General features: G+C 45.6%; 3 protein-coding genes and 1 pseudogene across 20 annotated transcripts; 1 reads left to right on the forward strand and 3 right to left on the reverse strand.

The window, feature by feature from the left end:
• Nucleotides 1-17,725: 17,725 nt before the first annotated feature.
• On the reverse strand, nucleotides 17,726-116,887 carry strip2 (striatin interacting protein 2). 4 transcript variants are annotated; one of them, XM_070897223.1, is made up of 21 exons: nucleotides 76,221-76,316; nucleotides 53,629-53,698; nucleotides 49,996-50,070; nucleotides 48,216-48,350; nucleotides 45,958-46,078; nucleotides 43,679-43,747; nucleotides 42,498-42,604; nucleotides 40,522-40,649; nucleotides 37,916-38,098; nucleotides 37,137-37,345; nucleotides 36,287-36,352; nucleotides 34,984-35,047; nucleotides 31,822-31,893; nucleotides 30,535-30,609; nucleotides 29,093-29,190; nucleotides 28,266-28,392; nucleotides 25,463-25,563; nucleotides 23,398-23,464; nucleotides 20,471-20,575; nucleotides 19,610-19,814; nucleotides 17,726-18,527 (listed from the first exon to the last, which is right to left on the reverse strand). In XM_070897223.1, the coding sequence occupies exons 1-21, from the start codon at nucleotides 76,299-76,301 to the stop codon at nucleotides 18,271-18,273; spliced, it is 2,415 nt and encodes an 804-aa protein (XP_070753324.1). In that variant the 5' UTR covers nucleotides 76,302-76,316; the 3' UTR covers nucleotides 17,726-18,270. The 4 variants fall into 4 exon arrangements, with proteins under 4 accessions (XP_070753324.1, XP_070753321.1, XP_070753322.1 ...); XM_070897220.1 differs by lacking the exon at nucleotides 76,221-76,316 and adding an exon at nucleotides 56,055-56,157; XM_070897221.1 differs by lacking the exon at nucleotides 76,221-76,316 and adding an exon at nucleotides 55,790-56,031.
• On the reverse strand, nucleotides 115,031-206,116 carry LOC139278448 (putative adenosylhomocysteinase 3). Of its 15 annotated transcripts, none has more exons than XM_070897226.1 (18): nucleotides 205,695-206,116; nucleotides 156,148-156,256; nucleotides 153,925-154,008; nucleotides 145,364-145,507; nucleotides 143,223-143,323; nucleotides 141,501-141,603; nucleotides 137,278-137,372; nucleotides 136,059-136,165; nucleotides 133,410-133,526; nucleotides 132,214-132,277; nucleotides 129,272-129,360; nucleotides 127,301-127,371; nucleotides 126,665-126,759; nucleotides 125,307-125,405; nucleotides 124,756-124,824; nucleotides 119,191-119,269; nucleotides 117,701-117,821; nucleotides 115,031-116,907 (listed from the first exon to the last, which is right to left on the reverse strand). In XM_070897226.1, the coding sequence occupies exons 1-18, from the start codon at nucleotides 205,986-205,988 to the stop codon at nucleotides 116,901-116,903; spliced, it is 1,848 nt and encodes a 615-aa protein (XP_070753327.1). In that variant the 5' UTR covers nucleotides 205,989-206,116; the 3' UTR covers nucleotides 115,031-116,900. The 15 variants fall into 15 exon arrangements, with proteins under 15 accessions (XP_070753327.1, XP_070753329.1, XP_070753325.1 ...); XM_070897228.1 differs by having other exon boundaries at nucleotides 145,364-145,492; nucleotides 156,148-156,259; XM_070897224.1 differs by having other exon boundaries at nucleotides 156,148-156,259.
• Nucleotides 157,883-158,299, forward strand: LOC139277952 (bis(5'-nucleosyl)-tetraphosphatase [asymmetrical] pseudogene; annotated as a pseudogene).
• Nucleotides 206,117-251,767: 45,651 nt separating the features above from the next.
• smo (smoothened, frizzled class receptor) lies at nucleotides 251,768-279,147 on the reverse strand. The gene is made up of 12 exons (XM_070897240.1): nucleotides 278,550-279,147; nucleotides 271,256-271,461; nucleotides 270,582-270,791; nucleotides 268,479-268,651; nucleotides 266,142-266,361; nucleotides 265,505-265,628; nucleotides 263,799-263,891; nucleotides 261,265-261,373; nucleotides 259,820-260,005; nucleotides 257,000-257,148; nucleotides 253,863-253,997; nucleotides 251,768-253,301 (listed from the first exon to the last, which is right to left on the reverse strand). The coding sequence occupies exons 1-12, from the start codon at nucleotides 278,797-278,799 to the stop codon at nucleotides 252,676-252,678; spliced, it is 2,481 nt and encodes an 826-aa protein (XP_070753341.1). The 5' UTR covers nucleotides 278,800-279,147; the 3' UTR covers nucleotides 251,768-252,675.
• Nucleotides 279,148-288,358: the final 9,211 nt, after the last annotated feature.

A 288,358-nucleotide genomic window follows, 5' to 3' on the forward strand; every position in this document is an offset into this window, starting at 1 on the left:
ATAGTAGATGCATTGGTTGTCATCGTCCAAAATTCTATAGATTATGGAACAGTTCGTGCAGATTGGAGGGTGGCAAATGTAACCCCACTATTTAAAAAAGGGAGAGAGAAAATGGGGAACTACAGACCGGTTAGCCTGACATCAGTAGTAAGGAAAATGCTGGAGTTTATTATACAGGATGTGATAATGGCACACTTAAGATAATATCAACAGGATTAAACAAAGCATGGATTTATGAAAGGGAAATCATGTTTGACAAACCTACTGGAGTTTTTTGAGGATGTAACTGAGAATAGATAAGGGAGAACCAGTGGATGTAGTGTATTTGGATTTTCAGAAGACCTTTGATAAAGTTCCACATAAGAGGTTAGTGTGCAAAGTTAAAGGATTGGGGATAATGTATTGGCATGGATTGAAAATTGGTTAATTGACAGGAAACAGAGAGTAGGAATAAATGGGTCTTTTTCGGGGTGGTGGGCAGTGACTAGTGGGGTACCACAGGGATCAGTGCTTGGGCCCCAGCTATTCACAATATATATATATATATAAATGATTTGGATGAGGGAACCAAATGTAATATTTCCAAGTTTTCTGACGACACAAAACTAGGTGGGATTGTGAGTTGTGAGGAGGATGCAAAGGCCCTGCAAGGCAATTTAGATAGATTGAGTGAGTGGGCAAACACATGCAGTATAATGTGGATAAATGTGAAGTTATCCACTTTGGTTGGAAAAACATAAGGACAAAGTATTATGTAAATGGTGCTGGCTTGGGAAGTGTCGATGTACAGAGGGACCTGGGTGTCCTTGTACAATAGTCATTGAAAGCAAACATGCAGGTGCAGCAAGCAGTTAGGAAGGCAAATGGTATGTTGGCCTTCATTGCAAGAGGATTTGAGTACAGGAGCAAGGATATCGTACTGCAGTTATACAGAGCCTTGGTGAGACCACACCTGGAGTATTGTGTGCAGTTTTGGTCTCCTTACCTAAGAAAGGATATACTTGCCATAGAGGGAGTGCAGCGAAGGTTCACCAGACTGATTCCTGGGATGGCAGGACTGTCGTATGAGGAGCAATTGGGTTGACGAGGCCTGTATTCACTAGAGTTTAGAAGAATGAGATGGAATCTCATTGAAACGTATAAACTTCTGATTGGGTTGGACAGACTGGATGCAGGGAGGATGTTGCCCCTGGCTGGGAAGTCTAGAACAAGGAGTCACAGTCTCAGGATACCGATAGGAAATTTAGGACGGAGATGAGGAGATAAAGACTAACATACCATTTGCTTTCCTAATTACTTGCTCTACCTGCATGCTAACTTTCAGTGATTCGTGTACAAGAACTGTCAGGTGCCTCTGAACACAAAGATTTCCCAGTCTCTCACCATTTAAAAAAATATTCTGCTTTTCTATTTTTCCGACCAAAGAAGATAACTTTACACTTCTCCACATTATATTCCATCTGCCATGTTATTCTCCACTCACTTAACCTGTCTATACCCCTTTGCAGCCTCCTCACAACTTACATTCCCACCTAGCTTTGTATCGTCAGCAAACTTGGATACATTACATTTGGTCCCTTCATCTAAGTCATTGATATAGACTGTAAATAGCTGGTGCCCAAGCCATCATCATAGGCAGTCCTTCGGAATCGAGGAAGACTTGCTTTCATTCCTGAAGTGAGTTCTTTGGTGGCTGAACAGTCCAATATGAGAGCCACAGTCTCTGTCACAGGTGGGCCAGATAGTTGTTGAGGGAAAGGGTGGGTGGGACTTGTTTGCCGCACGCTCTTTTCGCTGCCTGCGCTTGATTTCTGCATGCTCTCAGCGTTGAGACTGGAGGTGCTCAACAGCACCCCCTGCCCCACCTGCCCCACCCCCCCCCTCCCCGGATGCACTTCCTCCACTTAGGGCGGTCTTTAGCCAGGGACTCCCAGGTGTCAGTGGTGATGTCACACTTTATCAGGGAGGCTTTGAGGGTGTCCTTGTAACGTTTCCGCTGCCCACCTTTGATTTGTTTGCCGTGAAGGAGTTCTGAGTAGAGCGCTTGCTTTGGGAGTCTCGTGTCTAGAAGACACCAAGTCGCTGGAGATATATCACCAACGATGTCGCCGCAAGATCCTACAAATCCCCTGGGCGGACAGGCACACCAACATCAGTGCCCTCATTCAGGCCAACATTCCCAGCATTGAATCACTGACCACACTCGATCAACTCCACTGGGTAGGCTTTTCTACTTTTCCGACCAAAGAAGATAACTTTACACTTCTCCACATTATATTCCATCTGCCATGTTATTCTCCACTCACTTAACCTGTCTATACCCCTTTGCAGCCTCCTCACAACTTACATTCCCACCTAGCTTTGTATCGTCAGCAAACTTGGATACATTACATTTGGTCCCTTCATCTAAGTCATTGAGGGTGTCCTTGTAACGTTTCCGCTGCCCACCTTTGATTTGTTTGCCGTGAAGGAGTTCTGAGTAGAGCGCTTGCTTTGGGAGTCTCGTGTCTAGCATGCGAACTATGTGGCCTACCCAGTGGAGTTGATCGAGTGTGGTCAGTGATTCAATGCTGGGGATGTTGGCCTGAATGAGGACACTGATGTTGGTGTGCCTGTCCGCCCAGGGGATTTGTAGGATCTTGCGGCGACATCGTTGGTGATATATCTCCAGCGACTTGGTGTCTTCTGTACATGGTCCATGCCTGAGTCACACAGGAAGGCGGGTATTACCACAGCCCTGTAGACCATGAGCTTGGTGGTAGATTTGAGGGCTTGGTCTTCGAACACTCGTTTCCTCAGGCAGCCGAAGGCTGCACTGGCGCACTGGAGGCGGTGTTAAATCTCCGCATCAATGTCTGCCTTTGTTGATAAGAGGCTCCCGAGGTATGGGAAATGGTCCACGTTGTCGAGGGCCGCGCCATGTGTTATGTATGCAACACTTTGTAATCAGCATTCTACCGCCACCAGAGGGCACATCTGTTAGAGTCCCAAGGGATCCCAGCATCCCTTGGAAGCACTGCATATAAGCAGGCCTCCCATACTGTGCCAGCACTCTGGAGTCAGAATAAAGAGACTAAGGTCACACTTACTCAAGGCTACAGTACTCAGTCACATTGCTTTATTTGAGACATAACGCCATGGATCTTGATGATCGGGGGGCAGTACTGTGCAGTGAGGACAGGCTGGCGGAGGACCTTTGTCTTACGGATGTTTAGCGTAAAGCCTATGCTTTCATATGCCTCAGTAACTACGTCGACTATATCCTGGAGTTCAGCCTCAGAATGTGCGTAGACGCAGGCGTCGTCCGCGTACTGTAGCTCAACGACAGAGGTTGGGGTGATCTTGGACCTGGCCCGGAGATGGCGCAGGTTAAACAGCTTCCCACTGGTTCTGTAGTTTAGTTCCACTCCAGCGAAGAGCTTGTTGATGTTAGATGGAGCATAGAAGTGAGGAAGATTGAGAAAAGATTTGGAGCGATGACACAGCCCTGTTTGACCCCGGTCCGGACATGGATTGGGTCTGTAATGGATCCGTTGATAAGGATCATGGCCTGCATGTCGTCGTGGAGCAGGCGAAGGATGTTGACAAACCTTTGGGGGCATCTGAAACGGAGAAGGACGCTCCATAGACCCTCGCGGTTGACAGTGTCAACGGCCTTTGTAAGGTCGAAAAAGGCCATGTATACGGGCTGGCGCTGCTCCCTGCATTTTTCCTGCAGCTGTCTCGCTGCAAAGTTCATGTCCGTTGTGCCCCTTAGGGGACGAAATCCGCACTGTGACTCCGGGAGGAGCTCCTCGGCCACAGGGAGAAGACGGTTGAGGAGAACTCGAGCGACAACTTTCCCAGTGGCTGATAGCAGGGAGATTCCCCTGTAATTGCCGCAGTCGGACGTGTCCCTTTTTTAAAGATGGTCACAATCACTACATCTCTCTGCATGCTCTCCTCCCTCCAGATGAGAGAGAGGAGGTCATGTATCCGCGCCAACAGCGCCTCTCCGCCATACTTTAGCGCCTCAGCAGGGATTCCATCCACACCCGTAGCCTTGATGTTCTTGAGCTGTTTTATGGGTTGCCTACCTCGTGCAGTGTTGGAGCTTCACTGAGGTGGTGGCAGGTTGCATGCTGCGGGGTGGAGTCGAGAACATTCGAGTCAAAGGCAGAGTCTCGATTGAGGAGATCTTTGAAGTGCTCCTTCCTGACTGCCTTGGTGTCCTTGATGAGTGTTTCCCCATCCTTGGCCAGCAGTGGGGTGGGGCCTTGGGAATTTGGACCATAGGTGGCCTTGACAGCGATGAAGAATCCTCGCATATCGTAGCTGTCGGTGAGTTGTTGTATCTCCTGTGCTTTCTCCATCCACCACCTGTTCTTTATGTTGTGTATCTGTAAAGCATGCACTCCCATGTTCCGCCACCAGGGAGTGCATCCCCTGAAGTCCCAAGGGATCCCAGCTTCCCTTGGGAGCACTGTATATAAGCCGGCCCCCCTAAGGCCTGTTTCTCACTCTGCAGTGTCTTAATAAAGATTGAGGTCACTGTTACTTTAACCTCCCTGTGTGCAGTCTCATCTGTGTTAGGAACACAATAACTGGCGATGAGTACACAAATCCAACGCAAAGATGCAGCAAACTGCGGACATCCTGGAGAAGTTCTCGGAGAGTGAGGACTGGGAAGCCTATGCTGAACGGCTAGACCAGTACTTGGTAGCCAACAAGCTGGATGGAGAAGGAAGCGCTGCAAAAAGGAGAGCGGTCCTCCTCACGGTCTGCGGGGCACCAACCTACAGCCTCATGAAGAATCTTCTGGCTCCGGTGAAACCCACAGATAAGTCATATGAGGAGCTGTGCACTCTGGTTCGGGAGCATCTTAACTCGAGGGAGAGCGTGCTGATGGCGAGGTATCGGTTCTAGACGTACCAGCGATCTGAAGGTCAGGAAGTGGCGAGCTACGTCGCCGAGCTAAGGTGACTTGCAGGACAATGTGAGTTTGATGGCTACCTGGAGTAAATGGTCAGAGACTTTTTTGTACTGGGCATTGGCCACGAGACCATCCTATGAAAACTTTTGATTGCAGAGACACCGACCCTCTAAGGCCATTGCGATAGCACAGGCGTTTATGTCCACCAGTGATAACACAAAACAAATCTCTCAGCACACAAGTGCTAGCAATGTTCATAAATTAACTAATTGTGTTTGCGAGCAGAAATGTACAGGGCAGAAACCACGAGTCTGCAACTGCCAGCAGGCCTCAGGTGACCCAGATGACTCAGAGTCCGCAACAAAGGATGAATACAAGGCAATTCACACCTTGTTGGCATGTGTGGAGGCTTACATTCAGCCTATTCATGCCGCTTCAAAGGGTATGTTTGCAAGAGCTGTGGAACAATGGGGCACCTCCAACGAGCTTGCAGACGAGCTGCAAGTTCTGCAAAACCTGCTAACCACCACGTGGCAGAGGAAGATTGGTTCATGGTGGATCCAAGCAATTTTGAGCCTGAGAGAGAGGAGGCAGATGCTGAAGTACACGGGATGCACACATTTTCGACGAAATGTCCACCTATAATGCTAAACGTAAAATTGAATGGCTTACCCGTAGCCATGGAACTGGACACTGGCGCTAGCCAATCCATCATGAGTAAAAAGATGTTTGAGAGACTGTGGTGCAACAAGGCACTCAGACCAGCCCTGAGCCCCATCCACACGAAACTGAGAATGTACACCAAAGAGCTCATCACTGTCCTAGGCAGCGCCATAGTCAAGGTCACCTACGAGGGCACGGTGCAAAAACTGCCACTCTGGATTGTCCCGGGCGATGGCCCCACACTGCTTGGAAGGAGCTGGCTGGGCAAAATCCGCTGGAACTGGGATGACATCCGAGCGCTATCACATGTCGATGAGGCCTCATGTACCCAGGTTCTAAACAAATTTCCTTCCCTTTTTGAGCCAGGCATTGGAAACTTTTCCGGGGCAAAGGTGCGGATCCACTTGATCCCAGAGGCATGACCCATTCACCACAAGGCACGAGCGGTACCTCACATGATGAGGGAGAGAGTGGAAATCGAGCTGGACAGGCTGCAATGCGAGGGCATCATCTCCCCAGTGGAATTCAGCGAGTGGACCAGCCCGATTGTTCCAGTACTCAAAAGTGATGGCACGGTCAAGATTTGCGGCGATTATAAAGTAACAATTAATCATTTCTCGCTACAGGACCAATACCCGCTACCTAAGGCAGATGACCTATTTGTGACGCTGCAGGAGGCAAGATGTTCACCAAGCTCGACCTGACTTTGGTCTACATGACGCAGGAGATGGAGGAGTCTTCGAAGGGCCTCACCTGCATCAACACGCACAAGGGACTGTTCATCTACAACAGATGCTCGTTTGGAATTCGGTCGGCTGCAGTGATCTTCCAGAGAAACATGGAGAGCCTACTCAAGTCGGTATCACAAATGGTGGTCTTTCAGGACGATATATTGGTCATGGGTCGGGACACCGTCGAGCACCTACAAAAGCTGGAGGAGGTCCTCCAGTGACTGGATTGCGTAGGGCTGCGGCTGAAGAGGTCAAAATGCGTCTTCATGGCAACAGAAGTGGAGTTTTTGGGGAGAAAGATCGCGGCGGATGGCATTCGGCCCATAGACACCAAGACAGAGGCTATCAGGAATGTGCCCAGGCCACAGAATGTCACGGAGCTGCGGTCATTCCTGGGACTCCTCAACTATTTTGGTAACTTCCTACCGGGGTTAAGCACCCTTTTAGAGCCCCTACATGTGTTATTACATAAAGATGAGAACTGGGTATGGGGAAAAAAACAAGTAATTGCTTTTGAGAAAGCCAGAAACATTTTATGCTCCAACAAGCTGCTTGTATTGTATAACCCGTGTAAAAGACTCGTGCTAGCCTGTGATGTGTCGTCGTACAGAGTCGGGTGTGCATTACAACAAGCTAACGTTGTGGGGAAGTTGCAACCTGTCGCCTATGCTTCCAGGAGCTTGTCTAACGTCGAGAGGGCCTACAGCATGATTGAGAAAGAGGCATTTGCGTGTGTGTTCGGGGTAAAGAAAATGCATCAGTACCTGTTTGGCCTCAAATTTGAGCTGGAAACTGATCACAAGCCCCTCATATCCCTGTTCGCTGAAAACAAGGGGATAAATACTAATGCCTCAGCCAGCATACAAAGGTGGGCACTTGCGCTATCAGTGTATAACATCCACCACAGGCCCAGCACCGAGAACTGTGCGGATGCTCTCAGTCGGCTACCATTGCCCACCACGGGGGCGGAAATGGCGCAGCCTGCAAACTTGTTGATGGTGGCGCAGCCTGCAGACTTGTTGATGGTCATGGAAGCGTTTGAAAATGATAAATAATCTGTCACGGCCCGCCAGATTAGGACTTGGACCAGCCAAGATCCTCTGCTGTTCCTAGTAAAAAACTGTGTACTGCATGGGAGTTGGGCCAGCATCCCCATTGAAATGCAAGAGCGGCGAAAGGATGAGCTGTCCATTCAGGCAGACTGTCTATTGTGGGGTAACTGCGTAGTGCTACCCAAAAAGGGCAGGGAGACGTTCAATCTCGGATCTCCACAGCACACACCCGGGTATAGTAATGATGAAAGCGATAGCCAGATCCCACGTGTGGTGGCCCGGTATCGACTTTGACTTAAGAGTTTTGTGTACGGCATTGCAGCGTGTGTGCTCAGTTGAGCAACGTGCCCAGAGAGGCACCACTAAGTTTGTGGTCCTGGCCCTCCAGACCATGGTCAAGGATCCATGTCGACTATGTGGGCCCATTTCTCGGTAAAATGTTCCTGGTGGTGGTGGATGCTTTTTCAAAATGGATTGAATGTGAAATAATGTCGGGAAGCATCGCCACCGCCACCATTGAAAGCCTGAGGGCCATGTTTGCCACCCACGGCCTGCCTGACATACTGGTCAGTGACAATGGGCCATGTTTCACCAGTGCCGAATTTAAAGAATTCATGACCCGCAATGGGATCAAACATGTCACCTCAGCCCTGTTTAAACCAGCCTCCAATGGGCAGGCAGAGCGGGCAGTACAAACAATCAAACAGAGTCTTAAACGAGTCACAGAAGGCTCACTCCAAACCTGCCTGTCCCGAGTACTGCTCAGCTACCACATGAGACCCCACTCACTCACCGGGGTGCCCCCGGCTGAGCTACTCATGAAAAGAACACTTTAAACCAAACTCTCGCTGGTTCACCCAACCTGCATGATCAGGTAGAGAGCAGGCGGCAGCAACAAAATGTAAATGATGGTTGCGTCACTGTGTCACGGGAAATTGATCTGAATGACCCTGTGTATGTGCTAAACTATGGACATGGTCCCAAATGGATCGTGGGCACGGTGATAGCTAAAGAAGGGAGTAGGATGTTTGTAGTCAAACTAGATAATGGAAAAATTTGCAGAAATCACCTGGATCAAACGAGGCTGCGGTTCACAGACTGCCCTGAACAACCCACAGCAGACACCACCTTTTTCGAGCCCACAACGCACACCCAAAGGATCAACGACACCACGCCGGACCAGGAAATCAAACCCATCACGCCCAACAGCCCAGCAAGGCCAGGCTCACCCAGCAGCCCTGCAGGGCCAACAACACGCCAGCCCTGCGAGGATACAGCCAACACACCAGAACAGACATTTGCACTGAGGCGGTCCACCAGGGAAAGAAAGGCTCCCGACCACCTCACCTTGTAAATAGTTTTCACTTTGACTTTGGGGGGCGGGGAGCTGGGGAGTGGCAGTGATGTTGTTTATCTGTAAAGCATGCACTCCCATGTTCCACCACCAGGGAGCGCATCCCCTGAAGTCCCAAGGGATTCCAGCATCCCTTGGGAGCACTGTATATAAGCCGGCCCCTAAGGCCTGTTACTCTGAAGTGTCTTAATAAAAACTGAGATCACTGTTACTTTAACCTCCCTGTGTGCAGTCTCATATGTGTTCGGAATGCAACATTTTAGGTCCCGGGTTTTTTGTTGGACCTCAGCCTTGAGCCACCTGTAATGTTGCTTTGCTGCTCCAGAGTTGGGTTGTTGCTGCTCAGAAATGCTCTGCGATTGTGATCTATTAGTATTTGGATCTCCTGATCATTCTCATCAAATCAGCCCTGGTGTTTTCTGGTTGAGTGACCAAGTGTCACTTCATAGGCACTGGTTATGGAAGCCTGGAGGGCAGACCAAGTGTTGTGGGTATTCAGCATCTCAGGGTCATCAAGGCATGCCAGGTTAGCTGTGAGGCACTGGCTGTATAGGGCTCTCTTAGCTGGGTCTTGACTTTTTTGTGGCACTGCTTCTGCTGTCCCCTCCGCTTTGGGGCTATGTTAATGCCGATGATGGATCGGATTAGGCGTTGATCCGTCCAGCAGTCGTCAGCTTCTGTCATGGTGTGAGTGATGCGCACATCTTTGCGATCCCTGGCTCGGGTGTTGCCACGATGCCTTGTATTTGTCCCTCTGGTTGAACAGGGTGTTGGTGATGAGGAGTTCATGTTCTAGACATTTTGTCAGGAGTAGGGTACCACTGGAGTTGGTTTTCCCTACCCCCTCTCTGCCAATCACGCCTCCCCAGAGGGCTGTGTCTTTGCCGACCCTGGTGTTGAAGTCACCGAGGAGGATCAATTTGTCGCCCACGTGGACGTGGGACAGGGATGTTTCGAGGTTGGAATAAAAACCCTCTTTGGTCTCATCCGTTGCATCGAGTGTTGGGGCGTATGCACTGATGACTGTGGCGCATTGGTTCCGGGATAGGGTGAGTCGAAGAGTCATGAGACGTTCGTTAACCCCTCACGGGGAGTCTTTGAGGCGGTCGACCAGCTCATTTTTAATGGCGAAGCCGACTCCGGGAAGGCGGCGTTCTTCTTCTGGCTTTCCTTTTCAGAAAAAGGTGTAACCTCCACCTTGTTCCTCGAGCTGGCCTTCCCCTGCCCACCGGGTCTCGCTTAGGGCGGCGATGTCGATGTCAAAGTGTCTAAGTTCCCAGGCAACTATAGTGGTGCGGCGTTCTGGCCTGTCGCTGTTGGGGTTGTCCATGAGGGTCCTGACGTTCCAGGTCCCGAACTTCATGTTAACGAAGTGGAAGATGCCTGTGCACGAGTTCTGTTAATGTGGTTTGGCCGTTGCACACCGGCAACCACACGGGTTTGGCTGAGTAAGGTCTTGGCCCAGTGACAAGGGGGTCCAAGACGACTGGAGATAAGGCACTGCTGTATGAACCTAATTGCCTACGACGAGATGTTGGCTGCAAGCTCGTTGCCGAGTAGTGCCCTTGATGGTAGGTGGCCCGAGGATTGGTTGGGGGCAGGCATTAGGAAGGTCAGTTGTCCACTGGAGTTCCGAGGGATGTTTTAAAAGTTTCTTCCAAAGTTTTAATTAAAAAAAATGTTTTCCAAAATTATTTAAAAGTTCTCCAGAGGTTCCAAAAAAAAATTCTCCAAATGGTTTAAAAATTTAAAAGTTTTCCCAAATTGTTTAAAAAGTTTCTCAAGTTGATTTAAATTTAAAAGTTGATTAAAAGTTTAAAATGCAAGTCAGTAGTAGATTACTCCCTTGGCACTGCTCCATGGGCGCTGCCAGCCCTCCGCAACCGCATAAGGCCCTGGCCAGACCACACCTGGAGCACCGTGGGGAAGTAGAGGCCCAGTCGTCTCCGAAGGGGGCCTGAATGTCTGGACGCCGTCGGGGGCCCGAGCGCAAGCTGGGTGTGTTGAGCAGTAGTTTCGGGTATTTCCGGCCCCAGGGTCCCTTCGGCCAGTTAAACACCAGCCCTGGAGTGCCTTCGGCCGGTTAAATGCCAGCCCCGGAGTCCCTTCGGCCAACTTGAAGCCGGCATCTGTACCACAGCCCAATCCTTGCAGTACCCCACTACTAACAGCTTGTCAACCAGAGAATGAATCGTTTATTCCTATCGTTAACTGATCCTCAATCCAAGCTAATATATTACCCCCAATCCCATGAGCCCTAATTTGTGTAATAACCTTTTGTGTGGCACCTTATTAAATGCTTTTTGAAAATCCAAATACACTACATCCACTGGTTGCCCTTACTAGTTACACCCTCAAAAAACTCTTGAGGGAGGAAGGAATAGAAGGATATGCTGATAAAGAAGCATAAACACCAGCGTCGACCAGATGGGCCGAATAACCTGTTACTGTGCTAAAAATTCTACGTAATATAACTGCACAGATTATTCCTTTCATATTAAGGATTATGGGGTAATTTAAAAGCTATCTTCCCCTACCACCCCCGCCTCCCATCAATACACTTCTAATGTCCAACTCCAGTACTTTCTCCTAGTAGTTTAGTCCAAAAATTAATCCAAGGTAAACCTTTATAAGATCACTGATTAGGCCCCAGCTGCAGTATTGTGGCCAATTCTGGGCACTATACTCTAGGACAACCTCAAAGCCTCTCTGATAAAGTGCAACATCCCCAATGACACCTGGGAGTCCCTGGCTCATGACTGCCCTAAGTGGAGGAAGTGCATCCGAGAGGGCAGTGAGCACCTCGAGTTTCAAAGCCAAGAACATACAGAAATCAAGTGCAGACAGCGGAAAGAGCATGCGGCAAACCAGTCCCACCCACCCCTTCCCTCAACTATCTGTCCCACCTGTGACAGGGACTGTAGCTCTTGTATTGGACTGTTCAGCCACCAAACAACTCACTTCAAGAGTGGAAGCAAGTCTTCCTCGGTTCCGAGGGACTGCCTATGATGATTGTCATGTATGTAACCTCTTTGTAACAACACTGCATATACTTAAGCAATGCACACCTTGACAACAGGGGGTGAACTTGTGGGAGACACTCCTTACCTGATCATCCAGCTATATAAAGGGAGGTCCCACGCAGGGTCATCGCTTCTTGGTCCTGTGAATAAAGGTTCAGGTCATAGAGTGACCTTGCCAATGAATGTGCCTCGTGTGGGTTTTGTGCCATTGAGTAAGGACTTTACATTGGTGACAAGAAACAGGAATCAACAACCCACGAGAATGGCCACCGGTAGCACAGAGGAACGGTACTGTGTTGGTGAGGACTGGGATGATTTCATTGAGAGGCTCCAGCAAAGCTTTGTCATGAAAGAATGGCTGGGAGATGCAGCAGCCAACAAGCGAAGGGCCCATCTGCTGACCAGCTGCGGACCTAAGACTTACGCGCTCATGAAGGACCTACTAGCACCTGAAAAGCTGGCGGACAAAACCTTTGAAGAGCTCAGCAAACTAATCAGTGAGCACCTCAAACTGGCGAGCAGCATATACAGATTCTATACCCACCGATGTCATGAAGGACAGAGCATACCGGACTTCATTGCGGACCTCCGGCGTTTGGCCAGCCTCTGAGTTCACAGACGCCTGCAGGAGGGAGATGTTAAGGGACTTCTTTATTGAGGGCATCGGTCATGCGGGGATTTTCCGAAAGTTAATTGAGGCCAAGGACTTGACTTTGGAAGCGGCGGTGTTGATGGCTCAGACTTTCATGGCGGGGGAGGAGGAAACCAAAATAATATACGTGCGCAAATCTGCCTCCAACACGGCGGGGGATCACAGAGTCAATATCATAAACGCGACCCAGAGCCCCGCAGGCAGGCAAGGGCAGTTCGACACACCCCAGGCAGCAATAGACCCCAGAGTAGGTATTCAACAGACAATGGCAGGCTGAACGGACATTTATGCCATCACAGTGGACAATGCGGTTCGGGATGGGGCCATTGACACCCACTAACAGGGTACTCAAGGATAGTCAAAGGGACAATCAGCGAGGAATGTCGGGTCATAGCTCCTTTGTTCACAACAATGGGAATCTCAGCTCATACTGGAGGTGTGGGGGCAAATACTCTTCCAGGACTTGCAGGTTTCAACAATTTGTCTGCAGAAATTGTAACCTCAGTGGCCATTTAGCTCGAATGTGCAGGAAGCCTGTAACCAGGCTAATTTACGAGGCGTATGGACCAGAAGAGGGGTCTGTGATGCAAGATGATTCTTGGGGCAAATCAATGGACGTTAAAGTTCAGCGGGTTCATATGGCAAACATTCACAGCTCATACCAAAACGCCACCAATGATGATGAAGGTTTTATTAAACGGCATCCCTGTACGCATGGAGCTGGACAAGGGGGCCAGCCAGTCACTCATGAGCGTTCAACAATTTGAAAAGCTATGGCCACGCAAAGCCAGTAGACCCAAACTAGAACACATTGAGACACAACTACGGACATATACCAAAGAAATCATTCCAGTACTAGGCAGTGCAATGTTGGCGGTCTCACACAATAGATCAGTGAACTGGCTGCCGCTCTGGATTGTCCCAGGCAATGGTCCCGCACTGTTTGGAAGGAGCTGGTTAGCTGAGATGAACTGAAAATGGGGGGGATGTGCACGCAATGTCATCTGTGGAGTGAAGTTCGTGCTCACAAGTCCTACAACAATTTGAGTCACTATTCCAACCTGGCGCGGGACGTTCAAAGATACCAAAGTAGTGATACTCATCACCCCGGACGCTAGACCAGTGCACCACAAAGCCAGAGCGGTGCCGTATGTGATGCGGGAGAAAATTGAGAGCAAATTGGACCATTTGCTGAGAGAGGGCATCATCTTGCCCGTTGAATTCAGCGACTGGGCGAGCCCCATTATTCCTGTCCTAAAAGTGGATGGTTCTGTCAGGATCTGTGGCGACTACAAGGCCACTATCAATCGGGTGTCCCTACAAGACCAATACCCGCTCCTGAGAGCGGAGGATCTTTTCGCCATGCTGGCAGGCGGCAAGCTGTTTACCAAGTTGGATCTCAGTTCAGCCTACATGACCCAAGAACTGGCCGACGAATCTAAACTACTGACCACCATCACTACGCACAAGAGACTGTTCGTTTACAACAGGTGCCCGTTTGAAAAATCACGGCCTCTGATCGAATGCCAAAGAAACATGGAAAGCCTGCTTAAATCCATTCCTGGAACAATCGTAGTTCAGGACAACATCCTCATCATGGGTCGTGACACCGAGGAACACCTCCACAACCTGGAGGAGGTGCTACGCCGACTGGACCGGGTAGGCCTGTGACTCAAGAAGTCTAAATGTGTGTTTTTGGCTCCTGAGGTTGAGTTCCTGGGCAGGAGGGTTGCTGCAGATGGGATTCGGCCCACCGAATCAAAAAGAGAGGTGATTTGACGAGCGCACAGGCCCGGCAACACATCGGAATTGCGTTTATTTCTGGGACTCTTGAACTATTTCGGAAACATTCGTTGTTGGAGCTGCTTCACGTGCTCCTGCGTAAGGGTTGTGATTGGTTTTGGGGAGACTGTCAAGAACGGGCTTTCAATTGGGCGCGGAACCTACTTTGTTTAAATAAGTTATTGACCCGATACGACCCCTGTAAGAAATTGGTTCTGACATGTGATGCATCGTCCTATGGGGTTGGGTGCGTGTTGCAGCAGAGTAATGCTGAGGGCCAACTACAACCTGTGGCTTATGCTTCCTGGTTGCGCTCTCAAGCAGAACGGGGATATGGGATGGTTGAGAAGGAGGCACTCGCGTGTGTCTATGGTGTAAAAAAAAATGCATCAGTACCTTTTTGGCAGGAGGTTCAAATTAGAAACGGACCACAAGCCGTTAACATCCCTGTTGTCAGACAACAAGGCTGTCAATGCCAACGTGTCAGCCCGCATACAGCGATGGACTCTCACGCTGGCTGCTTATGACTACTCCATCTGGCACTGGCCTGGCATAAAAAATTGCGCTGACGCGCTCAGCAGGCTTTCACTGGCCACCACTGAGGGGGCAGCGGAGCAAAGCGCTGAGATGGTCATGGCCGTTGATGCCTTTGACAGCGCAGGCTCCCCTATCACAGCCCGCCAGATCAAAATCTGGACAAGCAGAGATCCCTTCCTATCGCTGATTAAGAAATGTGTCCTGACTGGGGATTGGGCGCCCGCACACGGAGCATGCCCTGAGGAGGTCAGACCGTTTCACAGGCGGATAGATGAGCTCTCCATCCAAGCTGACTGCCTACTATGGGGCAGCCGGGTAGTCATGCCCCAGAGGGGCAGGGAGGCATCCAGTGAGCATCCAGGCATCGTTGTGATGAAGGCCATTGCCCGGTCACATGTTTGGTGGCCGGGAATTGATTCAGACCTGGAACACTGTGTTCGCAGGTGCACGACGTGTGCCCAGCTCGGTAATGCTCCCAGGGAGGCCCCGCTCAGCCCGTGGCCCTGGCCCACAGTCACGTATTCATGTAGACTACGCGGGCCCATTCATGGGAAAAATGTTTCTCATTGTGGTAGATGCGTACTCAAATTGGATCGAGTGCGTCATTTTGAATTTGTGCACGACATCCAACACGGTGGAGAGTCAATGTGCGGTCTTTGCAACCCACGGCTTGCCGGACATCCTTGTTAGCGATAATGGCCCATGTTTCATGAGCTACAAATTCTGGGAGTTCATGTCGGGCAATGGCATCAACCATGTCAGGACAGCACCGTTCAAGCCAGCCTCCAATGGCCAGGTGGAACGTGCTGTCCAAATCATTAAGCAAGGTATGCTCAGGATTCAAGGGCCCTCCCTTCAATGCCGCCTATCGCGCCTCCTGCTGACCTATAGATCCCGACCGCACTCGCTCACGGGGGTCCCGCCCGCTGAGCTACTTATGAAACGAACACTCAAAACTCGGTTGTCCCTCATTCATCCAGTCCTGACTGACATAGTTGAGGGCAAGCGCCAGTCCCAAAACAAGTACCATGACCGAAATTCAAGGGGGAGATGTATAGAAATAAATGACCCCGTATTTGTCCTCAATTACGCCATGGAGCCCAAATGGCTTGAAGGTACTGTAATAGACAAAGAGGGGAACAGGGTCATCGTGGTTAAGCTTAACAATGGGCAGATATGCCGTAAGCATCTGGACCAAGTAAAAAAAAAAAGGTTCAGCATAGACACTGAGGAACCCGAGGAAGATCATGAGATGGTGCTCACACCGCCGCCAGTGAACGAGCAACAAGAACATTCAGCAGCATGCACAGTCCCGGCGGTCAGCCCGGAATCACCACAGGTGACAGACACTCACGCCAAGGCTCAACAACCAGAGCCCCAACTGCGGCGCTCCACGAGAGAGCGTAGACCACCTGAAAGACTTAACCTATGATCCCAATAAGACTTTTGGGGGGGGAGGTGATGTCATGTATGTAACCTCTATGTAATACCACTGTAATACTGTATATACTTCAGCAATGCACACCTTGACCACAGGAGGTGAACTTGTGGGAGACACTCGTTTCCTGGTCATCCAGGTATATAAAAGGAGGTCCCACACAGGGTCATCACTTCTTAGTCCTGTGAATAAAGGTTCAGGTCATAGAGTGACCTTGTCCATAGAATGTGCCTCGTGTGGGTTTTGTGCCATTGCGTAAGGACTTTACAATGATGACTCTAGAAAGGATTTCAAGGCCTTAATGAGGGTCCAGAGGAGATTTACTCAAATGGTACCAGCAAAGAAGAACTTCACATATGTGGAGAAACAAGATAAACTGGGATTGTTCTCCTTGCAGCAGAGATTAAGGGGAGATTTAATAGAGACATTCAAAATCATGATCGGTTTTGATAGAGTAAATGAGGAGAACCTGTTTCCACTGGCAGGAGGGTCGGTAACCAAAGGACACAGATTTTAGATAAACAGCAAAAAACAGTAAACTTAAGTTTTTATTTTAAACGGGGCCAGTTGTGGTCTAGAATGCATGGCCTGATAGGGTGATGGAAGCAAATTCAATAGCAACTTAAAAGGGAATTGGATAAATACTTGAAAAGGAAACGTGTACAGGGCTATTGGGAAAGAGCAGGGGAGTGGGACTAATTGGATAGTTCTTTCAAAGAGCCGGCACAGGCACAATGGGTCGAATGGTCTCCTTCTGTGCCAAATGATGCTCTGCTGTTTATCAATCTTTGGGTTGCAGATATAAATACCACTATTCCCGGCCAGAATGGAGATGATTGGGTCATTCCCCTGTCAATCAGGCTTGGAGACCGCACTGTTATAAGTGACGGAGATGGATTTTACGCGCATAACTATCCTCCACCCACTGCATTTTGCTGGAGAAATCATCCTGCTTCTATCGGGAGGAGTTTCTGCAGTTTTAGTCATGAGTTTTGTTTCCGCGAGTTTGTTGACACTCTTTAAATAGACTCTGTAGACTGTCGTAGTGCGCTGTTTAAACAGACTCTGTTTGCTGAGTAAATACATTTTGTTTGCTGTGAAGTAGACTGCTTGCCGCGAGTGCCTGCTGCACTGCCAACTCATTGGCTGACACAGTGGGCTCAGTGGGCAATACTCTCGCATCTGAGTCAAAAGATCTTGGGTTCAAGTCCCACTCCAGAGACTTGAGCAAACTGACACCCTCAGTGCAATACTGAGGGAATGCTGCAATGTTAGCGGTGCCGTCTTTCAGATGAGAGGTTAAACTGAGGCACCGACTGCCCTCTGTGTATCAACTGGCACACAGAACCACCTTAGCCGCCAGACTGGACAATTGTGTTGCAGACCCTACACGTGAGCAATGCCACTGGAGATCAGCCTGGCCCACAACTTGCTGCACACTTTAAATGCATTTGCAGCACTCAAAAAGTCACTTTTCACAGGAGGCCATCAACACCGATTAAAAAAAACTTTGGCACCGTGCACAAAACTCTCCCAAATTGCTACTGTATCCTCCGAGTCATCATGACCAACACTGGCGAGTGGGGTATCCACAGTTTTAATATAAGCAGCAGCATGTCCCTCGATGAGACAAGAATGCATCACTTTGAATGCGGATTGGCAGGAACAATTCCGAGGGGAGGATTTTACTGCAGTGTTTTAGGTACAGTCGGACACAGTGAGCCCAGCCTCCTCCCTGCTGCCAAGCCAGGTGTATAAACTGCATTGCTCAAGTCTCCAACAGTGGACACATAGGGCACCAAGCTCACTGATGCTTAGGGTCACAGATCCGTTGTGTCGAGTGGACGGGATTGGAAGCTGCGGAGGAGGGTCCCCTCTGGATGGCCCCCTGCCTCCTGGTTCAGTTGGCTGTAAGTGACGGACTGGAGAACAAGATGTGGGCGCACACTCAGTCGGGCCAGGCCGCTGGAGGAAGGGGGTTTTAAAAAAAAGTGTCACACAACCGCCAGGAAATAAAGTTAAAAATGAAACACCGAATCAAGTGTGGAGACGTGTTTTTCATTGAGAGAAGTCTTTGGAAGACAGGCCATTATAGAAGCACCAGCTCGAGAGGCGAGCTGTCCTCATTAGGCCAGGGGCTGTAGAAGATCCTCCCAGCGGATAGGCTGAGCAAAAACCTCCCTCTCCAACCAAAGCTCATAGCTGTAGCGGAAATCCTCGGGCAGCGGGAGGTGATGGCCCAGGACGCTCTGGAGGCAGTTGTCTACCGGGGCAAACTCCAGGTCACTGCGGTACAGGCCGTAGCGCCGGCTGTTGAACGTCTCGATGTTGACTCTCAGCGCGCACTCTTCTGCCTGGAAGTCCCAGGGCCGAGCATCGATATCTGCAGGAAGATGGACACAGACGTCAGAACCCACTGGGTTTCGAAACTACTCAAGATCCCAGCTTTACAAGGACCGTGCCAAAACTCGAAACGAGAAGACTAACGCGTGACCTGACAGAGGTCTTTACAAAGGTTTGATCGGGCAGACGTGGAGAAGATGTTTGCCATAAATAAATCCAATAAGGAATTCAGGAGAAACTTCTTTCCCCAGAGAATGTGGAACGTGCTACCACAAGGGAGTGGTTGAGGCGAAAAGCATAGATGTATTTAAGGGGAAGGTAGATAGATACACGAGGGAGAAATAAATAGACGGATACGCTGATAGGGTTAGATAAAGCTTGTGTGGAGCATAAACACCGGCATAGACCAGATCAGCCGAATGGCCTGTTTCTGTGCTGTAAATTCTAACTGACAAGAGTGGAGACAGACCATGGTCCTGAAAGGGGGGGGGGGGGGGTGGAGAAAGAGAGGGGTGTGGGCAGGGTGGGTGGGGAAGGAGGGGCAGGAAGGAGGGAGGGTCACCAGGGGAATAATTCTTTTTCTCTCCCATATTCTGATTTCAGGCAGGCTGACTGCACAAGTGACAAGTACAGGCGAGGGAGGAAATACAAGATGATTTCTGCACCCTTGGCTTGGCTGTCAGCTCTGGCTCAGTTAGCAGCACTCTCAGCTCGGAGTCAGAAGGTCGTGGGCTCAAGTCCCACTCCAGAGTCTAGAGCACATAATCTAAACAGACACTCCGAGTGAAGAAGTCCTGCACTGCCGAAAGGTATCGTCTTATGGATGAGACGTTTAACCGAGGCCCCGTCTGCACACTCAGAGGGACATTAAATATCCCACAACTACTATTGGAAGAAGAGCAGGGGAGTTATCCCCGGTGCCCTGGCCAATATTTATCCCTCAACCAACTAAAACAGATGATCTGGTCATTGCGGTTTGTGGGAGCTCGCTGTGCGTAAATTGACTGCCGCGTTTCCAAGATTACAACAGTGAGTGCCCCTGCCTGGAACCCTAATGTCCAGTGCAGGGTGAGCACTGCCAAACCAGGCTAATGTCCACATGCGGGGCTGGTTTTCCCATACCGTTGCCGTACGCCCAGTCATCATTGAGGCGGTGTCGCACTTTGTGGTAGATGGCAGACATGGTCTTCATGTTGCTCTTCCTCCACTGGCGCCCCAGATACTTGGTCTGAATTTTCAGCAGTTTGAGCGCATACAGCTGCATCATCGCCTGCTTTGCCCTCAAGACCCGTTTTAAAATTGGCGCCGACTTGAAAACCACAAGCATCTAGAGACAAACCGGAAGACATAATCAAAGGGCAAGTCGATGAATATTTCCTGCTCAAAAAAAAATCAACAGGTTCATTGTCATCCATAATCACAGAGTTTGATAAAGGATATTTTTGGGTCTTGTGCGAAGGTGTTTTCTCATTTATAGTCCCCTGGGCTTCGCTGCACCAGCCCAGCAGCTGAGCTACTTCTGGGGTTAAGGGGAACACAAAGCCAACGCCTGCGTGACGGTGAGCGTGAGATTAGGTGGTGAGCCTGCGACAGGCTGGCAGTGGCACGAGTGGTTTATTATCCCGCAAGTCACTGGGCTACAAAATGGACCATCTGCATCCATTTCAGCCATCTTCTGAAGAGGGGCCGTCACAGGAATAAAGGCCGGGCTCTTTGACCCAGTATTCCTCTATGGCATGGGGTGAGGTGAGGATGCAGGGCCGGGAGGATGTCATCGGGGGAGGGGGGCTGTCATCGGGGGAGGGTTGTCAGGGGAGGGGGGCATCGTCGGGGAGGGGGCAAGGCGAGGGGGCGGGGCACTTGGCTGTGATATACCGATTAAGCTCGTGTTTTATTGTCGATGTGCCGCCAGTTACTGGAATCCTAAATGATGCTCATGATGTAACCAATAAATCCACAAAAGGAATCAAGCTTTAGTCTCACCATGGTGCGGGAGTGTTTCCATTTGGTGAGCTTATTTAAGATACGCAGCAAGTTGATGCACGAGAAGAGGTTCCTCCAGCAGAACTGGTTGTTGTCTCCGGCTTCCTAGCGGCAGAACAAACAACAACTTGTACTTATATAGCGCCTTTAACGTAGTGAAATGTCCCAAGGCGCTTCACAGGAGTAATATGAGATAAACATTTGACACTGAACCGTACAAGTAGAAATTAACACAGGTGACCAAAAGCTTGGTTAAAGAGGTATGTTTTAAGGAGCGTCTTGAAGGAGGCAAGAGAGGTAGAGAGGTTTAGGCAGGGAGTTCCAGATCTTGGGGCCGAGGCAACAGAAGGCACGGCCACCAATGGTGGAGCGATTATAATCAGGGATGCTCAAGAGGGCAGAATTAGAGGAGCGCAGACATCTCGAGGGGTTGTGGGACTGGAGGAGATTACAGAGATAGAACAGCAACAACTTGCATTTATAGAATATAGTAAACCCTCCCCAGGACCTTTATCAGACAAGAATTGACACAGAGACAAGGGAGGTGACTCAAAGCTTGGTAGGTTTTAAAGGAGTGTCAAAGTAGGAGAGCGGCGGAGAGGTTTACTGGGGGCGGGGGTAATTTCAGATCTTAGGGCCTCGGCAGTTGACGGCAGGGGAACTGGGGGATGCACAAGAGGCTAGAATTGGAGGAGCGCAGAGATTTCGCAGGGTTGTCGGAGGTTAGAAAGATAGGGAGGAGGCAAGGCCTTGGAGGGATTTGAACTTGCAGATGAGAATTTTAAATTCAAGGCATTGCCAGACAAGGAGCCCATATAGGTGAGTGAGCACAGGGGTGATGGATGAACGGGACTTGGTGCGAGTTAGAATACAGGCACGCTACAATGTCACATCACCTCACACAGAGCATGCCCGAGAATCCCTGACCACTGTTTCCATGGTTTGTTTTTTGGGGAAAGGAGGAATAATAATGGTGTAGAAGGGAACATTTCCTACATTTTCCCATCCCCCCGCCCCTCCACTGTCTAGTGACAGGTTTGAGCACTGCTGCACAGATTAAATACAGAGTAAAGCTCCTCTTTTCTGACCCAACCATGGATCTCAATTCGTACGTTTTCTGAACATCACTCTTTGAGCCTCTCTGGGAAATCCGCCATTTACTGTTGAATTTCAGTCATCCTTAAGTTGGACTTGTGCCCACTAGGAAATGACTAATTCATTTGCACTCCGCACCATCCCACATTTCAAGGGAGGACACGGGCATCCTGAGAGAATGGGTTGAATTGGAACGCAGAGCCCAGAGGAACGACTGAACCAATGGGCCATCCAGCTCCCTCTACTGAGTGACTTTACTGGTTACCCCAGACTGCTCTCTTCTACGTCTCCAAGATGTATGTGCCACAGAGCAAACAAGATAAAAGACATGTTTCTGCTGGGGCTTATTCGGCGAAGAGTGTCGTCACTGGGAGAACTCCCTGCTTTTCTTCAAAATGCATCACTGGATCTTTTGCACCCGCCCGCCGAGGCAAACTGTTCAACGTCTCAACCGAAAGCCAACCCCTGTAACAATGCAGCACTCCTTCAGCACTGCACTGAGAGGAAGTGGGGCTTGAACTCGTGACCTTCCGACTCAGAGGTAAGAGTGCTCCCAACTGAGCCAAGCTGACTGTGGTACAATGATTAATGCTGGAACTTTGCGTGCTGATCAATTCTGCCATGCCTTTCTCCTCCCACCCTGAAGGTGCTGGGCTCCAGATCTATAGGCACTGACAGTTCTAGTCACACAAGGGAGCCCATCCCATCCTCACTCAGTGTCAGCTGTGCCTCAGTGGGTAACACTCTAGCCTGAGTCAGAAAGTTATGGGTTCAAGTCCCATTCCAGAGACTTGAGCACAAAAATCCAGGCTGACACTCCAGTGCAGCGCTGAGCGAGTGCTGCACTGTTGCAGGTACCGTCTTTTAGATGAGATATTAAACTGAGGCCCCGTCTGCTCTCTCTGATGGACGTAAAATATCCCGTGGCACTATTCCGAGGAAGAGCAGGGGAGTTATCCCCAGTGTCCTGGCCAATCCCTCAATCAGCAAACTAAAACAGATTATCTGGTCATTTTCATGTTGCTGTTTGTGGGAGCTTGCTGTGCACAAATTGGCTGCTGTGTTTCCTACATTACAACAGTGACTACACTTCAAAATTGCCTAATTGGCTGTAAAACAATTTGGGATGTCTGGTGGTCATGAAAAGCGCCATTTAACTGTTTCCTGGGATTGGGGGTGAGGGGTATTGTCCTGAGGACAGGTTGAGGAGACTAGACCTATATTCGGAAGAGGTTAAAAGAATGGGAGGTGATCTCATTGGAACTTACAATATTCTTAAAGGGCTTGACAGGGTAGATGCAGGGAGGATGCTTCTCCAGAGGTCAAAGTCTCAGAATATGGGGTCGGCCATTTAGGACTGAGATGAGGAGACATTTCTTTACTCAGAGGGTTGTGAATCTTTGGAATTCTCTACCCCAGAGGGCTGTGGATGCTCAGTTGTTGAGTATATTCAAGACAGAGATCAATAGATTTTTGGATATTAAGGGAATCAAGGGATATGGGGATAGTGCAGGAAAGTGGAGTTGAGGTAGAAAATCAGCCACGATATTAAATGGCGGAGCAGGTTCGAGGGGCCGAATGGCCGACTCCTGCTCCTAATTCTTATGTTCTTAAATAAATGCAAGTCTTTATTTCTTTTCTTTTCAATACACCTACCCTTCACAGCAGGAATCAGGAGTGGCTAAGTTATCCCTTCCCAGCCCAGGAGTGGGAAGCCAGTCAGTAGTCCTCCATCATCCTTGCTCAGTCAGAGGCTGGACCTGGGACCTTGTTGCTCCGTATGGTGCAGTACAACAGGACAGATGCTGGTTTTTAACCTTCTCTGTACTTACCAGAGCCTCTGTGGTGAGTTCCGGCAGCTCGTGGATCACGCAGTGAGGGTAATCCAGGACACTAATACTGCACACACAAGGAAACAGAACACACACAATTATCGCGAAGTTCTCGGAGCAAGCTGCTGGACTGCTCATTAAATGACCCCAGTGATCTCACCCATCGGTCGGTCACACCCAGTACAGTGCAGGGGAGAAACCGAGAGCACTAAAAGGTCAAACAGAAACTGCAGTAATTCGCACTTCATAGGAGTCTTGGGTGAAACCACTGCTGAGAAACACACACACAGCAGAATGTGCAGCCAGCCTTGGCAATACGCATGGCCTCATGCAGGATTGCTGTCTGCAGAACTGGTCCGAGGGTTGGTCTTCCCTCCACTCACCCATCCTCTGATATCCCAGTTATATACAGGGCCAGTATTTAGTGTCCAGGGCTTCCTCCAACACTATTCTGTGCTTCCTCCAAATAACACATAGAATCATTCGGCCCACTGTGTCTGCGCCAGCTCTCAAAGAGCAATCCAATTAGTCCCACTCCCCTGCTCTTTCCTCATAGGCCTGCATATTTTTCCTTTTTAAGTATCTGTCCAATTCCCTTTTGAAAGCTGTTATTGAATTTGCTTCCTCCGCCCTTTCAATCAGTGCATTCCAGACCATAACGTCTCATTGCGTTAAAAATCTCTCCTGACCTCATCTCTGGTTCTTTTGCCAATCACCTTAAATCTGTGTCCTCTGGTTACTGACCCTTCTGCCACTGGAAACAATTTCTTCATATTTACTTTATATCAAAACCCTTCATGATTTTGTACACATCTCTTAAATTTCCCCGTAACCTTCTCTGCTCCAAGGAGAACAATCCTAGCTTCTCTAGGTCTTGCCACATAACTGAAATCTCTCATCCTTGGTACCATTCTAGTAAATCTCCTCTCCAAGGCCTCTAGATCCTTTCTAAAGTGTGGTGCCTGGAATTGGACACAATACTCCAGCAGAGGTTTAACCAGTATTCCATACGGCTAAAGGGATCAAGGGGTATGGAGAGAAAGCAGGAATGGGGTACTAAAGTTGCAAAAATGACCAGCCATGATCATATTGAATGGTGGTGCAGGCTCGAAGGGCCGAATGGCCTACACCTGCACCTATTTTCTATGTTTCTATGTTTCCATAAAGGTTTAGCATAACCTCCTTGCTTTAGTACCCTATGCATTTATTTATAAAGCCCAGGATCCTATATGGTTTTAAAAAAACAGCATTAGCTTTAAAAGTGTTCGCTTAAAAACTCTGTCACAATTAGTGAGTATTTGATCCCCTCAGTTCAGCGAGGTCCCAGATTTAATCTTCAATCTGCGCGAAATAACCTCAGTCAGGGAGCGACAATGGACCTCGCCAGCCTAAGCCAGGGAGGGAGGAAACCCAACCACCATTCCAGCCTCTGATCCATATCCAGCAAGTGGTATTCATGCTAGACAGTGAAAGTTGGTCAAGGATAGATGTCGGCTTGATTGTGATGACCTCCTCTCCTCTCCTCTCCTCTCCCATGATGACATAGCCTGCCAATAACTCTGTCCAGGCTCACAATGGTGACTTAGGTGAGGTTACGGAGAATGATTGGCGCCATTAGAACTGAATGCCAGCCTGGGTTGGCTCAGGAGAAGGAGTTGGAGAAGAATATTGTTTATAACCCCCCTCCCCAACCCCCCCCCCCCCCAGAAACAAGTGAGTGGGAAGGAGCACAGGTCAGACAGAGGTTAGAGTTCCAAGCACATATTTTCCTCCCCTTCTGAACGTCTGTTCCACAGGCACTTACACTCTCTGGCACCCCAGCAATGGCACCACCATCCCTCGGGTGAAAAGACTGAGCAATGAGTGCCAGCAAATTATTCGACCATGGGAAGCATCACAGCTGAGCCCAGCCGAGACAACACCCACCCCCGTCCAATGCCCACACACATGGACTTTCCAGCAGCGGTTGCTGGATAGTGACCCAGAGGGACATGGTTAGTTGATGCCCTGTCCACAGACTGGGTTGGTATTTACACAATATGATTTCAGAGTTCACCCTTCTTACCTGTTCTTGGCAGTGATGTAAGACATGATATTCTGATTGAAGAACTTCAGGATGAGTGGGATACAGTTGGCAAATACCAAGTGCTGGGAAACATATTCAAACTAGAAGAAAGGCAAAGAGGAGAAAGAAAAAGACTTGGATTTATATAGCGCCTTTCACGACCACCGAACGTCTCAAAGCACTTTACAGCCAATTAAGTACTTTTGGAGTGTAGTCACTGTTGTAATGTGGGGAACACGGCAGCCAATTTGCATACAAGCAGGCGCCCACAAACAGCAATGTGATAAGCGCCAGATAATCTGTTCTTGTATTATGTTGATTGAGGGATAAATATTGGCCAGGACACCGGGATAACTCCCCTGCTCTTCTTTGACAGTGCCATGGGATTTTTTACGTCCACCTTGAGAGAGCAGATGAGGCCTCGGTTGAACGTCTCATCCGAAAGACAGCACCTCTGACAGTGCAGCACTTCCTCAGCACTACACTGGAGTGTCAGCTTAGATTTTTTGTGCTCAAGTCCCTGGAGCGGGACTTGAACCTTCTGACTCCGAGGCGAGGGTGCTGCCCACTGAGCCACAGCTGACACAGAAAGGCTCATCTCCTTCACCGGTCTTTACCCACTTCAAACTTTAAAACCTCCATCCCATCCCCGAGCCACTGGAGCCTTCTCCAGCTTGCCAGGATTCCCATGCTTGGCTCCCCCTCTGCTGTAATATTTACACCTCCTCTGGACCAGTCTTTTGTTTCATTACTTGGCCCCTTTCGTCATTTAATTATTCCTGCTCTCCATCCTATCACAGACCTTCATCTTTGTTACTTCCTCCCCTCCCCCCACCATGCCTTTTCCTTGGCTCTGCACTTGCTTAAAACCTGAACATCTCCCAGCTCTGATGAAAGGTCATCGAGCCAAAATGTTTCTCGCTCTCCACCGGTGCTGCCGAGCGCTTTCCAATATGGTTTGTTTTTGTTTGAAATTTTAAAGACGAGTGGAGAGGATGGATACATTTTTCACGAGGTAGATACCAGGAGACACAAGTGGAGAGGTTGTTATTTTTCAGAAGGGGAGTGGGGGGGTATAAATCACCAGCAGTGTGTTATGTGCAAGTGTCTGGAAAGGATGTCACTCCGAAAACGTGTGGTGCTCTTCGAGGAATACATGATGTTCTGAGGAGCGACACGAGTTGAGACCTTGTTGGTACACCTGTGACCATCATCATAGGCAGTCCCTCGTATCGAGGATGACTTGCTTCCACACCAAAAAGGGATGAGTTCACAGGTGTTTCAATGAAGGACCTAATATTCCAGGTCCCGAACTGCATATTGAAGGGTGGAAGATGCCTGTGCGTGGATTTTTTTAACGTGTGGTGGCCGTTGCACACCAGCCACCACACGGGCTTGACAGAGCTAAGTCTTGGTCCAGTGGCAAGGATTAACCAAGATGACGGGAGACCAGCTCTGCTGCACGGACCTAGTGCACACACATATCGCAGTGTGGGTTGGCCCGTGCTGCCCCTGGGCCCTCGGCTCTTCTGGGCCCCGAACTCACGCCTCTCCTGGGCCCCGATCACATCGCTCTGTGATCCCTCGCCGCTCCTTCGCCCCGACCTCGCCCCTCCTGGTGGGGTCAAGAACCAGGACCTGATCATGGAGCCTGCGGATCAACCCCCGGACCCGGACCCCGCCATGTAAAACACGGGTCACTGCGATCTGCATCGGAGCTTCATTTAGGTGCTACATAAATGGAAGGTGGGGGACTATGTTCTCGTTAAGGTGCTCAGTAATCTAAAAGGTTCTGCGTAGGCCGCTCACTGGATTTTACATTGTAAATATCGCACGTGTGCAGAAATTTAATGGGACTGCGCAGTAAAAGAAGCGCAGCTTACAGGGAACATTGGAGAATGATGGCCCACTGTGTGACTCTGGAGGGTTATCCATACCACACAACATCTCCAGCACCAATACTCACCAAGGTTCTTCCCTGGATGAATAGCTTCCACTGACTCCGCATCACCTGATGGCGTAGCGAGGATGGCCAGCTCGACATTTAATGTTGTTGTTCAGGCTGCCGTATGAAGGCAGAGACCTGGGAGTGAGTTACAGGCTGGAATCTAATCCCGGGGCTTGAGTAGTTTATGTATAGAATAACAGATACCTGTGAGTTACAGGCTGGAATCTAATCCAGGGGTTTGGAGGGTTTATATACAGAATAACAGATACCCAGGAGTGAGTTACAGGCTAGAATCTAATCCAGGGGTTTGGAGGATGTCATACAGACATTTGGAGTGAGTCACAATTAATGTGAGATGTCTTTTATCCCAGTGACAATCATGTTCTATTTATTTTGTTTTATGTGTTTGGAACAGGATTAGTTTTCCAGGCCGAGTACTTTGGTTCTTTTGAGTCATAGCAGTACACACTCGTGAATACTTCCCCATACAACTGACCAGCAACAGGACAGATGCTTGTGGGAACAGGTGATAACTGTTGATCCTTCCCCAACTCATCCCGTCTTGTATATCTTTATTTTATGGCTATTTCCCCCAAGTTAACCCCATTTTTCAGTCCATCCAGACTCGGTGCCTTAGCTGCCGAGATTGCAAACAGGCATCAACTCGCAGATTCCCGGCGGTGCGCCTTGGTTGGCCACTAGGCGGCGCAAGGCACCCAGTTTGATTTCCCCATTAGGCGGCCAGAGGACATCTTGATCGTTACTGGACATGGCTCAAGATCAGGAGCCGCATAGAGTTCGGGAAGTGAAGCCCACGTCCGCCTTCTCGCTCCGTGTCTCTGTGGTGCGGTTTACCTGGTAGATGTGGTTGAGTTTGAGATGCTTGAGTAGCAGAAGCATCAATGCTGAGATGGCTTTCACAATGATCTCCTTGTGCCTGTTGACGTCAATCCCTAGCTTCATGCTTTGTAGCACTGTGATGCTGCATAAAATGTAACAAAGTAGAGAATTGATCACTTTAAAATATTAAATGATCAATTATGATTAATTCCTCTATGAGCTAACTTAAAAAGATGCAGATAGTTCAATGCACAACAGCATCACCCGGTGTGGTAATGGTATATGGTCAGGGAAGGGCACCAGTGTGGTACTGGTACATGGTCAGTAAGATCCCAGGTTTGATCCCAGTTTGCATTTAGCCAGCTAATCTCAGCCCAGGTGACAACCGGTTTGCGACAGTAGGCTGTTGTGTCCAGGGCTCGGAAGGGCAGGGGGGAAATAATATCAGCCAAAGTCTCTCCTTTTCTCCCCCTCCAGGTAAAAGAGTTCAGCAGCTTTGTCTAGGCTCATACATGGCGATTAATCATGGGGGTGATGGTCACATCTCATGAGTTTGACAAGTAATGTATGAGACTGAAGTGCACCGAGCGTTGTGGTGTAGGGAAATGGAACCATGGCCTGATGTGGGCAAGAGCCTCCGGAAGTGGAGGGGGAACAGCACCCGAAATCCAGACCTTTGTTCAAGGAATGGTGTGAGGATAATAAATGTATCGAAAATAAAACAGACCTGTTACTTTATGGGTAACGTTCCAAACCAGGACACATACACACACACACACACACACACACACACACAAATTGTGGAAAAGGAGTCATGGAAAGTATCTGAACAAGCAACTCACGGCATCTCCTCAGGCAGGACATCGGCCAGAATATTGATGGAGTCGGTCTTTGTCTTGGATGTGGGGGCAGCAGCCAGCTGGATCTTCAGCAGTGCTATCTGTAGAAACACAATAGCCCACCACGCTGTCAAAAACTGTTACCTGAGAAAGAAGGAATTTGCATTTATATAGTGCCTTTCACATCCTCAGGGCGTTCCAAATCACTTTACAGCCAATCAAACACTTTTGAAGTGTAGTCACTGTTAGGAAACACAACAGTCAATTTGCGCACAGCAAGCTCCCACATCGGGCCATGGTTGCATTTTCCTATATCACAACACTCAATGCACTTCAGTCTCATTCATCACTTGTGAAGCTGGTGAGATGTGACCATTGCCCCCGTGATAATGACCAGATAATAGAAACATAGAAAATAGGTGCAGGAGTAGGCCATTCGGCCCTTCGAGCCTGCATCACCATTCAATATGATTATGACTGATCATGCAACTTCAGTACCCCATACCCCTTGACCCCTTAGCCGTAAGGGCCACATCTAATTCCCTTTTGAATATATCTGTTTTAATTATGTTAATTGAGAGATAAATATTGGCAGACATCTCATCCGAAAGAAGGCACCTCTGACAGTGCAGCGCTCCTTCAGTACTGCACTGGAGTGTCAGCCTAGAGTTTGTGCTCAAGTCTCTGGAGTAAGGCTTGAAACCAAAACCTTCCGACTTGAAGGCGAGAGGCTACCACTGAGCCAAGGCCGACATCCAAGAAGGAATAACCCTCATTGCGGAAATGACTTTGTCCCTGTGCTATACTGGTTTTCAGAATAATATTAAAATTGCAGCTTTTCAGGCAGGGTCAACACTAAGGGAAGCAAGTTAAAGAATTTGGAGGTGGGCAGAAGGAGGGAAACAAATGGTAAGATTTAATCATTTACCAGCTGAGCCCTTGGGGATGCTACAAAGACAGCATGAAGCTAACTAAGATCCACAGGTAGGCCCAGCAGGTCCCAGGTTCAATCCCCAGTCTAGTCTCGGGGTTGTGCCTGGGGAGAGGGGAGAACACTCAGCAGATTCCCGCTCCTGATCCAGTGACCTCTTTCCAGGAAAAGTGGGGGGGGGTGAGAAAATGGACAAAACAAGAATTGGAGCAGAAATACGTGAGGTTGCACGGAGCAGGACACTGAAGGCAGATCCAGATATGATCCCCAGTCTGTGTTGATCACAGCCACAATGGCACCTTTGGCTGAGGCACCAGAGCATGACCAGCACCTTCAGGGAGGGGAGGGGCTGCTGGCCTCTGTACAACTGGACTCCTGCATCAATGAGCAGGGGGCGGGGGTAGGAAAGGAGGAAAACAAAAGAATGGGAGTAGCGGGGACGGACGCGGGGGCTGTGTATAGCCGCACTAATGGGACGGGGGGGGGGGGGGGGGCGTGTGCAGCCCATACTCACCATATACTGAGGTAGGTTGTATAACATTCCCTGATACAGGACCTCAACCGGGGTCTGCTCCACCTCCTCAGCTCCCTGTGTTGAAGGGAAAGGCAGAATTCCAATCAGTTTATTTAATGTCACTCAGTACAGTTATTAAATTGCACAACATTCGTTACATTGTACATCCCACGTTAACACGAGTTGGGCGAAAATATTTCCCTCCATTTGCCAAGATTACAATGTGTTACCATGAGTATTAAGCAGGTTTCCCCATTTTAAACTCGCATCGATGGGGGAAAAACATACTCTTCTGAAGCCTGTGGCCCAGCTGGTTAAACCCTTTCCTCCCACGGGCTCTGCATCGCCTCTTCGGCATTGACTGCACTCAACCCAGTCCGGAGGAAAAGTTTGGCAAAAAATTCTACTCTTTCCTTCAAAAGGTGAATCAGCTAAACTCTAGAATATCTATTCATCTCTCAATACTGGTTACCGCACTCAGCACGATCTTTCCATGCAACATTAAATGTAAATTAGGAACAAATAAAATGTAAAACAGGATCTTAGAAAAAGGAATTTCCTCCAAGAATGGGACATTTGGAATCACCGACTGTGTAAGGTAGTTGAATCAGATAATTGTGGGGGGGGGGGGGGGCGGGGGTGTTGGGGGGAGAGATCATTGGGCACTGGGTTGGCAGAGTCAGAGCACTAGAGGGACATCTTCACATTGGACACTGGGTTGGGAGAGTCGGAGCACTAGAGGGACATTTTCACATTGGACACTGGGCTGGGCAAGTTGGGGCACTAGAGGAACATTTTCACATTGGACACTGGGCTGGGCAAGTTGGAGCACTAGAGAAACATCTTCACATTGGACACTGGGCTGGGCGAGTCGGGGCACTAGAGGGACATCTCCGTGGCCTGCTCTCATGCCCTACTGCCCACACTGCGATATGTGTGCACTAGGTTCATGCAGCAGAGCAGATCTCCAGTAGTCCTGGTTCAAGCCTTGCCACTGGATAAAGGCCTAGCTCTGTCAAGCCCGTGTGGTGGCTGATGTGCAACGATCACCACACGTTAAAAAAAATCCACGCACAGGCATCTTCCACCCCCTCAATTGAAGTTCAGGACTGGAACATCGGGTCCTTCATTGAAACATCTGTGGACTCGTGTGGAAGCAAGTCATCCTCGTTCGAGGGACAGCCTGTGATGATGATGATGACATAGAAGGAGCGTGCTTCACTAAGAGCTCGCGCTCGTCCCATACTTCATGTATCACTGGGTGGGTTCACGCTACACAATCCTTACCAACGACACTGGGGATTTCTGCAGCTCCTCTTCCCTCTTGGCCTGTACCTCTCCGATGGATATGTACTTGTGCTAAAATCGAGGAAAAATACAACAATTAAAAAAAAAAAAATCCTTTTCTCCACCCAACAGATGGCCGACATAATTTGCATAGTCACCTCTAGCCCCTCGACGACCCATTGGAGTGCCTGCTGTTCATGGGTGAGCCAAGGCAACCAATGGCAGCAGGCTATTGCACCATGGAAAGCATCACACCATAGCCCACTCCTGGCCTCACATCTCAATAAGGCAACTGCCAGAATGGCACTTGGGACACAGCACAGTCAGGCTCTATAAAACCCTACGGCTACTCAAGATCGACCAAACCCTGCGGCACAAGATTATAAATCTGGCACCAGATCTGTCCAAGCTGCCCATATCCTAACTCGCATCAAGTTCCATTCACCCATTTCCCATGCTCGCTGACTTACTTTGACTCCCGGTCCGAGGTCAAAATGATCCGCAACATGTGCTCAGCTCACTGACACATTAAACTAACTGGAAGATGCCATTTACAAATGTAGCCACTTTAAAACATTTATAACACCAGGGCTGGGCTCTCAGCTCTGCAGAGTCAGTTTATCACGAATCAGTGTCGTCAGACAGTCAAAATAGTCTTTCTTGCAGGTAAAGTGTTCAAAGTGTGAAACACGAAACGATGAGCTACAACAGTATCTCGCCAAGGCTTCTTCGACAGCACCTCCCAAACTTGCGACCTCTACCGCCTAGAAGGACAAGGGCAGCAGGCGCATGGGAACACCACCACCTCCAAGTTCCCCTCCAGGTTCCACACCATCCCGATTTGGAAATATATCGTCGTTCCTTCATCGTCGCTGGATCAAAATCCTGGAACTCGCTCCCCAACAGCACTGTGGGAATACCTTCACCACACGGACTGCAGCGGTTCAAGAGGTGGCTCACCACCACCTTCTGAAGGGCAATTCGGGATGGGCAATAAATGCCGCATGCGATGATCGCGTCCCATGAATTAATATATTTTTTTTAAATAGGCAATCGGGAGTGGAAGACTGGTGCCGATGTTTGGCAGGATACCGGGAATTCATTCCAAAATCAAATTCAAAAAGGAGCAAACGGCTGCGGGAGAAATTCAGGGTGGATGGTCATGGAATTCCGGAACATCTGCTGCCCTGCTAACGGTGTTCTGAGAAATAAAGTCACTCCATAGGACCAGTACAGCTGCTGTGAATGTTCATCTGATAGAAGAAAAACTCGCATTTATATATAGCACCATTCACGCATTCAGGATGTCTCAAAGTGTTTCACAGCCAATTAATTACTTTCTGAAGTGTAGTTGCTCGTTATAGAGGGAAATATGGCAGCCAAGAAAATCTCTCACACTGGAAATGAAATGTAAAAATTCTTCTAAGAGGCGCCAGGAGACCAGTCTGCACATTTGATCTTCCTAAGAGACTCGATTTATTTCCAGAAGCCTTGATTATCCTGTAGAATTTCCTTATTATTTTTACAACTGAGGCCTCATTACTGAGCTATCTATATTCATCATCGCAATAAAACACATGGAGAAGAGAGGATATTAATTCCGAATCTTGGCGTGGGGCTGAAAGAGTTATATGAGGGGGGGAGAGAGAGAGAGAGAGAGAGAGAAAGAGCGAGCGAGAGTTGCAGATCTCTTTGTGAACAATACAGGACCTAAAAATACCACGGCCGGAATGTGGAAACCTGTGACAGACAAAACACAGACCAAGAGAAGCATATAACCAGCACTGCACCTCGTGTGGGAGAGCTTGGTGTGGACACGAGTGCAAAAATACATTTTTAAAAAAAGTTTAATTTCCCTTGAGCACAAAAAAAAAATCACCAGAACATCGGAGATAAGTAGAGACGAGGGAGGCCATTAATCCCATCTAGCTCATCCTTCCACTGAAAACTAAGCTCACCAACACAGCGTCTAATTGCCTCAAATAAATCCTCCATTATCCTGCCTGAAGGCCATCTTACTGATGGATTCCTGTCTGTTTGCCAAATCGAGGACTAATGGGATTGTGTCTTTCTAGATTTCTCTAGTCACTTTGTTTTAAAAAACCAAGTAGCACGTTGGTTTGCTTCCAACTCAAGGTCTTTCCTTGCACTCAGCGACTTGCTCACGAGGAGCATCAGCACTTTAAAGATTTCACCTCAGTCTCACTCAAAGAAAGACTTGCATTTCTGTAGTGCCTTTCAAGACCACCAGAAGTCTCAAATTACAGCCAATGAAGTATTTTTGAGGTATAGTCACTGTTGTAATGTAGGAAACATGGCAGCCAATATGTGCACAGCAAACTCCCACAAACAGCAATGTGATAATGACCAGACAATCTGTTTTTGTTATGTTGATTGAGGGATAAATATTGGCCAGGACATGGGGGATAACTCCCCTGCTCTTCTTCGAAATAGTGCAATGGGATCTTTAACGTCCGCCCGAGTTGCAGACAGGGCCTCGGTTTAACGTATCATCCGAAAGATGGCACCTCCGACAGTGCAGCACTTGCTCAGCACTCCACGGGAGTGTCAGCCTAGATTTTTGTGCTCAAGTCTCTGGAGTGGGACTTGAATCCACAACCTTCTGACTCCGAGGTGAGTGTGCTGCCCACTCAGCCCCCGCAGGTACATGCACACTCCTCCCGCTGGCATTGGCTGGTATTTAGCCTTTATAGGAACTCCAAGCAAGTGATGTCGATCGATCTCAGTAAGTTTAGCCGTAGAGTCTCTGATTATGGGTGGGTTGGTTATTGGTGTATTTTCCACGGAGTCCTTCCAGCAAGTAATTGTTTAGTCTGTTTTTAATTCCTCCTATTGGGATCCCAACATCAGCACCTGAGAGAGAGAAAAGGCAGGTTAAGGTTTCGGATACAGAGCTCTTCATCAGGATAGGAAACAGAGAAGACGTTTGCAGTGCTGATGAAGGGTCTCCTCCTAAATCACCATCCTGACCTTTGTCAGATGCTGACTGACCCGTGGTGCGTTTATATTTAAAAAAAAGGCATTTTCTATTTTTGTTTCACTAAAATATTTGCTTGTGTGTGTGTGTGTGTGTGTGTGTGTGTGTGTGTTTTTGAAGAAATAAAAACTCTGAAGGATTGTGTTCAGCATTTGCTCTCCTACCTGTTTCAGGGTTTTTACACTTTCGTGGATGGGTCTGGGCAAACCCACCAGAGTATCGGTGTCGCTGGAAACAGATAAAGCACACGAACATTTCAAATCAACGAGCAAACGACACTTAAAGATTGGTGACATTGACCGTGTTCACTGTAAATATACACATGATATTTGGGAGACAGTTTCATGCAGGACAACGGAGCTGGGAGCAGGTTATACACAATAGGGTAGAATCACAATCATAGCAATATCATTACAGCAACAGGCCATTTGACCCATCACACATAGAATCATAGAAAAATTACGACACAAAAGGAGGCCATTCGTTCCATCGTGTCCATGCCGGTCAAAAAAGAGCTACCCAGCCTAATCCCACCTTCCAGCTCTTGGCCCGTAGCCTTGTAGATTACGGCTCTTTAAGTGCACATCCAAGTACTTTTTAAATGTAGTGAGGGTTTCTGCCTCTACCACCCTTTCAGGCAGTGAGTTCCAGACCCCCACCACCCTCTGGGTGAAGAAATGATTCCTCATCTCCCCTCTAATCCTTCTACCAACTACTTTAAATCTATGCTCCCTGGTTATTGATCCCTCTGCTAAGGGAAATAAGTCCTTCCTGTCCACTCTATATAGGCCCCTCATAATTTTATACACCTCAATTAAATCTCCCCTCAGCCTCCCCTGTTCCAAGGGAAACAACCCCAGCCTATCCAATGTGTCCTCATAGCTAAAGTTTTCCAGTCCTGGCAGCATCCTCGTAAATCTCCTCTAGCTGTGTTACATGCGCTACTCTAATCTCACGTTCCGGTCTTTTCTCTCCATCCATTAATCTTCATTTTATTCCAATATAATTCAATTTTAGATAATGTTTTACGACCTGTAGAAAAACTTTGTGCTAACTTCCCCCTTCATTCTTTTACTGGTGATCCTCACTCTGTGCCTCCCAGCTATCGATTTTCAAACCAGTCTTTCACGGTTTACCATCTCAAAACTTTTTGAAAACCTCTAGAGGTATTCAATCCCCTTTAACCTTCTCTGTTCCAGTAAAACATTGTCCAATTTTTAAAGCCTTTCTCCATAACTAAACCCTAATTCCTGGTATTATTCTAATGAATCTTCACCGTATCCTTTGCATGGTTCTAATATCCTCCCGATCATGGCTCCCCCTGGACTCAATACACCAGACGTGAGCACGCGCACACACACACACACAGACGCGCACACACACACACACACACACACACAGACACACACACACACACACACACACAGACACACACACACACACACACACAGAAGCCTTCCCACTCACTTCCCCAGTGTGAATCCGATGAACTTGCATCTGCTGACTTCCAGAAATTCTTCAATGTCTTTCTCCCTGTCAGAGCGAGAAGACCAGAACTGAGAATCACATTCACATAGGAGGCGATACGTCGTTAAGCTGAGAACATGCAACGTATTATAAAACAGTAGCAGCACATTCCAGTGGAAGCAAATCAAACATTTAATAGGGGCGTCTTCGAGATACTTTATCGTGTGTAAGTGGAGGGGGGAGGCGGGGTGGAGAAACTGACGGTCACTGAACGGAGAGCGAGTAGGGTCTCGGGGGATATCTGTATGGTCTGGGTGGGGTATCTCCGGGATATCTGTAGGTTGGGGGGAGGGGGGTCACTGAACAGAGAGTGAGTGGGGTCTTGGGATATCTGGGGGGGCGGGGGGGGGGGGGGGGAGAAGAGATCATGGAGCAGAAAGCGAGTGGGGTCTCAGGGGATATCTCTCGGTGGGGGGGGGGTGGGGGAGATCACTGAGCGGAGAGCGAGTGGGGTCTCGGGGATATCTATAGGTGGGGGGGGGGGCACTGAGCAGAGAGCGGGTGGGGTTTCTCAGGGATGGGAGGGAAGGGGGATGGGAGGGAAGGGAAGGATGGATATGGGATATTCTCCTGGAATGCTGCGGTGCTCAGTCAGCTGAATATTCTGTGACTGGGAGCAAGATGACCAGCCCTTTTTGCTGTGGGATATGCACCTTTGAGGAACAAGGGAGCAGTGAAGGGAGAAGGAGAGTGTTCTACACAGTAAGTTATACAATCAGACAAAAACATATTCAAAATAAAACGCGTTTGACAGATGGAGGCAGTGAATAATGCTGATTCTTTTACAGACCTGACTTTCGGGGCCCAGGGCAGGCACCGGGGGAAGAACACTCTCTCTGGGGGCACTCGGGGGGATGGCAGGGGCTGGATCAGTGCCTCCCTCTCCAGCGGGTCCACTTCTCCATCAATCCCAGCGTCACCATCATCGGCCTCGTCGTCCTCCTCCCGAGCCTCGTCCCTCTCACTGTAGATATCCAGGCTGTCCTGCTTCATGAGAACCTGTTAGTGACACCCGACGGTTAACACAAGCCACGAATGTTCATCAACACCTCCACCCCATCCATCCGTCCGTCCCGTCAGCGCAACCCCCACCACCCCACCACCCCAACCCCACCCCCACACCCCCCACACACACACACACACCCCCACCCCCCCCCACCCCACCCCCCCCCCCCCGCCCACACCCCCCCCCCACCCTGAGTCTGACCGTTCGTCCGGTCAGCGTCCCACCCGCCTGCCCGTCAGTCAGTCAGCACCCTCCCCCCCCCCCCCCCCATCGGATCGTCCATCCATCCATCCGCCAGCACCCCACCCCTGGCCATCAGTCAGCTCCCCCACCCCCCACCACAATCATCCCGACCTTTCTTTCAAGACTGAGATCGATAGATTTTTGTCGGGTAATGTATTACGGAATACGGAGCCAAGGGGGTGGGGGGGGTGGGTGGAGTTAAGGTACAGATCAGCCATAAATCGAACTGAATGGGTGAATAGGGTCCAAGGGGCTGAATGAGCTCCTTCTGGTTGCCCTGAATCACAGAGAGGATCGGCAGCACTGGAGGCGGACCTTACCCTGCGGCCCCTGCGGCCTCGCTTCTGCTGCTGCTCCAGGACGTCCATGGCCGAGGCTGGTGGTGAGGCTGCCCGCAGGGTGCGCATCACCTGGATACTGTTCTCCGGCAGCGGAGGGAGGCCCAGCCTCACTCGCTTCTCTACCTTTAGCTCCTGGAGTTCCTCAAACCCTCCGAGACAGAACTGGGAACAAAGAGAAGTTGTTAACCAAATGACCGCAGCCATCCAATAACAGCCAAGTCACAACCCCAGAACTGAGAGGGGGGGAAATTAACAGTGCATACTTTTAATTAATGTCACAGAACAGGGAAGGGATGTCAAGCAATATTCCCCCAAAGCTTTGCGGCCGTGCAGTAATCTCACAGATCCCGCGCAGGCCGCTCACCGACTGTTACCTTGTAAATACTGCGCATGGGCAGAAATTTAAAGGGACTGCGTATTGAAAGAAACAGGTTCCGTCTTTGGGCCCTACCTGGTCAGTTTCAGTGCCAGGGGCGGATTTACGCACAGGCCTGTCTGGCCCTCTGGTAAAACTCACAGTGCAGGAAAAAAACCACGCTGGATCCATTTAATTTAAGTGTAATACTACGAAATGATTTGCCTATTTCTTCAAGTATTTTGCTTCAGGTTTTGTCTTTCAATGAATCGGGAGAAGGCGGTGGGGTGGCGGGCGGGGGGGGCATTGTTGCACGGATAGGGGAGTTGCGGAGGGGCCTGAATGTTCCTGGTACCCAGGGGCCACTTCCAATTATTTCTAATCTGGCTCTGGTCAGCACCACCTCAGCCAGGTACGGACCCATCAGGGATTTAAGAAACACTTACGATGAATGTAGGGGTTTGTGGATACCCTCCAGATTCAATTCATAAGCAAATGCATTTGTGGGGCCCACTGGATTGTATGGTGGCTGGTGTGCAACGGCCACCACACGTTAAAAAGATCCATGCACAGGCATCTTCCACCCTTCAAGATTTAGTTCGGGACCTGGAATTTTAGGTCCTTCATTGAAACACTGGTGAACTTTTTGACGTGGAAGCAAGTCATCCTCGATTCGAGGGACTGCCTATGATGATAATAGTGATTGCATTGGAAAAGTTCAATAGCACAGCTGGCATGGAGCGGAACAGTAAAGGTGACGGCAGATACTCCCCGACTCCGACAGGGAGCAGAACCAGGTGCTTCCTCACAGGAAAGGAGACACGAAGAGTAGCTCACAGCTCAAGAGCAGGACCTGCAGTGGGCTGGGGAGGGGGGGTGGGGTGGAGACGGTGTGAGGTATACCAGCGTACAACAACCTGCACTCCAATACGCAAGAAGGTGTCTTCAAGTGCTTTACGCCAGTGGGAACAATAAAGCATACGGGAGAGAAAGCAGAGAGGGTTAGATTTGGGGGGGTGGGGGGAAAGCACAGAAGGAGTGGGATTTCTGAAAGCAGAAGGGGGATGGCAAAGAGAAATGAGGAGGCAGTGCCAGAGGACAGCACCACGCAGCCACTAACTGGTGGAGGGAGAGGTTAATGAGTGGCCTAGTGCTGGAGGTGCAGAGGTTGCATGTGGACTCACTGATCCCTCAGGTAAGGCGGGGAGAGGCCGTGCAGGGATTTAAAGGGGCAGTACACGTGAGATTCCCGATTAGAGACGCCAGTCTGTACTGTTTGGGCAGCATTGGTGGCGGTGACATACATTTGGCCTCAGTGCCCCTGTCCGGTGATAGGGGAGGGTGGGGAAATCGGCCAAGGCTCCCGCGCCCAACGGCTACCCTGCTGAAAAGTGCTTGCGAATGGACATCGGGCGAGAACAAGAATCAGGACTGGACTCAGCTGTGATGCACCCCACGGCCAAATCGCTGTGTGAGCTGATGAGTCGAGGACAGCTACTCAGCCGAGATACCGGAATGCTGCTGCACCCGTGGAGCCGTATCCAGCAACAACCAGCAGAAGAGATGGGGAGGAGGCAAATCGGTGGCTGCAATGTGTACTATCCATAGGATGAATGGCAGCAACTCGCCGAGGCTTCTTCCGCAGCACCTCCCAAACCCACGCCCTCCACCGCCTAGACGGACAAGGGCAGCAGGCGCGTGGGAACACCATCACCTCCACGTTCCCCTCCAAGTCATACACCATTCCTGATAAGCTCATAATAAAGGATTAAACTGAGTACTGTGAGCAATGAGTAAGTGTGACCTTAGCTCCTTTAATAAGACTCCAGAGTGCAGGTACCGCATGGGTGGCCTGCTTACATACAGTGCTCCCAAGGGATGCTGGGATCCCTTGGGTCTCCAACAGGTAGGCCCCCTGGTGGTCAGGTGTGATACAGGCTGCCAAGAGTTAAATACATAACAATTCCAACTTGAAATATATTGCCGTTCCTTCATCGTCACTGGGTCAAAATCCTGGAACTCCCTCCCGAACAGCACTGTGGGAGCACCTTCACCACAAGCACTGCAGCGGTTCAAGGCGGCGGCTCACCATCTTCTCTCGGGCAATCAGGGATGGGCAATAAATGCTGGCATTGCCAGCAACACCCACAAACTGAGAATGATTTTTTTTTTAAAACTTGAATGGAGCTTAAAAAAAGCTATGTCTAAAGAAAACTGCAATGAGACCTACCAGAACGGTCTTCCAAAGGAGCAACAACACCTTCTTAATCGGGCAGTGTGGAGCATGCCCACTGCAGAATTTATTCACGAGAGAGAAGAGGAGAACTGTAAAGGGCTCACCATTATACACTGGGGAACCTAAGGAACAGGATGCAATTCATCAACACAGGACACACTTTATTTACCACATGAAGTGTCAGCCTGCACTACACCTGCACAGTCATAGGTACAGGAGGAGGTCATTCAGCCCCTTGAGCCTACAATTTGGACAGTTTACTGTATTAATGCAGGAGAACTGCTAACTTGCTTAGTTTTTTCTCTATATGTATGTAATTTTTTATATTAAGTTGATCAGCACCTCAACTCCATTTACTATTTCAATTACAAGCTCCTTTCCACAACACAGAACACACATTATTTACCACGTGAACAATCTGAGAAACAGTCCGGGTCGTCCCAGACTAAACCCGTTCCAATTACAAACTCCATTCACACAACCACTGCAACAATGGCTCGGTGTTATCTGGAGGCTCAGAAGATCGTTGTGGGGTGGGGGGGTGGGGGAGAGATTTCAGAGGGACAGAAAGAGGTGACTCCTTTCGAAGTCCACACCTGAACCATCCTGATATTTGGTTCCATCCTGTGCATTGCCCAAAGACAACAGCAGCAATGGAAAGGGATGCTCACATGCTTTCTGAGATGGGGTAGAGGGAGATATCGGCACATCATCCAGTGACATCTGCTAAAGTCTGGATCACGGCGAGGGGAGGACAGGACTCCGCTAACAAAGCCTCTACAGTCGAATAGACAGTGTTTATGCTCCACACAAGCCTCCTCCCACCCCATCAGCATATCCTTCTATTCCTTTCTCCCTCATGTGTTAATCTAGCTTCCCCCTAAATGTATCGGTGCTATTCGCATCAACTACTTCCCGTGGTAATGAATTCCACATTCTCACCACACTCCGAATAAAGAAGTTTCCCTTATATTCCTTATTGGATTGATTAGTGACTATTTATATTTATGGCCCTAGTTTTGGTCTCAACACCATGCCCTGGTTATGTCTTCTCAAACTCTCTGAATTTCTGGGTCAATACCTCAGAGAATACAACTTTTATCAGACATACAATTCAGTGCTTCATTCATTTTACAACTGATGGAACTGAACTAGATCCCTGCAGTGAGCACCTTGTATTTATTTTTAAACCAGTTGACACAGTTTCTCATCTATCTCTCTCTCTCTCTCTCTCTCTCTCTCTCTCTCCCCACCCCATCGGCCTACGCAGCGTTTATGGAAACATTATTAAAAAAAACACAAGCAACAAATCCTGGAAATCTGACATTTAAAAACACCAGAAAACGCTGGGAACACTGCAGTTCAGTCAGCGCCCGCCCGTTGGCAGTGAAAGGGCAGGTTATTTATATTTCGGACGTGAACTCACACAGGTTCAGATGAAGGGTCTACACCCGGATCATCAATAACCCATCCTTTCTCTCGACAGATGCTGACTGACCCACTGCGAATTTCCAGCAGTCTCGGGGGATTTCGGGGGAAATGTGCATAAAATTAATTGTTATCGTGCACACTTGCCCCCCTTCTGCATAACTGATGCTTTCGGATAACCTTGCACGGAGCTTCCCCCAATGGTTCAGGGCGGCAGATGCTCTAAATGGGGATTCGGTGCATTGCTGTCAATGGGATGCAGCCGCTGTGTTGGTTTATCGAATAGGTTGTAGAATTGTATAGCCCAGAAGGAGGCCATTCAGCTCATCGTCCCTGTGCCAGCTCTTTACAACAGTGACTACACTTCAAAAGTACTTCAATGGCCGTAAAGCAATTTGGGAGTTCCTGAGGTCATGAAAGGCGCTGTATAAATACAAGTCTTTCGGTCTATATATAAAAAAAAAGAGGTGAAAGCTATAACATGGATGGAAAGTCAGGTTAGTCGATTAATTCCCACCAGGAGGGGAAGCGACCATACTCACTCAGCTCAGTCCGGAATCCATCTCTCGCCGCACTCCACTCCGGTTTGTCATCTTCCACCTCCCTGCGCATGATCTCCACCATCAGGTACATTATATTGAGCAGCACCCTGGAATACCGGCCAGGCACAAGTTAGGATTGTTATAGAACTGGAGCCATATAAACATCAAACAAGAACACCAAGTGGGACTCTCTGGGATGGCTGGGGAGGACAGTTCATCTCAATGCCCAGCAGGAAAGTATAGCATTTTTGATTTTTTTCAATTTGAAAGGACACATCAACCAGTGTGTAAGTACACCACCCAGGTGAACGGCCTCTCGCTGGTATTTCAGAAGGTTGGATGAACAAGTAAATCCCTCCCCACACTTTGAGCAGTGGCAGCACAGGCCAGCCCACACTGCGATCTATGGATAGTAGGAGCATGCGTGCGCACTAGGTCCGTGCAGTAGAGCTGGTCTCCAGTCGTCTTGGTTAACCCTTGCCACTGGATCAATACCTAGCTCTGTCAAGCCTGTGTGGTGGCTGGTGTGCAACGGCCACCCCACGTTAAAAGAATCCATGCACAGGCATCTTCCACCCTTTAGTATGTAGTTTGGGACCTAGATTGTCAGGTCCCTCATTGAAACACCTGTGAACTCATCCCTTTTTGGTCTGGAAGCAAGTCATCCTCGATACAAGGGACTGCCTAATACTGTACTAAAAGACCATCAATCAGAACAGGCAGTCTGACCTCGGCTCCGGTAGTTGGAGTGGCACTGAAATTGGCCTCAATGATCTTTCATTAGCGAGGAAGAAAAAAAAGTTAACAATCCCCGCATGCCCGATTGCTTTCCGGCCATTCCTGCTGGAAACTGGGCATGTGTGGACATTAGGGTTCGGCCGTGTTGGGTCAAATAGTCTGGCAACACTGGCTGTCCATAGGCTCACATGAAGAAAGTGGGTTTGGGTGAAGCACCAGAGTGTGGCCAACAGCACAGTGTGAGCCAGTGCTTCCAGGAGAGGAGACAGACGGGAGACCCCTTCAGAGGTGACTCGGAACACAGGTAGACAGCAGCTGGAATATGCTTCAATGGAGCTCAGTGCTCAGGAACACAAACACACAGCAGACATATTTTGCGATACAAGCTACCTCTTCGCTTGCAGGAGCCACTGTAATTAGGAACAGGTGGGTAATCGCCTTACCTTAGCTCAGTGCTGTCCGCCAGAGAGATGGCTGGTTTCCTCAGGGAACTGCTACATGCCTGGCTGTTACTGCAAGTAAACAGAATCATACTTGCATCCAACTGCATGTACGTACAATACAAGGTGAATCTCAGGGGTTACAATGATGGCTCAGTTTGGCATGGAACACAGCAGTACAGATCAAAGGTCCCAGGTGCAAACTGTTATCTGAACTCAGCTGGCAATAGTTCACAAAGATGGATACAAATGAGGGAGGCCATTCGGCCCATCTAACTCCTCCTTTTATCCATCATAGTGTGAATGAAGCCAAAGCTTATGCCCTCATTACCCTATCCAGAGACCACTCCAGCTACAGAATCACTCCTTGTCTGAAGAAGTGCTTAACATCAGTCCTGAATTGGCTCTTCACCAATTTGTACCCAAGTTCCCTTTGGCTCAGGCTGAACCTTTTCTGGTCCACTAGATATCTTATACAAAAACAGAAAATGCTGGAAACACTCAGCAGGCCAGGCAGCATCCGTGGAGAGAGAAATACACTTCATGTAAGACCCCTCGTCAATCACCTCTTTTCAAAGCTGCCAGTTTCTCCAACCTTTCGTCATGATTCAATCACCAGACACTAGGGATGAGCTTCACGACCTTTCTCTGAACTGCAGGCCTTGGGTATTTCTCTTGCGTCTCAGCGACGAGAATAAAATGTCTTGTTCAAGGTCTGGCCTGAGCAGATTTTGCCTTGTTTCTCTCCCCCCCCCACTATTCATGTTGATAGTCACTACCTTGCAGTTTCTGTCTCTAATCTCCCTTTAGGGATATACAATTATCTCCTGGTGGTTTACTGCTTGAGAGCCTTCAGAACAAGGGATAAAGAGAGTACACAGTGGAAGGTTCATTACCCACACTACTAATTATCGGCTATCCTAATGTGAGCATCAAACAAACTCTACTGATCCGGCCATATAGCTTAACGTTTGGTTTCCTTTGTTAATGGCAGCTTTACAATAACTGGACACAGTCACTGTTGAGTCTACTGTCACTCCTTGATCTTTTATTCCTAGCCAGGTCAGTAACATTCATTATTTCCCTAAATATCGCTTCCATTTAAAAGACCTTGCACTGACTGATTTTGAATTTCCTCCAGCTTGGATCTACGCACTTGCAAATGTTGTCCAGGTCTGTCTGTAACTCCTTAGTTGCTTCACCAGACTCTTGGTTTATTATCTGTGAACTTGTGTTCTGAATCAAGACCATTTATGTAGATCAGAAGCAGTAGGGGCCACAGCACCAAGGATGTACAGCCATTACATCTCCTCAGCACAACATCACTCTCCTAACTCGTACTTGTTGCTTGCTCTCCTTCAGCCAATTCTTTATCCACCTCCAAATTTTACCTCAAGACTTTCATATGGAATTTTATCAAAGGCTTTCTGGAATCCAGGCATATTACATCACTGGGTTTTTCAACATGCACTTAGGAGGACACTTTCTTAAACAAAAAGTCAAGCAGATTGGGTCAGCGCTGGTTGTCATTAACTAGACTATTTCCATGCAAGTGCTCAACTTGGCTCCAAATGCTCAGTTCCATCACCTTGCCAGTTACTGATGCAAGACTAATGGGACTGCAAGTACCCACGTTTACTTTATCATTTTACTTACGAATAGGTATCATGTTGCAGTGTTTCTAATCCTGTGGCACCCCCGCCCCTCCCCGCATTCAGTGACTCTATTATGTTGATGGTCACTACCTTGCAGTTTCTGTTCCTCGTCTCACTTCTCCCTTTAGGGATATACAATCATCACTTGGGGGTCTACTGCTCGAGAGCCTTCAGAACAAGGGATAAAGACAGCACACAGTGGAAGGTTCATTATCCACACTCCTAATTATCTGCCATCCTAATAATTGGTCAGAATATTTGTTGGATTTCAATGAACAGTATCTTATCTTTTCTTTATGGTTTTCTTGTAAATCAACTACCTCGTGTTTCTTTCAGTTGTTTATTCTGCACTTGTTTGCATTTCTGTGTCTGGCATACTGATGCACATGATGTACGTATGCAGAAGATTCAAATTTGACGAGACTCCAGTTTCCAATTATCCATCCTAGAGTTGGGGGAGTCTTCGACGGAGCCTGTGGTTTTATTGGACATAGCCCTCCCTCCCTCTTCCCTCCCCCCCCCCCCCCCCAATAGTATCTTCCACTGGGTCCACAAGCCTAAACCTACCCCATGCTGAAAAATAATCTACCGACATATCACTGCCGATCAGTACTCTCCCTCACTCACTCAATCTCCATATTGAGGAGCTCCACCAATGCCCCAAACATGCCCATCTCGTAGAGAAGGAAGACGTTGTACCGGGCCCAGTGCACCGCTTCGGGGTCCGTGTAGCAGTCATCAAACACACCTGCAGGGGGCATCAAAACCGACAGGTCAGGTACAGCAGGAAGGAGGAAATGGCGTTCTACTTTATTTTTATTTTTATTTTTTGGGGGGACGGGGGACGGGGTGGGGGAGAAAGAGAGTGTTGTTTTCTGTTCATTAACGGAAATGATGTCACTGCTGCGGGAATGGAATGGTATCCCATCCCGGCACCCTGGGTCAGTGCCAACTGCTTTCAAGTCGTTGGCAAACCAGGTGTAAGGTTTCCCCTGTCACAAATACAGGAAAACATTCTACGTTTTGGGCCATTTTGCTACGTTAAAGTGCTATATAAATGTAAGTCATTGACGTTGTATGTGGCACCACTGAGTTTCTCTCCTCCTGCACCAAGTGGTCTGCATTAGATTGGCAATTCGTGGCATCCTGTGAGCCGTTTTATGTTGTGGCCCCAAATTTTCCATGAGCAACTGGGTCAAGATTGTTCTAAAATGATTAATTCTATCAGCGCTCCTCCGACACAGCGCACGTTGAGGCAGAGATTATGGGTTTGAAAGAGTGGTGGCTGGGGTGTGGAAATGCATATCGCCACTGGAAGCACTTTGGAAAGAAGTTTGCCAGAGAGCTCCCCAGAGACAACGAAGTTAAGTGGTTGTTGATTGTTTCCGAGAAAACAGTGTTCTGCTTATCCACTGCAGGCAGATAACTAGCATTGAAGCACTGACCACACCCGATCAGCTCCGCTGGGCAGGCCACATAGTTCGCATGCCAGACACGAGACTCCCAAAGCAAGTGCTCTACTCGGAGCTCCTTAACGGCAAACGAGTCAAAGGTGGGCAATGGAAACGTTACAAGGACACCCTCAAAGCCTCCCTGATAAAGTGCGACATTCCCACTGACACCTGGGAGTCCCTGGCCTATTACACTCATAATAAATGGTCAGACTGAGTACTGTGTGTAATGAGCAAGTGTGACCTTAGCTCCTTTATTAAGGTTCCAGACTGAAGGTACCTCGTGGGTGGCATGATAATATACTGTGCTCCCGAGGAATTCTGGGATCCCTTGGGACTCCAACAGGTAGGCTCTCTGGTGGACAGATGTGATGCAGGTTACAAGGGGTGAAATACATAACATGGCCCAAGATCGCCCTAAGTGGAGGAAGTGCATCCAAGAGGGCAGTGAGCACCTCAAGTCTCAACGCCGAGAGCATGCCGAAATCAAGTGCAGGCAGCGGAAAGAGCGTGCGGCAAACCAGTCCCACCCACCCCTTCGCTCAACGACTATCTGTCCGACCTGTGACAGAGTCTGTGGCTCTTGTATTGGACTGTTCAGCCACCAAAGAACTCACTTCAGGAGTGGAAGCAAGTCTTCCTCGATTCCGAGGGACTGCTTATGATAGGGAAAAACTCCTCAGCTTTATTGTCCATCTAAGTAGCTGCTTGGCTCAGCTCGTAGCATTCTTGTCTCCAAGTCAGAAGGTTGCGGGTTCATAACCCGTGCAGGACTTCAGTGCATAATCTAGGCAGTACTGAGGGAGGGCTTCAGTGTCAGAAGTGCAGCTATCTAGCACATAGCAATGAACAGCAATGAGGTTAATGACCAGAATGCTGGCCAGGACATTTGGGGAGAACTCCCTACTCTCCGAATTGTGCCATGAGATCTTCAACATGTACTGACTGGAACCACCCAAACAGGAAGACACCTTATCCAAAAGGCCATACCTCTGACAGTGCAGCACTCCCTCAGTGCTGCACTGGAGTGTCAACCGGGAGTTTGCGATCACCCACAACCTTTTGACGCAGAGAACAACTGAGTCACAGCCATGTGAGTGAGTGAGTGAGTGTGTAAAGGAAAAGAGAGAGAACAGGGAAAAACTTTGCAGAACCTGCCTTGAGGTAGATTCCATAGTAGAGCATACTGTACATGATTGGTGGACTAAATTGTCTATTTGTTAATGGTATGAAAATGGGATGATGTGTTGACTGGTTAGGCCTCGACATCCTTGTGCTGAGTTAAGGCTCTGTTCCTGTGTTTTACGTGGGTTAGCGTTGGTTGAATCCATGCGGCAGGTTTAATTTTTCCACTAGATTTACACAACAGAACAATATTAGTGGGGGAAGGTAATTCAGAAATGAAAGGAGTGATACTGTCACATCGCTAGTTACCTTGGGCCAGGTAAAGAATGGCTCTGGCAAACTTAAGTCTCTTCTCCCTGTTTATTACCTCCAATCCGTCCAGCAGCCTCATTAAGTAGGCCTTATGTTCAGCCTCTTCCAGCTCTACCCATTTCTTGCCCTTCCCTGCAAGAGATAAAAGAGCATTAAGTTATACTGATCCCAACATTCACATCTCTCGCCCCTCCAAACATCCAAAGGCTTGAACAAACCTCTCTGCATCCCCACTGTTTCTCAGACTCATCTTCAACCCAATTCAATCCATTCCCCAGGGGAATAACCATAGAATGGTTACAGCACAGAAAGAGACCATTCGGCCCATCGAGCCTGTGTCGGCTCTCTGCAAGAGCACTTCAGCTAGTCCCACTTCCCCACCCTTTCCCTGTTGCCCTGCAACAAAATTCTCTTCGGGTACTTATCCAAATCCCTTTTGAAAGCAACGATTGAATCTGCATCCACCACCCTTTCAGGCAGTGCATTCCAGATCCTAACTACTCGCTGCATAAAAAAGTTTTCCTTATGTCACCTTTGTTTTTTTTCCTTAAATCTGTGCCCTCTGGTTCTCGTCCCTAATCTGTAGAAACTTGAGACGGACTATAAGAAAACAAAGTGAAAAGACTAATGGGGGAGAAGCACATCTTGTTCAACGTATTCCTTCCCCTCCCCCAAAAATGATTATACGCTCAAAAAACCCACACCCATTACTTGACCTCAACCTGCCATTTGTGGTCACTTTTGCCTCAGCCACTGGGATGATGTTAATTGACCTGCAGTTAACTGGGCTCTTGGTCGGCCTGTGTGTCTTTATTAAACACATTAAGACGAACAGAAATGAGCTGGAAGAACCAATATTAGATATGGAGCACTGCACTGGCCCTGCGGTTGGAGCTGATCTTACTGAACGAGGTGTTCAGTAACAAGTCACGTGCTCAATGCCACAAGCTCCATCTCTGGTATGCACTTCTCTCAGTGCGCACACTGCAGGGAAATTGGCTAAAAAAGACACAGTGATACAGATCGGCTGCACACTAAAAGGAAACGTAATCAAGTGGTTAAAAAGGGAAATGCCAGAAACCAGGAGAGTAAACAGAACTATTGAAGGGCTCAGCCCGTCTGTCCTCAAATCCCTGGTTCGGTTCAGATCACAGAATTATAGAACGATACAGCACAGAATGAGGCCATTTGGCCCAATGTTGCCTGCGCTGCTCTTTGAAAGAGCTAATCAATTACTCCCATTCCCTTGCTCTTTCCCCAAAGCCATGTAAATTTTTACCCTTCAGGTATTTACTACTGAAAGTTATTACTGAATCTGCTTCCACGGCCCTTTCAGGCAGTGCATTCCAGATCATTATTACTCGCTGCATAAAAAAATTCTCATCTCACCTCTGTTTCTTTTGCCAATTATCTTAAATCTGATTCCTCTGGTTATCGATCCTTCTTGCCACTGGAAACAGTTTCTTTCTATTTACTCTATCAAAACCCTTCATGATTATGTACATATCTATTTAATCTCCCCATAATCTTCTCTGCTCCAAGGAGAACAAACCCAGCTTCTCTAGCCTCTCCACATTAATGAAGCCTCTCATATCCCTGGTACCATTCGAGTAATTTTCGTTCATCATTGGCAGATAACGGAGTATCTCTAGGGCCAGGCTTTCCCCTCTAACTCTGGGATATCTGCTCTCATCAAAATCCTGGAGATTTAATCCAGCAGACGCGCTGCAGGATTCACAAGGACCCCTTGCCGCCGCCCTTCACGAACGCCCACTACCGTGAATCGCGAAATCCTCTTCAAAGCAATCCCTGTTAGCAGCAAACTCGGGCTCTTCCGTGTAACTGTACAGCTCTGTGGAAAGAGAATAGGAAAGATTGTTTAGCATTGTGCAGCGTGACTGGGAGCCTCCGCTACAGATACACCTCGCAGTGGTGGCAGGGGGTCCATCTATAACTGAAGTCTCAAGATATTTGCTCATTTATAAGTTGGGTTAAGCAGAAGCCTATTTTAGGGAGGTTCCTGCTCTAGCTTCTCTTCCAAGTTTTTAAATATGGATTTCATTTCTTTCAATCAATTTTTAATGTTTATTTTTCCAAGGTGACCTCGTGTTCATTTGTTTGGCTGCTGTTTCAGACCCAGCTGTCCCTACCTCTCTTTACCAGCTCTTGCTGAAATATTCCCCCTCTCCTCTCACCCCTACTTGCCCGTGCAGTGCTTCTACTCCACTGATCTTTTACCACGACCCCAAGCTCAAGACCCATCAGAGAGGGCCTGTGGCTTCTCGCTGCTCCGATCATCCGCTGTGCCCACCCATCACTGGTTGCCTTGAAGGCAATGGGACCAAGCAAACAGCCCCAGCAAACACCAGGAGTAACTTCACGAACCTCTGCCCTGTTCCTCGCTCAACTCTGTTCTCCTCTCACTCTTGGTGAGCCCTACACCACCGGACCGTTACAAATAGTCTACCCACTTGCAAATGAGGCTCCTCCCATCCACGGTCTCATTGACATACTGGGGCTGGCTGAAATCTCGATCACACATGGAGGCCACCGGTCTGGCTAAAAGCTCCATGTATCCCACCCCATGGGCGCATGGCTTTTATCTGCAGGTGCAACCTCAACCTCCATTCAAGCACCTCACTTCAGCACACCTCTTCCCCTCCCATCTCGAAGCCCGCTAGCGACTTCCTCACTTAAATCTCTTCCCTACGTCCCTCGGTCAACTTTTGCACAGAGCAATTCCTCGTCCTCAGTGGTTGTAATTGTTAAGTCTTGAATGAAGAGTCAGACTAGATACTGCAAGCGCAAAGTAAGGTGTGACCGTAGTCCTTTATTACAGATCTAAGTGTGTCTCTCCAGCCTGTGAGGCCTCCTTATATAGTGAGATCCCTTGGGACTCTAGGGGATAAGTCCTCTGGTGGTTAGACATGGTATTTAAAGGTTTACATACATAACAGTAACCTACACCTAAATACCTCCTGCCCGCTTTCATACAACCTCTCCACCTTACTGTCTTTATTCAACCTCATCCTGCATATCAGCTCTGCCACCCATAACCATTCCCTCAACCCCAGCCTTGCCATTTTGCAGCTCCGCATTCCATCTGCCCCCTTCATTCTTACTTCCGATTACAGTAGTATAGTGGTTATGTTACTGAACTAGTAATCCAGAGGCTTGGACTCGTAATCCAGAGAACATCAATTCAAATACCACCAAGGAAGTGAGGATTTGAAATAAATTTTTAAAAACCTGGAAATTTAAAAAAAAAGTTTCTGTAAAAGTGACCATGAAGATGTCGGATTGTCGTAAAATTCATTACTGTCCTTTAGGAAGCAAACCTGCCATCCTTACCTGGTGTGGTCTATACGTGTGGGCAGGCCACATAGTTTGCATGCCAGATACAAGACTCCCTAAGCAAATGCTCTATGCGGAGCTCCTTCACGGCAAACGAGCCAAAGATGGGCAGCGTAAACGATAAAAGGACACCTGCAAAGCTTCCCTTGTAAACATCACCACTGACACCTGGGAATCACTGGCCGAAGACCGCCCTAGGTAGAGAAAGTGCATCCTGGAGGGCGTTGTGCTCTTCGGGTCTCAATGCCGAGAGCGTGAAGAGGTCAGGTGCAGGCAGCGGAAGGAGCGTGCGGCAAATCAGTCCCACTCACCCCTTCCCTCGACGAATATCTGTCCCACCTGTGACAGGGTCTATGGCTCCCGTATTGGATTGTTCAGCCACCAAAGAACTCACTTTAGGAGTGGAAGCAAGTCTTCCTCGATTCCGAGGGGACTGCCTATGATGGATGATGAAGATCTATACGTGACTCCAGTCACACACCGACGTGGTTGACTCTTAACTGCCCTCTGAAGTGACCAAGCAAGCCATTCAGTTGTATCAAACCGCTACAAAAGGAAACAGCAGTTGAAGGAGAAGGAATCTCTCAGGCAACTAGGGATGGGCAATAAATTCCGGCCTTGCCAGCAACACTCACATCCTGAGAATCATAGATCTGATGCCAGTCTGTGGAACCCATGAAAACTGAGACTAATTGCTTCGCTGCCTCTGCCTCCACGTTTTCTCAGACCAGCCCCAGCTCCAAACTCTTGGCATCCTATAGATCCTGCCCCATTGCCTGGGATCTTGTGTTTCCTTGACCCCTTCAGCTCCTGAACACTTATCTGGCCCTCAACGGCCTAATGCTCGCTACTTCATCAACTCCTCAGGTATTGCAGCACTTTTGGAACTACCATAATCACCCTGCTCCTTAAAAATGTCCTCTGCAACTACTGCCCCATCTTAAACCTAGCCTTCTGTAAAGTCCACCTTTCCTTGTTCAAATCCCTTCAGCCCAGTTTCTGTCCAGTCCACAACGCAAAGTGACCGACAACATTGCGTGTGACTGCAACTGTCGGGTGTTGTTCCTCCTTGACTTCAGGTATGGCTTTCAACACGCTCAACCACATCATGCTCAGGCATGTTCCACATGTATGCCACTGGCCTCATATGCTTCCATTCTACCCTTCCCAACGCAGCTCGCACATCTCTTGCAATGGCTTCTCCTCCCATACCTGTACAGTTACCTGTGGTTTGTTGCAAGGTTCCATCCTGGGCCCCTCCTATTCCCCAGTTATAGATGGCCCTTCAGCAATATTACCCACAAGCATGGAGGTAGCTTCCATATGTATGCCAACAATAACCCTCCACCACCAGGGGAGCGCTGCACTGTCAGAGGTGCCGTCTTTCGAAGGAGACGTTAATTCGAGGCCCGCCCACCTCATGCAAACATAAGATTTCTACTATCCTGATGTCCTGGTCAAGGCCCTAAGCTCTGGAATTCCCTCCCTAAACCTCTCTCTCCCTCCTCCTTTAAGTCGCTCCTTAAAACCTATCTCTTTGACCACCTGTTCTAATATTTCCGTATGTGGATCGGTGTCATATTTTGTTTGATAATCGCTCCTGTGAAGAGCCTAGGGATGTTTTACTACATAAAAAGGTGCGATATAAATGCAAGATTATCTGGTCATTTATCCTATTGCTGTTTGTGGGATTTTGCCGTGTGCAGATTGACTGGCTCATTACCTGCTTTATAACAGTGACTACACCTTAAAAGTACCATTGACTGAAGCTCTTTACGATGCCCGAGGCCGTGAAAGACGCTATATAAATGCAAGTTCTTCCTTTCTGAAGAGGTGGTACATGGACGCGAGTTATTTATTCGTCTCATTAAGCACATTCATTGTCGCCAATTGCAACAGCCCGTGAGCAGCATCTCCAATTTGGGCTATGAAAGAGAGAAAGGACTCACCGCACCCGCAGAGACAAAAGGCCCCATCAAAACAGTTTTTACAGGCCCGCAGATTTAAACAGAGGACTAAAATATACACAGAGTAACTCAGGCACAACACACCTTACCTGACAGCTCTGCAACAATGCTGTCTGAATCTCCATACTCAAACTCTAGGTTTGGGGAATCCACTGAACCCTAAAAATTGGCAAGAGGAGGATTCGGTTGATTTCAGTTCTATTGTCATCACCGCCATATTTCTTGAAAATATCATAACCACAAGCAATGGATTTAATGGAACCATACTTCAGGGAGTAAGATCCTGTGTGGGGCTGGCAAAATTAAACTTGGTCAAGCAGAGATTAGTTGCTGCCTTCCTCTGGGGTAAGGACATAAAGTGGGAACCGTCAGCCCATCAAACCCATTCGTGCCAGTGGTTTGAGACTTGCATAGGAGGATCCCGTGCAATATACCAGTGGCCCTGACCACATGTGATCCACTCTCCCCAGTCCCTGTCATCTCCAGGAAGGAGGTTCGGAAAGTTGCTCCCCGGACCCAAAGGCGGAAAGTCAAGGATCACTCCAGACTATCTATCTGACCCTGTGTCCTACATTACATGGCCTACGTTGCTCCCCCTGCTTCGCAATATCAGGACAATTGAATTTGAGGAGCTGGCAGAAATCATCACCCAAACTGGCACAGTGTCACCCGACCGAACTTTAGCAAGCACCAGCTCAGAGAGTGGCATTACCGGTACTGTAGGGGGTAGGCTAGATCGATAGATTTTTGTTGGATAAGGGCATTAAGGAGTATGGAACGAAGCGGATAAATGGAGCTGAGCTACAGATCACCCATGATCTAACTGAATGGCACAACAGGCTCGAGGGGCTGAGTTGCCTCCTCCTGCTCCTACGTCATTTAAACCATGACATAGGCACACAGCAGCACTGATGCAATTTATGGAATTACAATGAGTGACACAGGAAACAAGCGTGACACAGTATTTTTTTCTTCTTAAAGAAGTTGGCCTCCTTCTAAATCCGACAACCACTCCACAATCTTCTCGGGAACCACATTTAGCCCTTATTTAGGCCCAGTCCCTACAAGCCACCCCGACCCCTCCCTACCTCCCTTCTCCACGGGCTCTCCCAAAGGGACAAACGAGAAGTGACACCACAAACTTTCAGTCACCACTGACGTCCTCTGCAGAAAACAAGCCATAGCAGTTCACCCCAAGATCAGTCACTTTAACAGCACGCACTCCATAGTCAATATACAATCATTCCATGAAGTGGCGGGCCATCACAGGCTGGCAGAAAAAGTAGAGATGCCAACTGAAAACTAAGTGGATCAGAGGGAGACAGGCTGGTGCCCACCTTCTCCCAAACAAGCTCAGGTGAGAACGCTTCCCTCAACCAACTCTTCATCCTTCTCCTGCACTACCGAGAACAAATAGTATCTTCCCAAAGGTCAGTTGACTATCACATATTGAACAGGAACAGAGAGATGAAAAATGGAAAGAAGGGAGATTAGAGAGTGGGAGGAGAGGAGGAAAAAAAAGGTATGGAAGGTGAGACACACAGTGGGCCGAGAGAGTGAGAGAGTTGAGAGGGCGACGAGAGAGAAGAGTTGACAGGAGGGTATAAGAGAGTGAGAGCCAAGGGGATGAAAATGAGACATGGGGTGAGAAAGAGTGATGAAACATAGAAAATAGGTGGAGTAGGCCATTCGGCCCTTCGAGCCTGCACCGCCATTCAATAAGATCATGGCTGATCATTCCCTCAGTATCCCTTTCCTGCTTTCTCTCCATACCCCTTGATCCCCCTTAGCAGTAAGGGCCATATCTAACTCCCTCTTGAATATATCCAATGAACTGGCCTCAACAACTCTCTGCAGCAGAGAATTCCACAGGTTAACATGAAAATGAGATACACAGGGGAAGGAGATATGAAAGTGAGAGGAGGGCTGACAAGATTGACAGGAGAGGCACGAGATTGATGACAGAGGTAAGAGAGAGAGAGAGAGGGGCACACAGAAAAGGGAGGAATAGAGATAGGGGGATGAGAAACATGAAGATGGAAGAGAAAGCGAGATAGGGAGGGATATACTCTCCAGAGAATACAATCCATATTTCAAGTCACATTCATTAATTGGCTTGGTTTCAACACTATTCGCAGGATAAACCTGTTAGTGAGACTGTCTAATACACGGTAATATTTAAAATCGGAGGCTCGATCACTGCACAATATTGAAAAGTTTAAAAAAAACAGAAAACTTTGGGCTTCTTACACAATTTTTCTTGAGAAAGTTGTACGGATCCATTTTGACCTCGGCACGCCAAGTGACCGAGCGCTGCTTCCACCGGCTAGTGCCACTCTCTCATTCACTCCCTCCCTCGGTGGAGCGGCTCCAGTCACAGCCAGCGGGACGGGCAGCTGCTGTATGCCAGTGGCTTACTGGCTGACGGACTGCCACCCCCGGCACACGGGTTATTATTAGCCGCTGTCACCTGCCGGTGTCACTCTGCCCTCCGAGCCCGAGGGTTTGCACTCACCTCCGAGTCCTTGCGCTGGTTTCGGAAGAGCTCCCTGGCCCGGGGTGCCGAGCTCCCGCCGGCAGGGCTCGCCGCTTCCATCCTCGCTCAGAGACTAAACAAGTTACAGTCGGTAACCAAGTGCCAGCCTTCGCAACCCCGCCCACCCGCTCCTCATTGGACCCTCCTGACTCGGAGGCGGGAGCTGAACGCGGATTCGGCTCCCTATTGGACGAGCGGCACGTCAGTCAGCCCTGTTGCGTGCCGAAGGTTCTTTCCCTCTCTGCACATCGGAACCTTGCGAACACCTTGGGGACCGGAGGATCAGCGAACGGAGCCGGAAAATCAATGCTTTTTTGGGGTCAAACTTGCTTTTTGCTGTCGCCTTTATGGGGTATACATTGAGCCAGTCTGGTCTTCCAACCACGGCACCTTGTTTACCCAACATTAGGAATTTTAGCAAGTTTGAAGCTGGGTGGCAATGCCGACTGTTCACATACAGAAGAGAGTTACATCTATATAGCGCCTTTCACGACCACCGGACGTCTCAAACCGCTTTACAGACACTTTTTGAAGTGTGGTCACTGTTGTAATGTAGGAAATCAGCAGCCACTTTGCACACAGCAAGCTTCCACAAACAGCAATGCGATACTGACCAGATAATTTTTTTAATTAATGATGTTAATTGAGGGATAAATATTGGCCAGGACACCTGGTATAACTCCCTGCTCTTCTTCGAAAGTGCCATAGGATCTTTTACATCCACCTCAGATTAACGTATCATCCAAAAGACTGCACCTACGGCAGTGCAGTACTCCCTCAGTACTGCACTCGAGTGCCAACCTACAATTTTGTGCTCAGTGGACTAGGACTTGAACCCACAAACCTTCTGACTCAGAGGCGAGGTAGATGCCAACTGAGCGACACCCAAAAAGCCATGTTTCCTGATTTTTGCACAGTTTAGCAGCTCTGTTCACCCATGGGAGGCATCATAGCCCTGCTTTCAGTTGACGTCCACACTGGTACATCCCCAGCATTGAAGCAATGACCATAAAAACATAGAAAATAGGTGCAGGAGCAAGCCATTTGGCCTTTCGAGCCTGTACCACCATTCAATATGATCATGGCTGATCATGCAATTTCAGTACCCCATTCCTGCTTGAAGCTTGGCTGTTTTATTTTTAATTACTTCACCTTTTGAATATATCCAACGAACTGGATTCAACAACTTTCTGTGGTAGAGAATTCCACAGGTTCACAATTCTCTGAGTGAAAAAGTTTCTCATCTCAGTCCTAGATGGCTTACCCCTTATCCTTAGACTGTGACCCCTGGTTCTGGACTTCCCCAACATCGAGAACGTTCTTCCTGCATCCAATCTGTCCAATCCCATCAGAATTTTATATGCTTCTATGAGATCCCCTCTCATTCTTCTAAATTCCAGTGAATATAAGCCTAGTCGATCCAGTCTTCTTTATATGTCAGTCCTGCCATCCCGGGAATCAGTCTGGTGAACCTTTGCTGCACTCACTCAATCGCAAGAATGTCCTTCCTCAGATTAGGAGACCAAAACTGTGCACAGTATTCAAGGTGTGGTCTCATCAAGGCCCTGTACAACTGCAGAAAGACCTCCCTGCTCCTATACTCAAATCCTCTCGCTACGAAGGACAACATGCCATTTACCTTCTTCACCGCCTGCTGTACCTGTATGCCAGTTTTCAATAATTGATGTACCATGATACCCAGGTCTCATTGTACCTCCCCTTTTACTAATCTGTCACCATTCATATAATAATCTACCTTCCTGTTTTTGCCACCAAAGTGGATAACCTCACACTTATCCACATTATACTGCATCTGCCATGCATTTGACCACTCACCTTACCTGTCCAAGTCACCCTGCAGCCTCTTAGCATCCTCCTCACAGTGCCACCCAGCTTAATGTCATCTGCAAACTTGGAGATATTACATTCAATTCCTTCATCTAAATCATTTATATTGTAAATAGCTGGGGTCCCAGCACTGAACCTTGCGGTACCCCACTAGTCACTGCCTACTAATCTGAAAAGGACCGTTTATTCCCACTCTTTGCTTCCTGTCTGCCAACCAGTTTTCTATCCACGTCAATACATTACCCCCAATTCCATGTGCATTAATTTTGCACACTAATCTCTTGTGTGGGACCTTGTCAAAAGCCTTTTGAAAGTCCAAATACACCACATCCACTGATTCTCCCTTATCCACTCTACTAGTTACATCCTCAAAAAATTCTAGAAAATGTCAAGCATGATTTCCCTTTCATAAATCCATGCTGACTTGAACCGATCCTGTCACTGCTTTCCAAATGCGCTGCTATTACATCTTTAATAATTGATTCCAGCATTTCCCCCACTACCGATGTCAAGCTAACTGGTCTATAATTCCCTGTTTTCTCTCTCCCTCCTTGATCAGCTCCGCTGGGCAGGCCACATCGTTCTTCGCATGCCAGACACGAGACTCCCAAAGCAAACGTTCTACTCGGAACTCCTTCACGGCAAACGAGCCAAAGATGGGCAGAGGAAACGTTACAGAGACCACCCTCAAAGCCTCCCTGATAAAGTGCAACATCCCCACTGACACCTGGGAGTCCCTGGCCTAAGACCGCCCTAAGTGGAGGAAGTGCATCCGGGAGGGCGCTGAGCACCTCGATTCTCATCGCCGAGAGAATGCAGCAATCAAGCGCAGACAGCGGAAAGAGCGTGCGGCAAACCAGTCCCACCAACCCCTTCCCTCAATCTGTCCACCTGTGACAGGGACTGTGGTTCTCGTATTGGACTGTTCCGCCACCTAAGGACTCATTTTAAGAGTTGAAGCAAGTCTTCCTTGATTCCGAGGGACTGCCTATGATAATGCTATCTCAGCATACCACACATTGCTGCATTAGACAGGTCACTGAAGCCCTTTACGCATGCAGGATGGATTTTATCAATTTCCCTAGAAGGCTCAGACTGAGAGGACTTTAGGATTCTACTGAATTGCCAACTTCTCCAAGGTGCAGGGAGCAATAGACTACGCTCATCGCGATGCGGGCACCTTTTCAGGATGCAGGTTTTTAGGAACCGCAAGGGATTCCACTCCCTGAATGTGCAACTCATTGTCGACCACCAGCAAATTATTATGGCAGTGAATGCTAAATTTCCAGACAGCATCCATGATATTCACATCCTGCATGATAGCGCTGTATCTGACATGTTTACCTGTCAGCCACAAGGTCAGTACTGGATGTTTGGTGACAAAGGATATGACCTCGCCACCTGGCTGATGACTCCTCTGCATGATACCCACACCGAAGCCGAGAAGCGATAAAACGAGAGCCTCAGATCCAGTCGCAATATTGTTGAGAAAACCATTGGAGTGCTTAATCAGCACTTTAAATGCCTGGACCACTCAGGAGGTGAGCTCCAATACCACCCTGAGCAGGTAGCTCAATTCGTGGTGGTGTGCTCCATGCTGCACAACTTGGCTATCAGGAGGGGACAAGAATTGCCAGAAGGGACTGACGGTCCACCTCAGGAGAGAAAGAGGAGAACAAGGAGGTGGACGCTGACTTCGGGCCAGACAGTCAGGCTGATGCTGAAACCAAGCCTCCACCCCCTCTAGACCGCAGGAAAGGCCACTTGGTGGCTACATAGCTGCAAGACTCTTACGTCAGCAGCTCATAAATGAGCACTTTGCTTGAAAGAATGTTGTTGTTATTTACAAAACTGCAACACTGCTGGGTGTGCAGGTCATACATCAATGGTGTGTATCACCTTGGTGACAGTTAAAGTTTAAGTTGATTCAAATTAAGTGTAATTATACCCTTTCATGTTAAAGAATCACCAGTGTGTAACGGTGCAGCTATCTGAGACAATGTGTAACAAGGTTATGTTAAATAAAAACCATTTAATCCGATCATTTATCTGAAATCATAAGTATAATTGTAAAAACACCCCGCCCCACCCCACAACAAATTTATCGCATTTATATTATTACAATGGTCCCCATTTCCAGCAAAACAGAACACAAATGCAAACCAAGGTAGCCCCCTTGTCCCGTCCCTCCCACCCAAAATAGCACCAGCAACCTAAAAATATGCACCAGACAACACCTACGGCCATGCACCTCACTTTCCTTTCCCCCCCTGCTTCTCCTCCCCTCCTCTACCCCTTCCCCTCCTGACTCCAAGCTGCCTGGCCGAGGAGCTCCTCAGATGCTACTTCACTGGGGGGAATGACGGCAGAACCGCTGCTTGGATGGATACGGGAGAGGACGGTCCCAAGGTGGGAACGTCCTCCGGGTCAGAAGCAAGATCTTCCTCCTGGCTCTCATGTGTCATTGGCAATGAGGGTGCAACACCTTGGGGTGCAGTGCCTCGCTCCGGGACCACTAGGTGCCACCAGTGTTCCTGGCTATCAGCTCCAGGGCCTCCGCCATCTGCATCACGTACTTCGTCATGGTGGCGGACATGCTGGCCATCTGGAGGGATATGTCCCCCATTGTCTGTAGGATCTGCTGACCTGTGTCAACACTCCTCCTGGACAAGTGCACCATGTCTCCGCTCAGATCTGCCGCTCGTGGAGCAGACCTGACGTGTCGAACCAACCTTTGCTTGGTTGGCGCAGTCATGGAGACACCTGGGGTGCCCTGCAGCAAGGTGCTTGGGCCTGGAACCTCCACAGTGGATGTGGGAATGGCCGCAGGAGCACTACATGTCAGCGGTGTCAAGTGGATCACGGAGGTTGGGGGATGCAGGCTCCTCGAAGTCGGCACTGACATCCGTGGAGAAGGGACCCAGCAGATCCACGGGCGAGAATCGTTGCTCCTCAGCACCAGATGGAGTATCACCCGGCGAGTCCGTCCCCGTGCCCCCAGCTTCTGGGCTCGGGGTTTTTGCATAGGGCTGCGCTGCAAAACATAAATGAGGTTATTAGAGGAGAAGGGGGTGCTCGGGTCACAAGGTGATTCCAATGCTACACACAGCATATGCACGACAAAAGCAACACCGTTATCAAAATCATCACAGACATCACATTTCATGACCATCACCAAATTTTGCATTGCAATGATTCTCATGAGGACATCATTACAGAAGAATTTTATGATTCATCTATCATATAATATTGGTCGGATATGAGTGGGTGTGGCATCTATGACTTTACATCACGCAATGGTGTATACTTTACTCGTGTGGCATCACATCAGGTTCTGCAGCTGCATGTATGGTCGACCGGGGGTGGCTCCCCACCAGTTCCAACACCCACTCCTCGATGTCGGTGAGCTCGATGGTGACTGGTGACCCCCCAACCCCCACCCCCCCCAACCCATTCGCCTCTGCTTGGCCCTATTCTTGGAAAGCTTCTCTGTAAAAGGTAACAACAGCACGACATGGATTGAGATCATTGCGTGATATCTTTGCGAGGTACTGTCACAGAGACTGATGCAACACATAACCAACAGATGTAATCATGATTACAATGAACATTATAATTCTTCACATAAAGACGTGCCCCGTGACCGCAGGCTTTGAGTAAAACATTCCCGGTATAAGTGCAAGACATCACATCTGATTTTAATCACTCATTACACTTACAATTCCAATTATATAAATATATAAGTATATTAAATAAATGTAATACTTACTTTAGCAGGTCGTTCCATTGCTCGTGGCATTAGTTGCCCTCACGTATCTCGTTGATCGCCGACGAGACCACCTCTGCTATCTTGGCCCATATCTTCTGGTAGGCCTTTGGGGTGGGCTTCCCATGCCCTCCCTGGGTCAATTGACCCCAGCGTGACTCGACCTCCTGCATGAGGGAGGCATTTGCCTTGTCCAAGAATCTCCTCACTCTTTTTTGTCCTCCCAATTGTTCCTCTCCCACCTCACTGCTTTCACCAGCGTCAGTCTCCACAGCGTGCTGGGTCGTCTCCTCCATTCCTTCCATGTTATATATTATTTGTTGGACAAAATCTCGGTACCAACTACCTTCTTGGTGCTTAGTAGGCTTTTTGCTGCTAGTGAATCTCCCTCCTGCCTCCCACAACAGCCAAACAAGGACCCACACATGTTTTCAGTCCCTCTCTGCTCCCTCTCTGTGTCTCCTCTTCTGCACATGTAATGATGACCCCTGACCTCCTGAAACGCGGGAAACGAGTGTTGCCATGCCGTTGCTATGGTTGGCGACACTTTACGACAGAAGGTCAAAAAAATTTAATGCTAACGCCCATTTCAGATCGCTCGTGGTAACGTCCATTTTAAAAAATGGAAAGTTAGGGTTTTGGAAATGGGCAATAATCCACGCTTAAAACCCATATTTACCGCCCACGCTGGAAATAACGCTTATTTTTGGCCAATTTGCATAAAAGTGGAAAGTCTAGCCCATAAATAGGCTAAATGAGTGGGCAAAAATTTGGAAGATGGAGTATAATGTGGGAAACTGTGAGGTTATCCACTTTGGTAGGAAACATTTTTTAAAATTATTATTTAAATGGACAGAGATTACAAAATGCTGCGGTACAGAGGGACCTGGGGTCCTTGAATATGAAACACAAAATGTTAGCATGCAGGTACAGCAAATAATTAGGAAGGCAAATGGAATATTTTATTGCAAGGGGGATGGAGTATAAAAGTATGGAAGTCCTGCTACAACTGTACAGGGTACTGGTTAGACCACACCTGCAGTACTGTGTACAGTTTTGGTCTCCTTATTTCAGGAGGGATATACTTGCATTGGAGGCAGTTCAGAGAAGGTTCACGAGATGAAGAAAGATTGAGCAGGTTGGGCCTATATTCATTGGAGTTTGAAGAATGAGAGGTGATCTTATTGAAACATGTGAGCTTCTGAGGGGGTTTGACAAGGTAGATGCAGAGAGGATGTTTCCCCTCATGGGGGAATTTAGGACTAGGGGGCATAATTTTAGAATAAGGGTTCCTGTATTTAAAACGGAAATTAGGGGGAATTTCTTCTCTGAGGGTTGTGAATTTTTCCAGAGAGCTGTGGAGGCTGGGTCATTGAATATATTTAAGGTGGAGATAGACAGATTTTTGAACGATAAGGTAGTCAAGGGTTATGGGGAGCGGGCAGGGAGATAGAATTGAGGCCAGGATCAGATCAGCCATGGTCTTATTGAATGGCGGAGCAGGCTCGAGGGGCCAAATGGCCTACTCCTGCTCCTATTTCTTATGTTCTTATGTATGTAAGAATTTGAGAGAGAAAAGAATATGAGAGTAAATTAGCAAGAGACATAAAAACAGATCTAAATGTTTCTACAAGTATGTAAGTAGGAAGAGATTAGTGAAAATAAATGTGGGCCCATTAGAGGTAGAGACAGGAGAAATTATAACAGGCAATAAGGAACTGGCAGAGATATTAAACAAATATTTTGTATCTGTCTTCATGTATTTATATTGCACTTTTAATGTAGTAAGATGTCCCAAGGTGCTTCACTGTTGTGTTGCGTCTGCGCACATTCAGAGGCAGAAATCCAAGCCATCATCAACATCTTCACCGAGGCGTACGAAAGCATGGGCCTTATACTAAACATCTGTAAGATAAAGGTCCTCCACCAACCTGACCCCAGCACACAGCACTGCCCCCGGTCATCAAAATCCACAGTGCGGCCTTGGACAACGTGGACCATTTTCCATAACTCGGAGCCTACATCGATGACAAGATCCAACACCGCCTCCAGTGTGCCAGCACAGCCTTCGGTCACCTGAGCAAGAGAGTTTTTGAAGACCAGGACCTCAAATCTGGCACCAAGCTTATGGTCTACAGGGCAGTAGTGATACCCACCCTCTTATATGGCTCAGAGACATGGACCATATACAGTAGACACCTCAATGCGTTGGAGAAATCCCATCAGCGCTGCCTCCGCAAGATCCTGCAAATCCCCTGGGAGGATAGATGCACCAACATCAGTGTTCTTGCTCAGGCCAACATCCCAAGCATCGAAGCATTGACCACACTCAACCAGCTCCGTTGGGCGGGCCACATCATCCGCATGTCCGACACGAGTTTCCCAAAGCAAGCGCTCTATTAGGAACTCCTACACGGCAAGTGAGCCCCAGGTGGGCAGAGGAAACATTTCAAGGACATCCTCAAAGCTTCCTTGATAAAGTGCAACATCCCCACCGGCACCTGGGAATCCCGAGCCCGAGATCGCCTTAAGTGGAGGAAAAGCATCCGGGAGGGTGCTGAGCACCTCAAATCTTGTCGCCGAGAGCATACAGAAAACAAGCTCAGACAGCGGAAGGAACGTGCAGCAAATCAGACTCCCCACCCACCCTTTCCTTCAACCGCTGTCTGTCCCATCTGTGACAGGGATTGTAATTCCTGTATTGGACTGTACAGTCACCTGAGAACTCATTTTTAGAGTGGAAGCAAGTCTTCCTCGACTTCGAGGGACTGCCTATGATGATGATAAGACAAGACAACTAAACTGGACACCGAGCCACAAAAGAACAAATTAAGGTAGATGACCAAAAGCTTGGACAAAGAGGTAGATTTTAAGGAGTGTCTTAAAGGAGGAAAGAGAGGTAGAGAGGTTTAGGGAGGGAGTTCCAGAGCTTGGGGCCTAGGCAGCTGAAGGCATGGCCACCAATGGTTGAACACTTATAATGAAGGATGCTATAGAGAGCAGAATTTGAGGAGTGCAGACATCTCCAGGGGTTGTGAGGCTGAGGGAGATTATAGAGATAGGGAGGGGCCATGGAGGGATTTGTAAACAAGGATGAGAATTTTGAAATTGAGGCGTTGCTTAACTGGGAGCTGAAGAAGATCAGCGAGCACAGGGAGCACCATTTCCCATATCTCGGGAGCCTCCTATCAACAAGAGCAGGCTTCGATGACGAGACCCAACACCGCCTCCAGTGCCGCCTACGGCCGCCTGAGGAAAAGAGTGTTTGAAGACCAGGCCCTCAAAACTGCCACCATGCTCATGGTCTACAGGGCTGTAGTAATACCCGCCCTCCTGTATGGCTCAGAGGCATGGACGATGTACAGCAGACACCTCAAGTTGCTGGAGAAATATCACCAACGATGTCTCCGCAAGATCCTACAAATTCCCTGCGACCACACTCAATCAGCTTCGCTGGGCAGGCCACCTAGTTCACATGCCAGACACGAGACATAGAAACATAGAAAATAGGTGCAGGAGTAAGCCATTCGGCCCTTCGAGACTCCCAAAGCAAGTGCTCTACTCGGAGCTCCTTCACGGCAAATGAGCCAAAGGTGCGCAGCGGAAACGCTATAAGGACACCCTCAAAGCCTCCCTGATAAAGTGCGACATCCCCACTGACACCTGGGAGTCCTTGGCCCAAGACCGCCCTAAGTGGAGGAAGTACATCCGAGAGGGCGCTGAGCACCTCGAGTCTCATCGTGAGAGCATGCAGAAATCAAGCACAGGCAGCGGAAAGAGCGTGCGGCAAACCAGTCCCACCCATCCCTTCCCTCAACAACTATCTGTCCCACCTGTGACAGAATCTGTGGCTCTCGTAACCTCAAGTTTACGTAGGGTAGAACGTGGGAGGCCAGTGAGGAGTGCATTTGAGTAGTCAAGGCCAGACGTAACAAATGCATGGATGAGGGTTTCAGCAACAGATGAGCTGAGACAGGGGGTGAGATGGGCAATGTTACGGAGGTGGAAATAGGCGGTTGTAGTTATTATGCTGCAGATATGTGGCCGGAAGCTCATTTCAGTATCAAATATAACACGTAGGTTGTGAACAGTCTGGTTCAGCCTCAGAGAGATGCTAGTGAGAGGGATGGAGTCGGTGGCTAGGGAACGCAGTTTGTGGCGGGGACCAAAGGCAATGGCTTCAGTCTTCCCAATATTTAATGGGAGAAAATTTCTGCTCATCCAGTAATGAATGTCGGACAAGCAGTCTGACAATTTAGAGACCATAGAGGGGTTGAGAGAAGTGGTGGTGAGGTAGAGCTGGGTGTCAAATTGATGCTGTGTTTTCGGGTGATGTTGCCAAGGGGCAGCATATAGATGAGAAATAGGAGGGGGCCAAGGATATGTCCGTTAGGGACACCAGAGGTAGCATTGTGGGAGTGGGAAGAGAAGCTATTGCAGGTGATTTTCTAGCTATGATTAGATAGATAAGAATGGAACCAGGCGAGTGCAGTCCCACCCAGCTGGACGACGGTGGAGAGGCGTTGGAGGAGGATGGAGTGGTCAACCGTGTCAAAGGCTGCAGACAGGTCGAGAAGGACGAGGAGGTAAACACAAAAAACATTCCGAAATAATGGGGAACCAAGGATCTAGAGAGAATGAGGATCTTAAGGAAATCAGTACAAGTAAAGACATGGGCCCAATTTTGGCCATGACTTGCATCAAGTTTTTTGGAGTAAGTTGTTTTTTCTGGCGTAAGTTAAAAAATGCCATTTTCCCCCAAAAATTTGCTCCAGAGTAAGTCAGTTAGGTACGATTTTTTTTAGTTCAGTTTTTTTTTCAAAAGGAGGCGTTCCCAGACACTTATGCCAGTTTTGGCCATTTATGCCACTTTGGCCAGCAAAAACTTACTCCAAATCCACTTACGTCAGCGTATGTGGCCAGCTCTGAGAATTCAGCGCAGGTTAGTACATTTAAAGCACCAAGACTTACAAAGCACTAAACAAAGCACAAAAATAAGCATTCAATAACAAATAAAAAATACAAGGAAGCTGAGGACTTGCACCAAGACATACAAAGCACGAAACAAACCACAAAAAGTAATAAGCAATCAATCAATAACAAATAAAAAATAAAAAATAGAAGCCCTACCTTTATGCCAGAATCAAGTTTTTTTTTGAAGTCCCCCCTCAACCCCCCATCAAAACACTCTTTTCCTCGTCCCCCCCCAACCCCATCAAAACACTCTTTCTCCCCCCCCCTGCAAAACACTCTTTCTCCCCCCTCAAAACACTCTTTCTCTTCCTCCACCGCACAAAACTCTCCTCCTCCACCCCCCAAATCAAAACTCTCAAGCATAACCATCAATGAATAAAAAATAAAACTGAAGTCCTACCTCGGCCCGGGAACTCAGCGGGCTGGCCGGTCGGTGCGGGAGATCACTCGGCCGGGGATAGGGTGTGGCGAGATCGGGGCGTCTCTTCGGCCGGGGATAGGGGCTGCGAGCATCGGGTCCTGCTCACAGCCCGCAGGACACGCTGGGAGGGCAGGAGCATGCGCGCAGACTTCACTGCGCATGCGCGCAGGTGCCGGCACTGTTTTCAGCGCTGGCCTGTTGTTCCACCCCCAACTTCACAATGCGCGCCACGCTGGGACTCCGAGGACTCGGAAGAGCGGCCAGGATGGGGCAACTTTTTTACAGCGCCGTTTCCAGCGCACAAATTCGTGCCAGAAAAAGGGGTTGTGCAAAATTGAGCCCATAGTACTGCAAAAATTACTGGGACTAAGTGGCAACAAATCCCCTGGACCTGACGAACTGCATCCTAGGGTTTTAAAAGAGGTAGCTGCAGAGATAGCGGATGCACTGGTATTAATCTTCCAGAATTCCCTAGATTCTAGCACAGTCCCCAAGGATTGGAAGGTAGCAAAACATAACCCCACTATTTAAGAAAGGAGGAAGGGATAAAACAGGGAACTAAATGTCAGTTAGCCTGACATCAATAATAGGCAAAATGCTAGAATCTATTAATAGGGACATGGTGATAGGGCACTTAGAAAATCGGAATATGATTAGGCAAAGTCAACATGGTTTTGTGAAAGAGAAATTGTTTGAAAAATCTGTTAGAGTCTGTTAGATGATGTAATAAATAGGATGGATAACAGGGAACCAGTGGAGGTAGTGTATTTGGATTTTCAAAAAGCTTTCAATAAGGTGCCACATAAGAGGTTAGTGGACAAAATTAGGACTCATGGAATTGGGGGTAATATATTGGCATGGATTGAGGATTAGTTAATGGACAGAAAACAGAGAGTAGGAATAAGTGGGACTTTTTCAGGGTGGCAGGCTGTAACTAGCGGAGTGCCGCAAGGATCAGTGCTTGGGCCTCAGCTATTTACAATCTATATTAGTCACTTAGATGAAGGCACTGAATGTAACATATCCAGGTTTGCTGATGGTACAAATTTAGGTGGAAATGTGAACTGTGAGGTGAAGGCAAGGAGGCTGCAGGGCGACTAAAAATTCGGTAATGTCCCGGTACAACTGGCAATGCCCGAGACTTTGCGCCAGGCGCAGAAGTCTCGCTTCTCACGAGAAATTGGGGTTACCGCCCCCAAAAGGAAGTGGAGTGCTAAATCAAGCACTCCACTTCCTTTCTAGGATGGTAGGGGGTAGACACCTCGGGAGTGGGCGCAGCGCTACGCATTGGGCGTAGGCGTTTCGGGAGCACAAAGGGCAATTCCACGCCAGGGGTTGGAATTCCGACCCGGGCATTAACTGACCCAGGCCCAGAAGCTTACCACCTCCGCACAGGCCATCGGCAGTTTCGGTCCCAAGAAGACTTATTACATTTATATAGGGCATTGGTGAGGCCATGGCTGGAGAACTGTGTATAGTTCTGATCTCCTTACCTAAGGAAATACATACTTGCCTTAGAGGGAGTGCAACAAAGGTTCACTGAACTGGTTCCTAGGATGAGGGCATTGCCCTATGAGGAGAGATTGATTACACTAACCTTATATTCCCTCGAGTTTAGAAGAATGACAGATGATCTAATTGAAACATATAAAATTCTTAAGGGGCTTGTCTGGGTTAATGCTGAGAAAATGTTCCCCTGGCTGGAGAGTCTAGTACCAGGGATAACAGTCTCAGAATAAGGGGTTGGCCATTTAGGACTGAGACGAGGAGAAATTTCTTCACTCAAAGGGTTGTGAATCTTTAGAATTTTCTACCCCGAGAGCTGTGGAAGCTCAGTCATTGAGTATATTCAAGACAGAGGTCGATACATTTTTGAGAACTAAGGGAAGTAAGGGGTATGAGGATAGTGCGGGAAGGTGGAGTTGAGGTAGAAGATCAGCCATGATCTTGTTGAATGGTGGAGCAGGCTCGAAGGGCCAAATTACCTACTCCAGCTTCTATTTCTTATGTTCTTATGTTCTCATGTTATCATCAACCCTTTCTGTTACTTCATCGAAGAACTCAATCAAATTAGTCAAACATGACTTTCCTTTAACAAATCCATGCTGACTTTCATTTATTAGCCCTACTTTTCGAAATACTTATTCATTTTGTTCTGGATTATTATCTCTAAAGGTTTCCCCATCACCAACTAGCCTGCAACTGCCAGGTTTATCCTTCGCCCCTTATTTAAACAGGGCTGTAACATTTGCAATCCTCCAATCCTCTGGCACCACTCCCATATCCAGGGAGGATTGGTAGATTGTGGCCAGAGCCTCTGCAATTTCCACCCTTACTTCCCTCAATAACCGAGAATGCATCCCATCTGGACCAGGTGACTTTTGTTATTTTCGGCTGTCAATCTTTTAAGATCCTTCTCTATCTATTTGTATCCTGTCCAATATCGCTACTGCCTCCTCCTTTACTGCTACATTGGCAGCATCCTCTTCTCTGGTGATGACAGATGCAAAGTACTTATTTAGTACCTCAGCCATGCCCTCAGCCTCCACAAGAAGATCTCCTTTTTGTTCCTTAATCGGCCCCATCCTTCCTTTAACTACCCTTTTTACTATTTATGTGTTTATTAAAGATTTTTGGGTTACCTTTTATGTTAATCGCTAATCTATTCTCATACCCTCTCGTTGCCCCTCATTCTTTATTTAGATCTTACAATTGTCAGAAGCCGCCTTTCTCTGTCTCATTTTAACCTCTATATCTTCAGTCACCCAGGGACAGATCGCTTCTGTCATCTCAACCTCACTTGCCAACTGTTCCAGAACATCGGTGCCCTTGAAAAAATATCACCTTGGTCCTCAGAATCCCACCACAATCAGCCCCAACACCAACATCACTTAACACACCCGCATCACCAACAAAAATAACAATCTTCTCCGCAACCACCTGATGCTGCACAGGACACAGGGCATCAGCACCCAACCACATTGCTGCCCGGGAGGCCGGGGATGGCCACACCATGGCCACATTTACTTCACGTGACACTGTACACACTGGCTGCCACATGATGTGTCAGGTTGGCATCACCCCACACCAGCACCATAAAGCATCCCTTCAATACCCAATCCATTCCTTTCATACTCATCATCATTGTGCGGGGTACCCTTATGTCTGAACATTCACTACAACTCACGAAGTCACTTCCAAAGGTGCACACAAATCTGTCCAAGAACACACAGTGTTCAAAATAAGGATTTCAACGTTTGACAACACATTAGCAAAAAATCGGCATGAATATTGGCTAAAACACTCAAGTGCCTACCCTTGTGTGTTGTTAGTTGGTATGATTGGACAAGGATGAGGGAAGTGTGATGAGTGGCTAGTGAGATAGGGAAGTGATAATGCAGGTAGAGAGAGAGGGATGGGTGGAGGTGCACGATAAGTTGGTGTGAGTAAGGATGTGCAGGGGTAGAGTAGGGAAGGCAGAGTGATGGGGATGTGATGAGTGGCACAGCAGATGAGGTTGAGTGTGGCTTTGCAGTAACGTTTCATGATCTATTGAGATCATTGAAGGGTTTGAGCCACTGCAGCCTGGTCCTTCTGATGACATCCCTGCTTATGCTGTCCTGTACAGTGTGCAACAAGGCTGCGAGGTTCTCTTCCCTTGCGTCCATTGGAAGGGAAGAGAACCTCCCTACATGCTGTGACCCCCTCCATAGCATCTGTTTGCTGCTCCGCAATGCTGTAGAACTCTGACAGAAGAACTGTCAATAAAAAGTTGGCCATGGTCCCTTGAAGGAAACCGGCTGATGACGCGTCATCAAATGGTGTCATCAGACCCGCTTCCTGCTAATTGGCCAGGAACCTCGCAGGGCAGGCTTAACAAGCCCAATCAACGCCAGATTGTGTTGAGAGGGTGGAACACGCCACCAATGTCGGCCGCCCTGGACTCGCCACTGTTAGTAAAATCGCGGCCATAGTCTCAGGATAAAGGGTCGGCCATTTAGGACTGAATTGAGGAGAAATTTCTTCACTCAGAGGATTATCAATCTTTGAAATCCTCTACGCAAAAGGGTTATGGTGCTGAATCATTGAGTATATTCAAGACTGAGCTCAATAGATTTTTTGGAGACTAAGGGGATCAAGGGCTAGTGGAGTTGAGGTAGGAGATCAGCCATGATTGTATTCAATGGCAGAGCAGGTTCGAGAGGCCACATGTTCTTACAGGAACTCACGGGCATATAACAGCATGTTGTTTGTTTTATTGTTCATGATTAGCAAAGGAACAGAATGTTTCAACATTAAACATATTACTTAGAGCAACATAACTAAATCTAATCAATGTAAAATTCCCTGGATTCTGGGGAGGTCCCAGAAAATTGGAAAACTGCAAATGTAACGCCCCTATTTAAAAAAGGAGGCAGACAAAAAGCAGGAAACTATAGACCAGTTAGCCTAACATCTGTGGTTGGAAAGATGTTGGAGTCCATTATTAAAGAAGCAGGTAGCAGGACATTTGGAAAAGCAAAACTCAGTTAGGCAGAGTCAGCATGGATTTATGAAGAGGAAGTCATGTTTAACAAATTTGCTAGAGTTCTTTGAGGATGTAACGAACAGAGTGGATAAAGGGGAACCAGTGGATGTAGTGTATTTGGAATTCCAGAAGGCATTTGACAAGGTGCCACATAAAAGGTTACTGCATAAGATAATAGAATAAAAGGAAAAGGAGGTGGGGTAGCATTGCTGGTTAAGGAGGAGATTAAGGCAATAGTTAGGAAGGACATTAGCTTGGATGATGTGGAATCTATATGGGTAGAGCTGCAGAACACCAAAGGGCAAAAAACGTTAGTGGGAGTTGTGTACAGACCTCCAAACAGTAGTAGTGATGTTGGGGAGGGCATCAAACAGGAAATTAGGGGTGCGTGCAATAAAGGTGCAGCAGTTATAATGGGTGACTTTAATATGCACATAGATTGGGCTAACCAAACTGGAAGCAATACGGTGGAGGAGGATTTTCTGGAGTGCATAAGGGATGGTTTTTTAGACCAATATGTCGAGGAACCAACTAGGGGGGAGGCCATCTTAGACTGGGTGTTATGTAATGAGAAAGGATTAATTAGCAATCTCGTTGTGCGAGGCCCCTTGGGGAAGAGTGACCATAATATGGTGGAATTCTGCATTAGGATGGAGAATGAAACAGTTAATTCAGAGACCATGGTCCAGAACTTAAAGAAGGCTAACTTTGAAGGTATGAGGCGTGAATTGGCTGAGATGGATTGGCGAATGATACTTAAGGGGTTGACTGTGGATGGGCAATGGCAGACATTTAGAGACCGCATGGATGAACTACAACAATTGTACATTCCTGTCTGGCATAGAAATAAAAAAGGGAAGGTGGCTCAACCGTGGCTATCAAGGGAAATCAGGGATAGTATTAAAGCCAAGGAAGTGGCATACAAATTGGCCAGAAATAGCAGCGAACCTGGGGACTGGGAGAAATTTAGAACTCAGCAGAGGAGGACAAAGGGTTTGATTAGGGCAGGGAAAATGGAGTATGAGAAGAAGCTTGCAGGGAACATTAAGACGGATTGCAAAAGTTTCTATAGATATGTAAAGAGAAAAAGGTTAGTAAAGACAAACGTAGGTCCCCTGCAGTCAGAATCAGGGGAAGTCATAACGGGGAACAAAGAAATGGCGGACCAATTGAACAAGTACTTTGGTTCGGTATTCACGAAGGAGGACACGAACAACCTTCCGGTTATAAAAGGGGTCGGGGGGTTTAGTAAGGAGGAGGAACTGAGGGAAATCCTTATTAGCCGGGAAATTGTGTTGGGGAAATTGATGGGATTGAAGGCCGATAAATCCCCAGGGCCTGATGGACTGCATCCCAGAGTACTTAAGGAGGTGGCCTTGGAAATAGTGGATGCGTTGACAGTCATTTTCCAACATTCCATTGACTCTGGATCAGTTCCTATGGAGTGGAGGGTAGCCAATGTAACCCCACTTTTTAAAAAAGGAGGGAGAGAGAAAACAGGGAATTATAGACCGGTCAGCCTGACATCGGTAGTGGGTAAAATGATGGAATCAATTATTAAGGATGTCATAGCAGTGCATTTGGAAAGAGGTGACATGATAGGTCCAAGTCAGCATGGATTTGTGAAAGGGAAATCATGCTTGACAAATCTTCTGGAATTTTTTTGAGGATGTTTCCAGTAGAGTGGATAAGGGAGAACCAGTTGATGTGGTATATTTGGACTTTCAGAAGGCGTTCGACAAGGTCTCACACAAGAGATTAATGTGCAAAGTTAGAGCACATGGGATTGGGGGTAGTGTACTGACATGGATTGAGAACTGGTTGTCAGACAGGAAGCAAAGAGTAGGAGTAAATGGGTACTTTTCAGAATGGCAGGCAGTGACTAGTGGGGTACCGCAAGGTTCTGTGCTGGGGCCCCAGCTGTTTACACTGTACATTAATGATTTAGATGAGGGGATTAAATGTAGTATCTCCAAATTTGCGGATGACACTAAGTTGGGTGGCAGTGTGAGCTGCGAGGAGGATGCTGTGAGGCTGCAGAGCGACTTGGATAGGTTAGGTGAGTGGGCAAATGCATGGCAGATGAAGTATAATGTGGATAAATGTGAGGTTATCCACTTTGGTGGTAAAAACAGAGAGACAGACTATTATCTGAATGGTGACAGATTAGGAAAAGGGGAGGTGCAAAGAGACCTGGGTGTCATGGTACATCAGTCATTGAAGGTTGGCATGCAGGTGCAGCAGGCGGTTAAGAAAGCAAATGGCATGTTGGCCTTCATAGCAAGGGGATTTGAGTACAGGGGCAGGGAGGTGTTGCTACAGTTGTACAGGGCATTGGTGAGGCCACACCTGGAGTATTGTGTACAGTTTTGGTCTCCTAACCTGAGGAAGGACATTCTTGCTATTGAGGGAGTGCAGCGAAGGTTCACCAGACTGATTCCCGGGATGGCGGGACTGACCTATCAAGAAAGACTGGATCAACTGGGCTTGTATTCACTGGAGTTCAGAAGAATGAGAGGGGACCTCATAGAAACATATAAAATTCTGACGGGGTTAGACAGGTTAGATGCAGGAAGAATGTTCCCAATGTTGGGGAAGTCCAGAACCAGGGGTCACAGTCTAAGGATAAGGGGTAAGCCATTTAGGACCGAGATGCGGAGGAACTTCTTCACCCAGAGAGTGGTGAACCTGTGGAATTCTCTACACAGAAAGTTGTTGAGGCCAATTCACTAAATATATTCAAAAAGGAGTTAGATGAGGTCCTTACTGCTAGGGGGATCAAGTGGTATGGCGAGAAAGCAGGAATGGGGTACTGAAGTTGAATGTTCAGCCATGAACTCATTGAATGGCGGTGCAGGCTAGAAGGGCCGAATGGCCTACTCCTGCACCTATTTTCTATGTTTCTATGTTTCTATGTAAAAGATCACGGGGTTGGGGGTAATACATTAGCATGGATAGAGGATTGGCTAATGAACAGAAAACAGAGAGTAGGGATAAATGGTTCATTCTCGGGTTGGCAATCAGTAACCAGTGGGGTGCCGCAGGGACCAGTGCTGGGACCCCAACTATTTACAATCTATATTAACGACTTGGACGAAGGGACTGAGTGTAACATAGCCAAGTTTGCCGATGGTACAAAGATGGGAGGAAAAGCAATGTGTGAGGACACACAAAATCTCCAAAAGGACACAGACAGACTAAGTGAGTGGGCAAAAATTTGGCAGGTGGAGTATAATGTTGGAAAATGTGAGGTCATGCACTTCAGCAGAAAAAAAATCAAAGAGCACGTTATTATTTAAATGGAGAAAGATTGCAAAGTGCCACAGTACAGCAGGACCTGGGGGTACTTGTGCATGAAACACAAAAGATTAGCAAGTGATCAGGAAGACCAATGGAATCTTGGCCTTTATTGCAAAGGGGATGGAGTATAAAAGCAGGGAAGTCTTGCTACAGTTGTACAGGGTATTGGTGAGGCCACACCTGGAATACTGCGTATAGTTTTGGTTTCCATATTTCCGAAAGGATATACTTGCTTTGGAGGCAGTTCAGAGAAGGTTCATAAGGTTGATTCAAGAGATGAGGGGTTGACTTATGAGGAAAGGTTGAGGAGGTTGGGCCTCTACTCATTGGAATTCAGAAGATTGAGAGGTGATCTTATCGAAACATATAAGATTATGAGGGGGCTTGACAAGGTGGATGCAGAGAGGATGTTTCCCCTGATAGGGGAGACTAGAACTAGAGGGCATGATCTTAGAATAAGGGGCTGCCCATTTAAAACTGAGATGAGGAGAAATTTCTTCTCTCAGAGGGTTGTGGATCTGTGGAATCCGCTGCCTCAGAGAGCTGTGGCAGCTGGAACATTATTTCTGTCTTAAATGTATTCAGTCATTTCTTGAACGATAAGGGAATAACGGGTTATGGAGAGCGGGCGGGGAAGTGGACGTGAGTCAATGATCAAATCAGCCATAATCATATTAAATGGCAGAGCAGGTTCGAGGGGCCGTATGGCCTTCTCCTGCTCCTCTTTCTTATGTTATGTTCTTATGTGCTACACAACAATTATTTTGATTTTAAGGTGTACTGCCAAACACTGGCTCAAGAGGGACATCTTGCCTCCTTCACTCAAAACAGCAGAGAGTTCATTGGACTGGCGATGCATGGAACAGACATTGCAGATCGTTGTATTGGGCTCGGCTTGACTGACATTCACAAGGTAACATTGTCTGAAGTACTATATCAAAAATTGTTTATTGTAACAGAAATATAAAATTTAAAACAATATGATTTTATATTACCACAAGAGAGGACTTAATTTTGGACTAATGGATCTTTATTTGATTTCAAATCCTGCCGGCATACAAAACCACTGTCATTCCCAACTTGGACTGGTTGCAAATTAATCGCGGTAAGTTGAATGCATTATAGTGTGACAGAAAGTGTTTTAGAGGAAATTAATTCCAGACAACTAGACAACAGATAGATCGACTGGTGAGATTAATGAGATTCTAACTGGACTCAGTGTGGTTGAGTTTTCGGCCTAGAAATTGGCCTCCTTAGTGCCTCCAGTTATCACCTCCGGGGGGCGATAACGGGTCACTAACCACTTACCGACCAGGCGCGGCGAGATGAACGACTCCCACTAACTTCGGCGGGAGGTTTGCGGCAGTGGTCGGACGTTGCCATGCGCATCGCCCTGGTAGCGCCCCGGACCCGAACTTCGGTTCCACCCCCTGCAGCATCGCCGGGCGAAAACACCGGAAGCGGCAGGAGGCATTGATCGGGAGGCCAGGTGCCTCGGGGGCAACATTTAAAGGGGAGGTTGTCGAAGTAAGTGGAAACATTTTTAAAATGCTGATTTTCAGTTTTTTGGATTTCTCTTCGGCCGCAATCCATCAGCTCGGCTGCCGGTCTGCGTGGGTCTGATCGGGCCGCACTCTGCCGGTCTGCATTGGGATTGATCGGGCCGCACTCTGCTGGACTTCACGGGTCTGATCGGGCCGGATCGCGGCTGCCATCAGGGACCAGCTCACTGCTCCCAATGCAGAGCCTGCAGTGATGGCCCTTCCCTTTAAGGGAGGGAAGGTGCCTCATAACACGGCAGCTCTGCACGGGGCATTGTGCAGCGCTGCACCACTACCGCCCCGCCTACGTCCTTTAGTGCTCCAGGAAGGAAGTGGAGTGCAAACACCCAATTTTTGAAAAGTTGAACATCATTAGTGACTTGCGTTAATTTTACCAACTTTTAAACATTAGCTCTCCAAACGGGGCGCTCCCTAATTTCTCCCTCTTTGACTTTGACAGGGCTCTACTTCCTCCCCTTTTGCAGCAGTTTGCTGCCTCCTTCCAGGTAAAGCGGTTTAATGGAGGAATGTACACGAGTCACACACTCCAGATAGAGGAGCGTATACAGGGCGTAATATGCAGTTCGAGGAACGTAACTGCGTGTAACACTGCAGTTAGAGGAACGTACATTGGGTGTGGGAGCAGTAACAGGGCGTGGGAGGAGTTAGGAACATAGCAACATCAATAGGCGATTGAGTCCTTCCAGCCATTCAATTAGATTAGGGCCGATCTGTAGCTTACCTCCCTCTACCCAGCTTGGTTCCCTAACCGTTAATACCCTTGTATAACAAATATCTATCACATAGTTTTCCATTTTTCCTTTCACCCCGAGCCTTAACAGCTTTTTGGGCCAGAGAGTTCCAGATTTCCTCTATACAGTTAGACCTCTCTGGTCCGGCACCCTTGGGACCTGACCGATGTCGGATCAGAGAATTTTCCAGACCACAGGAGGTCACGCCGACCCTAGACTTATCTCACTCACTCACTCTCTGCTGGAACACTCTGTATTGATGGATAATGCACACAGGAACAGCTCAGACTTAATTAAAATCCCTTATTTTATTTGGGGCCTCATAAGCGACACAAACGCACACAGCAGGAACGCCGACACGAGACGTTGTCAGCAGTAGACTTACCGGGTACTGCTGACAACGCTGCTGGCAACCCGGCCGAGTTCTGTTACTGCGCAGCATTTCTCAGGCCCAGCTTCGGCACCTCAGTCAACCGCCACGCTCCGGCTGCAAAACTCAAGTCTCACTCCGTCTCTGCGCTGACTCGACCAAGGAGGGAAACCTGGAGGCAGCGGGAAGAAGAGGAGCAGCCAGCCCCAGGACTCAGCACTGGATGCCACCCCCGCCGGGAATGATGCCGGACCAGGGATGTTGTTCGGACTAGAGAGGTACAACCTGTACTTTGAGTGAAGAAATGCTTCTTGACATCACCACTGAACTGACCAGCTCTAATTTTAAGGTTACACCCCCTTGTTCTGGACCACAGGAAATAGTTTCTCTCCATCAGTCCTATCAAATCCTTCATTCATCATAAACACTTCAATTAGATCACCCTTTAATCTTCTGTATTCAAGCAAAAACAAGCCTAGTCTGTGCAACCTGTCCTCAAAATTCAGCTCTTTTAGTCCTGGTATAACTGGTGAATCTGCGCCACACCCCTCCCAAGAATATAGCCTTACTGAGGGAGCGGTGCCAGAGCTGAACGCAGTACTCCAGATGGGGCTTAACTGGAGCTCTGTACAGCTGTAACATAACCTCCACCCCTTTGCATTCCAGCCCCCTTGAGATAAAGACCAATGTCCCATTAGCTTTTGAATAAATTTTTTGTTCCTGACCACTGGCTTTAATGATTCCTGTACTTGGATCCTTAAATCTCTCTCCTCCCCCATGGGCAGTACATTCAAAATCACAAACATTCACTGTGTAAAAACATCTTTCCTCACCTTGTCTTCTGTGTTTCTTTTGCCAATTACCTTCAATCTGTGTCCTCTGGTTACCAACTCGTCTGTCACTAGAAACAGTTTCTCTTTATTTACTCCGTCAAAACCCTTAATGTCCTCTTAACCTTCTCTGCTCTAGTGAGCACAGCCCCAGCTTCTCTCGTCTACATAGGATAAACAGCACAGAAACATGCCATTCGGCCCAACTTATCCATGCCGGCGTCTATGCTTCACTTCAACCACTCCTTGTGGTAGCAAGTTCCACATTCTCACCACTCTTTGGGTAAAGAAGTTTCTTCTGAATTCCCCATTAGATTTCTGAGTGACTATCTTATATTGATGGCCTCTAGTTTTGCTCTTCCCCACAAATGGAAACACTCTCTCTGTACCTACTTTATCAAAACCTTTCATGATTTTAAAGACGTCGGTTAGGTCACCGCTCAGCCTTCTCTTTTCAAGAGAAAATAGATCCAGCCTGTTCATCCTTTCCTGATAGGTATAACCTCTCATTTCTGGTGTCACCCTGTAATTCTTTTTTTACACACTCTCCAGTGCCTCTATACCCTTTCAATAATATGGTGACCAGAATTTTATGCCCTACTCCAAGTGTGGTCTAACCAAGGTCCGATGCAAGTTCAGCATAACTTCTCTACTTTTCAATTCAATCCCTTGTTAACCTGCCTCACTACTTTCAGTGATTTGTGTATTTGTACTCTTCTACCCCACGTAGATTCGTATTTTCAAAGTAAAATGTGGCCTCCCTATTTTTCAAACCAAAATGTAATTATCGGTGTCCAATTGCATTTGCCAATTATATGCCCATTCTTCAAGTTTATTAATGCCTTCTTGCAATTTGCTGCGATTCTCCTCAGTATTGTCTATCACCACCACCCCCAAAGTGGGTGTCATCTGCAAATTTAGACATTTTTGATTCAAAAGTCTAAATTGTTATTATAGATTGTGAACAACAGTGGTCCCAGCACTGAATCTTGTGGAACACCACTCCCACCTTCTGCCATCTCTCTCAACATAACTGAAGCCCCTCATCCCTGATACCATTCTAGTAAATCTGCTCCCCTGATGCTGTGCGGTGATGTGCTGCAGTTCCAGTAAAGTCCTGCGGGGGGCACTGCTGACATCAGTATTCCTGTAGCTCACCACCACCACCTGTAGGCCTCTAGCGGTACTGCAGCTGCTTTGCGTCAGAATCAGCCTGCAGCATCTCACAGAAAGAGCCGACACACGATCACATTCCCCTGCCCTTTTCCTCGTTGAGCAAATCTGGCTGTGAAGGAGCTGTCACCTTGGTGGTTCCGTTTCCTACATTACAACACTGACTACACTTCAAAACGAACTGATTGGCTATAACTTGCTTTTGGATGTATTGAGGTTGTGAAGGTGTTATAACAATGAAATTTATTTTGCACATTCCATTAATTCATTTACCATTAAATGTATGTCTAATAATCCTCAATCTGTGTCTCTGATAATCCTCAATCTGTGCCCTTGATAATTTAGGATTATAAGGGTGCAGCAATAGGAAGTATGGCCTAGAAATTCGGCTCCATAGCGCCCATATTTTGGCACTAGGGGCGCTGCGTTGTGTTGAAAATGGCTTCTGTGCTCACTTTTGGTGCGGGTTCGCAGATGCCATTTTGCTGAGGTCGTTTGTGTCGGTGCAGGAACAGCGCTTTGGAAGGATGCAGAATATGCAGATTGTAACGTCAATCAGCATGCATCGTGATTTGACACCAGTGGCGCCATTCTGAACCTCAACGCAGGAGCTAATGCCCTCTTTTAACCTCCCACAGCTGAGCAGACGTTCAGCAGCAGGAAGGACCTCCCACCAGCGCTAGTTAAAGGGATCATCAACTGCTTTGAGGTTAGTTTCTGATTGATTCCTACTGGCTCTTGGTGAGTTTGTACAAGTGTTTGGTGGTTTATTTGAAGTTTCTGAATTGTCCAGGGAGTGGTGTGGCATGTTACTTCAAGGCTTCTGCTCAGACCAGTTGCTCCCAGACGTGGTGCAATAGTTTGTATCCCCCTTGGCCTGCAGCATGACATGGAGAATGAGCAGAGGCGACATAGAGGAGGACAAACTGCTCGAAGAGGGTGGAAGGGGGCGAAGGGCTTTCAACAAGAGGCCATTTCCACCCAGGGTCTCCAGGGAGCAATTCTCCCACCTCAACCTCAGCGAGGTCTAATGAGATGCTGACTGAAATCTGCAACCTGCTGCAGGCAGAACTGCAGCCTCAGAGCAGGCGGAGGATGGCATTGCCAGTGGCTGTGAAGATGAGCGTGGCCTTGAGTCTTTACGCGTCGGGCTGCTTCCAGGCTGGAGCAGGCAGTATTTGCAACATCTCAGTTTGCTGTTCACCATTGCATAAGGGAAGTCACTGAGGCTCTGTACGCAATGAGGGGTGAATATATTGCATTCTGCCTTGCCAGAGAGAAGCAGGAGGAGTGAGAACACAGCTTTGTCAGGATAGCAGGCTTCCCCATGGTGCAGGATGCCACTGACTGCACACACGTTGCTTTGTGGACACCGAGTGTGAACTCGGAGATGTACCACAACCGGAAGGGATTTCACTCCCCCAGTGTCTGCTGGTGTGTGACCATACTCAGCGCATCATGCAAGTCAATGCTCGGTATCCTTGTTGCAACCATGATGCCTTCATTGGGCGGCAGTCCACTGTACCATCTGCATTTGTTCCACCAGGGGGTGGCTACTGGGTGACAAGGGCTATCCGCTGACCACGTGACTCATGATTCTAGTGCACAACCCAACCAGATATGGACAGCATGCGTATAACAAAAGCCATGCTGCCACACACAATGTGTTCAAGCAGACCATCGGTGTCCTTAAGCCACGCTTCTGCTGTCTGGTCCAATCTGGAGGAGCCCTGCAGTACTCAGCAGAGCGCCTTTCAAGATTCGTTGTGGCCTGTTGCATGCTGCATAACCTCGCCATCATCAGAGCTCAGCCCTTGCCACCGGGGAGGAGAAGAGCTGAGGGGGAGGAGGAGCAAGCAGAGGAAGAGGAGGAAGAGGATGGGAGTAGGTAACCAACACAGCCCTTTTGTGGCCGGGCTGCCCGTGATCGACTCATTGACTGTGGTACTTGTAAACACAACCCAATTCCCCATTCACCCACAGTCTCACACCTTAGCTTTCTTCCGTTACTGACCATCACAGCATCTCTTCGCCACAATGCTACAATAAAAGCCACCACAAAACTAGTCAACTTTATACATTAATCTATCTAATATTACATAACAAAGTCATGAATCCCCCTTGTGGGTTCTCTTAGTGCCTGTCTTGCGAGTGCCTTTGCCTATCATAGTGCTCCAATGCAGTGCTACCCCGGTGGCTGCAGCATGGCTGGTGGAAGGCTGCTGACTTTTAGTGGGGGAGACTGCAGATGGCCTTGCAGAATGACCTCGAGTAGCTCTGGGCCTAGAAGGCCCAGCTTGGACTGCACCACCTCAGCAGGGGCGGCAGCAGTCTGGGTTGGCTGGCTGACAGGCAACAAGCAAGGGCACTGGAGGAGTGTCAGTGGTGGGAGCTCGAATACGGTCATCCTGAGAGAGGACAGCAGGTCTGTGCATGGAACTACTACCACTCCCCCAGGATGGTGCCTGAGCAATCCCAGTAATCTGTTGGAGGACAGATTGTTGGACCACTGTGACACCCTGCAAGCCCCTTTCAACCCGAACAACAAGGCATGATGGCAGCACTCTGGGCTTGTGTGGCAACAAGCTGAGCTTGCATGAATTCAGTCTGAGCTTCCACTGCAGGACTCAGATGTTGGGTGGCTTCAGCTTGTGCTGCAATGGAAGCTGAGACTTCGGCCATCAAACGCGGCACCATGGCTGGGTCCACAAGTGCGTTACGGGATCTGCCCAGCACATCCACAGGATGGGCTCCAAGTTCTCTGCAAAGCCCTGTGCAGGGTTGGTGCTGACTCCTCTATGCTCCTTAACTTTGTATTCAGGCTTTCTGGCAGGCCTGCCAATGCACTAAGCATTTCATTGTGCACATCCATCAGCCTTCTTCTGTAGGCCGTTCCATTGTGGTCCTCATCGGAGTCCTGTGTAGCAGAACTCGTGTGTGACTTCACCCTCCGGGGAGCTGGCCCCTGCCCTACTATTCCCCCCGCCCACCTGCAGCCCACCCATGCCCGGTGACTCACCACGTGCAGATGCCGCCTCTACGCGACCCTCTATAGTACACGCATTGCCAGGCTCTGAGCTGGTGGCTGTGAGTGTGAGATCAAATGACAGTGTTTCTTCTTCCTCTTCCTCTTTACCACTGCCTGTCCAGGTTGGAGTTCTTGAGTGTCTGAAAGGAGAAAGGCACAAGGGTAGGGTTGTGATGAAGGAAGGGGGAAATCAAGAGATGCACGCTTACACCATGTGCAGCTTGTTAATCAGAAGAGATTGTGGGATGAGGGAGAAGTGGGATGTGAGAAGGAGGATTAGGTATGAACATACTGTCATTGTCGATGGTTTCAGATCCACCATTGGCCACGGGCTCGTCAATAAGGCCAAACACCGTCTCCTCCATCGGGGTTAGGAAATGCAGGCACGCCTATCCCCCTCCCATAAGCTGCTGTGGCCTGCAATTGTGCACCAACTTCTCCTGCAAGAGAAAGGGACATGTGTCAGTGAGTGTGGTGCAATGTGTTTGGTTGATGTGGCTGTCATTGTTGAATGGCTGGCAATGTGTGCAAGCTTTGAGATATGGATGTGAGGCTTGCAGCAGTGGTAAATGTGTGAGGGTGAGGTCGAGCATATGGATGAGGTATGAGCCGTGATGGATAGAGATTGTTGTTAGGTGAGTGACGAGGGTGTGGTGCATTGAGCAGTGTTTGAGGCTAGCGATGCAGTCAGTGGGATATGGCATTTGAAGATACATTCACTGACCTTGACCAGTCATGTGACACGATTGAACATAGTCCGACACTGGATCCACTTCCTGGGGCATCGCTGCTGGCATTGACCTCCGTGGCTATCTGCTCCCACTGCCTCTGAAGTGTCTGTCTGGTGGGCCTCATGGCCTCTGCAGATACAGGACCTCTCTTCTCCTGTCCACATCTTGAACTGCGGCCACCAGAGCTGCGTTGTAGAATCTTGGAGACCTCTTTCAGGCACGTTGTGCCATTCCTGTTTCTTTGCCAGGTCAAACTCACTTCTGGAATGACTTCCAGCACCTACTCTTGTCAAACTGCACTTTCCATTTAAGAGGTGCAGGCTGGCTTTAAGAAGTGCAGCCTAGTTTTAATTGGTGCTCGCGTCACACGAACTTGGGCCCCCTGCTGAGCATGCAGCCACTGAGCAGTGCGTTCAGCAATGGGCTGCAATCATATAAGAACATAAGAAATAGGAGCAGGAATAGGCCATATGGCCCGTCGAGCCTGCTCCGCCATTTTATAGATCATGGCTGATCAGATCATGGACTCAGGTCCACTTCCCCGCCCGCTCTCCATACCCCTTATTCCCTTATAGTTTAGGAAACTGTCTATCTCTGTCTTAATGACCCAGCTTCCTCAGTTCTCTGAGACAGCGAATTCCACAGATTTACAACCCTTTGAGAAGAAATTTCTCCTCATCTCTATTTTAAATGGGCGGCCCCTTATTCTAAGCTTATGCCCTCTAGTTCTAGTCTCCTCCATCAGTGGAAACATCTTCTCTGCTTCCACCTTGTCAAACCCCCTCATAATCTTATACGTTTCGATAAGATCACCTCTCATTCTTCTGAATTCCAATGAGTAGAGGCCCAACCTACTCAACCTTTCCTCATAAGTCAACCCCTTCATCTCTGGAATCAACCTAGTGAATCTTCACTGAACGGCCTCCAAAGCAAGTATATCCTTCCTTAAATATGGAAACCAAAACTGTACACAGTATTCCAGATGTGGCCTCACCAATATCCTGTATAACTGTAGCAAGACTTCCTTGCTTTTATACTCCATCCCCTTTGCAATAAAGGCCAAGATTCCTTTGGCCTTCCTGATCACTTGCTGTACCTGCATACTATCCTTTTGTGTTTCATGCACCAGGACCTCCAGGTCCCGCTGTACTGCAGCACTTTGCAATCTTTCTCCATTTAAATAGTAACTTGCTCTTCGACTTTTTCTGCCAAAGTGCATAACCTCACACTTTCCAACATTATACTCCATCTGACAAACTTTTGCCCACTCACTTTGTCTGTCTATGTCTTTTTGCAGGTTTTTTTGTGTCCTCCTCACACATTGCTTTTCCTCCCATCTTTGTGTCATCATTCAAACTTGGCTACGTTACACTCGATCCCTTCATCCAAGTCGTTAATATAGATTGTAAATAGTTGCAGTCCCAGCACTGATCCCTGCGGCACCCCTCTAGTTACTGATTGCCAACCAGAGAATGAACCATTTATCCCGACTTTCTGTTTTCTGTTAGTTAGCCAATCCTCTATCCATGCTAATATATTATCCCCAACCCCGTGAACTTTTATTTTGTGCAGTAACGTTTTACATGGCACCTTGTCAAATGCCTTCTGGAAGTCCAAATACACCACATTCACTGGTTTCCCTTTATCTACCCTGGTTCGTTACATCCTCAAAGAATTCCAGCAAATTTGTCAAACATGACTTCCCCTTCATAAATCCATGCTGATTCTGTCTGACTGAATTATGCTTTTCCCAATGCCCTGCTACTGCTTCTTTAATAATGGACTCCAACATTTTCCCAACCACAGATGTTAGGCTAACTGGTGTATAGTTTCCTGCTTTTTGTCTGCCTCCTTTTTTAAATAAGGGTGTTACATTTGCAGTTTTCCAATCTGCTGAGACCTCCCAGAATCCAAGGAATTTTGGTAAATTACAACCAATACATTCACTATCCCTGCCGCTACTTCACTTAAGACCCTAGGATGCAAGCCATCAGATCCAGGGGATTTATCCGCCTTTAGTTGCATTATCTTACTGAGTACCACCTCCTTAGTGATTGTGTTAAGTTCCTGATAGAGAATTCAAACAGGCTCATTTCGACAGACTGTGAAAATTCACAGACCCCCAAGTCAAGGCTGCTACATGCAGTTCGGCATGTTGCATTAACTCATCAATCAACTTTACATTTTCGGACCTTGGGTAGCGAGCCAATAAAACGTTAAAAGACTTTCAATTGAGCCAATAAGGTCAAAGAAGGAGAGTTCTTTTCTGTAAATTGATCCAGGTATAAAATACAGCCATTTTGACCATATGTCTCAGCAAGACAAAGAAACTGGCAATCAGCCAGCAGTTTGTTGCTCTCTGCCAAGATTAAAAAGTTAAAACTACCATCGGAGTTCATATTTAATTGGAAATTAAGAGATCTAACAATTTTGGCGCTGCGAGCAGAGTCGCTGAGGAATGAAACTGAATTTTGGACATCGGACCTACATATTGAGGTAAGGACTCCTCTTTTGTTTTTTAAAAAGTCCTCGGTCAAAAGTCTAAATTCGCCTCTCCTACGCGATTCCGAAAGCCTCCGGTTTGTGAACCCTCCGGTTGGTAGTCAGCTCGAGGTCCCATAGACGTCTAAACTTCAGCGGTGTGTTAGTTAATTAATCACCGACCTATTGATCGGCTAGCAGGCCTACGACTCGAGACCCCAGTAAAGAACTCAGTAAAGAAATGGCGGCAGGAAATAAGGGCAAAGAATTGCCGACAACTGTTAAAGGTGGGCAGGCACCACCTCAAGTTTCGCTAGATTTAATTCTCGAACAGTTGAAAGAATACATAGAGCAACAATTCAACTTATCTAAAACCTGTATTAAGATCGAACAAAAGTACGGAACCTCCAAAGGACAATGGTCCTCGGACGAGATTAAAACGGTCTGGGGAAAAACGACCCGTATGAAAAATAAAGAGCGAACTAGATGGTCCCTAGCGGTTATGGGCCAGATCCGAAACCGGAATAAAATTATAATGCGTTCCCAACATGATCGAGAACTGACCAGTACAAAGGATCAATTGCAAGCAGTTTGTGCACAGCTGCGACAGAAAAAGCTTGAACTTGAAAAGCTGGAAGCGGAAGTTAAAGATCTTAAAGGTGAAATTAAAGAATGGAAAAAATCATTAGGTCAAGAGACAGTAATAGGAAAAGGAAAATGTATTGATCAATTCCCAGGGTACCCATGTTTGGATAAATTAAAAGCGCAAACCCGAAGACACGACCAAGGAATAGATACGGTTTCTGAATCCTCCGACAATAGTGTGTCGGAGGATGATGAAGAATTAGGGGTGCGCTTTTCCCCGTTTAAAAAAAGACAAGTTGTAGTCAAATCAGAAGAGACTGCGGATGAGGGCGGAACCAGAAAAACAAAAATAGAAGGGTGTATGGAGAATACTTAGTTCATGCTCCGGCAGACCCAGAGAAAATTGATAAATGGTCCAAGGAATTGCCCAATCCAAAGAAAGGGGGAGTAAAAACGTGGGACCAATTGGACCGCTTAAGAAATATATATCAACTTCATCCCTGGGACGGAGTGCAAATTTTGACCATAATGGTGCCTAAAACACAGGGAAGAAAATTGCACAACAAGGTAGATGAAGCTTTGGGGCAGAATGAGCAAAAATCAGACGCAGGATGGGAGGCGATTAAACACTGGCTGCAAGCCTTCAGTCCAGCTAAGACAGACTGGGGAAAAATTGCAGCCTGCCAACAGAAAGGAACAGAGGAGGTCCTGGAGTATGACGAGCGGTTTAGATGCACGTGGCTAGAACATTCGGGTATGAATAATACGGATGAGGAAATGGATGAACAAGCGTTTGGACCCCTGAAAGCAGCTTTCGTGGCAGGTCTAAAGCCAGAACTGTCCAAAATGCTTAAGGTAGTGTTACCGGACTGGGAAGGTAGAGGAACTACCTTTGCAGCATTGGTGGATCGATGTAACCAATTAGATCGGGATATGGGAGCTAAAGTCCGAGCTGTACAGGCTATGGGATGGAAATCCCAGGATTCTGATAAACAGTCATTAGGAAAATTACCCGGAAAATGTCATTATTGTGGGAAAGGTGGTCACTGGGCCAAGACGTGCAGGGCAAAATAGCAAGGTCGTGGCCGGGGAAGAGGACGCAGCCAGGGATACAATTGAGCCAACAAACCAGGCTTGTCACAAGATAACGACCTCATAGAAGCATTTAAGCGACTGACAATACAACAACAGAAGAAGGAGTTATTTGGGATAGCAAAAAACGATTAGAGCCCACCCTGGCCCCCCTCCTCGCACTAATACAACAAAGGGGAGATGGGCTATATATAACTGAGGGTGGGCGATAAGGATGTGGACTGTCTTTTAGACACAGGGGCGGAATTAACATGCTTACCCCTACAATATGGAGACTTTTTGCCGTTGGATGGTAGGGCACGTACAACCTATGGAGTTGGGGGCCATAAAATGGAAATTAAAAGGATAACACCGGTACTTATAGGGCTGGGTCCACATGAACTAACCACGCCGGTCTGGATAGGCCCAGTAGATCAACCCCTTTTGGGAATGGATGTTCTAATCCAAATAGATTCATCGTTGCATTTCGAGGATGGTCGGGTGACATGGTCAATTAGAACTTTGAAGAAAGAAGAATTGAAGGAACACCCAATATGGGCTAAAGATAACAATTGTGGCCTACTCCAGATGGAGCCTGCGTCATTTACAGGGACCAAGCCTCCATGCACTAAACAGTATCCCATCAGTCCAACTGCCATCGCGGGAATCTTACCGGTTATTCAGCAATTGGAGAAACAAGGGGTGCTTATTAAAACGCATAGCTCCTCCAATAGCCCCGTGTGGCCGGTACAGAAATCTAATGAGACTTGGCGTTTGACTGTCGATTATAGGAAAGCTAACCAGTGTATTGATCAAAAAGCTCCTTTGGTCGCAGATCCCTCCACCATTTTTAATGCCCTCAAACCGGAACATAAATATTTCTCGGTTATAGATATGGCCAATGGATTTTGGTCGGTGCCTCTGGCACCAGAGGTTCGACAGTGGTTTGCTTTCACGGTCCAAGGACAACAGTATACTTGGACCCGGTTACCGCAGGGTTTCCACAACAGCCCTACAGTATTCCACATGGCTTTACAAAGCCATTTGCGAGAATTACCTCCCCCGTCATCCACAGTCATCCAATATGTAGACGATATCCTGCTTGCTTCAAACACGGAAGAACAGCATGAACAATATTTACGAGCTTTGCTGGATCACCTTCGGCTGAAAGGACATAAAGCCAGCATCGACAAAGCACAAATATCCCAAGAAGAGGTTGTATACCTGGGACAAAAGATTTCACCAAGGAAAGAGAGAACTTACCCAGGATAGAACTGCAGCCATTCGGGCTGCTAAAAAACCCACCACTATTCAGGAACTAAGGTCTTTATTGGGATTGTGTAACTTTAACAGAAATTGGATTGACTCCTTCACACAGCTTGCTCAGCCACTGAATGATATTTTAAAGGGGAAACGTGCCTCTAAAGAAGCCATCACCCTCACTAAAGAACAGCAAGAGGCCTTCCTGAGTTTGAAAAAGGTTTTGTGTTCAGCACCGGCTCTGGGAATCCCCGATAGTGGTAAGCCATTTACCCTGTTTGTTCATGAGAAAGAAGGATATATGACAGCTATACTGACACAAGAACATGGGGATCGGCAAAGACCTATTGGCTATTATTCGGCAAAACTGGATGCGGTAGCCCTCGGATGGGGAAGTTGCCTAAGGGCCATGGAAGCTACATGTCGAGCGGTAATGACCACTGCGGGTCTAGTCCTCGACCAAAAGCTGATTGTCAAGTGTCCCCACACCGTACATGCTTTGCTGTCTATGAATAGAATGTCTCAGGTGACGGCAGCAAGATGGACCCGCTGGACAGCAGTTTTGGAAGCTCCTAATCTCCATATCGTCCGGGCCAGCCCGGTTAATCCCGCAACTATGCTCCCGATGTCAGAATCGAGGGAGCAAGAGGGGGGAGAATGTGAAGAGCATGACTGCGTGGAGATTTTAAAAGAAACAAAAGAAGCAGCCTTAGCAGCAGAGGAGCCTCTGCACAACCCAGACCTCATCCTGTTTACAGATGGTTCCTCCTTTGTTGACAATGGTACCAGAAAAGCAGGATGGGCAGTTACAACCTTATATGAGGTAGTGGCAAAAGGATGTTTACCCTCAGGAACATCAGCACAACAGGCCGAGTTACGGGCCCTGTCAGAAGCATGTCGAATAGCAGAAGGACAGACAGCTAATGTCTGCACAGATACGCGTTATGCTTTTGGAGTCGCTCACGACTTTGGTATGTTATGGCGGAAAAGAGGATTCCTCACTGCTGCTGGTACACCTATCCGAAATGGAAAAGAAATCCGAGACTTACTGGAGGCCATACAATTACCTCAGGAAGTGTCCATCCTGAAGTGTAAGGCCCATACCAAGGAAAATACCACAGAAGCACAGGGAAATGCCCTAGCCGACCAGGCAGCTAAAGATGGCGCCTCACAGGGTGTTCCTCCAGAAGAACCAACACAGATGTGCAGATTGAAAGCACTCAGGACTCTGACACGAGACCTTCAAACAATGCAAGGCGAGTGCTCCCGAGAGGAAAAATGGACATGGATTGAGGCAGGAATTAAGCTATGCGAAAATGGTGTCTGGAGACAAAGAGTTACCGACAAGCCAGACGCGCCACAAGCGCTTATGCCTTTTTTAGCCCAACAGATCCACTCGTGGGGACACTTGGCCTCACAACAGATGACGGCATGGTTCCAGAAAAGCTGGTGGGGTCGGGGATTTAAAAAACATGCCCAGCTGGTAACAGACCGCTGTATGGTCTGCCAGAAAAATAATTCTGGACCCATCACGGTAATGCCCCAACTGAGGCCCCCTGCCCCTGTCGGACCATTCCAGCATCTGCAGTTTGATTATATATCTCTTCCTTCATGCCAAGGATACACTAACATTCTTGTCATGGTCGACAGATTCTCTAGATGGGTAGAAGCTGTCCCAACTAAAAGAGCCACAGCCAATCACACTGCAAAGGTTTTGTGTAAGGATTACATTCCCCGATGGGGAGTTCCGAGTAGCATTGACTCAGATCAGGGAACACACTTCACAGGTGCTGTCTGCCAAGAAGTCTGTAGGTTACTGAACATTACGTGGGATTTACACTGTCCTTATCATCCACAATCATCAGGACAAATAGAACGAATGAATCGAACTCTGAAACAACGGCTTGCCAAATATCACCAAGAAGGAACACCATGGTCCCAGGCACTACCAATAGTGCTATGTAGCATTAGGGCAACCCCGATCAGAACTACAGGTCTAAGCCCATTTGAAATTATAACAGGAAGACTCATGTCGCTGCCAGGAACTAGCGATTTACGGAAAGCTGATGTTCATTTAATGAGTGACACTTTGTTATCATACTGTCAGAACTTAACCAATGCTATTAGTTCTGTTTCCCCGACAGGTATCGGCAGCTTGGGGTAATCCACCTGAAGGAGGACACGACATCATCCCGGGAGTCTGGGTCTATGTGAAAAAGTTGCATAAAGAACCTTTAGGTGCCAAGTGGGAGGGACCTTATCAAGTGTTATTGACCACCCAGGCAGCTGTTAAAGTCCAAGGAAAGAAAGACTTGATCCACCCTTCACACGTTAAATGAGCACCCGTAACTGAAGCTGAAATCTAATAAGGACAATTACTTTTCGCGAAAATGTATAAATTTACTGTATTATTGGTTGTAGGTATTCTAGGCATAGGCCTACTTCTTACTAGCCGACCCTCTGCACCAAAGGGAAATAGTAGAGTACCAAGGGAATTACATGTAAATTGTTTGTTTATGTTGAATAAATGTTGTTGCGACCAGGCGGCTGTAGCTGCTGTCGTGCAGGTGAGACACCTTGCAGGTCCCAGCAGACTGTCTGTACGTGGCACAGGGGTATGTTATGCTTAAGGAAAGGTGGTTTACTGGTTGAATTAAGATATTGATTTGGATTAAATTGGAATAAGGTTAATTAACCTACTATAACCAGACTTCCATTGTGGCCACGATGGAACTCGGGTTGGTGTAAATTTGTGTGGAAGCTACTAGTCCGGACATGTGGCGAAACAAATCAACAAATTTTAGAAGGAAACTCTATTAATATGTATGAAATTATTTTGTAGAATGTTTTATGATGTTTTATGATTCAGTTTGTGAAAGAATCAAAAGGGGGATTGATAGAGAATTCAAATAGGTTCATTTCGACAGACTGTGAAAATTCACAGACCCCCAAGTCAAGGCTGCTACATGCAGTTCGGCATGTTGCATTAACTCATCAATCAACTTGGCATTTTCGGACCTTGGGTAGCGAGCCGATAAAACGTTAAAAGACTTTCAGTTGAGCCAATAAGGTCAAAGAAGGCGAATTCTTTTCTGTAAATTGATCCAGGTATAAAATACAGCCATTTTGACCATATGTCTCAGTAAGACAAAAAAACTGGCAATCAGCCAGCAGTTTGTTGCTCTCTGCCAAGATTAAAAAGTTAAAACTACCATCGGAGTTCGTATTTCATTGGAAATTAAGAGATCTAACAGTTCCTCCCCCGCAATAGCCCCTTGACTATCCACTGTTGGGATATTTTTAGTGTCATCTACCGTAAAGACTGATACAAAATATTTGTTCAGAGTTTCTGCCATCTCCATGTTCCCCATCACTAATTCCCCGATCTCGTCCTCTAAAGGACCAACATTGACTTTAGCCACTCTTTCCCTTTTTATATACTTATAGAAACTCTTGCTATCTGTTTTTATATTTTGTGCTAGTTTACTTTCATAGTCTATCTTCTCTTTCTTAATCATTTTTTTGAGTCATTCTTTACTGCCTTTTAAAAGCTTCCCAGTCTTCTGTCCACCCACTAGTTTTGGCCACTTTGTATGCCCTTGTTTTTAATTGGATACCATCCTTTATTTCTTTAGTTAGCCACGGATGACTATCCTTTTTTTAAAAAGCATCCTTTCCTCCTCACTGGAATATATTTTTCTTGAGTTATGAAATATCTCCTTAAATGTAAATATGTTCGTGGTTCAGGTAGTAATCCAGAGATTATTACCTTTGTGGTTCTGCTTTTTAATTTGACCCCTAGCTACTTATAATCCCTTAGCAGAACCTGCTTGTCTGTCCTGTCTATGTCATTGGTACCCACGTGGACCACGACAACTGGATCAACCCCCTCCCACTCCATGTTCCTCTCCAGACCTGAGGAGATGTCCTTAACCCTGGGCAGGCAACACGACCTTCGGGCCTCACGCTCACGGCTGCAGAGAACTGTATCTATCTGTAATGATACTGTCCCCATCTACTACAATGTTTCCTTTTATTCCCCCCGCACCAGGGTGCTGTGGTCAGTTTGCTCATCCTCCCTGCAGTCCCTGCTCTCATCCAGGGAGTAAGAGCCTTGAACCTGTTGGACAAGAGCAAGGGCCGAGGCGTCTCCATCACTACTTCCTGGATCCCCATACTCGTAGTCACACTCTCCTGTCCTTGACCGCTAGCCAAATCTGAGTTAGTTAACCTAAGGGGAGTGACTACCCCCTGGAGCACAGTGTCCAGGTAACTCTCCCCCTCCCTGATGTGTCGCAGCGTCTGCAATATATAAATTACCAGGCAGCACATTGGAACAAAGGGCGTTGGTTACTAGTCCATCGCAATCCCTACGGCCGTTTTCAAGGCAAACACATTTTCAGCCCTATGTGCCTGACAGGATGTGAGTACAATCCTGTGGTAAGTTTACAATAAAGTGGGGGATTGGTCGACCATTAGCCGACATTTCTCTTACTCGCAACGTACAAAGTGAAGTTCCTGGAATCTGCTTTTTGTAGTGAAAACAGAGATAACATATTGAGAGTGAGACTGAATTGCAATTCTACAGTAGTTCAGGCTAAAACAGTTGTATTTTCCATTGACAGATTCCTTTCAGTAATTTTTCCAAGTTCATTTCTTTCAGTTCATCTCATCACTTTAAATTTTGTCTTTTTTGAACCAAGACACCTATATTGAAAGTTGATTGTACAAAGCCTGTGCGGCTTTCTCCCCAATGCAGTATTGAGTGAAGAGATGGGTAGGAAGGCGGCTATAAACTAGACTCACACAGCTCAAGATGCAATTACATTTATTATTGGCTGAGAGACTAAGGGCCCAAGTTTCAACACGATAAAAAATGGGTGCCCCTCCGAGCTGGGCGCCCGTTTTTCACGCCTAAAACAGCGCCGGAAAAAAAACTCGCAATTCTGGAGCGCCCTGCAGTTCCTTGTCTGTTTGGCGCGGCGCCCAGGGGGGCGGAGCCTACACGCGCGCCGATTTTGTAAGTGGGAGGGGGCGGGTACTATTTAAATTAGTTTTTTTCCTGCCGGCAACCCTGCGCGTGCGCGTTGGAGCGTTCGCGCACGCGCAGTGTGAAGGAAACATTGGCACTCGGCCATTTTTGTAGTTCTTTGTAGCTGTTTAATTTTTGAACATTTTTTTATAAAAGCACATTGCCATCAGCACATCAGCACTGAGGCTTCCTGCAGCCTTCTCACCGTCTCCTTCCCGCCCGCCGTCTGGAACGGCTTCCTCCCCCCCCCGCCCCCCCCCCCTGCTGCATTCGGGCGGGCGGGCCCGCACTCCCTCCCTCCCGCCGTCGGGAACGGCTTCCTCCTCCCCCCCCCCTGCCGTCGGGAACGAACGAACGAACTTGAGAAGCTGGCTGAAGCACTTTCACATAGGTAGGAAGATGGTTTGTTTAATCATTTCTTTGCTTATAAATGTTTATTCAGGTTGGAATTATTTGTATAATATTTGTATAAGTATAAATAAGGATTTATTGTAGAATTTAATGACTTCCCTTCCCCCCCCCCTCCCCTCCCCTCCACCTCGTTCTGGACGCCTAATTTGTAACCCGCGCCTGATTTTTTTGTGTAGAACAGGTTTTTTCAGTTCTACAAAAATCTTCACTTGCTCTATTCTAAGTTAGTTTGGAGTACGTTTCACTGGAAACTTTGAAATCAGGCGTCAGTGGCCGGACACGCCCCCTTTTGAAGAAAAAATTCTGTTCCAAAGTAGAACTGGTCTACCTGACTAGAACTGCAGAAAGAAAAATGTGGAGAATTGCGATTTCTAAGATAGTCTGTTCTCCACCAGTTGCTCCTAAAAATTAGGTGCAAATCATGTGGAAACTTGGGCCCTAAGTCAGTACAGTCAGCACAGACAGTGACTGCGGCTACAAACAGATCAAGGCACTGAATCCACTTCTGGAAAGGTTCTTCTAACTTCAGAACACTTTGTAGGAGCAAATGAAGTTCAGTAAAATATTACAGCGTACATTATTCCATTCATTGAGTATTCCCGGAAGAAGAAGAATTGAATCCAACATTTACCATCAGTGAATCAGGCTGCTGTTTGTGTAATTATTTCATCCTTTCTCCTTGCAATGGATCAATCTGTCTGAGTCAGTGTCTGTGATCCGTTCATTTGAATTTTCTCTTCATCCATCAGTCACATCTACATGATATAATTTTAAATCTGGGAAACTGCATGGGACAATTTGATCATCAATAAAGTGAGGGCTAGATGCAAGAAGGTTAAATAATGTTCTGGTGAATGTTGTACAAACAGAGCGAAGTCTACTGGGAACACTGTTCTAGGCATCTAACTGCAGTGTTACATCCAGTGTCCGTTCCTCTAACTGCAGTGTTCACCCAGTGTACATTCCTCTAACTGCAGTGTTACACCCAGTGTACCTTCCTCTAACTGCAGTGTAACACCCAGTGTCCATTCCTCTAACTGCAGTGTTACACCCAGTGTACATTCCTCTAACTGCAGTGTTACACCAGTGTACGTTCAAAAGAACATAAGAATTAGCAGCAGGAATAGGCCATGCAGCCTCTCGAGCCTGCTCCACCACTCAATAAGATCATGGCGGATCTTCTACCTCAACTCCACTTTTCTGCACTATCCCCATAGCCCTTGATTCCCTTAATATTCAAAAATCTTATCAATTTCTGTCTTGAATATATTCATAGACTGAGCCTCCACAGCCCTCTGGGGTAGAGAATTCTAAAGATTCACCACTCTGAGTGAAGAAGTTTCTCCTCCTCTCAATCCTAAATGGCCAATCCCTTATTCTGAGACTGTGACCCCTGGTTCTAGACTCCCCAGCCCAGGGGAAACAACCCTGTCTAGCCCTGTAAGAATTTTGTATGTTTCAATGAGATCACCTGTCATTCTTCTAAACACTAGAGAATATAGGCCTAATCTGATTAATCTCTCCTCATAGGACAATCCCCCCATCCCTGGAATCAGTCTGCTGAACCTTCATTGCACTCCCTCTATGGCAAGCATAACCTTCCTTAGGTAAGGAGACCAAAACTGTACACAATACTCCAGGTGTGGTCTCATCAGTGCCCTATATAATTTCAATAAGATATCTTTACTCCCATACTCAAATCTTGTAATAAAGGCCAATATACCATTTGAACATAAGAAATAGGAGCAGGAGTAGGCCATACGGCCCCTCAAGCCTGCTCTGCCATTCAGTAAGATTATGGCTGATTTGATCATGGACTCAGCTCCACTTCCCTGCCTGCTCCCCATAACCCCTTATCCCCATATCGTTTAAGAAACTGTCTATTTCTGTCTTAAATTTATTCAATGTTCCAGCTTCCACAGCTCTCTGAGGCAGCGAATTCCACAGATTTACAACCCTCTGAGAAGAAATTTCTCATCTCAGTTTTAAATGGGCGGCCCCTTATTCTAAGATCGTGCCCTCTAAGTTCTAGTCTTCTCCATCAGTGGAAACATCCTCTCTGCATCCACCTTGTCAAGCCCCCTCATAATCTTATACATTTCTTTCTTAATTGCTTGCTGTACCTGCATGTTAACTTTCAGTGATTTGTGTACAAGGACACGCAGATCCCTCTGAACACCAACATTTCCCAATCTCTTATTAGGAAAATATTCTGCTTTGCTATCTTTCCTACAAAAGTGGATAACTTCACATTTCTCCACATTATATTCAATTTGATATGTTGTTGCCCATTCACTTAGCCTGTCGATATCCCGTCCTGTATTGCTCACAGACATGGACCATGTACAGTAGTCGCTGGAAAAATATCACCAACGATGCCTCCGCAAAATCCTACAAATCCCCTGGGAGGACAGACGCACCAACATTAGCGTCCTCGACCAGGCCAACATCCCCAGCATTGAAGCACTGACCACACTTGATCAGCTCCGCTGGGCAGGCCACATAGTTCGCATGTCAGACACGAGACTCTCAAAGCAAGCGCTCTACTCGGAACTTCTTCACGGCAAACGAGCCAAAGGTGGGCAGCGGAAACGTTACAAGGACACCCTCAAAGCCTCCCTGATAAAGTGCAACATCCCCACTGACACCTGGGAGTCCCTGGCCAAAGACCGCCCTAAGTGGAGGAAGTGCATCTGGGAGGGCGCTTAGCACCTCGAGTCTCAATGCTGAGAGTATGCAGAAATCAAGCACAGGCAGCGGAAAGAGCATGCGGCAAACCAGTCCCATCCACCCCATCCCTCAACGACTATCTGTCCCACCTGTGACAAAGTCTGTGGCTCTCGTATTGGCTTGTTTAGCCACCAAAGAACTCACTTCAGGAGTTGAAGCAAGTCTTCCTTGATTCTGAGGGACTGCCTATAATGATGATGACTATATCCCCTTGAAGCCTCTTTGCATTCTCCTCACAACTTACATTCCCAGCTAGCTTTGTATCATCAGCAAACTTGTATATATTACAGTTGGTCCCCTCAACCAAATCATTGATATATATTGTGAATAGCTGGGGCCCAAGCACCGATCCTTGCGGCACCTGACTAGTTACAGGCTGCCAACCAGAAAATGATCTGTTTATCCCTACTCTCTGTTTTCTGTCTAATAACCAATCAATCCATGCTAGTATATTACCCCTAAACCCATGAGCCCTAATTTTGTTTCATAACCTCTTGTGTGGCACCTTATCAAATGCCTTCTGAAAATCCCAATACACCACATCTACCTTATTCTACCTTATCTATTCCACTCGTTACAACCTCAAAAAACTCAAACAGATTTGTTAAACATGATTTCCCTTTCATAAACCCATGTTGACGCTTCCCAATCTTATTATTGGAATGAAAATTCCAGCCTTGCCTAGTTTCGGATTTAACTAAATCCCGTTCAAATTTAATGTAAAATTCTATCATATTATGGTCACTCTTCCCTAAAGACCCATTTACTGCAAGCTTATTAATTAACCCTTTCTCGTTGCACAATACTAGATCTAAAATAGCCTGTTCTCCAGTTGGTTCCTCAGCATACTGATCTAAAAAAACATCTTGTATACTCTACATTATTACTGCAAATTTGGTTTGCCTAGTCTATATGTAGATTAAATTCCCCCGATTACTGTATTAAACTTGTTACATTCACCTCTAACTTCCTGAGTTATATTGTGCCCTACATTACCACTACTGTATGCAGCCGATAAATAACTACCACCAATGGTTTCTGCCCCTTGCTGCTCCATAGCTTCGCCCAAATTGAGTTTACATCTTGATTTTCCAACCCAAGATCCTTTCTCTCTACTGTCTTTATCTCATCATTTATTATCTGGGCTGCACCTCCTTTTCCATTTTGTCTATTTCTTCTAAAAGTTAAGTATCCTGGAATATTTAGTTCCCAGCCATGTCTCCGTAGTAGCTATTAGATCAAACCTATTTATTTCAATCTGCGCTACTAATTCATCTATTTTGTTGCGAATGTTTCCCGCATTCAAACTGCAGCATTCCACCCTATGTACATTCCTCTATCTGCAGTGTTACACCCAATGTACGTTCCTCTAACTGCAGTGTTACACCCAGTGTACGTTCCTCTAACTGCAGTGTTACACCCAGTGTACGTTCCTCTAACTGCAGTGTTACACCCAGTGTACGTTCCTCTAACTGCAGTGTTACACCCAGTGTACGTTCCTCTAACTGCAGTGTTACACCCAGTGTACGTTCCTCTAACTGCAGTGTTACACCCAGTGTACGTTCCTCTAACTGCAGTGTTACACCCAGTGTACGTTCCTCTAACTGCAGTGTTACACCCAGTGTACGTTCCTCTAACTGCAGTGTTACACCCAGTGTACGTTCCTCTAACTGCAGTGTTACACCCAGTGTACGTTCCTCTAACTGCAGTGTTACACCCAGTGTACGTTCCTCTAACTGCAGTGTTACACCCAGTGTACGTTCCTCTAACCACAGGTAAAGGTTACACAGGCAGATAGGGAATGGGTGACCAGCAGGAAGAGCAGTGGAAGAAAGGTAGTGCACGGGTCCCCTGCGGTCATCTCTCCAAAACAGATATACAGCTTTGGGTACTGTTGGGAGAGATGGCTCATTAGGGGAAGGCAGCAGCAGCCAAGTTCATGGCACCATGGGTGGCTCTGCTGCACAGGAGGGCAGGAAAAAGAGTGGGAGAGCTATAGTGGTAGGGAATTCTATTGTAAGGGGAATAGATAGGCGTTTCTGCGGCCGCAATCAAGACTCCAGGATGGTATGTTGCCTCCCTGGTGCAAGGGTCAAGAATGTCTCAGAGCGGCTGCAGGGCATTTTGGAGGGGGTGGGTGAACAGCCAGTTGTTGTGGTGCATATAGGTACCAACGATATAGATTAAAAAAAAACAGGATGAGGTCCTACAAGCTGAATTTAGGGAGCTAGGAGTTAAATTAAAAAGTAGGACCTCAAAAGGTAGTAATCTCAGGATTGCTACCAGTACCACAGGCTAGTCAAAGTAGAAATAGCAGGATATTTAAGAAGAATACGTGGTTTGAGGAATGGTGCAAGAGGGAGGGATTCAAATTCCTGGGACATTGGAACCGGTTCTGGGGGAGCCGGGACTAGTACAAACCGGACGGTCTGCACCTAGGCAGGACCGGAACCAATGTCCAAGGGGAAGTTTTTGTTGGTGCTGTTAGGGATGGTTTAAATGAATATGGCAGGGGGTGGGTATCTATGCAGGGAGACAGAGGGAAGTAAAATGGGGGCAGTAGTAAAAAGTAGAAAGGAGATAAGGAAAAGTGGAGAGCAGAGAAATCAAAGGCAAAAATCAAAAAGGGCCACATTACAACATAATTCTAAAAGGACAGAGTTTAAAAAAAACAAGCCTGAAGGCTCTGTGTCTCAATGCGAGGAGCATTCGTACTAAAGTGGATGAATTAACTGCACAGATAGCTGTTAATGGATATGATGTAATTGGGATTACGGAGACATGGTTCCAGGGTGACCAAGGCTGGGAACTCAACATCTAGGGGTATTCACTATTCAGGTAGGATAGACAGAAAGGAAAAGGAGGTGGGGTAGCGTTGCTGGTTAAAGATATATCAACGCAATAGTAAGGAAGGACATTAGCTTGGATGATGTGGAATCTGTATAGGTAGAGCTGCGGAACACCAAAGGGCAGAAAACGTTAGTGGGAGTTATGTACAGACCACCAAACAGTAGTAGTGAGATTGGGGATGGCATCAAACAGGAAATTAGGGATGCATGCAATAAGGGTACAGCAGTTATCATGGGTGACTTTAATCTACATATAGATTGGGCTAACCAAACTGGTAGCAATATGGTGGAGGAGGATTTCCTGGAGTGTACTAGGGATGGTTTTCTAGACCAATATGTCGAGGAACCACCTAGAGAGCAGGCCATCCTCGACTGGGTCTTGTGTAACGAGAGAGGATTAATTAGCAATCTGGTCGTGCGGGGCCCCTTGGGGAAGAGTTACTATAATATGGTAGAATTCTTTATTAAGATGGAGTGACACAGTTAATTCAGAGAGTAGGGTCTTGAAGTTAAAGAAAAGTAATTTCGATGGTATGAAACGTGAATTGGCTAAGATAGACTGGCGAATGATACTTCAAGGGTTGACGGTGGATAGCCAATGGCAGACATTTAAAGATCACATGGATGAACTTCAACAATTGTACATCCCTGTCTGGCGGGAAAAATAAAACGGGGAAGGTGGCTCAACCGTGGCTAACAAGGGAAATTAGGGATAGTGTTAAATCCAAGAGGCATATAAATTGGCCAGAAAAAGCAGTAAACCTGAGGAGTGGGAGAAATTTAGAATTCAGGGGTTTAATTAGGAGGGGGAAAATGGAGTACGAGTGTAAGCTTGCAGGGAACATAAAAACTGACTGCAAAAGCTTCTATAGATATGTGAAGAGAAAAAGATTAGTGAAGACAAATGTAGGTCCCTTGCAGTCAGAATCAGGTGAATTTATAATGGGGAACAAAGAAATGGCAGACCAATGGAACAAAAACTTTGGTTCTGTCTTCACTAAGGAAGACACAAATAATCTTCCAGAAATACTAGGGGACCGAGGGTCTAGCGAGAAGGATGAACTGAAGGAAATCCTTATTAGTCAGGAAATTGTGTTAGGGAAATTGATGGGATTGAAGGCCGATAAATCCCATGGGCGTGATATTCTGCATCCCAGAGTACTTAAGGAAGTGGCCCTAGAAATAGTGGATGCATTTGTGGTCATTTTCCAACATTCTATAGATTCTGGATCAGTTCCTAAGGATTGGCGAGTAGCTAATGTAACCACACTTTTTAAAAAAGGGAGAGAGAAAACAGGGAATTATAGACCGGTTAGCCTGAAATTGGTGGTGGGGAAAATGTTGGAATCAATTATTAAAGATGTAATAGCAGCACATTTGGAAAGCAGTGACAGGATCGGTCCAAGTCAGCATGGATTTATGAAAAGGAAATCATGCTTGACAAATCTTTTAGAATTTTTTGAGGATGTAACTAGTAGAGTGGACAAGAGAGAACCAGTGGATGTGGTATATTTGGACTTTCAAAAGGCTTTTGACAAGGTCCCACACAAGAGATTAGTGTGCAAAATTAAAGCACATGGTATTGGGGGTTATGTATTGACGTGCATAGAAAATTGGTTGGCAGACAGGAAGCAAAGAGTGGGACTAAACGGGTCCTTTTCAGAATGTCAGGCAGTGATTAGTGGGGTACTGCAAGGTTCAGTGCTGGGACCTCAGCTATTTACAATACATATTAATGATTTAGACGAAGGAATTGAAGGTAATATCTCCAAGTTTGCAGATGATACTAAGCTGGATGGTAGTGTAAGCTGTGAGGAGGATGCTTAGAGGCTGCAGGATGACTTAGACAGGTTAGGTGAGTGGGCAAATGCATGGCAGATGCTGTATAATGTAGATAAATGTGAGGTTATCCACTTTGTTGGCAAAAACAGGAAGGTATAATATTATCTGAATGGTGACAGATTAGGAAAAGGGGAGGTGCAACGAGACCTGGGTGTCATGGTACATGAGTCATTGAAAGTAGGCATGCAGATACAGCAGGTAGTGAAGGCGGCAAATGGCATGTTGGCCTTCATAGCGAGAGGATTTGAGTATAGGAGCAGGGAGGTCTTACTGCAGTTGTACAGGGCCTTGGTGAGGCCACAACTTGAATATTGTGTACAGTTTTGGTCTCCTAATCTGAGGAAGGACATTCTTGCTATTGAGGGAGTGCAGCGAAGGTACACCAGAGATTCCCATGATGGCAGGACTGACATGTGAAGAAAGACTGGACCGACTAGGCTTATATTCACTGGAATTTAGAAGAATGAGAGGGGATCTCATAGAAACATAAAATTCTGACAGGATTGGACAGGTTAGATGCAAGAAGAATGTTCCCGATGTTGGGGGAAGTCCAGAACCAGGGGTCACAGTCTAAGGATAAGGGATAAGCCATTTAGGACCGAGATGATGAGAAACTTCACTCAAAGAATTGTGAACCTGTGGAATTCCCTACCACAGAAAGTTGTTGAGGCCAGTTCGTTAGATATATTCAAAAGGGAGTTAGATGTGGCCCTTACGGCTAAAGGGATCAAGGGGTATGGAGCAAAAGCAGGAATGGGGTACTGAAGTTGCATGATCAGCCATGATCATATTGAATGGTTGATCAGGCTCGAAGGGCCGAATGGCCTACTCCTGCACCTATTTTCTATGTTTCTAAACAGAATGAACATGGTTTTATTAAAGGGAAATCATGTCGGACAAATTTTTTGGAGTTCTTTGAGGATGTAACAAGCAGGGTGGATAAGGGGAAACCAGTGGATGTGATGCATTTGGATTTCCAGAAGGCATTCGATAAGGTGCCCACATAAAAGGTTACTGCACAAGATAAAAGCTCATGGGGATGGGCGTAATATATTAGCATGGATAGAGGATTGGCTAACTAACAATAAACAGAGAGTCGGGATAAATGCGTCATCTTCCAATTGGCAAACAGTAACTAGTGGGGTGCCGCAGGGATTGGTGCTGGGGCCTCAACTATTTACAATCAATAATAATGACTTGGATGAAGGGACCGAGTGTAATGTAGCCAAGATTGTTGATGATACAAAGATGGGTGGGAAAGCAAATTGTGAGGAGGGCACAAGAAATCTGCAAAGGGATTTAGACAGGCTAAGTGAGTGGGCAAAAATTTGGCAGTTGGAGTATAATGTTGAAAAATGTGAGGTTGTCCACTTTGGCAGAAAAATAGAAAAGCAAATTATAATTTAAATGGAGAAAAATTGCAAAGTGCTGCAGTAAAGAGGGACCTGGGGGTCCTTGTGCATGAAACACAAAAAGTTAGTATGCAGGTACAGCAAGTAATCAGGAAGGTAAATGGAATGGAATGGCAAGGGAGATGGAGTATAAAAGCAGAGAAGTCCTGCTACAACTGTACAGGGTATTGGTGTGGCCACACCTGGAGTACTGTGTACAGTTTTAGTCTCCATATTCTTGCATTGGAGGCTCTTCAGAGAAGGTTCACTAGGTTGATTCCGGTGATGAGGGGTTTGGCTGAAGATAGGTTGAGCCTATATTCATTAGAGTTCAGAAGAATGAGGTGTGATTTTATCGAAACATGTATAACGAGGGGGCTCGACAAGGTGGATGCAGAGAGGATATTTCGATTCATAGGGGAAACTAAAAGTCGGAGGTGTAATTTCAGAATAAGAGACCGCCCATTTAAAACTGAGATGAGGAGGAATTTCTTCTCTGAGGGTTGTAAATCTGTGGAATTCTCTTCCCCAGGGAGCAGTGGAGGCTGGGTCATGGAATATATTTAAGGCAGAGATAGTCAGATCTTTGAGCGATAAGGGAATAAAGGTTTATGGGCAGCGGGAAGGGAAGTGGAGCTGAGTCCATGATCAAATCAGCCATGATCTTATTAAATGGCGAAGCAGGCTCGAGGAGCCAATGGCCGACTCCTGCTCCTATTTCTTATGCTTTTATGTAAAAAGCTGTTGAGGCAGGGGCTCAATTGCTAATTTCAAAACTGAGATTAATAGACTTTTGTTAGTCAAGGGTCTGAAGGTTTACAGAACCAAGGCATTCAGATGAAGATAAGATACAGATCAGCCATAATCTAATTGAATGGCAGAAGAGGCTCAAGGGATGAATGGCCTACTTCTGTTCCAACTTTCCACCATCACCTCAGCCCAAATTTGGCTTTGGGCTGTGTTTAATGTCCACTATTTAGATTGCTCAGTGCCTGCGTCACTGGATGGAGCCTGCATGGTGCAAGCTCTGCCCATTTGTATCTGAATTTTGCACCCGGGTTGTACAATCAGCGTAGAATCCTGTTTCGCATTTTTAAGTAGGTTTATGGCTGTTTCAGGTGGGTAGGCCCCTCGCCCCTTTCCAGGGTGAATATTGGCCTGGATTTTATGGTCAATGGCGTAATTAAGTATTATGCCACCAGCAACCGAACGGAATGCAGTTTTACCTGATGGAGACTCTCCTTCGAGAAGTTGCTGACAAACACTGCATAGTAGAGGGCAGCGCAGTGGCCCATGGATCCCAGGGGCGCACCATGTGCGGAAGTGTACCTAGGATCATGCGTGCCGGTGATGTAATCAGGAAACAGAAGGTCGCTCTTTCAGCTCATCCAATATGACGTTGAAATAAAATATCAACCAGGAAAAGAAATATACCTAGCAGACGCCCTCTCACGCGCACAACTCAAAATCGTGGAGCGATCACCAAATGAAATTGCAGCGGAATGCATTCACGTGCTGAACTTTCTCCCACTCTCCAAATAAGGACTGACTAACATACAACATGCAACTGCAAGCGACTCCACACTACAACTATGCATACAACAAATCACAACGGGATGACCAGGACGTGGTCGGAGGAAGGGAGGATTGCGCGTGAGAGGGCGTCTGCCCAAACCTGTTTTTGAAGTTGGTCGAAGGCACACCACCACTGAGATCGCTGGCGGTCGCTTGGAGCAATTGAGTGGTCCGCTACGAGAGCGGGAGAGTCCGCGATGAGAGCAGGAGAGTCAGAGTTCAAGAGGTCAGCGAGTAGGTCGGGAGTTTGGAGGTCGAAAGGTCAGGAGTTCGGAGGCCGAGAGGCCACAGAGGTCGGTGAGTTCAGGAGGCCACAGAGGTCGGTGTGGTGAGTTGGTGAGTAGCTCTCTTTTCTCTATTGCTTTTTAAGTAGATTTTTAACTAGAGGGATGGCAGCGCAACTCAGCCCCGTTGAGTGCACATCCTGCGGCATGTGGGAAGTCCTGGATGCTTCGCGGAGTCTAGACAACCTTGTGTGCAGGAATGTCTCCAGCTTCAACTGCTCGAGCTCAGTGTTTCGGACCTGGAGCAGCGGGTGGAGTCAGTAAGATGCATTGGCGAGGCTGAGAATTACGTGGATAGCACGTTTCAGGAGGTGGTCACCCTGCAGCTTAAAGGTGTGCAGGGGGAGGGGAAGTGGGTGACCACCAGACGTAGTAAGTGTGCTAGGCAGGCAGCGTAGGAGTCCCCCTGTGGGTCCATCTTGCTTTCGAACCAATATTCAATTCTGAGTATCGGTAAAGATGATGGTGCCTCTGGGGAGTGCAGCCAGAGCCAATTCCAAGGCACCACGGGAGGCTCAGCTGCACAGCGGAGGGGAGGGATCAAGAACAAAAAAGCCCTAGTGATAGGGGTTTCTATAGTTAGGGGAACAGACAGACGTTTCTGCAGTCATAGATGTGCCTCCCTGTTGCCAGGGTCAAGGATGTCAAAGAGCAGACGCAAGGCATCCTGGGGGGAGGGGGGGTAAACAGCTAGAGGTCATGGTCCATAATCAGGACCGACATAGGTAACATGAGGGATGAGGTCCTACAGGAAGAAAAGTAAAGGGTAGGACCTCAAAGTTAGTAATCTCCGGGTTACTACCGGTGCCATGTGCTAATGAGTATAAGAATAGAAGGATAGAGAGGATGAACACATGGCTGGAAAATTGGTGTAGGAGGGAGGGCTTTAAATTCTTGAGGCATTGGGACCGCTTCTGGGGGAGATGGGACCTGTACAAATCAGACTGGTTGCACCTCAACAGTGCCGGGACCAATATCCTCCGGGGGAATTTTGCTGGTGCTATTGGGGAGAGTTTAAACTAGCTTGGCAGGGGAATGGGAACCCGAGAACGAATTCAAAAGGGAAGGAAGTAACGCAGAAGTTGGATAGTAAGAATCTAGAAAGCGAATCTGTAAGTCAGAGGAAACAGGGCTTAGTATGTAGTAAGCAAGGAGGTCTTCTTGTGCTAAATGGTATATACTTTAATGCAAGGAGTATAGCGAATAAGGTGGATGAGCTAAGAGCACAGGTAGACACTTGGGAGTATGACATTATAGTCATTACAGAGACATGGCTGAAAGAGGGGCAGGTTTGGCAGATCAATATTCCTGGCTACAGGATTTTTAGACAAGATAGAGGGGGATAAAAAGGGGTGGAGGGTTGTGGTACTGATTAAAGAAACTATTACAGCGGTGAGGAGGGATGATACATTAGAGGGGTCATCAACTGAGGCCATATGGGTCAAATTGAAAAATAAAAAATGGGGCAATCACACTGCTGGGAGTGTATTACAGACCCCCACACAGTGGGAGGGAGATAGAGGAGCAAATATGTAGACAAATTGCTGTGAAATCTAAAAACCATAGGGTAGTAATAGTAGGGGATTTTAACTATCCAAATATTGATTGGGACAAATTTAGTGTGAAGGGTATAGAGGGTGCGGAATTCTTTAAAAAAAGTTCTCTTGAATGCATTTTCGTCAGTATGTAGCAAGCCCAACACGAGAGGGGGTGGTCTTGGATTTAGTTTTGGGGAATGAAGCTGGGCAGGTTGAAGGGGTATTAGTGGGAGAGCATTTGGGTGCCGAGACCATGATTCAAGTTGGTTATGGATAAGGACAAGAATAGGCCTGGAATAAAAGTTTTGAATTGGGAAAAAGCTAATTTTGCTAAGTTAAGGAGTGATCAGGCCATAGTGGACTGGAAACAGCCAGTATTGGCACAGTGGGAGGCATTCAAGGAGGAGATCCGAAAGGTTTAGGCCAAACATGTGCCCTTAAAGAAAAAGGCTGGGAAAAATAATTCTAGAGCCCCCAGGATGTCTAGGCACTTACAGGGGAGGATTAAGAAAAAAAGGGGTGCTTGTGTCACATATCAACGGCTAAATACTTTAGAATCTTTTGAGGAATATAGAAAGTTAAGAGGCAAAATTAAAAAGGATACTAGGAATGCTAAGAGAGAGCAGGAGAAATTCTTGGCCAATAAAATTAAGGAAAACCCCAAGATGTTCTATAAATATATTAAGAGTGAGAAGGTAACTGAAGAAAGGGTAGGGCCTATTAGAGACCATGAGGGTAATCTTTGTGTGGAAGTGGAAGATTCTTAGGGTTCTTAACGAATACTTTGCATCTGTTTTCACAAAGGAAAGAGGTAATGCTATAGAGGAGGTGTGTGATATTCTGGATGAAATAAATATAGTGAGAGGAAGTATTAAGGGGTTTAGCACCTTTGAAAGTAGATAAGTCCCCAGGCCCGGATGAAATGCATCCCAGGTTGTTGAGCGAAGTAAAAGAGGAAATAACAGAGGCCTTGACCATCATTTTCCAGTCCTCTCTGGATATGGGAATTGCGCCGGGAGATTGTAGGATTGTAGTACTCTTGATTAAGAAGGGAAAAAGGGATAGGCTGAGTAATTACAGGCCTGTCAGCCTAAAGTCAGGGGTGGGAAAATTGGAAAAAATCCTGAAAGACAGGATAAATCTGCATTTGGATAGGCAAGGATTAATTAGGAACAGTCAGCACGGATTTGTTAAGGGAAGATTGTGTTTGACTAAGCTGATTGAATTTTTTGAGGAGGTAACCAAGAGGGTCGATGAGGGTAGTGCGTACGATGTAGTATATATGGACTTTAGCAAGGCTTTTGATAAGGTCCTGCATGGTGGACAGGTCATGAAGGTTAAAGCCCGTGGGATCCAGGGCAAAGTGGCAAGCTGGATCGAAAATTGGCTTGGAGATAGGAAGCAAAGGGTAATGATTGATGGATGTTTGTGTGACTGGAAGAATGTTTCCAGTGGGATTCCGCAGGGCTCAGTACTGGGTCCCTTGCTTTTTGTGATATATATCAATGATTTAGATTTGAATATAGGGAGTATGATTAAGAAGTTTGCAGACGACATTAAAATGTGTGGTTGATAATGAAGAAGAAAGTCATGGGCTGCAGGAGGATATCAATCTACTGGTCAGGTGGGCAGAGCAGTGGCAAATAGAATTTAATTTAGTGAAATGTGAGGTGATGCACTTTGGGAGGGCTAATAAGGAAAGGGTATACACATTAAGCGGTAGGCCACTTAATAGTGTAGATGAACAAAGGGACCTTGGAGTGCTTGTCCACAGATCCCTGAAAGTAGCAGGCCAGGTGGATAAGGTGGTTAAGGCGGCATACGGAATGCTTGCCTTTATTGGCCAAGGCATAGAATATAAGAGCAGGGAGGTTATGCTTAAATTGTATAATACTTTGGTTAGGTCACAGCTGGAGTACTGCGTGCAGTTCTGGTCACCGTATTATAGGAAGGACGTGATTGCACTAAAGAGGGTGCAGAGGAGATTTACTAGGATGCTGCCTGGAATGGAGAATTTTAGTTTATGAGGACAGATAGGCTGGGTTTGTTCTCATTGGAACAGAGGAGGTTGAGAGGAGACCTCATCGAGGTGTACAAAATATTGAGGGGCCTGGACATAGTGGATTGTAAGGGTCTATTTCCATTGGTGGAGGGGGCCATTACAAGGGGGCATAGTTTTAAGGTGGTTGGTGGAAGGTTTAGAGGGTTGTGGGGATCTGGAACTCGCTGCCTGGAAGAGTGGTGGATGCAGAAACCCTCACTACTTTTAAGAGATGATTGGATGGGCACTTAATGTGCAGCAGCCTGCAGGGTTATGGACCTAGAGCTGGTAATTGGGATTAGACGGGATGATCTTTTGTTGGACGGAGCAGATATAATGGCAAGTACTGCAGGGAATAGAATACGGCCAGGGTGATCTGGACTACTTTCGATCGCCTGGATGGGTCGGAGAGAAATTTTCCCAGATTTTTTCCTCCCTAAATTGGCCTGGGTTTTTAATCTGGTTTTTGCCTCTCCCAGGAGATCACATGGCTCCGGTTGGAGCGGAGTCTATGTTTTTAGTATAAGGGGTGCTGCAGTGGTGTGGGCGGACTGGTTGGGCTGGGTACTCTTTGCCTTTCTGTCATTGTTCATGGGTTTGTATGTAACCTTTGTCGCCCGGCGCAGATACGATGGGCTGAAATGGCCTCCTTCTCTGCTGTAAATGTCTTTGTTTCTAAATGACATGAATGCCCGCCTGAAACACATGCATACTTCAAAGTTCGTGACGACCTCACAACACAGGATGGCATCGTCTTCAAAGGCTATCGCTGTGTCATACCAAAAATCCTGAGATCCGACATTTGTCAGCGACTTCATGCTGCTCACACTGGTGTCGAGAGCACTCTTCGACATGCCAGAGAATCTGTTTACTGGCCAGGACTGAACAGTGACTAAAAGACATTAAAGTGTGAAACATGTAACACCTATCAATCAAGCCAACTAAAAGAGCCATGACCTCCCTCAGAGGCCGTGGGAAAAGATTGGTTGTGACATATTCACACTCGATGGCCAAGATTACTAATGCAGTGAACTACCACTCGGACTATTTCGAGATAGACAATTTGCATGGAAAAAAAGATGCCAGTGTTATCAAATACCTCAAGAAACACTTCTCCAACCACGGTATTTCAGACATGATTCAATTCGACAATGAACCTCCTTTCAACTGACAACAGTTCACAAACTTTGCCACAAAATATGGATTCGATCACACAACAAGCTTACCAGAATATCCATAAAGCAACAGAAAGGTTGAGAACGCGGTTAAGCTTGCAAAGTGTTTAATCAAGACGACAAAGATAGACTGTGGTGATTTCCACATGAACCTTCTCATCTGGCAAACACAGCAACTGAAGGCCTTGATAGTTCGGCAGCATAACATTTACTTGGTTTCCGTACAAAGACAAATATACCAATCGCAAATGAACTACTCAAACTAAGAATCGTATAGGACATCAACATCAACAAAGAAAAGAACCTTGCCAAACAAGCACACTACTACAACAGAGGTGCTACAGGTGGTCATGTATGTATGCTTGGGGTTACTAGCCATCAGGTGGCGCGACTGTCGGAGGTCTTTGGGCTGTACGCACGGGTGCGCAGCCCAGGTATAAAAGGCAAGCCATCATGTAATGCAATCACTTTGGGCCCTAATAAAGCAGAGCCAGGTTTGTACCGGTTTTAATTTACAGTATTCAGTCTATCGAGTTATTAGATACATAACATTTGGCGACGAGGTAACTTAAGAACCTTCGCATGCAAAAATGAGCACAATTGGAATTCTGGAGAGGAGGGAGAGGACGGGTCAGATTTTGTAGCTCGCCTGGACCAGTGGCAAACAAAATGGAGAAACCCACTGATGCAGTTAGGCGCAGGGCGGTCTTCCTCACGGTTCGAAAATCTATGGACTCTCAGAATCTTCTCTCGCCTGCAAGTCCAACAGACAAGGACTATGAGGAATTGTGTGCTCTGGTACGTGACCATCTCAAACTAGAAGGTGGCATCACCATCTCACGATATCGATTCTACAAGCACGTTCGTTCTGAGGGCCAGGATGTGTCGGAATTCGTTGCCGACCTAAGAAGCCTAGCTGGACCGTGTAAGTTCAAAAATGCGTTGGGAGACCTGCTGTGGGACTTCTTCGTAATCGGCATCAACCACGAGGTGATCCTGCATAAGCTACTGGCGGCGGAAACGCTGGACTTGAGCAAGGCCATCACGAATGCCCAGGCATGCATGACGACGGACAAACACTTAAAGCAGATATCATCGGAAAATTGGAACTCGGCAAGTAATGTAAACAAGATTGTATCGTCGTTTGGCAGAGCCTACTCGACTGCGTATGCGAAACCTGTGGCTGCTCAAAATCCACCAATGGAATGAATCCAATTTCATCGTGTTGGCGTTGTGGGGGCAATCATCGGCCTCATCAGTGTCAATTTAAACAGTACATTTGTAAAGGCTGTTTGAGACGGGGGCATCTCTGGCGCATGTGTCCGCAACTGAGCAAGCATGCTGCGACACACCACATAGAAGATGATGACCAGTATAGTGCGGATCCGGATATGAAACCCGAGATACCAGAGGAGGAAGTGTATGGTCTGTATTCGTTCCTAACAAAGAGCCAACCGATAATGATTAATGTGAAACTTAACCGTGTGCCGGTACCGATGGAATTGGACACGGGTGCGAGTCAATCAATAATAAGCCAGAGAACATTCGACAAGCTGTGGGATACTAAGGCTGTGAAGCCTAAGCTGAGTCCAGTCAATGGCAAGTTGCGTATGTACACTAAAGAACTCATAACGGTGATTGGCAGTGTAGTTGTCAAGGTGTCATATGATGGTGCGTTTCATGATTTACTGTTATGGATTGTTCCAGGCCAAGGTTACTGCGGCACTTTCGTTCGACACATCGGGTTCCTTTCAGGCGTCAGCTGGCAATATTTACAGTATATCTCAGCATGTACAGTAGTCACCTCAAGTCACTGGAAAAATACCACCAACGATGCCTCTGCAAGATCCTACAAATCCCCTGGAAGGACAGACGCACCAACATTAGCGTCCACGACCAGGCCAACATCCCCAGCATTGAAGCACTGACCACACTCGATCAGCTCTGCTGGGCAGGCCACATCGTTTGCATGCCAGACACGAGACTCCCAAAGCAAGCGCTGTACTCCGAAATCCTTCGCGGCAAACGAGCCAAAGGTGGGCAGAGGAAACGTCACAGGGACACCCTCAAAACCTCCCTGAAAAAGCGTAACATTCCCATTGACACCTGGGAGTCCCTGGCCAAAGACCGCCCTAAGTGGAGAAAGTGCACCCGGGAGGGCGCTGAGCACCTCGCGTCTCACCGCCGAGAGCATGCAGAAGTCAAGCGCAGGCAGCGGAAAGAGCGTGCGACAAACCTGTCCCACCCACCCTTTCCCTCAATGATTATCTGTCCCACCTGTGACAGACTGTGGTTCTCATATTGGATTGTTCAGCCACCTAAGGACTCATTTTAAGAGTGGAAGCAAGTCTTCCTTGATTCCAAGAGACTGCCTATACAAAAAGCAAAATGATGCATCTGCTGGAAATCTGCAAACAAAAACTGAAAAATAAGCTGGAAACACTCGGGTCAGGCAGCATCTGTGTAGAAACAGGAGTCCGTCGACATTTCAGGTCTGAAGACCCTTTTTCAAAATCGTCCACACTATTTCTGCCTCCCCACTGGACAGCCATCAGCCATTTACCCTTCGAAATCCAGGGGTGCCAAGGACACTTGTGGTTCTGGTGTGATATGAATCAGCAAATTCAGCACAGAGTGGGGTTCAAACCTGATACTTTGCTTATCTGACTTACTGGGCTACTCATCAGATAAATTCAGACAGGTGCAAAGAGTGGAGGGAGCAGATAATGAATGATGGAGAGGATGGAGGAAGTGGAGTGTATATAAAGTGGAGTGTGTGGGGAGTTGTCACAACTTCGAAGTTGTAATCTGTACATGTATTTGTGTGTTAGCTACCCCTCAACATATTTTATACTTTTACAATGCTAATTCATGGCAGCCTCGGAACAAGAGAGATTTTAGTGCTAATGGTCTTCTGATGTGAGGAAAGCATCATGAACAGCTCACAATGCCCATGGCTGTCACAATGGTCTACCTTCGAAAGTGAGCCTTTCACACATCGCTAGACTCATCCTCCTGAGAAAGTCATATAAAGGACGATCTCCCATTAAAATGTTTTATGATAACCCATCCAGCATGCCTGCAAGAGGGCCAGTTAATTTATTTTCTTACAGATCGGAAAATATTTGTGGCTGGCACGTGGTAAATCTTCTACGTTATTTTTCCTGGGGTTGCACAGATCAGTAACCTACCAAAGGCTGGTCAACATTTCACTGAAATGTTCTTTCTTCAAATTTTTTTCCAAGAATATTTTTCAAACCAGACCCCAATTTCTTTGTCAACCACCAGAATTATTGATGCACTTAGGAGGTGCTGTAATTTGGATGAGACATTAAACCAGATCTGCCCTCTCGGGTCGATGTAAAGATCCCATGGCACTATTTTGAAGAGCAGGGGTTCTTCCCAAGTGTCCTGGCCAATATTTATCCCTCAACCAACATCACTAAAAACAGATTATCTGGTCACTATCACATTGGAGTTCATGGGAGGTAGCTGTATGCTAATTGCCCTACATTACAAGTGACTACACTTCAAAAGTACTTCATTGGCTATAAAGTTCTTTGGAACTTCCCACGGTCGTGAAAGGCGCCATATAAATGCAAGTTCTCCATTTTAAAAATGTTTTATGCAAGCACTGCTTTAAAGAAGTCAATTCAGTGGCAGATGGCTGTGTCCGATATTGTCAAATCCGCTACTTGTCCGAACAGGTCATTGGGTCTGCCACCATTGGCCAGTACCGTAAATACCAAGATATTTATGGGGAAAAATGGGTTTCCTGAATACAGCCATCTCCATGTGGTCCTAACTGAACTGTCTGCGATCTTGCCCTGATGCTAATGCTGCGCCCACTCACTCAGTGTGGTACCTTGCCACGAGACTTCTGGCACCATCTGGATCTGCTCAGGTCTTTCCACCCAGCACCAAAAGGCTCTGAACGGACTCGTTTCCCCCATCCCTCAAGGCTGAATCGGAGATGAAATAAGCAGGCCCGCGCTCATTTATTATCCATCCGCTTTCCCACTCGCCATATTGGGGCAGCCTCAGTGCACTCTTTCAAATTCCTGGGATTGTCAAGGTCCCCAGAGATTTCACTCCTAGATTGTAACTCCCAAGCGGGAAGAGCTAGTATCGACAGTGCCCATCAGCATCATGATGGGAGCCTGAAGCCCCCTGAAAGAGTTTAGTTGTGTGATTCAAACAACAAACAAACTGCCGTTCAAAATTTCTACTTTCATCAGCTACAATTCTACAGTGAGTTGTGGCTTTGAACCGGAAAGATCATCTCCCAGTCAATCTCCACACAGGTTGAATCGGTAGCCAATTAGGTTTTCTACTGAATTGATAGGCCAATGTTGTTACAAGGAAAAAAAAAGTTTAAAGTTCTTGAAAAGGTTAATAAAAGACAAAGCACTTCAGAGCTGTAGGATTGATATTTTTAAACTTGTTCTCAAGCTTCTTTTCTATTGTATACCTTTCCTGGGCCTCTGCATTTGGCCATCAGGTGTGCCATGAATTAACTTGTCTCCTCCTGTTTCTACTTGGCAGGAGTCAAAAGGTAAAGATGGCAAAGGGATCACAAGCTGATGGTTACTCTTAATTGGAAATTAGTGCAAGTCAGCAGTGTGTACACATTGTAAGACAATGAAAACATGCATGGTCAAGGAGGTAGGTTTTGAGGAGGCTTTTGGAAAGGAGAGGAAGCAAGGCAGAGGGATTTTAAAGGCAGCATGCAAGAATGTGGGCCAAAATGGGTAAAGGCTTTGCCAATGAAGGTGGAGTGGATAGGGTTGCAAAGGAAGCCAGAGTTGGAAGAGTAAAGGACATTTGCATTTAGGGTTGGAGGATGTTGCAGAGGTGGGAAAGGCAAGGACATAGAGAGATTTGTAAACAAGGACAAAGGTTCTGAAATCAATGCATTGCAGGTGGGAAAATGAGGAATCAATGAAGGTTGGTGAGGACAGGGGTAAAAGGAAAGTGGGAATTAGAGGGGGATAGGGTGTGAGCACAGGAATTTTGGACTTAAAGGCCAAGTGAAAATTTGGAAAGATTCAGCCTCTTCGTGTCTGGTTTTGATTTTTGAAATTTTCAGGCCCTCTACTCAAATCTGTCCTATCAATCGTAGGTCATGAACTGAAGCCTCATTGGAGCTTTAAATCTTTAATTCACGCCTCATCAGACTTGCTCTTGAAGAGTTTGGAAAGCCGCAGCAGGTCACTGCTGGGGATAGAGAAAGCTGCCCCCTGCACTGCACTTCTGGTGGGTAGGCCAGAGACTGTACTCCGAAGGAGGTGTCCATGGGTTGGTCCGTCTGACAGACACAGGGAGGGATGACGAGGAGGAAAGAAAAGTGAAATGTTTTTGGAGAACAAAATATGGCTCATTGGAAAATGAATGAAGTGCAACTGGAAAAAGTACTGGTAGAAAACACTTTAAGTTTATCAACACTTTATTTGGGTTTTTGATTACAGATTCATTATTGCTCATCTATTATAATACTTGACCATTAATACAGTACTTAAAATAGTTACCTCAATTTTAAAACTCAGTTTGTGCAGGTAAACAGGTGATTTATTTTCTTTTAAAAGTTGATTCTTCTGCTCTCTGAAGCAGGTTGCTGGTGTCCTTTTTTCCTCAAACTTTTATTTGTTACATATAATAATAATTATTACATTCCCTGTCACCCCTTCCCCACAATAAAAATTCAAAATCATAAACCACTAAAACTGATAGATTTGCATACAACCATCAGTTTGTGGGGAAAAAACAAATATAGCAGCTTGCAGAAATGCATAGGGTCAAGATATTTGTTGGAATTCCAAAACAGATGTGGTAACATGTTTTAAATAAAACAGCACTTGCTTAACTTATATTGATACATATTTCTGACAAATAATTAGACTGGTAGTCATTGATAGGGCACGTGATTTGTCACAGAGTATAAAAAAGAAAAACGTTAAACGGGCACGGGAATGGGGCAATGTGCATAGCTCGATCAGAGAGCTGGCACAGACGCAATGGGCCAAACAACCTTCATTGGTGCTGTTAAAATCTGATTCTAACCAGTGATAAATCCTGCAACATTACTCCATTTATTGCCCGGACAGGGGACTTGCTGCATTACAACTTGCATGGAAGTCCCAAAATCAGTGAAAATGCTGGTTTGAGAGAGAGGACAAATCACAAGCCCTAGCCATCAGCTAACAGTTTGTAACAGTTAGTACCATTTGAAGGTTCTGAAGTATGTGTGGGGTTGCGGGGGGGGGGGGGGGGGGAGGGGGTAGGAATAAGTTAGATCAAATACACGCTGGCATAAAACACCATTTCCTGGTGTTCCACAATATAAACCCAAACAAATGCAAGTTTTCCTTTTAAAACAGCCGATAATTCCCCATCTCCATTTAAGAACTGCCGAGCCAAAATGCAACTTTATTCTACTTGCATGTTGAATCCAGTCACAGAATAATCATACAGTTCACTTAAAAACCAAAGGAGAAATAAAGGTGGGTGAAAGGTTTGCAGATTTACCTGTGCAACATCCGGTGACCTCATTCGTCCCGCAAACTGTTCTCAGCTTCACACGCTCCACCGACTCAAAGCTCGTGCCCCAGCTGAGGGCAGAAGCAGCTCATGCACGCAAGAGGCAAGGCCAAGTGTCAAACAGTACCAGGGACTTGAGCCAAGAACAGCAGCGCCGTAAAGAAGGAATTTTAAGTGCTATGCTACCCGACCAGGCACACACCTAGTCTGCTAGACCTGATTTTTAAAAAATATTTCAAAAAACAGAACATAAATGACACGAGTTATAGTTTGCGAGTGCTCCAGGTTCATACTGCTAGGTTTTGTCTTTAAAAAAATCTTGAGGAATTCCATAATGATATTCTAAATGTGAAGTATTTAACCATTTCTTTACTTTACCTTTTTACTCAACAAAATACAAATTAAAAAAAACAAAAAAAAGACTGGAATATGTGCACCTTAAAACTTTTAAAAACAGCCGACGGTTTGATTCTTTGTTTCCATTGTTTCTTTTCCACGGTTAACAGCTAAGATGTTACTATTTATTTATTTTAAAACACTACAGCAATAGAAGAAAAAAAAATCACATTAAACAGAAACACCTTTTTCATCTTCTAGTGCGGTAAAAACCGTCTGCTGGGATTATACACATTCTATTTAAATAAATAAATGACTAAATACCTAAAACTACTTAATCAAGGCCAGCTCTAAATCGGAGGTTTTGATCCTGTGCAGTAGTGATGAAAGGCTCCTCCTCCTCTTTGTTGCTTGTGGTTTTGCATTTAATACCTAAGACAATAAACAATGCATCAGTAATGCTTTACTCAGTTGCTGTCCTTACTGCAATGTGGAAGAGAGGAGTCAGCCCTACACAAAGTTCTTCACCCCAATTTTAATCTTTGCAGATCTTCTGGAGTTACAGACTGAATCTTTCCTTTCCCCATTCTTTCTCATTTTGTTTTCTCCAACAACTCTGCCCTATTCAGTTTCAATGGTGTAGTTGTACTGGATTTCAGAACATTTCATCAGGTAGTCTAAAACTAGTGTTCCTCTGCAACAAACTCAAGCTGTGTATGACCTGGAGGTGCTTGCTGGAGCACTGCAGGAGACGTACTCTGTGCAAGACCCATGCTGTATCTGACCAGGTTGTGCTTTATAGTGTAGAGGGAACTTTACTCTCAATCTAACCTGTGCTATCTATCTGGCCATAGAGTGTTTGATGCTGGCTCAGGTGCACAAATGAGCCATTTCACACCTTGATAAATGCAAAAAAATGTCAGCAAATTTTGTCGCCATTGTGTATATAATTTATAATCAGAAAATACATGGCATAATCACCTCACAAACAGGTTACACTTGTTACCCGCCATCAGATCTGAAACTTAACCGTCTTTGTTTCTTTCAGGTGTTGTGCATTTCCAGTTTCTCTCAATGACTTTATAAACAACTTGTTTCAACCGCAGCTCGAGTCAGAATTTCCAGACAATCCCTCGCCCCACCATTAAATTCAAGCCGCCCATCAATAGTTGAACTTGCCATACCCGAAAAATTGTAGTTTGCACTGGGTTTTTTTGCCTCTTACCGGTAATAGTTTGGCTTGAAAGGCCCGTTCTTGTTCAAACCCAGGTATTTTGCCTGCTCGTCCGAGAGTTCTGTGAGATGTGCGTCGAATGTGGGCAAGTGAAGACTTGCTACATATTCATCTGAAAAACACGAGTAAACCATACATTTAGCAGCAGCAATCCCATAAAACAAATAGAATGGAACATTTTGAAAAATAACTTTTTCTTAAAATCAAAATAAGTTTGAAATGTTTTAATAACTTCGAGGGACAGCAGCCCAGTAACAGTTCAGTCCAAAGTTACTCAACTGCCAACTGACCCATAGAGATCAAATATTGAATGGTTGTGGTTGACCTGTGGAATAACGAGTGACAAATCTCAGCGGACAAGCTCCTGATATTAGCCTCGTCTCTGGTGTGTGCGTGTGTGTGTGTGTCAAGCAATTTCCAAATAAGGATGAATAAATAAAGTAAGAGAATCCATCTCATTCTGCTCTTGCACAATCAATGGGCAGTTACAGAGCAGCAGAAGCTGGTGACCAGGCACCCCCTCCCCACTCTCCTACCTGGGGCGCAATGTACGGAGAACTAAAAAGGGATTTATTTTGCTTGGGGCCAATAAATTGAATGAAAGGAGGAAAGAAAGACTTGCACTTATATAGCGCCTTTCATGACCACCGCAAGCCTCAAAGCGCTCTTCAGGCAATTAAGTAATTTTGGAGCGTAGTTATTGTTGTAATGTAGGAAACGCGACAGCCAATTTGCGGTCAGCAAGCTCCCACAAACTGCAATTTGATAACGGCCGGATAATCTGTTTTTGTTATGTTGATTGAGGGATAAATATTGACCAGGACACCAGGAATAACTCCCCTGCTCTTCTTCAAAATAGTGCCATGGGATATTTTACATCCACCCAAGAGAGAGCAGATGGGGCCTCAGTTTTAATGTCTCATCCGAAAGACGGCACCTCCGACAATGCAGCACTCCCTCAGTACTGCACTGGAGCGTCAGCCTAGATTTTTGTGCTCAATTCTCTGGAGTGGGACTTGAACCGACAACCTTCTGACTCCAAGGCAAGAGTGGCAGACCTCTGCATAGCACGTAGAGATTTCACAAACATATTATTTCTTGGCTATATGGAGTTCACTTTTTCTTGATTCTCTTTCATCAGATTATTTTAATATACAAGTCACTCAAAGCTATGGAATTTTTGGATTCATAGGATTATTCAGGATATATGGCATAGAAACAGGCCATTCGACCCAACCAGTCCATGCCGGCATTTATGCTTCACTTGAACCTCCTCCAGTCTTTCCTCATCTAACTATCAGCATAACCCTCTATTTCCTTCTCCCTCATACACTTATCTAGCCTCTCCTCACATGCATCTGTACTATTTGCCTCAACTACTCCCTGTGGTAGCGAGTTCCACATTCTCACCACCCTAGAACTGTTGAGCCACTTTAACAGCATGGAGTGCAGCAAATGTGTGAACACTTTCTGGGACTTACCCATCTTCTTAGGAAGCAAGTAGACGTCTTGTTTGTACCGTCCCTCTGGGGCATTGTACAGCTCTATCATTGCCAGTGCCTGAGGACAACAAAGGAAATGTTCATTTCCACAGTTTGCACAAACAGTGAAAATACAGGTATAACAAATGTGACTTGGCACCAAACTTACCTGATCGCAACCAGATGCCTCAGTGCCACTTTGGTTACAGGAATGGGGAAGAAATTGGCCAGGGTCCCCGAATACTATTTAGACAAGTGTGTTCGTTGACATCGGGCAAGAACAGGATTGGGCTCGGTTACAATCCCTTCCCCTCCTCCTCCCATGATCAAATAGCCTGTTCATCACCGAGCCTCACACAAAGAATGGGTGAAGTACTGGAGGGCTGCCATTGCTTACAGAACTGTACTTTAGCAAGAGTCAGCACCTGGGGAAGCAGCTTTCATTCAACTGCCAGTTAACAGCCACAGGAATTACAGCCTCGTGGTTTCTAGCAGCTCCTCCTGCTACATTGCTGTAAACGGCAACACTAGAAGAGTACTTCCTTCTGTAGTCTGGGGCAGAGGACCTTTCATTATTTAGCTATTGGCACAAAACACATGGGTATCAGTTACACTCAGGAAGCCCTTAACTGTCTAGCCTGGAAAATAAGAACAGAGCTGTGACTGCAATATCCAGTGTCTGAAGTAAATACTTAACCAGTTTCAACAATCAATATTTTCTCCAGCTACAACAAACAGCCCACAACACAAGTGTTGCATAAAGTACTGCAAAAATAAATGAAACCTAGAAAGGAAAACTCTTATTTTATGTCTTCTTCCCCATTCACAACCTAAGATACCAACTCATGCTGGGGTACAGTTGCTGGTAGCCCTCTTAAGCCCTCAACCCAGTAACCGTTCTTCACATATGAGTACTGACTGTGAGTGCCAGTAGGATATTTAATAGTGGAAGTGGTTATAGTCAAACCACATCCTACCCTCATCCAAGTGCAATTTTCAGCAGGGCTTTACTAGAAAACTAGAGTGCAACAAAGGTTCACCAGACTGATTTCTGGGATGGGGGGGGGGGGCAGGGGGGGATTGTCCTATGAAGAGAGATTGAGCAGACTAGGCCTATATTCTCTAGAGTTTTGAAGAATGAAACATCCAAAATTTTTACAGGGCTTGACAGCGTAGATGCAGGGAGAATGTTTCCCCTGGCTGGGGAGCCTAGAACCAGGGGTCACAATCTCAGAAAAAGGGGTCAGCCATTTAGGACTGAGATGAGGAGAAACTTCACTCAGAGGATGGTGAATCTTTGGCATTCTCTACCTGAAGGGCTGTGGAGGCTCAGTCTTTGAGTAGATTCAAGATAGAGGATAGTGGGATAGTGCAGGAAAGTGGAGTTGAGGTCGAAGATTTCATTGAATGGCAGAGCAGGCTCGAGGGGTCGAATGGCCTATTCCTGCTCCTATTTCTTATGTTCTTATGTAAAACGATCAGGAGCAATGTTTCCTGTAAGCTGTGCTTTGTTCTGTGCAGCCCATTTCTTTTAATGTGCAGGATCTTTAAATTTCTGTCCCTGCGCAGTGTTTACAGTGTAAAATCTGCTGAGCGGCCTGCGCAGCAGGACCTGTTCAGATTACTGAACAGATGTTCACACCTTAGCGGGAACAGTGACCGGGAGTGAAAACACATTGGATTTCTTCTCTCTAGCTCAGAGACATCGAAGCTAATTGTAGATTCCCTATTACCATCCCAGCTGAGATCAGCCAACACAGCACAGACCAGCGATTGAGCATGTGGTCCTTATAGCTTAGTAGCACAATGGACAGTGTATCTACTAACTGTGCTGGTGGCACAACTGCTATTGTGTGCCATCTTAGCACAATAAGAACCAGGTACAATGTGTAGACACATATGTATCAAGCATCATGCTGTGAATAATAGAAACATAGAAAATAGGTGCAGGAGTAGGCCATTCGGCCCTTCTAGCCTGCACCGCCATTCAATGAGTTCATGGCTGAACATGCAACTTCAGTACCCCATTCCTGCTTTCTCGCCATACCCCTTGATCCCCCGAGTAGTAAGGACTTCATCCAACTCCTTTTTGAATATATTTAGTGAATTGGCCTCAACAACTTTCTGTGGTAGAGAATTCCACAGGTTCACCACTCTCTGGGTGAAGAAGTTCCTCCGCATCTCAGTCCTAAATGGCTTACCCCTTATCCTTAGACTGTGTCCCCTGGTTCTGGACTTCCCCAACATTAGGAACATGCTTCCTGCATCTAACCTGTCTAACCCCATCAGAATTTTAAACGTTTCTATGAGGTCCCCTTTCATTCTTCTGAACTCCAGTGAATACAAGCCCAGTTGATCCAGTCTTTCTTGATAGGTCAGTCCCACCATCCCGGGAATCAGTCTAGTGAACCTTCGCTGCACTCCCTCAATAGCAAGAATGTCCTTCCTCAGGTTAGGAGACCAAAACTGTACACAATACTCCAGGTGTGGCCTCACCAAGGCCCTGTACAACTGTAGCAACACCTCCCTGCCCCTGTACTCAAATCCCCTCGCTATGAAGGCCAACATGCCATTTGCTTTCTTAACCGCCTGCTGTACCTGCATGCCAACCTTCAATGACTGATGTACCATGACACCCAGGTCTCTTTGCACCTCCCCTTTTCCTAATCTGTCACCATTCAGATAATAGTCTGTCTCTCTGTTTTTACCATCAAAGTGGATAACCTCACATTTATCCACATTATACTTCATCTGCCATGCATTTGGCCACTCACCTAACCTATCCAAGTCGCTCTGCAGCCTCATAGAATCCTCCTTGCAGCTCACACTGCCACCCAACTTAGTGTCATCCGCAAATTTGGAGATACTACATTTAATCCCCTCGTCTAAATCATTAATGTACAGTGTAAACAGCTGGGGCCCCAGCACAGAACCTTGCGGTACCCCACTAGTCACTGCCTGCCATTCTGAAAAGTCCCCATTTACTCCTACTCTTTGCTTCCTGTCTGACAACCAGTTCTCAATCCATGTCAGCACACTACCCCAATCCCATGTGCTTTAACTTTGCACATCAATCTCTTGTGTGGGACCTTGTCGAAAGCCTTCTGAAAGTCCAAATATACCACATCAACTGGTTCTCCCTTGTCCACTCTACTGGAATTTTTTGAGGAAGTTTCCAGAAGATTTGTCAAGCATGATTTCCCTTTCACAAATCCATGCTGACTTGGACCTATCATGTCACCTCTTTCCAAATGCACTGCTTTGACATCCTTAATAATTGATTCCATCATTTTACCCACTACCGATGTCAGGCTGACCGGTCTATAATTCCATGTTATCTCTCTCCCTCCCTCCTTTTTTAAAAAGTGGGGTTACATTGGCTACCCTCCACTCCATAGGAACTGATCCAGGGTCAATGGAATGTTGGAAAATGACTGTCAATGCATCCACTATTTTCAAGGCCACCTCCTTAAGTACTCTGGGATGCAGTCCATCAGGCCCTGGGGATTTATCGGCCTTCAATCCCATCAATTTCCCCAACACAATTTCCCGACTAATAAAGGATTTCCCTCAGTTCCTCCTCCTTACTAGACCCTCCGACCTCTTTTACATCCGGAAGGTTGTTTGTATCCTCCTTAGTGAATACCGAACCAAAGTACTTGTTCAATTGGTCCGCCATTTCTTTGTTCCCCGTTATGACTTCCCCTGATTCTGACTGCAGGGGACCTATGTTTGTCTTTACATATCTATAGATACTTTTGCAATCCGTCTTAATGTTCCCTGCAAGCTTCTTCTCGTACTCCATTTTCCCTGCCCTAATCAAACCCTTTGTCCTCCTCTGCCGAGTTCAAAATTTCTCCCAGTCCCCGGGTTCGCTGCTATTTCTGGACAATTTGTATGCCACTTCCTTGGCTTTAATACTATCCCTGATTTCCCTTGATAGCCACGGTTGAGCCACCTTCCCTTTTTTATTTTTACGCCAGACAGGAATGTACAATTGTTGTAGTTCATCCATGCGGTCTCTAAATGTCTGCCATTGCCCATCCACAGTCAACCCCTTAAGTATCATTCGCCAATCTATCCTAGCCAATTCACGCCTCATATCTTCAAAGTTAGCCTTCTTTAAGTTCTGGACCATGGTCTCTGAATTAACTGTTTCATTCTTCATCCTAATGCAGAATTCCACCATATTATGGTCACTCTTCCCCCAAGGGGCCTCGCACAACGAGATTGCTAATTAATCCTCTCTCATTACACAACACCCAGTCTAAGATGGCCTCCCCCCTAGTTGGTTCCTCGACATATTGGTCTAAAAAACCATCCCTTATGCATTCCAGGAAATCCTCCTCCACCGTATTGCTTCCAGTTTGGTTAACCCAATCTATGTGCATATTAAAGTCACCCATTATAACTGCTGCACCTTTATATTGCATGCACCCCTAATTTCCTGTTTGATGCCCTCCCCAACATCACTACTACTGTTTGGAGATCTGTACACAACTCCCACTAACGTTTTTTGCCCTTTGGTGTTCTGCAGCTCTACCCATATAGATGCCACATCATCCAAGCTAATGTCTTTCCTAACTATTGCCTTAATCTCCTCCTTAATCAGCAATGCTACCCCACCTCCTTTTCCTTTTATTCTATCTTTCCTGAATGTTGAATACCCCTGGATGTTGAGTTCCCAGCCCTGATCATCCTGGAGCCACGTCTCCGTAATCCCAATCACATCATATTTGTTAACATCTATTTGCACAGTTAATTCATCCACCTTATTGCGGATACTCCTTGCATTAAGACACAAAGCCTTCAGGCTTGTTTTTTTTTTTAAAAACACCCTTTGTCCTTTTAGAATTTTGCTGTACAATGGCCCTTTTTGTTCTTTGCCTTGGGTTTCTCTGCCCTCCACTTTTCCTCATCTCCTTTCTGTCTTTTGCTTTTGCCTCCTTTTTGTTTCCCTCTGTCTCCCTGCATTGGTTCCCATCCCCCTGCCATATTAGTTTAACTCCTCCCCAACAGCACTAGCAAACACTCCCCCGAGGACATTGGTTCCGATTCTGCCCAGGTGCCATCCCACAACAAATATAAATTTAAACTAACTAATCAGCCAAACAGGATCTAATGGGATTTACAGTTGGGACTCTGGCTGATTTGTTCAGCAGGGCTGTCATTGCTGTCAGAAAGTTTGTTGAACCAAACCTAGGCAAGCCAGCAAGGCCTACAGGTTACACTTCATGCAGATGCAATCAAACTCACTGCACAGGATGGTAAGCAGAGTTCAGAGTGCATCTATTCTGGTGAATGGTACACACCACAATTTACAAATCGATTAGGCAACACTTGCTTCAAAATACATAACTAGTTTCAAAAGTACGAATCTGGGAATGTGCCACTTTTTAAAAATCTGTAATAAAATACCGCTAAATGCCTCTTGTGTTGGAATTAATTTATTTGGTTAGGCACCTGTGTCACCCACTAAGGAGAATAAAGTGCAATGCATGCCTCCATTCCCTTGTTAACAATTCATGTTGTAAAACTCAAGTAAGATTTCCTGCCACCCCTTACCTGTGTGGTAGCAGTGATCGACAGCACAAAGGTAGGGACTGTGGAGCAGCTCAAGTTAAGCAATCGTCCCTAGATAAAAAGCAAAGTGGGGCACCGGGTTACTCAGCTGCAAATACTTTCCCCTGAAACAAGATCAAACACAGGATACATCTCAGGAGCCAAGGTTTAACCGCACGGTGAGGTTGCTTCTATTAATTTCTCAAGTTTCATTACCAGATTATGTTCCATAAAAGCACGATTTTGCATCACAAGATAGGTACAGATGGAGGAGGCCGTTCTGCCCAACCAACGCCATCCATCCAGGAAGAATTAGCCACAATGAGCTCCCTTTTAGTCACCTTTTGAGGAGAATAGGCTGATTTCCTTCCCCCAACCCATCACCCATGAAATGTCACCAGTATTAGGGGACATGAAGCAGTATCACATTAAAGCAAAAAATAATTTAATGATTCAGATTCGAACTTGTAATAAGATAACCTCCAAAGTTGGCACTGTTTTACAAATTGTATAAATAAATGGTGAACACGACAGTTCGCTTAAGACACGATTACCTCAGCTAGCAACACAATCCTCTTTCCATCTGGCCAAATGACATGATCCACTTGTGACCTAACACGCTCCCACGTGAGCTCTGGAGTTCGAAGGCTCGCCTGAAAGGGGAGGGGGAAAACAATGGACTTACTGAGGCAGCAATACATAACATCTCTGAAAGTATTGGTCTGTTGGGAGGTTACATCCTCACCAGCTCAGGATATTTGAACTAAACAACTATTTGATATGCCAGAAGCATGCTGGCATCAATGAAACTACCAATCAGGAGTCAGACACACATTTGACTGGAGGGTGGGAGAGTAACTGTGGAAAAATAAGCAACATGTCGGGATGTGTTCCACAGCTTACAGCTTTGGGAGCATTTTATTAACTGAAATATTGAGTTATTCTACACACAGTATGCATTACATCGGTCTCAATATAGGAATGATTCTGCTCAGTTATTCTAACCCGTTATGTACCACATTGATCTTGATATTTGAATATCCTATGTTGAATTACTCTACACCCAGGTAAGTTCCACATTGATCTCAGTATTGGAATATCCCATCTTGTACTTTAGTATATGGTATTTGCTTCTCTCAATGTGGTCTCCTCTACATTGGCGAGACCAAATGCAGATTGGGTGACTGCTTTGCAGAACACCTCCGTTCAGTCTGTAAACATGACCCCGAGCTTCCGGTCGCCTGTCACTTTAATTCCCCACTCCATTCCCACTCTGACCTCTCCGTCCTCCGCTTCTTACACTGTTCCAGCGAAGCTCAACGTAAGCTCGAGGAACAGCATCTCATCTTTCGATCAGGCACTTCACAGCCTTCTGCACTCAACATCGAGTTCAACAATTTCAGACCATAGCCTAGACCTCTATTTTTTTTTCCACATGGCATTGGCGATTCTGCCATTCCCATCTCTTCTAGACTCATCTTTTATTTCTTAACATGTGCCATTACCATCTCCTTTTGTTTTGTACTATCATACCTTCTGTCAATTTATCCCTCCTGCCTTCTACCCTATCAAAGACCTTCCCTTTTGATCTTTCCTCCCCTCCCCACTTTCCCTGCCCTTGCTTAAAATCTTTTACATCTCTAACTTTTTCCAATTTTGACAAAAGGTCATCGACCTGAAACGTTAACTGTTTCTCTCTCCACAGATGCTGCCTGACCTGTTGAGTATTTCCAGCATTTTCTGTTTTTATTTGGAATACCCTATGTTGAGTTACTCAACACGCAGTTACGTTCCATATCAATATCAGTATTGGAATGCCCCATGCTGAATTACTGTACATCTAGTTACGTTGCACATTGATCTCAGTATTGGAATATCCTATGTTGAGTTACTCTACAACCCAGTTACATACCACATCAATCTCAGTATTGGAATGCCCCATGTTGCAGACGATACAACCATTCTTCATGCGATCCAGGTGTTCCCTGGTCACTACGTTTTTGTTACCTAAAGACAAGATGGACACTCAGCATTAAAACTCACAAGTATGGTGGTTTATCAAGATATATATGGAGTTGTAAATGCTTTACATTGTGTATGTGTTTTGAATGTTGTGACTGACTGGTCAGAAGGCTCAGTCCTGGATGACTCAGTCGTGAGGTGTAACACATGGATTGTTCTTGGGCACCTTCTGGTTATTTCAGCAGCGAAATAGGGAACAGTACAGGTAAAGTTTTGATAAACTCTCATTTCATGTTGGAGCATAGGACCTATGAAATTCACTTCAGTTATAAGCTGATATTCCTGTTTTATAGGAGAGTTAAAATTAGAAAGATTTCTACAAATAAATGTTTAAATCTGCTAAATAAATTAACATTTTCCTCATCTTACTCATCCAATCCTCACCAGGATTAAAGCATTAAAAAATAAATTAAGCCACCAAATATAGACTTTAATTAGCAAGTAGTCAACTGTAATTCCAATTTGTTGAAATAAATTTCTGCTCGTTATATTGAACCTGCATCAACATAAATTACTAATACTTTACCTGTGCAAGTAATGACAATATCCACCTGTCTAATGACTTCATTCAATTTGACAAGTCTGAATCCATCCATACTGCAATGAAAAGGTAGAACTGTATCAATGCACACATGGGCCGAGTCACATTGGTAAGGACAGAGGAAACAAGTCTGCCTGATTTGGCGCTTTTGCTTTTAAACATTGCCCTAATTAGTCTGTTTTCATTGTGACAGAATGTGGGATACCATTTGCTGAACAATGAGCTGTGACTGGGGAGATGGTGCATGGCAGGTCAGAGGCGTAGCGTACAGCAAGGAAAGAAGCGGAGAATAAGCTGAGAGCCAAATGAGGTTTTCTTTTGTAGTGGGAACAAGAGATGCAGGTCTACTACTCTGCACCTCTCACCATGTTCTCAGTAGCTGGTGTTGGAAGGAGCACAAAGGCAGCCTAAACATTCTCACATGCCAATTTCTCCTCCACATTGTTGTTGATTGTCTAAATGAACTGTTTGCAGCCGATAGAGTATATTAGCTGCTATATGGATAATTGGGGCTGTGTAGCAGAGTCCTACCACATCATCATACAGCGTACTGGTAGATCGACATGCTGTGTCAGCAGACGCCATGGCCTTGTCTCGTCTTCTGATGGTGATAACTCATGCTAGGATCTGATTCCACAGACACTGATAAGTGCTTTGATGCCTCATCCAAATGGCCATTTTTCACCTGAGGCTAGAATGTTGGTAGGCTATTCGACTATGGGGAACATCACAGGTGTATGATCCTGTCCTTGCTTAATGGCAAGCATCACTAGCTAGCAATTGGGACTTAGCCCTCTAACTGACCCCCAACCTGCTGACACTCTAGGCTTATCCATTATGATCACTTGTGTGATACACCAGAGGGACCTTATCTCAGTAGAGTTAGCACACTTTTCAGTGGAGAAGACAACTTGCATTTCTATATATAGCGAAAATTTAGTCAATAAGGCTGAATGAGAGTTTTTTAAAAGGCAGCGAGGAAGGAGAATGGATTTAGGGATGAAGTTCAGGTTAGGGGTGCCGTAACTGAAAGACTGGCAACCGATGGTGAAGAGGGAATAAAGAGAAATCCAGTGTTGGACGTGTAAAAGGTCTGCATGGGGTAATATGGCTGGAGATCACTGCTGAGGTACAGTAGGAAAGGCCATGGAAGAATTTCAAAGTGTAGATGAGACACTTGAAGTCAATTCACTGGGATACAGGGAATCAGTGGAGCTCAGTAAGAACCAGGGGTTATGTGGGCTGCCACAGCCGGAATGAACTAAATATCTCGGACCCTGCTGTTCAATTTCCATGTAGCTCATTTCCAAGATTTGGCCTCCCTGGAATCTCGTATTAAATCTAAGAGAATTCACTAAAAGGTCAAACTGATGAAAGACTAGAATGAAGAATTAGGCCAGTCCTCGATTTAAAAAGGTAATATACAAATTATTTAAATTATACCCTATAAGATTTAATCATCAAAAAGTACTGTGCATTCTTATTCAGGACCTGTAGAGAGAGCCCAGTATGGTATCAAGATATCCTTCAAACACGTGTCAATCGAGGTTATATTCGGGCTAATCACGGTTTTGAACTATTCAATTAGTTGCAATTAATTACTAGGACAAATTCACCTCAATCTGCCAGCCTTTCCAACAGGAACACAATTGTCTCCAATCATGTTACTGCTAAAGACACTATTTGCAGTGACTGCTAGTCAAGTCCTTGGTGTCAGGTTAACACCAGCTGTCGTCTATATTACAGACGTGCTCAGACGTGGACTAAAATGACTTCACCATGACAGAATGCATTGTGTGCGTGTTGTATTGAAGAAATCAAAAGCAGGATCGCCCCAATCAGGAGTAAGCAAATTAAACCGGCTAACTTTGTATGTTCTGTAAGTTTTAAATTCCTACACTTCCCTGTATGTCTCCATTACCAAATATACTCAGCCATTCTAATTCTAGCCCTTACCAGGCTTGAAGAGCACAAATTGGATCAATCTCTGTGACGTACACAATGGACCCCATCGCCTTTAAAGCAGCACAGCAGCCCTTTCCAACCTGGAAGGCAACACAAGATAAATTTGTACAGACTATGAAATGGTCAGAATAAACTTAGCCATCATTACATAACTTCCCAATCAGAACCACTGTAGGTAGTCCTTGCTGATCAAACTACAGATTGCAACCATTTGATGGTTTCCAGGTTCAAAGGAAAACGGCATGCTGCAAGACCACCATTGGGCAGGTTTCTTTATACTGTTTCAGGATGCTAAAGTTGGATCATTAAAAGGCCATGTAGCTCACCTTTTGAACAAGAATCAAGATGTTAATCTTAATCCAATCTCAATGTCAAATCCATACATCTACAACCAGCTAAACAGGAACCTGACCACACAGCTTCTACAGCTGCACTGGAAGGATACAGGTTTGAATGGAGATTTTCTTCAAAGCCAGCGTATTCTCTTTCATCACAAAACACAAAAGTGGCAGGACATCACTTATTTTTCTACTTTTACTGTACGAGACTCAATGCTGTATTCCAGGGATCTATTCACATTAGCGGACAACTTCACATTCGTTTCTTAACTATGTATTAGTGTGGATTCTGTTTCCCTCCTAACAATCTCACTTTTTGTTCTTAAATTTACGCTTTTTAGTTACCAACTTATCGACCAGTGAAAATAGCTTATCCTACATTAGATTTTGAACACCTTTATCAGAATTCCTCTCTGTAATGAAAAGAGTCCCAGTTTCCCTGGCCTCTCCTTAAAACGAAAGCTTTGCATCCCTGGTACCATTTTTGTGAAGCTCTACTGCAACCTGTCCATGGTCCAGACAGCCTTCCTAAAGTAAAGTGCCCAAAATGGACACAATATTCTAACTGTGGCCTAACCAATGATGTGTTATGTTTAGCGTTACCGCTTTGTTTTTGTCTTTTATACCCCTATTTATAAAACCTAAGATCACATATGCTTTATTTACAGCTCTATCAACTTGTCCTCCCACTTGAAACAATTTGTACTTTTAAAATGACCACTGAACTTCTGCTTACATCATGTCCTCTTCACCACTTTATGTGCTACAGCCTGTACCATATCCCAATCTCTGCATTTTCCTGTGCTACAACCAATACCCTCCCTCAATCTCTGCATTGTCCTACATTGCAGCCATGAAACAAGCTTCCCTAAATCGACATCTGAAACTTCAACTCCTCTGTTCCAGGATATAGTCAATATATTCACTGAGGCATATGAAAGCATGGGCCTTACGCTTAACATCCGTAAGACAAAGGTTCTCCACCAGCCTGTCACGGCCGCACAGCACTGCCCTCCAATCATCAAGATCCACGGCGCGGCCCAGGACAACGTGGACCATTTCCCATATCTCGGGAGCCTCTTATCAACAAAGGCAGACATTGATGGAGATTCAGTATCGCCTCCAGTGCGCCAGCGCAGCCTTCGGCCGTCTGAGGAAGAGAGTGTTTGAAGACCAGGCCCTCAAATCTACCACCAAACTCATGGTCTACAGGGCTGTAGTAATACCCGCCCTCCTGTATGGATCTGAGGCATGGACGATGAAGAGAAGGCACCTCAAGTCGCTGGAGATATATCACCAACGATGTCTCCGCAAGATCCTGCAAATCCTCTGGGAGGACAGGCGCACCAACATCAGTGTCCTCGCCCAGGCTAACATCCCCAGCATTGAAGCACTGACCACACTCGATCAGCTTCGCTGGGCAGGCCACATAGTACACATGCCAGATATGACACTCCCTAAGCAAATGCTTTATGCGGAACTCCTTCATGGTAAACGAGCCAAAGGAGGACAGCATGTGTCATATTTTGCTTGTGCCTCTAACTTTCTCTGCTCCTTTTAAAGTTTTACTATTCGGTGTGCATTTGGTCTCCTTATTCTCCCTCCTAAAATGTATCACCTCATATTTCTCCGCATCACATTTTATCAGATCTTTCTACCTAATCTACTGATCTGTCTGTGCCCTACTGAAGTTGTTCACAGTCTCCTTCACAGTTAACCATGCTCCACTTGTGTTATTTGCATATTTTAATATTGAACTGTGCTGTTATCCTGATAATGTAGTTCCTGATATAAACATCACCGGACATACTTTAAGCACACTGAGGGGTTGAATTGAATGCAAGCAAGGATCCATCCCATGAAATTTAGAATTCATGTATTGTACCAAAATACCATCATTTCGACCCAATTTGTGTGTCTGTGGGACCATATATTATTTTTAGAACCAACTTAGGAAATAAAGTCAAAAAACTGTACAGCACAGAAACATCACAATGCAACTCAGAACAATGTTTTTAGATGTTGAACATACTGAAAACAAAACCAAATTTGTTGCTCAATGTGTTTGCATCGGTCACATTTTCTTTGACTTGGAGTTAACTGCTGTGGTAAATTAACACGATGGGCTATTGAAAATTGTTCGGGAGCACTGGTTGGTGCCAACACCATCATTCTGAAGTACAAACACCATCAAACGCACTGAATCCTTGTGGCCTTTTTCTTTTTTGAACCTGCACATAAAATCTGAAATGTTGATGATTTCATCAGAACTCCTGATATTTGGTTATCAAATGGTTCTCTCGGTTGCCTGAAGTTTGGTTATCGTCGAAGACACAGATTTAACTGTAGTCTGCCAATGAATGTCAGAAAATGAATCGTGTAAAAGAACATTGTTGGGAAACAGAACACACCACTGACATCACGGTACAAGCTATAGGCTGCTCAAAAGGAAAAGAATGCTAGTTTGAGGTTGGAAGGTAAACTCTGGTTAGAGAGACTCAGTGACAATTCAGGGGTCTCAATAGTTTAGTACAGCAGGGTGGGTACTAGTCGAGTCAGAGAACCCCATCCCACCCAAAAAAAGGGAATATTTACCTCCCCATATCCACAGACGACGACTTGTTTTCCTCCAAACATCACATCAGTCGTCCTCTTGAGGCTTATATTAAAAGATGTGAAATTCATGCAATTAATTCTCAAAATAACAAAACACGGAGCAGAAATGTATTGTAATTGTTCACTGTTACGATATCCATGTTTCTCAAAGACTAACCAATTAAGAAACTCACAATTAAGTTCTTGAATAAAGACATTTTAAGAGCAGATATGGCTGAATAATTTATTTTTTTCCCTTTCTCCTAAGGCAGTGGAAGGTGATCTGACCTCAAGCCTCTTCTGGTGCTGCTGCAAAATGGACAGTTACTTAAAACTTCTGCACCTTCCAGCAGAAACAGCTGAGTGCCCAACTCTGCAGCTCCCTCCAGACTTCACCATATGGGGGAAGGGAAAGAGAGAGTTAGAGGAGTGGAGAGGTATCACACCTCGCCACACCTGGATCCTCTTCCAAAATTCTCGAACATGATGAATAAGCCAGAGGCGCCCGCCCGCCCAGCAGAGAACAAGATCGGTCAGACACCGAGATGGAGAAATGTGTACAATGCATGTGCTCAGGGAAATAATGTCATCTCTGGAAATAAACAGAAAACCCAACATTAATGGTGCACCTCATACTATCAATATATACTGGGGTCAAATGAAGAATCTACTATGCTCTCTAGAAATCAACTATATTTCTAACTTTATCCATTCAACAGGGTAAAAACTGGAGAGAAGCCACCTGCTATCAAACTGCAGGGATTCAGACTTTCTAAAGAAAGGTCAGTCATTGAAGTAACGTTTTACAACTTCACTTTCACGGTCAATATTATTCACCTCCCCTGCCCCCTCCCACTCCATGTATTTTTCTCAATAAAGATTTCATAAAAACAGAGACACAATCCCAGACCTCCACCAACCAGCAGATGCAGCATCAGTGCAGCCAGATACAGCTCTCCCTAAAGCTTTCGCTCCTCATGGGAAAGCACCTGGGCTCCACTTGGGATCTTGGCTGAATGGTTAGTTTTCAATATTACTTTTGGCCAGGGTGAGGACTTGAGAGCACACATTAAAATCTCCAGATATTCCCACTGCCATTTATTGGATCATTATTTCACTATCAAATGGATTTAACAAGCATTGCTCTTTATCTTAATGTAAAGCTGGTTTGACGCCAATAGACTTTGATTACATACCCATCCAGTATGGACTCTCTACAGCAATAGAGATTATCAAACTTCTGCTTGGTTACAGAGTCATTTACATTCATGGCTGGAACACAGAGCTTACCAGCTTTAGACAACTGGTAAAGTCTAAAAAAAAAGCAAGGAAGAGAAAAAGCAAAATTGGTTTATAATATATCAGATGAGCCAGATAGTTCAGACTGGTTGCTGAGGAAAACCCACACTAAAGATGATAAAAATGATCACGTTTCTGCTTTATTCTGCTCTATAACGTGGGACTGGAAGTTCTTCCAGAAACTTTCAACAGACTGCCTCTCGCCGCTCCCACTTTCATCCAAGGTGCAGTAATGCTGCCCGATTCAGTTTTATGCTATAGTCTTCCACTATCTTAGCATTCTAGCTTGGATAAGGGGAACTTTTAATTCAACATCTGGCACAATTGTAGGACCAGAAAACTGCCCGAGAGCGACAATGGAACCACTTAATACGACAAACAGAAAAATGAATCAGGCAGTACGATAAAACCTAATAAAAACCTGAAATCTTGAGGCATGAGTGGCGTGTTCTGAAGGACCTTTCACCCAAACATGAAAACAGAAACTTTATGTTTAGTCAGAATGGATCAGATGGAGACGCTTACATATCAATCTCCACTTATTTGGCAACTCTGCAAGAGTCCCTTTATGTTGAGAAGGTATATTGTGGCACACAATAATTCCAATTACATTCTGGAATTTGTGCTCAAGGCCAAATCAGCTCATCAAAGCCAGTGTAAAATATACTTTGAAAGTTTTAATTGGTTCATTTCCATATGATGCCAGGGACGTGAGAAAAGTTGTAATGTTATGTTTGTGTTTTTATTGTTTTCTTCCCTTGGCTTGTCAATATTCACCCTTCCCTTCTTCACCTGAAGGTACTGACTCAGTGATGTTATCACAGGCGCCAGTTTCCCTCTGGCATCTTGTCCAAGCAGCCATTCTGCAACATCCGAGCCTGGAGCATCAGGAAGGTTTATTCCACAGGAGACAGCACAGCAAGGCCTCAACCGATGTCCAGTTCCAGCAGGAGTTATTGAGTAGCAATCAGGAGAGAACCCTGGCTGACTTTTCAATTCTTTACCAATTATAGTGCCTTACCACCATCCCGTCCAAAATCAGCTAACTCGGCACGTACGATGAGATATGTACACCAATAACTGGGAGCTTCCTGGTCTGTTTGGCCCAGCTACTCATTGGATGAACTATCTGAGCAGCACCCTCTTGCACCATCATCTATTGAGGGGCCAGGCAAATGACTTTCTCTGAGGCACTTGCCAATTCCCTCCATCAATGTGATGCCTTTCATATATATTGGGGAGAAAAAAAAAAATCACATAAAACAGTTAATTTCACAATAATCAATAGATTGGTAGATTGGATTTTTCACCTGCCCCTTTGCAACTTGACAATTGTTGGCATGCGGCCGAGTGAACCATTTTGTATAGGAGACTAGAGGCAAGCTCTGGAAGACAGACTGTTTGTACTGTTTGAAGATGCATTAATATCCAAAACATAATAGTATTAAAAATGCAAATGCTGATCCCCCAGTGACCTGGGGACAAAGGCTCTGGAAGTGACTTTGTAAAAGGAGAATTCCCTGGCAAACTTAGGGTTGCAGGTGTGGTAGTACAGGTTGGACCACCCTTATCTGGCACCACCCCTCGTCTGGCATGATGCCGGTGGCTGGGGGAGCATGCGCAGAACGCAGCCAACACCCGGCCCGCACCGAAACGTCGGGTCCACCTGGGGCGCCGACCCCCCCACCCCACCGACCTCCCCATATCCGGTAAAGTCTCTTATTCGGGAGGCCAGGTCCCAAGGGTGCCAGATAAGGGAGGTTGAATCTGTACACACATTGGGAGTTACACATTGTTTCAGAGCTGGGATGATTTGTCGGCAGTCCTTGGGCTTAGCTAAATCAGGGGAATATCAAGTGGCCTGTATGCCTGCAAGGTAGGGTCACTGCTCTTTGTGGGGTAGTGGGAGGTGGTGATTCAGTTGTTGTCCCACCTTGGGCGGTGGTCTGGGTGTGCACGAGAGCGTCCAGAAAATGATTCAGACTTCGAGGTACATCGCATGCACGCCAGAGTCCAAGCATTATCTGCTCCAATTGGCATATGTCTTTGCCCACATTTGTTGTGGTAAGGGCTGTGCTTCACCACAGCAGGGAAATAAAGCTAACAACAGTTATGCTAGCAAGCATGGTTTCTCTGGGGGTTTGAGGGGCAGGGTGTCTGCAGAGATTGAGAGGCCGGTCATGCTCTCTGGGGCCTCTAAGAATGCTGCTCAGAATAGTTGAAAGTTGGGGGACATGGGGGCAAACCCAGAATGGACAGAATAATTTGCTCTTCTGGCAAAACCCCACCAAATGTCACTGTCCAGAAAGGAGTGGAATCTGCCCATCAAGCTTGGACTTTAAAAGCTTGTGGATTGTTGGAAGAAGGAACAATGCTCCATAATTAGCTGGAGTAGGAGATGGCGTGAGTGTCTAAACACAATGACGATTCAGGGAGGAGAGCATGTAAAATGACACATTTTAATGTTAGGGGGAATTATAGTAGTATCAATAAATCAAGGACAAGGACGGTTAGCTAGACAGTTTGCATATTAGAGTAACATTCACCTGTGAACACCAGTCACACTTTCTTCCACTATGCCCTTTATCTTTTTGAACATGTTAGGATACTTCTTGTAAATCCAGTGAGTGAGGTCCCCACCATCATCAAGAATCTGCAACAGAACACAAATTAGTAATGCCCCCATTTGATAACCATCACAATATGCAGCAGTACACACCCGAGCAATGATACAGGTCCACAGGAAAATCACTGTAGCTCTGGGCCAGAGCTACAAAAGTCAAGTATAAGAAGAAAAGCACAGAAGAAGCAGCCATTCCCTTCCCGTCCCCTCACCCTCATCCACCCCAGAACCCATTCATTCCACAGGCTTGTATAATCCATCCACTAGGAACTCTACCCCAACCTGTGTAATCTCCTCAGGGAAGATTCTATAAAGATGCGCCAGACATCATTGCCAGCCTTCCAAAAAAGGATAAAAGGGAGAACAATAAATTGACTCGGTCAGTATTATATAACTGTAGATACAATCCCAAAGATATAGTTTGCCTTTATGACCATATCTACTTCTGCTACCACCTTTAATGGCCTGTGCATCTGCACACCAAGGTCCTTCTGCTCCTTTAAAATCTTGCTATTTAAGGTATATTCCTTCCAGTATTCTGACTTCCAATTCACATTTCCTTACAATGAATTGAATCTGCTCCCTATCTTTCCATCATGCTAACCTTTCTATATCCTTTACATCCTTCAGTCCTTGTGATAATGTGCCATTTCTTTCCCTCAATTCCTTATCCAAATCAATTGTGCTTACAGTAAATAAAAGCACCCCGATCATATTAAAATTGTGGCAATTTTAATATGATCACATCATCAGCAAGTTTTTTCTAGATTGCCTGAAAGGAATAGCTGAAAACTGTGGTCAGTGTCAAAAGTAGATAGGCTGGTAGACAGGCACAGGAATCTTTAATCATGTCCCACTGTGTACAATTTTTGATCAAACACAATGAGTCTCAAACCCAAAGGAAATATTTAACTGGAATCCACAGCCATACACAAAAAAAATGAAAAATCAAAGTCTAAATATTTAACAATGAATTTAATGACTGCAATACTCTGCTATTGAAAAGCACATACGAGTGAGTCATCATTTTTTCTAATTTATCCATGCAAACTGATCAAACTTTGAAAGATTACATTACATTACAGAGCAGCACTTCATTTACCAACATTCAAAATGGTTAAAGAGCAACAACCTGTCTTTACCATGTTAGGCTGCCATCCTTCCACATTCACACAGCGATCAATGCACCACCAGAAATCGTCTTCTGATTCTCCCTTCCAAGCAAAGACTGGATAACCTGCCACAGGGAAATAATAGCAGGGCATCATAAGTAACAATCACTTTCAGTTACTGGATGGAAGAACTAATCCAAATACTCATTTGGGTTATACTTATTTGATTCTTTAAATTGGGACAGGGGTCACACATTAAGGACATTTACCAACAATGTTGGAGTCATTTTTGACCCTGAAATGAGCACTCGAACACATATCTGCAGCATAACTAGGTCCGCCTATTTCCACCTCCGTAGCATCGCCCGTCTCCGACCTTGCCTCAGCTTATCCACTGCTGAAGCCCTCATCCATGCCGTTGTTACCTCTAGACTTGACTATTCCAACACACTCCTGGCTGGCCTCCCACATTCTACGTAAACTCGAGGTGATCCAAAACTCTTACCGCCACCCCCCCCCTCCCTCCCTCCCTCCCTCCCTCCCCTAGATGTCTGCACTCCTTTAATTCTGCCCTCTTGAGCATCCCTGATTATAAATCGCTCAACCATTGGCAGTTGTGCCTTCTATCACCTTTGGCTCATTTGCCGTAAAGGAGCTCCGCATAGAGCAATTGCTTAGGTAGTCTCGTGTCTGGCGTGCGAACTATGTGGCCTGCTCAACGAAGCTGATCGAGTGTGGTCAGTGCTTCAATGCTGGGGATGTTACCCTGGGCGAGGACACTGACGTTGGTGCGCCTGTCCTCCCAGGGGATTTGCAAGATCTTGGAGACATTGCTGGTGATATATCTCCAACGACTTGATGCGTCTTCTGTACATCGTCCATGCCTCTGTTCCATACAGGTATGGGAAGTTAGTTTTAAAAGTCCTGAATACCCATCAGACCCTGATTGTTTATACAGCTTGTAGTTTCAGTGTAGAACACTAGTTCTGCTATTAATAAAATTGGAAGCTGTTGGCTGCAGGGCTGAACTGGGATCAGTATAAACTCTACAAAAAGACACCCTCAAAGCCTCCCTGGTGAAGTGCGACATCACCAGACACCTGGGAGTCCCTGGCCAAAGACCACCCTAGGTGGAGAAAGTGCATCCGGGAGGGCGTTGAGCTCTTCGAATTTCAATGCCGCGAGCATGAAGAGCGGAAGGAGTGCGTGATAAATCAGTCCCGCCACCCCCCACCCCCCCCGACAAATGTATGTCCCGTCTGTGGCTCTCGTATTGGACTGTTCAGCCAAAGAACTCACTTTAGGAGTGGAAGCAAGTCTTCCTCGATTCTGAGGGACTGCCTATGATGAGGCCCTGGGCATTGGAATTCTCCGCCTAAACCTCGCCGCCTCTCTTTCCTCCTTTAATACGTTCCTTAAAACCTACCTTTCACCAAGCTTTTGGTCACCTTCCCCAATTTCTCCTTATGCGGATTGGTTGTCAAAATTTTTGCTCATAATACTCCTGTGAAGCGCCTTGGGACATTTCACTGCATTAAAGGCGCTATGTTAATACAAGTTGTTGTCGTAGGATTAAAATTTAAACACTGAACAATGGATACCAAGGAGTGCGTTACAGGCTGGAATCTATAGAAAAGGAATACCCAGCAGAAGCCAAAGGCTGGAATGGAATTGAAGGAGTCAATGTTTTGAAGGATACACAAGACTGATTACTAGGCAATAAACTTAGATGGGTTCAGATGATGTTATGAACTCAGGAATAAAGCTCGAATGGTCTGTAATCAACATCGGAAGCCCACGATTATAGCTATGTAATCAGTCCCATATTCAAGGTATTTTGGGGATTCATGGGCACTTTGACGCTATTCAGACTTTTTTTTGGCAGAAGCAATACCATAACAGAATTTTTGAGCTATATGTGTCATTAATGTCAAACAATGTACTAGGCTACAGAGCACATGGCAAACAGGTTACTTGAAACACCATGGTAAATATAAAGGCCGCAACATAAAATTTGCCACACAACTATCATGGCAGCTAGTCATATCCAATCACTTGATCAGAGTAGACTATGGCCAAGCGATCTGTAGGATAGAGCTCCCTCCCACTATTAATAGTATCTGTGGGCACTGAGTCTCCAGCAGGTGAGCCTAACTCCAGAGTTTACACTGATCCCAGTTCAGCTTTGCAGCTAACAGCTTCCAATTTTATTAATAGCAGAATTAGTGCTCTACACTGAAACTACAAGCTGCATAAGCAATCAGGGTCTGATGGGTATTCAAGACTTTTAAAACTATCAAAATAATTTGAGATAGGTCGTAACTATTAGTGAAGAGCGCAGACCAGTTACAGAAGGGTCAGCGAGCCTGGGAGATTAGGACAAAAAATATCAGATGTTATTCAACGTAGAGAAATGCAAAATCACGAAGCTGGGGAAATGAAAGTGCAAAAATGATAAATGGGAACAGTCTACAGGAATGGATACAAGAGGATCTGAGGCTTTAGTGGAAAAGCACCAAAGCTCGTATGACAGAGCACAAAACCCCGCTCCCACCACACCCCTGGAAGTGTGTACAAACCATTGGTCTGCCTTTCCCTTGAAGACTGTGTGTGGTTCTGGACATCGCCCCACAGGTGGACATTCTGGCCTGGAGAGGATACCGCAAGCTAATTCCCTCCATCCCACAAGTAGATGCAACAACTACACCTGACACGCCCCAGAATGGGAACCAAGCGCCAGGGGCGGGGCGGGGGTCAGGGAAACCAAATTTTCATCCCGTCGTTATAGTAGATGCTTTTCTGTGGTGTTCCAGCACAAATCACTACCTCGAAGGACTTATTACGTACAAAACAGCTCTCAGATTAAATATTGTTTAATTCTATTCGAAGATTTAAAATATTCAACCATGTGCAAACAAATTCAAACACAAGCAAACAGATACACTGAGTGCCTGAAGAGGTTAAATTCAGGTGCTAATTTTGTTCTTGAAAGTGGACCTACTGAAGAACTTTTCTTGAACTGATACACGAGTGTGCTATTGAAAGACTTACCTCTAACATCAGGAGGCTGTCAGTTACAGCATCCTTTTTGGTTATAAGGCAACAAGACCATGTCTCATTGTTAATGTGCAGCAACAACATGCATTTATGCAGCACCTTTAATGGAGAAAACATAACAAGGGGCTTGAGAAAGCAGGAACGGATGGCGAGCAGTAGGTTTTGAGGATGTTTTTAAAGCCAGGAAGAAAAGTAGCAGTGTTAATGGCGATAGTTCCAGAGAATAGGGCCAAGACAGTAGAAGGATCATTTTTTTTTTTAAATCAGATTTTCATTTGAGAGCCTTGTATTCAACTTAACCAGAAAATTACATCTCGGTAGGTTAACTCTTCAGTCTCCCAAGGTGTCCAAAAACGCGGCCTGCTTAGAGCGTAGTGTACTTTTCGTTTATCCACAGCTGGCGCTGGCTCAATGTTGAGGGTGACACAATACTAAATGTAATGACATTTAAGGCCCATGCATATTTAATTAAGCCTGGATTAGCTATCAGAGATTCTTTTAAGGATGTGCTAATTGTTATTATTGCCAATGAACCACTTTGGCACTGAAAACTAACTACAAGTGTGGTGTCTCATTCTTTAAGGTCTTAATTGTTGCTGGATAGTTTAAAAATGTGAAATTTAAAATTAATTTTTTTTTACTAATTTTTCTTTTAATTCAATCTTTCTTTCCTTTCAACTTTATTTCTCTTTCTGTAGCTGATTTGGCATTGAATTCACCCATTCTAATTTACTTTTCTTTCACAGTCCTTGCGCTGTTTATTTCACAACCCTTCAATCTGCATGGGTAAGGAGATACACAGTTGCTTGCCCTGTTCACTCAGGTCCCAGATGCTTGGTTTCCCTCGCTGCATGTTTCTCAGCTCGTGGCACAAAGTATCATTGAGATTATACGGCAAAGCAAGTCTAACTAACAGCAGACACCGTTAGATTCACTCCTACAATAAATTATGGCCCATTGTATACCACTCCTAAACTTTACCAACATTTTAGTGTCAGCTATTGCTCTGTTGGTAGCACTCTCGCTTCCGAGTCAGATGTTTGTGGGTTCAAGTCCCACTCCAGAGACTTGAATGCAAAAATCTTGGCTGACACGCCAATGCAGTACTGAGGGTGTGAAAAGAGATATTGAACAGAATGGAAAAAAACGATCATTTAGATATGCCAAACTGTGACTTTAAACAAATTCTCCCTTACCATTCTCAGCCAGAGCAGCAGCCACTTCATTCTGGGTGGAATAAATGTTGCAGGCAGCCCATCTGCATTGTGCTCCAAGGGCAGCAAGTGTCTCCATCAGCACCTACAGCATCAGAAATTAAAACAAAGCAGAGAGATCACAAAAAGTGGAGCAGGACACCAGACACTGCTCACTCACTCACACTGCTCAGTTAAAACAAGTATATTTAAACCTCAGGTGCAGCAAACATATGCCCTCGCGTTGTAAAGTTTACATCCTTCCTCCCTCAAATAAACCCGATTACTCCACATCACCCCACGCAGCCTGCCTCTGCAAAACATCCTTCAGCACCCTGCTTTACACAGGAGAAAACTCATTTACAATCGTTTCAAAGACTCTTAAGATTGGAGTAAAGGCCAGTTAGCCGATCTCGTTAGCCCTATGAACTCTGTACTTACTGCAGATTTGCAAACAATATGCTAAGATTTACTGCCCACTAGCTTACTGGGTAGAAAAAGTAACTGGATACATTTTAGTTAAATCTTTGAGGTTTTAAGAAAAAGCACCACTGTTAGTATTAGCTGCTCGTTGCATAATAACCAATGAATGCATATTTCAGGATTATAGTAGGAAGCCACTTAAAATGACAAAGATCAGATTACTGGTGAAATGATTATTTGTATTTTGCTAGTAAAATTATCACTTGAGATACCAACTAAAATGGGCTCCCACAAGATCCCAATTCCTATCCAGTGATTCCTGCTGGAATGAAATGAGTATAGACATCCAGGAGAGAGTCTGGTTTAATTGTCACGCTCCTGCAGATCAAATAGTCTGTCAATGCTGTCTAGGGTCAAACAAAGAATAGCTACTTGGGTGAGCTTTCCAAGGGCCACTGAACTGACCCCCACCCGCACACACAAGAAATGCACCCAGCATGAATCATCAGCATGAGAAAATGAGGAGAAAAAGAAAAGGGTCATAGAGTTGGTGGCAGTTTAAGAACATAAGCCAGTGAGGATAACCGTGCAGTGATTAAATGGTTTTGTACACTCTGCTGTAGATGTGAGAGGCTATGCAAATACCACTAACCCAAATGTAGTCAAATGGAAAAATTCTAATCCTATATGAAATAAAGGGAACGGGGAACTCTGGACAATGAAGTGCTTGGTGATGGTGCTGTTTCTGATAGCTCAGCAGTGCCACCTGCAGGAACTGGTATGATATTGCTGTTTGCCATGTACACATTGAAATTATAGAAGTGTAATAGTTGCAAATGTAAATCACTGAACTGTAAAACTGACAGACCGGAGATGAATATAGCCAGATCAGATCAGTATAAACACATGGTGTCATAGATTTCACATGACACACCTTCACAGCGTGCGGTAAATAGCACAACATTCATTTTAGAGTTTAAAGGTGTCGTGGGTGAATGCAGAAAATCAGATGGCACATGAACCTGGTGTGGATCAAGTGTTGGCAGTTATTTAACTTGCTGCTGGTTCAAGCCTCCCTATTTCTGGCTCTAAATGCACAGGCTTCAGTATAGAAAACATCAGATAGTTAAAAAGCAAAAGTGAAGCAGAAACACATTTCACACAGTAACCTACAGAAAGAACTTTAATTTCATTAAGCCAGGCTGGATTGGAACAGCCGTTCTGAACACTGCTAATTAAGCTGCTCACCCCGCAACCCCCTGATTTTAATAACTAAGGATTGATTTAAGGTTGGACACTCACCGCAGTCTGGGCTGTAATGTGAGTGCAGCCGACTATCTTGGCTCCAGCCAGTGGCTTTTCTCCCTGGGCTCGTTTTCGCAGAGCCATGAGCGCTGGCATTTCTGCACCAAAACAAGAGAAAGTACAGAATGAGCGATGGAGACTTTTATTGGAACACATGTTGATTGGTCGACATTATGAGTTTACTCTGGGAACTCCAAGTTGTTCCGTTTTAATCTACAACAGAATAAAGCAAGACTGCGACGTATGGTTAGATCACAAGTGAAAATAACATTTAAAAATGTTAAACGGAAGAAACCGTTGGATTTTGAACATCCTACTGGATAAAGCTGAACTTGGGAAAAAGCACTGCACAACACTGAGAAAACCACCTCAAAGGGAACATCTCCCTTATACAGCAAGAATCATGTATGCATGTTTCCAGTTTCAATGTTAAAATTGCTCAATCCAAATTGCTCTGGGGCGAAGCAAAAAACCAGGGGGAAAATTCAGAGTGAATAAGTGGAAAAAGCCTTTTGAAAATTCCTCTCCGATACCCTCAGGAGATCAAAACTATAGGAGATGACACTGACCATGTGTATGTTATCTGTTAACCCACTTACCTTCATGTTGTGATCTCTGCCCCAGACAAGAACCAGTCAAGCTCCCTCTTGAAGGCATACAAAGAGCCAGCATTCACCGCACCAGCCGGCAACACATTCCAGAAGCTCACTACTCTCTGGGAAAAGAACAATCTAATATCCAGTCTATTGCTATTTTTGCTTAGTTTAAACGCATGTCCCCTGGTCCTCCCCAATCTGTTAAACTGGAATAATCTATCAACAGACATGCAGTTCCAACCCTTTCATTATTTTTTTTTTATACCTGAATATGATGCCTGATACTTTGCTCCGCTGAAGTCCCAGGCTTCCGTTTCAGCTAACGTCCTGCCAGCTGTACCCTGCAGCAGTTTGGAAGACTGCTGTTGAACAGTGAACCCCAATAAACTGTATCCATGCAGTGGTCAGTATGGTTGGGCCAGCACAGTTCATTCCATAGTTGTCAGTGTATGGCAGGGGACATGCTTCGGGTGATAGTATTCTCTCTGTAGCTATCAACATTCATTATCTTGTCAAAGTCTGAACTCCTGATTGTTGCTTTGTGACTGTGTTTTTTTTAATAAAACAAATTGAATCCTCAGAAGCAAACATTCACTTGTATATTTTATGAAGCTGTTGTACCTTTTGACTGCATGGTGCTTTGTATGAGTGTATTGATACACCTAGGTTTCTTGACGAGAGTTATAAGCCTGTTGAGCAGAATGGATCAAAGGGCCATAAGCAGCCTTTTTGGTCCTAGTTTCTGGGATTAGTTGGGTCTGGGATGGAGGGGAGTGGGAGGACCTGCTTGTTACTGGTCATGCACGCGGTGTCCACCGGTACGCTCGCGGCCTTCCGCGAGAGGTGGGTGCCGGAGGAACTGGAGTGCATCATCACCCCCGGCAACCAAATTTTAATTTGATTTTACTTGTTTTAAAGTTTAATTTATTTTATTGCCGGGTTTTAGTGTCCCCAGTTAGGGGGTACTTGTATAATTTACCTCTCGGTGCCCAAAAAAACCCACAAAAAAAAAAAGGGGGGGGCACTTGATTTAACTGTTTATTTATTGGTTTGCAACAAAAGAGTTGTAGAGCTGTTGGGGGAAAATAAACAAAAAAAAGGCACTTGAAAACTGTTTGGTCTGTGTCCCCCCTTTAATAAGGGGGCACTTGATTTAATTGTTTTTGTTTTGCAACAAAATAGTTGTTACTGGTCATGTTGGTTGGCCTTCATAGCAAATGGTGGGTCACTGTGCTGGGAAGGGCAGGGCAGTTTATGCTGACTGGATCTCCAAGAATGGGCCTCAGACTACTTGGTATCTCAGTTTCCAGGAGGAGGCTAAAAATCACTTGCTCTGATTAGGGTACACCCCGCATGGGGGGAAGCAGCAATAGAAGTTAATAGGAAGACTTCAGTTAGCTTGGTCATTGCAGGGAAGTGTTGCTTGCGAATGGGTGCGAATTATGCTTTGCATGGATCTATTGTAATTCAAGAAACCAACTCAGAATGCCGGAAATTGCTAAACCGCACCAGAATTGATGACAATATGATATTATCTCTCACCTTGTTCAGCAATTTCAATCTCCCTGCGCCCAAAGTCTGCCTGTTTAATGTTCTTGATGCAGAAGTCACTGCTGCCCTTTGAATTTTTCTGCTGCTTGTCACGTGGTGATGTTTCATCATCCGAGCTATCTGTGTAGGATGCCGCTAGGGGCAAATGAGAAGCGGTGAACAATCAGCTTAACAAATATCAATACTGTCTTCTAGTACCTGCCTTATTCAATGTTAAGCTGGGAAGGTGGGCAAACAAGCCGTGAAGCCCACCACAACTTCGTTATGGAGGCTGTACAGATACATTACGCCAAAAAACAATTCTAAGAACACATTGAATTGTACAAACTATACAAGCAGTTAGTCCTGATTAGGCACTGGTGCATGGACAGGCTGCATGGTTGGGTGTCCATTACTTTGACCTTCTGGTTAACAAGATTGCCTCATAGCAGAGACCCTGTCAATGACTGTGGACACAGGTCATGAACGGTCACCTCGAGCACCACTGTTTCTCAGATATATTTGAATCAGTGCACTTTTACTAAACAGAGTGCATGTGTCTGAGGGGATGAGGAAAGGGTTGGTAATACGAGACTCTGACTTCTTTAAATCCCTCACCGCATTTCAAATTTAATACACTTTTACAGCTGAATAATCTTTAGTCAAAGCTCAAGTTTCATTTTTGCTGAAAGGAGTAAACTAGCTAAAGTTTAGGTGAAAGATTAAAGTGGATGTGCACTCTTAGCAGTACCTCTCAGTCACCTTTCGTTACTGCGTTTTGTGTTTCAACAGCTCTACCCCGATACGACAAGACGACATTTTGCTCCAGTGACACATAACTGGAAATGGAGGTCTGTGGCCAATATCCCCATTACTCCCACACATCTAGTGGTGAATTCTGAAATCAGCAACTAAACACAGTCGCCCCTTGTTGGAACGCTCGTTGCTTCCCCACAACCTTCAATATACAATTACTGCTAACAGCTTCCTCACTAACAGAAAAAAAAAGTAGAAAATATCGTACCAAAGCAAGCTATACAAGGCGTTTTAAAACAGCACACTGCTTCAGGACAGAGACCTCATATGCTGGTTTTACACTCTGAGTCAAGACCTAGAGAGCTTACAGGTGGGATTGAATCCCCAGGTATCCATTATAAAATCTAGCTCCTTTACCAGACAGAGGTAGAAGGCCCACAAGTGCCTTTAGCTTCTGGAACCGGTATTTTTTTTAATAAAAGATGGAATGCGGCCAACAGGGAGACCACGCCAACAGTCCTACAATGTAGTAGCACCTACAGTTGGACTGAGTCGAGTTATCAGCAGTAGGACAAAGTATGCAGTTCTTCCAGATGCTTCAATCATGTCTTGGGAACATACAGGGTTAATTTCACACAATTTACAAAGCCTCAAACACCAAGAAAGATCATAAATATTTCATGATGTACAACCATCACTGGACAGCGTGCTGCGCTGAAGATGTGTTTTTTTTGGGACATGGTCACATTTATTACCCATCCCTTGTTGCCCTAAGGTGGTGATGGTGGAAGGCCTTTCCTTCAACTGCTGCAGTCCTCGCGGGGACGGTGCTCACATGATGGTAGGGAATTCCAGGATATTGAACCAGCAACAATGAAGGAACAGTGCTATATATCCAAGTTAAAATGGTGTTTCCCACATTACAAACAGTGACTACGCTCCAAAAGTACTTAATTGGCTGTAAAGCGCTTTGAGATGTCCAGTGGTCGTGAAAGGTGCGATATAAATGCAAGTCTTTCTTTTTGGTTTGGAGGAAAACTCAAAGGTCATGGTGCTCCCATGACATTGCTGCTCTTGTCCTCCTCTGTGGTAGAGGTTGCAGGGGAGAGATGTGTTGTCAAAGTAACCTTGGTGAGTTACTGCAATGTATCCAGTAGATCATACATACGGCAGCCACAGTGGTGGATATCGAGTCCAGTGTCAGGGGCACCAATTAATGAACTGATCAGATCCAAATGAGTGGCCCAAGTGGCAATATCAAATCACTGACTTGAGTCTTGCAGATAGTAGAGAGCCTTTAAGAGAACAGGAGGTGAGCCACTCGTTGCAAAGTACTCAGTCTCTGCCCTTATCCTGTAGCTATGTTGTTGATATGGCTGGTTCAGTTCAGCATCTGGTCAATGGTGACCCCAAAGATGTTGACTGTGCTGCCGTTGAAGGGTAAGGGGAGGTAGCTGGGCTTTCCCTTGTTTGAAATGGTCATTATTTGGCACTTACGTGGCACAATTGTTAACTGCCATTTGTCAGCCCGAACTTCAATGTTATACAGGTTCTGCTGTAGGCTGATATGGGCTGCTTAATTTTCGGGGAAATTGGGAATAGAACAGAACGCACCGGAATCACCAGTGAACTGTCCCAATCCTGACATACTGATGGAGGAAAGGTCACTGATGCATCAGCTAAAGATGGTTGGGCCTGGGATGTTCCCCTGAGGAAGTCCAGCAGTGATCTCCTGGCCTTTGACAACAACTATCTTCTTTTGGGTCAGGTTATGACTCCAGCCACTGGAGGGTTTTTCTGTTTGGCCCCCATTGACTTCAATTTTTCCCAGTTCTCCATGGTTCCATACTTGGTCAAATGCTGCCTTGATTTCACTTCAATAGTGTTAAGAGTTCTGCAGTTACATTAATAGTAACATGCAAAGCTGCAGTTCTCACGGGGCTTGTATTCACTGGAGTTTAGAAGAATGAGAGGGGATCTCAAAGAAACATATAAAATTCTGACTGGATTGGACAGGTTAGAGGTAGGAAGAATGTTCCCGATGTTGGGGAAGTCCAGAACCAGGGGTCACAGTCTAAGGATAAGGGGTAAGCCATTTAGGACCGAGATGAGGAGAAACTTTTTCATTCAGAGTTGTTAACCTGTGGAATTCTCTACCGCAGAAAGTTGTTGAGGCCAGTTCGTTAGATATATTCAAAAGGGAGTTAGATATGGCCCTTACAGCTAAAGGGATCAAGAGGTATGGAGAGAAAGCAGGAAAGGGGTACTGAGGTTGAATGATCAGCCATGATCTTATTGAATGGTGGTGCAGGCTCGAAGGGCCGAATGGCCTACTCCTGCACCTATTTTCTATGTTTCTATGTTTCAGAAAACTGGAACCAACCAATGCACATTATACACAACATAGTTTCAAAATACAATCTTCAGTGCAGGCGCTGCCTGTCTGAGCTAACAAAAAAAGCACTTTAAGATGGGCATCTCCTGAAATCAATTCTAGCGATTGCCGATAGCACAGACAGCTTAAAATCGACTTTATGTGGAGAGGGTGGGAAAGAAGAAAAGTAAGAAAGCAATAAGCAAACATCTTACTCCCATCATCTAATGTATGCTCCAAATATCCAGGGGTTAGTAATTGTATTTCAACTTCTGACTAAAAGGACAGAGTTGCAGGGATGATAATTGCCAGAGAGTCCCACAGCCAGAACAACAAATTTAAAGAAAAAAAGAAAAAAAATCACCAAAGTTTGAAGATGACAACATACTGGTATTTTAAAACATGTGACACATTGAAACTTTTACTGTCTTTGAATGTTATGCAGAGAATAACTATATTTGGGAGCAGTTACAAGTGGGTTATCTCAGAGTGCAGAAGACATCATGAAGCTGGAACCATTTGAAGCTACAAAGCTGAACTCAAGTTCCTGCCTTGTAAACATCTGGTATTGCACCATGCAGAGGCAGTTCCTCTTCTCCATTTCTCCCCAATCACTCCTCTGATGGTAGCTCATGCTAGGGTGTAGTACCTTTCTCAATTCTTAACTAGAACCTGGATTGTGCGCAACTATCTGGAGAGAATATCATGGGGGAGCCTGATCCTGCCCTTGCCAAGCATCCAGCAGGAGTCACTTGATTTCACACCCACCCCAAATGTAGTCCCTCCTTCACAAGCTGGCTAAGTTCACCTAACTTGGCACAGACAAGAGATCAAATCTGCAACCCTTACTGGGCTGTATGGGGCTTCTTTTGTTAGAACACAGATTACGGGGTAACATGATACAAGAGTTCAAAACTTTGAAAGATTGGGAAATGATAGACAGAAGCAGACAGTTTTCAGTAGTTAAGGGGTACAGAATAAGGGGGCCATAGATACAAGATTAAATGCAAGAGAGCAAGAGAAACGTCTTTACACGAGTTATGAAGCTACAAAATTCACTTCCAATGTTAGTGGTTGAGGGAGAAACTATGTCAACATTCAAGATTGGATAGGTTGAAGAAAAAGGGGTTGCAGGGGCATGGGAATCGGTTGGGTAAATATGAGGAGGACTTTTGGCTTATGTGGATGGTAAATACAACCCAGTTGAGTCGAATGGCCTGTTTCCGTGTTGTGACTTCTGTGTATCACACTATATGGAACATCTACTCATCGAGCGAGCAATAGGGATAGTTTTATTCTTTTTTGGCTAGTGGCGTGCAACAGACCTCCTGCAATGAGTTGTACGGTGAAGGATAAGTGAGTGATGCAATCAGTAGCCTTTTATAAATTAATAAGCCTTTAGTTGATTATCTGAGAAGAATGGCGAGTACTTTTATTTACCCAAAGCCCAAACTTATTGTTGGTCAGGATTCTGCCATTCCCATTGAAATGTCAATTTTAAAAAGAACTGCCCTGTTCAAAGATAGGCTGTTGAACAGAAAATAAAGCAAACAAGAACTTTAAAGAAAAACATCGTCTTTATGCCAGAGAGGAAGAATAGCAGATCAGCCATACATGTACATTAGAACACTTTTTGACAAGATTTGTGGTCGTCACGTGGCAATCACATGAAAAATGTTTTGTGAACACAGGGTCACCAGCACTGAATGTCCTGCCTGGGCTCCAACAGATCACCTGCTCCTAACACCACGGCCAAGATTTAAACTTAGCACACACAAACCACTGCGGTCACTGATTACCAACAAGAGCCAGTGATTTCACTGGTGATCAACACCCTGTTTAGGACAGGGGAGGAAGTGAGCAGGAGGGGAGGAGACAGCAAAGCTTCGACAGGTTGACAAGTCTATATGTATTAAACAAAAAGTCAACTCATTTCATATTTAAATGCCAGGGTATGAAGTGTAAACAGTGGATCAATTTTCTTAGTTTTTCAGAACTTGTGTAAAAAGGTTCGAGCCTAAGCTCTCAGGATCTTTTCAATCCTGAAGAATAATATAACAAGCTTGAAAGTTTATTGCATTGAGAAATTTAGGTTAAGAGCCATGGCCCACTGATGTGCAGACCAGCAATAAAAGCTTGTAGATTGTAGTAGAAACAAGAGAGTGAGGAAAGTAAGGAGTCCCACAGCTTTGCGGTCTGGGAGTGGGAGGGGGGAAAAGAGAGAAGAGCAGGGGTGGCGTAATTAATCTGGATTTTAACACGGTGCGGACAAAGGATCAAGGAAGCACGCACAGGACCCACCTGGAGCATATATCAGGAATTTAGCCCTGATCTGAGCAGTTTTCTAAACATCAATTTAAATGGTTGGAAAATCACACACAGAACACCTCTAAGTTCCTGTTATATATTCTGTGGGCAAAGCTCCCTGTCAGGGTAACAAAAATCAGAAAATTACACCTTATATCTCCCTCCCTAGGACTGGGGCACCAAGGACAAATGCAGTACTGCAGTCCAACCAGCGCCCCGAGATCAACCTACTCACCACAGACTAAGGATCAAATCCAGAGGCACCCTGGTCTGTATGGCACACCGACACTCTACATGATGCATTGAAGCACTGAATCATCATTGGAAACTAATATTTTGAGTGTTCAAGCTAAAACCGATAAAGTTCATTGATATATTTTTTTTAAACCTTCAGTGAAAAATATAGAAGCCAGGACAAAAAAAAAGTATTTTCGTTCCTATAATAGCTCCTAGTTTTAATATTTCAACCCTACAAACATATGCTTCCTCGGGCCATTGGGAGGGACAGGTGAAAGAGTGCAGGCAGCCTACTCACAGCCCTCCCTATTACTATTACCAAACTGGGCAAATAGTGGGTTAGCAATGGAAAATTCACAATAGTGCAGTCGATGATGTTGTTCTGAAGTTGGCGTTAAGGCACATCATCTGTACTATACCCAACTCGGGAAACAGCATTTCCAACATTGGGTGCAAAGTGTGGCTGAAATTCCATTCACCAGCACGGACATCCATTATAGTGAGCCGTTCGTAGTAAAACTTTGAGATTAAACTTTTAAGAGCACCCACTATCATACCCTACAAAGCATTTGATCAAGAATTGGTCAGGTCCCCAAGGATGGCAAACCCAAAGCTGACCAGTCTGAGAGTTACGGTCTTGCTTTACCCAAGCCTAAAAACAAAGCAACTTGCCAGGTTACAACTATCAGTATGTTCGCTGTATACTGCAGTGCTTCCGAGTGTGCCTTCTCAGTATGGGCTGTTACAGCCCTCCCTATTCTGCACCAAAAGGTAGCCTTTCACAAGATCCTGGTTGCGGTACAAGTGAGCTCTGCTGAGTGAATAATTACTTTAGACAAGCTCAAAGAATGTGCTTTCAAATACTGGATAGCAGTCACAGATGCAGACACTTGTTGTTCTTGCAATGAGGAGATTAATATGTACAGCTTGTGGTGCTATTCAACCTCTGATACACATCTGCCAATCAAATTAATCAAAGGATTGGGGGGGGGGGGGGGTGGGGGAAGAGAAAGAGAGAGAAAGATCTCAATCTTGAGATTAAATCTATAATTACCCCAATTGATATTATGCAATAATGCAAAGGAGAGATTATTGCACATTATAAAAATATAGCTGATTGTCACCTAAATAAACACACTTCTTGTCTGACTACCTCAGCAATAACTTTAGCGATCAGAAGTGTAAGCAAAATAAAAGTAAACCAGTTTCTTTAAGGAATGACTTGACTTGGTTTGAAAGGTCTTGCACTGTATTATGTATATAATTAGACACATAACTAATGATCGTCCTTCTCAATTATTTCTGGTGGCTTTGTATTTGAGCAAATTATACTCCTGATCCATGCAGTCTAACAATTTAATGGTCACAGCAGTTTTTTTGTCTTGCAAAGTGCTGCTGGAGGTAATTAAACATTTAAATGCTTTCTTGCTACATAAATTAAACAGGCCAGTTTACTCAAGGCAATCATATTTAAAAATAAATGTTGTTTTTCCTTGAAGTGACCTTCTCAGCAAATTCGCCCTTCCACATTCTACAGAGAGATTGCTTGAATTGTAATCTTCAAAGGGTTTTCTTTGAAAAACAAGGTGGCGTCAGGAATTTGCCACGACAAGGCTGCGTGGAAAAAAATAAAACAATTTTTTAATGCCAAAAGGAGATAGAAGGTGGAATAATTTAAGTAAAAGGTTGTGCCCTTTTGCCTTCATGGGAACAAGACAATTAGCTATTGGCCAGATTAGGACTGCTAAATATGCTAGAATAGGCAATTTGGAGTCAACTGATCCAGGGTCAAGCTCGTCAGGCCCATAGGATTTAGCATAAGAGAAGGTAACTCCAGAGGTACGGTTCATACAGGATAAGTGTTTACCATCATGATCAATCCCAACTCAAAGCTTTAGGATATACTCTGAAGTCATAAGAACTAGCTGCAACTGTTGCAAAGATCTGCCCTATTGACACCAATGACGAGTGGACATCGTCGAAGGGTTCCCAATGACTGGCTCCACTTGTTCCCTTGTTGAATACAACACTCCATGTAAAGTAGCTAACATTTACAGTATTTAACAGAATTTCAAGCTCTCCCCCAGCCCATAAAGGTAATAAAAGCTAGGTTTTAGCGTGGCAGTGAGCTATTAAAAACCAGGGAGTAACAGGGTTTGATCCCTGGTCTGTGCGGAGTTAACTGAGTCAGGCAGTGGTAGAAGCCCGACAATTGGCTTCGGTGTCTGAGCTTTTGGGGAGGCGAGAAGAGGAATATTGAGGAATTCCAACATCTGATCAGTCTCCAGTGGCTGCTGCTGGAAAATGTGTGTCAATAATGATAGCACCAGATTTGACTGTGAAGCTCCACTCTCCCCAGGTTGAGCAGCCTGCCAACACTCAACGTCTAAGCTTACACATGTCAAGTGGCCACTTGAGTGAGATACTGAAAGATTGCTGATGCAATATAGACCAGCACAAATCAGCATCTTCAGGACAGATGGAGAGAAAACAAAGGGAAATACCCCCAAAAATATGGATCTAGAAATTTTTTGGTAGATGTTCGTGAACAAACACTTAATGAATTTGTAGGATAAACATTGCTCTGTTATATTATCGCAATTAGCCTGTTTATTTAAAATAGGTTATCGTCTCCACTAAAAAAAACAAAAAGGATCATGTGGATGTGTTTAGCACTGATTCCCTAATATTGCCGTCAGTATTTTCCAGATTCATTCACAGTATTCCCCCTCCCTCTTCCAGAAAGGAACACAAAATCAAGTTCACTGTAAAAGGACACTAGCTAAAGGTGGCTTATCTTCCCAGCTGCAAAATGGCTTCCTCTGTCTGTCCTTTTTTGAGGCGAGATGCAATTGCCACAGGTGAGCATACACTGGGACAAGTGATCGCTTTCTCGTACCTGTCTCTATGAACAGCTTCATTTTTTTCCAAACTATTTCTACCATCTGCTTACCATTATTTTGATTAGACATACCCATCAGTTCTGGAGAGGAAGAAAAAAAAAGCTGGTTAGTGGCTAGTTCCATCACTACAGAACGATGGCGAGATGCAGGCAGGTTTGAAGCAAGCAGCAAGCGATCACTTGGAGGTTAATGCAGTTCAGTGCAAGGCTGTGTTGAGATTCCAGTAATAATTGCAGTGCGATAAATCCTTAATAACTAAAGAATAAAGTTGTTAACAGTGTGATGGCAGGGGGTAGTTATACCTAGACTTTCCCCTCAACAGTACAACATTAATACACAGCACTGATCTATTTAGATTAATCCTTTGCACAGGCAATACACAGCGCTGATTTTTCAGATTCTTACATTTATAATAAATGGAATGTTTCATTCAGAGGATAAAATGAAAAAGGCCAAAGTCATGGTAATTTAAAAAATCATCAAAACAATATTGGGAGTGATTTACTTCAACCTGCAGTCACTCTGCATAGGTACACTGCAATCTGCAGCAGTCCCAAGATTGGCAACTGTCATGGGTGAAAACAGCAAGTAACTGTGGTATTTAGAAGTTGCAGAAACACCTTTGCCAGGCTTATGATAGGTCTATATTTCAACATTTATATAGCACCTGTAATGTAAAAAGTGTCCCAAAGTGCTTCACAAACAGAAATCGGGCAATGGATGCCTAGCCATGGTCTGTGGCCAAAAGTTTGTCAAAACGATGGACTGACTGCCTTTTTAAAAAAAAAACTATTCTGAGAGAGAAATGCTTGGGATGACAGCATTAAATAACTGAAGAAAAGAAAATATTGAATACATGGCACCCATCCAATACAAGAGTGGAAGCATGTTGAAGAGGTCTCAACCCAGTTGATCTTTGACTTCCTGTCCTCTCCATTTATCTCTACAGGTCCTTATGCATGCACCTACATTACAACAGTGACCACACTCCAAAAGTACTTCATTGGCTGTAAAGCACTTTGAGACGCCCGGTGGTCGTGAAAGGTGCTATATAAATCCAAGTCTTTCTTTTAGACATCTCTCTGGGTTCCAATTCAAGCTACCTGCGATGGTATGATGACTTTAGAACAGAATGGTATCAATGAGTGTTGGTGTTTCCTGTGAACACCCGACCCTATCAATCATCCCAATTGCATCTCGTGTCTTGCTGTCGACTGGCTCTATAAAATAAACTGGGTAGTGCTAATGACTGGCATCATATGTATTTAAGGTGGTACTGTCCCTGTATTTTTGGGAAGGTGTGAAATCGACCCGTTTTCTACCCATGGCCCGGGACAGCATACCAATTACTGAATGAACAGGCAACCTACCAACAGGGCTCCAGCAATGCTGGCCCAAAATGACTCGCCCTCTGATTTTACCTCCTCCCCACCTCCTCTGTAAGGAGGCCCTTGATCTCCCCATTCAACATCTCCCCCAGCAAAATAGCTGAGATGACAAACTCAAAGAAATGGGTGAGGCAACTGAACCTGCACTGCATCATGCACTGTTACTCAGCATGCTGCACCACTAATATACTTTCACCATCTTAAAACCACACACCAAATGCAGTTCAATTTTGAATCAAACACACAACTACTTTGCCACAATTATGCTGGGATCAGTATTTCCAATAACTGCAGGTTAGAATAGCCAGCTTGCAAGTCTTTGCATAGCTGCCACTACAGATCAATTGATTCAATCTAAATAAAAATGTAGTATATTATACAGAAATAATTCAATTATTCAAAAGGTTTGAACCATGAAATCTATACACAAACAAACCTGCGTGTATGTTTTTATGTCTTTTAAATACAGGGGAGCATTTAAAACTCCCCTTCCTGCATCAGCAGAGGCAGGCACTACAAATCAAAAAGGCTGAACTATTGCTGTTCCAGGTGTTGGGAAATTCATCTGGAGTACTACATGCAATTCTGGTTACCAAGTTACAGGACAGTGATTATTGCCCAAGTGGATACTTAGGCGAGCAATGAGGATAACTTAAAGCATGACGAATGGGATTTGGGGAACTGAAGTTAGGGATTTGATGAGAAGCTGGAAGGTGGTGTTGGTCCATGAAGAAGGGACGAGCTTATTGGGATTAATGGCCTTTTCCTGTCCTAAACATTTTTCACGTGCGTATATACAGGACATCTTACTGAAGCCCTGGAAGCGCCTACCTGAGCTGTAGCTGTCCGTTGAGGATTGGGAGATTGATCGAGAAAGCGAGCGACGACCTATTTTTGTTGGACGTTTGTTGAACTCTTGCTTCTGGTCAGCAAACTGGATCTGCTATTCATAAGAAAAATGGAAAGGGTATTTACTGTAGATTGGTTTCAAGAATCTGGGATCAGCATGTTCACCGGTGTTTATAAACAACTTAACTGGGTTGCACAGTGTGTTCGCTCAACCAATGCACCGTGCCATGTGGTGGGTGGATGTGGGATCTGGCTCACACTTCCAGACATGGTAAGTACACAACATTGCTGTTACCATTGGGAGGGGGTGTGGGGGGAGAAAGGGGTTGCCAGGTGATGAGTGGAGGCCATTCCGCCACAAGAGAGGATAATAATTTTTTTAAATTTATTATATTTTAAATCATCAGGACAGTAATCCCCTCCTGCTCTTTCATACCTAGCCACTGGTTACACAGCAGCATTGACAGAGCTACAGGAACAATTTTCCTGCCCTCAATCAGCGAATAAACCAAGAAGGAATCCAGAAGTCGTCAATGATGGCGTCGATCAATCACGAGGAATCTATGACATGTTACCAGGTTGAAACAAAGATACGTTTACAGGATTACTGCTCTTCCAGAGTATCAGTACAAATACTGAAATCTACAATCAGTTTTCAAAATGATTTACAGATTTCAGTGATCGCCTTCTTTTAATCCCCAGCCTCGGGTAATACACATGGGCATACTTCTCTCTCCTTTTCACCCATTCTCCTCAAAATAGCAATGCCTAGATGGCAAAAAGGAAGGATGGAGAAGGAATAAACATCAACAGAGATTTCACCTGTTGTGTCAAGAAATGGCGCTAAACGCATCACAATTACTGTTCAGATAAAATGGGTTGCATTGGTCAGTAAAATAATAAAACCACCCCCAGCCCACCCGAGACAATCAATCATCAAGTTGTTGCTAAACTATGACCCTGTGGTAAAGAGATCCCAATCAGTTTTGTGACAAATTACATTTACATAGTCCTCTTTGCATAAAAGAATGCTTGAAAAGCACATTACAAGGAGGAAAGGCAGACAGCAAGTAGGAAATAATGAATTTAGGAGGGAGGCCAAAAGGCAAAGTGCTTCTGGAAGAGAGTCCTGAACAATCTGGAGCCAGAGGAACAGAGGATATGATATGCAGCTCAAAAACTGATTTCCCATATATGGTGAGGTGAGGCTTGAAAACAAGGAGAAAGGTCTTGAAGCTAATTTGGTGGAGCACATGGAGTCAGTGGAGCTTTGTGAAGAGAACTCAAAGTAGAGCCCTGGATTATCCAGAAATTGTGAAAAGCAGAAAAGGGGAGGCCAGAAAGGAATGTGTTACAGAAATCAATCCTCGAGGTGATGGTGGGGACAAATGTTTCAGTTGTGGAGGGATTAAGAAAGGAAGGCAAGTGGGTAATGTTCTGGAATTGCAAAATTACCATGACAATAGGACAGCTCAGGGTTAAGCAGTGCAATGAGGCTGCATATCACCATGCTCAGCCCGATATTTCCAGCATACAGAAGTAGCACGGCATACTAATTCTGATTTAAATATATCTACACAATACACAAAAAAAATCCCATCATACCACACATCACAAAGGCAAGAACACCAAGTTTTAAATGTGGCATTGTGTCTTGTGCAGCAGTGACACTGCCTCAGTTGTGTTGACATGGATTGGTTAATGCTCGGGACCAGCTATGTCTTGCAGAGCTTGTGGATTGATCATTTTCAGGAGGTTAAATGCAGCAGTAAGCTACAAGCCAAAGGAAATTGAATTTCTACTTTTGCAAGCTTCTTACGGGGAGCATCACTGGACGCCACCGAAAGGGCATGTTGATCCAGGTGAGGATGACCTTCAAACTGAGGAAGAAACAGAACTAAAAAGCAAGGACTATGATGTGCTTGATGGGTACAAAAAAGAAATGATATACAAAGTGAAGAATATGCCCAAAAATTTTATCTATTGGCTGGTGGAATTAAAGGACTATACTGTAGAAATAAAACTCTCTAACTTCTGCTGGTTGAATGTGGATGGGGCCTGTAAACTTTCTAAATATCAAGAAATGCAGGAAGCACTGAGAGAAGCTCACCAGTTCATTTCCACAAATAAATAAGACTAGGTTCTTTGAAAAAGGAAAAAAAAAACAAGGTAACTTGGGTTATGAGTCAGCTTGGCTCAGTTGATTGCATTCTCGCCCAAATCAGAAAGCTATAGGTTCAAGCCTCACTCCACAACTTGGAGCACATAATGTAGGCAGATATTCCAGTGCAGTACTGACGGGTTGCTGCACTATCAGAGGCGCAATTCTTCAACGGAGATGTTAAACCGCGTAAATAAAGTGAGGAAAAGGAGATATTAAACGAGGAAAACTTGCAACGGTAATATTGTGGAATAAAAATGAATAAATTGGTCTGTCAAAGCCCCTGTGGCCAAACAAAAACAGACACGTGGATACTGAGGGGAGACTCCAGCCTGGTACAGTGACATGGATATGGGCCAATGTTCTGCCTGGTACAGACACACACAGCAAAACAAAAAACACAAACTGCTGCTTCTCCTGGTTTGTATTATGATAATTGCAAACCCGTGTGGTTTTAAATCATCTGAAGCAAGGAAGATATATTGCTGACTAAAACTAAATTTAGGATTAAATTGTTATGAAAATTAAAAATAGAATAAAACTAAAAAGAGCTCTAGGAAAGAGACATGTAACTAGACTAAAATTATTTCTAGGACTATAGCACGAGTTAAATAGTCCACAACTTTTTGGATCAGATGTCAAAACAGGTGGATAAAGTCTTAGTTATCATTCCAACGCAGCTTTAATAGTTCACATTTTTGTGACTTGAGAAGTGAAACAGCCAATGTGTTTTGAAATATAAACTTTAAGAAACGCCTGAAACGACTGCAACAAAAATATCAAAAGCAGAAAATAAATGTTTTGATTAAAATATTTTCCAAGACTAAAAGATAATTAAATTTGGGAACAAAAAATATTTAAAACTAAATGTCTTCTGAACATTATAAATATACCAAGACTAAAAGTCAGTATCAAGAGAAGAGTTTAAAATTAAAATGGTTTCTGGGAATAAAACAACATTTTTGGGAACCACAAGGAGTTAGAAAGCTCAGCAAAAAAACCTTTTCATAGACTAAGAAATGAAAAGTTTGGAATGATATTGCTATAGTCCAGGACTATACAATACAACTATGAACATGGCTCAAAAAGACCACCCTAAAATCATTCCTCAATATATTCAAGCAATTTCAGCCAACCCAGTGCACTTTCACCCTCCGTACCTGCTTGGGAATAGAGTTAGACGCCTTGCTGTTGGACATCGCCGGCATGGACTGGTTGGGCCGAATGGCCTGTTTCTGTGCCGTATATCCTGTGTAATTGTTGGGTACACAGCAGTCCAGTCACCTGCGCTCTGCCTACCAACAATCAGCACTATGCATACATGGCTCCTGTTCTGTCCAGTCCTCACTCAGCCTCAATTGCACTTTTTAAACTTACCAACGTTGCTTTTGGGACTTGGATTAGAGCAGCTTTTTAGAAAGTGACCTCCCAGACCAATTAACAATGCTTATCAGCAAAGAATTAATGGGCCATTTGTTTAGCTGTTGTGGTTTTCAGTCTAAACAACTAATTACATTGTTCCACCAGCATCCATGAAATCCTAATTGGAGGGAAACTTGCAAGATGATCAGCTGCACTGCCATAACTAGAAATTATTGTTGGTGCAATTTTATTAGCTTTGATGAAATTTATTTTAAAACTGGCAGATACTGTCAAAACATCTATCAACAATCAACTAGCTTTAATAAAAGTAATAAAGGAAGATTTGAGTACCAAGTCATTTCCTTCTCAAATACAAAACATGACTCATCCCAATTAAATAGTCTTGTAACAATCGTGTAGCAAGCTAAGGGACCACACTGGATTCATCACAGGAAGCCAATAGTCCCCAAGAGTGCAAACACCTTTAAGCAATGTTGGAACAATGTTTAAGCAAGTGAGAGTTGGAAGTTAAACTTTAGGGTTCGAACCAGAAAACATAAGAGCATAAGAAATAGGAGCAGGAGTGGGCCATTTAATAAGATCATGGCTGATCTGATCATGGACTCAGCTCCACATAACCCTTTATTCCATAAGTGCTCAAAAATCTGTCTAATCTGCCTTAAATATATTCAATGACTCAGCCTCCACAGCTCTCTGGGGCAGAGAATTCCACAGATTTACAACCCTCAGAAGAAATTGCTTCTCATCTCAGTTTTAAATGGGTGGCCCCTTATTCTGAGACTATGCCACTTAGTTTTAATTTCCCCTATGAGTGGAAATATCCTCTCTGCATCCACTTTGTTGAGCCCCCTCAATATCTTATATGTTTCGATAAGATAACCTCTCATTCTTCTGAACTTCAACGAGTATAGGGCCAACCTACTTAACCTATCTTCGAAAATCAACCCCCTCATCTCCAGAATCAACCTAGTGAACCTTCTCGGAACAGCCCCCAATGCAAGTATATCGTTCCTTAAATACGGAGACCAAAACTGTACGCAGTACTCTAGGTGTGATCTCACCAATACCCTGTACAGTTGTAGCAGGACTTCTCTGCTTTTATACTCTATCCCCATTGCAATAAAGGCCAACATTCCATTTGCCTTTCTGATTACTTGCTGTACCTGCATATTAACTTTTTGTGTTTCATGCACAAGGATCCCCCAGGTCCCTCTGTACTGCAGCACTTTGCAATTTTTCTCTATTTAAATTATAATTTACTTTTCTATTTTTTCTGACAATGTGGATAATCTCACATTTTCCCACATTACACTCCATTTGTCAAATGTTTTCCCACTCACTTAGCCTGTCTATATCCCTTTGCAGATTTTGTGTGTCCTCCTCACAATTTGCTTTCCCACCAATTTTTGAATCAGCAGCAAACTTGGCTACATTACACTCAGTCCCTCCATCCAATTCATTAATATAGATTGTAAATAGTTGAGGCCCCAGCACCGATCCCTGCGACACCTCACTAGTTACTGTTTGCCAACTGGAAAATGACCCGTTTATCCCTACTCCGTTTTCTGTTAGTTAACCAATCCTCTATCCATGCTAATATATTATCCCCAACCTAGTGAGCTTTTATCTTGTGCAGTAACCTTTTATGTGGTACCTTATCAAATGCCTCTGGAAATCCAAATACACCACATCCACTGGCTCCCCCTTATCCACACTGCTCGTTACATCCTCAAAGAACTCCAACAAATTTGTCAAACATGATTTCCCTTTCATAAAACCATGCTGAATCTGCTTGATTGAATTATGCTTTTCCAAATGTCCTGCTACTGCTTCCTTAATAATGGACGCCAGCATTTTCCCAACGGCAGATGTTAGGCTAACATAGTTAGGCTAATATTGTTTCCTGCTTTCTGTCTGCCTCCTTTTTTAAATAGGGGCGTTTGCAGTTTTCCAATCCACTGGAACCTCCTCAGAATCCAGGGAATTTTGGTAGATTACAACCAATGCATCCACTATCTCCGCAGCCACTTCTTTTAGGACCCTAGGATGCAAGCCATCAGGTCCAGGGGACTTGTCCGCCTTTAGTCCCATTATTTTACCGAGTTCTACTTCTTTAGTGATAGTGAATGTATTAAGTTCCTCCCTCCCTATAGCCCCTTGATTATCCACTATTGGGATGTTTTTTTGTGTCTTCTACCGTGAGTTTGTTAAGCAGATCAGTTCTAAAAAGAGGGAGGGGAAAGATAAAAATATTTTAAGCAACAGTATCCAGGTCTATGAAGGGAATAAGCTTGCATTTGGGGCAGTGTTGCATTAATACTGAGACCACAGCCTGGCCATTTCAAGCCACGCATGGGTCATCTGCAAAAAGATCAAACTAGAGTGAATGAGGTCAAAACTATTTGATTGCAGTTCCATTTTCTATCAACAGAGGTTAACAGAGTATTCTGGAACTGAACCTGTGCTAGTGAATCTATAACCTGAATAAAACTAAAGGGAAAACATTTTAATAGAGCAAGTAGCCCACAAATATAGGAATGCTCTTCCCATTAGAAAACCAAGCCCATCTATTGCAAAAATATTAGCGCAATGCTCATCATCCCAAGATTGGGAATGCAACAATTCTGGTTCTGTCAGCAAGAGGAAGGCAGTGATCAAACTAGGTATTATCCATAGAAGAGATTCACTAGCAGGATGAGAATTACATAACCAGACAAGAAGTTGGTTACCAACATTTGTAAAAAAAAAGATTCAGCGATAATTGGCAATAGATTTGGTTCTCAAATTATAATTTCTGTCTTCAGACTTAATCAAGTTTAATACTTGGGAAAAATTCCAATTATAAATCAGGCTCTCACCAGCAAAAACACAGTGAACCGAAAATTGAATCCCACTAATCCCAAGAACACAGTGCAACCTTTGTTAACTAGAGAGGGTTATATTCCTGGAAACACACTGCACCTTTTAAAAATTAAATAAATGGCAGGGGCACTGGGAACACAAGTGAATAAAACCCACAGGCATTATCTCTTCACTCCTGAAGGTGCAGATTCTTGCAGGGACATAAGCCCCACTGGTACCAACAGCCTTCTTTCCCCATCTCCAGCCATTCTTCATGTCCGAGTGCAGACAGCGAGTACCAGCGGACTATTCAATGGCAGAGCATCACGGCTGGATCGGACTTTTCCTGATCTGAATCGTTAGAGGTAAAAAGCAGGGTCCCAGCTAATATTTCTCTCTCTCTCTATATCCTGGACCTGGAGGTGAATTTTCACTTCCTAATTGCTGAACCAGCTGATATCAGCAAACTTAGCATAGACCAGAGATCAAACATGGGGTCTTTTGGTCTGAGTACTATAATGCTATAACCACACAGCGCACCCTATAAGGATTTAACATGTAGTTTATGTGGGAGGAAACAGAGAGATTGCTTTCATTAATTCACCTTCCTTCTTCCCCAGAAACCACAGTTGACATCAGACCCCTGTTGTACAAAAAGATGTACAAGCCCTATGCGGTTTAGAAAATTGCTATGGATTACAGAAATATATTCTACTCTGGTTAATAAAGGCTGTAGTGTGTCTTAGTGTTTGGGATCAATAGCATTCAATTTTCAGTTCAATGAGTTTTAGCTGCTGTTGTGATCAAAGATGTTTCCAGGTCAAAGTCCTGCTCGTGATCACTATCCAGCAAATCCTGTTGAAAGTGTGCATCAGATTTGCACAGGATCAAATTCAGCTGTGATCCTCAGAGTGTTTGAATAATCCAACACACACCACGGTCTAACATGTGAATCATTAATAGCTACCTGGGCAAGGTATTAATGGGCATCTCGTTTCTGTGGAATCACACCCACACAAAGAGTTAATGTTGTCACGAGGGGAGAGGAGGAAAGAAAAAAATAGACTATCTTCAGAAACTAAATCTGTCATAAGAAAACATCCTCATCAAGTCTCGCTCCCCTCCCAAACAAAACCACATCCACTTGGCTCAGAGGGTGATGACTTAGAAAAGCTCTTTAATCATCAGTTACAGCTGCTCTGTCAGAATAACCACGACTATTACAAATAGGAGTGAGTTATAATGATTTGCATGCAAGTGAAAGAGAGCCTAGAACTCACTACTGCTGTTGAGAGAGAGAAAAGAGTTACTGTGATGTGCACTTTAATATTTTAATTCATATAACTGCTGAACATTTGATACTGCCCAATAAGAAAAATTAAATTAATGAGTACATCTCGTCCATGCTGTATACAACTACACAACAGATAGCAGTGGAAAACTTACTTCAACACACTTGGGAGGAAGTCTCCCATTAGAATTAGTTGCAGTAATCATCATCATCTGAGTCAGGAGAACTAATAATCACTCAACAACATCGACTTGTATAAATGAAAACTGTTGTTGTTGTATAACACTTGTCATAGAAAAACACTCCAAGGTGCTTCATAGAGGCATATGGGGAAAATGGACGCCAAGCCATCGGATAACTTGGCCAGAGACGAGTTTTAAAGAGGGTCTTAAAGGAGGAGAGGGAGATGGGAGGTTTAAGGCAGAGATTCCTGAGTGGGGCTTGAGCAGCTGGAGGCACAGCCACCGATGAGTTGGGGGTTGGGGTGGAGGATGATGCAGAGGCATCAGATTCAGAGGAACAGGAGTTGTAGGGCTGGAGAGTTAAGAGATAGATTGAGTCATGAAGGGATTTAAACGCGATAAGAATTTAAAATGAGGCGTTGGGGGACCGTGAGCCAATGCTGGTGAGTGGGAACAGATGTGACGGGTGAGTGGGACAGGTTACAGTGGCAGAACTTTAAAAGAGTTGAAGTTTAAAGAGGCTGAAGGATGGGAGGCCGGCTGGCTAGCGGGACACTGGAAGAGTAGAATCTGAAGGTGACAAAAGCATTGATAATGGTTTCAGCAGATGGGCTGAGGTAAGGGCAGAAACAGACAATGCTGTGGAGGAGGGAGTAGGCAGTCTTTATGATGGAGAGGATATGGGATTGAAAGTTTCACTCAGGATCAAATAGGACATCAAAGCTGCAAACACTCTGGTCCAGTCTGAGACAGTGGCCGAAGGAGGAATAGACTCAGTTGCAAGGGTACAGTGATTGGAGCAGAAGCCAAAGAGCTTGGCCTTGGTCTTCCCAATATTTAGCAGGAGGAAACTGCCATTCAGCCAAAACTGTACGTCAGACAAGCACTTTGACAGCACAGGACAATGGGAAGGTTGAGAACAGACGTAGAGCTGGACGTCATCAGCATAAATGTGGCAAGTGACCCCATGTTTGCGGATAATGTAGCCCAGGACAGCACACAAATGAGGAAAAGGAGGTGCCACCTTAAACCCAAAGAGAGCCCACTTGGGGGTAAAATCCCACTTACCCCCAAGGAGGACCTAGTTAGTCACCAAGTGCAGATCATCACCCCTCATCAAATCTGCAAACGGTTGCTCTCACACTTAAATGTAAGAGGCAATGCAGTGTACGATAGAAATAGTTGCATGTTTTTTAATTATATGGCACAAAAATATACAATTTGCAAAAACGATTTCAGTGGCAATATGTGGCAGAAACTGAAAGCAGGTGCTTCACTTCTGCAACACATTTTCTTTTGCCCATGGTATCCAGTTAAGTGTCTCCCATTTGTGAGGGCAGAAGGCACAATGCAGCTGTCATTAAGCTTGTTTTAACATATTATCAGACAGAAAAACTTCAACCAATACACTTTAATATTAAGCTATTTACTTCTTCTGTAATGTCCTTAATTCATCAGACTGCTCTCACGCCCACAAGTGACAAGACCATAGCGGTCTGAACCAAAATCTATTGATATATAGTTTTAAAATGCTCTCCCAGACACAACCTAAAATCCAGAATTGTACTGCTGGGTGATTTTCACAGTACAAGTGGATATGGAATGAACAATTCACTATCCCCCATTCTTCACAGAAATCCTAGTAACATCGCAAGGTTTGGTTTTGACCATTTATTACCCTCTAGGTAGGTTATTATAGATAATTCACTCATATTACAGAATAAAACTTGTACCGCACATGACTTTACATCACTCACCCTCCAACGAAGGACTTCAAAAGCTGCAACGGTTTCTTCCCAATCCTCCATCTCTCAGATTTGGCTCAGGTACAGAATTATCAGCACCCGCAACGGTCAAAACTAATCTACCAGGATCCAATTATTGAAGGTTTTTAAAAAAAAAAAAATTTAACAGCCTTTCCTCACAAAATGTCAGGCCATTTAAAGTAGGATTCTAGGACTCCGTTAAAGTTACGAGTCTGCCTCTAGAACTACAACAGGCAGCTCCAAGAGGATTGGTGCACTTACAGAGCTACTTAGAAACACACACAAGTTTAAGAACAAAGAAACCTATTCATTATCAAGAAAAGCCAAGTACTACCTATGATTGGCAATGGCCATTTTACAACAAAAAAGATCTGTCCTCAGCCTACTGAACCGGCTCTCCCTAATAGAACTGTATTTACTCCATACATCAAAACTTTATTCAAGTTGGTTTGCAAAAATCAAACAGACAACTAAAAATGTTCCATAAGTTGACACATTTCAAACTCCCTCGTCCTAAACACAAGGGTTCTTGCTGAAAATATTAAGGATAAATATTTTGAAGCAGTAACTTCCATCAGGCACCTCCTTCTTCCCCACCAAATTGAGGCAGCCAAGGTCAGACATCAGTCAAGTTCAGCTACTTGTACACAGCAATTCACAGAAATCAGACTCAGTAAAACTGCATTTAGTAAAACCTCAAGAGTTTTGCCTTGCCTCAGAATACCATGAACATTGTCTGATGCAGCACAGCCTGAGAGAGCACAGCAGGATGTTAGATCATTTAGAACATAAGAAATAGGAGCAGGAGTAGGCCATTTGGCCAATCGAGCCTGCTCCGCCATTCAATAAGATCATGGCTGATCTGACCTTGGCCTCAGCTCCACTTCCCCGCCCGCTCCCCATAACCCTTGACTCCCTTATCTTTCAAAATTCTGTCTATCCCCACCTTAAATATATTCAATGACCCAGCCTCCAGTGCTCTCTGTGGTAGAGAATTCCAAAGATTCATGACCCTCAGGAGAATTTCTCCATCTCAGATTTGGCTCAGGTACAGAATTATTAGCACCTTCAACGGTCAAAACTAATCTACCAGGATCCAATTATTGAAGGTTTTAAAAAAAAATTCATCTCCAGTTTAAATGGGCGACCCCTTATTCTGAACCTATGTCCCCTAGTTCTAGATTCCCCCACGAGGGGAAACATCCTCTCTGCATCTACCCTGTCAAGCCCCCTCAGAATCTTATAAGTTTCAAGATCACCTCACCTTCTAAACGCCGATGAGTATAGGCCCAACCTGCTTAACTTTCTTCCTAAGACAACCCCTTCATCTCAGGAATTAACCTCTTGAACAGTCTCTGAACTGCCTCCAATGCAAGTATATCCCTCCTTAAATAAGGAGACCAAAACTATACGCAGCACTCCATACGCAGTACTTAACCCCTGCCAATACCACTCTGTAATCACAAGCAGACACACAAGGAACCCCGGACTGACTCCTCTTCCAAGAAAAGAACCTCGCCTGCATTTCTGTAAATGCAATAGAACGGCTCAAAAAATTGCACACAATTAACTCTACAATCAACTTCTGAAAGATGAAGGGGCTGATAAATCAGTAACACTGTACGATGATATTGTGACATAGCCTTGTATGCTCAATCGGCATAATATTACCTGGGTCCACAACACAACTGCTGCTTGTGCACCAATGCAAAGTGATTTTCCAAATCAATGCTCGAATGGCAGTATAACTCAAGACTACTGAGCACACTAACGTCCTGACATGCAAGACCCCCCCAAAACCCACCCGGAAGTTCCCAAAGTGTGAAAATTTGAGCTCTAACATGAATAAGAGTCCAAAAAATAAAATCAGTCAACAAGTATAGGGAAAAAGTTGCAAAAAGACCAAGATATCAGACATCACAGCAAACAATAAAAGAAGAATAAGAATAAAGAAGAACAGAGAGCTTCGCCAAGGTTGCGGGGTGGGGCAACTAATTTACTGGCCCCAAGGTGTCTATCCAGTGTGTGATATTATAGCACTGAATTTCCGTCACTATAAGCGGGCAAGTACTGCTGCATGCTCAAGCATTTCAATTTAATCCACAGGTACAGGCTCAGCAAGACCATAAGCAGGGACCATCCACACAATACAAAAGATGATCTACTGTGCTAGTATTTTTAACATAAAAAGAGCAATTATGGTCTATTGGCAGTATGTGTTGACTTTTTCCATTTTCAGCCATGCACTGCTGTAAAATGAAATTGCTGGTGATCCATTCTGAATTTGGGTGGGTAGGGTGAGGCAACATGTGTACATGCCTAACCCAATTCTGCTGCAATACATGGTATAGTATAGGTAATGGTATGATTGTCTCACTACCACAGCTGTCAGTCCATCCAGCTGACTAATGATGAACTTGCATTGTAGAAATGGTTCCAAAAATAGCTGTGTAATCTCTGCTGCAGCTCCATAACAAAGGAATTGCGCTTATATTGTAGAGCAGTTTCTAATGTTTGATGGACCAAACAGCAGTTTTGTATTTCATGCTGTGGTCTTACCTCCATCTAGAATCAGGGTATATAATCCTGGCATTTATAAAAGGGCATTCAAACTCCTGATGCAAATTTCACAAAACAGAGGTCCCACAGCTCGCTTCCTGCCTTAATATGCTCTTTCAAAAGTTGAATCTTAGATGCTAAAAACATATTTGTCATGCTGTCCACATTTCAAATGAATGAAAATTAACAGGGTTTAGATAATCTTTGCAGAGTAATTACAAACTGACGCAACTCAACATAGAAACGAGACACCCCAATTCTGAACCTTCTTTTCCACACCTAGCCGTGAATTACTGCCACAACACAAAAGCAAAATACTGTGGATGCTGGAAATCTGAAATAAAAACGGACCAAATGCTGGATACACTCAGGTCAGGCAGCACCTGAGAAGAGAGAAACAGAGTTAACGTTTCAGGTCAGTGATTTTTGATCAGCACACTGACAAAGGATCATCGACCTGAAATGTTAACTGTTTCTCTCTCCACAGATGCTGCCTGACCTGCTGAATGTTTCCAGCATTTTCCGTTTTTATTTATGAATTACTGCCAATTTGTTCTGAAATTTCCAGTCACCTTCGAAGGATTTAAATACTGTAGTTAACCAATTTTTTTCTTTCAACAGTTCTTTCCCTTCCCGAAGACTACTTGTTAACTTCTACTGTTCTATGGATGGTAGGTGCCCTCTGGTACTTCACGTGGCCATTATTCAGGTGTGAATCTGGAATCCAAGTATTGGTAAACTAATCAGCTGCAACAAATATCACAGCTATGCCCAGTCATACCCTCGCTTAGCCAAGTTCGCTGGAAGAAATCAGGAGCGGGAATCAGAACTAATTTTTCCCACCTCACTGATCTAAAGTGCCGAGACAAGTTCCATTCTAGTTCCCTGACTTTTGTCTGGCTGAGAGCAGCTAAACCAGTACAGGCTGGGAATAAAACCTTTGACCTGTGTTCTTGCCCATTAGCATCATCAATATTGATCCATTAAAACTTTGCAGATGAAAGATGGCCAGTGTCAATTTCCCCTCCTCCACCCAACAAAACTGGACCACTTCTATGTTGCAGCTGGATTTGAATAAACAGAGAAAAGTCATGCCAGCTGAGTGCATTCGGATATTATTCTGCCTTTGGAGCTGATCAAGACATTGCGGTCAAAAATCAGGATCTTATCGCAGAACTATCTGTCCCTTTCAGCATCTCAGAGTCTCATTAAACACCTAGGGCTAGAAATTCGGTTCTCAGCAAAAACGGTATTTTTTTTTCGGCAAAATTACCGTGATCGCTTCGCTATCACTATCAGGCCGGAAATTCAAGCTTTAATTTGCGCAGCGGTAAAAATCGGCGTTGCACAAGGATTCACGGCGCAAACTGCGATCCTCGACTACTTTAGTCCGAGGCCGATAACGCTGCGTGTTGGACCGTGGGAGGGCAGAAAAATATCTAAAAATAAACTGGAAACAAAAATTCACAAAACATTTACAAGACACTTATCTATCGAATCTTTTAAAAAAATTTAAAAATAAAAACTTGAATTTATCTTTTTGCAGGTCTTCATACTTACCGCTGCTGACAGGGCTGCTACGACACGTTTTTCCCTGTCGGTATTCTGATCGCAGAATATGGGTGTGAAGAGAGCCAAATTTTTGGCGAAAGCGCTATTTCGTGTCTTGCACGGTGGCGCTCCCCTCTCCAGCGGTACGTGTAAAGCGCCATCGCAAAACGTCACCAAATTTCCCACCAAAAACCCGGTCACAAAGTCGGCGAATTTCTAGCCCCTAGTCTATTCAATTCTGCCCAAAGGAAAGCAACTGGTTCAATTACAATCCCAAGAGCATACTAGGCAGTCATTGGATTTTATTTAAGAACCAATTCCCCTACATTCAAACTGCTTTAAAAAGAAACAAAAGATAATCACAATAGACATTGCAAGAGCATTGCGCTTCCTATATCTCCCGTTACTTGTTCCAAGCTAGCACTGACCAATTCAAATAAACAAAATACTGATTTAAAATAAATAGTACTAACAATGGTTTAAAATACCCAAATTGTAATGCAATTTGTTCATTTCAAGTATATTGGGGAGGGGCGAGGCAAAGGAGGAACAGGTGATAAAATTTCTGTACATTATTCTAGATCACAATTTTATCTCATTTAAATAAGCCCTACAACTCCACCAAATTTATATCCACTTCAATTAATGGTCTCGACTACAAATACCTGCTCAATGACGTATTGGCCCCGCACTGATGGGCCAAAGAAGGAGCGAACCTTCCTCATCCTTCTTACTGCAGGCAACTAATGAGATGTACTGTTGAGCTGCGGCGATATCAGGATACTGGAAAAGAATGTAAATACTCCACCTCTTTCCCAATAGGTGCGCCACCTTAACACAAGAGCAATAGTTTAAGTCACAAACTGAACACTGATTAAACAGTGCAGATGCTCTGAAATGTACAATTAAAAAAATTAAATCAGTAGATTTTCTTTTCTATTTGTTCACGAAAGAGCACATCCATATAATGATGGAAGTTAAAAACAGCACTGAATGTGACTCACCTTTCCAATGAGCAGATTGCCCTGTAAATGTTTAATCTCCAAAGACAGCATGAAGTCACACTTGTGAAAAGACCTTTAACATTGAACAGACCCCAAAAGACAGTCAATTTGATGACTTAGGACCTATGCGTCAAGTTTCAACACTGAACCCCAGCTCAAAAGTCTAAACAAGCCATTATTTTATGCATTACAAAAATAAAATTCAAGTTCTGAAGCAACACTGTAGGTTCATAACTGCAATATGGATTAAAATGTCAATTTTGGCATTATAACAATGTTTCAAATGTGCCAATATCAACTTAAGATAAACTGTTACTGTGGATGGCAGGAAAGAAAAATGTGCAACATAAAGCATTTCCTAATGCATCAAGCATGGTCAAGTCACTTGATTGTCTTCAATTCCTGAAAATGTTAATCTCTGAAAACTTTCTATGCTGCAGTAAGTGCAATACCCAGACACCTTGAGAGTGTGCGTGAGTGCATGCGGCCAGTCGTCTCAGGTTACTTCTTGCAACTCTGGCTGACTGGCATAGTTCCTGCAGGAGAGCCATTTACAGATGTTACAGGGTCATTTTCCGGTTGGCAAACTGTAACTAGTGGGGTGCCACAGGGATCAGTGCTGGGGCCTCAACTATTTACAATCTATATTAATGACTTGGATGAAGGGACAGAGTGCAATATAGCCAAATTTGCTGATGATACAAAGATAGGTGGGAAAGCAAGTGTAAAGAGTACGCAAAGAATCTGCAACGGGATATAGATAGGCTAAATGAGTGGGCAAAAATTTGGTAGATGGAGAATAGTGTGGGAAAATGTGAAGTTATCCACTTTGGTAGGAAAAATAAAAAAAGCAAATTATTTCTTAAATGGTGAGAGATTACAAAATGCTGTGGTAGAGGGGGATCTGGGGGTCCTTGTACATAAAACTCAAAGTTAGCATGCAAGTACATATCATCATAGGCGGTCCCTCAAAACGAGGATGACTTGCTTCCACGCCAAAAAAAAAAGGATGAGTTCACAGGTGTTTCGAAAGAAGAACCCGAACTATGTTCAGCCATGAACTCACTGAATGGCGGTGCAGGCTCGAAGGGCCGAATGGCCTACTCCTGCACCTATTTTCTATGTTTCTATGAACTACATCCTCAAGGGTGGAAGATGCCGGTGTGTGGATTTTTAAAAAAACATGTGGTGGCTGTTGCATAGTGGTTAGGAAAGCAAATGGAATGTGGCCTTTATTGTAAAGGGAATGGAGTACAAAAGTAAGGAAGTTCTGCTGCGACTGTACAAGGCGTTGGTGAGACCACAGCTGGAGTAGCGTGTACAGTATTGGTCTACTTATTTAAGGAAGGATTGGAGGCAGTTCAGAGAAGGTTCACAAGGTTGATTCCTGAGATGAAGGGGTTGAGGGGTTGTCATATGAAGAAAGGTTGAGCAGGTCGAGCCTATACTCATTGGCGTTTAGAAGAATGAGAGGTGATCTTATTGAAATGTATAAGATTCTGAGGGGGCTTGACAAGATAGATGCAGAGAGGATGTTTGCCCTTGTGGAGGAATCTAGAACTGGGGGACATAGTTTCAGAATAAGGGGTTGCCCATTTAAACCAGAGATGAGCAGTAATTTCTCCTCTCAGAGGGTCGTGAATCTTTGGAATTCTCTACCACAGAGAGCAGTGGAGGCTGGGTCATTGAATTTATTTAAGTTGGAGGTGGACAGATTTTGAAAGATAAAGGAGTCAAGAGTTATGGGGAGAGGGCAGGGAAGTGGAGTTGAGGCCAAGATCAGATCAGCCATGATCTTATTGAATGGCGGATCAGGCTCGAGGGGCCAGATGGCCTACTTCTGCTCCTATTTCTTATTCTTGTGAATAGGGAGGTAAAAATAAGTGTTTTCTTAAATTTTCACACTTACTGGGCCATCAAGGGAAGCAAGTTTATTCAGTGATTTGCCAAGTCACAGAGTCCAAGAATCGCAGGTTATCTCCTCCTGTGCTGAGTTAGCTGATTTCAGCTCATCATCATCATAGGCGGTCCCTCGGAATTGAGGAAAACTTGCTTCCACTCTAAACCGGAGTCCTTAGGTGGCTGAACAGTCCAATAAAAGAGCCACAGTCCCTGTCACAGGTGGGACAGATAGTCGTTGAGGGAAGGGGTGGGTGGGACTGGTTTGCTGCACGCTCTTTCCGCTGCTTGCGCTGGATTTCTGCATGCTCTCGCGCCCTCCCGGATGCACTTCCTCCACTTAGGGCGCTCTTTGGCCAAGGTCTCCCAGGTGTCAGTGGGGATGTTGCATTTTATCAGGGAGGCTTTGAGGGTGTCCTTTGTAACATTTCTCTGCCCACCTTTGGCTCATTTGCTGGGAAGGAGTTCAGAGTAGAGCACTTGCTTTGGGAGTCTTGTGTCTAGCATGCAAACAGTGTGGCCTGCCCAGTGGTGCTAATCAAGTGTGGTCAGTGCTTCAATGCTGGGGATGTTGGCCTGGTCGAGGACGCTAACGTTGATGCGTCTGTCCTCCCAGGGGTTCTACAGGATCTTGGAGACATCGTTGGTGGTATTTCTCCAGCGACTTGAGTGGTCCATGTCTCGGAGCCATACAGCCCTGTAGACCATGAGCTTGGTGAAAGATAGTTTCAGCTAGAATAGTGATAGCTGTACAACAATTGGCTTCAGCACCCGTGGATTAGAGAAGGGAACGTGAATTGGTGGGGGGGGGGGGGGGGGGGTGGAAACAAGAGAACACTAGGGCAGCACGGGGCAGGGTAATCAGGTTTTTATTTCCTGATATTCTGAACCGATTTCAAATTCTCAAATTGCCACAGAGGATTTGAATTCACATTCACTGAATTATTAGTCCAGCCCTCTGGGTTACTGGTCCAATAACATAACCACTATACTAACATACTTTCACTATTAAAATTAACATCTAGTCTGGGTCCAGGCAAGAAAACTATGGCTACATGCATTCGCCCTGGCTGATCTTGGCTTGAAACACCAATTCTCAAAGTTGTCTGCTTGCAGCAGTGGGACAGTGTCAAGCTAGGGCTTTCTTCCAGGGACATTTTTCATGTTCACAGCTACATGATAGTGCCCATAAACTGACCGCATCAAAACCTGCATCTTTATTCTGTGATGTATGTGGATAAGCAAAGCCTACTGTCTACCAATTAACCATAAATTGCAGTAAGATGCCCACTACTTCCCCGTTCACATCTGAAGGCAGAGTAATATCACAACACTAGGCTATATAATATATGCTAAAAATGTTTTGATCATGCTTTTGCATCAATATTTCCCATTAACCTTTACGGTCAACAGTCAACTGGTGGTGATGTAGCACCTCCTGCTCTCATCACCCTGCAACACCAGCCAATAGCAACACATCAGAGTCCTTTGTTCTGCTGCTTTTGCAATTAACTGAAAGTAGCTCTGATTTTAATTTTCATTACCTACCTGTTGTCCTCCAAGATTGCTTGCCCTGCTTACATTTCTGCTCATGGTTCCGTGCTTCAACCACCTACTTAGATTTTGTCTCCTCACTCCTAATCCAGCCCTCTCGTACACTTTGCAGCCTCTCCTACTACTTCACTGCTCTTTCCAGCCTCTCCATGGTCTTCACATATTATAAAATAAATGCATCCTTCAAAAAGTTACTTTCAATATATATAATGTAAAGGTGTCATTGGGAGTCTGCTGTCTCCAAAACCCTTTTTCAGCCTGCAACCTGTTTTTATCTAACCCATGGCTCACCTTTTGCACATCGCTCACCAGTCCAAAGCACTCGATCATTCCCTGGCCCATTTGTAGCCACCCTTTTCCTCTTTAGTACCTTTGCTGTTCCTCCTTCCATTTGTAGCTGTTCACATCACTCCCGACCTTTCCCGACTCCACACCGGCCACTGGAACCTATAACTGGTGAGTGGTGCAGGCCTTGGCGCCCAGAGAGTAAGGCTGCGATACACAAGTGCTTTCTTGGCATTCAGGAAGAGGGTGGTTATTCTTCTCAGTCAGAGTGACCTTAAGTCATTTTTTATTTTCTTTGGCTTTAAAACATTTCTGCCTCGAACTCTGGTACTGCCTAAAATTCTTTCCATTTTTGAAGTTGTAAATATTATAATTCTTTGGCTTGTAGAAAAGTTTGAAAATGCTGAAATTGTTAGGAATGCCATGAGTTCTTGCTTTGCTAAAGTTGTTGGAAACCTGAGATTCTTTACATCGCTGGATTTGTTGTAATCCTGAGATTGGGACCTAAAGGATTATTTACTTTGCCAGAATTACTGGAAATGGGAGGATTCTTTTTTAAAAAAAAAAACAATTCTAGCAATATAAACAAAGTGAATTTGATAGGAATTAAAGGATTCTTTACATTGTTAGAAATTAAAGAATTTTTAGCATCGTTAGTGTTGGAATCCTTTCCATTTGGGGAATTGTTGGGAATGAGGGATTAAGAACACAAGAAATAGGAACAAGAATAGGCCATTTGGCCCTTCGAGCCTGCTCCGCCATTCAATATCATGGCTGATCTTCTACCTCAATTCCATCATCCTGAATTCCCTTAAAATCCAAAAATCTATCGATCTCTGTCTTGAATATATTCAATGACTGAGCATCCACAGCTTTCTGGGGTAGAGAATGCCAAAGATCTATAACCCTTTGAGTGAAGAAATTTCTCCTCATCTCAGTCCTAAATGCCAACCCCTTATTCAGACTGTGACCCCTAGTTATAGACTCCCCAGCTAGGGGAAACAGCCTCAGCATCTATCCTGTCAAGCGCCTTAAGAAATTTATGTTTTAATGAGATCACATCTCATTCTTCTAAACTCTAGGGAATGTAGTGCTAGTATACTCAATCTCTCCTCATTAGGACAATCCCCTAAACCCAGGAATCAGTCTAGTGAACCTATGTTACACTCCCTCTAAGACAAGTATATTCTTCCTTAGGTGAGACCACCAAAACTGTAGAGTACTCCAGGTGTGGTCTCACCAAGGCCCTTTATAACTGCAGTAAGACTTCTTTACCCTTATAGTCCAATCCCTTTGTAATAAAGGCTAACATACCATTTGCTTTCCTATTTGCTTGCTGTATCTGCAAGTTAACCTTCTGTGATTTGTGTGCAAGGATACCCAGGTCCCTCTGAAAACCAACGCTTCCCAGTCTCTCACCATTTAAAAAATATTCTGCTTTTCAATTTCTCCTACCAAAGTGGATAACCACATTTCTCCACATTATATTCCATCTGCCATGTTCTTGCCCTCTCAATTAACCTGTCTATATCTCTTTGCAGCCTCCTCATATTACTTTGCCATTTAACTTTGTATCATCAGCAAACCTGGACACATTACACTCGGTCCCCTCATCCAAGTCATTGATGTAGATTGTAAATAGTTGAAGCCCAAGGACTGGTCCTTGTGGTACCCCACTAGTAACAGCCTGCCAAACCAAAAATGACCTGTTTATTCCTACTCTGTGTTCTATCTATTAACCAATCCTCAAACCATATTACCCCCAATCCCATGAGCCCTAATTTTGTGTGGCACCTTATTAAATGCTTTTTGAAAATCCAAATACATCACATCCAGTGGTTCTCCCTTATCTCCCCTGCTAGTTACAACCTCAATAATGAATTTGTCAAACACAATTTCCCTTTCATAAATCCATGTTGACTCTGCCCAATCATATGATTTTCAGTGCCCGGTTACCACGTCCTTAATAATAGATTCTAACATTTTCCCTATTATTGATGTCAGACTAACTGGCTGATAGTTCCCGGTTTTCTCTCCCTCTCCTTTCTTGAATAGCAGAGTTGCCTTTGCTACCTTCCAATCCACGGGGACCATTGTAGAATCTAGGGAATTAGGGAAGATCAAAACTAATGCATCCACTATCTGCAGCCACCTCTTTTAAAACCCTAGGATGTTGACCATCAAGTCCAAGGGATTTGCCGACTTTTAGTCCCATTAATTTCTCCAGTGCAATTTTTTAACCAATACTCATTTCTTTAAGTTCCTCATTCTCACTAGATCCTTGGTTCCCCACTATTTCCGGAATGTCATTTTGGGATTCTTTGAAAAGATGGAATTGCAGGGAATTAAAAAAGGATATTTCCAATTATTTGAAATACCGAAAGTTTTCACATAATTTTGCCATCAGTCAGACCAGAACAATCAGGAGCAGCGTGGTCGAATGTACTGCAACTGCTTATTCACAATTACAGCGGCTTTAAAATAAGCTTTTCCAAGTGATATAAAATGTACAAGTTATTTCACATTTCAGATAACCTAACCAAAATAACAACTTTGCCACTAGACAGAATCCATTTACATTCATACAATACTTTGCAGATTACAGAAATACTTTCTGGTATTTTTCCAGGGACAACAATTTATTCTTTACAAAAATGTCTAATACAAGCCGACTGGATGTTGGCCAGGATTGAAATACTAAGAGTGAGTGAGGAGAAATTAAGTGCTATGGGAAATTTCCCAATTCTAAACAACTCGGTATGAGGACCTCTTTTGTAAATCGTTATTTCGACTATTATTTTAAAGTTCCACATTGTAATTGGGATGCCAAGCGCAAAACTCATTGTGGGTTCAAACTAGGACGAGCGAAACAGAACATGCTGTAATAGAGAAAAGAGTGAACTGATTTTTAATTCACCACCTCAACCTAGTTTTTCATTCCAGTCTCCCATCGTTACCAGATATACTGAAAGCCATCTTGTAGTATATAGTTTTTTTTTAAATCAGTTTAGAAATATAAATACTGTATCTACACCAAGAAGGTCTTGGTCTGTAATGAATTTGCTGCTCTCAATCAAGAAGCTACTAATAGCCTCAAGCATCCTTGTGCTAAGAGGCAGAAGGCAAAATAAAATCTGCCAAGCTTATCCACTTATTATCCAGTGACTCCTGTAGAAAATGGACATGTATGGACATTGGGCAAAGTCACCATCAAGCTCAATTGTGACGCCTCATGGTTGAGTCGCCTGCCAATGTTCACCATCAATCTGCATTAGCAAAGAACGACAACTTGCACAAGGTGCTGGAGGGCTACAGGTGCACGTGAAACTACCAACATTTTTAATTACTGCATTCAGGAGCAGTTGAAGCAATTATAAATAGGTACACCATTGGCTTGTTTCCAATCTCAATGATTCAGTGACTCCCTCACGATGATTGCAAAATGCTGACAGATTTTCCCTGTATATCTGTGGTGATTTATTGGTTCTGGAAGCGTGGCGGCCCCGACCTGCGGGAGAATACCAGTGGCAGGTCGGGGCCATAAAAGGAGCAGCGCGGGGCGGCCTGGGAGCAGCGTGGAGGCAACTTCAGGGAGCAACACGAGCTGCGAAGGCAGCAAAGAGTGACGTCATCATGGTCCAGGTCGGTGATTGGAGCATGGACAGATACAGCAGGGAGCAGTGAGGTCGGGGCGAAGGAGCGGTGAGAGACTGTAAAGCGATGAGGTCGGGGCCAGGGGCCCAGGGGCAGCACGGGCCAGCCCACACTGCGATATGTGTACGCGCTAGGTCTGTGCAGCAGAGCAGGTCTCCAGTTTGTCTTGGTTAATCCTTGCAACTGGACCAAGACCTAGCACTGTCAAGCCTGTGTGGTGGCTGGTGTGCAACGGTCACCACACGTTTAAAAAATCCAAGCACAGGCATCTTCCACCCTTCAGGATGTAGTTCAGGACCTGGAACTTTAGGTCCTTCATTGGAACACCTGTGAACTTATCTTTTTTGGCGTGGAAGCAAATCATCCTCGTTTCGAGCGTCCGCCTATGATAATGGGATTGGTTCGGAGCTCTAAGCTGTCTGAAACATGCATTCAGACAATAACAAAGTCATTACATTTAGCTGTACTTCCTATGATCGAGTATCAGCTTGCAACACGCTTGCCTGTGTCAGGATTTTGTGGATTTGCATTCCAAAGCTTGGCATAATCTGGTCTAACACTTCAGTGCTGTACTGTGACAATGTGGCATTGTCGGAGGTGCCTTCTTTTGGACAAGAAAAAAGATCACATGACATCAATTGAAGAGCAGGGAGCTCTCATGTCCTAGTCAGCACTTCTCTCTCGAACTCCCTACCAAAAACAAATCATCTCGTATGTCGTTTGTGCGCTCATGCTGTGTGTAAATTGGCTGCCACATCTGCTTACATGACAACAGTATTTCAAAGAGTAATTAATTAGATGTGATGCATTTTGGGAAATCCAATGCAGAAAAGTCTGAGGCGATACATTTTGTTCGAAAGAATGAGAGACAATGCAAACTAAATGATGCAATTTTAAAGGGGGTGCAAGAACAGAGAGATCTGGGTATGCTTGTGGACTGAAGGTGGCAGGACAGGTTAACAAAGCAGTTAAATAAAGCACATGGGATCCTCGCCTTTATAAATAGAGGCTAAGAGTACATAAGCCAGAAAGTTATGCTAAACCGAAAAAAAACACTAGTTCAGCCCAAGTTGGAGTACTGTGTCCAATTCTGGGCACCACATTTTAGGAAGGATGTGAAGGTTTTGGAAAGTGTACAGAAGAGATTTACTAGAATGGTTCCAAGGATGAGGGATTACACTTAAGTGGATAGACTGGAAAAGCTGGGGTTGTTCTCCTTAGAGCAGAGACGGCTAAGAGGAGATTTGATAGAGGTATTTAAAATCCTGAAGGTTTAGATAGAGTAAATAATGAGAAACTGTTTCTAGTGGCTGAAAGGTTGATAACCAGAGGGTACAGATTGAAACTAATTGGCAAAAGAACCAGAGGTGACGCGACGAAAAACGTCTTTACTCGACGACGGTTTAGGATTTGGAATGCACTGCCTGATAGGGTGGTGGATACAGATTCAATAATAGCCTTCAAAAGGGAATTGGATAATGACTTGAATGAGAAAAAATTGTAGGGCAATGGGGAAAGAGCAGGGGAGTAGGCGTAGAAAATCCCATGGCACTATTTCGAAGAAGAACAGGGGTGTTATCCCCAGTGTCCTGGCCAATATTTACCCCTCAATCAACACTACAAACAGATTATTTGATCATCATCACATTGCTGTCTTGCTGTGTGCACATTTCTTGCCGCGCCTCCTACATTACAACAGTGACTACTCTTCAAAAGTACTTCATTGGCTGTAAAACACTTTGAAAAGTCGTGAAGTCGTGAAAGGCGCTATATAAATGCAAGACTTTCTTTTCTTTTAACTGGTTTGCTCTTTGAAAGAGCCGGCACAAGCTCGATGGGCCAAATGGCCTCCTTCTGTGCTCTACTATTCTATAATCCCGACAATGTGATAAGATGCCAGATAAATACAAGTTCTTTCTTTCATCGATGGCATGCTAAAATACTTCCAGGAAATAATCAGTTATTATGTTTATGTGTGTGTCTCAGATTCAGCATGGTTTGCACTTTTAAGGGATGTCAATTCATTTTCAATAACTCTCTAAGTAGTTTGACACTGTAAGCATTTCTTACTGTTGCTTATAGCTTCTACTGCTCTGGTCATTTCTACTGCCCTTTATGCTTCTCTGAATGCCTTTTTTTAAAGAAACATTTTTGTAAGTTCCTGCATTCTTCCAAATGGTTTCCCCTTGTATTTCTTTAAATGCTTTGTAGAATGTTTTTTGAGAAAAAGTGTCTTTCTTCTATTAATGCATTCAATGCCACATTTCTTTTGTTTATGCATTTTAGTCCTCGGTACATATCCTTCATGCTTAAAGCCAGCAGTGAGCAACTGATGGCTCACCGAAGGAATTCAGCCTCTGAGCTCTATCTCAACTTGTGGTTCCCTTGTTTCCTTTGCCTACTTAGTAGCATCACAGAGCTCTTTCACAAGAATGACTTGAGAGAGTGGCTTAAATATTATGGGCCTAGAAGATTAGAAAAGATTGCTAGGAAGAGCAAAAAGGTGAGTCATATGCAGCCCACTCAATGAGTCATGTGCATCCAGCCTTCCACTCAAAAAGGTTAGATATCTGTACTCCTGCTTAAAGATATTCCATGTATTCTCAGCAGGTTTTCTGGAGCACCCTGTACTGTATTTTTCCTCTCCTCCACAGTCAATTTGTTTAAGCTTTCCCCTCACTTTCTTAAAGTTGGCCTTTTTAATAGGATTAGTCTGTAAACTATAGTAATTTTTGGAAGTTTAATTATGAAGCTTAAGATTTTAATAATAAAAATCAAAAGGATTATACTTTAAAGATCTTAGTACTCTACTAGCTACACAATTTGTGTCCCCTTTCTTTTGATTAATGTCCCCATACCATTCACTACCCCTGGTTGAGACTTATTTCCAAAGCCTTTGCTATTGTCTCTGGCTCATGGTCAGCATTGCACATGCTTTAAGAAACACACTACATCAAAATAACATTTCAGCAAGTCCTATAGACAGATGTCCAAATAAACCAATCTTCTACAATAGTTTCCCTACTCTAACTCCACCCACGACTATTTAGACATAGGCTCATGAAGCACTGCACAACACTTGTATGCAGTATTAAATAGACAATCTTAACTAAACGGATGGAGCTGGATACAAGATGGCAATGGAGTAATGCATCAAGTGTTGCCACAAGGACCTTTTATTATTAGAGAAGTTACAAAGAATCACCTTGCTCTTCTCTCCAACAAAACAACTTTGTGGGAAATACTTTGTTTGAACAGGAGTGCTGCTTACGGATGGAACCTACAGAATTAAAGATGAAGCACCCCAGGTTCATTATCTCCACTCAGTAAATCAGTAAAAGTCTTTTTAAAAAAACAAGAGTACAAGAGTCTGTCCCTATTATAATCTAATTCCTAGACCTAGATACACAGCTCAACAACTTTACAGAAGAATGATTGTCAGAAGGTACTCTGGCTACAATTCAACAGTTACACCACACTGAAAGGTTTTATATGTCACAAGTGGGTTAAACAGATTGCTTAACAACATTTTCCATTCTTAAATCCAGCTTATCCTGACCCTTGCATCACTTTGTTCTAAAATGCTGCATTAGGAAACAAGCTAACCGCTGCATTTACTCTTTCTTTACAGTATTGGTAGAAGATAACTAGAGCTGCAAGTAGGCTGGGTTCTATTATGTCTTCATATAAGCCCTGTTATTCAATAAACAGATGTCTATTCATAAAAGTTCAATAATTAATGATACAAAGGAAGCAATTAACACAAGAGCTTGTGCAATTGCTGACGTCTTTCTTAGACATCTTTCTGGTTGGCTACAAACAAAATTAAATTAAATGTTATTAGTCAAGTGTATTCTAGCTATAGATCAATTGATGGGCTGGAACACGTTGAAAAGTTTCCACGCAAAAGAGATGTTCGATTAATGAAGAGCAGCCTAAAGTTCATTGCTTAACTCCGACAAGCTAATTTTATAAATTTCTATAGTACATAGATTTGTGACCAAAGTTTCACCAGGAAGGTTGCTCTCTTGTGCCATAGACAAGATCCAACAAAGAAAGAACTTGCTATCACCTTCCATGACCTCAGAACGTCCAAAATCGCTTTCCAGCCAATAAAGTACTTTTTGTTGTAATGTAGGGAAACGTGACAGCTAATTCGTACACAGCAAGGTCCCACAAACAACAATGTAATAACGACCAGATAATCTGTTTCAGCGATACTGGTTGATGGATAAACATTGGCTAGAACACCGGGAAAAAACTCCCCCGCTCCTCTTCAAAATACAGTAATGCCATTTGGATCTATTACATTGACCTGAGGGGGCAGACTCATCTTCATGTTCATGACTCATCTGAAAGATCACACCTCCCAACAGTGCAGCACTACCTCTGTACTGCACTGAAGTGACAGCCTAGATATTTGTGCTCAAGTCTCTGAAGTGGGACTTGAACCCACAACCGAACTAACAACCGAATCACAGTTGACATCTGTAGATGGTACTCCAGAGTACATTTGGCCAATTGAACACCTCCTTCCAATACCAATTTTTACAATTCTTTCTCTTGCTAGTGTCCTGAAAGTTAAGAGGAAATCAACAGCTAGTAAAACAATCCTGGAAAACTGAAGACAATGTGATTAAAACACAAAACGATTTTCCTTTCTGCCAGCTGTTCAAAAGCAAGCAAACTGGGTAAAGCACACCAGAGGCTCTAGTTATTTTTTTTTAGCAAAAACTAGGTGTGTGTATATAAAGTGAGAAACATTGCTTCCTTCACTCGGGACTACATTTTTTTTTTTAAAACCTAAAATAAATAAACGAAAACTCTGATTGATAGTCAAAGGGAAATGTGACAGATAAAACTGTTCATTCCACCTCTGGGATAGTGATCAAATTCAACCTCTGGCCCCAGACAAAGACATTGGCATGTTTTTGCCATATTAAAGGCACTATATAAATGCAAGCAGTTGTTGATGAGATGAAAGCTACCGTCAATGGCTGCAAAGAACCTAAGTAGAATGAGTCTGTTAGAATTTTAATCCAGTTTGTAGTCAACATGGGTCCACAGCACAAAACTCCACAGATTGTGGCACTAAATTGACTACCTCAGTCGGATGGATGGTGGATGGTGTAGGAAATAGAAATAGCACTAGAGGGAGCTCTCCTGCTCTATGCTGACATCAGATTCCCAAAATAGAAAAATAAATATATTCCATTCACTATTAACAGATTTCACCTTCATATGGAAGGATCATTATGAAGCAATGGATGCATATTCTGGCAATGGGACTACAGTTTGAGATTCTAAAACAAAAACAGCCACCACAGGGCGCTGTTGACAAGCAATTCACACTTAAGGCAGAGTGGGACAGCAGTCCTCGGGTGCAGTGTGACAATTGCTGCAATGCAGTCTGTAATATTGAGAGAAAATCCTGGAACATGCAGAAAGTTTGTAGTTTTATATAACTAAATTTGCATGCACTGTTTTGCCGAATTCCAGAGCTTAGTGCCAAGACAGCTGGAGGCGCAGCCTCCAATGGTGGGGGGTGCACAAGCAGCCAGAGTTGGAGGAACACAGTTGTCAGAGGTTTGTAGTGCTGGAGGAGGTTAGAGAGATGTGGAGTGGCAAGTCTATGAAGGTAATTAAATACAAGAATGAGAATTTTAAATGAGGTGTTGGAGAACTGGAAGCCAACATAGGTCAGCAAGCACAGGGGCTGATAGGCGAGTGGGACTTGGTGTGGGCTAACATACAGGCAGGGCCTCAGAGGGAGAGAAAGCAGGGACTCGAGGTGGTGGGGTGTGGGGGGGGGGGGGGAGGGGGAAGAAAGAAAGACAGTGGTCCAGGACTTTGAGGGAGGGGGTGCAGAAAGAGATATAGAGGGAGACAGTGATCCTGATGGAGAGATGCATCACTTTCTTCCACGCACTCCCCCCACGCTATTAGACCTGGATCATGTTCTACCTCTCCCCCTTCTTTAAATCTGGATCACGTTCTAACTTGCCCCACAGCCAGCCACCCACTTTAGATCATGATCATGCTCTCCCACTTCATACCACCCCCCACCCCCCCTCACTCAGTTAGACCTGGATCACGCTCTTGACCATAAATGACAGTGAGTTAATTTCTCAGAAGGCTCATTACATGCATGGCAAGGGACAAAATCCGGAACTTAGGACACAATGCCACCATTCACTTTGGAATGTAAATGGTGATCCATCCCCCCAACCCAGTACATCGGAGAGCAATCATGACCCACACACAATACCTTAGCAGTCACCACAGTTCTTTCCCAGAATATTTAGTTTGACAGAGTGATTAGTGACAGTGTGGGCACTTCCAGTTTGCAATTGACCCACAATATTTCCTTCTGCACATTTGCCGGGCCACCCGATGGCATCACCCTCACCTGTTCTCACTGAATGAAATGTGCCTAACTAAACCAACAATGCAGCTCAAATTATATAATAGTCATGTGAATTTGTCAAATTCAGCTTCAGAGTAACGCACCCCCCCCCCCCTCTCCCTTTCTCTCCCTCGGAGTCATATATTTGAAGGGGTCCACAAGTCAATTGCTGGTTTGGCCTGGCATGGAGTGCTTTCAGGTATGACCCCATGAACAGGTACTGCAAGTCAAAGCAAGATGGGAGGCTGTTCAATTTGGAGATCTCAATCTTCCAGCAGACAGGGGAGTCTTGTGGGAGTTTTTACAGATCATGCGGATTGTGAACCTGGAATCATGCATGGCACACTATGACTGGCACAAATTGCTCTATAGACCGGGGCCTGGCTTGCCAGACTGGTCAGACCTCATGCTACTTCATTCATTTGCTGGTTTGTTTGGTCAGCCCTAAACTAGGGATGTAGCTACTGTGCTGCTCTGTGCCTGGCCACAGAACTAGTTTTGTGCCTCTTCACTGAGTTCTCTTAGTATCTTGGTGCCTAACACTTCAACACTCTCCTCCCTCCAGGTGGGCAAGAGCCAAATTTCTGAGAGAATCACAGTAAAGTCTTTACAGTAGCAGTCAGTTCTCAATGAGGTGCAGGGAAATCATCATCATCATCATACATGCAGGCAGTGGAAATATTGCGATACTGAAGAGCGTTACAACCTTATGATGCACAAGTCAGTTGCTTGTCATTTGCATCCCTTAAAAGGTGCTGAATGCTTAGAGAAAGAAGGATCTGAGTGCCATGGCGCCTCCAGAAGGACCTTTCCTGCACCTGATCCACCCATTCTGCAATGGCATCTTGCTTATTCAACCAACAGCTCAGATACACCCGTTCAGGGAGGTGGCATTACTGAGACAGAGCAGCAGTGGGTGGATCACAAAACAACAGTGAGCAGGAGCAGCTGGTAGGCAACTTTGAGAAGGCATGTGTCTCTCCCCAGACACGACATAAGCAAGAGGCCTCAGCTGAGGATTCCAAGACCAAGCTCTCAGCGGCCTAGGCTGCTGGAGATCAATGATTCAGGACCACTGGTCTCACATGCAGCCAATGGAGACAATATATTCTCTCATGGTGCTGATGACGGGACAATTGGAGGAGTCCAGAACCTGTATCTGCAACGCAATGAGAAAAGCAGGTCATGAAGTACGGAAGATCCTGGTGACTCCATTATTCAAGAAGGATAGGAGAGCTAAACTAGAAATTTAGAGGTCTATTAGTCAAATGTCAATTAAGGAGAAGTTACTAGAATGCATATTAGGGACAGAGTGACTGAGCACTTGAAAGAAAAAGACTTGTATTTATATAGCGCCTTTCATGTCCTCAGGACGTCCCTAAAACACCTTAGAGCCAATGAAGTACTTTTGAAGTGTAGTTACTGTTGTAATAAAGAAATATTTGACAAATATGAGCTAATCAAACAAAGGCAGCATGGATTTGCAATGGGCAAGTCAAGTCTAACAAACCTAGTTGAATTTTTTGAGGTGCTAACAAATGTGATAAATAAGGGAATGTCTATGGATGTTATTTATATGGTCTTTCAGAAGCCATTCAACAAGGTTCCACACAAGAGACTGTTTTAAAAAAAAAAAAAATGAGTGTGCATGGAATTGGAGGAAACCTATTGGCTAGGTAGGGAATTGATTAGGAGGATGGATGCTAAGGATAACGAATATGTCATCAAGTTAGCAGGATGCAACTAGTGGTGTCTCCCAGGGATCTGTACTGGGGCCTCAGCTTTTCACTATATTTATAAATGACTTGGATGAAGGAAGAGAGCGCCGTATATCTAAGCTTGCTGATGACACCAAGTTAGATCCCACAGTAAATTGTGTAGATGGGAGCAGAAAGTAGCAAAGGGAAATTGATAGATTAGGTGAACGGATAAAACCGTGGCAGATGGAGTTCAATGTGGGGAAAGTCTAGTCCCAAGAAAAATAGATTATTTCTAAATGGTGAGAAGTTATGAATGGTAGACGAGGGAGATTTAGGTGTCCAAGTATGAAAATCACAAAAAATTGGCAGAAAGGTGCAAAAAAATTAGAAAGTCTAATGGAGTGTTGGCCTTTACCTCAAGGTCTGAAATAAGGGGATGGAATTTGTTACCGCTGTACAGAGCTCTGGTTAGACTCCATCTGGAGTAACGCATTCAGTTCTAGGCACCGCACCTCAAGGCGGCTATATTAGCCTTGAGGTGCTGTGCGGTCCCCGAACCTTGCCAGTGTCGGCGCCCGAACTCGCCAGTGTCGGCGCTGTGCAGTCCCCGAACCGCGCCAGTGTCAGCGCCCGAACTCGCCAGTGTCGGCGCTGTGCGGTGCCCGAACCTCGCCAGCCTGCCTGACGATGACTGAATCAAATGACAAATTCTAGACAAGTGTTCAGTGAGTATTGTCCTCCCACATCTTGTCGGTGGAAATGTGGTGGATAGAGATAGAGCCACTGCTGCCACCTATAATGACAGTCTTGTATGTATTGTCAGTCCAATTGTTTTATGCATTTCAGCATACTTAATATTCAACTGGAAAGGAAGGGAACAATTCACCATGTTTTCAAAATGCTGTTATTAGGAAGAGTTAAAATAAATGAGTGGATCTAAATATAAACCGTAAAAAGGACCACAACTCTGGGTACAGTTGGTAAGCAACTACGCCACCAAACAGCACCAGCCAATATTGTACAAAGCAAGAACTTTTAGTTAGGCTAATCAAGTGACATTCATTCAGTGATAATGTAAAAAGCAAATACAAAATCTTCTGGTTTGAGGCAAGAGGTCAGCATGCTCCCAGGCCTGTAGCAACATGCCTTTATAGCCAGGCACTGGGAGATTGCAACAGAAGTGTATGGAAATATTCTTGTAAATTCTTCCTCCTTTCCCTATGGGAAGGAATGTCCAGTTATCCACTTGCCACCATACCCCAGGAGACAGAAAAATAGTCCCATGGGGAACCATGTACACAAATCTATAACCTGCCAATATGCAAAATCATTTTTTTTTAAGTTTTCATACTGCTTTTAATGAAGCTTACAAACCCAAATAAAATCTAAAACTATGCTGACATTTCCTTAGTTTGTTTTGCCTCCTCCCAATATACATTCTTGCATCAAATTTGCTTTGAAGAATATGTGAATGCAGGGTTAAATTAAGCCAGCAGCATGGAAATCTGAAAAACAAAAATGAATGCATAAATCCACCTCATTGTCATGTCAATATTTCAAAGTCACAAAATGTTTGCACTAAAAGCTCAAAACCAGGAAGCATGAAGTGTCCGACAACTGTTGAGGTCATTTATGAAACTAAAGTCATCCATTTGATAAGCCTGCCAATAATAGTCAACTTGTTTACACTGTGCTGTTTAAAAATGAGAGAGAAAAGCTGTTGCTATACACAGCCCACAGGATAGAAATAAAGTCCAATCCAATTTCTCTCAACAGAGTATTCCTAAAGATTAAAGTTGGAGGTACCGTGCCATAAAAGAACAATGATACTATAAACCAGGTGTAGTATCGGAAAAGTAAAATGGAAAAAACATGGCAACAAGGTGCTTTAGTTTAAAGCTATGAAAAAAACCCTAGATGTTGTCCCATCATTATTAATTCCCAGCTAAATTCACCCCTGCTTCCACAACAATATTTCAGACTGGGATTCAGAATGGTATAATAACTATATGCTGTCGTTATTTTTAAAAATTACTAATTCCATTGAATGAAACACTCAAATGGAAAAATATGAACATAGTGGTAAAGCCAGACAAGAATTACTCAAATTATAACCTCAAGAACTTTAACATACAGTTTGAATCATGAGAAAGGACATCCTTATACTAACTCTGCATTTAGATGTATTTGGGGTCACAATCCTGCTGTCAGGATAAGCTGGTTTCTGCTGTATAAACAAGGGGAGCCAGTGCACAAACAGCATTCACCCAGAATTCAAACTACAGAAGCGCTAGCTGCAAAGGCACCTTGTTACTGTGGTTAACTGGCACGTAAGGCTAATTACAGTAGAAAGCCACTTGGTCCATCAAGCCAATGCCTTTCACTGATTATGTGCATTTTGTCTATCTTAAGCTCTAACCAACTTAATTTTGCAAAGTTTCTGCCTGCTTCTACAAAAGATGTTGAGCAACATTCTAAATATCAATCTACATTTACTTTATTCATTCTTAATTGGTTGTTTTCAATAGTATGACATTTCCATGGCCTCAGCAGTTCAAGAACTCTCACTTTTCCCCCCACCCACCCATTTCAACTCTAACATATTTGCTCAACATTCAACTTTTAATTCTGGCAAAGGGTTACACCTGAAACATTTACTTGTCTTTTCTCTTTATAGATGTTGATGGGTCTGAACTGTATTTCCAGCATTTGCAGATTTTTGTGTTTCTCTTCATCAGGAACCTGTGTGTTTGAGTATTTCCCTATCCTAAATATACTTACCCTTTCATCATAGGATTACATAGGATAGGACTTATGGCACAGAAACAAGTCATTCAGCCCTACTCGTCCATGCCACCGTTTATGCTCCACTCGAGCCTCCCATTTTTCCTTATCTAACTATCAGCATTATCCTCTATTCCCTTCTCCCTCATATGCTTATCTAGCCTCTCCTTAAAATGTATCTATACTATTTGCCTCTACTGCAAGTTCCACATTCTCACCACTCTTTGGGTAAAGAAGTTTCTTCTGAATTCCCTATAGTTTTTCTTGGTGACTCTTATATTGATGGCCTTCAGTTATGCGCTTCCCCACAAGTGAAAACATTCCCTCTGTATCTAATTTTAATTTATTTTAAAGACTTCTATTAAGTCAACCCTCAGCCTTCTTTTTTCAAGCGAAGAGACCCCGCCGGTTCATCCTTTCCTCGCATTTCTGGGATCATCCTTGTAAATCTTCTCCTTTCTATAATATGGTGACCAGAAATGTATGCAGTATTCAAAGTCTGGTCTAACTCTAACTAAGGTTCAATACAGGTTTAGCATAACTTCATTACTTTTCAATTCTATCCCTCTAGAGATAAACCCTGGTGCTTAGTTTGCTTTTTTATGGCCTTGTTAACCTGTGTCGTTACTTTTAGTGATTTGTGTATTTGTACTCGGCGATCCCTTTAATTCTCTGCCCCACCCAGACTCTCACCCTCCAAGTAATAAGTGACCTCCCTATTCTTCCTACCAAAATGTAATACCTCACATTTATTTGTATTGAAATTCATCAATTATATGCCCATTCTGCAAGTTTATTAATGTCCTCCTGTAATTTGTTGCATTCCTCCTCAGTATTAACTAGCCCCCAATTTGGTGTCATCCGCAAATTTAAAACCAGATGCTGAACCCCTTTAAGAGTGAGGTGGATAATCAGTGAGCCACAATTACAAATAGCACATAATCCAGCAAATAGCTATACCTGCTTAATGGAAGCCAGGCAGGGGCAACCTTCAATCTTGAACAAGTGTATGAAGCTCTTGCCTAACAACATTATGCTACTTTCTGTTCGAGAACATTCTGTAAATTAACAAAGCAGCCGAGAATAGCCATCGGCGTTTCCAAACTAAAGAAAATATTTAATTATACAATTTGTAACAATACATTAAAATACTTAATTTATAACTCAGTCTGTTTACCGTGTGCAAAGCCAAGTGAAGATGATGAACTAGTCCGGAGTGGAAAAGATGACAAAAGGCAGACAGCCTTGTGATCTAGCAAAGGGCCAGCATAATGGTAAGGTCTGGCATTAACTGCGGCCAGTCCATTTGTAACTGATTAATTTATAACTTAGGTGACAGCGATCAAGGATTACCATCAGGAAGCAGATTATGCAACAAATCCAGGGTCCTCGGTTGCAGAACTGGATTAAATATTTACACCATACCTAGGCAGTCTCTCATGATCATTTTGATTTAAACATTTCTATTTATTCTCAATTGTATGGATGGAAACTTGTAGTTCGTTGCCTGCTTAATGTTAGCAGCAGTGTAAAGTAGTACTTTAAAGTGGTCTTAATTCTTTAAAAATTAAACTGGGGGAAAATTATAAACAGTACCAATGACGAAATTCAACCTTTTAAGGTCACCGACACTTCTTAGCTTACGGATACCTCTCAGCTGACTAACAATCCGTTATCGGACATTTTACAAGATTACACGAGTCCAGCCAGAAGAAAGCCCCTTATCAATTGTGCAAAGTGTTGAAACCAAAATCCCTCACTTCTCATTGTACAAGGTGATGAGACTTCAGGTATAGCTCTATTCACAGAACAATTACTTTACAAAACAGTCATTGATAAACTAGCAATTTTACCCCAAGGATGTCAGCATGGTCAAATAAATAAAAAAAACTAGTATGAAGGTCAATAGAGCACTATCTGGAAGCCTCTACAAGCAATTACTCATTTGCAGCGTAAATCCTCCCCAAACACTGTTGAAGATTATTCATCCTTTTAAACTGCTGCAAATGTATTGCTGCATGAATGGGATTTCGGTAAGCATTTCCATAGCTATAGTAGGTCATGCTGGTGATTCTTAAGGGAGATAATTGAGATATAATTCACCATAGAGTTCAACTACAGATTGTTCTACTCGCCTGCAAAGACTGTTCGAAATACTGCAACCCTTCTACCAACCACTTTCAAAATAATCGGATACCAAGTTAGATGTGGTGTGATGCTGAGCTAGGAAGGTTCTAGGTTCAATCCATACAGCGTTAAATGATTTCAGCCAGGGTGACAGAAAGAGAACTATAGTTGGCCTCAGTAGTCCTTGCTGCAGTCAGAGTTTTTACATCCAATAGTTATTTAATGACTTTCCCTCCCACCGGAGGTACACACATGGACCCCAGCCAAGGACAAATGAGGAGTACCATTAATTATGTTTTAGCTTAAAACATTTGGGCTAGTTTTAAATTTAATTCTTTCTCCCTCCAGTAACATATTAGAGAGATCTCTAGACTCCATTTATACTGTCTGTACTCCCTGGTAACTTATTCCACAAATCTATTACCTTTCGTGTAAAAATGTTCTGCATGACTTCCCTTCGTACTCCCAATTTTTAAAACTTGTGCCCTGATATTTGAACTCTCTGTATAACGTACAATTTCCTGGATTAACTTCAAATAATTCTTACAAAAATAACCATCTTTCCGAATAATGTACATAACAGATATCTTCCTGATCTGGATGACTTAGTTACTCACTTTAACCAGCTAACCATTGAGGGGAGCATGGAAACAGATTACAAATGTTTACACATTACGATACAGATCCTTTAGCTAGTACCAATTTTAAATGGGTTGAGATGTGAGAAAGGAGCATGGAGCTTTTCTCAGTTTCAATATCTAATGCTGAAAAATACAACAGTCATCATCACTTGGCAAAGTACACATTCATGGGGCAGGTACAGCTTTGGAAAATAGTTCCCCCATCCCCAAAAGCAACACAGGCATTACTGCTTAACAAGAAAGATTTAAGGAGATAACTGATTAGAATTATTCAATTGTTATAGATTGCAGAAATTAAAGCATTCTTGATTCTGACATTTGCCAGTTTCGACCACAATCTCTTAGTCCTCTCAGAGAGAGTGAAGAAATCTATGCTTTTCTTTAAAATGATTTTTTTTTAATTTAAGTAACTGCAGTTAAATGATGAATTCCCTCCCCTTCCCACACTATTACAGGCCGGAATGCAAAACAAACAAGCTATTCCCACATTCTGCCTCCCTTCATCCAATTGTGAACAGTGATTCAATCATTCGTTATTTCTAACTACATTGTGTGTCCCCTTGATGTCACAGCCGAGAACAGGAACTGACCACGAGAGGATCTTTGGCATGAACCCACATCCTACACCACAGTGCAGTGCAAAACATTGTGTTGAAATTGAGAGCATAGAAGTGCAAGCAGTACAGGAAGAATAAAGGCCAACAATTTTGCCACTTCAATAAATCTTAATGACAATTCTCAATAGTAAATTATTTTTGCAGAAGTTAAGTACTGCAATGAACAGAAGTATTGATCGATAAGTGACAGTTAGAATTTAAAGTGTGCAGAAATTCAACAATCTCAGGCGCAACTGTCAGAATGCTTTCACAAGTGGTCGAAGGGCAGCTTTCCAAATCACAATAAAACACATTCAAATTTCAATCTTAATTACAATGCTCTCATCTAAAAGAACAGTGAATTCCAACAGCTACTTGGCCCAGTTCTCCAGCCATGGTTCCATTTGTTACCCCAAGGCCTCCCTAACATAATGGAAGGAGGGGAAGGTCTGATCAGCCTCTTGCTGATACTGCTCTTTGTTGGTATAAGATTGAAAAGGGCCAAGATTTTGTTATTTGCTGGGTTACTGGTTGAGAACTGAAAACTGTTCAATCATTTACAAGAAAGATTTTCATTTATATAGCGACTTTCAAAAACACCAGATGTCCAAAAGTGCTTTACAGCCAATGGAGTACTTTTTGAAGTGTAGTCACTGTTGTAATGTAGGAAACGCGGTAGACAATTTGCGCACAGCAAGCTCCCACAAACAGCAATGTGATAATGACCAGATAATCTGTTTAGTGATGTTGGTTGAGGGATAAATATTGGCTAGGACATCGCGGATAACTCGCTTGCTCTTCTTCGAAATAATGCCATGGGATCTTTTACATCCACCTGAGAGGGCAGAGGTCTTGGTTTAACGTCTCATTCGAAAGACGGCACCTCTGACAGTGCAGCACTCTCTCAGTACTGCACTGGAGTGTCAGGCTAGATTTTTGTGCTCAAGTCTCTGGAGTGGGACTTGAACCCAGAACCTTCTGACTCAGAGGTGAGGGTGCCACCAACTGAGGCACGGCTGACACACAAGTTTAGCACTGGCATTCCTATGGATTTAGTAACCAATGAATTTCTTTTCAATTCCCTCTTCATCTCACTATCTTTATCCCTCTCCTTGGACAAGGACAGACTCAATTTTCCCATATTCGTATCTCTTATTCCTTTCTCAAATTGTGGGCCAGAAAGATGTCTCTCTCTTTCATAGCTCATCACATATGAAGAAAAGACCCTATTTACTACGGTACTAACCATGTGAATATATATACCTTCAGGTTCAATGTCACTCTTACTTAGATTACTCATCATGTAGGGTGCCACATACTCCATCTTTATTGCATAATAACTTTTAAACTTCTACAATGCTGATTATTTAACTCAGTGGGGCGGATTTGGCAAAAGCAGATAACTGTGTATGCTCAAGATCTGCACATTTACGCTTGCTCCAAAGTGGCAACGTAGGCCTGGAAGTCGCTGCAATGGCGATATTATCGGCAAATGCCACACGTTAGATCATTGCCCTTCCCAATCCCCCAGTGGAAAATTAACATATCAATTTTCTGGAAAAATAATGAGCATACACCACAACGAGCAGAGCGGCAGATGGTGCTGCCAGAGAGTGGTCTAATATACACCCAAGGTACCAGGGTCCATCGCTAAATGGAACAGATTATTTCATGTTTACATAAAAGTAAAAGAACAATTTTCACAGGTTTCCCAGTTCAGGTTTTAAAAATTGATTAGTATAAATGGAGTTAGTTTTTTTTAAATTTTGTAATTAATTCTCATGGCTTATAATCAGACACCAGTGTGCTAAAACAAGGGCTACTCTCACTATTGCAAATCCTGGTGTCGCTTCTCATTCTTCTGATAGAAGGTGGAGAGGAGATTTAATAGGTGTTCAAAATCATGAGGGGTCTAGACAGAGTAGATAGAGAGAAACTGTTCCCATTGGCAGAAGGTCAAGAACCAGAGGACACAGATTTAAGGTGATTGGTAGAAGAACCAAAGGCAACATGAGGAAAATCTATTTTTACATAGTGAGTGGTTAGGATCTGGAACGCACTGCCTGAAAGGGTGGTTAAGGCAGATTCCATCGTGGCTTAGTACCTGAAGAAAAAAAAAATTGCAGGGCTACGGGGAAAGGGCGGGGCAGTGGGACTAGCTGAAGTGCTCTTGTAGAGAGCCAGCATGGGCTCAATGGTCCAAATGGCCTCCTTCTGTGCTGTAACCATTCTATGATTCTATGGTTACTTTCAGGCAGTGGTTGGTTGTGTTATTTTAAACAATGTTATGACATTGAAGTAAGGCTGGTTTGAGAAAGACTGAAACCGTTATCACCTCCATACATCAGTTTATTTCACTCCCATTCTACCCTAAATAGGCTTGTATCGACCTTATTCGGGGTTAGTGTGCCAGACTCTATGCTGAATGGTGGAGGTTCAATTTACAAGCTGCACTTCTAACAAAGATCAAATGTATTTGGTAACATTTCTCTTGATAGAATCTTATAGCACAAAAAGTCACAGTGGCGTTAATTCAACAAACTCGATCTCACCATTGATTTTAATCAGGGCAGAACTATGATAATTAGCTGTTCAACTTTTTCGACGAGGGTCTCTGATAAGCAGCACAAAAGTCCCAGCAAATTATGGCGCAGTCATTCATACCAGAATTTCCCGGTATTTCTGCACTATAATAATGCCTCACATCGCATGTTTTCAGCAAATTCAGGCCCATAATTAGAACAAAATTGATTTGCAACTGTAACAATTTGGTTTTTGCATGTATTGCCCAAGCAGTTTTACCTTGTATTTCACTACTGCGAGGATCAGCTTGAAAGGTGATGTCGATATCACAGAGGTTTCTCAGAGAGGTAGGGGGCCATTGAAGTCCATCCCAGACAGTAATGCTTACTCATGCAGTACCCCAGATCAATTAGCTGAAATGGTCGCACTGTTGGTAGCATCTTAGGCCATTCATTCAATGCTGTGAAATATCCATTGTAGATGAACTAATGAAAAGTATATTGTCTACACAGACTTAAGGCAAGGGGTAAAGAGGTCACACTCTCTCAAACACAGAGAGTGATCTCTGCTGTCACAGCAGCAACAAGAAGCCATTTGTTTTAAAGTCTAGACTAGCACAGTTTTCAGTAGCTTAGTTATAGTCTTCAATTTTCATAACTGAAAACTGTATACTGTTCATACACGCATTTTATATAAATAAACCAGTTGATGGTTTGAAATGGTGTCTCGTCTCGATAAAATGCTACTTCAGTCCGCCCTCCACAAGGAGATAATTCACATGGGGGGGGGCACACAATGAACTTTAGTTACCAGCAGACTAAGGAAGGAGTCTCTATTTATAATCCATGGCTCATGCTATGTTTAACTAGATATTGGGCAGTAAAGAGATGCACTCTGGATCCTAGAGAGCATACGGTCTGCTTACAGGAATAACTGGCAATGCCGTACGCGAGAATATCTAGTTCAGAAACCTGTAAGTGGAGACAGCAGCTTTGCCAGAAGGCCTTGGACCCTCCAGAGTGCTGCAGGCAGATCCAAAGAGGCCACGAATACTAACAGTGCGCTGTTGCACATTACTAAGCCACATAGAGGAGTAAAGTCCCAGGTTCAATCCCAGGCTTATGCAGAATTATCCAATTTAACCAGTGCTGTTCAGAATGTAAAAACTGCCTCATCATTCCCGAGCTGGAGGAGGAAAAAAATATTCAACAAGTTCCTTGCTCCTGATCACTATACAGTGACCCCTGCTTGAAAGTGTGCATGTGATCATCATGTATGGACAGAATCATACTCAGCTGTGATAACCCCCAAAGGTTAAACAGCCTGCTGACTGTCACTGTCTAGGCTGACACAGGAGAAGTACTAGAGTGGTGGCACCCATGGAACTGTACCCTGGCATAAGTTTCTGCCTTCATAGGAGAAAGGGAGAAAAGATGAAGACTTTGGGGAAAAGTGAGAGTAAAATCCTTCCAACATTCCAATCTTCATAGCATGACATTGCTTAGAAACAAAGATTTTCACTGACCACTACAATTGGTGGTTTTTCATTGAAAAGCCATTGTGTTAGAACAATATATAAAAAAACTCAACATCCTCAGGATGCCCCAAAGTGTTGTGTAGCCAACTAAGTACTTTTGAAGTATAATCACAGTTGTGATGTGGACAAATGCAGCAACCAATTTGCACATAGTAAGGCTCCACAAATGACCAGAAAATGAGAGTGGTGCTGGTAGAGTACACAGGAGAACTTCTCTGCTCTTCTTCGAATAGTGTCATGGGATCTTTTACATTCTCCCGAGAAGATAGACAGGGTCTTCAACAGTGCAGTACTCCCTCTGTACTGCACTGAAGTGTCAGCCTAGATTATGTCCTCAAGTCTCTTGTATAAGGCTTGAACACTCAAGGCGGAGAGTGTGCTACCACTGAGCCAGGGCAGAGGTTTGTCCAGGTGAGGTGGGCAAAGGTTTAAAAAGGGAAAAAGGATTCCTGATAACTGTACAGATTATCTGATATTTTTACTTCAAGCTACCATCACACCAATGCTGAGCCTGACAACATAGTAGGCTATCTTCTCGTTAATGTCAGAGTGAAATATAGACATGCTGTTCATTGTCCCAAAAACTCTACTCCCTTTCGCTCATAATACAGTAATTAACATCTTCAGTACAGCGCACATCTCCTCCCCCCATTTTGAAAGCGTCCATTCAAAAATTATGTTTTTACTGTTCTGTATGCATCAGTTGTGGGGACTGAGAGGCTATGAGAATTGTTTTTATGGTGGGGGTTTGGCCAAGCAAATTTGAGAATCACTGCCTCAACAAATTACATACTGGTAGGATGGTGGCCCTGAAGAAGTAGCATGCTTGAGGCATTCTGCGACCAGTGGGCCCACTGGGATGCATAGTATGCAGTGGAAACAATATTATTTAATTTGGCAAATTTCCTTTTGTATGAAGTGGATGTTTCTTAGTTGTGCACCTCTAAAAAGGGTTCACTTTTGTCAGATTTTTTTTGGTTGATGACGCTGGAGCTATGGGTAGATTAAAAGGGATATACTGGTAAGATTGCTGAGCTGAGATGGGAAATGGCCAAAGTGGACTGGAAACAGCTACTGGATACTAATTCAGTGTCAGAGCAGTGGGAGTCATTCACGGAGGAGATCCTGAAGGTACAGAGCAAGTTTGTTCCCTTAAAAAAAGGGTGAGGCTAACAAATCTAGAGCCCCCTGGATGTCAAGGCACATACAGGGCAAGATTTTTAAAAAGGGAAGCTTATGACAGATTCCGAGAACTCATACTCCTAGAGTCTCTGCAGTATTAAGTGCAGTTGCGCAATTAAAAAAAGATATCAGGAAAGCAAAGAGAGCATGAAAGAATGTTGGCAAGTGAAATCAGGTAAAACCCAAAGATGTTTTATAAATACATTAAGAACAAGAGGATAACGAGAGAAAGAGTAGGGCCTATTAGAGACCATAAAGGAAATTTGTGTGTGGAGGTAGAAGATGTGGGCATGATTCTTAATGAATATTTTGCATCTGTTTTCACAAAAGAGAGGGGCGATGCAGACTTTGCAATGAGGGAGGAGTGTGAAATATTAGATGAGATAAACATAGTGAGAGAGGAAGTATTAAGAGGCTTAGCAGCTTTGAAAGTGGATAAATCCCCAGGCCCAGATGAAATGTATCCTAGGCTGTTAAGAGAAGCAAGAGAGGAAATAACAGAGGCTCTGACCATCATTTTCCAATCCTCTCTGGCTACAGGTGTGGCGCCAGAGGACTGCTAACAATGTACCTTTGTTTAAGAAGGGAGAAAGGGATAGACTGAGTAATTACAAACCTGTCAGCCTAACCTCAGCAGTAGGAAAATTATTAGAAAAGATCCTGGAGAGACAAGATAAATCTTCATGGATTAATCAAGGACAGTCAGCATGGATTTGTTTAAGGAAGGTCATATCTGAATAACTTGATTGAATTTTGAGAGGAGGTAACCAGGAGGGTCGATGAGAGCAATGCGTATGATGTAGTGTATATGGATTTTAGCAAAGCTTTTCATAAGGTCCCACATGACAGACTGGTCACGAAAGTAAAAGCCCACATGATCCAGGGCAAAGTGGCAAGTTGGATCCAAAATTGGCTCAGAGGCAGGAAGCAAAGGGTAATGGTTGATGGGTGTTTTTGTGATTGGAAGGCTGTATCCAGTGGGGTTCCGCAGGGCTGTGCTGGGTCCCTTGCTTTTTGTGGTATAGATCAATGACTTGGACTTGAATGTTGGGGTTATGATTAAGAAGTTTGCAGATGGCACAAAATAGGCTGTGTGATTGATAATGAAGAAGCTGTGGATTGCAGGAAGATATCAATGTATTGTTCAGGTGGGAAATGGAATTCAATCTGGCTAAGTGTGAGGTAATGCATTTGGGGCGATCTAACAAGCTAAGGGAATACACATTAAACAGTATGACACTGAAAAGTGTAGAGGAACAAAGGGACCATGGAGTGCAGGTCCATAGATCCCTAAAGGTAGCAGGCCAGGTAGATAAGGTGGTTAAGGCAGCATATGGAATACTTGCCTTTATTAGTTGAGGCATGGAATACAAGAGCAAGGAGGTTATGCTTGAACTGTATAAAACACTTGTTAGGCCGCAGTTGGAGTACTGTGTGCAGTTCTGGTCACATTACAGGAAAAATGTGATTGCACTGGAAAGGGTGCAGAGGAGATTTACAAGAATGTTGCCTGGACTGGAGGATTTTGGCTATGAGGAAAGATTGGAGATGCTGGGTCTGTTTCCTTTGAAACAGAGGAGGCTGAGGGGAGACCTGGTCGAGGTGTATAAAATTATGAGGGGCCTGGATAGAGTGGATAGAAAGAACCGGTTTCCCTTGGCAGAGGGGTCAACAACCAGGGGACATAGATTTAAAGTAATTGGGGAGAGATTTAGAGGAGATATGGGGAAATTTCTTCACACAGAAGGTAGTGGGGGTCTGGAACTCACTGCCTGAAAGGGTGGTAGAGGCAGAAACCCTCACCACATTTAAAAAATACTTGAATGTGCACTTCAAGTGCCGTAATCTACAGGGCTACAGACCAAAAGCTGGAAAGTGGGATTAGGCTGGATAGCTCTTGGTCGACCAGTGCAGACGCAATGGGCCGAAATGGCCTCCTTCCGTGCTGTAAATTTCTATGATTCTATGAAGATGTGCAGGATGTGGGCCCTTGCTGATCCAAAGAGGTGATATCTACACAATTTTTTTTTAAAGTTTGAAAATAGCCAAAGTACCTCTGAAGTAGCTCAAGAGCAGCTTCGGCAGAATCCTGCAATGGGCAAAATCCTAATTTTGTAAGTTAGTTCCCCCTACTTACCCTATGCCAGCCAATGGGCAGCAAAGCTTTGGATGAGCCCAAGATTACAAATGGTAAAAGGTGGGAGGCCGGCCATAAGAGTATTGGAATAGTCGAGTGTAGAGGTAACAAAGGCATGCCCATGTTCTAGCATTCCCTCCCTATCCTCTCAGCCACTCGACCTCTCTTTCCTCCTTTAAGATGCTCCTTAAAACTTCCCTCTTAGACCAAGCTTCCGCCCTAATATCTCTATGTGGCTCAGTGTCAAACTTTGTTTGACAATGTTCCTGTGAAGCACCTTGGGATGTTTTACAACATTAAATGTGCTATATAAATGCAAGTTGTTGTTGTTGTTGGAGGAGGGCTTTAGCAGATGCGGGGTGGAGACGTGCGATATTGTGGAGGTGGTAGTTGGTGATGGAGAGCATTATGTATTTAACCCCTTGTAACCTACATGACACCTGACCACCAGAGAGCCCACCAGTTGGAGTCCCAAGGGATCCCAGCATCCCTTGGGAGCACAGTATACAAGCAGGCCACCCACGAGGTACCTGCACTCTGGAGTCTTATTAAAGGAGCTACGGTTACACTTGCTCATTGGTACACTCATAATAAAGGATGAAACTGAGTACTGTGTACAGAGAGGATATGGGGTCGGAAGCTCAGCTAAATAGAGCACCAAGGATGCGAACGGCCTGGTTCAGCTTCAGATCGTAGACAGGGAGAGGGATGGAGTCGTTGGCTAGGAAATGGAGTTTGTGGCATGGACCAAAGAAAATGGTATCCGTCTTCCCAATATTTAGTTGGAGGAAATTTCTGCATGTCGGCCAACGGCGTGACAAATCAGAGGCAGTGGAGGGGTAGAGAGGTGGTGATGAGGTAGAGCTGGGTGTCGTCACCTAACATATGGAACCTGATGTGTTTTTGGATGATGTTGCCAAGTGGCAGCATGTAAATGGAAAACAGGAATGGGCCAAGGATAGATCCTTGGGGGACTCCAGGAGGTAATGGTGCAGGTGAAGAAACCATTGCTGGTGATTCTCTGGCTACGACTGGATAGATAGGAATGGAACAATGCGAGGGCCAGCTGGACGACCAACACAACATTCTATTCGCATACCATTTAATTCAGTTCGTGCTAAATACATAAAACACTTGACTAAACAAGTTTCTAAAAGATTTCTAAATGTGCTTTGCCACAGTCATTAGTCTCCTGAGTCACCTGATTGAACCAGCAATAAATCAAATTCCAGTAGGAATTTATGGTGTTATGGTAGTGTACTATTTCATTGCATTTACAAGTAATTGGTCCAACAGTACTTTCATTATAACATCCCAAGTTCAATAAAGCAGAATGATCTGAGACAACAGCATCACACATTCCCATTCTGGCAGAAAACAAATTATCTGGGGGTTCCCAAAGGCTCAGCAGAGTTACAAGCCAAGCAGCTGAGCTCTACAGAAAGGAAGGTGTGAGATTTGATCCCTGGTCGAAGCGGAGTTAGTTGATACCAGCTGAGGCGGAGTATGCACTACATCAGTATGACATTCAATGTGCCCATTGACAAGGCATTCGGTGACTGTGCAGCACATCAGTCAGTTGATGTATGCTGTGGCAGGTGACTGATTAGAATTCTAATCCCTTTGGTTAGATACCAATTCCTTATAAACGGAATAGCTGGTTCTACAACATCTAAACTCCAGTGCAGTGCTGAGGGAGTGCTGCACTGTCGGAGGTGCCGTCTTTCGGACGCGACATTAAACCGAGATTCCGTCTGCGCTCTCGGGTGAATGTAAAAGATCCCATGGCACTATTTCGAAGAAGAGGAGAGTTATCCCCGGTGTCCTGGCCAATATTCATCCCTCAAATCAACATAACAAAAACAGATTATCTGGTCATTATCACATCGCTGTTTGTGGGACCATACTGTGCGCAAATTGACTGCCGTGTTTCCCACATTCCAAACTCCAAAAGTACTTCATTGGCTGTAAAGCACTTTGAGACGTCCAGTGGCCGTGGAAGGCGCTATTTAAATGCAAGTCTTTCTTTCTTTACAACCCGATTGGACATGCTTGAGAAGCAAATTGTCGTGGCCAAAAAATTCCCTACACATTGAATTCCCGACCTGAGCTATGCTACAATGACCTGTTCTCCTCCCCCCACCCCAGGACAGGGGAGATGAATCACCACTGATTGCTATTGGACAACTCCCAGCAGTTTCAGAGCAATATTGTCAAAGGTCTGGAAGCAGCTCATCCACCTGGCCAGCTGCAGATACTGCCTGCAGATCTTAGCTGTAGTACAGGAAGACAAATAACAAAAATGTTTATATGTACAATCATTTCTTTTTAGAAAAAAAGGCATGGTCATTTCTGCTTTCTACACAGCAAGGCAGTCTGTAAGTGGAGTGCTTCCCATTAATGTTGGCAAACTATTTTATAATAGAGAATAAAAGCATTCACTGATTAGCAATTTAAGTCTAATGGAAGCAGAAAGAGTTTTGTTTGGCACAAAAATTTCCCAGAATATTAAAATTATTGAAGACACAAGCAACTATTAGTATCGACATTATTATCGGACGAATTAATATTTTAAAACATGAGGTAAACAAAATGTTGCCATGGAGTCAGGATGGCAGTCAGAATATCGAAAGCTACAGCATTAATGCACATAACCAAACCAGAACAGAGGACAAGTCTTTATAACACTTTTCAATGATTGTGCATAAAAACAAATAGCAGTCTCACCAAATGTAAGTAACAGCAAATTATATTGAACTGATGGCATGGATATGGGTTGAGGACTATTACAATAGAATACAGACTCCTAATTGACAGTAGGGCATGAGAAAGGAATTTTGCAGTTCTAAATCAAAAAATAATTGAAAGCACTCTATCTATTACAGCACAATGTCCTGAATCTCAAGGAAGTTTGCCTGATACTGAATCAAGAGTTTGCCGACCGGCAGAACAGGAAGCTCACCACCTACATTGCAATGTCACACTGTATTACAGCCAACAGAGCAGCACATGGCTGAGATTGCAAGTACTGAAATTTATCCTAATTTAAATCAATATCAAGTTAATCAGAGCACCAATGTACTGAAAAATTATAAGCAACTCCCAGACTGTATAAAAAATACAAAAGCACAATACTGCAGATGCTGGAAATCTGAAATAAAAACAGAAAATGGTGGAAATACTCAGGTTAGGCAGCATCTGTGGAGATCAGAGCACCAATGTACTGAAAATGTATTACAAACAACTCCCAGACTATATCCTCAACAAGCTATTGATTTAAGCAGAGGAACTGCACGTTCCCAGACACCCTGATCCAGTTATAAAATGCATCAGCAAGCAAGTGCTATCTTGCCCACACCACAAAGAACATTTCTCATATGTACCCATGTTAAAACCTATTTCAATAAACAAAGTCATGACCACCTTTAGCATTGGTCAGCAAAAAAATGGTTTTGGTTAAAATATCAGACCAGACATTCTTTCATTGGTTGGCCCATGTGACCTTTTTTAAAAAATAGCTTCAAATCCAACTGTAGCCTCAGCATTCTCGTGAAATGACCACCAGGCAGCTGCACCCTTTCTCCAACATGCCTCCAAGGCAGTCAGACACAATACTTCTGTTCATGCCCTAATATTTTGCATGTCTTTGGGCCTGCACACAGCAAGTATCTCAGACCTTAACCAATTTGTTGACATATTAAGTTTTAATGACTATGAAAGCATAAATATTGCAGACCTGTAACTCAGTCCCATCTTCAAAATTCAAAACAATTTAAGCAAAATCGGCTAGTATGAATATTTAGCTTGGTGACTCAAAGCAAAATTTTTTTTAAATTTAAAGCTGTCGCTGCTGTTCAGAAAGAACAGATTTTCTTGGAGCTTCTGTTCAATTTAGAACATGTGGTGATACTAGCAAAAAAAACACCTTCATCCCAAAGGCAACATAAAAAGTGCTTATTCCAGTTATTACACCACACAAGACATTTTTCATATCACACCTCATCATCATAGGCATCCAGAATGTTATTCAGCAGACAGAGTGGTAAACCATAGCATGCTGAATTTATCCTACAACACAGGTCCTAAAGCCATATTATGATTGTAGATTCAGTTTTCATATCTCTCTTACTTTTCCATTTCCGACTTGTACTTCCAAGATTTCATGCCAATGCATAGAAGCAATAAAAATACAACTGGCTCCATGTAATATAGTTTATTGTCCTGATTACTTTCAATGGAAGAAAATCCTGTGACAAGCAACGATTGTGCCTGATTGATACAAGTGTCCAACAAAAAAAAATGTACAAATACTGTTGTCCAATATGTTATTTGAAGCACATTTTTTTTTAAAAACATGTGCTTCATTCAGTCATAGCTTGTAATCCATGCTCCATTGCAAAACTCCAATACACAACATCAACACACTAGATATGAAGGCAAAATTACATTTCAACTCAGCAATGTCATCCTATATCTGTGATCAACTACCACTATTAGCTCATTCCCACACTGATTTTCCGAGCACGAGGATGATGTGCAATAACATGAGTGTACTGGACCATGAATCGAACATTCTTGACTTCAGAACACAACAACAGTATCATTTTATTACAACAGTGCACTCAAATGAGCTAAAGTTGCAAACACCTGGGCAGACTTCTGCTCATTAAAGAAAAACAGTCTGACAGTAAATAAGCTTTGAAATCATGTGCAGTGCCAGCTCAGTCCACACAATCATTTCCAAGCACAAACTATCTAGTCTGGTGACTAGCCAGGGATGCAGAGTGACCGGTTAAGATTGTACGAGCAAAAATACTTGAAATGTCATTTTTGGACAGGTATCTGATCATTCTTAAAGGAAGGACTCAAATAGAAGATAAAAATAAAACAAAACTAAGTCTGAAAAACTTGCTTACCAGACATCCCCCGAAAGGAATATCTGCACATATTGAAAATAGTTAGAAACATAGGAGGCCATTTGGTCCAGCGTGCCAGTGTTGGCTCTTTGAAGGAGCTTTCCAATTAGTCCCACTCCTCTGATCTTTCCCCACAGCCTGCACATTTTTCCTTTTCAAGTATATATCCAATTCCCTTTTGAAAGTTAGTATCTGTACAGTATTGAATCTGCTTCCACTATCCTTTCAGACAGTACATTTCAGATTGTAGCAACTGGTTGCATAAAAGAAAAAAAACTGGATATTTTGCCATTTATCAAATCTGTGACCTCTAGTCACGGACCCTCCTGCCACTGGAAATCGCTGAGCTGCTTATTAGGATCTTATACTCGTGTGTGGAGGCTAGAAATGTTGAGGCCTCCGTTTAAAAAGCCAAGGATGAAGCAGATTCAGTAATAAACTTTCAAAAGGGAATACTTGGAAGGGGGAAATGTTGCAAGGCTGTGGGGAAAGGGAAGGAGAATGGGACTAACTGGATAGCTCTTGGCAAAGGTACGATGGGCCAAATGGCCTCCTTCGGAGCTGCATCTGGAGAAGGGAGGCGGATTGATACACGTGATATCATCAACCCCCCCCGCGAAGCCGCCCCATCACCCGTTCAGTTCAACCGAGCTCGGCGGTTAACCTTCCGCCGCGGAGGAAAGAGCCCTTCCGACAGCAGCCAACCGGCCATCCCCATCTCCCCACAGACACATTCACCCCCCCGTTCCCTTCAGGTGGTTGGAGATAGTACGAGGCAGAAACTCTACAAGGAGGTAAGTGGGGTGGGGGCAATGGCGAGGGTATGCCGGTCAGGCTCAGTTACCCTCACCTTCTTCACGGTCCGTGGCGCTTCCATGACGGTGCCGTCCGCGTTGAAAGTGTCCCCGTTCTGCGCGGTCTCGATGCGCTTCATCGCCGACTTGGCGTCCTTCGGGGCAGCGGTGGTGGTGAACGGCGGCAGGTGATGCCGTTTGGCTTCTTCCGCCGAGGTTGTCGCCGTTGCCGTGCACTCGCCGTCTTTTGTCTGAACGCTGTTGCCTTCAGCGTTCACCTTCTCCGAGGCCACCACCGCCTCCTTCAGTTCTACCTCGGCCATTTTTGCTGTGACCACCTGAAGCGACATGTTTTTACTTGACTTCCTTCTCTCTGGCTCGCTCTAAATACAACTGGTTTCTCTCAAACTCCAGCTCTGCTTCTCTCCACACACTCGCCGCACCAGCAGAACTCCCGCACTGCGCATGCCCCGCCCCTCCAACTTCAGTCCGTCCCCCGCGCACTGGCGGGACTTATAGTTTTTCTCCGGCTCCGTTCCCGCTGCTTCTACAGGTGCGACCTGCCGGGCGAACTACATTTCCCACAATGCGCTTCGCCAGCTGCGCACACTCGTCGCAAAGGTTCTCGGTTATCGCTGGTCTTCGCCCTCTCTACAACGACACAAATTCCGAAACTACAAATCCCTGAATCCCCTTCGGCAGCACCTCGACGCATGTGCATCATGTTGTTTTGCAGCTTGATGGGAATTGTAGTCTTTTCTATTATTTTCTACCCACCCTCCTACATCCTTTAGAATGCTGGACTCTAATTTTTGTGACTGGAAGACTGTTTCTAGTGGGGTTCTGCAGGGCTCAGTACTCGGTCCCTTGCTTTTTGTGGTTATATATCAATAATTTAGATTTAAAAGTTTGCAGATGATACAAAAATTGGCCCTGTGATTCATAATGAAGAAGAACGCTGTAGATTGCAGGAAGATATCAATGATCTGGTCGGGTGGGCACAAAAGTGGCAAATGGAATTCAATCCGTTGAAGTGTGAGGTAATGCATTTGGGGAGGGCTTTCAAGGCAAAGGAATACACAATAAATGGTAGGACACAGAAGTGAAGAGGAACAAAGGGACCTTGGAGTATATGTCCACAGATTCCTGAAGGTAGCAGGACAGGTAAATAAGGTGGTTAAGAAGGCATGTGGAATACTTTCCTTTATTTGCCGAGGCATAGAATACAAGAGTAGGGAGGTTATGCTTGAACTGTATAAAACACTAGTTACGCCACAGCTAGAGTATTGCGTGCAGTTCTGGTCACCATATTACAGGAAATATGTGATTGCACTAGAGAGGGTACACAGGAGATTTACGAGAATGTTGCCAGGACTGGAGAATTTTAGCTATGAGGAAAGATTGGATAGGCTGGGTTTTTTTTTGCTTTGGAACAGAGGAGGCTGTGGGGAGACCTTATTGATGTGCATAAAATTATGAGGGGCCTGGATAAGGTAGATAGGAAGGACCTATTTCCCGTAGCAGAGAGGTCAACAACTAGGTGGCATAGATTTAAAGTAATTGGTAGGAAGTTTAGAGGGAATTTGAGGGGAAATGTTTTCACCCAGAGGGTGGTGGGGGTCTGGATCTCACTGCCTGAAAGGGTGGTACAGGTTGAAAACCTCACCACATTTAAAAAGTACCTGGATATGCACTTGAAGTGCCGTAACCTACAAGACTACAGACTAAGAGCTGGAAAGTGGGATTAGGCTGGTTAGCTCTTTGTCAGTGGCGTGGACACGATGGGCTGAAATGCCCTCCTTCCGTGCTGTAAATTTGTATGATTCTATGTTTGGCCACTTGATCAATGAGGCATGCTTTATAGTTATCCAGGGTGGTGTGAGCTACCTGCAATCTGTACCTGTACAGTGAGAGGCTGGTGGAGGAGTATCCTCTGTGTCTGCTTTGAGAAAAATAAAGACTTGCATTTATATAGCGACTTTGATGACCACCAGACATCCCAAATGCTTTACAGCTAATTAAGTACTTTTTGAAGTGTAGTCACTGTTGTAATGTAGGAATGCAGCAGTCTATTTGCGCACAGCAATCTTCCACAAACAGCAATGTGATAATGACCAGATCATCTGTTTTTTTTAAGTGATGTTTATTGAGAGATAAATATTGACCAAGTCACCGAGGATAACTCCCCTGCTCTTCTTCGAAATAGTGCCATGGGATCTTTTACGTCCACCTGAGAGAGCAGGCGAGACCTCAGTTTAACGTCTCTTCTTGAAAGACGGCGCCTCCGACAGTGCAGCACTTCCTCAGTACTGCACATGAATGTCAGTCTAGATTTCTGTGCTCAAGTCTCTGGAGTGGGACTTGAACCCACAACTTTCTGACTCAGAGGTTAGGGTGCTACCAACTGAGCCATTGACTGACAAAATCAATAAGCAATTTATTGTTACATATAATGGGCTCCTGGGAGTAATTCAAAAGAACTTGCATTTACATAGAGCCATTCAATGTCTCTGGACCTCCAAAAGCGCTTTGCAGCCAATTATGTACTTTTGTTCTCAAGAGTGGTTGCCAGGCTGCCTGTTGGCGACCCGACCGAACCCACGGCCATAATTGTTGATCCGACCTGGCAGTCAGCCGACAAAATAAACATGTCATCGACAGCAATGCGGCCTCCTCTTTTAGGGTGCCGGGCCCCCATTTCACAGAGTGCGCACCACCGACCTGTGGCAGCGCCACTCTGGCGGGGCAATTGTGGCAGAGCAATTTCACGAGGGGGGGTTCCTGCCAGGCAGTAAAGGGTCGGCGCGTGGGGAAACTGGCGGAGCGGTCTCGGATACTGCTCCGCTCCTGAGGAAGGGCAATTTATAAAATGGCAGCCCCTCCGCTTTTAGGCGGTCAGAGGCCTTATCAGAAAGGGCAATTTCGGCCTCCAAGTCTCTGGAGAGGGCCTTAAACCCACAATATCTGATTCAAAGGCGAGAGTGCCAGCCGCTGAGCCAAGGCTGACACCGTGCAGCTCACCTCAGCAAGGGATTCCGATGAAGGTGATAAACCACAACAGAGCAAAACTTGGGTGGTTTTGAACCGTCACCTGAAACCTGAGGTGAGATTACACCCTTCAAACCACTCCCCTGTGTGCAGTGTTTTTGCTTTGTTACAATTGTCTCAGCCCCACACACATGACTTTCATCTCATCAGCTTGTCCTTAAATTCAAACAACGTGACACAGGAACTCCAGGCTGTTGTGCATGTATATACCCTGTACACTCAATGTACAGTTACATAAGACCACTGAATGTATCTTCACACTGTATACACTATGCCTGTACCACCAGAGGGTGCAACTGGTGGAGACCTAGGTGTCACCTGCACACTGCAGGTAACCAAGTATAAAAGGGAGTTCACCTTACTGTACCCTCATTCAGGAGCTGCAAAAAATGGACTAAGGTCACAACAGTTCAAGTGCAATACCTTACCTCGTGGAGTCATTAGTGGAGTGCTTACAGACACAATAACTGGCGACGAGATTACGAATTTCCACGCGAAAAATGGCTAACCTTGGCAACTTTCAACAATTCGCTGATGGGGAAGATTGGGATGCCTTTGTGGAAAGGCTCGAACACTACTTCATCGTGAACGACCTGGCTGGAGACACACCGACCTCGCTGGCTGATAAGCGTCAAGCTATCCTGCTCAGCAGTTGTGTGCCCACCATTTATGGCCTTGTCAGGGACTTGCTAGCCCCAGAGAAGACAACAACCAAAACGTACCCGGAGCTCATAACGATGATACAGGAACAGCTCAAGCCTAAAGAGAGCATCCTCCCAGCCAGAAACCCGTTCTACACACACCGGCAGCCCGAAGGCCAAGAAATTGCAAAATATGCTACAGACCTGAGACGATTGGCTGCATCGTGTGATTTTGGTGACCACCTCACCAAAGTATTGAGGAACATCTCTGTTATTGGAATTGGCCACGAGGGCCTCCTCCACAGGCTGCTCTCTGTGGACACCACGGTCACCCTGCAGCAGGCAGTCAACGTCAGCCAGGCATTCATGGCCTCGGCCTGCGATTCCAAGAGGATGATGACTCACCCCCAGGACTCTAACCCGGCAAGTACCATGAACTGACTTGCGTCTTTTAGAGGCAAGACTGCTACCCCAAGTCCCGCAACCCTGAATCCGCCACATGGGGTCAACCGGCCAGCCCCATGCTGGTGCTGTGGAGGAAATCACAGGGCCCACCAGTGCTGATATAGAGACTAAACTTGCAAATGCTGTAACACTAAAGGCCATCTCCAGCGAATGTGTAAAATAAATTTTACTCACTGAGTAGCTGAAGAGTTGGCCGATCACCTGGGCTCCAGCGCTGATGAAGATGAAGAGAGAATCCAGGAGGCAGCTCAGCCCCAGGAAGAGGTAAACGGAGTGTTTACCTGCTCCACCAAGAGTTCTCCGTTGAAAATGGAAGTCGAAATCAACGGTGTTCTAGTCTCGATGGAGATCGACACAAGGGCGAGCCAATTGCTGATGAACCAGGTGGCCTTCGAGAAACTCTGGGACAATCCCGCCCAATGACCTAAAATGCTCCCGATCCAGGTGAAGCTGCTCACTTACACAAACGATATCATCCCAGTTGTTGGCAGCGTGGATGTCCAGGTGTCCTACGGCGGCACGATGCACAAGCTACCTTTGTGGATCGTTGCTGGTGATGGTCCAACGCTGCTAGGAAGTAGATGGATGAAACAAATCCAAATCTGTTGGAGACGGGAAAGCCTCCAGGCCCCGGCGATCGACGTCCTATGCGGCCCCAAATTTGGATCCATCACAGCACCTGAAGATCCTACTGTCCAACTTGACTGTGCGGAGACGACACAGACCGCACAACTCAACGGCGAGATGATCCAACCCGAACGACCAGACCTCACCTTCCGGGCTCAAGTGGCAGGACTCCAAAGGAAAAAGATCAGCGCAGAAGGTAAATTCCCGGCTTCTGTGGCAGAACCTGAGGAGAAAAGGATCACTGCAGCCTACTTCGTGGAGAGAGAGAAGATGGCGCCCGCACCACGAGATGAAATGCCTGAAATCAAGATGGCCATGACCAGACCATGAGAGGCAGCGTTGAGGGAGCAACACGTGATGCCGAGCAGCGAACAGGATTGGGGTAAAGATTGCAAGGCCCTCTTAAAGGAGACCGGCAACCCAGCACAATTAAAGGGACAGTTCCACTCTTTGTACAGCGATGCTAATGTAAAAGATGTAATTAACAAATGCAAGTATCTAAATGTACCTTTGAACAGCGATGCCGGTAGGATACAAGGAAAAGATGTAATTGACAAATGCAAAGATATAATTGACAAATGCGAATTTGTCAAGACAACTAACAACGTCGAGTCAGGTAATTGCGGTCGGAGCCAATGTATCATGAATGTAAATGATGGAATAAACCTGCAGGTAACCAGGTATTAAAGGGAGTTCACCTTGCTGTACCCTCATTCAGGAGCTGCAATAAATGGACTAAGGTCACAACAGTTCAAGTGCAATACCTTACCTCATGGAGTGCTTACAGGCAGAGTCCAGGTGGGTCGACATTTGTGGTGGACAGTCTTTGTCAGAACACAGTGCCGTTGAGGTTCAGTCCCCCTGGTGCTGGCCTGTTTATATTTAAATTCTTTGTACACTCACTCCATTAACCCATTGAGTATCCCTTTGATCATCATCAGTTTTCTATTAAGCAGGTTGCAGATCTTTTATTACTCCCTCTCTGATCATTGTCTCCCTCCCCTTTTTCTCCTAGTTTTTTTCCAACCTTATTAAAATGTCTCTTCCTGCTTTCAGTCTTTATTTCAGATGAAGCATTACTCACCCAAAATGCCACAACTGGTCCTTTCTCTTGTTGACTGACAATGTTGTGTACGTCTGGCATTTTCTGTTTTTACTCCATAATTGTTGCTAGTTTAAAAACCGCATTGGCCAGTTTTACTTGCACCCACAGAAAAACAGAGTGGATAACTGCCTAAATGTATTTTAATGGAAGGAAGGAAATAAAGAATCTGTAATTATGTAGTCTTTCACAACATCAGGACATCCCAAAGTGCTTCACACCTAACAAAGTACTTTTGAACTGTTGTAATGTAGGAAACGTGGCAGTCAAATTGTGCACAACTGATACCAGGCAGCTGTCAGGGAGAACTACATTTTGACTGTACTGCTTTCTTTTAGAACATGGGGGCTAGAAAATCGTCTCCGTCGCACCCTATTTTTCAGAGCTAGGGATGCTGTTTTGTGACAAAAATGGCGTTCGCACTGCAGGCCACCTAGGAGAGGGCAGGTGTTAGGAGTGTGCGCCGGAAGTTTGTAGACTAGGCAGATCGTGACTTCAATCAGCGTGCAAAGCTGATTTGACAGCAGCACTGCCATTTTTGTCTTCAATGCTGCAGCAAATTCCCTGTCTTAACCTCGCACAGCTGAACATGCGTTCAGCAGCAGCAAGGACCCACTCCCACCAGTGATATTTAAAGGGATCACTATCATCATCATCATCATAGGCAGTCCCTCGAAACGAGGATGACTTGCTTCCACGCCAAAAAGGGATGAGTTCACAGGTGTTTCAATGAGGACCTAATATTCCAGATCCCGAACTACATCTTGAAGGGTGGAAGATGCCTGTGCGTGGATTTATTTAACGTGGTGGCCGTTGCACACCAGCCACCACACGGGCTTGACAGAGCTAGGCCTTGGTCCAGTGGCAAGGGTTAACCAAGACGATTGGAGATCAGCTTTGCTGCACGGGCCTAGTGCGCACACATATATCGCAGTGTGGGCTGGCCCGTGCTCCCCGAGGCCCTCGCCTCTTCTGGCCCTGAACTCACGTCTCTTCTGGGCCCCGATCACATCCCTCTACATTCTCTTGCCGCTCCTTCGCCCCGACCTCGCTGCTCCTGCTGCACCTGCCCACGCTCCAATCATCAACCTGGACCTTGATGACGTCCCTCTTCGCTGCCGTCGTCCTCCTGCACCAGCTCGCACAGTACCTTGCAGTGCTATGCTGCCATGGCCGCCGCTTGCCACTCATTTTATGGCCCCGACCTGCCGCTGATAGTCGCTGAAAGGGACCAGCAACCACGCACGTTAGTTGCTGATTAATTTCTACCGGCTCTATGTAAGTTTGTGGAAGTGTTTGGAGCTTTCTAGAGTTGTTTAAAGTTGGTGAGGTGACACGGGGTGGTGCTGCAGGTGGAGAAGACTTTAGATCTGACTTCAAGAGTTCGAGTCAGACCACTTACTCCCAGTCATGGGTGCTCCAGTTGTAATCCTCCTTGGCCTGCAGCATGACGGGGAGATGGAGCAGAGGCAGCGATGAAGAGGACAAGCTGCTCGCAGAGGGAGGAGGAGAAGGGGGGAGAAGGACTCTCAGCAGGAAACCTTACTCACCTAGGGTCTTCCGAGAGGAATTCTCTTACCTCAGCCTGAGCCAGGAGCAGTGTGTGAGGCATCTGTGTTTTATGAAGGAGGTGCTCACAGAACTCTGCCACTTCTTGCAACCAGACTAGCAGCCTCAAAGCAGGGCAAGGACAGCGCTGCCTGTGGCTGTGAAGGTGACCGTGGGCCAGAATTTCTTTGTGTCGGGATCCTTTCAGGCTGGAGCAGGCAACATCTGCAACATCCCCCAGTTCGTCGTCCACTGCTGCGTGGATGATCTTTATGCCAGGAGAGCGGGTTTCATTGTCTTCTCTCTGACCAGAGAGAAGCAGCCGGAGCGTACATGTGGCTTTGCCAAGAAAGCGGGCTTCCACATGGTGCAAGGCACCATCGACTGCACGGATGTGGCTTTGCGGGCACCCGCATCTAAATGCTGAGATGTACCACAACCGCAAAGGTTACCACTCACTGAATGAACAGTTGGTGTGCGACCATGCTCAGCACATCATGATGGTGAATGCCCAGTATACTGGCAGCAGTCGTGATGCTTTTATTCTGCACCAGTCCTCTGTTCCCTGTCTTTGAGCCACCACGACAAACTAGAGGATGGCTAATGGGTGACGAGGGCTATCCGCTGACCCCATGGCTCATGACTCCATTCTGCAACCCAACCAAAAGTGGGCAGCATGCGTACAATGAGCGCCATGCTACCACACAGAATCTGAATAGAGCAGACCATTAGCGCCCTTAAACAACGATTCCATTGCCTAGATTGCTCTGGAGGAGCCCTGCGGTACTCACCAGAGCGGGCCTCAAGATTCGTCGTGGTCTGCTGCTGCTCCACAACCTCGCCATCATTAGGGCACAGCCCTTATCACCAGACATAGGACAACCAGCAGAGAAGGAAGTGGAAGACGAGGAGGCAACCCAGACAGCCCCTTTCTGCCCGGGCTGTCCATGATCGACTCCTCAGACTGCGGTACCAGTGGACGCAACCCAATTCCCTGTTCAAAAATAGTCCCGCACCTTCCCTTCCCTCTGTTACTGATCATCACATCGTCCTCTTGGCCACAGTGCTGAAATAAAACAGACCACAAAAGAAACATTCCAATCCAACTTAATACATCAATCCATCCAATATTACATAACAAAGTCAACTAATCACCATTGTGCATTCCCTTAGGGCCTGTCTTCAGTGTGCCTTTACCTGTCCTAGTGCTCCTACAAAGTGCTACCCCAGTGGCTGCAGCATGGTGAAGGGCTGCTGACTTTCAGTGGGGGAGAGTGCAGGTGGCCTTGCGGGACAACCTCTGGGCCTAGAAAGCCCAGCTGCGAACTGCACCACCTCGGCATAGGTGGCAGCAGTCTGGCTGACTGATGGGCAACATCTAGGGCACTGGCCGGTGGCAGTGGTGGGTGGATGTATGCTGTCATCCTGAGAGAGGACAGCAGGTTCATGCTCTAGGGAGTCTCTGCCACTCCCCCGGGGTGGCACCCCAGCATTCCTATCTATCAGATTGCTGGACTGCTGTGACACCCTCCAAGCCCCAGGTAAACACAGCCACGATGGCAGCAGTCTGAGCTAGCATAGCAGCAAGCTGAACCTGCATGAGAACAGTCTGAGCGTGGATAACAGAAGTCTGAGCTTCCACTGCAACACTCTGACATTGGGTGGCTTCTGCTTGTGCTGCAATGGAAGCTGAGAGATCAGTCATCAAACTGCATTATGGTTGGGTCCACAAGTGAGCTAACGGAGTTGACCATCACTTCCGTGCTGGAAATCATGGGCTCCAAGCTCTGTGCAAAGCCCTGTGTAAGTTTGGTGCCGGACTCCTCCATGCTCCTTGACATTGCACTCAAGCTTTCTGGCAGGCCCGCCAATGCACCAAGCATTTCATTGTTCATACCCGTCAGCGTTCTTCTGTAGGTTGCCCCATCGAAATCCTGATCTGAGTCCTCTGCAGTAGAACTCGTGTACCACCTCGCCCTCCGGGGAGCTGGCACCTACTCTACCCTTTCCCCTTGCCCTGCCTATAGCCCACTCGTGACCGATAACTTGCCACATGCAGATCCTGCCTCTAAGCTACCCTCTAAAGTCCACACAGTGCCAGTATCTGAGCTTTCCCAGCCAGTGGTGGCTGCGAGTGTCAGATCGAGTGATGGTGTTTCTGCTTCTTCATCACTCTTTTCCCCTTCTTGCACCACTGGCTGGGAAAGTTGGATTTCTTGGGTCTCTGAAATGAGAAAGGCACAAGGATAGGGTTGTGGTGAGGGGTGCAGGCCGGGGGTGGGGGGGAGGGAAGAAAGCAAGAGGTGCACGTTTACATCATGTGCAGCTTGTAAATCAGAGGAGATTGTGGGATGAGGGGGAAGTGGGATGTGTGAAAGCGGATTATGTATAAGGATACCGGCATCTTGTATTCTTTCAGCCCTGCCACTGGCCATGAGCTCAGCACTGTCCCTCCCAAGAATGGCCAGCACCGTATTCTTCATGGGGGTCAGGTGATGCAGGCATGCGTGGCCCCTGCTGGTTAGGTCTTGCTGGCGTGGGTTGTGAGCCACCTTTTCCTGCAAGAGAAAGGGAAGTGTGTCAGTGAGTGTGGTGCAATGTGTTTGGGTGATATGCCTGCCATGGTTAAATAGCTGACTGTGTATGTATGCTGTGAGATGTGGGTTTGAGGCTTTTAGCAGTGGTAAGTGTGTGAGGGTGAGGTAAAGCTATGAATGGGAGGTATGAGTCATGTTTGGTAGGTGAGTGATGGGGGTGTGGTGCATTGAACGGTATGAGGCTAGTGGTGCAGATGGTGGGATATGACATTTCAAGATGACTGACCTTGACCACTCATGCGAGGTCATTAAACTTCTTCCTGCACTGTGTCCAGGTCCTCTGGGCTAAACTGCTGACATTCACCACAGTGGCTATCTGCTTCCATTAGACTTTACACTGTTGCCTGGAGAGCCCCCTGTGGAAACAGCACCCCACTCCTTGAGTTGGCCTCCTGCACTAAAGCCTCCAGTGCTGCATTGGAGAACCTAGGCACACGCTCTCTTTATTCACCTCCTCTCACTCTCTTTCCCAGCCAGTTCAATGAGCTGCTGCAGGCAGATTGCGTCTCCCCTTTAAGAGGTGCAGACTGCCTTTAAGAATTGCAGGCTAGCTATAATTGGAGTTTGCCCCAAACGAACTTGGGCACCCTGCAGAGCGTTCAGCGTTGGGCCAATTGCCGCAATCATGCTAATCAGCAGGCAGCACGAAGTTCACATGCTGCCTGCATTCCATTGAACGGGCGTGAGGGTGATCACGCATCGTGATGACGATGTTCGTTTTTGGGGACTAACTCATTTTTGGGCTTAAGTTTTTCCAGTTGAAGTTCAGGCTTTTGGACAAACTAAAATGACAATTTATGGAACAGTTTGCAATTGCAATATGTGATGTGGTACTGAGCTATACAGACCTGGAAGATCCCAGGTTCAGTCATAGTGCGCTACCTTTTAAAAATCAGGACTCAGGAAAAACCCTTCAAGAATTAGAAAATTGTTTTGTTTTTTCTTTCTCCTTCCCTGAAGACAATAACTGTTGCCAGGAGACATTCCAAGCGCACCAGCAACCCATGTCCTTCATGTGTGGGCACAGTGAATGTCATGAGGGGCATCACAGACCCAGCATCATACACACACATGCACACATCCAGCGGGAGCCATTGCAGCGTGAGATCTGATCGTAGGCCATACCACCAGTGTGAGATCTGATCATAAGCTCAGGCCATTGAGCAGCAGAAGTACAGGTACTCGCAAAATGATCAACATGTGTACTAGATTAATTCCTGGGTTGGGGGGATTGTCCTATGAGGAGAGATTGAGTAGAATGGGCCTATATTCTCTGGAGTTTAGAAGAATGAGAGGTGATCTCATTGAAACATATAAAATTCTTAGAGGGCATGACAGAGTAGATACAGAGATGCTGTTTCCCCTGGCTGGAGAATCTAGAACTTGGGGGCATAAAGGGTCGGCCATTTTGGACTGACTCAGAGGGTTGTGAATCTTTATAATTCTCTACCCAGAGGGCTGTAGATGCGGAGTCATTAAGAATATTCAAGGCTGAGATTGATAAATGTTTGGACTCCAGGGGAATCAAGGTATGTGGAGATCGGGTGGGAAAGTGGAGTTGAGGTCAAAGATCAGCCATGATCCTATTGAATGTCTGTGCAGGTTTGAGGGGCCATATGGCCTTCTCCAGCTCCTATTTCTTATGTTTCTTATGTAAACGGGGCTCCCACCAAAGTTACAGCAATCGATCAGGGGAACTCCAGAGGAAATTCCCAGTGGACATATTTTCTGACAGAAGAGGGAGTTATCAGTATGCGGTCTAATTCACCTAATACTATCTCCACTGAAGACAACACCTTTAATACCACAAATGTACAACACTGTGGAGTGCTGGAAATCTGAAATAAAAACAGAAAATGCTGGAAACACTCAGCAGGTCAGGCAGCAGCTGTGGAGAGAGAAACTGGGTTAATCTTAGCCTTTAATACCACATCTTGTGCTTCTTTTGTGAGCCAGGTTTTTATCCGCGTCAGCAAGTCACCTCTGAAGCAACAATACTATAAAGCCTTGCTAGCACACTTTGTCAGAGGGCTTTGACATATCTGGTATTGTATTGGTGTATCAGACACGGAGCATTGTGTGTATATTGGCAGCATTTAAAACTCTCAGCAGTAAGAATGACCGTTCACTGTGTTAGTTGTGGCTCTCGCACTGCTGGACATTGCTATTAGCACTTGTTTTTCTTATTTAAATGTGCCGTTTATTTTATTTTTAAAAGCTTATGATTTTCTCTCCTCATTTTGTCCCTTTCCTCCTTAAGGCCGTGACTTCTTACTTCGTAAGTAACATGGCTATTAATGTGGCAGCCTAGACGATGACTGTTGGCAGAGATTTCGATCCCAACCCTATGGCCCCAAGTTTCCACATGATTTGCGCCTGATTTTTAGGAGGAACTGGTGGAGAACGGACTATCTTAGAAATTGCAATTCTCCACATTTTTTTTTCTGCAGTTCTAGTCAGTTAGAACAGTTTCACTTTGGAACAGAATTTTTTCTTCAAAAGGGGGCGTGTCCGGCCACTGACGCCTGATTTCAAAGTTTCCACAGTGAAAACGTACTCCAAACTAACTTAGAATGGAGCAAGTGAAGATTTTTGTAGAACTGAAAAAACCTGTTCTACACATTAAAAAATCAGGCGCAGGTTACAAATTAGGCGTCCAGAACGAGGTGGGGGGGGGAAGGGAAGTCATTAAATTCTATAATAAAACCTTATTTATACTTGTACAAATATTATACAAATAAATCCAACCTGAATAAAAATTTATAAGCAAAGAAAAGATTAAATGAACCATCTTCCTACCTGTGTGAAAGTGCTTCAGCCAGGGAGAATGCTGCAGGAAGCCTCACAAGTTGAGGCAGCCATTTGTTCCCGACGGCGGGTGGGGGGGGAGGGAGGGAGTGCGGGCCCGACCGACCGACCGACCGAACGCAGCGGGGGGGGGGGGGGGGGGGGAGGAAGCCGTTCCAGACGGCTGGCGGTGGGGGGAAGGAGACAGTGAGAAGGCTGCAGGAAGCCTCACAAGTTCAGCAGCCATTCCCGACGGCAGGGAGGGAGGCCGTCAGGAAACGGCTGCCTCAACTTTCTGAGGCTTCCTGCAGCCTTCTCACTGCTGCAAGAAGCCTCAGTGCTGATCATAGAAGGGCAATGTGCTTTTATTAAAAAATGTTCAAAAATTAAACAGCCACAAAGAACTACAAAAATGGCCGAGTGCCAATGTTTCCTTCACACTGCGCGTGCGCGAACGCTCCAACGCGCACGCGCAGGGTTGCCGGCAGGAAAAAAACTAATTTAAATGGTACCCGCCCCCTCCCACTTACAAAATCGGCGCGAGTGGTAGGCTCCGCCCCCTGGGCGCCGCGCCAAGCAGACATGGAGCTGCAGGGCGCTCCAGAATTGCACGTTTTTTTTTCGGCGCGAAAAACGGGCGCCCAGCTCGGAGGGGCGCCCGTTTTGTAGCGTGTGGAAACTTGGGGCCTTAATATATATATATATATATACACACACACACACGAGTAAGAACCCTGGCTGATTTTCTCCTCCCTAACACACTGAAAGAGAAAGAAAGACGCATTTATATAGCAGCTTTCATGACCTCTGGACGTCCCAATGAAGTACTTTTGCAGAGTAGTCACTGTTGCAATGCAGTCAATTTGCGCTACTGCTGAGGCATCATCATCATCAAAGGCGATCCCTCGAAAGAGGATGACTTGCTTCCACATGAGTTCACAGATGTTTCAATGAAGGACCCGATATTCCAGTCCTGAACTCCAATTGAGGGGGTGGAAGATGCCTGTGCATGAATTTTTTTAACATGTGGTGACCGTTGCACACCAGCCACCACACGGGCTTAACAAAGCTAGGCCTTTATCCAATGGCAAGGGTTAACCAGGACGACTGGAGACCTGCTCTGCTGCACGGACCTAGTGCGCACACATATCGCAGTGTGGGCTGGCCCGTGCTGCCTCTGGGCCCTCGCCTCTCCTGGGCCCCATACCCTCATTCCGTCATGATCCATCACCGCTCCTCCGCCACAAAAACACTCGCTGCACCTCCGTCACGATCCACCACCGCTCCTCCGCACCAAACATTCGGCAAACCTCCGTCACGATCACCCGCCAAATCTCAGCCACGATCTCTCATCACTCCTCCACAACGATCACTCGTCGTAAGTCCGCCACGACCTTCCCACTTCTCTGCTGTACCAGGGCACCGCCGAAGCTCCTGCCCACGCTCCAAATGGCGTCCTGGGTCCTGATGATGTCACCCAGTCGCCCACCTCAAAGCCGTCGCACATTTGTACACTACTGAGGCACAGCTGACACCGAGGCCAATTGTGCAGCTTGGATCAGTTAGTAGTGCCCTTGCCCCTGAATCAGAAGGCCTGGGTTCAAGCTTCACTCCAGGATTTGAGCTCCGAATCTAGATGACCACTCCAGGAGTGCTGCAGTATTGGAGGTGCCATCCTTCAGGTGAGATGTTAAATTGAAGCCCCTGTTCTGGTGGCCATTATGGATCCCTGGCACTGTTTAGAGTTCCTCCGGTGTCCTGGCTAACATTCCTCCCTCAACCAACACCACCAAAAAGATGGTCATCCATCTCATTGCGGGACATTACTGCTGTGAGTTAGGCAATCACATATATTAGGCAACAACCACTCTGCACCTAGCCACAAACAGCTTGCATTCATATAGTGCCCTTCCCATCAAAACACCTCAAAACCATATTTCCTGACAAAGCAAGACTTGCAGGAATGGGACTAATTGGCTATCTCATTTAAAGAGCCAGCACAGACACGATGGACCAAATGGCCTCCTTCTGTGCTGTAATATTCTATATATAAATGCAAATATAATTATATCATTAATGAGGGGTTAGAATTTGGAATGCACGGCCTGATAGGGTGGTGGATACAGATTCAATAGTTTCTTTCCAAAGGGAATTGGATAAATACTTGAAGGAGAAAAAATTGGAGGGTTATGGGGAAAGAGCCGGGGAGTGGGACTATTGGATAGATCTTTCAAAGAGCCAGCACAGACTCGATGGGCTGAATGGCCTCCTTCTGTGCTGTACTATTCTATAATTCTATGATCTCATCCCTATCACCACGTCGGCTCAGATCAGCTAACGCACCACAGAGCAGAAGTGAACCAGAGGCCCTTTTGATCTGTGTGGGTCAGTTACTCACTGGTTAAACATGCTGAGCCACTGGGGTAGGGGGACTTTTTTCCAATGTAAATTGTTGGCCAATTTTATTTTAAAAACATTTTTTTTTTAAATCTTCGATCTGCTCCTCTCTTTCCCGCACCCCCACCCGCCCCCGATGGCAGTGATTCATTGCGTCAACTGTCTGCAGCATTCTGGTTACCCTAAACAGTCGAGGTCAATCTATGGTCCCAGCGTGGGTCGAGACAGGCAAACATTGGCCACACACCCTTCCAGAGCAGCCCCCCATTGGGAATGTGGGATTGTACAACTACTCCTCGCGGGGACCAACAGACTATTTGGCCATGAGAGCATTCAAGCTGAGCCCTTTCATATCTTAAACACAGGCATGCACACATGAACGCACACACATGTGCACACACATGTAAGCACACATAAACGCACACACATGCGCACACAGACATATAAGCACACATGCATGCACGCACGCACGCACGTGCACCCACACACGAACACACAGACTCACGCACATACGTGTGCCTGTACGCACACATTTTCCAGCTTGCATCCCTGGATAGCACCAAGAACCCTGGTTGATTTTTCCCTTCCTTAGACAAAGGCCACTGAGGCTAATCGTGGCAATGCTGCTGGCGCCCAGCACAGTTGGAGATTGAAGTTTGGCCTTTCTTGGTCTGCTTGGCTCAGTAACGCATGTGGCAGTGCGTTTACCTACCAAGCCATCAAGGGGAGGGAGGCCCTTAGGAATTTTTAAAAGTCTGAAGCAATAGGTGGGTAGTTGGTTCTGAGGCCATAATAAATGCGGTTTGTTCACCAGTTCCTTGTTAGCGCCTATCAACAACACTCCATTTTAGCACAGCAGAGGAATCATTTCTGGTCATGCTGTCCAGAAACATACTTCCTTTAACACAATGAATATGGTGCTCTCTTTGACCCTGGATCTTTTATTACCTGTACACATGTATCTGTGGCACTTTATCTTTGACTGTGACACCACGTTAATAGTCTCAGGTTCAGAGGACTTGGAGCTCCCACAAGCTGTTTGTTTAATGGAGTCACAACACAATACCTGTTAATTGATGCGTGTGTTGTCAGGTGTGCTTTTTCCATTCAGGTTAAGTGCGTTGCTGTGCAACACTCATGCATTCATCCCAGTAAATATGGCCACGGTGAAAGCCTGCAAGGAGAAGAAGCCATTCTGCCCATCTAGCCTGCTCCTAGACTGTATAGATTCTATCATTAAGAACATAAGAAATAGGAGCAGAAGTAGGCCATCTGGCCCCTTGAGCCTGCTCCGCCATTTAATAAGATCATCGCTGATCTGATCTTGGCCTTGACTCCACTTCCCTGTCCGCTCCCCATAACCCTTGACTCCCTTATCTCTCAAAAATCTATCTATCTCCACCTTTGACTCTCCCTCATCCGTTCAATCACCTGAGGGAATGTTCCACATAAAAAAAACTCTACAATTCCCAAACAAAGTTCCAGAATATCCACCCTCACAGCTCCAAGACAACTCCAGCCCATTGTGTGTTCCCCAGACAAGAGTCAATCCCAGAGGGCCGTTGTATCCTGTTGAGTATTTAAATATCTCACTCTTTCACTTATTTTCAGTCAGATATTAATCCAGCTCCCCATCAGGTAGCTCCCACACATTAATGACATACCCAGACAGTTAGATCACATGACACTGCTCCTTTTACATCTCACAGAAACCACATGATCAAATACCTCTCCCCTCCCCCACTTGTACTGTTGACTCCTATTAGGGCCCAGTTACGCCCAGCCCTAATCATCAAATGTAACTCCAGAATATCTTGCCAACCTTCCATCCTGCTCATGGCTGTCTAATTGCCTTCCATGGGATGGTCATCATCATCATCGGCAGTCCCTCGAAATCGAGGAAGTCTTGCTTCCACTCAAAAAGTGAGTTCTCAGGTGACTGTACTGTCCAATACGGGAATTACAGTCTCTGGAGGAAAGGGTGGGTGGGGAGTCTGGTTTGCCGCACACTCCTTCCACTGTCTGCACTTGTTTTCTGCATGCTCTCGGCGACGAGACTCGAGGTGCTCAGCACCCTCCTGGATGCTCTTCCTCCACTTAGGGCGGTCTTTGGCCAGGGACTCCCAGGTGTCGGTGGGGATGTTGCACTTTATCAAGGAGGCTTTGAGGGTGTCCTTGAAACGTTTCCTCTGCCCACCTGGGGATCGCTTGCATTTAGGAGTTCCGAGTAGAGCGCTTGCTTTGGAAGTCTTATGTCGGGCGTATGGATGATGTGGCCAGCCCAACGGAGCTGATCGAGTGTGGTCAGTGCTTCGAAGCTGGGGAAGTTGGCCTGATCAAGAACATTGATGTTGGTGCGTCTATCCTCCCAGGGGATTTGCAAGATCTTGCGGAGACAGCATTGGTGGTATTTCTCCAGTGATTTGAGATATAGAAACATAGAAACATAGAAAATAGGTGCAGGAGTAGGCCATTCGGCCCTTCTAGCCTGCACCGCCATTCAATGAGTTCATGGCTGAACATGCAACTTCAGTATCCCATTCCTGCTTTCTCACCATACCCCTTGATTCCCCTAGTAGTAAGGACTTCATCTAACTCCTTTTTGAATATATTTAGTGAATTGGCCTCAACAACTTTCTGTGGTAGAGAATTCCACAGGTTCACCACTCTCTGAGTGAAGAAATTCCTCCTCATCTCGGTCCTAAATGGCTTACCCCTTATCCTTAGACTGTGTCCCCTGGTTCTGGACATCCCCAACATTGGGAACATTCTTCCTGCATCTAACCTGTCTAACCCCGTCAGAATTTTAAACGTTTCTATGAGGTCCACTCTCATTCTTCTGAACTCCAGTGAATACAAGCCCAGTTGATCCAGTCTTTCTTGATAGGTCAGTCCCGCCATCCCGGGAATCAGTCTGGTGAACCTTCGCTGCACTCCCTCAATAGCAAGAATGTCCTTCCTCAGGTTAGGAGACCAAAACTGTACACAAAACTCCAGGTGTGGCCTCACCAAGGCCCTGTACAACTGTAGCAACACCTCCCTGCCCCTGTACTCAAATCCCCTCGCTATGAAGGCCAACATGCCATTTGCTTTCTTAACCGCCTGCTGTACCTGCATGCCAACCTTCAATGACTGATGTACCATGACACCCAGGTCTCGTTGCACCTCCCCTTTTCCTAATCTGTCACCATTCAGATAATAGTCTGTCTCTCTGTTTTTACCACCAAAGTGGATAACCTCACATTTATCCACATTATACTTCATCTGCCATGCATTTGGCCACTCACCTAACCTATCCAAGTCGTTCTGCAGCCTCATAACATCCTCCTTGCAGCTCACACTGCCACCCAACTTAGTGTCATCCGCAAATTTGGAGATACTACATTTAATCCCCTCGTCTAAATCATTAATATACAGTGTAAACAGCTGGGGCCCCAGCACAGAACCTTGCGGTACCCCACTAGTCATTGCCTGCCATTCTGAAAAGTCCCCATTTACTCCTACTCTTTGCTTCCTGTCTGACAACCAGTTCTCAATCCATGTCAGCACACTACCCCCAATCCCATGTGCTTTAACTTTGCACATTAATCTCTTGTGTGGGACCTTGTCGAAAGCCTTCTGAAAGTCCAAATATACCACATCAACTGGTTCTCCCTTGTCCACTCTACTGGAAACATCCTCAAAAAATTCCAGAAGATTTGTCAAGCATGATTTCCCTTTCACAAATCCATGCTGACTTGGACCTATCATATCACCTCTTTCCAAATGCACTGCTATGACATCCTTAATAATTGATTCCATCATTTTACCCACTACCGATGTCAGGCTGACCGGTCTATAATTCCATGTTATCTCTCTCCCTCCTTTTTTAAAAAGTGGGGTTACATTGGCTATCCTCCACTCCATAGGAACTGGTCCAGAGTCAATGGAATGTTGGAAAATGACTGTCAATGCATCCACTATTTCCAAGGCCACCTCCTTAAGTACTCTGGGATGCAGTCCATCAGGCCCTGGGGATTTATCGCCCTTCAATCCCATCAATTTCCCCAACACAATTTCCCGACTAATAAGGATTTCCCTCAGTTCCTCCTCCTTACTAGACCCTCCGACCCCTTTTATATCCGGAAGGTTGTTTGTGTCCTCCTCAGTGAATACCGAACCAAAGTACTTGTTCAATTGGTCCGCCATTTCTTTGTTCCCCGTTATGACTTCCCCTGATTCTGACTGCAGGGGACCTACGTTTGTCTTTACTAACCTTTTTCTCTTTACATATCTATAGAAACTTTTGCAATCCATCTTAAATGTTCCCTGCAAGCTTCTTCTCGTACTCCATTTTCCCTGCCCTAATCAAACCCTTTGTCCTCCTCTGCCGAGTTCTAAATTTCTCCCAGTCCCCGGGTTCGCTGCTATTTCTGGCCAATTTGTATGCCACTTCCTTGGCTTTAATACTATCCCTGATTCCCCTTGATAGCCACGGTTGAGCCAACTTCCCTTTTTTATTTTTACGCCAGACAGGAATGTACAATTGTTGTAGTTCATCCATGCGGTCTCTAAATGTCTGCCATTGCCCATCCACAGTCAACCCCTTCAGTATCATTCGCCAATCTATCCTAGCCAATTCACGCCTCATACCTTCAAAGTTACCCTTCTTTAAGTTCTGGACCATGGTCTCTGAATTAACTGTTTCATTCTCCATCCTAATGCAGAATTCCACCATATTATGGTCACTCTTCCCCAAGGGGTCTCGCACAACGAGATTGCTAATTAATCCTCTCTCATTACACAACACCCAGTCTAAGATGGCCTCCCCCCTAGTTGGTTCCTCGACATATTGGTCTAAAAAACCATCCCTTATGCACTCCAGGAAATCCTCCTCCACCGTATTGCTTCCAGTTTGGCTAGCCCAATCTATGTGTATATTAAAGTCACCCATTATAACTGCTGCACCTTTATTGCACGCACCCCTAATTTCATGTTTGATGCCCTCCCCAACATCACTACTACTGTTTGGAGGTCTGTACACAACTCCCACTAACGTTTTTTGCCCTTTGGTATTCTGCAGCTCTACCCATATAGATTCCACATCATCCAAGCTAATGTCCTTCCGAACTATTGCCTTAATTTCCTCCTTAACCAGCAATGCTACCCCACCTCCTTTTCCTTTTATTCTATCTTTCCTGAATGTTGAATACCCTTGGATGTTGAGTTCCTAGCCCTGATCATCCTGGAGCCACGTCTCCGTAATCCCAATCACATCATATTTGTTAACATCTATTTGCACAGTTAATTCATCCCCCTTATTGCGGATACTCCTTGCATTAAGACACAAAGCCTTCAGGCTTGTTTTTTTAACACCCTTTGTCCTTTTAGAAATTTGCTGTACAGTGGCCCTTTTTGTTCTTTGCCTTGGGTTTCTCTGCCCTCCACTTTTCCTCATCTCCTTTCTGTCTTTTGCTTTTGCCTCCTTTTTGTTTCCCTCTGTCTCCCTGCATTGGTTCCCATCCCCCTGCCATATTAGTTTAAATCCTCCCCAACAGCACTCGCAAACACTCCCCCTAGGACATTGGTTCCGGTCCTGCCCAGGTGCAGACCGTCCGGTTTATACTGGTCCCACCTCCCCCAGAACCGGTTCCAATGCCCCAGGAATTTGAATCCCTCCCTGCTGCACCACTGCTCAAGCCACGTATTCATCTGCACTATCCTGCGATTCCTACTCTGACTAGCACGTGGCACTGGTAGCAATCCCGAGATTACTACTTTTGAGGTCCTACTTTTTAATTTAGCTCCTAGCTCCTTAAATTCGTTTCGTAGGACCTCATCCCTTTTTTTACCTATGTCGTTGGTACCAATGTGCACCACAACAACTGGCTGATCTCCCTCCCTTTTTAGAATGTCCTGCACCCGCTCCGAGACATCCTTGACCCTTGCACCAGGGAGGCAACATACCATCCTGGAGTCTCGGTTGCGGCCGCAGAAACGCCTATCTATTCCCTTTACAATTGAATCCCCTATCACTATCGCTCTCCCGCTCTTTTTCCTGCCCTCCTGTGCAACAGAGCCAGCCACGGTGCCATGAACTTGGCTGCTGCTGCCCTCCCCTGATGAGTCATCCCCCTCAACAGTACCCAAAGCAGTGTATCTGTTTTGCAGGGGGATGACCACAGGGGACTCCTGCACTACCTTCCTTGCACTACTCTTCCTGCTGGTCTTCCATTCCCTAGCTGGCTGTGGACCCTTCTCCTGCGGTAAGACCAACTCGCTACACGTGATACTCACGTCATTCTCAGCATCATGGATGCTCCAGAGTGAATCCACCCTCAGCTCCAACTCCGCAACGCGGACCGTCAGGAGCTTGAGGTGGATACACTTCCTGCAGATATAGTCGTCAGGGACACTGGTGTCATCCCTGAGTTCCCACATGGTACAGGAGGAGCATAACACCCGACCGAGCTCTCCTTGCCATGACTTAACCCTTAGATATACTTAAATTGGCAACAACAATGTTAAAAGTTACTCACTGTTATAGAAGAGAAAAAGAAAAGAGAAAAAGAGAAAAACTACTCACCAATCACCAGCCAATCACTTACCCTCTTGGCTGTGACGTCACCTTTTGATTTCTTTCTACTTCTTTTTTGCCTTCTCTCCCCGCTGCAGCTGCACAGGTACGCCTCTCGCTGCCGCTGGGCCTTTATAGGCCTCACCAACCACGCACTTCCGCCTCTCGCTGCCGCCGCCTCTCGCTGCCGCTGAGCCTTTATAGGCCTCACCAACCACGCACTCCCGCCTCTCGGACTGCCGCCGCCTCTCGCTGCCGCTGGGCCTTTATAGGCCTCACCAACATATCTACTGTATATGGTCCACATCTCTGAGCCATATAAGAGGGTGGGTATCACTACAGCCCTGTAGACCATAAGCTTGATGCCAGATTTGAGGTCCTGATCTTCGAACACTCTCTTCTGAAGACTGCGCTGGCATAATGGAGACGGTGTTGGACCTTGTCGGCAATGTCTGCTCTTGCTAATAGTAGGCTCCCGAGGTATGGAAAGTAGTCCACGTTGTCCAAGGCCACGCCGTGGATTTTGATGACCGGGGGGCAGTGCTGTGTGGCGGGGTCAGGTTGGTGGAGAACTTTTGTCTTATACATGTTTAGTGTAAGGCCTATGCTTTCGCACGCTTTGGTGAAGATGTTGACAATTGGATGGTACTTCAAAGATCACAGCAGCTCGAGAGTTATTAATATTTCCAATACTCTCAATCCAGATTCTGCCCAGATATTTATGTACAGCATTTATTTTTTAAAGGACTTAAATCGATACAGCAGTAAAATTCACCCCCAAGAAATGTTACAAGCCTGAGTGGTTTCCTGTGAATATCATGGACCATCTGTGAGGTATGACTTTTGTAGAATGATAATCAAACAGCGAGCATGCAGCGTTTCCTTCAAGCAGTACTTCACAAAATCCCATACCACACACCCGTTCCCCCAGCAACTGCCCTGCCGCTAATCAGCTTGAGATCCAATCCAACTAATTAAATTAGGTCCCTGTACTCAATGCCAGGAAAACACCCATTATTGGCTGCCTTGAAAAAGATCACTATGCGTCATGTACATTAACCTGTGGGTGAAATGTCAGCCATGACTCAGTGGGTAAGTACTCATGCCTCTGTGTCTGAAGGTTGAGAGTTCAAGTCTCATTCCAGAGACTTGAGCAGATAATCCAGGCTGACATTCCATTGCAGTACTGAGGGAGTGCTGCACTGTCGGAGGTGCCGTCTTTTGGATGAGATGTTCAACCAATGTCTGTCCTCTCTGGTGATGTACAAGATCCCATGGCACAATTTAAAGAAGAGCAGGTGAGTTCTCCCTAGTGTCCTGGCCAATATTTATCCAGAGTGATTATGTGCACAAACATTTTTGTGTCCTACTGCGCATGTGAACTGTGGACTCCGCCCCTTTTTGTGCATGCTGCTCGACCCGGTCACACATGTGCAGTACGATATATGAGGAAGCTGGAGGTGGGACCAAACCTGTTGCCAAGCCTGGAGCCTGAGCCTGTTACTGGGGCTTTTGGGTTATCTTCAGGATGTTTTCCTAGAATATCACTGTGATTATCTACACAAACATTTTCACGGACTTCTGAGAGAGAGAGAGAGAGTGGGAGGCAAAGAGTGCGCGGGATGGTGCAGAGAGAGTGCGCGAGAGGGTGAAGAGGTCAGGAACTCAGAGGGCGGGGGTGGAGAGCACAGTGGGGGAGGAACGTGATCCAGGGTGGTTCTAATTATACATTTCAGAGAAACTGCTGGGTGTGTCTTAGCCTCCAAGGGGACCAATCAGCAATCCAATCTTGTGATCAAGGCAACCCAATCAGAGCTTGAGGAATTGCAAACTAACACGTCCATATTTATCCCTCATAAGTACATAAGAATTAGGAGCAGGAGTAGGCTATTCGACCTCTTGAGCCTGCTCCGCCATCCAATGAGATCATGGATGATCTTCTACCTCAACTCCACTTTCCTGCACTATCCCATATTCCTTGATTCTCTTAATATCTCTGATCTCTGTCTTGAATATACTCAAAGACTGAGTCACAGAGCCCTCTAGGGTAGAGAATTCCATAGATTCACCACCCTCTGAGTGAAGAAGTTTCTCCTCATCTCAGTCCTAAATGGCCAACCCCTTAATCTGAGACTGTGACCCCTGGTTCTAGACTCCTCAGCCAGAGGAAATATCCTCCCTGCATCTACCCTGTCAAGCCCTGTATGAATTTTGTATGTTTCAATGAGATCACCTCTCATCTAAACTCTGGAGAATATAGGCCTAGTCTACTCAATCTCTCCTCATAGGACAATCCCCCATCCCAGGAATCAGTCTGGTGAACCTTCGTTGCACTCCCCCTATGGCAAGTATATCCTTTTTTAGATAAGGAGACCAAAACTGTACACAATACCCCAGGTGCAGTCTCACCAGGGCCCTATATAATTGCAATAAGATGTCTTTACTCTTGTACTCAAATCCTCTTGTAATAAAGGTCTTAATTGCTTGTTGTAGCTGCATATTAACTTTCAGTGATTCATGTACAAGGACACCCAGGTCCCTCTGAATACCAACATTTTCCAATCTCTCACCATTTAAAAAATACTCTGCTTTTCTATTTTTTTCCACATTATATTCCATTTGCCATGTTCTTGCCCACTCACTCTACGTCACGGTAGGAGCGCCCAAGGAGGGCAGAGAAAACGCTTCAAGGACACCATCAAAGCCTCCTTGAAAAAATGTAACATCCCCACCGACTCCTGGGAATCTGTGGCCCAAGACTGCTCAAAGTGGAGGAGAAGCCTTCGAGAAGGCGCCGAATACTTCGAGTCTCTTCGCCGGGAGCATGCGGAAGCCAAGTACAAACAGCGGAAGGAGCGTACGACAAATCAAGCCCCCACCCACCCGTCCCTCTTAACACCACCTGCCCCACCTGTGACAGACACTGTAGATCCCACATCAGTCACCTTAGAACTAATTTTAGAGTGGAAGCAAGTCATCCTTGACTCCGGAGAACTACCTAAGAAGAAGAGCCTGTCTATATCCCCTTGAAGTCTCTTTTCATCCTCCTCACAACTTACATTCCCACCTAGCTTTTTATCATCAGCAAACTTGGACATATTAATTTGGTCCCCTCATCCAAATCATTGATATAAATAGTGAATAGCTGGGGCCCAAGCACCAATCCTTGCGGCACCCCACTAGTTACAGCCTGCCAACCCGAAAATGTCCGTTTATTCCTACACTCTGCTTTCTGTCCACTAGCCAATCCTCAATCCATGCTAGTATATTACCCCCAATCCCATAAACCTTAATTTTGTTCAACCTTATCATCATCATCATAGGCAGTCCCTCGAATGGAGGATGACTTGCTTCCATGCCAAAAAGTTCACAGGTGTTTCAATGAAGGAACTAATATTCCGGGGCGTGGATTTTTTAAAAGTCTGGTGGCCGTTGCACACCAGCCACCACACGGGCTTGACAGAGCTAGGTCTTGGTCCAGTGGCAAGGGTTAACCAAGACGACTGGAGACCAGCTCTGCTGCACGGACTTGGTACGCACACATATCGCAGTGTGGGCTGGCCCGTGCTGCCCCTGGGCCCTCGCCTCTTCTGGGCCCCGAACTCACGCCTCTTCTGGGCCCCGAACACACGCCTCTCCTTGGCCCCGATATCTTCTTTATGACATCACTAAAGCACACAGTCAAGATGGCTTCATTACTTTTATTGTATTTACAGCAGCAGTTACATTACCACAGTAGTCCATTAGGTGGAGCAGTAGTCCACGAGGTGGAGCTCTATATTACAAACAGCTAATTGCAATTGCAAGTCCCTCTGCAGGGGATTTTAAATGTCCTTATTTACTTAGATTCGACTGGCATAAATGGCAACAAGAGTACTCGCTTTCGTAAACTAGAACAGTTTGTTACACACACACACCATGCATTATACACACTTGGACAATAATGACTTGGTTAAAATACAGGCTTTACTTCCCACACAACCAAGGACGAGGGAATGCGCTGACGTGGGCTGTTTCGCCGGACACCCTCCCTTCCTTGAAGTCGTCTCCTCCTTGTGGTGAGGGGTCTGGAAGTTAACTTTCTGATATCTTTCTTCAATATGCATTCGTCACGTTCCTTGTTGATGGCTGTCTGAGCTTTGCCTCATTCTGTTGATGATTGAATTATAATTTTCCAATCTCATGATCTGTTCCCATCTTCTCTCTTTTGTGACTGTCTTCCAGACAGGGAGCATTAACCAGCATAAATGTGAGGTTATCCACTTTGGTGGTAAAAACAGAGAGACAGACTATTATCTGAATGGTGACAGATTAGGAAAAGGGAAGGTGCAACGAGACCTGGGTGTCATGGTACATCAGTCATTGAAGGTTGGCATGCAGGTACAGCAGGCGGTTAAGAAAGCAAATGGCATGTTGGCCTTCATAGCGAGGGGATTTGAATACAGGGGCAGGGAGGTGTTGCTACAGTTGTACAGGGCCTTGGTGAGGCCACACCTGGAGTATTGTGTACAGTTTTGGTCTCCTAACTTGAGGAAGGACATTCTTGCTATTGAGGGAGTGCAGCGAAGGTTCACCAGACTGATTCCCGGGATGGCGGGACTGACCTATCAAGAAAGATTGGATCAACTGGGCTTGTATTCACTGGAGTTCAGAAGAATGAGAGGGGACCTCATAGAAACGTTTAAAATTCTGACGGGTTTAGACAGGTTAGATGCAGAAAGAATGTTCCCAATGTTGGGGAAGTCCAGAACCAGGGGACACAGTCTGAGGATAAGGGGTAAGCCATTTAGGACCGAGATGAGGAGAAACTTCTTCACCCAGAGAGTGGTGAACCTGTGGAATTCTCTACCACAGAAAGTAGTTGAGGCCAATTCACTAAATATATTCAAAAGGGAGTTAGATGAAGTCCTTACTACTCGGGGGATCAAGGGTTATGGCGAGAAAGCAGGAAGGGGGTACTGAAGTTTCATGTTCAGCCATGAACTCATTGAATGGCGGTGCAGGCTAGAAGGGCTGAATGGCCTGCTCCTGCACCTATTTTCTATGTTTCTATGTTTCTAAGCATAATTACAATAGCTGTCTCCATAAGTCCATTAACATATCTGACGCTAAAGACAAGTGGCTAGAATTTCCACAAAATCCGCCAGCACCGGATTGCCGCCCAAAATACCGCCAAGATTTTAAAATTACCACAGGCGAAAAATTCCACAAAAAAGGAAAATATTCCACCCGGCGAAAAAAAATGGACCTTACACCCCGATTCCCGGCGGAAAATGCAATCTTGGGCCGATTGGGCGGTTCTTAAACAAAATGAGCGGTAATTACTAAAATTTAGACCGAAGCTGCGGGTTGGACCGAGGAGGGGGGGGGAAGCACAAAAAATATTTTAAAAAATATATAAAATAAAAAAATCAGAAAACATTTTCTGGACCCTTTTCAACTTCAACGCTGTAAAATAACTTTTAAATAATGATTAAAAGCCCATGAACTGATCTTATTTTGCCGGGCTACTTACCTACCGCCCAGTGCCCGCTGCTTCTCGTGGGTGTTTTTTTTTCTACTTACCTGCGGGTCACCGCTGGGTCAAACCTCGGGCGAAAGCGGTTTTTGGACGGTGTACGCCGGCGGCCCACTCCCCAGTGGTATTTCCAAACCACCGGCGGAACTGTTTGTGGAAATTTTCACCGAGCCGGTTTTCACCCAAAACGACCAATAGCACCGAGAAGCCGGGCGGAGATGCAGTGCAAATTCTAGCCCAAGGTCTTTGTATACACCATTACAAAAACTGGTATCTGTGTTTTGCAGGAAAGAAGCCATTAACTGTCGAACACAATTACAATAGTCGACTCCGTGAGGCCCTTGACAAGACTGGCTTCAAGGACAAGGTCTTTGTATAAAGGCACCAGCAAAACTGGTGTCTGTGTTTTACAGGAAAGAAGGCATATATAGGGTGGCTTTTGTGACTATTTGCTCGGTTAAAATATTAACCTTTACACCTCTCATTGGATCGGCCAAGGCTTCCTCATTACTCAAGGACTATCTAGCAGAGAATAACAGGAACTACATGAACCTCCGAATTGACCTTTCATGACAGTTGGTTGAAGATTTCCCCAACAGGATCACTTCCTACACCATGGCTTGCGAGTCCTTTCTCCACAATCCCCAGGAGCAGCTCCGAACACATGCAACGGCCTTTTCAACTTTACTTTGCAGCAGTCAGAACGTGTCCGACCCGCGCGGAGGCTCAACTGGTGGAACAGCTGCCTCAGGAACTGCTGCTGTCGCCATCAGATTGAAGCCTAATCACACAGGCCCTGATCATCCTCCACCGCCTCCGCTTAATATCAAATTGATCAATTTTCAACATGACTCTTACATTTGTAAATTTGTAAATTGTAAATAAATAGTGTTATGTATGTAACCCTTGGCATCCTGTATCACACCACCACCAGAGGGCCTACCTGTTGGAGTCCCAAGGGATCCCAGCATCCCTTGGGAGCAGTGTATATAAGCAGGTCTCCCACGCTGTACCTGCACTCTGGTGTCTAATGAAAGGAGCCAAGGTCACACTTACTCATTGCATACAGTACTCAGTTTCATCCTTTATTATGAGCATAATAATTGGCGACGAGGTAATGAACAACCGCGCAAAAATGCAAAGAACTGTTGGTATCCTGGAGAAGTTCTCAGAAGGGGATGATTGGGAGGCCTTCGTGGAGAGACTTGACCAATATTTCGTGGCCAACAAGCTGGAAGGGGACGAGAACGCTGCCAGATGAAGGACAATCCTCCTTACCGTCTATGGGGCAACAACCTATGGCCTCAAGAAAAACCTTCTAGCTCCGGTGAAACCAAAAACCAAATCCTATGAAGAATTGTGTACGCTGGTCCGGGAGCACCTAAATCCGAAGGAAAATATTTTGATGGCGAGGTATCGGTTCTACATATGTCAATGGTCGGAGGGCCAGGAAGTGGCGAGCTATGTCGCTGAACTAAGGCGCCCTGCAGGATATTGCGAATTCGATGGATTCTTTGAATAAATGCTAAGAGACTTTTCTGTGCTTGGCATTGGCATGAGGTTATCCTTCGCAAACTATTGACTGTTGAAACACCGAATCTGAGCAAAGTCATAACGATAGCCCCGGCATTTATGTCCACCAGCGATAACATCAAACAAATTTCGCAGCATAAAGAGGTTTCGGCTAGTATTGTGCACCAAGTAACGTCGTTTTCAAGCAGGAATATACATGGCAGAATGTACACTGCTGCACGAACTCAGATGACCCAGAGTCTGCCATCAATCGTTAATGCGAGGCAGTTAACACCTTGTTGGCATTGTGGAGGTGATCATCGGGCCCATCAATGCCGCTTCAAACACTATGAGTGCAACGGCTGCAGAATAATGGGACACCTCCAGCGAATGTGCAGGCGAGCTGCAAACCCTGCAAACCATCACGTTGCAGAGGAAGATCGATCCATGGTGGATCAGGCTGAATTAGAGACTCGAAGCGAGGAGGCAGAAGTGTACGGGGTACACACCTTCACCACGAAATGTCCACTGATCATGTTAAAAGTTGAACTAAACGGAATTCCAGTATCCATGGAACTGGACATGGGTGCGAGTTAGTCCATAATGAGCAAAAAGGTCTTCAACAGGCTGTGGTGCAACAAGGCACACAGGCCCCAGCTTAGCCCCACTCACACCAAGCTAAGAACTTACACCAAAGAGCTGATCCCTGTAATTGGCAACGCAGAAGGAAAAGTCTCCTATGATGGAGCGGTGCACGAACTCCCACTATGGATCGTGCCAGGCGATGGCCCCACACTGTTCGGCAGAAGCTGGCTGGGAAAAATCCGCTGGAACTGGTATGACATCCGAGCGCTTTCATCCGTCGATGACGCCTCATGTGCCCAGGCTCTGAGCAGAGTCCCATTGTTGTTCAAGCCAGGCATTGGAAATTTCTCGGGGGCGAAAGTACAGATCCACTTGGTTCCCGGTAGAAGACCCATCCACCACAAGGCACGGGCGGTACCGTATATGATGCGAGAGAAAGTGGAAATTAAGCTGGACAGGCTGCAGCGAGAAGGATCATTGCGCCGGTGGAATTCAACGAGTGGGCCAGTCCGATTGTTCCGCTACTCAAAGGTGATGGTCGGAATTTGTGGGGACTATAAAGTAACGAGTAACCGTTTTTCGCTACAGGACCCGCTACCCAAGACAGATGACCTATTTGCGACCCTGGCTGAAGGAAAGACCTTCACCAAGTTGGACCTGACCTCGGCCTACATGACGCAGGAGCTGGAGGAATCTTTGAAAGGCCTCACCTGCATCAACACGCACAAAGGTATGTTCATCTATAACAGAAGCCCGTTCAGAATTCGTTCGGCCGCGGCAATTTTCCAACGGAACATGGAGAGCCTACTAAAGTTGGTTCCACGCACCATGGTTTTCCAGTATGACATATTGGTTACAGGTCGGGACACCATCGAACACTTGAAGAATCTGGAAGAGGTTCTAAGTCGGCTAGATCGTGAGGGACTCAGGTTGAAATGCTCGAAGTATGTTTTCCTGGTGCCAGAGGTCGAGTTCTTGAGAAGAAGAATCGCAGCAGACGGCATCAGACCCACCGACGCCAAGACGGAGGCCATCAAGAACGTGCTGAGACCACAGAACGTGATGGAGCTGCGGTCGTTCCTGGGGCGACTCAACTATTTCGGTAATTTCCTACCCGGGTTAAGCACCTTGCTAGAACCCCTACATGTGCTACTGCGCAAGGGAGATGACTGAGTTTGGGAGAATTCACAAGAGGCTGCCTTTGAGAAAGCCAGAAATCTGTTATGTTCAAACAAACTGCTTGTTCTGTATATCCCATGTAAACGATTAGTGCTAGCTTGCGATGCGTCGTCATACGGGGTCGGGTGTGTGTTACAACAGGCTAACGAATTGGGGATTTTGCAACCGGTCGCCTGATTCCAGGAGTCTGTCCAAGGCCGAAAGGGCCTATAGCATGATTGAAAAAGAAGCTCTGGCATGCGTTTACGGGGTGAAAAAAAATGCACCAGTACTTGTTTGGTCTCAAGTTTGAGCTAGAAACTGACCATAAGCCGCTCATATCGCTATTCTCAGAGAGCAAAGGGATTAACACCAATGCCTCTGCCCACATCCAAAGATGGGCGCTCACGCTGTTGGCATACAAATATGTAATCCGCCACAGACCACACACAGAGAACTGCGCTGATGCTCTCAGTCGGCTACAATTGCCCATCACTGGGGTGGAAATGGCAGAGCCTGCAGACTTGCTCATGGTGATGGATGCATTCGAAAACAAAAAATCACCCGTTACAGCTCGTGAGATCAGGACCTGGACCAGCCAGGATCCTTTACTGCCTCTGGTAAAAAAAAAACCTGTGTCCTCCATGGGAGCTGGTCCAGCGTCCCAGCGGAGATGCAGGAAGAGATTAAGCCGTTCCACAGGCGCAAAGATGAAATGTCCTTACAGACGGACTGTCTTTTGTGGGGCAATCGCATGGTCTCGCCCAAGAAAGGCAGAGAAACGTTCATACGTGACCTACACAGCACCCACCCAGGCATTGTAATGATGACAGCCATAGCCAGATCCCATGTGTGGTGGCCCAACATCGATTCAGATTTAGAGTCATGTGTGCGCCAGTGCAACACTTGCTCTCAACTGAGCAATGCACCCAGAGAGGCACTGCTAAGTTTGTGGTCGTGGCCCTCCAAACCTTGGTCTAGGATCCACGTTGACTTTGCGGCCCCATTTCGAGGAAAAATGTTCTTGATTGTTGTGGATGCTTATTCAAAATGGATTGAATGTGTAATAATGTCTGTAAGCACATCCATCGCCACCATCGAAAGCCTACAAGCCATGTTTGCCACACACGGCCTGCCTGATGTCCTTGTCAGCGACAATGGGCTGTGTTTCACCAGTGCTGAATTCAAGGAATTCATGACCCGCAATGGGATCAAGTACATCACATCTGCCCCGTTCAAGCCCGCATCCAATGGCCAGGCAGAACGGGCAGTCCAAACTATCAAGCAAAGCTTGAAACGTGTGTCGGCAGGCTCTCTGCAAACCCGACTGTCTCGAGTCCCGCTCAGCGACCGCACCAGACCCCACTCGCTCACCGGGGTTACCCCAGCCGAACTGCTCATGTAATATGCGCTCAAAACAAGGCTCTCTCTTGTCCAGCCTGATCCCCATGATCACGTCGAGGGCAGGCGGCATCAACAAAGCATGTACCATGATCGCGCAAACTTGTCACGCGATATTGAGGTCAATGACCCTGTGTTTGTACTCAATTATGGACATGGTCCCAAATGGCTTGCTGGCACAGTCATAGCCAAAGAAGGGAGTAGGGTGTTTCAGATCAAATTGGCCAATGGACTATCGTGCAGAAAGCATTTAGACCAAACCAAATTGCGGTTCACTAACAGGTACAAGCAACCTGAAGAGGACACCACCAACTTCGACCCTCCAACACACACACAAATGGCAACCAACATCACGGTTGACCACGAAGCCGAACTCACCATCCCCAGCAGCCCGGCAAGGCCCGCTGCCCAGCAGAGAACCAACCAACTCACCCACACCTGCATTTGTACCGAGATGATCGAGAGCGATAAGTCCCAGATCATCTCACCCTGCAAATAAGTGTACTATTGACTTTACGAGGGAGTGATGTTGTGTATGTAACCCTTGGCAACCTGCATCACACCACCACCAGAGGGCCTACCTGTTGGAGTCCCAAGGGATCCCAGCATCCCTTGGGAGCACTGTATATAAGCAGGTCTCCCACACTGTACCTGCACTCTGGAGTCTAATTAAAGGAGTTCAAGTCACACTTACTCATTGCATACAGTACTCAGTTTCATCCTTTATTATGAGTATAATAAATAGATATCCTATTGTTGCAACTATCGATTGTTCATCAAATGGTGCAGGTTCTGCTGCTGTGTGACTGGGAGTGTGTACACATACTGACACCGTGACATTCACACACACTCACACCCTGACATTCACACACACTCACACACACTCAGACTCTCACACATTCTTAGAAGGGTAAAGCTCCCTTCACTGTCCCATCAAACCCATCAAGGGCAGGTATGGCATGGGCTATAGAGTAAAGCTCCCTCGATACTGTACTATCAAACACTCCCAGGACAGGTACAGCACGGGTTAGATAGAGAGTAAAGCTCCCTCTACACTGTTCCATCAAACACTCCCAAGGCAGGTACAGCACAGGTTAAATACAAAGTAAAGCTCCCTCTACATTGTCCCATCAAACAGGTCCTTATCTGCTCACTTTATTATTTACACCTACACACACTTGCTCCGGGGACAGTTTATGATTTAATATCAAAGTCCTGATCACTGCAAATCCCCTCAGCGTTTCCATTCTGTTCTCTAATATACCTCCAAGCCAGACACCTGAACATGATGAGTTACTTTGATAATGGTGTACTAAAGATTGTGAATCATCTGATTGCATTATATATACACATATATTGGAAGCAGGAACCCTGGCTCAATCCCACTCTTTCAATTCCAGGGGTCACTGGACAGTGATCAATGGCAGGCACCCTGCCTGACCCCTCTACACTGCCCCATCAAACACTCCACGGCATTCTACAGCACTGGTTAGATACAGAGTAAAATTCCCTTTGCACTGTTCCATCAAACCCTGCCAGGACAGGATCAGCACAGTTTAGATACAGAGTAAAACTATTTCTATACTGTCCTATAAAACAATACCAGGGCAGGTAAACACGGGTTAGATACAGAGTAAAGATCCCTCTACGCCACCCCAACAAACACTCCCAGGGCAGGTACAGCACGGGTTAGATACAGAGTAAAGCTCCCTCTACACTGTCCCATCAAACACTCCCAGGGTAGGTACAGCACGGGGTTAGATACAGAGTAAAGCTCCCTCTACACTGTCCCATCAAACACTCCCAGGGTAGGTACAGCACAGATTGTGTTTAAAGTTCCCTCACACTATTTATGAAATCAGGTTGTAGTGAGGGGGTCTGTCGTTTATTAAATTTGATTTTAATGGAGAGGAAGGATTCACATATCAAAGAATGTTGGTCTATAGATATCTGGGTTCATCTGAGAAAAGTGAAGCAAATAAAAGACAAAGGGTCCGATTTGCAGCAGCCCACCGCCCGCTGCCGCCCACTCCCGCCGACATTCCTTCTGCAGGTCCGCCCAGTGCCACTTTGGAGGTGGCCTGGAGCGGGCGGAAGGGGGAGCCGCCGGGAACCGCCCACTGACGTCAGCAGACAGCCGAGTGGCCCAACTGAGCTCCCGCCCGCCGAGTTCCCAGATTCCTGCGGGCGGGAGTCGGCAGCAGAACAGGGGTGGACCGCTGGCTGGAGGCTGGTCTGTCCCCGACAGCAAGTGTGAAGAACCTGAAATAAAGGTAAGTGAACATTTCAAAAAAACTTTTCAACAGCGACTTACGTGCATGGTGTCTCCTGAAGGTCTTTGGATAGTTTTAAAATTTTTTTTTATTTGTGATTTTTGTTTTCGGGTCTTCGACCCTCCGTGGGCCCGACTCCATCCTCGGCAGCACTTGGGCGGCAAGCGCCTCTCCCGCTGAGAATGCGACCTCCCGTCTGCTGCCGCCCAGATTGGCAGCGTACACCTTCCATTTGCCGCCCGCCGACCTTTGAGGGACCTTCTTCATGAATATCCCGCCCAAAGTACCATCCGGTACCTCAGCGGCACTTGGGCAGGCGGAGGCCTTGCTGAAAATCGGCTCCAAAGTCTGCTCTGAGTAACTTTATATTCCGCCAACACTCTCTCTCTTTGTCCCTACTGCTCTCTGTCTCCTGCTCCCTGTTCCTATCTCTGTTCACCTCTCTTTTTTTCACTCACGTCTCTCTCTCTCTCTGTTGTCTCTCTGATTTTTTTCTTGATTCAAAAGTACACTGAAATATTACGGTCTCACTGTTAAAAAATAAATCACATTTCAGTGGCATTTTTTATAGTTTAAAATATTCGATTTGCGGCTTGGATTCAGACGGGTAAATCTAGTTTCTTTATCTGAAAGATTTGAGTGTTTAAAATGGATCTAGGATTTAGGATCAAAGGCTGCTTCAAACATTCCTGCACTGTGGTATGATGTGATGTCATTGCATGGACAAGTCCAACTGCGGCAACTACAGAGGAATCTCCCTGTTACCAGCCACTGGGAAGGTCATCGCTAGAATCCTCCTCAACCGTCTTCTCCCTGTGGTTGAGGAGTCACAATGTGGATTCCATCCACTACGGGGCACAACGGACATGATCTTTATGGGGCGACAACTGCAAGAGAAATGCAGGGAACAACACCAATCCTTGTACATGGCCTTCTTTGACCTTACAAAGGCCTTCAACACTGTTAACCGTGAGTTTCGGCTGCTCCAAAGGTTTGTCACCATCCTCCGCCTGCTCCACGACGACATGCAGGCCGTGATCCTGACCAACGGATCCACCACGGACCCAATCCACATCCGGACTGGGGTCAAGCAGGGCTGCATCATCGCGCCAACCCTCTTCTCGATCTTCCTCGCTGCAATGCTCCACCTCACACCCAACAAGCTCCCCGCTAAACTACAGAACCAGTGGGAACCTGTTCAACCTTCGTCATCTCCAGGCCAGATCCAAGACCATCCCATCCTCTGTCGTCGAGCTACAGTACACGGATGACGCTTGTGTCTGCACACTTTCAGAGACTGAACTCCAAGTCATAGTCAACATCTTCACTGAGGCGTATGAAAGCATGGGCCTTACACTAAACATCCGTAAGACAACCTCTTGTGTGGCACCTTATCGAATGCCTTCTGAAAATCCAAATGCACCACATCCATTGGTCCCCCCTTAACTATTCTGCTCGTTACAACCTCAAAAAAACAGATTTGTCGAACATGATTTCCCTTTCATAAATCCATGTTGACTCTGCCCGATCCTATTATTATTTTCTAAGTGCCCTGTCACCACATCCTTAATAACAGATTCTAGCATTTTCCCTACTACTAATGTCAGGCTAACTGGTCTGTAGTTCCCAGTTTTCTCTCTTCCCTCATTTCTTAAATAGCGGGATTACATTAGCTACCTTCCAATCTATGGGAACCGTTCTAGAATCTATGGAATTTTGGAAGATGACAACCAATGCATCCACTATCCCTATAGCCATCTCTTTCAAAACCCTAGGATGAAGGCCATCAGGTCAGGGGATTTATCGGCTTCCAGTCCTGTTAATTTCTCCAGTACTTTTTTTTACTAATTTCTTTCAGTTCCTCATTCTCGCTTGACCCTTGGTACTCCACTATTTCCAAGAGGTTTTTCGTGTCTTCTTCCGTGAAGGTAGACACAAATTATTTGTTTAATTTCTCTGCAATTTCCTTATTCCCCATTATAATTTCTCCTGTCTTAGCCTGTAGGGGACCCACATTTACTTTTGCTCATCTTTTCCTTTTTCATCATCATCATAGGCGGTCCCTCGAACGAGGATGATTTGCTTCCATGAGAGTTCACAGATGTTTCAATGAAGGACCCGATATTCCAGTCCTGAACTCCAGTTGAGGAGGTGGAAGATGCCTGTGCGTGAATTTTTTTTAATGTGTGATGACCGTTGCACATCAGCCACCACACGGGCTTGACAGAGCTAGGCCTTTATCCAATGGCACGGATTAACCAGGACGTCAACTCCTTTACTGAATTCTAAAATCCTCCCAATCCTCATGCTCACTGCTCTTTTTGGCAACATCATAAGCCTCTTCCTTTGATCTAATACTATCTTTAACTTCTCTTGTTAGCCATGGTTGGACCACTGTGGGGTTTTTGTGCCTTAAAGGAATGTATGTTTGTTGTAAATAATGTATTAATTCTTTAAATGCTAGCCATTGCTTGTCTACCGCCCTACCTTTGAATGTAGTTTCCCAATCGACCTTAGCCAACTCTCCCCTCATACAAAAGCAAAATTCAGCGGATGCTGGAATCTGGAATAAAAACAGAAAATGCTGGAAATCTCAGCGGGTCAGGCAGCATCTGTGGAGAGAGAAACAGAGTTAGTGTTTCAGGTCGATGACCTTTCATCAGAACTGGGGAAAAATAAGCAAGTACAAAGGCAGGGAAAGGTGGGGGGAGGGCAGGAGTGATTACATGACAAAAGGGGGTGGTAATGGGACAAGTAAAGAAACAAAAGATGGGTCTAGAGGAGCTGCAAATGGCAACAGCAGAATCATTACCAGCAGCAGTACTTATGATCTGAAATTTTTGAACTGAATGTTGAGTCCGGCAGGTTGTAAAACACCTAATCGACATGCCTACTGAGGTAGTGCTGCACTGTCGGAGGTGCCGTGTTTTGGATGAGACGTTAAACCGAGAGACTCTGCACTCTGGTGGCGTACAAGATCCCATGGCACAATATAAAGAAGAGCAGGTGAGTTGTCCCTGGTGTCTTGGCTAATATTTATCCTTCAACCTACATCATTAAAAAAACAGATGGCCTGGTCATTATTACATTGCTACAACAGAAACAAAATACTGCGGATGGAAATCTGAAATAAAAACAGAAAATTGTTGGAAATACTCAGCAGGTCGGCAAGCATCGAGGTGCTGTTCCTCGAGCTTCTACTGAGCTTCAATGGGACAATGGAGGAGGCCAAGGTCAGAGTGGCAGTGGGACGGAAAATTAAAATGACAAGTGACCGGAGGCTCACGTTCATGCGTGTGGACTGAATGCAGATCACTCAATCTGCGATTGGTCTCCCCAATTTAGAGAAGCCCACATTGTGAGAAGTACAATTGAAAGTAGTACAAGTAAATCTCTGTTTCGCCTTTAAGGAGTGGTTGGAGTCCTTACAGAACATGTAGTCTAGATAGCTGTGGGATTACAGTAGATATTGGTGGACAGCCTATCTGTAGAAATGGAGATAGAGAAGTCAAGGAAGGGAAGGTAAGAGTCAGAGATGGACCATGTTTACACTGTACATTAATGATTGAGACGAGGGGATTATATGTAGTATCGCCAAATTTGCGGATGATACTAAGTTGGGTGGCAGTGTGAGCTGCGAGGAGGATGCTATGAGGCTGCAGAGTGACTTGGATAGGTTAGGTGAGTGGCCAAATGCATGGCAGATGAAGTATAATGTGGATAAATGTGAGGTTATCCACTTTGGTGGTAAAAACAGAGAGACAGACTATTATCTGAATGGTGGCAGATTAGGAAAAGGGGAGGTGCAACGAGACCTGGGTGTTATGGTACATCAGTCATTGAAGGTTGGCATGCAGGTACAGCAGGCGGTTAAGAAAGCAAATGGCATGTTGGCCTTCATAGCGAGGGGATTTGAGTACAGGGGCAGGGAGGTGTTGCTACAGTTGTACAGGGCCTTGGTGAGGCCACACCTGGAGTATTGTGTACAGTTTTGGTCTCCTAACTTGAGGAAGGACATTCTTGCTGTTGAGGGAGTGCAGCGAAGGTTCACCAGACTGATTCCCGGGATGGCGGGACTGACATATCAAGAAAGACTGGATCAACTGGGCTTGTATTCACTGGAGTTCAGAAGAATGAGAGGGGACCTCATAGAAACGTTTAAAATTCTGACGGGTTTCGATAGATTAGATGCAGGAAGAATGTTCCCAATGTTGGGGAAGTCCAGAACTAGGGGTCACAGTCTAAGGATAAGGGGTAAGCCATTTAGGACTGAGATGAGGAGAAACTTCTTCACCCAGAGAGTGGTGAACCTGTGGAATTCTCTACCACAGAAAGTTGTTGAGGCCAATTCACTAAATATATTCAAAAGTGAGTTAGATGAAGTCCTTACTACTAGGGGGATCAAGGAGTATGGCGAGAAAGCAGGAATGGGGTACTGAAGTTGCATGTTGAGCCATGAACTCATTGAATGGCGGTGCAGGCTAGAAGGGCCGAATGGCCTACTCCTGCACCTATTTTCTATGTTTCTATGTGAAGGCGAGGGAGGGGTGGAAATTTGAAGCAAAGTTGGTGAAATTTTCAAGTTCGGGGCAAGAGCAGGAAGTGGCACCGATACAGTCATCAATGTACCAATGGAGGCAGAATCAATCATGGCTTTTAAAAGGGAATTAGATAAGTACCTGAAGGAAAAAAAATTGGAGGGCTATGGGGAAAGGGCGAGGGATTGGGACTAACTGAAGTGCTCTTGCAGAGAGCCGGCATGGGCTCGATGGGCCGAATGACCTCCTACTGAGCCATAACCATTCTATGATTCTAAAAGAAGTGAGGGCGGGGACCTGTGTAGGACTGGAACAAAGAATGCTCCACGTATCCCACGAAAAGGCAGGCATAGCTAGGACCTATATGGGCTCCCATAGCAACACCTTTTATTAGGAGGAAGTGAATGGAGTTAAAGGAAACGTTGTTCAATGTAAGAACAATTCAGTCAGGCAGAGGAGGCTGTTATAATCACATTGCTGTTTGTGGGACCTTGCTGTGTGCAATTTGGCTGCTGAGTTTCCTACATTGCAACAGTGACTACACTTCAAAAGTACTTCATTGGCTGTAAAGCGCTTTGAGATGTCCTGAGGCCATGAAAGGTGCGATATAAATGCAAGTCTTTGTTTTCTTTTTGCAGGTTCGATCCCTGGCCTGCTGAGTTGGGTAACACTTGCTCTTTAATCACAAGGAAACTCCTTTCAGATTCTGTAGAATTATAGCACAATAGACTTGTTCAGCCATTCATAATGTATCAATCTCACACTGCATAGTCAGTAACTGTAGCCTCTAAACACACATTTATACTCTCTTTACAACAGCACCATCTCCTGGTACCTCGCTCACTGTGTTTCAGGTTTGTCATCGTGGAATTCTTCTCAAATGTTTATTTTTGCTGTTATTGGTTCAGGCAAGCACCCGGGAGAAATAACTTTAAACATTCTCCTCACAGTACTTCCATTAAATAAGCCACCATTCAAACCCGCTGTATTGTGCTGTGTTTACTGATATAATTCTGGGGAGTTTGCTGGTTTATTTTGGAGGATTTTCTGCTGTAAATTTAGGCAAATGTTCTGGTGTATTTTGCTGGTATATTTTGGTGAAGTTTTCTGGTGAATTTTTGTGAGGTTTGCTCATATATCCTGGGTTGGTTGATGGTGTATTTTCATAGAATAATAGAATGGTTATAGCATGGAAGGCCATTTGGCCCGTCGAGCCCACGCTGACCCTCAGCTAGTCCCACTCCCCTGCCCTTTCCGCATAGCCCCACAATTTGTTTTCCCTCAGATACCTGTCCAATTCCCTTTTGAAAGTCAAAATGGAGTCTGCCTCCACCACCCTTTCAGGCAGTGCATTCCAGATCTTAACCACTGGCTGCGTAAAATAAGTTTTTTCTTGCATCGCCTTTGGCAAAAGAACCAATCACCTTAAATCTGTGTCCTCTGATTCTCTAACCCTTCTGCCAATGGGAACAGTTTCTATCTGCTCTGTCCAGACCCCTCATGATTTTGAACAACTCTATCAAATCTCCTCTCAATCTTCGCTGCTCCAAAGAGAACAACCCCAGCTTCTCCAGTCTACGTAACTGAAGTTCCTCATTCCTGGAATCATTCTCGTAAATCTTTTCTGCACCTTCTCCAAGGCCTTCACATCCTTCCTAAAGTGCGGTGTCCAGAATTGGACACAGTCTCATCATCATAGGCAGTCCCTCAGAATCGAGGAAGACTTGCTTCCACTCTTAAAGTGAGTCCTGAGGTGGCTGAACAGTCCAATACGAGAGCCACAGTCTCCGTCACAGGTGGGACAGATAGCCGTTGAGGGAAGGGGTGGGTGGGACTGGTTTGCCGCATGCTCTTTCCGCAGCCTGCGCTTGATTTCTGCATGCTCTCGGCGACGAGACTCGAGGAGCTCAGCGCCCTCCCAGATGCACTTCCTCCACTTAGGGCGGTCAGTTGGGGCTGAACCAGTATTTTAGACAAGTTCATCATAATTTCCACACTTTTGTACTCTATACCTCTATTTATGAAGCCCAGGATTCTGTATGCCTTTTTAGCCATGTTCTCAACCTGCCTTGCCTGCTTCTATGATTCGATTTATGCACACCTACCCCTAGGTCTCTCTGTTCATGTACCCCTTTAGGATTGTACCCTTTAGTTTATATGTCCTCTCCTCATTCTTTCTACCAAATGCATCACTTCACATTTTTCTGTGAGATAAAATGGTCCAGTTTGTAAATACTGCAGAAAATTTCAGTGAAGTGGGTGGATGAGAGTCCAAGAGATGGTGCTGTTGTAAAGAGGACATGTATTTAGAGATTAAAAAGAATAATCTTATGTTTATAAAATGGTTTACACCCAATTAAGTACTTTTGAAGTGTAGTTGCTGTTGTAATGTAGAGAAACCTGTCAGCCAATTTTCGCACAGCAAAGTCCTACAAACAGCAATGAGATAAATGACCAGTTAATGTTTCAGATGTTGTTTGAAGGATAAATGTTGGCCAGGACCCCAGGGGAACACCTTTGCACATCATCCAATGCTGCCGAGGGATCTTGTACATCCACCTGAAATGTCAGATGGGGCCTCAGTCTAACATCTCTTCCAAAGGACAGTGGCCAGAAAACTGGCACCACAGGCCGAAGTCAATGGCTGCCTGAAATAATAGCACAGGTAACTTGATGCTGCTGGCTAACTTAAATTAGCGCAGTGCTAAATTTACCGTTCAAGACTAGTTTTCCAGTGGTACTCTCAGCAGGAGGCCCAATGTAGCTTGGCCGTAGCGTCCCTGGAGCAAGGCAGTGTTGTCTCAAAGCAAAGCTGTCATTTTGGAAAGCAGTGTTGGCCTCTTAAAGGGGAACAACCTTCTAAAATGAAAAAAGTAAAATTCATTCTTTGATCTCAACTGCACCAGTAGCCTCACACACAACATAATTCCCATATACCAGTCTTCAGCTCTTACCGCACCTTTAAAAATAAATGGGCAAGTGCTTCAGCACTAACACAAATGACTCAACAAGCCAGGGAAGGGGCGCACAGGGTCTCGCATACAGCACTCCAGCTTTGTGCAGGGGGTCAACACAGGAAGAGAGATCCTCTACCTACAAGGGCCAGGAGGCCCTCCAGAAAGAACGATGTTGGACCAGATCACCGAGGCTGTCACTGCCTGCAGTGTCGCCCCACGACCTGGCTCCAGTGCCCAAAGAAGCTTCATGACCTCAGATCAATGATCAATGTTAGTGAATGCATCTTCAAAAACCATCTCCTACCAACTGCACCACCAGCTTCACACACTGCTCATTGAACAACCGACCCCCTCCCGCAATCATTTGCCTACCAACAATTTGCACCTAGCACGAGGCACACCTCCCATTCCTAGCTTCACCTCATGCCTTTGGAGGAGATGGTACTGGCCATTCTTGGCAGGGGCGTGGCTGAGCTCTTGGGTCAGCATTGGGCCGGTGGGGGGGAGCGGTGCGGTGGTTACTGAAAGGATACAAGATGCTCATGTCCTCATACGTTTTCCTCCTTCTCACATCCCGCTTCCCCCACAGCCCACAATATCATCTGATTTACAAGGTGTGCAATGTGTAAGCATGCAGCTATTGATTTCCCATCCTTCCCTCACCACAACTCTATCTTTGTGCAAATAATGGACCCTCAATGCAAGGTAGCGGGCGCGGGTGTCTGAGGGCAGGGGTGTCTGTGGAACTGCTAACCCAGCAGAAATTAGCTCCTTCCGTAGACGGAGAGAAAATTAGAAGGGGAACAACTTTTAAACAAACATGAGATGATGAATTGCTGGTTTAAACAAATGTTTTTATTGTAAAATTATCAGGTGAAAAACAACATTTTATCATGAAGATGTCACACTAAGGAATTAAGAAAGTGTTTAAAATTACCTTCTTTTCCCCCCCTACACAATATGTAACCACCCTACAGACCTCTATATACACCAATTACAATAAGTTTAAAATGGCTATGTATGGTACAAAAATAACCATTTATATTTCTATAAAAAAATATCAAGTCTTCAACATTTTACAGAACCAGACTCTCACTTGCCAGTGAGGAAGGGTGGGGGGGGGTCTGGCCCCATTTACAGGATCTCCATATGCTGGCTGTTTGTGGGGTTCACTCACAGACCCACACTCACACAGACACAGACACACACTCACACAGACCCACCCACTCACACACAGACACAGACCCACACACATACACACACACACACAAACAGACACACACACACAAACAGACAGGTTAATCTCCAGGTGGGTCATTTTAACTTTGTGCGATAGTGTACAACAGAACGGACAGCGATGGGGAATTAAAAATGGGGAGAGATGAAGGACGGGCTGCCGACTCACTATCACCGTTGTACACTATCGCTCAGTGAATATTACCCCCATAAAGTGCACCTAACATTTCAAACTAAGGTTCAAACACCCCGCAGTTCACTGTTTGGGGCAATGGAAGTGACAGAGAGAAACAATGGATGAAAAAGCATAGCATGTGTTTAAATACCAGAGCGGGCTGGGGGCGGGGGTCAGGACCGGGCTCGCACTCTGCGGCCCAAACACTGCCACCAAAGGGCTGATACCCAAAGGTTGGCCAGCGACAAAGAGCCTTGACTAGCGGCACACTGGGAAACCTCACCGGCAGGGCAAACGTGGGAAATTTCCCCCACATCAGCAACAGTGGGCGTGCGGAATCTTTGCACTTGAAATGCGGAGATAAGCAGCCCAGCGGTGAGATTCCAGATTCTGTCCATTCAAACTCAACTTGTGCCCGGAGACAACATTTTCAGCATCAACAGGTGCTCTCGAGTCCGGGTTGGGCACCAATGGGCAGCTGGGGTACCCCTCCTGCCCAACTGGCATCGAGCCCATTTTGGGGCAGTCTGACATGCTGACTGACCCCTGGATCTTGCACTGAGGTCACACCATGTGCCTTGAAACTGTTCAACTGCCCTTCACTGATAATGACAGCTAGCCAATGTCAGAGGGACTGAAGCAAGGAGTGTGGAACAGATCTGTGTTATTGCAGCAAATTGGGCAACCTCGACTTGCTGGCTCTCTCGAATTGTTTTGGGGCCAAATAAGCAGAGTTGCTGGTCGAGGGTAGACAACAGCCGAACCCTGGTTATCATTTGGCACAAATTGGCAAATCCTAACCAGGACACGGGGGGTAGCAGGGAAGGGAAATGGCACAGTACATTAGGAAGTGGTTGGGGGAGGACTGAGGGAGTTGTACTCTGCATATGCCACCTCCCAGCCGGACTCGAGATGGCCAAATATAGAGTTCATTCCTCAGTACAGACATTCCATGTATACAACAATTCAATAAAAGGGAGACATAGCTCTGTGCTGGAGTGCTAATTCGGAAACTTTGACCATGCTTTGTTTGCTGTACAATAGGACCCAAATCAGATACTTTATTCCCAAGCTGGACACTTCCTATACTGTCGTCTGGTTCTTGTAGAAATGTTGCTTATCCTTGTGTGTATAATACAAAGTGTTTTTTTTTCCACACTAAAATCATCGCCCTCTATCGATATACTTCTCTCAGAAATAACTGCAATTCTGATACATAATCTGGTCAAACAAAATACACATACACAACCACAGAAACCGCACTGCAGTCTTCTTCATTAAACAAACTATTTACGCCAAGTCATTTTTTGCAACAGGAAGTATTTTAACAGCCTTTGAAGTACATTGTTTTTTTTCTCCCTGACCATTTTCAGCGTAATTCTGCTACCCGTCTCCTGAAGTCTGCAGGGCCTTAGCAACCCTCTGTCCTTTTCAGCCATATGTTACTGATCCATTTAAATCAACAAAACACAAAAAGGCCCCGTTCAGTCTGCTGGGTCTCCGTGCTGCAAAGGAGATGTGCCCCCAGGCCACGTTGTGGGGTAGGTGCTCGTTGGCTCAAAGGGGCCGCGTTAAGAGACAGATACGGCAACGTGATTGGCTGAGCCATTTCAAAGAGTCCGGTGCCATGGATTGAAGGAGATCAGACAAAGTCAATAGACCGTGTGACTAAAACTGCCATGACACTGATTGCCCCTTTACACTAGGAGCTGTTGAATGTGGAGCCTTGGCTTTCGTTGGACGAGAGGCTGCAGTAGTCTTTGTACACACTGTTAACCGGCTAAACTTGCAAAGTGAGGCTGACGATACAGAAGGACAGTTCTAAAATTGTCTCTCCTTCAATGTCTTCTAAAACTCAATGGCAAGGGACAGTACAACACCGTGTTGTTATAGAGCACATTTAACATAGGCAAAACGTCCCAAGGTGCTCACAGAAGCGTAAGCAGAGAGAAATCAGGGTCAAGCCAAAAAAAGAGAGACATTAGGAGGGCTGACTAAAAGCGGAGTCAAAGAGGTGGGTTGTAAGGAGAGTGTTAATGGAGGGGAGAGAAGTGGAGAGGCGGAGAGGTTTAGGGAAGGAATTCCAGAGCTTAGTGCCTGGAAGACAGTAGCATGGCTGCCAATGGTGGGGCAAAGGGAGTGGGGGATTTACAAGAGGAATGCAGAGTTGTCAGAGGGTTTTAGGGCTGGAGGAGGTTACACAGATATAGAAGGGTGATGTCATCAAGGGATTTAAGCACAAAGTTGAGAATTTTACATTTGAAGAGTTGGGAGACCAGGAGCCATTGCAAGCCAGTAAACACAGGGTGAGCGGGATACCAGTAGCAGAGTTTTTGATGACCTGACATTTACGGAGGGTTGAGGATTGGAGGACGGCCAGTAGAGCAATGGAATAGTCAAGTTGAATAGAGCATCGTAAAAAAACAGAATAAGCAGGGTCAGAGATATGGATAGTGTGTGCTGTACAGGTAGCTTTAAACTTGTACCATGGGCTAAAATGCACCCGCTATTAGGGGTGAGGGATCTTAAGCAGTGAAGGGGAGATTGGGGGAGGAAATGCAAAGAATGGCTGTGGATAGAGTTGCAAAGGACAAGAGCTCATTACAGATGGCCAGCTTGAGCAGGAAAAAGTAAGACTAATCTTTTCATTCACTTTACTATTCTGGCAAACACTTTACTAGTATGGTTAACAGCAAGTGACTGTATCCTGCGAACACTGTGCGATACTTGTGATATCCACCATATTCACAAACACAGCAGATAGACAACATCATGACGCACCTTCATGTGACTTGGGCACGACTGTGTAACAGTATCTTGGACCACATAAACACCACTGATCTCGGCTCCCAGGCAGGTTTGCGAACATCTTGATGCCTTTGTCACTTTCAGCTTATCATGACTAACATTCTCCTCCCCTTCAGAGCAGATAGGACTGATAGTTACCCGGGTCAAACCTCGACACATTTCCTCAATCTGATCAAAATAGTTTTTTTTGTTTTTCAAAGAACGTTCTTAACCGTAAGATTTTAAAGTTCCTTTTTCAAAAAATAACATCAGGGAACGACAAATTAGGTGTTCGGAAAATAAAACACATCAACGCTGTAACTTGATGCTATGAACAGCTAAATATTTTGGGAGATGGAACTTATTAGCATTGGAGTGAAATTATTAAAGGGAGAGCCCCAATAAGAAGTTCAATGGCTATTCAACTGGTTGGGGAGTCGGTGACAATTTTAAATGATCACTCGGAGAGTGAGGAGAGAGATCAGGAGAAATTTCTTTACACAGAGGATCGTTGGAGCATGGAATGCTTTTATCACAGGAGTAGTCAAGAGAGATCATTGCATCTTTTAAAGGAAAATGGCCTCCTTCTGTATCGTAATTTTCTATGATGTAACTTGTTGGGCATGTACAAAATCCAACTGAACATGAGGCGTAGTAAAAAAGCATCTAAACTTCTGTCGAAGATCAGTGAATAATCCCGGTCTAATAGAACACAAGTGGACATTACTTGCATTTCCATTTCTGACCGATTCACCGAGCCTCAGCTCCGAAAAAGTCTCCAATATCTTTATCAAATTGGCCCGTCAGGACGGTTCATTACTGATGATTTCCGCGGCCACAGGCATTAATGTGGAAGGCCTCTTTTCAGTAGATGTTTCCTAATGTGATGGGTTGCTGCAATCTCTTTGAGATGGGTAGTGAAGCACTTCCTATGGTTTCCATGAACTAATGCGAACAGTAAAGTTACTTGCAGCCATTCACATTCCCGACTGTTCGGTAAAGTACCCCCCCATGGTTTCCACAAACTCATTTGAACTGCAGCAGATGGTTACCAGTCCCTAGTTGCAGTCAGATGGTGCTGCTGCTTGAGTAGATGATGCCTTAAACAATACCAATATTGGCCCAAGGTTCAAAAATCAGAGTCGGCATCCATCAACTCCGTATCCACTAGATTTGTTCTCGAATGTACAGGTGCAATAGCAGTCCTTCTGCCCTGGGATCTGGGTACATGGGGGATATTAATTACAGGGAGGCCTCGGAGCTCCATATTGGCGGAGGAATGAGGGAATGCGTGATTGCATGGTCTCTGCGGGGGCCGGAATCGATCTCCGTGGGAAAATCCCAGCTCATCCTGCAGCACATCTTCAATCGCAAGAGGGTTTGCGATCAAATTCAGCGGTGCATTCCGCCTGTACCCCGAAGAGCCACTGAGCACTCCTCTGGGAAACCTCCCGTCATGGGGTCCAGGGTTGACACCGTACTCCAAGAAAGCGCCCGGTAAAATATCCTGAACGTCAGCTGGTTCCACAGCTTTACACACCAAGCTTTTTTGTCCGAGCAACTTGGGTAAGCGTGGCACAGTGCTGGATGCCCTCTCCGTGCAGTAGCCCATGTCGTGCGTCTCCTCCGTAGGCCCCAGAGGTCTGACGCCTTTCTTCCTCTTTCTCTTCTTCTTCTTCCCGGCTTTCTTCTGGAGTTCTGCGGGAATCTCGGCTTCAATGATCCAGAGGTTCCTCTTGTTCTCATCCGGTGGCACTGAAATGGAATGACAGAGTCAGACCGGAGTCCCAAACCTCTCGATGGCTTTCAGTTTCAAGCAGATGCAAAAACAGTTACAACACAACCCACTTAAAGAGGGCAGCGCCTAGCTTTTGAGATCTGTACGTCATGATGCGCTTTGTGGGGAAATTTTAATTCATCAAATGAATAGAGATAGAAAGTTGCAATTAAATAGCTCCTTCATGGAGCACAGAAAGCTCACAATTTGTCTGGTAATTGTGACTGCCTAACCTATCGGACTATGGCCTTGTCAATAAGGAGGTGGCCAAAATAAGGTTTACTCCGGGTGTTATATACAGTGGTCAGCCTCAAAATGGATGACCATGGCAGCTTAAGGTGTCAGCTGATCTGAAATGCTGTTGTAACGGGGTTCTTAGGCCCAAAGGCAATGTCTTCTCTCGCCTCTCCACCCCCATTTGCTACAAGCCAAACACTACAGCTGAAGGTTCAAACTGCCCTGAAGAATTTGTGCTGGGATGCAAGAAAGTTACATCGATTTTTTGGCTGGCTGATTTTACCACGCCGAAAAACACTCACCTGGTGTCCCTACTGGAGTGACAGAAATGTCTTGAGGTAAAATGGCTCCCCTTCTGGCCACCATCTTGGTTACGTGTTGAGCCCAGGCGGACGAGAGGTCAGCAGATGGCTCGTTCAGATCAAAGTTGATTCCAGCTGAAAACACAGGATGATTTTCAGATATTGATTTCTCCTTCCTTTCCCCCCTTCCCCTCCTCCAACGAGTGCTTCACGTAATGCCTCATGCCTCCATACCTTCTGTTTAACTGTGATTGTAAAACTAACACACAGAATCAGGTCCCCGGCAAGTTGTTTTTATTAAAACCGTATCTATTTTCATCTATCCCAATGGAAAAGATATAAAGTCCCCGTCTGTGAGCCACACATAACAGGAAGGTTTTAAAACATTTCCAGCAAGTGTTCGAATTCCTCCGTGGCCTCGCCCCCCCCCCCTGCTGGTGGTTCATGGATTGGGAGCAGAATGCTGGGGGATGGAGAGGCAGATGGCAGATTGCTCGGGGTGGGGGGGGGGGGGGGGGGGAATGTGCATTCAGATTACTGGAGGGGATGGGATGACAACTTACTGGGGGTGGGGAGAGGGGGAGGGGAATGGGGAGATAGATTGCTGGGGGGGGTGGGGGGAGACAGATTGCTGCGGGGGGGGGGGGGGGAAGAGAGATTGCTGGGGGGGTGGGAGGAGAAGACAGATTGCTGTGGGGGGGGGGGGGAGGGAGATTGCTCAGGGGAATGGGGAGGAGGAGGAGGGGGCAGTTCATAATAGTTCTAAAATGTTCCTTAGAGCTTCACAGAAGGGTAATCAGAGAAAAATCTAGGCAACGGAATTCAAAACCATTAAATCAAAGCAAAGGCACTTAGCCAGGTTAACTTGTTCCAGCGTGTAGCATAGGATCTGTGACTCTATCACTTGTTTTATCGGTTAATGAAATATAGTCTAATCTCCTTATTAAAAACTCCTGGCATCGGATCCAGCCTTGGCCTCCCTAATCACTATAATTGAGGTTTCAACTCGGACCAGGAAGCATTTATTTTTTTTAACAAGAGCCTAGTCTCAATAAGTAATACCCTTTTTACCTCCTCCCTTCCTACCGTCCAGGGCCCCAAACACTCCTTCCACATGAAACAGCGATTTACTTGTACTTCTTTCAAGTTAGCACACTGTATTCACTGCTCACGATACGGTCTCGTCTACATTGGGCAGACCAAACGCAGATTGGGTGATCGCTTTGCTGAACACCTCTGTTCAGTCCACAAGCATGACCCCGAGTTCCCGGTCGCTTGGGAGTTTCATTCTCCATCCCACTCCAACCTCTCTGCCCTTGGTATCCTAATGAAGCTCAACACAAGCTCGAGGAACAGCACCTCATCTTCCAATTCGGCACTTTACAGCCTTCCGGTCTCCACATTGAGTTCAACAATTTCAGATCATAACCACCGCCCCCAATTTTTGAGACAGCAGGTGCTGGCAATGACTCTGCTGTTGCTATTTACAGTTCCTCTAGACCCATTTTTGGTTTCTTTACTTGCTCTATTACCGCCCCCTTTTGCCTTGCACCATCACCATCATCCTTTTTTCATTTCCCACTTGCTTAAAAGCTGTTACATCTGTAAACTAGAACATAAGAAATAGGAGCAGGAGTAGGTCATTTGGCCCCTCAAGCCTGCTCCACCATTGAATAAGATCATGGCTGATCCGATCATGGACTCAGCTCCACTTCCCTGCCCGCTCCCCATAACCCTTTACTCCCTTATCGCTCAAAAATCTGTCTATCTCCACCTTAAATATATTCAACCACCCAGCCTCCACTGCTCTCTGGGGCAGAGAATTCCAAAGATTTACAACCATCTGAGAGAATAAATTTCTCCTCCTCTCAGTTTTAAATGAGTGGCCCCTTATTCTAAGACTATATCTCCTAGTTTTAGTTTCCCCTATGTGGAAATAGCCTCTCTGCATCCACCTTGTCGAGCCCCCTCATTATCTTATATGTTTCAATAAGATCACCTTTCATTCTTCTGAACTCCAATGTGTATAGGCCCAAACTACTCAACCGATCCTCATAAGTCAACCCCCTCATCTCCGGAATCAACCTAGTGAACCTTCTCTGAACAGCCTCCAATGCAAGTATATCCTTCCTTAAATACGAAGACCAAAACTGTACGCAGTACTCCAGGTGTGGCCTCACCAATATCCTGTACAGTTGTAGTAGGACTTCTCTGCTTTTATACTCTATCCCCCTTGCAATAAAAGCCAACATTCCATTTGTCTTTCTGATTACTTGCTGTACCTGCACGCAGTACAAACTTTGTGTGTTTCATGCACAAGGACCACCAGGTCTCTCTGTACTGCAGCACTTTGCAATTTTTCTCCATTTAAATTATAATTTGCTTTTCTATTATTTCGACCAAAGTGAATAACCTCACATTTTCCCACATTTGCCAAATGTTTGCCCACTCACTTAGCCTGTCTGTATCCCTTTGCAGATTTTTTCTGTCCTCCTCACAATTTGCTTTCCCACCCATCTTTGTATCAGCAGCAAACTTGGCTACATTACACTTGGTCCCTTCATCCAAGTCATTAATATAGATTGTAAATAGGTGAGGACCCAGCACCGATCCCTGTGGCACCTCACTAGTCATTGTTTGGCAACCGGAAAATTACCCATTTATCCTGACTCTGTTTTCTGTTAGTTAGCCAATCCTCTATCCATGCTAATATATTACCCCCAACCCCGTGAACTTTTATCTTGTGCAGTAACCTTTTATATGGCACCTTATCGAATGCCTTCTGGAAATCCAAATACTCCACATCCACTGGTTCCCCCTTATCCACCCTGCTGAATTCCAGCAAATTTGTCAAACATGATTTCCCTTTCATAAAACCATGCTGACTCTGCTTGATTGAATCATGCTTTACCAAATGTCCTGCTACTGCTTCCTTAATAATGGACTTCAGTATTTTCCCAACGACAGATGTTGGGCCAGTTCCGATGAAAGGTCGAGCTGAAATGTTAAACTCTGTTTCTCTCTCCACAGATGCTGCCTGACTTGGAGTATTTCCAGCAATTTGTGTCTTTATTTCAACAGTAACTCAATATGTACAGTCTGCATACTGAATGAGACCCGTTCCAACAGGCACTCACCCACTGGTCCTTCGTGAGAAACAGTCTGCATACTGAATGATAGCTCTTTGTCTGGGTTTTTCAGCAACTCCTTCCGCTTTGAAAAAGCTTTGGCGATCATTCTACTCTTCTTAATTCGCTTTGGCTCATCATCGCTTCGACCGATGATTCTGAAAATATATAAGACATTCAGCTATGGTTGAACAGATGGGGTAAGGAAGGGGCGGGCAGAAGAATCCCACTCTGGGGCACAGTATGAACAGTTCCAGTATGAGGGCGTTAACGGCCAAATTACACCAGGCTCCTAGTTTGTCAGATTTGCTGTTGGGGTTCCTGATTCTGCACAACATCCTCGATTTTAATCTTACCCGCCCGGTGCGAACGGGGCAGGTTCGGGTGGGTGAACTCAATGGTGAGTAAAATCGGGTGGGGTGTACAATGAGCCCATGATCCGGATACGTCCTGTTCTTGCTGGATGGGTTAGGTTAAAATCGGGGCTAAAGCATCTCTCCACCTTAATGATTCACTGGATCGTGGAGCCCCTCTCCCCCAGTACGTTGGTCAACAGGAACAAATTGAACTCTCATTCCACACACCCACCTCCCCCCACCCCCCCCCACCGCCGTGTCTTCATTTATTCATGACCTGACACCTTCCTCATGGTCTTTGGCTTTTGACTCATACTTTGGTCAAATCTAGACATGATAACACACGCATGGTTTTACCAACCCTATACAGAGTATCTGTAATGCTGCATTAGATCTATGTTCTATGGATCTACTCTAATATCTTATATATGCCTAAGCAACAACTAAGCAACAACCGTCATGTACCGTGATACTGCCTTTAGCGATTCATCAACTGGTACATCCTCTCATTCCTCACCGTATTTAATGGTACACCCTTCACTGTGATCACATTTATTATTCTTTGCACCGACCCAGCATTCTCATTATTAACTGCCAGTTGCCAGTCATCTAAAATCAGTAAAAAAAGGTTCTGAGTTATGTGGGATTCCTTACCTCCCCCAGACTTCACTATCTCCTACGATCTAAATGGTTTTAAAATTGACGCTTGATGTCACCTAATCACTATGTTTTAATTTATCGAGCCCATCTCCTTTCAATCCTGGTGACTTCCTGCACTACGGACCTTGACCGTTTTACACAGGGTTTCTCAATAATATTTGTTTCAGATCTCCGGTAAGCTGCTTGCCATTGTCAGTGTTCTACTTACATCTTCATTGTTGAGATCAAATACTAAGAACGGTGCGTCCTGATTGTACAGCATTAAACACAGGAACAAAGCATCTATTCAGATCATTGACTCTTGGCTGGTTAATGGCACGGGGCTTTGAAACTGCAACACATGGTGCCATGCCTGTAGGGGTGTAGCTACAGCCTTCCACAGCACAGAGATCCTGATCTCAGACAGCCGGCTGCAGGGAGGAGCCAAGTTAATGGCAGGTATTTCCCATTTGGCAAAAGGATTAAATTATGAAGACAAGTTGCATAGACTAGCCTTGTACTCCCTTGAGCATAGAAGATTTAAAAAAAATAATTCATGGGATGTGGGCATCGCTGGTAAGGCCAGCATTTATTGCCCATCCCTAATTGCCCTGGAGAAGGTGGTGATGAGCCGCCTTCTTGAACTGTTGCAGTCCGTGTGGTGAAGGTGCTCCCACAGTGCTGTTAGGGAGGAAGTTCAAGGATTTTGACACAGTTGCGATATACTTCCAAGAATGTGCCTAACCCTATTCCAAGCCTTAACCCTAACGTTACCCCTAATACCCTAAACCCAACCCTAAATGCAGAATTACCCTAACCTCCACTGAATCTATCCTCGGGTCCCTAACCCTAACCCTCTATCTTGATCCTAAGCACAACTGCTCTTTCAATTAAATATATCCTCTTTCAAGAACTTAATATACATCTTGAAGGCCAACTATAATCCCAGAGAGGGATAAATAAGAGCAAATCAAAACATATAAAGGCAAGTAAAACTGGATAGGAAGCAATGGAAAGCGTGAACCAAACAAAAGTGGCAGATACTAGTGGAAAGGGGGAACTTACAGGTGATGGTGTTCCCTTGCGTCTTCGGCCCTTGTCCTTCTAAATGGTAGAGGTCACGGGTTTGGGAGGTGCTGCCAAAAAAACTTTGGCAAGTTGTGCCGGTGGTGGAGGGAGTGAATGTTTAAGGTGGTGAATGGGATGCCTAATTGAGGTGATTAAAATGATTACAGGAGTTGATAGGGTAGATAGAGAGAAACGATTTCCTCTGGTGGGAGAGTCCAGAACAAAGGGATAGTATAACCTTAAAATTAGAGTGAGGCCATTCAGGGGTGATGTCAGGAAGCAGTTCTTTGCACAAAGGGTAGTGGAAATCTGGTCTCATTTCCTCAAAAACCTGTTGAGGCTGAGGGGTCAATTGAAATTTTCAAAATTGAGATCGATTAATTTTGGTTAGGGTATTGAGGATTATATAACAAAGGCGGATAGATGGAGTCAAGATACAGATCAGCCATGATCTCATTGAATGTTTGAACAGGCTCGAGGGACTGAATGGCCTCCTCCTGTTGCTATATTCCTAGCAAGGCTAAGCTTACCCACTATTACAGGCATCCCAGTGACAGAGGGCATTTATGGGGAATACTGGAAACAGGTTGTCTCCTTGTTCATCAGAGTTGGATTGTGGCCTTGGGGGGGGGTGGGGGGGGGAGGGGGGGGGGTAAGAATTATCAGAGCCATAATAGGAGGTTCTAAAAATTACAAGGAAGTAAGTTTTGATCATGGCAATTCTAACTTCTCAATTTGCCCAAGATCCCAGAGTGACTTCTGATACCTAAACCATGTCCTTTTCCAGATTAAGACTGTAGCTTTGGTCCACACCCAGGTACTCATGGCGATGCCCGTCCCAAACATGGCAAATATGTTTATCTTTTCCACCAGAAGGCTGGGGCGATTCTTGATGCTACATTCGGGGATGGGAGTGTTGGTTTGCTCAGCGATGGAGACATTGGCTTCACACCTGAGGGATTAAACGCAAAGTCAATCAAATACAAAAGACTCTGTCAAATACACGCAAACATATACAATATGCAAATTGGTCAAATATACACACGAAAATGCAAACAAATCTTCACGCACGCAAAGCAGAATCAATATAATCTACACACACATAAAGCACAATCAAACCCACACACAAAGCACAATCAATCTGCACTCAAACAATCAAATACATACACTAATTAACTACTTATATAACCAATATGGTTCATTATATCCATTTCTGGCAATAAGCCAAACTATAATCTGTTCCTGGCCGATGATGTCATATCCTATGCTAATCACCTTGGTGACCTCCCTGTGTGAGGCTGAAAATGAGTGCTTAATTATACAAAGGAAAGGAAATAATTTGCATTTATAGAGCTCCTTTCATGACCTCAATACATCCCAAAGCATTTTACAGTCAATGAAGTACTGTTGCAATGTAATGAAAGGCAGTAGCCAATTTGCGCACACCAAGGTTGCACAAACAGCCATGAGATAAATGACCAGATAATGTTTTTTTTTTTAAAAAGTGATGTTGGTTGAGGGATAAATATTGGCCAGGACACCGGGGATAACTCCCCTGCTCTTCTTCGAATCGTGCCGTGAGATCTTTTATGTCTACCCGAGAGAGCAGATGGGGCCTCAGTTTAACATCTCATCCGAAAGATGGCACCTCTGACAGTGCGGCACTCCCTCAGTACTGGAGTGAATTTGAACATACAATCTTCTGCTTGAGGCGAGAGTGTTACCACTGAGCCAAGGCTGACACCTGATGTGTAAATTATGTATAAATTCAAACTAGGAGGACCAGCAGCATTTCCTGGGCCACTCTATATCTTCCTATCCACAGTCTGCTATCACCCTCTAATAAGAACAGTATTTACTCACAGAAGGAACCTCACAAACTCCACTCTAGGCTAAGCTGGATTCAATCTCAGATCCAAGAGTTGAAAGGTGCTTCACACACTACTACTCACTTGTACTGTGCTTAAGGTCAATCTGTCCACTATTTTATATCTAATTGCTGGTTTTCATGGATTGGTGGGGTGTGCAAGGGATGTTGGGAAATGTATCCAATATGGCGTCCTAAAGAGGACCTCATGGACCTGGTTAAACCGAACAGGATTTGGAAACTCCCGACTCCAAGGATTTTACTGTATAGCTCACCATAGCCTGCAGCTAATGGATTCTACTCGACAGAGCAGGAGATGAACTGAAGGAGGCAGGGTCACTTACAGAACATAGTCACGGAAACTTCTTTCCCAGTCAGCCTGGTTAAAGAAGTCATAGAAATGGCAGCCAAACGTGATGAAGACAAAGCCAAATGCTAGGAATCCAAAAATACCTGAAAAAGATAACTCAAGTCATTAGAATACCACACATGCACACACATACATACGGTCGCAGACACGCTCATGTACACACTCACACAGGCTTGCACAGACATGCTCTTGTGCACACACAAACGCGCACACACATAGATATGAACAGCCTATGCTAATTCCATGGCAAAGAGGCACAAGTTTCCACCCACAGATATACAGTCACCCCAGGCTGCTCTCATACACCTGCAATTGTGTAGTCTGAACAACAGAAGATGACGGGGAGCTTTGACCTCAAGTTACCGTCTCTAAAATTCTAAAACAAGGGCAAGGAAAACAGAAGTAAGGCAATTCAGATAGAATCTCATTATTCTTTACAGGAATTATAATTTGCCAAACAGACAGTGCAGGAAGAGGTTTCAAAAAGGAAAGAGGAAAGTTTCTGGGCCCCGATATTGCGGGGTACTGCCCTCCCACCCACTGACGCCGAGTTTTGCTGCCATTTTCCTCTCTTTGCCGTTTTCCTCTCGGGTTGGAACGGGCAGGAGGGGAGTACCGCCAGCTGACGTCCTCTGACGGCCAAGTAGTCTCCCGCCCACCGAGCTGCCAGATTGGTGCGGGCGGGAGTCGGTGCCAGCAGGGGCAAGGACCGCTGTGTGGTGGCTGTTCTAACCCCGATGGGAGGTACGAAGAATGGAAAAAAAGGTCAGTGAACAAATAATTTTTTTTTTTTTTTTAAAACAGTAACTTATCTGGATGAGGTTCCCTGAAGGTGTTCCGGTGTTTTTTTTTGTTGGTATAATTTTTATTTGTTGGTCTTCCACCCACCCTGGGCCCGACTCCATCCTCGGCGGCTCTTAGGCGGCAAGAGCCTTTGCCGCTGAGATTGAGAGCTTCCACCCGCTGCCGTCCAGATTGACGGCGTAAGCCATTGTTTGGCCGCCAGCCGGTACTGCCACCTCTATTAGAGGAATCTTCCAGGCAAAGTACCACCCGGTCTCTCGGCAGCCCTTTGGGCGGCACTTGGGCAGGCCTTGGCTTCGACCGAGTTTTGGCCCCTGGAGTCTGATGCGATGCATGGGTAATAGCTTTTTGGTCACTTATTCTAATAAAACGATAAGAGGGATATCTCTCAGGAAAGAACGGGGATAAATTGGATGGGCAGGCCACCTGGGCCCAGAGTCTGCTTAGGTCTGAAATACTTTACTGTAGAGCAATACCTTACTGTAGAGAAATGTTCCCCCAATTTCTTTTTGGGTCGCTTGAACAGGCTGCGAGCCCCATTCAAATTGCACATGAGAAATAGTCAATGGAAAAGCCAGTAAGTGGCCTGCATGGGACCTCCAGACAGTTGCGTGGCCATATAGCTGCACGGTTTAACGAGAACGCTGCTATCGAGATCATCTTCCAGCACCCAGTTCCACGGTGACAGTGGTAGAGACCTAGGAACAGGCTGTGGACCTGTCTATGAAGCTACAGAGAACAGGTGTGGGAGAAAATACCTTAAAAGGAGGGAGTGTCTCACCCTCACCAACAAATAAAAATGCCTGTGGTAGGGTTGCCAACTCAGGTTGGACATATTCCTGTAGGTTATCGCCATATGACCACCCCCATCCCCCGGCCATTGGAAACCCCACACAACCATCCTCACGGCACATCGCCTCCCCACAGTCAATTGGAAAGCAAACAGATTCTTTATTACCCCGATTGGATGATTATTGACTGTCAGTCAAACAGCCTTTCTCCCCCGCCCTCCATCTCTGATATTTTTATAACTAATAAACAAAAGTGTTCAAAGATTTTTTTTTCAAAACACACTTTCTTTTAACGTCCTTATAATTGTTCTCCAAGGATGCTGGAAGCAGTATCGAAGAGATTAATCTTTAATTCCTAGAAACTACTGGAGGATTGGTATCCCTACTCTAGGTCTAAGCAAAGGATAGGAAAATTAGGCCAAAAACACAGTTCTAAGTATGGATATTAGCCAACTTCGAAAGAAAAATTCTACAACCATTCACACAGTCTTCCCCTTCCCTTCCCCTCCCCCCCATCCCCCTATCCCCCTCCCCCACATGCAACATACTGGACTAGTTGCCTCTTCATTCACATGGTAGCCACATAGAGTTTCCAACTCTGGTTGGGCGTATTCCTGGAGGTTTCATCACATGATCTCCCGCCTCCAACCGCTCCGCCCCCACACTCCCACCATTGGTCCAGCCTCCTCAGCCTTCCCACGGCCAATTGGAAAGTGAACAGACTCTCCATCAACCAACTGACAAACAGTCTTTTTTTCTCCATTTCCAATATTTTTACATCTAAATCAATTAAAATGTTCCAAGAAGATAAAAAGAAAACAAATTTTATTTTAATGCCCCTATGCCAATTCCTCAAGTTACACAGCAGAGAATTGAAGTAAAGAGGCGGGTTCTGGTGCCGACAGGCCCTTACCAAGACGCAGCATTGTTTCATTGATTTTACTGGCTGCTTTCTCACTCAGGAGCCCGGGGTGGTTACTTTTAATTGAGAATAAGGTCATGACACCTGTAAAAGAAACAATAAGCAACTGAAATGTATCTGCGACCGATTTAAAAATAAAAGGAACTGCAAATTCTAGAAACTGGAAATCAAAACAAAAAGTAAAGCAGCATCTTCACACAGAGGGTATTGGATATCTGGAACTCCCTTCCCCCAAAATGGCTGTTGAGGCTGGGAGTCAATTGAAAATTTCAAAACGGAGATGGATAGATTTTTGTTAGGCAAGGGTATTAAGGGTTATGGAACCAAGGTTAAGGAGATGGTCTAATTGAATAGCGGAGCAGGCTCGAGAGGCTGACTGGCCTCCTCCTTTTCGTATCTGAAAGGAGAAAAGGCAGATTAATGAAGGGATGTAAATCCTTCACCATCTTGAAATTGGGAGGGAAGAGCTCCTTTATATGACTGAGCAACATGGAGGGGAGGGGAAGAACAGATTAAAGTGAAGGGTCAGGTATGTTTATTCTTTTCTTAGAGAATGGAACCTTTTCCATTTAAGATACCCAGTCGCAATATCAAGCACAAGTAGTGAAAAACTGGAACTCTCTCCCCCAGGACTACGGATGCTGGGGGTCAATTGAAGTTTTCATGACAGAGATTGATACCCTTTTCTAACAAGAATCTAGCAAGGGATATAGAGCAAAGGTGGGTAAATGAAGTTAAGATACAGAGCAGCCATGACCTAATTGAATGGCTCGAGAAGCTGAATGGTCTCCCCCTGTTCCTAACTCAGATAACGCATAGATGCAGAGTAAAGTTCCCCAACAACTTGCTTCAGCTTCAACCTCAAAAGCCTGCCCCAATTATCAGGGTGACATTTTTTCCCATTTCAAACACCAGTCACCAGTTGTCTAACTGACCAAGATTGCCAATTCATTTTTATTAGGACCAACATCACTAAAACAGATCTTCTGGTCATTATCTCATTGCTGTTACATGGGACCTTGCTGTGCACAAAGTAGCTGCCACGTTTCACTACATTGCAACAGTAGCTTCATTGTTCAAAAGTACTACTTTGGCTGTAAAGCGCGTTGAGATGTCCTGATGTTGTGAAAGGCGCTATATAAAATGCAAGCCTTTTTAAAATTACTCCTCACATGGAAGGAGTGTTTTGGGCCTGGGCCAATGGCTTGGGAAGAGTCAGATGGACCAATGTTGTATCTGCAGCAGTTCCGGTACAATACGTCAGGGGGAAGGGCAGCCAGAAGAGGTAAGGGTGAGGGAAGAGGTTGGGAATCTGTGTCCTACTCCTCCAGGATTCAGTGCGTTGGGAGTTCCAACTTGCAATGAATAACCATGGAGACCTGGGTCCTAGATGGACAACTGCACACGTGGTCAGTGGCTGGTACTAAATATGCCACAGTAGAGTGTCAGGTCTCTTCTCTTATGGAGCAGAGGAATAATCAAAGGGACAGTCATCACAAGTCTGAGGAAATGGAGGACAAAGCAACGCTGAGAACTGACTTGAGGGAGTGAGATCTGGCTGAGGATCAAGAGTGCATTGGTTGCTGCTGTACTGTCCCCACCTAATGCACAGTGAGTAAAGCACACTAAGGTATCACACACTAGTATTGCAAAGTCTGACGTCGTCCTTTGTACAATTACAAGTCAATGCTACATACCTCTTATAAGGAAATAGCCACCAACTAGCAGAACCAACCCGATCGGAGCCAGAACGAACCCTGCCCGGAAATGATAATTCTTATATCCAACAAAGCAGATCCCACTCACGGAGTCTCCGTCCACCTAAAGAACAAAATCATCTTACTGTACGACCAACCCAATGTGAATGTTCCAACAGAAACTGCTCTACACAGACTCAGATCATATACAGGTCAAGGATCAGACTAACCATTACACATGTTAAACAAGAGCAAATACTAAGCACAGAGGGAGTGTTTTTATACTTTACATACCAGGAATAGATCCTCACTCCTAATTTTACTCAGTAACTCTACAGCACTCTCACCTTGAACCCAACATGTATCTTCTATTGACCACGGTCATGAATTTGACAGCATTCTCCCCTCAACCACCATCCCAAATCTGATGTGTCTTCCTAATCTTATTTCAAACCTTACCACCATCCCTAACCCTCATTACCATTCCAGTTAAACACGTCCTGCTCCCCCCACCCACCCCCCAAAAAAACATGGTTCCTTCACACCCTCCATACCAGAATCCAATCGCCATCGTCCTCCTGACCATCCCACCAAACCCTCACAGTTCCTGGACAGCACAGTTAGATGCATGGATTACCTGAGCCAAAGCCAATATGGCGACGGTGAGTATAAACGGGATCGACCAGGTGAGGAGATGGAAGTAGGATGTTTTGCCAGAGAGAGGCTGATAGGTGGTGCCGAGGGCCTTGAATGACATGTGCCAGGCGTAGGTCAGCATCACAAACCAGATCACCCCAGACATGAGAGAGTAGTAGACAATAACGAAGATTATAACACAGGAGAGCGTTTCATTGGACCTGTCAGAGAAACAGCAGTTTACAGTGAGATCTTTCCATCTGTACACAGGCACTGTCTAGACATGTGGTCCTGGGAACCCGGAACGTACGTAAATGAAATAATTTCAGTGATGTATGTTTTAAAAATGTATGAAAGAATTTGCAACTATATAGCTCCTTTGAAGTGTAATCATTGTAATGTAGGAAACACAGCAGCCAATCTGCCCACAAACAGCAATGTGACAATGACTAGATAATCTGTTTTTAATGATTTGATTGAGGGATAATTATTGGCCAGGACACAGTGAAATCCTACCAAACTAAAGCTAACACACATGCTTCTTTTTTGTCACAGAAATAGGGTTTTTGTCACAGAAATAGAAATAAAAACCTTCCAGGATTGCCTTGGCATCTCCAGGAATTGAAGATTAATCTGGACACTGCTGCAAGTAACCCGGGAGATAATCGTCGGGGCAATAACAAAACAAATGATTTTTAAAAATATTTGGACATTTTTATTTATTAGTTATAGAAATTTTGGAAATAGGTAGAAAAAAGGCTGTTTCTGACTATGGCCTTTTAAAGGCGAAAGGTCATGTGATAAAACCTCCAGGAATACGTCCAACCAGAGTTGGCAACCCTACACTTAAACCATACACCCTTTATGAGTTTGGGACACTCATTGAGTATCAGGTCTCCTGACATATTTATCATATCTCACTGTGACTGCTTCTCCACCAATGAGATCGAAAGGTCACAAACAATGGGACTGCTTCAGTTCAAGCATCACAAGAATTCCTTTCATATAAAATGAATGGTTGTAACCATCGGTTTATAGATTTTGTGCTTGGTTAAGTCCATCAATTGTTAACAGTCTTCCTCTCAACAGTGCACATCTCCTCCGGGGGACCGAGATGTTATCACAGACCCTGGGCAGCAACCATTCTATTCTCATACTCACCTGCAACCTTTATGGAGGAGAGATCTACTTTAGAAAATAACCCGTTAGACACTAACCTTGCAGCATGGTCAACCACTTGGTTTGCAGTAGAATTACATGGATATTACAGTACAGAAACAGGCCATTTGGCCCAACTGATCCATGTCAGTGTTTATGCTCCACACGAGCCTCCTCCCTCCCTACTTCATGAAACCCCATAACCTTCTATGCCTTTCTCCCTCATGTATTTATCTCGCTTCCCCTTAAATGCATTTATGCTGCTCGCCTCAATGACTCCTTGCAGTAGTGAGTTCCACATTCTAACCACTCTCTAGGTAAATTGTGTACCGTTTTAGTCTCCTAATCTGAGGAAGGACATTCTTGCTATTGAGGGAGTGCAGCAAAGGTTCACCAGACTGATTCCCTGGATGGCAGGACTGACATATGAAGAAAGACTGGATCGACTAGGCTTATATTCACTGGAATTTAGAAGAATGAGAGGGGATCTCATAGCAACGTATAAAATTCTGACGGGATTGGACAGGTTAGATGCAGGAAGAATGTTCCCGATGTTGGGGAAGTCCAGAGCCAGGGGTCACAGTCTAAGGATAAGGGATAAGCCATTTAGGACCAAGATGAGGAGAAACTGCTTCATTTAGAGAATTGTGAACCTGTGGAATTCTCTACCACAGAAAGTTCGTTGAGGCCAGTTCGTTAGATATATTCAAAAGGGAATTAGATGTGGCCCTTACGGCTAAAGGGATCAAGGGGTACAGAGAGAAAGCAGGACTGGGGTACTGAAGTTGCACGATCAGCCATGATCATATCGAAGGTCCGAATGGCCTGCTCCTGCACCTATTTTCTATGTTTCTAAAGAAGTTCTTCCTGAATTCCCTATTAGATTTATTAGTGATTATCGTATATTTATGGCCCCTAGTTTTGGACTCCTTCACAGGTGGAAACATCTTCTTTACGTCTACCTTATCATAATCCTAAAGACCTCCATCAGGTCACCCCTCAGCCTTCTCTCTTCCAGAGAATAGAGTTCCAGCCTGTTCAATAGTTATAATCCCTCAGTTCTGCTACAGATCCCATCCTTTGTGACGGGAACCTGGAGGCAAAATGCTCATGAGAAGACCATGGGGAGCCATCAGGAGAGTGCGACACACAAGAATAAACCAATGCAAGATGAACGTACGTTGGCTCTCCGAGTCGCATGGTTCCGTCTGCCTTGCACACAATCTCCTTGCGTGCTCCGTCCATGAACTGCGCGAGCCAGCCAATACTTCCAATGAAGAAGCAGGCGTTTACATAGAACAAGATGACAGCGGGGTAACGGTTAGAATTCTTCCAGTCAGCAACAAACGTGGCCTATAAACAAACAAACACGGACGGGATAAACTATACATAAAGTGCAAGAAGCTAAACAGAGAATAGAGCCCCAAACAACACAAGGCCCTTCAACAATCACTACAGGGTGCCAACATGCTGTGCAAATAAGCACACCAGCGACATCTAGTGGAAATACACTGGTACTGCTTTGTTGATATCATCAAAGTAAGGGGATGCTGGTGCTGGAACTGGAGCATCTTTGAATGTCAGCATGGACCATCCGTTATTACATCTAACTGGTTGAACAATTATGTCCATCTGCCGTTGCAAACTTGGAGGCTCACGTACCATGCTGTGTGTACCTGTTGCACTGACTGTGACCTCCAAAGGGAAGCGTTTCCTCATCTCTTTAAGTAGCTACCAGTTAACGACTCTGCAAGCCTGTACTGACTGTTTTTCCACACGTTGTTATTGGCAGGTGCCAAACGAGGTGGGCGCACCTAACTTAGTGAGCGGGGTGCAAGTGTGCACGTTACACCAGGACCGACGCCATGAACGGAGTGATCGTCAGCAACCAGGCGCTAGCGGTTTGCGCCCCCGCTAAACCTCTAACGAATTTTCCGTCGGGGCGCGAAAAACTGCGCAACCGGTCGGTAAGCTCTAACACTCGCATTAACGCCCCCTCTGAGCGCTAACTGAGGCTATAGACAACCGAAAATCCAGGCCAATAAACCTTGTGTTAAAGGACACAGGTCACTCGGCCCTGTCAATGTCGACACAGTCAGTGATGTAGAGTAGGGTGAATCACGTGGGGAACATACCTTGACCAACACCAAGCACTTATAGTTCAGGCTTACTAGAATAAACATCAGCACAACCCTGCTGTAAATGAGCACTTAACACATCCATCCTGAATAACAAGTAACTGGGAATGAGTTACAGGCCTGAATCTAATCGTAGGGTTCGAGGGGGTTTACATATAGACTTACGGATACCCGGGCGCGAGATACAGGCTGGAATCTAAATCGAGGGGTTCAGATGACATCACAAACTACAGTTATTCAAACTCAGATTTGGATTCTTGCCTCAGAATCACTGATTTCGTGTAGTTGAACTTAATCTCTTTTCTAATAACATAATTCTATTCTGACGTGGTCCCAGCTATAAAGTACAGGCAATCCTGGAGTAGTCATTTAATCTCCCTCCCCCACACATTCCTCATCCGTCGAACGAACGAACGAATGCACGCATGCGCGTGCGCACACACACACACATACACACACACACATATACACACACACATATACACACACACACACACACACACACACACACACATACACACACACACATATACACACACACATATACACACACACACATACACACACACACATATACACACACACACACATATACACACACACACACATATACACACACACACACATATACACACACACACACATATACACACACACACACACACACACACACACACACGAGATTTCCAGCGCCTCTACCTGGTAGCGCCCCAAAAAATTACGGAGGAAAATAACCGACGGTGAGTCCAGTGGGTACCAAAAATGGTAAACGCTAAGAGTTGTTTTGGTGGGAAGAGGAGGATGCTCTCGGCCCCATGGGAGGAATGTGGGCACAGAACCTCACTGGGCTGCTCCTCTACCTCAGGACCTACCGTTCTGCCAGCCAGGTCGCTCAAGAGATGGAGCGAGCCTCCCAGCAGCACTATTGGGCTCCACCGGTACACTGCCCAATAGTTTAACATCTAGCCCTGTATGTTTGTTAAATTTAACTTCACCGGGAGAAGAAGAAAGCACACCGCCAAAGCTGTTGTTTACTTCCATGTTATTATCCCTCCTTTGTGCAACGAGGGGCAACTGAGCTCGGGGTGCTTCATTCTCGATTAAAGGCACATGGCCTCTGAAAGGCCAACCAGGGCGGCACTCACCAGGGTGAAGAAGGTGCAGAGAATGGTGATGGAACCGAAGATGGCAATGTAGATGTGCATGGCGTCGTGCTCGCTGTCTGTGAAGAGCGGGTTCTGACACTGGATCCCACAGCCCTCCACATCCTCGTACCAGCTCTTGGGATTCTCCGTGCGCACCAGAGGGGACTCACAGCGGCCGGAGCTGTTAAACTTGATGTTCTGAACTTCATTCTGAAAGGAAGAGAGAATTTACAATTAAAAAGCTAAAATCACTTTATTCCTTTGCGGACGTTTTACCCCTCCCAACCTCCGTCAGCACGCCTCCTCGTGTCCCCGTACCAACTGTGGGCAAGCTGGCAGCTTGGCAACCTGCTCCCAACACACGTTGCACCAACCCAACTCTGTGCCAATCCAACTGGTAACACTCCGGTAAAGATAGTTTGTCCTCCAATGACTCCTCCTGCAAAAAGTGTGCGCACGTGCGGATAGGATCAGGCTTCAGTGTGATATCTCTACCCCATCCCCCATTTCCTGAGATGGAATAGTCTGTCGACACTCACTCTCGAGGCTCACACATGAAGAACAGTCATTTGGGTGAGGTACTGGAGGGGTTGGGACGCCAATGTCTTCAGGGGGTGGAGCACACAACCGGTGTATGGATTATTTGTTGCTTTGGCCGACTCGCACCCACTTACCAGACAGCCTTCGGGAAAGCGGTCAATCGAACACTTCAGAAAGTCAGGCCAGCCTCTCTCCCGCTCCACAATGGCACAGGGGCTTCTGGTGATCTGACACATGACCTGACCGGGCAGTTCCACTTTGCCGTTTTCACATTTCGGCATGTAGACGGCACACAGAAGCTGCTGAATCACAGACCAACAGCCCGGGGCATTCCGCAGCCCTGGAAGAGAAGACAAGAGGGAAAGGGGAGATTGATGAGACCCTTACCAAAAGTATTTAAGGAGAGACTTTTATAAACTCCAATACAACAACAACTTGCAGCTTTCTATAGCGCCTTTAATATAGTAAAATATCCCAAGGCGCTTCACAGGAGTGTTATGAAACAAAATTTGACACCGAGCCACATAAGGAGGAATTAGGGCAGAGCTGGGTCAGAGGTAGATTTTAAGGAGCATCTTAAAGGAGGAAAGAGAGGTAGAGACGCAGAGAGGCTTAGAGAGGGAATTCCTGAGCTTAGGGCCTTGGCAGCTCAAGGCACAGCCGCCAATGGCGGAGCAAATTAAAATCAGGAGGCCAAAATTGGAGAAGTGTAGCTATCTCGGAGGGTTGTAGGCCTGGAAGAGGTAACAGAGATAGGGAGGGGCAAGGCCATGGAGGGACTTGAAAACAAGGAGGAGAATGTTAAAATCGAGGCATTGTTTAACCAGGAACCAATGTAGGTCAGCGAGCAAAGGGGTGCGAGTTAGGATAGTCGGCAGAGTTTTGGATGACCTAAAGTTTAGGGAGGGTAGAAAATGGGAAGCTGGCCAAGGGTGCATTGGAATAGTCAGCTCTAGAGGTAACAAAGGCATGGATGAGGGTTTCAGCAGCAGATGACCAGAGACAGGGATGGAGTTGGGTGATGTGGAGGTGGATATAGACGGCCTTGGTGAAGGCGCGGATATATGGTTGGAAGCTCATCACGGGGTAAAATATGATACCAAAGTAGCGAACAGGGTGGCTCAGCCTCCAACAGTTGCCAGGGAGAGAGATGTAGTCGGTGACTAGGGAATGGAGTTTGTGGTGGGGAAGACAGTGGCTTCGGTCTTCCCAATATTTAGTTGGGAGGAAATTTCTACTCATCCAGTACTGGATGTTGGACAAGCAGTCTGACAATTTAGAGACAGTGGAACTGTCGAGAGATTTGGTAATGAGCTCGAGCTGGGTGTCATCAGCGTACATGTGGAAACTGATGCTGTGTTTTCAAGAGTGTATAAACTGCAGGTTTATTCAGCTTTCCACATTGTTTAGGGAATTTGAAAGCAAGCTTTTCAGAGCAACCCCTTCTCTCCTAATCCCTTGTTGAATTTCTTCACTTCTTGGATACTTAGAAATTTGGCAGTGTTCATTATATCCCCAATAAAGGCAATCACTCTTACCTTGCAATTACTGCCCTTTTGCCCAAATCAGTTATTTCTAAAGATGCTGTTAACATAATTCATCATCTTGATAGGTTCTGACTTGATCGATAAAGCAACCCATGGAGAAAATAATGGGACTTAAGAAAGACAAATCTCCACCTGATGGTTTCCACACTCGGGTATTAAAAGAGGCAAGGAAATTGTAGATACATACATCATAATTTTACAAAGCTCTCTAGATTCCAATCCTTTAGATTGGAAAATTGCAAATGTCACTCCTTTGTTTAAGAAGGGAGAGAGAAACCAGGAAACTTACTGACCCGTCAGTTTAACGTCACTTTCAAAAGGAAACTAGATGAGTACACGAGAGAACAGGGAATAGAAAGATGTGCTGAAAAGGCTGAGAGAAGGTAGCTGGAATAGGAGGAGATGCATGTGGAGTATAAACATCAGCACAGACTAGTTGGGTTTAAGGTTTAAGTCTATGTAATTCACGTGTGGGGAAGTTACTGGAATCTATCATCAGAGACAGTGTGACTGAGCACTTGAACCTGTATGAGCTGATCAAGGAGCGTTGTCGTGGATTTGTGAAGGGTAAGTCATGTCTGACTAATCTAGTTAAATTATTTTGCGGAGGCCACTAACATGGTGAACAACAACCCCTAGATAGGAATCATGAGTGGAATGATGTAGCAGACTGCCTTTCACATGAGATGTAAAAGATCCTATGGCACTATTTCCAAGAAGAACAGGGGAGTTCCCCCCAGTGTCCTGCCCAACGTCACTACTATAGATTATCTGGTCATTATCACATTGCTGTTTGTGCGACCTTGTGTGCAAATTGGCTGCCACGTTTCCTACATTACTACGGTGACTACACGTGAAAAATGACGTCATTGACTGTACAGCGCTGTGGGACAGCGAGATCGTGAAAGGCACTATATAAATGCAAGTTTTTCTTTCTATCCTTCATCACGTCCTTGTTTACATGTTGCCTCTCTGCGACATCATCCGAAAACATGGTGTAAATTTCAGGTTCCACATGTACGCTGATGACACCCAGCTCTACTTCACCACCACCTCTCTCCACCCCTCCACTACTTCTGTGTTGTTATGACTGGTTGCCTGACATCAAGTCCTGGATGAGCTACAATTTCCTTCGGTTAAACATTGGGAAGACCAAAACCATTGTTTCTGACCCCCACTACAAACTCCATACCCTCACCACCATTTCCACCCCCCTCCCTGGCCACTGTCCCAGGCTGAACCAAACTGTTTGCAACCTTAACGTCCCATTTGACACTGAGTGAACTTCCGACATCATATACTCTCCATCACAATCATATACTTCCATCTCCGTAACATCGCCCCTCTCCGCCCTTGCCTCAGCCAACCTGTTGCCAAAACTCTTATCTATGCCTTTGTCATTTCCAGACTCGACTATTCCAATGCTTCCTGGCTGGCTTCCCATCTTCATTTTCCATAAACTTAAACTCATCCAGAACTCTGCTGGCCACATCTTAAATCACACCAAGTCCCGTTCACCCATCCCCCTGTGCTCGCTGACCTACATTGGCTCCCAGTTCCCCAATGCCTCTATTTTAAAATTCTCTTTCTCATGTTCAAATCCCTCCATGACCTCTGTAACCTCCTCCAGCACTATATCCCTCCTCCAATACTGCACTCCTCTAATTCTGGCCTCTTGTGCATCCCCCACTACTTCTCCCCATCATTGGCAGCCCTAACCTCTGGAATTCCCTCTCTAAACTGCTCTGCTTCTCTCTCCTCCTTTAAGACCCACCTCTTTGACCAAGATTTTAGTCACCTGTCCAATGTTCCCGCTGAATTGTCTTTTTTTGTGCGTGGCCTGTTTATTTCAATGTGAGGTCCCTTTAAATTTCTGCGCAGGCGCGGTATTTCAAATAGAAAAGCTTGTGAGCGCCCTGCGCGGGTATCTTACAGATTACTGAACGGCCACACACGACCCCAGTTTAGAGGGAACATTGCACCTGTCCTAAAAGCGCCTTCTTTGGCTCGGTGTCAGTTTTTGTCTGATTACGCTCCTGTGAAGCATCTTGGGGCATTTTACTATGTTAAAGATGCTATATAAATGCAACTTGTGAATGAATGAGGTGCGGAGATTTTGAATCAATTTTCACCAGCAATAAAACAAACAGGACCCAGCCATGGGTCGTGCCTCCCTAATATGTCCGTACTGTGCTCTCCACCCACGCTTTGGAATTGGCAAGAAGTAGCAATCCATTATGAACTTAAGACTGGAGTTATACTGCCCTAGGCTTAAACTGAAGCCAGTGTGAGACAACCTTCTTGAGAGGGACTCACAACTCGGCAGCAACTGTTTCCTGCCCAAACGAGTAAGGAGGCATTGCTGGATGTAGTCCTGGGGAATGAAGTAGGTCAAGTGGAAAATGTCACAGTTGGGGAACATCTTGGGAATAATGATCATAGTATCGCAAAGTTTAGCTTAATTATGGAGAAGGACAAGGAGCAATCTAGAATAAAAATACTCAGCTGGAGGAGGGCTAATTTCAGCGAATTAAGGAAGTATCTGGCCCTGGTAAATTGGAGTCAAAGACTGGCAGACAGAAATGTTATGGAGAAATGGTTGGCTTTTAAAGAGGAGATGGTTCGGGTACAGTCTAGGTACATTCCCACAAGGGCGAAAGAGAGGGCAACCAAAGCCAGAGTTCCTTGGATGACAAAGGAGTTAGAGTAGGATGAAGCAGGAAAAGCGAGTGTATGACAGAGTTCAGCTTGATAATACAAGGGAGAATCAGGCTGAATATAAAAAGTACAGAGAAGTGAAAAATGAAGTAAGAGGGGCAAAGAGACAGTACTAGAATAGATTGGCAGCTAACATAAATGAGAATCCAAAGGTATAGGGATATTATAATAATAACTTTTATTTATATAGCACCTTTAACGTAGTAAAACGTCCCAAGACGCTTCACAACAGTGTCACAAGACAAAACAGATAAATTTGACACCAAACCACAAAAAAAGAAATTAAGGCAGATGACCAAAGGCTTGGTTAAAGAGGTAGGTTTTAAGGAACGCCTTAAAAGGAGGAAAGGGAGGTAGCGAGGCGGAGAGGTTTAGGGAGGGAGTTCCAGAGCTTAGGACCCAAACAGCTGAAGGCATGGCCACCGATGGTTGAGCAGTTATAATGAGGGATGTTCAAGCAGGGCAGAATTTGAGGAACGCAGACATCTTGTGGGATTGTGAGGCCGAAAAAGATTAGAGAGATAGGGAGGGACAAGGCCATGGAGTGATTTGTAAGCAAGGATGAGAATTTTGAAATCGAGGCATTGTTTAGCCGGGAGCCAATGTAGGTTAGAAAGCACAAGGGTGATGGGTGATCGTGACTTGGTGCGAGTTAGGACACAGGCTTCTGCATTTTGGATGACCTTAAGTTTATGTAGTGTAAAATGTGGGAGGCCAGTCAAGAGTGAGTTGGAGTAGTCAAGTCTAGAGGTAACAAAGGCATGAATGAGGGTTTCAGCAGCAGAAGAGCTGAGGCAGGGATGGAGGCGGGCAATGTTACGGAGGTTGAAAAAGGCGGTTTTAGTTATGCTGCGGATGTGACTGGAAACTCATTTCAGGGTCAAATATGACACCTAGGTTGCAAAGTCTTTTTCACCTTCAGATTGATGCTAGAGAGAGGGATGTAACAGTAAAAGGGATGTCAGGAGCGATGGGGCTGATTAGGGACTAAAATGGAGATCTATTGGTGGAGATAGAAGCCATTGCTGAGGGACTAAATGAGTACTTTGCATCAGTATTTACCAAGGATGAGTACTTTGCCAAAGCTATGATAAATGAGAAAGTTTCTGGGATACTGGATGAGATAAAAATAGATAAAGAGGAGGTACTAGACAGGCTGACGGTAATTAAAGTGGATAATGCACATAGTCCCGGTGGGATGCAACCTAGGTTACTGAGGGAAGTAAGGGTAGAAATTGTGGAGGTGCTGGCCACAATCTTCCAATCCTCTTTAGATACAGGATTGGAGGATTGCAAATGTTACACCCTTGTTCGAAAAAGGGGAGAAGGATAAACGCGGCAATTATAGGCCAGTCAGTTTAACGTCGGTGGGACGCTTTTAGAAACAATAATCTGGAAGAAAATTAACAGCCACTTGGAAAATCATGGACTAATAAAGGAGAGCCAGCTCAAATTTGTTAAGGGCAAATCATGTTGGACTAATTTCAGTGAGTTTTTTGATGAGGTAACAGAGAGAGTGGATGAGGACAGTGCAGTTGATGTTGTGTATATGGACTTTCAAGAGATACCACATATTACTCGTTAGCAAAATTAAAGCCCATGGGATAAAAAGGACAGCAGCAGCATGGATAAAACAATTGGCAAACGGATAGAAAACAGAGAGTTGTGGTGAATGGCTGCTTTTCAGACTGGAGGGAGGTATACAGTGGTATTTCCCAAGGTTCAGTACTAGGACCACTGTTGTTTTTAATACACATTAATGACTTGGACCTGGGGGTACGGGGCACAATTTTGAAATTTGCAATTGACACAAAACTTGGAACTGCAGTAAACAGTGAGAAAGATAGTAATAGACTTCAAAAAGTCATAGACAGGCTGGTGGAACGGGCAGACTCGTGGCAGATGAAATTCAATGCAGGGAAGTGCAAGATGATACATTTTGGTAGGAAGAATGAGGAGAGACAATACATGCTAAATGTTACAATTTTAAAGGGGGCGCAGGAACAGACACCTGGGGGTGTTTGTGCACAAATCTTTGAAGGTGGCAGGACAGATTAATAAAGTAGTCAATAGAGCACATGGGGTCCTGGGCTTTAAAATTGATGCATAGAATAAAAACAGCCAGGAAGTTATACTAAACCTATATAAAGCACTAGTTTGACCATAGCTGGAGTATTTTGTCCAATTCTGGGCACCACACTTTTGGAAGGACGTACATAAAGGGCTATCATCATCAGCAAAGGCGGTCCCTCGAAACAAGGATGACTTGCTTCCACGCCAAAAAAAAAGATAAGTTCACAGGTGTTTAAATGAAGGAACCGAACTACATCCTCAAGGGTGGAAGATGCCTGTGCGTGGATTTTTTAACGTGCGGTGGCCGTTGCACACCAGCCACCACACGGCCTTGACTGAGCTACGTCTTGGTCCAGTGGCAAGGATTACCCAAGACAACTGGAGACCTGCTCTGCTGCATGGACCCAGTGTGCACACGTATCCACGTATCAGTGTGGGCTGGCCCATGCTGCCCCTGGGCCCCGGCCTCAAACTCACGCCTCCCCTAGGCCCCGATCACATCCCTCCACAGTCCCTCACAGCTCCTTCGCCCCAATCTCGTCGCTCCTGCTGCACCTGCCCACGTGCCAATCACCGACATAAAGGGTACATAAGCTTAATCAAACATAAATTTGACACTGAGCCGCATAGAGATATTAGGAAAGGTGACCAAAAGGTTGGTAAAAGAGGTAGGTATTAAGGAGCGTCTTAAAGGAGAGAGAGACAGAGAGGTTTAGGGGGGGAATTCTAGAATTTAGGGCCTAGGCAGCTGAAGGCACGAACGCCCATGGTGGGGGAAGCGCCCTCAGGACTTTAGTGCGTCTGGTAGTCTCTCCAGGTTTACCGTCACTTTAGTACTGATGCACACCCCAAGCCCATTTCACACTGCCTCAAAAGTGAAGTATAACTACAATCCACCCAGCTCTCTCACTCATCTTACAGGGTGAGCTGGAAGTGCATTCGGATTTTATGATAGTTCTGCATCTCCACCTTAAAATAGTACATAAAAAGGAAGGGGGAGGGGGGTCTACTTCTGGAGCTTAAGATATTCTGATCTGATTTATGTTCAAAAGAAAAGGTCTAGAGAGGTAAGTTTTTTTTAATGCAATACCTGACCACAGGACCAGCTTGTTGTGAGCCTCCTCTTGGCTCTTGGAGTCCTCGGCCAGGGCGAGCGAGGTGTGGGTGTAAGGTAGAACCGAGCCCAGGCATGTGTTGTATCTCAGGGGCTCGCAGCCCGACACTTTCTTGCAGCGGTCGTGGGGAGACGTGTGGTTGGTGCCGCTCGTCTCCAGGAAAGTCCAGAGCAAAAGCAGCGAGACTGCAGCCGCCTTAACAAAAGACTCCCAGCCGGTAGACATCTTGGAACCTCCAGACTTCCAGTGAGAAACTTAAAGAAATCCTTTCCCCCACCTCCTTTCTCAACTCGTCTCCCTGAATGCAGCGGCAATAATCGTGTCCTCCCCCCTTCCCCTCAAAAAAAACTTGCTGAAACTTCATCTGTTTGATTGCTGGCCCCCTTCTCTGCCTCTCTCTGCCCCAGAAGATGTGTCAATTTCCCAACTTGTAGCGAATGCCATCGCGTCAGTTTCAACTAATTGCAAACTCAGCTGACTGCAGATCTGATCATTCCCTCTCTCTCCCTCTCTTCAAACTCAGCGAGAGAGACGTTTTTTTCTTAAGCACCGTCACATTTTTTTTGAAACACAAAAGCCCACGAAAAAAAATGCAAACGAATTGATTTATACCAAGAACGAGCGGGATCTCAAAGAATTCGCCTCCCGACTCCCACTTTAACAAACAGAAGTGACAGAGAGAGGAAAAAAAAGGATTGTAATTTGATACCCAGTCAGTTTTTTTACCCTCTCTCTCTTTGTAGCCTCTCCCAATGCTCGGTTAGGTTCTGGGTCTTCAATCCATAATAAGGGGAACTTCTACTAAGTTCATTCAAAAAAAAAAGTTTTTTTTTGCACAAACACACACTCTCTCTGTGAGGCTGGTTCATCACCAGCTGTCTTTATTCATGGTGGGGAGTGGGAGGCACATGGTGAGGTTAAGCCAAACCCATCCCCCCCCACCCCCACCAAACTCACAATCCAAAAAAAACACTGGCAAAAGCCAAGCCCAGCGAGTGCCCCCTTTTCAGGCCCCCGCCTGCCTGTCCATGCAGTTAAAAAGATAACACCCCTCCTCAACTCCAAACAAATAACTCTCGCGTACAGCAAGTTCATATACAATATCAGCGAACTTGGACACTTCAGCCCCCTCAGTTTATAAACACCAACTGAGTCCCCCCCGCCGGACCTTGTATGGAAGCTCACTCACTTCATCATCCCGGCTGAAAACTAAACGCAGTGGCTCCCGGCCACCCAGTGATCCCGGGCGAGCTTCAAACCTCACCCCTGCTTCACTGTCAGATTCCAAAAAGCAGCCGTAACAAAAAATGATCAACATGTTTCCCTCCCACCCCGCCAAACATCCCTTGAACGGAGCCTACGAGACTGTGACACACTGGTCTGCTAGAATGTGTGAGGAGTGAGCTAACTGCTCCCCCACCAAGCCTGAGCTAGCCCAAAAGCAGTGCACTCAGCCCTGGGATTCCTGGGTCAGGGAAGGGGCAGTGCATTCCTGCTCCTGACTTTCAGATGAGCCCTTCATCATCATCATCATAGGCAGTCCCTCGAATCGAGGATGACTTGCTTCCACGTCAAGAAGTTCACAGGTGTTTCAATGAAGGACCTAATATTCCAGGTCCTGAACTACATCTTGAAGGGTGGAAGATGCCTGTGCGTGGATTTTTTTAACATGGGGTGGCCATTGCACACCTGCCACCACATGGTCTTGACAGAGCTAGGTCTTGGTCCAGTGGCAAGGATTAACCAAGACGACTGGAGACCTGCTCTGCTGCACGGACCTAGTGTGCACACATATCGCAGTGTGGGCTGGCCCGTGCTGCCCCTGGGCCTTTGCCTCTCCTGGGCGCCGAACTCACGCCTCTCCTGGGCCCCGATCACGTCCCTCTACAATCTCTCGCCGCTTCTTCGCCCCGACCTTGCCGCTCCTGCTGTACCTGCCCACACTCCAATCAGCGACCTGGACCTTGGTGATGTCCCTTTTCACTGCCGTTGCTCTCCTGCTTCAGCATGTGCTGCTCCCTGGAGTAGTATGCCTCCACGCTGCTCCTTCTGCTCCCCGACCTGCTCCGATGGTCCAAGCGGCATGGAGGTCTGGCCCAGCAGGCTGAGCGGCTCCCGGCTTGCGAGCACCATCGGATGAGACCTTAAACCAAGGCCCTGTCTGTTTTCTCAGGTGGAGGTAAAAGATTACACGGCACTATTTCGAAGAAGAGCAGGGAAGTCATCCTGGCCAATATTTATCCCTCAACCCACATCACTAAAAAACGGATTATCCAGTTATTATCACATTGCTGTTTGTGGGACCTTGCTGTGCACAAAATTGGCTACTGTGTTTCCTGTATTGGCTACACTTCAAAAAGTACTTAAATGGCTGTAAAGCACTTTGGGACATCCTGAGGTAGTGAAAGGTACGATAGAAGTACAAGTTCTCTCTTCTGCCCACTATCGAGGGAGGCTTGTCAGGAAGCACACCTGAGAGGACAGTGGGTGAGGGGAGAACTGGGCTTGACTATGATGCCCCCTCCATCAGGGAAAGAATGATACTGTCTAGGCTCACACAAGAATGGCCTGGTGGGCAATGTACTGGCTGGGTATCTGTCTGGTGCCCATGGGGGTTGTACGCAGTAAAGGGGAGGGGGAGGTACATTCAGAGTGGAGAGGACAGACATCAAATACATTCCTCCAAGAGCCCAGTAAATTCTGAAATGTTAAAACTTGTAACTGGAGTTTGTAATTTAGAACTCATTTATGATCTTTTAACTGCACTGTCCCTCAATACAGTATCGCTCAATAAAGTGTCCCTCAATACAGTGTCCCTCAATAAAGTGTCCCTCAATACACTGTCCCTCACTGTACTGTTCCTCAATAAAGTATCCCTCACTGCACTGTCCTTCAATACAGTGTCCCTCAATAAAGTGTCCCTCACTGCACTGTCCCTTAATATAGTGTCCCTCAATGTAATGTCCCTCAATAGAGTCCCTCAGTACAGTCTCTCACTGTAATGTCCTGCGCATTCACCAGTATTTTAACACTGTGCTTCCACACGCCTAATTTATATTTTTTAAATATCACATCACGTGAAACATAGAAAAAAGACAGTCAGCAGAGCGGTGCATGAGCAGTCGAGTGGAGCAGCTGAGTTGGCTACATCCAGTGATGGAGCGAAAGTCTGGGCAGCGGGAAGGGTGATCTGAGCGGTAAATCTGGAACTCACAGATGGAGGTAAGGAGCAGGCTTGGTTGGTGGATGGGCAGTGGGCTCAGGTAGCTGCCTTTGCAGCACAGATTTTAGGGATAAGAAATGCACTTTAGGGGTAGGAACTGTACCCATTATTAGGGCAAGGGGAAGCTTGAACAGTGGGGGGTGGGGGGGTGGTGATTGGGGGAGAAAGAGTGAAGGATGGCAACGGATGGCCAGGGATAAATTTGTTCAGGGAGAGCTCCCTAGGGAGCCCTGGTGTCTCCGAGTGCTGGAGTCTGATTTATCGACTGGATGTGGCTAACTCAGCTGCTCCACTCGTTCCCTGACGTCGTCCGGTGAGCCTTGGACCGGCTCCGATCACAGGTTTGGGCCCTACCCTCTCTCTCCGCCTTCGCACCCAGCTCTGTCGCCGCTTTGGCTCTACCCTCTCTCTTCGCCCCCCACTCCCGCGTCATTCTGGCCTCCCCCCGGCCGCTGGTCCTACTCAACTGCGGAGCCCCTGGCGAGCACGTGGTGCGTGCAATGGCGGCGGTCACTCCAACCTCTCTGACACTCCTCCTCCTCCTATGAACTAGATCTCTAGCCATCCCAATGCCTGCCCTCAGCCAGGAGCTAATACCTGGGAGAGGGAAACATTGCCTCGTCTCTCACCCTCACTCTCCACACCTCGGATTTCGCACCATCTCTTCGAAAGGCGCTGCTCAGCGCCAAGCTTACGGCTCACACCCATCGTAAGCAATTAGGCCCAAACTTGCTTTCCAATCGTCTTGGACCTCCTTGTCTCTGGACCAAGATCTCGCTCTGCTAAGCCCATGTGGTAGCTGGTGTGCAATGGTCACCCCACATTAGACAAACTCACGCACAGGCATCTTCCACCCTCCAAAATGAAGTTCGGGACCTGAAACGTCAGGACCCTCATGGACAACCCCAACAGCGACAGGCCGGAACACTGCACTGCTATCGTTGCCCGGGAGCTCAGACGCTTCGACGTTGACATCGCCGCCCTAAGCGAGACCCAGCGGGCAGGGGAAGGCCAGCTCAAAGAGCAAGGTGGTGGTTACACATTCTTCTGGAAAGGTGAACCAGAAGAAGAACGCCGTGGAGTTGGCTTCGCCATCAAGAATGAGCTGATGGGCCGTCTCAGAGACTCCCCCTTGTGGGATAAGTGAACGTCTTATGACTCTTCGGCTCACCCTAGCCCGGAACCTGTGCACTACAGTCATCTGCGCGTATGCTCCAACACTGGAAGCTACAGATGAGACCAGAGGAATTCTACTCCAGCCTTGAACAATCCCGAGTCCCAACGGACGACAAGCTGATCTTTCTTGGCAATTTCAATGCCAGAATCGGAAAGGAAAACACAGACTTCTGGGGAGGTGTGATCGGCAGAGCGGGGGTAGGGAAACCCAATTCCAGCGGTACCCTGCTCCTGACAAAATGCCTAGAACATGGCCTTGTCATTATCAACACCTTGTTCCATCAGAGAGACAAGTATAAGACATCATGGCAGCTCCCTCGCTCCAAGCACTGGCATCTGCTCGACTACGTCATCGTCCGAGCGAGGGACCGCAAGGATGTGCGCATCACCCGCGCCATGACAGAAGCCGTGACTGCTGGACAGACCACCGCCTAATTCACTCCGTCATTAACATCAATGTAACCCGAAAACAGTGACAGCAACAAAAATAATGCCGCAGGAAAATCTACGCAGAGGCACTCAAAAACCCGGTTAAGATAGCCCTATTCAGCCAGCGCCTCACTGCCAATCTGACGACCCTCAATAACCCAGAGATACAGAGTGCCCACTGTGCCTGGTCTGCCCTCAAGGCCTCAATAATCAGCACTTGCGAAGAGACTCTCGGTCACTCGACCAGGAAACACCAAGACTGGTTTGACGAGAATGACCAGGAGATCCAGGAGCTAATTAGCCACAAGTGCAAGGCATTTCTGAACTTAAAACAGCAACCCAACTCAGAGCAAAAAAGCAGCTCTACAGACAGCTGAAGGCCGATGTCCAACAAAAAACCCGCGACCTAAAAAACAGATGGTGGGTGGAGAAAGCACAGGAGATCCAGCAACTGGCCGACAACCACGACGTGTGTGGATTCTTCAGTGCAGTCAAGACCACCTATGGCCCAAGGCCCTAACCCACTGCTGGCCAAGAACGGTGAGGTACTCATCAAGGATAGAGAGGCAGTCAAGGCCCGCTGGAAGGAGCATTTCGAAGATCTCCTTAACTGACACTCTGGGCTGGATTTTCGATTATTTTTGCATGCATACCACCCATTTAACGTCCATTTTGATGCTGAAATGAGGTATAACGCCCATATAGCACCCAGTTAACCACAAAATGGAAACTGATGCCAATTTCTTGGTCACTTATCGCTGAGCGTTACTTTCGGCATGTACACAATGCCGATAAAAAATAATATCGCCCACTCACTGTTTTGGACGGAATCATCAGAATGGGCGAACCCAACGCCCATAATATCGCCCAGCGTTACTTTCAACACGTAACTAACGCCGAGGTTCAATAATACCAACCGCCCACTTTTTTTTGTCATAACTATCACATTTGCCGAAACTAACGCCCAGTATATCGCCCAGCGTGACTTTCAGCACCTCGCACACATAGCGCCCACAATCTCGCTCGCCGAAAAAAAGCGTTGTGAAAAAGTTGAACTGATCTGAACCAATCACAGCGGTGTGGACGCCATTTTGTAAATCGCAGGACGCTTCATTGAAACAGCTGCTTCAACTTCGGGGGAGTTTGGATATACTCTGGAGTTCTTTTAAGTTGATGCGACCATCTGAACAGGCATCTTATCATACTGTGGACAATTGGATTTTACTTTAGGTGTCTTAGTGGAGACATTTATTGATTGTGAACAATCATCATTATATTTATAGTTATTGGAATGGGGTCAGCCATTTCTCAGCCTGCCTTGATAACATCGCAGATGCTGCAGAGTACAAATGGCACAACGTCTAATCCAATCTAAGAAGTGCCAGACTGATGAGGAGGACCAGACCATACACCCCCCACTTACAGGGAGAAGCGGTCTTACCTTGACTTTTCGGGAATACCTGCCTTCAGAGACTGCACTTCCACAAAGTGGTTATCAGTGAGATATGCCAGCTCATCAGGGCAGATCTGCATCCTGCCAGCACCATCAGGACCTCACTGTCCGTCGAGGTCAAGGTCATCGCGGCACTTTCGTTCTACGCGTCGGGTTCCTTTCAGACCTCCACTGGCGACATTTGCGCTATATCTCAGCACGCCACACATTGCTGCATTTGACAGGTCACTGAAGGCCTGTACGCACATAGGATGGACATTATCAGCTTCCCTATGACCACGGAGGCTCACACTGACAGGGCTCTAGGACTCTACTGAATTGCTAACTTCCCCAAGATACAGGAATCAATAGACTGTACACACATCGCCATGCGGGCACCTTCTCAGGACACAGAAGATTTCCGCAACCGAAAAGGATTTCACTCCCTGAAGGTCCAACTCAAGACCACAACAAGATAATTATGGCAGTGAATGCCAAATTTCCGGGCAGCATCAATGAGGCTCACTTCCTGCATGAGAACGCTGTATGTGACATGTTTACCAGTCAGCCACAAGGTTAATGCTGGATGCTTGGTGACAAACGATATAGCCTCGTCACCTGGCTGATGCCCCCCCCGCGTGACACCCATACCGAAGCCGAGAAGCGATACGAGAGCCACAGAGCCACACGCAATGTGGTCCAGAAAACCACTCAGTGGAGCACTCAGGAGGTGAGCTACAATACCACCCTGATCAGGTAGCTCAATTCGTGGTGGTGTGCTCCATGCTGCACAACTTGGCTATCAGGAGGGGACAAGAATTGCCAGAAGGGACTGACAGTCCACCTCAGGAGAGAGAGGAAGTGGAGGATGAGGAGGTGGACGCTGACCTCGAGCCAGATAATTAGGCTGACGCTGAAGCCATGCCCCCGCCCCCCTGTAGACTGCAAGAAAGGGTCCGTGGTGGCATCATAGCTACAAGACTCTTACGTCAGGAGCTCATAAATGAACGTTAGTGGTATTTACAAAACTGACACACTGCTGTGTGTGCAGCTCAGACATCAATGGTGGGCATCACCTTGATGCCAGTTAAAGTTTAAGTTGATTCAAGTTAAGTTTAATTATATCCTTTCATGTTAAGGAATCACCAGCGTGTAACGGTGCAGCTATCTGAGACAATGTGCATCAAGGTTATGTTAAATAAAAAACATTTAATCCGACCATTTGTCTGAAATCATAAGTATAATTGTAAAAACACCCCACCCCCACCCCACCCCGCCCCACAAAACATTTTAGAACATTGACATCAATCAAATGATCAACATTTCCAGCAACACAGAATACAAATGCAAACCAACAGGGTGACCCCCTCCCCCCATACCTTACAACAAATTGCATACACTGAGATGGAGATATAATACAGCCATCATCTGCAGACATGCACCTCACTTTCCTTCCCGCCCCCACCCCCCCACCCCGCTTCTTCTCCCTACCTCTACACCTTCCCCTCCTGACTCCACGCCGCCAGGCGGTGCCTTATTGAGTGGGAATGAAGGCAGAGCTGGTGGTTGCACGGATACGGGAGCAGGGGGCCCCGAGGTGGGAACATTCTCCGATCCAGAAGCAAGGTGTTGCTCCTGCCTCGCATGTATCGTTGGCACTGGGGGTGTGGCACCTTTGGTGCAGTGCCGCGCTCCGGGACCACCAGTGCCACCAGTGTTCCTGGCTATCGCCTCCAGGGCCTCTGCCATCCATGGAACGTACTCCGTCATGGTGCCGGAGATGCTGGCCAGCTGTCGGGATATGCCCTCCAATGTCTGGAGGATCTGCTGACCTGTGTCAACAGTCCTCCTGGACAAGTCTACCATCTTGCCGCTCTCATCTGCCGCTTGTGGAGCAGACCTGTTGCGCCTAAGAAACCTCCGCGGGGTCGGCGCCGTCCTGGGGACATCTGGGGTGCCCTGTGGTGAGGTGCTTGGGCCCGGTACCTCAATAGTGATGGTGTGAATGGCCGCAGGACCACTAGATGGCCTTGGGGTCGAATGCGTTCTGGAGCCTGGCAATGCAGGCTCCTCAAAGTCCGCGCTGTCATCCATAGAGAACGGACCCAGCAGATTGAAGGGCGAGAATCGGAGCTCCTCAGCATCAGATGTAGGATCGTCCGGAGAGTCGAGCCCCGTGCCCCCACCTTCTGGCCTCTGTGGTCTTGCCTGGGGCCGCGCTGCTGGCTGAGTTGCAAAACACAAATGAGGTTATTAGAGGAGAAGCGGGTGCTAGGGTCACAAGGTGCTTTCAGCGCGACACACAGCATATGCAGGACAAAAGCACCACCGCTCTCAAAATCATCGCAGACATCACATTTCATGACCATCAACACATTCTGCATTGCAATGATTCTCATGAGGCCAGCATTATTTAGAGGACACTTTTAGCAATCGTCTATCATATTATTGTTCGGATATGAGTGGATGTGACATCTATTGACTTTACATTATACAATGGTGTAAGCTTTACTCACGTGGCATCATTTCAGGTTCTGCAGCTGCTTGCGTGGCCGACCGGGGCTGGGTCCCCATGAGTGCGAGCACCCGTTCCGCTATATCGGTGAGGTCGATGATGACTGGTGGCCCCCCACCCGTTCGCCTCTGCTCGGCCCTATTCCTCGAAAGCTTCTTCTGTAAAAGGTAACAACAGGACGACATGACATGAGATCATTGCATGATATCATTGCTAGGTACTGTCACAGAGACTGATGCAACACATAACCAACAGATGTAATCATGATTATAATGGAAATTATCATTCTTTACCTAAAGACGTGCCCCGTGACCGCAGGCTTGGAGTACAACATTCCTGGTAAAAGTGAAAGACCTCACATTTGATTTTAATCACTCATGACACTTACAAATCAAATTATATAAACATATAAGTACATGTAAATAAATGTTATACTTACTCTGGCGGATCCGACAAGGTCAATCCATCTTGCGGCATTGGTTGCCCTCACACACCTTGTTGGTCGCCGACGAGACCACCTCTGCTATCTCAGCCCATATCTTCTGGTAGGCCTATGGGGTGGGCTTCCCACACCCTCCCTGGGTCAATTGCCCGCAGCTTGACTCGACCTCCTGCATGAGGGAGGCATTTGCCTCATCCGAGAATCTCATCACTCTCTTTCGTCCTCCCAATTGTTCCTCTCTCACTTCACTGCTCTCGCCTGTGTCAGTCTCCACAGCATGTCGCCTCCTCCACTCCCATTATAGGCACCAAATTAGACAAACTATCTGGCTGGTAACAGCTAACTTTTTTCTCACAATTTTGTATTAAGCTCGAAACTCTCCCTTCTACCTCCCAAAGCAGCCAAACAAGCACCCACACAGACCTTCAGTCCCTCTCTGCTCCCTCTCTCTCTGTCTCCTCTTATGTGCATGTAATGATTACTCCTGACCTTCTGAAACGCGGGAAACGAGCGTTGCCATGCCGTTGCTAAGGACAGTGACACTTTATGGCAGAAGGTCAGAGAGAT

The sequence above is a fragment of the Pristiophorus japonicus genome, chromosome 13 (assembly GCF_044704955.1).
Source record: "Pristiophorus japonicus isolate sPriJap1 chromosome 13, sPriJap1.hap1, whole genome shotgun sequence".
Taxonomy (NCBI): Eukaryota; Metazoa; Chordata; class Chondrichthyes; family Pristiophoridae; genus Pristiophorus; species Pristiophorus japonicus.

Coding starts and splice junctions, on each gene's coding strand:
- strip2 (XM_070897223.1), bottom strand. CDS start 76,301: ATGCGCATGGCAACGTCCGACCACTGCCGCAAACCTCCCGCCGAAGTT. Junction 50,071..53,628: donor CATTGTTGCAGAGCTGTCAG/GTAAGGTGTGTT, acceptor CTCTTTCCACAG/AGCTGTACAGTTACACGGAA. Junction 42,605..43,678: donor GCGGACAGCACTGAGCTAAG/GTAAGGCGATTA, acceptor CCGGTATTCCAG/GGTGCTGCTCAATATAATGT.
- LOC139278448 (XM_070897224.1), bottom strand. CDS start 205,988: ATGTCGCTTCAGGTGGTCACAGCAAAAATGGCCGAGGTAGAACTGAAG. Junction 145,508..153,924: donor GAAGCTGTTCATAGAGACAG/GTACGAGAAAGC, acceptor ATTTGCCCCTAG/CGGCATCCTACACAGATAGC. Junction 129,361..132,213: donor TCGTCTGTGGATATGGGGAG/GTAAATATTCCC, acceptor GTTGCCTTCCAG/GTTGGAAAGGGCTGCTGTGC.
- smo (XM_070897240.1), bottom strand. CDS start 278,799: ATGTCTACCGGCTGGGAGTCTTTTGTTAAGGCGGCTGCAGTCTCGCTG. Junction 271,462..278,549: donor CAAGCTGGTCCTGTGGTCAG/GTATTGCATTAA, acceptor CTTCTCTTCCAG/GGCTGCGGAATGCCCCGGGC. Junction 253,302..253,862: donor CACTCCAGTAGGGACACCAG/GTGAGTGTTTTT, acceptor ATTCCATTTCAG/TGCCACCGGATGAGAACAAG.